The 281,295-nt window shown below is 47.0% G+C and overlaps 12 protein-coding genes across 35 annotated transcripts; 2 read left to right on the top strand and 10 right to left on the bottom strand.

Moving 5' to 3' along the window:
• The first annotated feature begins 20,471 nt into the window (after positions 1-20,471).
• CCDC65 (coiled-coil domain containing 65) lies at positions 20,472-41,379 on the top strand. The gene is made up of 8 exons (XM_049882998.1): positions 20,472-20,859; positions 21,463-21,630; positions 36,573-36,742; positions 38,413-38,551; positions 39,391-39,588; positions 39,797-40,015; positions 40,375-40,527; positions 40,641-41,379. Exons 1-8 carry the CDS (start codon positions 20,734-20,736, stop codon positions 40,956-40,958), a joined length of 1,491 nt encoding a protein of 496 aa, XP_049738955.1. The 5' UTR covers positions 20,472-20,733; the 3' UTR covers positions 40,959-41,379.
• A 20-nt stretch (positions 41,380-41,399) lies between these two features.
• On the bottom strand, positions 41,400-44,615 carry FKBP11 (FKBP prolyl isomerase 11). Its single transcript, XM_049883019.1, has 6 exons — positions 44,385-44,615; positions 44,136-44,201; positions 43,657-43,744; positions 43,319-43,352; positions 42,879-42,949; positions 41,400-41,643 (listed from the first exon to the last, which is right to left on the bottom strand). Exons 1-6 carry the CDS (start codon positions 44,502-44,504, stop codon positions 41,426-41,428), a joined length of 597 nt encoding a protein of 198 aa, XP_049738976.1. The 5' UTR covers positions 44,505-44,615; the 3' UTR covers positions 41,400-41,425.
• A 7,567-nt stretch (positions 44,616-52,182) lies between these two features.
• ARF3 (ADP ribosylation factor 3) lies at positions 52,183-68,625 on the bottom strand. 2 transcript variants are annotated; one of them, XM_049883016.1, is made up of 5 exons: positions 68,435-68,625; positions 56,666-56,905; positions 55,740-55,850; positions 55,377-55,501; positions 52,183-54,840 (listed from the first exon to the last, which is right to left on the bottom strand). In XM_049883016.1, exons 2-5 carry the CDS (start codon positions 56,811-56,813, stop codon positions 54,679-54,681), a joined length of 546 nt encoding a protein of 181 aa, XP_049738973.1. In that variant the 5' UTR covers positions 56,814-56,905; positions 68,435-68,625; the 3' UTR covers positions 52,183-54,678. The 2 variants fall into 2 exon arrangements, with proteins under 2 accessions (XP_049738973.1, XP_049738972.1); XM_049883015.1 differs by lacking the exon at positions 68,435-68,625 and adding an exon at positions 64,496-64,672.
• Positions 68,626-72,901: 4,276 nt separating this feature from the next.
• WNT10B (Wnt family member 10B) lies at positions 72,902-76,966 on the bottom strand. Its single transcript, XM_049883008.1, has 4 exons — positions 76,864-76,966; positions 76,483-76,745; positions 74,443-74,816; positions 72,902-73,360 (listed from the first exon to the last, which is right to left on the bottom strand). Exons 1-4 carry the CDS (start codon positions 76,935-76,937, stop codon positions 72,902-72,904), a joined length of 1,170 nt encoding a protein of 389 aa, XP_049738965.1. The 5' UTR covers positions 76,938-76,966.
• An 8,872-nt stretch (positions 76,967-85,838) lies between these two features.
• Positions 85,839-88,815, top strand: WNT1 (Wnt family member 1). The gene is made up of 4 exons (XM_049883009.1): positions 85,839-85,942; positions 86,676-86,929; positions 87,593-87,858; positions 88,327-88,815. The coding sequence occupies exons 1-4, from the start codon at positions 85,839-85,841 to the stop codon at positions 88,813-88,815; spliced, it is 1,113 nt and encodes a 370-aa protein (XP_049738966.1).
• A 17,011-nt stretch (positions 88,816-105,826) lies between these two features.
• On the bottom strand, positions 105,827-109,530 carry DDN (dendrin). Its single transcript, XM_049882986.1, has 2 exons — positions 109,322-109,530; positions 105,827-108,898 (listed from the first exon to the last, which is right to left on the bottom strand). Exons 1-2 carry the CDS (start codon positions 109,528-109,530, stop codon positions 106,960-106,962), a joined length of 2,148 nt encoding a protein of 715 aa, XP_049738943.1. The 3' UTR covers positions 105,827-106,959.
• A 2,834-nt stretch (positions 109,531-112,364) lies between these two features.
• PRKAG1 (protein kinase AMP-activated non-catalytic subunit gamma 1) lies at positions 112,365-130,461 on the bottom strand. 3 transcript variants are annotated; one of them, XM_049883010.1, is made up of 12 exons: positions 130,376-130,461; positions 123,992-124,040; positions 115,506-115,615; positions 115,227-115,308; positions 115,073-115,131; positions 114,887-114,932; positions 114,679-114,733; positions 114,209-114,335; positions 113,938-114,103; positions 113,744-113,781; positions 113,351-113,497; positions 112,365-113,190 (listed from the first exon to the last, which is right to left on the bottom strand). In XM_049883010.1, the coding sequence occupies exons 1-12, from the start codon at positions 130,382-130,384 to the stop codon at positions 113,083-113,085; spliced, it is 996 nt and encodes a 331-aa protein (XP_049738967.1). In that variant the 5' UTR covers positions 130,385-130,461; the 3' UTR covers positions 112,365-113,082. The 3 variants fall into 3 exon arrangements, with proteins under 3 accessions (XP_049738967.1, XP_049738969.1, XP_049738968.1); XM_049883012.1 differs by having other exon boundaries at positions 120,943-124,040; positions 130,376-130,435; XM_049883011.1 differs by having other exon boundaries at positions 115,506-121,125; positions 130,376-130,413.
• Positions 130,462-132,264: 1,803 nt separating this feature from the next.
• KMT2D (lysine methyltransferase 2D) lies at positions 132,265-170,082 on the bottom strand. Of its 15 annotated transcripts, none has more exons than XM_049882980.1 (57): positions 169,993-170,082; positions 165,604-165,689; positions 165,225-165,351; positions 164,814-165,037; positions 164,595-164,704; positions 164,251-164,413; positions 163,742-163,907; positions 163,527-163,641; positions 163,229-163,386; positions 162,884-163,029; positions 161,366-162,748; positions 160,162-161,273; positions 159,599-159,712; positions 159,139-159,249; positions 158,200-158,304; positions 157,254-157,435; positions 156,911-157,075; positions 156,698-156,807; positions 156,545-156,592; positions 155,679-155,900; positions 155,327-155,446; positions 155,132-155,245; positions 154,785-154,915; positions 154,550-154,697; positions 154,288-154,353; positions 154,043-154,153; positions 153,694-153,840; positions 153,512-153,596; positions 153,047-153,288; positions 152,890-152,963; positions 152,626-152,676; positions 152,262-152,496; positions 150,685-150,743; positions 150,397-150,579; positions 150,172-150,308; positions 148,065-149,944; positions 146,170-146,293; positions 145,916-146,000; positions 145,749-145,815; positions 145,422-145,654; positions 142,346-145,321; positions 142,070-142,210; positions 141,779-141,946; positions 141,477-141,636; positions 140,741-140,816; positions 140,392-140,567; positions 140,172-140,302; positions 139,352-139,484; positions 139,146-139,273; positions 137,818-138,958; positions 136,416-136,552; positions 136,186-136,316; positions 135,638-135,685; positions 134,189-134,474; positions 133,893-133,966; positions 133,677-133,785; positions 132,265-133,546 (listed from the first exon to the last, which is right to left on the bottom strand). In XM_049882980.1, exons 2-57 carry the CDS (start codon positions 165,650-165,652, stop codon positions 133,454-133,456), a joined length of 15,210 nt encoding a protein of 5,069 aa, XP_049738937.1. In that variant the 5' UTR covers positions 165,653-165,689; positions 169,993-170,082; the 3' UTR covers positions 132,265-133,453. The 15 variants fall into 15 exon arrangements, with proteins under 15 accessions (XP_049738937.1, XP_049738934.1, XP_049738936.1 ...); XM_049882977.1 differs by having other exon boundaries at positions 150,685-151,793; XM_049882979.1 differs by having other exon boundaries at positions 142,346-142,483; positions 143,900-145,321; positions 150,685-152,496.
• Positions 170,083-174,218: 4,136 nt separating this feature from the next.
• RHEBL1 (RHEB like 1) lies at positions 174,219-177,622 on the bottom strand. 2 transcript variants are annotated; one of them, XM_049883020.1, is made up of 8 exons: positions 177,387-177,622; positions 176,714-176,785; positions 176,315-176,382; positions 175,969-176,051; positions 175,825-175,881; positions 175,575-175,622; positions 174,868-174,949; positions 174,219-174,707 (listed from the first exon to the last, which is right to left on the bottom strand). In XM_049883020.1, exons 1-8 carry the CDS (start codon positions 177,436-177,438, stop codon positions 174,618-174,620), a joined length of 552 nt encoding a protein of 183 aa, XP_049738977.1. In that variant the 5' UTR covers positions 177,439-177,622; the 3' UTR covers positions 174,219-174,617. The 2 variants fall into 2 exon arrangements, with proteins under 2 accessions (XP_049738977.1, XP_049738978.1); XM_049883021.1 differs by lacking the exon at positions 176,714-176,785.
• Positions 177,623-192,415: 14,793 nt separating this feature from the next.
• Positions 192,416-196,874, bottom strand: DHH (desert hedgehog signaling molecule). Its single transcript, XM_049883007.1, has 3 exons — positions 196,287-196,874; positions 193,390-193,651; positions 192,416-193,098 (listed from the first exon to the last, which is right to left on the bottom strand). The coding sequence occupies exons 1-3, from the start codon at positions 196,587-196,589 to the stop codon at positions 192,473-192,475; spliced, it is 1,191 nt and encodes a 396-aa protein (XP_049738964.1). The 5' UTR covers positions 196,590-196,874; the 3' UTR covers positions 192,416-192,472.
• An 80-nt stretch (positions 196,875-196,954) lies between these two features.
• LMBR1L (limb development membrane protein 1 like) lies at positions 196,955-213,059 on the bottom strand. 4 transcript variants are annotated; one of them, XM_049882997.1, is made up of 18 exons: positions 212,650-213,059; positions 209,451-209,535; positions 208,172-208,205; positions 207,016-207,155; positions 206,720-206,823; positions 204,486-204,612; positions 203,892-203,960; positions 203,690-203,754; positions 202,925-202,997; positions 202,750-202,833; positions 202,580-202,656; positions 201,939-202,016; positions 201,615-201,698; positions 201,510-201,526; positions 201,355-201,445; positions 201,181-201,247; positions 199,599-199,760; positions 196,955-199,409 (listed from the first exon to the last, which is right to left on the bottom strand). In XM_049882997.1, exons 1-18 carry the CDS (start codon positions 212,719-212,721, stop codon positions 199,342-199,344), a joined length of 1,497 nt encoding a protein of 498 aa, XP_049738954.1. In that variant the 5' UTR covers positions 212,722-213,059; the 3' UTR covers positions 196,955-199,341. The 4 variants fall into 4 exon arrangements, with proteins under 4 accessions (XP_049738954.1, XP_049738952.1, XP_049738951.1 ...); XM_049882995.1 differs by lacking the exon at positions 201,510-201,526 and having other exon boundaries at positions 201,685-201,758; XM_049882994.1 differs by lacking the exon at positions 201,510-201,526 and having other exon boundaries at positions 201,685-201,758; positions 202,556-202,656.
• A 14,674-nt stretch (positions 213,060-227,733) lies between these two features.
• On the bottom strand, positions 227,734-277,025 carry LOC126075375 (tubulin alpha-1A chain). 3 transcript variants are annotated; one of them, XM_049883005.1, is made up of 5 exons: positions 276,940-277,025; positions 274,697-274,919; positions 274,417-274,565; positions 273,136-274,062; positions 227,734-227,962 (listed from the first exon to the last, which is right to left on the bottom strand). In XM_049883005.1, the coding sequence occupies exons 1-5, from the start codon at positions 276,940-276,942 to the stop codon at positions 227,909-227,911; spliced, it is 1,356 nt and encodes a 451-aa protein (XP_049738962.1). In that variant the 5' UTR covers positions 276,943-277,025; the 3' UTR covers positions 227,734-227,908. The 3 variants fall into 3 exon arrangements, with proteins under 3 accessions (XP_049738962.1, XP_049738961.1, XP_049738960.1); XM_049883004.1 differs by lacking the exons at positions 273,136-274,062; positions 274,417-274,565; positions 274,697-274,919 and adding exons at positions 229,236-229,384; positions 229,516-229,738 and having other exon boundaries at positions 227,734-228,889; XM_049883003.1 differs by lacking the exons at positions 273,136-274,062; positions 274,417-274,565; positions 274,697-274,919; positions 276,940-277,025 and adding exons at positions 229,236-229,384; positions 229,516-229,738; positions 231,385-231,495 and having other exon boundaries at positions 227,734-228,889.
• Positions 277,026-281,295: the final 4,270 nt, after the last annotated feature.

The raw sequence follows: 281,295 nt of genomic DNA on the forward strand, positions 1-281,295 counted from the left end.
TAACCTTCATGATAGTCCTCTGAGGGTGGAAGACGTGGGACAGAGCACCATTCCCAAGGCTTCAAACCTGGGTTCATGCTGGTTTGGACTCCTGCTGAGAATTTGCATTTCCACCCCAGATATACTGAATTAGGATCTACAGTTTAACAAGATCCCCAGGTGATTCTTATGTATAACTTCCTGGGAACTTGTTAGAAATTCATTACACAGTCCGGCTCAAGAGTCAGCCAGACCGGATTCAAAACCTGACTCCCACACTTGTGGAGGCAGCATGACATAGTGGTTGAGAGTGTAGGCTTGAGCCACACTGCCCAGGTCTGAATTGCCACATCAGTTACTAGGAGTTCTGGTGACACAGTGGCTAAGAGCTTGGCTGCTAACCTAAAGGTTGGCAGTTCAAATCCGCCAGATACTCCTTGGAAACTCTATGGGATAGTTCTATTCTGTCCTATAGGGTCACTGTGAGTCGGAATTGACTCAATGGTAACAGTTTGCTCTTGGTTTTTGGTTTACCAGTTACTAAAAAGGAGCCCTGGTGGCAGCACAATGGTTAAGTGCTCAACTGTTAACCTAAAAGTTGGCAGTTCAAACCCACCAGCCACTCCATGGGAGAAAAGACCTGACAATCTGCTCCCATAAAGATTACAGCCTTGGCCAGCATATCAGGGGCGGGGGTTTGGGGACTGTGGTTTCAAGGGACAGCTAAGTCAATTGGCATAATAAAATCTATTAAGAAAACATTCTGTATTCCACTTTGGAGAGTGGTATCTGGGGTCTTAAATGCTAGCAAGCAGCCATCTAGGATGCATCAATTGGTCTCAACCCACCTGGAGCAAAGGAGAGTGAAGAATGCCAAAGACACAAGGTAATTATGAGCCCAAGAGACAGAAAAGGCCACATAAACCAGGGACTACATTAACCTGAGACCAGAAGAACTAGATGATGCCCAGTTACAACCGATGACTGCCCTGACAGGGAACACAACAGAGAACCCCTGAGGGAGCAGGAGAGCAGTGGGATGAAGACCCCAAATTCTCATAAAAAGACCAGACTTAATGGTCTGTCTGAGCCTAGAAGGACCCCAGTGGCCATGGACCCAGACCTTCTGTTAGCCCAAGACAGGAACCATTCCCAAAGCCAACTCTTCAGACAGGGATTGGACTGCACAATGAGATAGAAAAAGGTGCTGGTGAAGAATAGCTTCTTGGATCAAGTAGACACTTGAGACTACGTTGGCATCTCCTATCTGGAGGGGAGATGAGAGGGCAGGCGGGGTCAGAAGTTGGTGGAGTGGACATGAAAAGAAAGTGGAGGGAAGGAGTGGGCTGTCTAATTAGGGGGAGAGCAATTAGGGATATATAGCAAGGTGTATATAAATTTTTGTATGAGAGATTGACTTGATTTGTAAACTTTCACTTAAAGCACAATAAAAATTAAAAAAAAAGAAAAAAGATTACAGCCTTGGAAAGCCTATGGGGAAGTTCTACTCTGTCCTATAGGGTCACTACGAGTTGGAATCGACTCAATAGCACACAACAACAACAACAACAAGTTGCTAGCTGTGTGGCCTTGCCTAAGTTACTTAACCTTTCACTGAGCTTTCTTATGTCTCAAATGGGAATGGCATTATTGTATTACTTCATGCTGTTTCCAGTATATCACCAGGAAGCCTTCCTGGGGAGTAGAAACCTTATGTAAGCTGGGAGTTTCCATTCAGCCCCCATCTACCCCTGCCTTATGGAGCTACGGAGCTCCTGGCCTCTGGGGTACCGCACCGACCTTGAAAGCCTCTGCTGTGCATTCAGAGGGCTAAGCTTTGAATCCAAGACCCTGCACTTAGTAACCTGTGAACTTTGCCAAGGCACAGCCTATGTGAGCCTCAGTTTCCACTGCATGGACTTTTGATTTCCTGAGTCAGAGTTTCACCCACAGCTGGGAAATTCTTTCTGTTGGCCAGCCTCAGTCTCTTCACTTCCAACACTTCCTCTTCCCTGAGGGAAAGAAAACAGAATTGCCACAGACAGCCCTGAACTCTGTTCCTAAGAATCTTTCTTTCCCTCTTCCGGTTTGCTCCAGGCTGAATAGTCCAGATCCCTTTCTCTTGCCGTAGCAAGTCTAACTGTCCAGCTCTTCCCACATCTCTCCGTTGCCACCTCCCTGATCACCTGCATCTTCTGGCACTGGCAGCACCAAGTCTAGCTCCATGATTCTGGATGGGGATTGAACTGAGCTGAGCAAAAGACTGAGAAACAACCCACCTTCTGTGGTACCCTCAGAGCCAGGGAATAAGGGCTCCATTCATTGAGGTCTTTACCACCTGCAGGGAGTCCCTGGGTGGTACAAATGATTAAGCTCTCGACCAGGAGCTTGGTGGTTGGAACCCACAGTAGACAAGCCTGGCGATCTACTTCTGAAAGGTCACAGTCTTGAAAACTGTATGGAATGCAGTTCTATTCTGACACATGTGGGGTCACCATGAGTTGGAATCAACTTGACAGCAACTGGTTTGTTTTTTGGTTTTACCACCTGCAACATATTGTGCTGTTTGCCTTGCATTATTTCATTTAAACCTCTCTACAACTCAGTTTTATTGATAATGAAACCTAAACATAGTTGGTGGGGTGTGGGGTCCTAGGGTCGTCTGACTCCACAGCGGTGGGACAAGCTTAGAACTTCAGGAATAGAATTGCCTTTTCTGAAAGGAGGAGAACACATCATGGAGAGGGAGTTCCAGGAGGGAAACAACATAAAAAATAACAGAGATAAAAGACCCATAGACACATACTTTGTTCACGTACAGAGCTCATAACTGTGTTATAATTTGGATGCTGAGTGGATGGCGGGTGGATGGGAGATGAGTGAGTTAAGTCTGGGAATTTTCAACAGCAGGTAAGGATGTTTAATGCTTGGGGGGATGGGTGGGGTTGAAGAATGGTCAGGGAAAAGAAGTATCCCCACCCCCATGCCTGTGAAGAACCCAAAGATCAGGAAGGTGCTAGTGTGTGAACTGTGTTTATTTTTTCCGAAGTCTAAAAATACAGTGGAAAGGAAACACACACACACACATAGACTAACCTAACCAGAAATGGGGAAAAGTGGTCATGGTAACAGCTGAGAAATTCGAAACAGGAATTTCAGGAACTGGGATAACTCAGCGACCTGACTTGGAAATTCCACCCCGTGACGAGGCTCTTGAAAGCTTCAGGCTTCCGATCAGAATCTGGAGCACTTTCCAGCAGCCTGGGGCGGGGCAGAAGGGGTGAGGTTGGGGGGTAGGTGGATGCCTCTGCCCAGAGGGCAGACCAGCCACCTCCAGGTGGTGTGGGCCACTCTGCTGCCAGTTTGGTGTGGGGCGGGTGAGATGTGGGGTCCTCCAATGAGTCTTTTCTCATATGATAATAATAACAACAGCCACCCCTTACTGAGTGTCCACCAGATGCCAACATTCTTGCGAAGTGAGTATTATCATCCCTACTTTACAGATGAGGACAGAGGCACAGAGAGGTTAAGAAATTTGCCTAAGGTCTCACAGCTGGTAAACAGCAGAAAGAAAACCTTTTTGAGATCACAGGTCCGTTCTGAGGATCTGATGAAAGTTATATACCCAGTACCCAAGAAAAAACTTATAACAAACTTGTACAGAACACTTTACATTCAATGTCGGCGGTTCAAAGAGTCCCTAAACCCTTCTTATGGCTAATGAATTGGAGTGTAGCCACTGTTTAAAGTCCAGTAAACAAAGCAACAGAATATATGGGAGTTGGGAGGGGGGCTGCAGGCAGTTGCTGTAAACCACACACTCCTTGACACGCCTACTATCCTGGGACCTGGGGTTTGCCCTAGCTGGTTTGGGAGGTCTCCCCAGCCTGCTCTGGGATGAGGTGGGGACAGGGGTGGGAGGTGGGAGGGGACTGGGCTGGGGAAGCTATAATGGACTCTGTGGAGAAACCAGAGTTGTGAAAGGACAATGCTCTTCCCTCACCCCCTCAGGGTATCCTTTTCGGGTTGAGATTTGGAACTGCCTGGCCAGGAAGAGAAGGCCTCCTCCCTTAATTAAATGCCCAGGAGTTGCTATGGAAACCTGAGCTTCCAAATCCTGGCCAGACAATGAGGAGAGGAGCTGTCTCCCGCCCAGACAAGTGAAGCTCCAGGGGCCTCATTGGGGACAGGAATGGGAGCCAGAGGGTGAGAAAAAAGGGGGTGCCAACTGAGGAGCACAGCCTCCCCTCTCCCTGGATCTGTGGGAAGGGGCCTCTCAGAACCAAGGGGTCTGTTTGAGACAGGGGTGGCCCTCCTGGAAAGAGGAGGAGAATGGGGGCAGGGTAGCCAGAGCCAGGCACGGCCCAGAACTGAACACCTCCTTTGTCCGTAGAGGAGAAAGCCAGCCGAGTTGGTAAACAAAGGGAAGAGGCCAGAGGGCAGACAGCTAGCGATAAGGCCTGGCACTGCAAATCCTGAATAATGGAGACTGGGAGAGGGAGGGAAACTCCAGACTCCTACTGGTGGGCAGAAAATACAACACGTTTGTATGCACTGTCATAGTGACACACACAGTCACCTCGGTCCAGGCAGGGCACACACATGACAGATGTAGACTTCTGCAGAAACTACGTGCGCTGAAGCACCTGTCTTTGGGGGTACTCAGACCCCTGCTCCTTTGTCCTTCTAACTCCCCTCTGGAGCCTCCTTTCAGTCTCCAACCTTTGGGGTGTCTGTTTAGGGAAGGCTCAGGCTCCCACATACAGGAGAGCTGCATATTGGATTCAGGACTTCAGCAGCCAAGGAACCTGCTCCCTCACGTGGAGGGGAAAGACCCCGCTTTGAAAACATGACAATACCTACCATTCATGGTGTGCTTACTAAGTGCCAGGCACTGTGTTGAAGGAAGCTCAGTTTCTTATTTCATGGGGCCCCTGAGTGGTGCTAATGGCTAATGTGCTTAGCTGCTAATCAAAAGTTTGGCGGTTCCAGGCACCGCAGAGGTGCTTCATAAGAAAAAGGTGATCTACTTCTGAAAAATCAGCCATTGAAAACCCTGTGGAGCACAGTTCTACTCCGACACACATGGGGTTGCCATGAGTGTGAATCGAGTTGATGGCAACTGGTTGGTTACAACTCTGCAAGGTGGAAATTATTGTCTTTTGCTAAAGAGAGAAATCTGAGGGCAACTTAGGTAAATCAGGCAAGGTCTGACAGGCAGGAAGTGGCAGAGCTGGGATTTGAACCCATGTTTATCTGACTGAAAATTCTATGTGCATTACCACTTTTCCCACCTTTGCTTTAAAAGCTGCTTGGACACTTTGTGGGCAAACTCACTCTGTTCTTATCCCCTCATTCTCCCACTCGGTGTTACCTAAATACTTGAAGAGTTTCCAATTTATAAGCTGGTTATTTAAAGGGTTTATATATAACTTGGTTGTTTGGAACCTAAACATATTTTTCCCAGAGGAAATGTGTTAAATGGGTCCAGAAAGGCCACTTGACCCAGAATGCAGCTGACAATGGTACATCTAGTTCAGGACTAGCCTGGGGCCCCAGCCATCATTAGTAGTATTGTTTCCTGGAGAAACATAGCTCCAGTTGTATGGTGAGAAAGAAATACCTTGGCTTTCTTTTCTCACTTTCTCCCCCCTCATCCCACTGGACCTATATACTTCAGTTGCTAGAGTACATGGGATGATACCCATTACCTACTACTACTAGTCATCGAGTGGATTCTAACTCATGACGACCCCATGTGTTGCAGAATAGAACTGCTCCACTGGGTTTTCTTGGCTATAATCTTCACGGAAGCAGATCGCCAGGACTTTTTTCTGTGGTGCCACTGGATGGGTTCGCACTGCCAACCTTTAGCTTAGCAGTCAAGGGCAAATTACTTGCACCAACCAGGGACCTGTATGGGGGGATAATAATTCACAAACCAGGCACCATTCTGGGTCCTGACCAAAGGATCAGGGGAACAGGGTAGAGAAGGGTTAAGAAACTAAGATTTATATGTATATACATGTTTATGTGTACTGAATAGTTCCAAAAATAAAGCACATAGGGGACACAGTTATGGATACTTACTAGATAAAGCCAAACACCTCACAGGTTGGTTTACTAGGTTTGAGGGCTTAGGGCCATAGTTTTGTGGGGCAACTTGGTCAATTGGCACAATATAGCCCAATAAGACTATGTTCTATATCCTAGTTCAGTGAGTAGCATCTGGGGTCTTAAAAGCTTGCAAGCAGCCATCTGAGATAAAACTATTGTCTCTACTTGTCCGGAGTGAAAGAGAAAGAAGGAAACCAAAGGCTCAAGCAAGGAATGAGTCTACAGAACTAACAGTCTACAAAAACAATGGCCTTACCTACCTTGAGACTAGAAGAAATAGATGGTGCCCAGCTGCCACGACCGACGTTCTAACCAGGGGCTCAATAAATGGTCCTGCATAGAATGTGAGAAAAATGTAGAACAAAACTCAAATTCTTAAATAATAATAATAATAAAAGGCCAGACTTACTGGACTAGTAGAAACTGGATGAACCCCTGAGGTTATTGCCCTGCCATACCCTTTAAACTTGAAACTCAAACTACTCTCAGAGGTTACCCTTCAGCCAAAAGACAGGTTGACCCATAAAACAAATATTACCTGTGAGTACTATGCTCCTTTAAAAAATCATCTAAATGAAACCTAACAGTAAACATTTTCCTTAGAATGAGAAAGTAAGGGGGGGGGGGCAGGGAAGCTAGATTAAGGGAAATATAACCACCAGAATGAAAATCATGAGAATCCTGATATCTTGTGAAATGTAACCAATGTCACTGAACAATATGTGTAGAAATTGTTAAATGAGAGCCTAATTTTCTGTGTAAACTTTCACCAAAAACATAATAAAATATTTTAAAAAAGAAACCAAGTCTTTTGGAGCTGAAGGAATTGTTTAGGTAGCAAAGACAAGGCTTGAAGGTGAAGGGGGTGAGCAGGATGGCTGTCTGAGACAGGTTAAAGGGCTATCTTGATTGCCAAGGGGCTATCTTGATTGTTCCTGAGGGCCAAATGAAGACCAAGAAGAAATGACAAGACATCAGATTTTTCTTCCATAAGGAAGAATTTTCTATTACATAAATCACTTCAAAAGCGGAATGGACCTCTTGGCGACGTAGTGAGCTCTTTGCTACCGGGAGGATTCAAGAAGGTAGATGACTACTTATTGGTGTATGGTAAAGGAAAGAAACATTGGACCCATAGACCTCTGAGATCTTTCTAGCAAAATGTTACCTGTATGTGCCCAGCACTATGTCAGGGATAAGGTTTACTGCAGAGAATAAGAAGCGGCCTTCATCCTCATGGAGCTTACAGTCTAGTAGAAGAGTCAGGCATTAAATAAACACGACTGAATATATAATTTCAAACTATGGTACGGGTTATAAAGGAAAATGATAGGGTGCTTTGAGGGAATCACAGCAGGGATCTAATGCAGAGACTGGGTCTAAGTAGGCTTTTATGAGGAACCTACAGTGATGCTGAGATCTGACGAGTGGGGTCGGCCCAGGAAAAGACAGGGGGGGTGTATGTGTGTGGGAGAGTGCTCAGAGGCAACAGCAAGTAAGAAGGCCCTGGGGCAGGAACAAACTCGGTGTCTTCTGAAAGCCAGTGTGGCTGCAGAATTTGCAGTGAGGGGAGAACAGCGAGAGAGGGCATTGACAAGGGAGGCAAGGGCTATGTCTCATAGGCCACGGTAGGAATTTGGACTTCACCCAGTGCCCTGATCTTATCTCCTAACTCGTTGTCCCCCTCCAGACCTGACCCTGAGTATTGGTCACCAGCAGCTCCCCAAAGGATCAAAGCCTCCCCATTCCCCGTGGCTCCTCCCGCCTCCTTAGGGCCTCAAGAGTAACAAGTCCTTGTTATACCTGATCAGTGCTCTGGGAGGTGGAGTGGTAGAATTCTCATCTGTCCTGTATGGGAGGTCCAGGTTCAATTCTTAGCCTTCCCTCTCAAGTGGTAGCCTAACTTAATGGGCAAGAGCACAGACTGTGGAGCCAGACTTCTTAGGTTCAGATTGTGGCTCTGTCGCTTTCTTGCTCCTTGACCTCGGCAGATTATTTACCTGCCCTGTGCCTCTGTTTCCCCATGTAAAATGAAGAGGATGATGATGACTGTGCCTATCTCCTAGGAATGTTATGAGTTAATATTTGTTAAGTGCTTAAGACAAGGCCTGGCATACCGTAAATACTATTGCTAGAAAAGGACATCATGGTTGGTAAAGCACAAGGGAATCCCTTCATGAGACGGATTGGCACAACAGCCACAACAACGGACTGAAACATACCAAACAACCATGGAGACCACGCAGGACTGGACAACGTTTTGTTCTGTTATACATAAGGTCTCCAGGAGTCACAGCCTACTCAATGGCATCTAACAACAACAAGAACATATGAGTGTTTGTTCAAATAAATCACTGGCAATACAGCGTTGCACCATATCCTGCTTCCCTGTCTCAAAGCCTCTTCCCTGACTTACACTCTCCCGTTAGATCTCTTCTTCCTGTATCTTACCATTTTCTTTCAGCCCTCTCACGCCCCTGTTCCCGGCAAGGCGCATTGTGAAGTAGAGGAAGCTTAGAGATAAATAGAGATAAGAAGCATAAATTAGCCTAAACTCTGCCGGGAGACCAACCCCTGCTCTCCCAGTCCCAGCCTTAGCCCACAGCAGGGAGCCAGGGCCAGCCAGCTGCTCATGATAAGCATTTTCCTGGGTAAAGAACTTTCATCACATCCTCAAAAGGGGTCTGTAATCTCAAAAAGTTTCCGCTCCTGGTTTATTACCTGCGTGAGACCTTAGATTACTTAGCCTCTCTGTGCCTCTGGCCACAACTCTTTGGTACTTAAACAAGTAGGTGCACAGTAGCTGAGCCCTCCTCATCCCCAGAATGAAAGACGTTCCTGGTTGGAGGCTGTAGTCAAACCAAGGTGCGCTCTACCTACCTCGCTCCCTGCCACCTCGCCCCCAGGCTGTTTTCAGATCCTGAGCATATTGGGAATATATTAAAAGCATCACTGATTTGCCTTGCTCCTGGAGCCCCACTTCATGGGCCCTGGTCCTGATCCCCAAGACTGAGTTTAATGCTCCTCCCATGTGCTCCCATATCACCTCTGATATTGCTGATGGAAAACTTACACTTCTGTGTCATAACCACCAGCTTTCTTGTCTGTGCCCTTGAAGACAGCAGCAGTCTCTCTGTCCTCTGTTGCATCCCAGGGCCTACATATGGCACCTACCCCTCTAGCCTCATTTCTCACAGTCCTCCTCCTGTAGCCCTGAGCCAGCAACCCTGGCTGGCTGTCAGTTCTCAGGTTTGCAGTTCTCTCTTCTCAGGCCCTTTACCTGTGCTTTTCTCCCTGTCCAAAGTGTTCCTCCCCAGGTCTTTGGCTGGCCAGCTCTCACTCCTTCTTCAGGTCTCAGCTTACCTATCACCTCCTCCAGGAAGCCCTTCATGAAGCCCCTGGTCTAGGCAGGTGGCCCTCCTCTGGGGTCTTCTAGCCCCTACATCTTCCTACTGTATTTTAAGCTTCTCTTAACTTGTCTGACTCACACTAGTCTGTTAGCTCAGGCAGGGCAGGGATTACTTTTATCTAATTCACTAGTGTGTCCCCAGTGCCCGTACAGGTCTAGCCCATAATAGACCAGAGATCTCAACTCTGGGGTCCATGGATGAGCTTCCAGGGGTTCATGAAACTCCCCAAATCATATAAAAATATTGTAGGTTTGTAGTGCATTCTTTCTGGGAGAAAGTCTGTATTTTTCATCATAATCCCAAAGGACATGTGACATCCACCCCCATCCCCCAAACCTTAAAAACTACTGTGTAGGCATTCAGTAAATGCTTGTTTTTGACTGGATACATCCATTCATGAATATAATAGTTGATATTCAATAAACGGTTATTGAATGAATGAATTAGCCTCCCCCTCAGGGTTAGGGTGCTTTTACTGCTTTCAACAGATCGAGAAAAATCTCAGAAGAGATCTTAAAAGCCAGTAAAAGTTAAAACGTCTCTTGCCTCAGCCCCAGACTCTGCGGCCCTAAATACCTCCTCCCGAGTGGGGCCAGCAGCTTAAAACCAAAGTTTCGTAGGCTCACAGCAGCTGCCAGAACCCCTCTCCTGTCCTGAAATCCACCTACTGCGCCTTTGCAGCTTGTCAGCTGAAAATAATTCTGGCGAAAGCAGGAGGTGGGGTGGCAGCAGAGCGGAGGGATTCCTACAGAAGCTCTTAATGAGGGAGCGTCTGCCCCCTGCTGGCTGCCGGGCTCCCCTTCAGCCGCTCGGCTGTGAGCCAGGTGCTCAAAGAATGAGGTCAGCGCCCGGAAGGGGAGAGAGCGGCAAGTCAGGGGCCAGGGGTGAGGGTGGCCCTCAGTGGGCAGCCTTCTCATCAGCGATTAGGCTTTGTCTTCAAACAAGTCAGGGGCGGTAGCTTCTGCTTTGGAGCCTCCACCACTTTTCTACTCTCTCCCAAATTAGGAATCTAGGGACGGCAGGGGGCGTGGCGGGGGTGGAGGTTTTTCTGGAGCACAAGGGAGGTCCAGTCAGTCAGACTTGGCTTTCTCATCGATCTCTTCTCCCAGAGCCTGGCTACTGCCGACACCTTTGGATCCTGAGCCAATTCTCCGCATCGCCTACACTTGGCGTGCGGTGCACCATCCTCCCCACATCACCATGGAAACAGGAGCCTCTGCATCCATTCCAGGGCTGATTTGTGAAGCTATGAGAAGTATCTGGATTTCAGGGTGGGGGTGCAGAGGGATAGAGGAAGGGCAAAAGGAAACAGGTTGGCAGAAATTATGGAGAGAGGGTGAGAAGTCGAGGTGGAGGAAGGATGGCTTTGTAAAGGTTATTGGAATAGCTAAGCCTGGGACCTCGGGGAGATGGCCAGCTTCTTTGACAGGTCACAAGTGCAGTCTTCTCATGGGCCACTGGTCAGTCCAAACTGACCAACCCCTCCCCACAGGCTGTCATTTAGTAGCTGTGTAACCTTGAGTGAGTTACTTAACCTCTCTAAGCATCACTTTTCTTACCTGTAAAATAAAGATAATAACAACACTTACTTCACAGAGTTATTGTAAGAATCCAGTGAGGTAATGCATATACAACACAATACAGTGCTTAGCACATGGTAAGTGCTCAGAAATGTAGTTATCATTGTAAATGCTTATGTATGTATATTTATTATTTCTGCCTCCTCAGCTAATTTGCAAACCCTTCAATGAGAATATGTATTTTAATGATACTTTCCAATTTTAAAGTGCTTGTACACAGTCTTGTCATTTGTCCCACCTTAATCCTGAAAACCCTGGTGGTGTAGTGGTTAAGTGCTACAGCTGCTGCCCTAAAGGGCCAGCAGTTCAAATCCGCCAGGCGCTCCTTGGAAACTCTATGGGGCAGTTGTACTCTGCCCTATAGGGTTGCTATGAGTCGGAATTGACTCAACAGCAGTGGGTTTGGTTTGGTGGGTTTAATCCTGAAAAAGAGACAAAAAGATGGCTCTCTCCATTTTGCAGGTGAGGATGCAGAGTCAGAGTTTAAGCTTGTTCAAAGCCTCAGTTTTATAGAGCCTGAGGTCATTGCCCCATTCACTCTTGGCCTTTCTGTGTATCGCTGTGCCCATTATGGTGCCACAAGCAGTCTGTGCCTCTTTGTTTGCTGACATTGATCACCCAGGGCAGGATTCCCAAGGAAGTATGGACATTTGGGTTTGACCAGGAAGGAAGCAGGAAGTCCTTAACTGAATCAACCCATGATTTAAAACATTCCCACAAAAAGGGAGGTGACTGCTAATGGTTGCATAGCTCTGTGAGTACACTAAAAACAACTGAATTGTAAATGGATGAATTATATGCTATGTGAATTATATATTTGAATAAAGCTGTCATTTTTTTTTTAAATCCCACAAATAAAACCCCAGATCCAGATACGGCACCAATGAATTCTCCCTAACATTCGAGGAAGAAGCGATGCATTGTGTACACATTCTTCCAAACATAGAAAGTCTATTCTCCCCAATTCCTTTTTTTTTCCCAATTCTTTTTATTAGGCAAGCATAACCTTGATACCAAAACTGACAGAGACCTTAAAAAAAAAAAACAAAAAACTATTGCCATCAAGTTGATTCCTACTCATAGTGACCCAATAGGACAGAGTAGAGCTACCAGATAGGGTATCCAAGGAGCAGCTGGTGGATTCAAACTGCAAACCTTTTGGTTAGCAGCCAAGGGCCACAAGGACCCCGTGACAGAGACCTTAGAAGAAAGAAAAATTACAGTCACGCTCACAGATGCAAAAGTTCTAAGCAAGATATGAGCAAATAATATCTAGCAATACAGAAAAAGGATAATAAGGTGGGCGGGAAGTGACTAACCAGATAGTAGCAAGGGTCAACTTCGGTGAAGGGAAGGACAACACACAACACAGGGGAAGCCAGCACGGCTAGACCAAAGCAAAAGCAAAGAAGTTTCCTAGACACGTCCAAACACTAAGGGACAGAGTAGCAGGGGCTGGGGCCTGGAGACCAAAGTTTCAGGGGACATCTAGGTCAATTGGCATAACATAGGTTATAAAGAAAATGTTCTACATCCTACTTTAGTGAGTAGCATCTGGGGTCTTAAAAGCTTGCAAGCAGCCATCTAAGATACATCTAATGGTCACATCCCACTAGGAGCAAAGAAGAATGAAGAAAACCAAAGATACAAGGAAAATACTAGCCCAAAGGCCTAAAGGACCAAATGAACCAGAGACTCCACCAGCCTGAGACCAGAAGAACTAAATGGTGTCCAGCTACAACCAATGACCGCCCTGACAGGAAACAAAACAGACAGTCCCAGACAGAGCAGGGGAAAAATGTAGAACAGAATTCAAATTCACATAAAAAGAGCAGACTTAATGGTCTGACAGAGACTGCAGGAACCCCTGAAACTATAGCCCCCAGATGCTCTGTTAACCCAGAACTGAAACTATTCCCAAAGCCCACTTTTCATATAAAGATTAGACAGGACTGTAAGACAAGGAATGATACATGTGAGGAACACGCTTCTTGGTTCAGTTGGATATACAAGGCCAAATGGGCGGCTTCTATCCAGAGGCAGATTGAGAAGGCAGGAAGGGACAGGAACTGGTCAATGGGCACAGGGAACCTGGGGTGGAAGGGGTAGTGTGCTGTCACATTGTAGGGATTGAAACCAATGTCACAAAACAATACGTGTATAAGTTTTTGAATAAGAAATTAACTTGAGCTGTGAACTTTCACCTAAAGCACAAATAAATAAATAAAAATAATAAAAAGGATAATATATCATGACTATGGTTGGCAGTTCAAACCCGGAAGCTGCTCTGCGGGAGAAAAGACCTGGCGATATGCTCCCATAAAGACTACAGCCTAGGAAACCCTGTGGGGTAGTTCTACTCTGTCCTATAGGGTCACTATGAATCAGAAACAATTCAATGGCACATGACAACATATTCACCTTGGAATCCCTGGGTGGTGCAAATGATTAACATGCTCACTGCTAATTAAAATGGTTGGAGGTTCAAATCCACCCAGAAGCACCTCAGAAGATAGGCTTGATGATCTTCCAAAAAAAAGTCAGCTGTTGAAAACCCTATGGACTGTGACTGGAGGGACCCCAGAAGACATGGCCCCAAGACACTCTGTTAGCCCAAAACTAAAATCATTCCTGAGCCCAGCTTTTCAGACAAAGATTAGACTGGGCTATAAAACATAAAATGATGCTTGTGAAGAGTGTGCTTCTTAGCTCAAGTAGTTACTTCCTGTCTAGACGCTAGATGGGAAGGCAGAAAGGGACAGAAGCTGGATGAATGGACTTGGGAGATACAGGGTGGAAAGGAGGAGTGTGCTGACACATTGTAGGGAGAGCAACTAGGGTCACATAACAATGTGTATATAAATTTTTGTATGAGAAACTAACTTTAGCTGTAAACTTTCACTTAAGGAACAATAAAAAAAAAGAAAAGAAAAACCCGTGGAGCACAGCTCTACTCTGACATGCATGGAGTCACCATGAGTCAGAATCAATTCAATGGCAACTAGCTTTTAAGTTCGCCTTATTAAAAAAAATAAAAGGTTATTTTAACACTTGAAAACCAATCAAACATGCCAGATACATTAAAATATTTTTTCCACATATATGGACATTTGATTTTTGGCAAAGGGGCAATGCAGAGCAACAGACGCAGAAATGGTAAAATTCAAGATCCATTCATGATTTAAAACAATGTTGTTGTTGTTAGGTGCCATCAAATTGGTTTCGATTCACAGCAACGATTCACAGCAACCGTACGGGAGAGAAGTAGAACTGCCCCACAGGGTTTCCAGGGAGCGGCTGGTGGATTTGAACTGCTGACCTTTTTTTTTTTTTTTAATTCAAATGTAAATGATATCTTTTAAAACTTTCTTTTACTGTTTATTGTTGACATATAGGAATGAAATCAATTTTTGTAACTTGACCTTGCATTCAGCAATATTGCTAAACTCACTATTAACTCATAATTTATTTGTAGATTTTTCTAGATTGTCTATGTTGCAATCATATCTTCTATGAATAATGACAGGTTTATTTTTCTTTTCCAATTCTTAAATCTTTTATTCTTTTTTCTGGCCTTCCTGCATTGGTCAGAATCTCCAAGTTGAACAATATTGCATACAACACCAGGGCTCCATTTAAAACAACAAAACCCTCTAATAAACTAAGGAATAAAAGAAAGCTTTCTTAACTCAATAAAGAGTAACTTCAAAATGCCTATAAGCAAACATCCTATTCAGTGGTAAAATGTTGAAAGCTTTCCCTTTGAGATCAGCAACAAAATGCCCGCTATCATTCTTCTATGCAATATTGTTCAACTTGGAGTTTCTGACCAATGCAGGAAGGCCAGAAAAGAGAATCAAAGATTTAAGAATTGGAAAATAAAAATAAACCTGTCATTATTCATAACCCCAAAACCCATCATTATTCATTGATGATATAAGTGCAACATAGAAAATCTAGAAAAATCTACAAATAAGTTATAAGTGTTAATAGTGAGTTTAGCAATATTGCTGAATACAAGGTCAAGTTACAAAAATCGATTTCATTCCTATATGTCAACAATAAACAGTAAAAGAAAGTTTTAAAAGATATCATTTACATTTGAATTAAAAAAAAGTACTGAACACCTAAGAATAATTCTAACAACTTAAAGCCTCTACATGGAAAACAGTATAACAATGTGAAGAGAAATTAAAGCCAAAAAAACCAAATCTATTGCCGTCGAGTCGATTCTGACTCAGAGAGATAGTGTAGAGTGACCCAAATAGATATACCATGTTTATTAATTGGAAGACTCAAAATTATACTCAAAAGATAACATTTCTCCCCCAAACTTATCTAGAAATTCATGGCAACCCCCCATAAAATCTCGAAGTTTTTTTTTTTAATGGAAACTAATGAGTTGATTCATAAATTTAATTTATAAAGAATAACTAAGGTACTCTTCTCAACTGACCTGGAGCAAAGGAGAATGAAGAACACCAAAGACACAAAGTAACTATGAGCCCAAGAGACAGAAAGGACCACATAAACCAGAAACTACATCAGCCTGTACCCAGCTACAACCGATGACTGCCCTGACAGAGAACACAACAGAGAGCTCCTGAAGGAGCAGGAGAGCAAATTCTTAGACTTAGTGGTCTGACTGAGACTAAGAAGGACCCCGGAGATCATGGTCCCCGGACCTTCTGTTAGCCCAAGACAGGAATGATTCCCAAAGCCAACTCCTCAGACAGGAATTGGACTGGTCTATAGGATAGAAGGAAACCCAGGTGGCGTAGTGGTTAAGAGCTACGGCTGCTAACCAAAAGGTCGGCAGTTCAAATCCACCAGGAGCTCCTTGGAAAATCTATGGGGCAGTTCTACTCTATGAGTCGGTATCGACTCAATGGCAACAGGTTTGGTTTTTGGTTTATGGGATAGAAAATGATACTGGTGAGGAGTGAGCTTCTTGGCTCAAGTAGACACACAAGACTATGTAGGCAGCTCCTGTCTGGAGGGAAGATGAGAGGGCAGAGGGGGTCAGAAGCTGGCTGAATGGACATGGGGAATACAGGGTGGAGAGGAGGAGTGTGCTGTCTCATTAGGGGGAGAGCAACTAGGAGTACATAGCAAGGTGTATATAAAATTGTGTATGAGACTGACTTGATTTGTAAAATTTACTTAAAGCACAGTTTTTAAAAACTGCATTAAATTAATAATAAATAGAATGAATGAAAGTCTGACATCTGAGCTAAAAAAAATAGTAACTAAGGTACTCTTTAAAAAGATGAACAAGATGCAAGTTCTTGCTCTAATGTATATAGACCTAAAATAAATACGTTGTTGTTAGATAATGTTGAGTCAATTCGACTGATAGTGACCCCATGTGGCAGAGTAGAACTCTGGCATTAGGGGGCTGTGATCTTTATGGGAGCAAATCCACAGGTCTTCCTTCCACGGAGCCACTGGGTGGGTTCGAACCACCAACCTTTTGATTAGCAACTGAGCATTTGACTGTTTCTGCAACCAGGACTCCTCTTATAATATGTTGTTGTTTTGTGCCGTTGAGTTGATTTCAACTCATAGTGACCTATAGGACAGAATAGAACTGCCCCATAGGGCTTCCAAGGAGCTGCTGGTGGATTCGAACTGCCGACCTTTCGGTTAGCAGGCTGAGCTCTTAACTATTTTGCCACCAGGGTATATAGATAAATATATAGCATATGTAGACTGATAATAAAGCTGTAGTAATTAAGACAGTGTGGTTTTGGCACAAGGATAAACAAACAGGCCAATGGAATAGAATCAAGAACCTGAACACATGCTCACACACATATATATATATATGGACACTTGATTTATGACAAAGAGGACAATGCAGAGAAGTTAAGAAATATCCCTGAGGCATAAACGAAAATCACAATATGCAAAAATCAACTCCAGGTGAACCCACTCAAACCCAGAGCCATCGAGAATGCAGATACAAATATAAAAGATAAAACAATAAGGCTTCTAGAAAATAGAGTAGGAGGCTATCTTCATGCCTTTAGAATTGGGAAAGACTTCTTAAACAGTATACCAAAAAATGGACAAACACAAAACATTGAAAACTAAAGAAAAAGACTGATACATTTGACTACATTAAATTTTTAAAAGTTCTGTTGATCAAAAACAAGGAAAACACCATTAAGAAAGTGAAAGGTAAAAGAGTGAATATTATGCATGTGAACTAAATCACAACTGAGAAAAGAAAGTGGAAAGACAAGCCATAAACTGGGAAAAGAAATTCTTAGACATCCAGAGTATAAAATGAACTACTAAGAACCAATAAGAGAAACACAGACAATATTAAAATGGACAAGAAACTTGAATAGACACACCACAAAAGAGAATATACAAATGGCAAATAAGCATTGGAAAAGGCGTTTGATTTCATTAATCATCAGGGAAATACACACTCAACAGAAGTACTCAAGTTTAAAAGAATGAAAATGTCAAGTGTTGGGGAGGATATGGAGCAACAAGAACCCTTACACTGATGGTGGGAGTGTAAACTGACACAACCCATCTATTCTGATAAAGCTTAATATCTGCATACCCTATGAACCAGTGCACATGCGCACTCACAGAAATGCATGCTCATGTGCTCAAGGAGCATGTATGAGAATATTCACTGCACCACTGTTCGTAACAGCCCCAAACAGGAAACACCCAAATGTCCACCGGCAGTAGAATGGATAAATATTATGGTATTCATAAATGGAATTATATACAGCAATGAAAATTAACAAATTAGTTTCCCACAAGATGGATGAATTTTCCAAATATAATGTTGAAGTAAAGAAGCAATACACAAATAATACATGCTTATAATTTCATTTAAAGGAGTGGTCAAAGAGCTAGCTGCTAGAGAAATCGTCTGTAGTTTGAACCCACCAGCCAATCTGTGCTGGAGAAAGATGTGAGTCTGCTTCTATAAAGATTTATAGCCTTGGAAACCCTAAGTAGCGGTTCTACTCTGTCCTATAGGGTCACTATGAGTTGAAATCGACTCAACATTTATACACAGTTCAAAAAAAGGGCAATACTAAATGACAGTTTTTAGGGATCCAAGCTTAACAAGAAAGTGACTACCATAACAGGACAGTGGTCACTTTTTGGGGTAGTGGCAGCTGAGAGCGACTGGGAGGAGGCATGAAGGTGAAGTATGTGAGGTGTTGGCAACAGTCCTGGTGATGGTCAGGCAAATGTTTCCTTGATAAATTCTTGAGCTATATGAATTTAGCTAAATTTTTAGTGGACTTTTCTATGTGAACATTATATTCCACATTTTAAAATTACTTTATTGAGGCATATTTTGCATACCATGTAATTGACCTTTTTCAAATGTATAATTTAATGATTTTTTAAACTAAATTTGACAAGTTCTGTAACCATCACTGTAAGTTCTAGAACATTTTCATCACCCCAATGTGATCCCTCATGCACATTTACTGTTACTTCCCACAGCCTCCAGACATCAGTAATCTACTTTCTGTTTTTATAGCTTTGCCTTTCCTGAATACCTTATATAAACTGAACTATATAATATGTGGTCTCTTGTATCTAACTTCTTTCACTGAACATAATGTTTTTGAGGTTCATCCATGTGGCAGCATGTATTTGTATTCTGTTCCTTTTTATTGCTGAATAGTATTCTATGGTATGGATATGCCATATTTTGTCTAACCGTTCACTGTTGATGGACATTTAGGTTGTCATTTCCAATTGAGCTATTGTGAATAATGCTGCTAAGAACACTGGGGTGCAAGTCTGTGTGAAATATGTTTTCCTTTCTCTTGGGTAGATACTTAAGAGTGGAATTGCTGAGTCATATGGTAAATTTATATTTAACATATTAAGAAACTACCAAACTGTTTTCTAAAGTAGCTATGCCATTTTACATTCCCATCACCAATGTATGAAAGCTTCCATTTCTTCACATTTTCTCCATTTGTTGTTTTTTAATTCTTTTTCTTTCTTTCCTTCCTTTCTTCCTTCTCTCCTTTTTCCTTTCTTTCTTCTCTTCCTCCCTTTCTGCTTCCTTCCTTCCTTCCTCCCTCTCTGCCTCCCTCCCTGTCTCTTTCTTTCCTTCTTTCTCTCTATGGCCATTCTATTAAAAACAGTTTTAAAAGGTGCAGTAAGGAGACTTTTGAGGGCTTTTAAAAATATACGTATACATATTATTGTGTTTTTGGTGAAGGTTTACACAGCAGTTTAGGTTTCTATTCAATAATTTCTACACAAATTGTTCAGTGACTTTGGTTACATTCTTTACAATGTGTGAATATTCTCAACATTTCCATTCTGGTTGTTCTGTTTCCATTAATCTAGTTTCCCTACCCCCTTACATTTTCATCTTTGTTTTAAAGTAATTGTTGACTGTTTGGTCTTATATAGATGATTTTTTAAAGGAGCACAGTACAAAATAAAGAATATCACCATATTTTGTAAGCCAATCTGTTATTTAGATAAAAGGTAACCTCAGGGGCTAGTTTTGGTTCAAGGCTTAAAGAGGATCTCTGGACAGTAATCTCAGGGAGTCCTCAAGTCTCAACCAGTCAAATAAGTCTGGACTTTTTAAGAATTTGAGTTCTGTTCCACATTTTGCTCCCGTTCTATCAGGGTCCATCTTTTGTGGCCCTGATCAGAATGGTCAGTAGTGGTAGCCAGGTACCATCTCGTTCTTCTGGTCTCAGGGTAGATGAGGCCATGGTTCATGTAGTCTTTAATTTCCTTCTTTCTCTTTTGCTATAGACAATTAGAGGCTAATTGTTGTATCTCAGATGGCTGCTCCCACACTTTTAAGGCCCCAGACACTACTCACCAAACTAGGATGTAGAACATAAACTTTATGAAGTATATTATGCCAATTAACTGAGACGACCTGTGAAACTATGGTCCTAATCCTTTAAACCCAGGAAACCAATCCTGCAATGTGTTTCGTTTCGTCTAAGAAGTATCCATAACTGTGCTCCCTATGCGCTTTATTACATATATGAATACATGTGCACAGTCACATACATGCATGTACATACTCATACACCTATATACACACACATATACTCACATATACATACCTATACACGTATATGTCTACATACATATATATGGACACATTTATTTTTGCTTGTTGTTTCAAAATTATATGTCATAGCAATTATCAAAAGGACCTTTTTTCTAGTGTACATTTTAGTGACATCGTTAACTTTTGTCAAGCTGTGAACGCTTCACGCTCATTCGGTGTTGCCTTTCCCATCATCAAAAATAACAAGTGCCTGGGCATCCCTGGTAACCACTTTTGAGGGCTTTTAAGAGTAAACGACCCTGTCAAGATCGGAGTCCTCCAGCGGGCAGGGGGCGCTCCAAGCCAGGTTCGCGCCTCTCAGCTTTTCACTGAGCTTGGCAGTTGCTAGGAGACAGAGACGCAGCCCGGGCGTCTGGGGAACCCGCTTTCTTCGCTTGCCCCGGCTGTCTTTTGCCCAAGGACGGAGATTTTAAGGTCTCACTGTCTCTCAAGGGTAGTTCTGGGAGGCCCCTTTCCGGGGACGTTTTTCTCCTACCCTCTCTAACGCGGGCCGAGGTAGTCTGAAGCTTCTTCCCCAGATCCAGTTCCCAGCGCAGCCATGCCTAAGAAAGGGAAAAAAGTGCCCCTATCCGATGAAGAGCAGCTGCTTCTTTTTCAACAGAAGTTGTTGGCTGATGAAGAGATGGCCAAGAAGAAGGAGAGGCTCCTGAGCCAGTTCTTGAAGGTAATGGCCTTCTGCATTACACCCTGCCCAACTCCCCCTTCCTCCCCCCCACCCCCTGCCCCGCGCTGCCCCTGTCTCTTCGACCCTGTATTGACGCAGCCTCATTTTCATCCTGGCTTCCCCTTCTCCGGAAATCTTGAGACGCAGATATAGTCAGCGTTCAGGCAACATGTTGTGGGGGAGAAAATTCTCTGCCAAGCATGGAGATGGGGCGAAGGGGGGGAGGGGGGTAAGTCATAGAGTTGGTCAGTCACAACTGAGCCCCGAAACTGGGACAGGAGGTGCTGTCAGCTGTCTCAGCTGTCTGAAATTCTGATATTCTCCCGGGAGGTGGGTCATTAAAAACAACATCATGCTCTGATGCCACCACCTTGAAGGAAATTCACCCTTGCCTTCCCTAAAATGCCATGAGGCTGTTCCTGTTTTACTTCAGGCCCTTCCAAAACAAGGAGAGGAACCCCCTGAGTATTAGTTGTCAAGAGCTTTGGTCCCTCAGGAAAGACAAGGTGGTCAGGTGTCAGCTGACAAACTAAGTGTGATCTTGTTTGTTGTACTGTGTCAGAGCTTTTGACCTACTGGGGGTGTATTTATTCCTTCACACAGGACAAACTGGCCAAGGAGGAGCACAATAGTGCTCTGAACCTTAATAAGATTAACACACAGTGGAGAACCGTCCTTCGAGAAGTCAAGACCAAAGAGCTTCATAAAGACATTGAGATCCTCAGCCAAACATTTGAACGAGTGGTGGACTGCAAGAACAGTGTCATCAAGGTAGGCACACTTCCCAAGAAAACACTTGAGTATGTTGCTTTGACTTCTCTTAATAGAGTGGGCCTAGTGAATTAGTTAATTAATTAGTCTCAAAGCCCTGACAAGATGGCAGGCTGTGACAAAGCCAGGCTGTGGGTAGTTAAGTTTCACTAATGAAAAATAGAATATTAGGCTGCCATCCCTCTCCCTCCATCAGAGGAGCCATTCTCCTTGGTCATCTACTGTCCCAAACCAGTACTATACAATATTAGAGTTATAAGGCACAGTAGACATCACCCAATGCCTTGAACTTAGTCCTACACCTTCATTTCAATGTGAGAAGGCTCACATGGAGAAGGGCTTACAAGAGACGGGAACCGACTTAACCAAGTCACACAGCTAGTGGGAGTGCAGAGACTAGAGAACAGGTTTCTTGACTCTTACTATAGTGCTTTTTCAATCAAATTCTGTTTGGCCTCTGATTCAACTTCATTGACCCTAATTAAGGTTGAGAAAATTTCCGTGAGTAAGAGCAGTTCTGGATCTCTAAGCAATTCAGTCAGGCATCTTTATGCTCTTGGAAAGATCTTTTTTAAAAACATTTTTATTGTTCATTAGATGGAAGCTTACAGAGCAAATTAGCTACCCATTCGATAGTCTGCACATAAAGTGTTTCATAGTCTTGGCTTCATTCCCCACAATCTGTCAGCACTCTCCCCATTTCTGCTCTGGGCTGCCTGTTTCCTTTTGTCCTAATTTTCTACCACTTCCTGCCTTCTCATCTTTGCTTTTGGGCTAATATTGCCTTTTCGATCTCATGTAATTGATTATCCTAAGGAGCATGTTCCTCTTGGGTGTTACTGTTTATTTTATGAGATGGATTGACACAGCGCTTACACATAACAAGGATTGTGAGGGTGGCGCAGGACCGGGCAGTGTTTCATTCTGTTGTACATAGGGTCACTATGAGTTGGAAGCAACTCAACAGCACCTAACAACAAGAACAACAATGAGCTTGGCTATTGTTTGACTGGAAGGTGGTCTCCAGGAATGGCTTTAGGTCCAGGTCAGAAGGGTGTCTTACGGCCATAGTCTCGGGGGTTCCTCCAGTCTCTGTCAGACCAGTAAGTATGGTCTATTTTGTGAAATTTGATTTTTTGATTCTATATTTTTCTCCCACTCTGTCTGGGACCCTCAGTTGTAATCCCAGTCAGAGCAGTCAGTAGTAGTAGCTGGGTACCATCTAGTTCTTCTGGTCCTGGGATCGTGTAGGCTGTGGTTCATGTGGTCCATTAGTCCTTTGGACTCATTGCTCCCTTGGATCTTTGGCTTTTTTCACTCTCCTTTCTTCCAGACTGGAAGAGACCAATAGTTGTATCTTAAATGGCCATTAGCAAACTTTCAAGACCCCAGATGCTACTCACCAAAGTAGAATGTTGAACATTGTCTTTATGAACTATGTTGTGCCAATTGACGTAGATGTTCCCTGAGTCTACAGTCCTTTTGCTTCAAGCCTAGGATCTTCATCCCATGAAGTGTTTGGTTATGTCTAAGATGTTTCCCTGACTGTGCCACTTGTGTGCTCTATTGTCTATATTAATATATGAGGAGCACTTCAGTCATGTATTTAGAAATAATCCACCACCAAACCTGTATTTGCTGATGGGTATGCTGGTGGGTATGTGTATGTACCACAGTTCGTTAATCCATTCGTCTGTTGATGGGCACTTAGGTTGTTTCCACCCTTTTGCTATTGTGAATAATGCTGCAATAAGCATGGCTATGCATATGTCTATTTATGTCACAACTCTTATTTCTTTAGGGTATATACCTAGGAGTGGGATTGCTGGATCACATGGTATTTCTATTTCTAGCTTTTTGAGGAAGCGCCATATCATTTTCCATAATGGTTGTATCAATTTACATTTCCACCAGCAGTATGTAAGAGTTCTAATCTCCCCACATCCTTGTCAACATTTGTTATTTTCTGTTTTTTTTTTTTTTTTTGATTAGTACCAATAATGTCAGGGTGAGATGGTATTTCATTGTAGTTTTAATTTGCATCTCTCTAATTGCTAATGACCACGAGCATTTCTTCATATGTTAGTAGCTTAAATGTCTTCTTTGGTGAAGTGTCTGTTCATATCACTTGCCCATTTTTTAATTGGACTGTCTTTTTTGTTGTTGTTGAGGTGTTGAAGTTTTCTGTAAATTTCAGAGATTAGACCCTTGTTGGATATGTTATAGCTAAAATTTTTTCCCCAATATGTAGGTTTTCTTTTTACTCTTTTGGAGAAGTCTTTTGTTGAGCATGTTTTATTTTTAGGTCCCATTTATCTAGTTCATGTTCTGCTGTGTGTGCATTTTTAGTTATGTTTGGTGTTCTATTTATGCCATGTATTAGGGCCTCTAGCATTGTCCCTATTTTTTCCTCCATGATCTTTATCGTTTTAGGTTCATATTTAGGTCTTTGATCCATTTCGAGTTAGTTTTTGTGTATGGTGTGAGGTATGGGTCCTATTTAATTTTTCTACAGATAGATATCCAGTTTTTACAGGACCACTTGTTGAAGAGACTGTCCCTTCCCCATTTAATAGAGCTTGGTCCTCTGTTGAAGATCAGCTGTCCATAGGTGGATGGATTTATGCCTGGGTTCTCAATTCTGTTCCATTGGTCTATGTGTCTGTTGTCGTACCAGTACCAGAATGTTTTGACTACCATGGCTGTATAGTAGGTTCAGAGATCAGGCAGTGTGAGGCCTCCTACTGTGTCCTTCTTTTATAATTTTTTACTTATTCAGGGCTTCTTTCCCTTCCCTATAAAGTTAGTGATTAGTTTTTGCATCTCACTAAAGAATGCTATCGGGTCTAGAGAGGTTCTTGAGTTCTTGATTTCATCCCATCTTTTCCTCTAAGGGATTTTGCTGTATGCCCTTCTTTCATCTTATTTTAACCTCTGTTTACTGACTCCTTCTCCTTACTCTCTTCTATCTTAAAAAAAAAAATTCCCATAACAGCAAAATATACATCGTCAATCTGGTATTCCCCCTCTAGAAAACACATTTCTCCTTCACAGCCAAAGTACTGGGGAAAAATTCAGCAGATCCTAGGCAGCTTCAGGTAATAGATATTAAGAGTCCCCAAATTTGCAAAAATCCTTATACCTTAGAAATCCTCACCCCACCAGTTATACTTTATGGCTTTTGAAGTGATTTTTTTTTCAGACTCTTATTTAGAGTTATCAAATACTTAATGAAAAGAGAACAAGTGGAATAATGCACAATGGGCCAGGCTCACCCACAAGCCAATTAGCTTTTTCCTACACGACAGCCTTGCAGCTTATGATTACAGTCCCTCTTGCCTTAGCTAAATTACACATTGCTAATATTAAGCACCTTCAGGGTCATTTCTGAATAACTGAAACTGCACATGTTAAATGTACAAATGTTAGCGATCCTCATTTGCTATCACCATTTCTTCACCTCCCATTTACCCTGATCCCACAACATCTGGTTTCTACCCTTCTCTAGGAAGCTGTTCTGGTAAAGGCTTCCAGACCAGAATTGTGGATACTTTTCACCATTTAGTCTTCATCTAATCTGACCTCTCTATGGCACTGTCCCTCTTGGTCATCCCTACTTCTTGAAACTCTCCTTTGGCTTCCATGATACCATTCTTTTCCTGCTTTTCTCTTGACGCTGGGACATGTACATCCAGTCCTCTTTGTGAGTTCATCTTCCTCTCTCCGTCCAGTGAACTTCAGTGTTCGCCAAGTTTCTGTGCCTAGACATCTCCAAGTGTCTAGGCTTAGACAATCTTACTCATTCTGTCATTAAATACCATTTACATATTAATGGGAACCCTGGTGGTACAGCGGTTAAGAGCTTGGCTGCTAACAAACAGGTTGGGAGTTCAGGTCTACCAGCCGCTCCTTGGAAACCCTATGGGGCATTTCTATTCTGTTTTATAGGGTTGCTATGAGTTGGAATTGACTCCCAAGTCAGTAACACCAGCCTGGATTTTTCTCTTGAGTTCCAAATCCTTATACTCAAGGTTCCTAGATATCTCTTCCTGATTGTTGCATTGTCCTCACAACTGAACTCATGAGGTTCCCCTTCCCAACCAGCTCATTTTCCATCCTTTTTTTTTTACAGTCTAGTCTTCTTTATACTCTTTCTGGGGTGGCTGATGCCATTCATCAAGTCATCCAGCTCGGAAATCTGGGCATCATCCTAGATTTTTCCTCCATCCCTGACCTCTGTTACTAAGTCCTGTATAATCTTCTGCTTAAGTATTTTTCAAAGCCATACTCTATTCTCCTTCCCCACTGCCCTGCTGTAGTTGGGACCTGGGCATTACCTCTCATCTGGACTACTGCAATAGTCTGGTCTTCCAGTCTTTGAGCTCAACTGACTCCAGATGATTCTCTACACAACTACCAGGATTATCTTTCTAAAACCAAAAATCAGATCCTGTTACTCCGAAGTTTAAATTTTCTTAGTGGCTCCCATCATCTACAGGAAAAAAAATCCAGACTCCATAGTAAGAGCATCAAAGCCCTTTTCTATCTGGCCCCTACCTGTACCTTTCACACAGCCAGCCTTGTTTCATACCTGTGCCTTTGCACATGCTACTCCCTCTGTCTTGAAATCCCTTTCCCCCACCTCCCCAGTCGTACTTCTGGAACACTCCTACTCCTCTCTCAAGAGTTGGTACAAATATCTCCTCTGAAGCCTTCCCCAGTGCTCTTTGTCAGATGTAGGCACGCAGTCCTTTATATCCCATTGTCACTTGTAAAACATCAACCTCATAGTAATTTGCATGTTATATTGTAATTTTATATTTCTACTAGAATATAAGCTCCTTTGGGGGCAGTGATCATGACTTTTCATCTGTGAATCCTCAGCATCCAGCATTGTGCTGGTATATAGCAGGGATTGGGTACACATTTGTTGAGTAAATGAATGGTCTTCATTATCAGAACCTATTTTATAGGATCCTTTTTCATACTATACATATCAGACAGAGGCTAGCTCTGTGTACAGGTCAAACAGTGAGTGAACCCAAGGCTAATGCATCATGTGAGAACTCAGCGTATGACTCTTTTGCTTTGTTTAATTTTAATTTGTCTTCCTTTTTTGAATAGGTAATACATTCACATTATTCAAAATTCAAGAGATAAAAAGGTTGTATACAGAGAAATTTTCCCTCCCACCCATGCCTTTCAGCTGCCAGTGCCCCTCTCAATAATTCGTTTCATCAGTAAGCCTTTTTTTTTTAATATAAATGATAGTATACCATCACACACTTTGCCCCTTGCTTTTTTCACTTAACAATTTTTTTTCTATTTTAACCATTTTTTTTAATAGTTTTTATTGTGCTTTAAGTGAAAGTTTACAAATTAAGTCAGTCTCTCACACAAAAACTTATATACACCTTGCTACATACTCCCAATTACTCTCCCCCTAATGAGACAGCCCGTTCTCTCCCTCCACTCTCTCTTTTCGTGTCCTTTTCACCAGCTTCTAACCCCCTCCACCCTCTCATCTCCCCTCCAGGCAGGAGATGCCAACATAGTCTCAAGTGTCCACCTGATCCAAGAAGCTCACTCCTCACCAGCATCCCTCTCCAACCCATTGTCTAGTCCAATCCATGTCTGAAGAGTTGGCTTCGGGAATGGTTCCTTTCCTGGGCCAACAGAAGGTCTGGGGGCCATGACCACCGGGGTCCTTCTAGTCTCAGTCAGACCATTAAGTCTGGTCTTATGAGAATTTGGTGTCTGCATCCCACTGCTCTCCTGCTCCCTCAGGGGTTCTCTGTTGTGTTCCCTGACAGGGCAGTCACTGGTTGTAGCCGGGCACCATCTAGTTCTTCTGGTCTCAGGATGATGTAGTCTCTGGTTCATGTGGCCCTTTCTGTCTCTTGGGCTCATAATTACATTGTGTCCTTGGTGTTCTTCATTCTCCTTTGATCCAGGTGGGTTGAGACTCATTGATGCATCTTAGATGGCCGCTTGCTAGTGTTTAAGACCCCAGACGCCACTTTCCAAAGTGGGATGCAGAATATTTTCTTAATGGATTTTATTATGCCAATTGACTTAGATATCCCCTGAAACCATGGTCCTCAAACCCCTGCCCCTGCTACACTGGCCTTCGAAGCATTCAGTTTATTCGGGAAACTTCTTTGCTTTTGGTTTAGTCCAGTTGTGCTGACCTCCCCTGTATTGTGTGTTGTCTTTCCCTTCACCTAAAGTAGTTCTTATCTGCTATCTAATTAGTAAATACCCTTCTCCCACCTTCCCTCCCTCCCCTCTCTCGTAACCACAGAAGACTGTTTTCTTCTCAGCTTAAACTATTTCTCAAGTTCTTATACTAGTGGTCTTACACAATATTTGTCCTTTGGCAACTGACTAATTTCACTCAGCATAATGCCTTCCAGGTTCCTCCATGTTATGAAATGTTTCAGAGATTCATTGCTGTTCTTTATCGATGCATACTATTCTATTGTGAGAATATACCATAATTTATCCATTCATCTGTTGATGGGCATCTTGGTTGCTTCCATCTTTTTGCTATTGTGAACAGTGTTGCAGTAAACATGGGTGTGCATATATCTGTTCGTGTAAAGACTCTTATTTCTCTAGGATATACTCCGAGGAGTGGGATTGCTGGGTCGTATGGTAGTTCTATTTCAAGCTGTTTAAGGAAGCGCCACATCAATTTCCAAAGTGGTTGTACCATTTTACATTCCCACCAGCAGTGTATAAGTGTTCCAATCTCTCTACAGCCTCTCCAACATTTACTGTTTTGTCCTTTTTGGATAATGCCAGCCTTGTTGGAGTGAGATGAAATCTCATTGTAGTTTTGATTTGCATTTCTCTAATTAATGGCTAATGATCGTATTTCCTCATGTATCTGTTAGCTACCTGAATGTCTTCTTTAGTGAAGTGTCTATTTGTATCTTTTGCCCATTTTTTAATTGGGTTATTTGCCTTTTTGTAGTTGAGTTTTTACAGTATCATATAGATTTTAGAGATCAAGTGCTGATCGGAAGTGTCATAGCTAAAAACTTTTTCCAGTCTGTAGTCTTTTTACTCTTTTAGTGAAGTCTTTGGGTAAGCATAGGTGTTTGATTTTTAGGAGCTCCCAGTTGTCTAGGATTTCTTCTGCATTCTTAATAATGTTTAGTATACTGTTTATGCCATGTATTAGGGCTCCTAACGTCCCTATTTTTCCTTCCATGATCTTTATTGTTTTAGATTTTATATTTAGGTCTTTGATCCATTTTGAGCTCATTTTTGTGCATGGAGTGAGGTATGGATCTTGTTTCATTTTTTTGCAGATGGATATCCAGGTATGCCAGCACTGTTTGTTAAAAAGACTGTCTTTTCCCCATTTAACTGTTTTGGGGCCTTTGTCAAATATCAACTGCTCATATCTGGATGGATTTATGTCTGGATTCTCAATTCTGTTCCATTGGTCTATGTATCTGTTGTTGTACCAGTACCAGGCTGTTTTTACTACTGTGGCTGTATAATAGTTTCTAAAATCAGGTAAAGTAAGGCCTCCCACTTTGTTCTTCTTTTTCAGTAAAGCCTTACTTATCCGGGGCCTCCTTCCCTTCCATATGAAGTTGGTGATTTGTTTCTCCATCTCATTAAAGAATGTCGTTGGGATTTGGATTGGAATTGCATTAAATATATAGATCGCTTTTGGTAGAATAGACATTTTCATAATGTTAAGTCTTCCTATCCATGAGCAAGGTATGTTTCTCCACTTATGTAAGTCCCTTTTGGTTTCTTGCAGAAGTATATTGTAGTTTTCTCTGTATAAGTCTTTTACATCTCTGATAAGACTTATACCTAAGTATTTTATCTTCTTGGGGGCTACTGTAAATGGGATTGATTTGGTGATTTCCTCTTCAATGTTCTTTTTGCTGGTGTAGAGGAATCCAACTGATTTTTGTATGTTTATCCTGTATCCCGATACTCTGCTGAACTTTTCTATTAGTTTCAGTAGTTTTCTTGAGGATTCCTTAGGGTTTTCTGTGTACAAGATCATGTCATCTGCAAACAGAGATAATTTTACTTCTTCCCTGCCAATCTGGATGCCCTTTATTTCTTTATCTAGCCTAATTGCTCTGGCTAGGACCTCCAACACAATGTTGAATAAGACTGGTGATAAGCGGCATCCTTGTCTGGTTCCCAATCTCAATGGAATGCTTTCAGGCTGTCTCCATTTAGGGTGATGTTGGCTGTTGGCTTTGTATAAATGCCCTTTATTATGTTGAGGAATTTTCCTTCTATTCCTATTTTGCTGAGAGTTTTTATCATGAATGGGTGTTGAACTTTGTCAAATGCCTTTTCTGCATCAATTGATAAAATCATGTGATTCTTGTTTTTTGTATTATGTATGTGGTGGATTATATTAATTGTTTTTCTAATGTTGAACCATTCCTGCATGGCTGGTATGAATCCCACTTGGTCACGATGAATTGTGTTTTTGATATCTTGTTGAATTCTATTGGCTAGAATTTTGTTGAGGATTTTTGCATCTACATTCATGAGGGATGTAAGTCTATAATTTTCTTTTTTTGTGATGTCTTTACCTGGTTTTGGTATCAGGGATATGGTGGCTGCATAGAATGAGTTTGGTAGTATTCCGTCCTTTCCTATGCTCTGAAATACCTTTAGTAGCAGTGGTGTTAACTCTTCTCTGAAAGTTTGGTAGAACTCTGCAGTGAAGCCATCTGGGCCAGGTCTTTTTTTGTTGTTGTTGGGAGTTTTCAATCTCTTCTTTTGTTATGGGTCTATTTAGTTGTTCTACCTCTGTTTGTGTTAATTTAGGTAGGTAGTGTGTTTCTAGGAATTCATCCATTTCTTCTAGGTTTTCAAATTTGTTAGGGTACAATTTTTCATAGTAATCTGATATGATTCTTTTAATTTCAGTTGGTTCTGTTGTAATATCGCCCATCTCATTTCTTATTCAGGTTATTTGTTTCCTCTCCTGTTTTTCTTTTGTCAGTTTGGCCAGTGGTTTATCAATTTTGTTGATTTTTTCATAGAACCAGCTTTTGGTCTTGTTAATTCTTTCAATTGTTTTTCTGTTTTCTATTTCATTTAGTTCTGCTCCCATTTTTATTATGTGTTTTCTTCTGGTCCCTTTGCATTTCTTTTGTTGCTCCCTTTCTATTTGTTCAAGTCGTAGGGATAATTCTTTGATTTTTGGCCCTTTCTTCTTTTTGTATGGGTGCATTTATTGATATAAATTGGCCTCTGAGCACTGCTTTTGCTGTATCCCAAAGGTTCTGATAGGAAGTGTTTTCATTCTCATTGGATTCTCTGAATTTCTTTATTCCCTCCTTAATGTCTTCTATAATCCAGTCTTTTTTGAGCAGGGTATTGTTCAGTTTCCAAGTGTTTGATTTCTTTTCCCTGCTTTTCCTGTTATTGATTTCCACTTTTATGGCCTTATTGTCAGAGAAGATGCTTTGTAATATTTCAGTGTTTTGGATTCTGCTAAGGTTTACTTTATGACCTAATGTGTGGTCTATTCTAGAGAATGTTCCATGTGCACTAGAAAAGAAAGTATACTTGGCTGCTGTTGGATGGCATGTTCTGTATGTCTATGAGGTCACGTTGGTTGATTGTGGCATTTAGATCTTCCGTGTCTTTATTGAGCTGCTTTCTGGATGTCCTGTCCTTCACCGAAAGTGGTGTGTTGAAGTCTCCTACTATTCTTGTGGAGCCGTCTATCTCATTCTTCAGTGCTGATAGAGTTTGTTTTATGTATCTTGCAGCCCTGTCATTGGGTGCATAAATATTTAATACGGTTATATCTTCTTGGTGTATTGTCCCTTTAATCTTTATATAGTGTCCTGTCTCATCCTTTATGATGGATTTAACTTTAAAGTCTATTTTGTCAGAAATTAATATTGCCACTCCTGCTCTTTCTTTGATTGTTGTTTGCTTGATATATTTTTTTCCGTCCTTTGAGTTTCAGTTTGTTTGTGTCTCTAAGTCTAAGGTGTATGTCTTATAGGCAGCATATAGACGGATCTTGTTTTTTAATCCATTCTGCCAGGCTCTGTCTCTTTATTGGTGCATTTAGTCCATTACATTCAGCGTAATTATGGATAGGTATGAATTTAGTGCCATCATTTTGGTGTCTTTGTTTGTGTATTGTTGACAGTTTCTTTTTCCTACTTAACTTTATGTGCTGAGTAGATTATATATTGTCCGTTCCTCATATTTGTTGTTGTTGATTTTGCTTCTGCTGAGTCTATTTTTTTCTTGTATTTAGATGAGTAGGATACTTTGTGGTTACCTTATTATTTACCCCTATTTTTCTAAATTTAAATCTAACTTTTATTTCTTTGTATCACTGTATATTTCTCTCCATATGGAAGGTCTATGATTACATTTCTTAGTCCCTCTTATTTTAATGTTGTCTTCTTTTATATAATAACATTGCTGTTACCCTCTTTTGAGCTTTTTTTTTTTTTTAATAATCTTGCTTTGTTTTTTTGGATTTCTGTGTCTGAGTTGACTTCTGGTTGCTCTGCCCAGTGTTCTAGTCTTGGGTTGATACCTGATATTATTGATTTTCTAACCAAAGAACTCCCTTTAGTATTTCTTGTAGTTTTGGTGTGGTTTTTATGAATTCCCTAAACTTGTGTTTATCTGGAAATGTCTTAATTTTACCTTCATATTTAAGAGAAAGTTTTGCTGGATATATGATCCTTGGCAGGCAATTTTTTTCCTTCAGTTTTTTAAATATGTCATCCCATTGCCTTCTTGCCTGCATGGTTTCTGCCAAGTAGTCCGAGCTTATTCTTATTGGCTCTCCTTTGTAGGTGACTTTTCATTTATCCCTCGCCATTCTTATAATTGTCTCTTTATCTTTGGTTTTGGCAAGTTTGATTATAATATGTCTTGGTGACTTTCTTTTAAGATCTACCTTATATGGCGTTCGATGAGCATCTTGGATAGATATCTTCTCATTTTTTCACAATACCAGGAAAGTTTTCTGACAACAAATCTTTGACAATTCTCTCTGTATTTTCTGTTATCCCTCCCTGTTCTGGTACTCCAAACACTCATAGGTTATTTCTCTTGATAGAGTCCCACATGAATCTTAAGGTTTCTTCATTCTTTAGAATTCTTTTATCTGATTTTTCTTCAAATATATTAGTGCCAAGTGATTTATCTTTGAGTTCAGAAATTCTCGCTTCTACTTGCTCAATTCTGCTCCTCTGACTTTCTATCAAGTTGTCTACTTCTGTAGTTTTATTGTTAATCTTTTGAATTTCTGATTGCTGTCTATGGATTCTTCCAGCTTATTAAACTTTTCATTATGTTCCTGAATAATCTTTCTAATTTCTTCAATTGCTTTATCTATGTGTTCTTTGGCTTGTTCTGCATATTGCCTCATTTCCTTCCTGATGTCTTGAAGGGTTCTGTATATTAAACTTTTGTATTCTGGCTCTGGTAATTCCAGGAATGCACCTTCATCTAGAAGATCCCTGGATTCTTTGTTCTGAGAGTTTGTTCAGGTGATCATGGTCTGTTTCTTTATGTGACTTGATATTAACTGTTGTCTCTGAGCCATCTATAAGTTATTGTATTAGTTTATGCTTGCTCACTGTGTCGTAGCTTCTTGCTTTGTTTTGTTTTGATATACCCAAATGAGTTGCTTCAGTGAGCTAGCTTGATTATTTTTGCCTTTGGAGCTCCGACGTCCTGTCCCCAGATGGCTAGAGCTGTTTTCAGGTATATCAGTCTAGTAGTGCATTCACTTTTCTTGTATGAATTCAGCTCAGGTTTCTAGGTAGCTGATCATCAAGTGTGTAGTACAGGCTCTGTCCTACAGTCTTAGCGGGGCAGGGGTGATTGGCATATAGACCGGTATCTGACTGCAGCAGGGGGTCACGCTCTGAACAAGGCAGGGAGCTGAGAACCAACCCCTGAGTGTCTCTGAGGAAAGGACATCCATATTCCCTAGAGCATGCAGGTGGGTGGGTTCTGCAGATGGACCATGGGCACCCAAAGTTTTTGGTTGTAAGGACTGGGAGGTAACAGTTATCCTTGGACCCTTGTTGCGGGTGGCTGGGTGACCTGAGTGGAGCTACCAGTCCTTAGGTCCCTGATGTGGGTAAAGGACCTTAATAGGCAAAGCAGCCTCAAACATCAAACACCCACCTCTCCACTGCACAGCTGAAACAGTTGGAGTCTGCCAACAAGGGCCTATTCTCCTGAAATAGGCCCACACAGGTCCATGCAGAGGGGAAGGTGCTCAAAGTCCACGGACCATTTATGCCTGGGCAGGAGCCGCTTCTGTCCTGAGTTCCCCTGGTTAGTGGAGCTAGCAAATTATCTTTTCTCCCAGTTTCAATTTTTTTCCTTCCCCAAGGTCGGGAGGATGGCTCTAGGTGCTCAACAGTGCCTATCTCGGGCCCAGGGAATTCAGCCACTGAAGCCGGCTTGGGGATGGGGGAGGGCGTGGTAATTTATACACAAGTACTTAGCTTTTGCCGAGAGCGCCATTCTTCTCTGGTTCTGGAGTTGTGAGTAGGCTGTGTGGCTGGCTGCTTCACCCTGAGGAAACTGCAGCCAAACGCTGGTACCAGCCGGCGCCACTACTCCGGGAACGGTGCCTGAGGGCTTACCACAATTCAGGTCCGGTAACCCCTCTCCACTGCTGAACGGTCTTTTCCTCCCCCTGCCCCTCAGATCATTTTCTAAGCTTGCCTTTGAAGCTCAGGGCTACCGGCTTGTCACAAATATACTCGTTTCACTTTTTTCTTCGGGTCTTTGTTGTAAAGAGGAATCGCCAGAAGTATCTGTCTATTCCGCCATTTTGGCTCTTTCTCTTGGGGGTTGTTCCACATTAGCCCATAAAGAGATTCTCATTCTTTTATTTTTACAACTGCTTGGTATTCTGTATTGTGGTTTAACGTGTTACTTTGTCTTCTGTGTTTCCTGTCTTGGTAATTAGAGCTAGAAGCTAGATTAGATTCAGGTCCTATTTATTTGCCAAGACTACTTTGCAGGCATTGTATTCTTCCATCGGGAGAGACAAAATGTCTAGTTATCTTTCTTTTCGTGATGTTAGCAGCTGTTGATGATCCATTAATTCACTGGGGGGGAGCAAAATGCTGATATTCTAATAGGACCATTCCTTTTTCATTCATTAGCTTGAATACTTCTGTTTTAGGCTGGGTTTGCTAGAGAAGCAAAACCAGTAAAGCATATAAACACATACATAGAGAAATTTATATCAAGGAAATGGCTCCTACAGTTATAGGGGCTGGATCGTCCCAAGTTTGGGGGTCAGAATAGAGGCTTCTCTTGAATCACATAGCCAAAGGGACTGGTGAACCCAAGATCAGCAGGTCAGAGAGCAGGGCTCTTGCTCACAGGCTGTGAAGATTGATGATCAATGAATCCCAAGAGCAGCAGGAAAGACTGCAGGTAAGCTGCTAGTTGAAGAGCCAAGAACCGGAGGGCAGACAAACAGGAGCCAGCTGCAGGATCCAGAGGGGGCAGAAAGCCCCCAAGCCTTGCTAGAATGTTCACTTATATTCAGTGCAGGCCACACGCCCAAGGAAACTCCCTTTCAACTGACTGGCTACTCACAGCAGATCCCATCATGGGGGTGATCCCATATCAGATCTCAACATGGAAGTGATCAAAACATTATACACCTGCCAAAACACTGAGAATCATGGTCCAGCCAAGTTGACACACAGTCTTAACCATCACAACATCTATAAAGAGATACTTCCCCTAATTTACCAGTTACCCAGAAGTATAGTTTATATAGTAAAGGTAGGATAAATGCTTGATACTTTCTCTTTATTTACCAGTTTTCAATTAAGAGAACAAAGAAGCACCCTCCAATGGTAACTGATTGAATTTTTTAAAGTGCCCTTATGAACTCATGAATCAAACATACTTGATATGTTTCACTCCATTGCAGTTATTATCCTTATTGATGCTCAAACTACCTCTTTCTTGCTGGTAGAAGTATTCCAGTTATCTATTGCTACATAACAAACCACCTTTAAACTAGTGGCTTAGAAGAATTTACTATTATCTCTCATGGTTCCATAGGTTGACTGAGCTGACTAGGGTGGTTCTTGTTTGGGGTCTTTCATGCAGTTTCAGTCAGATGTCAGCTGGGGCTACAGTCATCTGAAGGCTGTACTTGGTTGGACATCCCAATGGCTGGGAGTTGATTCTGGCTGTCAGCTGGGAGCTCAGCTGGGCTGTTGACTGGAGTTTCACATGTTCCCCCTATGTGCATTGGGCTTCTCAAAGCATGGAGACAGGGTTTGTAGAGGGAGCAACCCCAGAAAGAGCCTTCTAATGGGCAGGAAGAGGCAACTCGGCCAATTAAGGGCTATGCCCAGAACCAGCACAATGTCACTTCTGCCATAATCTATTGGTCAAAGCAGTCACAGGGTCTGCCCAAATTCAACAGGTGGAAGAGGAGGTTCCACCTCTTAATGGGGAAATGGCAAGTTCACATTCCTGAAGATTGTAGGTTGGGAGACACTGTGCCCATCTTTGGAAATACAAATGGCACAGTGAGCTACTTCATGTGTCCTTTTGGCATGACCCTACTGGTCTTTTGTAACTTCTTTGCTATACTGTATGACAAGACGTTCCTAGCTCAACTTGTGGATTTTCTTCCTCAGACCTCAAAGCAGCCATTTCTCCAAGTTTCTTTTAGTGGTAGCTCCGTCATTGTAAATGTTTATTATCCCTAGGGCATTGGCTAGCTCCATTGGGCTCTTGCTTTACATCAAGAGCGGAAGTGCCAGCAATTCTAGAGTCAAAGAACTGCCATTAGGAACTAGGGAGTAAATGTCATGATGCAGTCCAGCTAGCCAGCTGAATATATTTTTCTTTTCACACAGATGCCATTCAGCTAGAATGGTAACTCTCTGTTTCCTGCCCAGTCTTTAGCTAAGGACCTGTCAGAAGCTGAAGAGCAGTATGCTCATGCCCTGCGTAGCCACCTGCACAATGTTGATCAGCTCTTGGCCCTGCAGAGGCGCCGGCTCAACCTCCTGGAGGAAAGCTACAATATGGAGCTGGAGACCCTAACCAAGGAGTTTGAGACAGAAAGGTATGGGGGCCCTAGGAAGAGATGGGGGATTGAGTCCAAGGAAGTGGCCAGACTGTCAAGGAGCTGCCTGTAAGCAGGTGGCCAGCACCCTGGAACATCCCACCTTGATAATGACATGGCCCCCGCAGGGAAGATCATGAGTGCCTTCTAAACTGACATAGGTTTAAACTTATAGCTTTAGTTTCCTTTTTCCCGTGTCAGGCCCATCACTTTAAGGGAACGCTTACAAATCGAGTCAGTCTCTCATACAAAAATTTATATACACCTTGCTATATACTCCTAGTTGCTCTCCCCCTAATGAGAAAGCACACTCCTCTCCACCTCTCTTTTCGTGTCCATTCGGCCAGCTTCTGACCTCCTCTGCCCTCTCATCTCCCCTCCAGACAGGAGCTGCCCACATAGTCTCATGTGTCTACTTGATCCAAGGAGCTCATTCTTCACCAGTATCACTTTCTATCCCAGAGTCCAGTCTAATTCCTGTCTAAGAGTTGGCTTTGGGAATTGTTCCTGTCTTGGGCTAACAGAAGGTCTGGGGACCATGACCTCTGGGGTCCTTCTTCGTTTCAGTCAGACCATTAAGGCTGGTCTTTTTACGAGAATTTGAGGACTACATCCCACTGCTCTTCTGCTCCCTCAGGGGTTCTCTGTTGTGTTCCCTGTCAGGGCAGTCATCGGTTATAGCCGGGCACCATCTGGTTCTTCTGGTCTCAGGCTGATGTAGTCTCTGGTTCATGTGGCCCTTTCTGTCTCTTGGGCTCATAATTACCTTGTATCTCTGGCGTTCTTCACTCTCCTTTGCTCCAGGTGGGTTGAGACCAATTGATGCATCTTAGATGGCCACTTGCTAGTGTTTAAGACCCCAGACGCCACTCTCCAAAGTGGGATGCAGAATGTCTTCTTAATAGATTATGCCAATTGACTTAGATGTCCCCTAAGCCATAGTCCCCAAACCCCCACCCCCGCTACACTGGCCTTTGAAGCATTCAGTTTATTCAGGAAACTGCTTTGCTTTTGGTTTATCCAGTTGTGCTGACCTCTCCTGTATTGTGTTTTTCTTTCCCATCACCTAAAATCGTTCTTATCTACTATCTAATTAGTGAAAATCCCTTTCCCTACCTCCCTCCCCACTCTCGTGGCCATCAAAAAATATTTTCTTCTCTGTTTAAACTATTTTTCAAGTTCTTATAATAGTGGTCTCATACAATATTTGTCTTTTTGCAACTAATTTTACTCAGCATAATGCCTTCCAGATTCCTCCATGTTATGAAATGTTTCACTGCTTCATCATTGTTCTTTACTGATGCATAGAATTCCATTGTGTGAATATACCATAATTTATTTATCCATTCATTTGTTGCTGGGCACGTTGGTTGCTTCCATCTTTTTTGCTATTGTAAACAGTGCCCACCATCCACTTTTAACTTTCAAAATCAGAAACAGGGACAGGAAGGAGACTTCTCACTATAAACCTTTTGAAATTTTAAATTTTTGTATCATTACTTATTAAAAAATCAAAATAAAAATAATCTTATTCATTCTTCCTGGCCCTAAAAAGAATACAGCCCTCCTTCCCTCTGTACCTGGAGTTTTATTACATAATGTTTTGAGTTGTCATTACTAGTCTGTATTCATTATCCCTGAGAATAGGGACAGTGTCTTGTCTCCTATAGGAAGATGATCATAGACCAACATGAGAAAGAGATTCATTACCTACAAGATGTCTTCATGGCCATGGAGCAGAACTATATAGATACTGAGTATGAAAGCAAGCTGGAGTTCCAGAGCATGTGGGATGATCTCAAAAACAAGGTACAGAGGGGCAGCAGATAGGCAAGAGCTGAGAGAAGTGATACAAAAATGCTCAAGGTTACTAGACCTAGAAGAGACCCTTTAGCCCAGGATGGAGGCCAGTGTTTCAGACATCAGCATAGTCAAGAAAATGTCTATAGCCACTGTTAGGTACCCCTATTGCTTTTTGTAATTTCGTGAAAATTAGTTGGGAAATAGGGCCCTTTTGAAATGTCAAGAGAATGCATTTAAAGCTAAAAAGCACCAAGGAGATCATCTGGCTTCACCTGTGATTGGCAGATGAAGAAACTAAGGCCCAAAGAAGTAAAATGACAAGCCACATTCATGCTGCTGGTCTGTGGGAGAGCCAGGAGAATCCAGGGTCTCTTGCCTCTTGGCCCAAAGTGATTTCTACCATCTGGGAGGTTACAAACTTAGTCAGCCTGGATTTGGGTATGGGGTTGTTTTTGTTTTGCTCCACAGCGTTTTATACAACTTTTGAGTAAGCTTCCTACATTTAAAAATTGGGAGATTTCAAATAAAAATCAAAGTATTCAGCCTCCCTTAAAAAATGGAAAGATCTGGCAACACTGGGCCACATTTCCAAATGCCAGCATTCATGTAGAGCTGAGTAGCTGCAGCCCCCTTTAAATAGAGCATTTCCTCTCCAGTTCACCACAGGCCTACCTAGCCCACAACATTTATTTGTGCCATCTGCCCAGTCTTTATAGACATTTTCATTTGCAATGCCTACACTATACTATGCAACGAACAGTTCAAGGAGGTGAGGTTGCATGTGGAAGTGAACGGGTACTGATAAGTTGATTCCAAACACTGGCTATTTTGGCGCCACTTCCTAGAATTTAGAAGAGAAGCACTTTCTAAGACTGCAGCTGGAGAACATCGTGGAAGATTTGTGGAGACGGTTCCAGGAAGCACTCAAGAATTACACTGATGCCACAGAGGATCGAAAGATTGCCTTTGAGGCCCTGAAGGTAAAGGATGAGAAGAGCTCCAAAGAGATTGAAGCCCAGATGAAAAAAATACAGAAACTACAGGTTAGTGCCACCAGCCAGAAATACTCACGGCTTCAACTGCTCCATCATGCTGTGTTCATCTTCCCCCAATTCCCACTGGGCCTTGTCACTGGTTGGGGAAAGATGTTACACTCTGATTTCAGTCCCCAAACAGACCTTTTGCCTGTCTAACTCAAGACCCTCAGCTGGTCAAGCGTTTCCTCTAATCTATTCTGTTCCTCCCAACCAGGATGCCATAGGTGTTTTAAAAGGCAAAATCATGGTGCACAGCCGTGAGAGTGAAGAACAGAACCAGTATATTCGTGATGACAAGGAGTTGATCCTTGTACAGTTACGGAAACTTAAGGCCCAAAGGACTCAGGCCCGGGGAGTATCACAGGAGAACCTGGTCAAGCTCACTCTAGAAAGTAATGCTACCCTCAAGGCCCTGAAAAAGATTGTCAATAAGGTAAAAAAGGAGAGAGGGTGGTGCAAACAAAGCCTCCCAGCCTGGTACCCTGCAAAGTAAAAAGGTTTGGGAAAAGTACAAGAGGGCAGAAAGTAACCCTCCTGCTTCCTACCTCAGTGGACACTTGCAATGTCTTTTTTATTCCATGTTCTTTCCCCTCTCACATTTTAAATTAGATGAATTAATAAACACAAAACACTTGGAATAATGCTTGGCACAGCATGTAGGTTTTTTTTTTTTTTCACTATTGTCTCCTATCTGGATGAGTAGCACCCCTGGGTTCAAGCAGGGGAGCCAACTCTACTATCTCTCCTCCTTGCCCTGTTTCCTAATAAAAGTTTTCTTCCTGCTTCCCATAGGGTGAAAAAATCCTCAAACTTGCTGAAATATGTAGGAAATATGAAACAGAAGAAGAAAAAGTACTACCTTTTTACTCATCAATATTGACCCCTGAGGAGCAGGCGGAGATAGTGGAAAATAACCCAGAAGAGCTTACTGAGGAGCTCGCAAAGGTGAAGTTCCTAGGGCCCAGGGGCCATTGCTCAAGGTTAGGGATGATGGGGCACTGGGTAGCAGTCACTAATGGGCCCTGCTGCACACCTTCTCCCTTTAACTCAACTCCCAGGTGATGATGGACTACACAGGGATGGAGAACTTCTGGAAAAGGTACAATAAAGTGAAACTGGAGCAACTGAGCCTCCAACGCAGACGAACCCAGCTGTTCGAAATCAACGAGAAGCTGAGGGAGATGCTCAAGCAGTACCTGGATGGCATCTCAGTGAGTGATGAAGTGCTGAGCCAGCTCAACCCACTCTTCATTGTCAACCATCGAAGCAACTTACCCCAGCCCTTGTCCATACCTATAGCCCACCCAGGTGGCAAACAACGTCCAACCAGTTACAACATCATTGAAGCCGCCCACGTGATCTCCCATACCCTGTGATCCAAGGAGTAAGCCTCTTCCCAACTAGAGATTTTTTGAGATTCAAGGACTTTGCTATTAAAAGTTTCCAGGGAGTTTATTAGCTCCTTGTATCTTTGCTGTATTGGACAGAGCAGTCCACTTTGAAAACACTAGGAACTGCAGTACCAGGGAGCAGAGAGAATAGTTAGGCTACTACCAGGAGGCTTACTGCTCAATGAAGCATTGCTTCTGAACCAGAGCACCATGGGACCTAGGGCTCCAATGGGAGTATCCAAGACCAGGTCACTGGGGTAAGCTAGGAAAGCAAGAGGGGGCCAGGGAGAGGTGATTCAAGGCTTCCAACCATCCCCCTGCCAGGTAAGAGCCAACCCAGAATGTTTTTTCCCTCAGTCCTTTTCCTCAATCCCACTTACAGAAGTAACCTCAGAAAGTACCAGGTGAAGAATGCAAAGGTTTTTTTTTTTTTTTTTTTTTTTAATTGTTTATTATTTCTTTTTGCTCTTGTTTCGTTTCTCTTCCTTGAGCTTCTTTTTGGAGACTTTGGGTCTGTTGGCCTTTCTGTATAGGTGATACCCAATGAGGCCCAGGAGGGCTGGCACCATGGCCATGCCTACCAGAGGAAAAATGCCCTTCACCAGCTTTTGCCAGTAGTTGGCTCGGATCAGTGCAATAAGCTCCACATCAAACTGCAGCACTGCATCCGCTGGAGAGGCAGAGAAGGGGTGGAGTGGGGTTAGAATCTCTGTGCGTTTTTCCAGGGCTCAGAATCTAAATGACAACAGGGAGGGTGAGCCACGACAAAGCCAACTGGGAAGCTGGCAAGATTTAAACATGTGGTTGAGTTCTTTGGACAAAGGCAGGGGAAGGCTATGTACAGAGTCTAGTGATAGCCATGTTGACCCCAGCTACAAGTGTGGCTTAGGCCCAGTGCTAGGTCTTTGATAACACAGGAAAACTGTCAATCTGAAAAGTACAGGCTGTTCCCCATCAATAAGTGAGAGAACCATCTATACTAACTGTACCCCTACTCCCACCCCCATTTCTAAACAGCCATATGGATAGAATTTTTGCAAAACTGAAATTAATTGGATTTAAACTAGAAATTGTTTTAATGCCACCAGCGAATGAGCACACTCAATGTGATGGCTAGAGAAGGTAGAAGTTTCAACATTAGAGCCAGAAAGAAAGAAGGATGTGGCTTAAGAAATAAGGCGTGGGGCGGGGGGGGGGCAGACGGGGAGTGCAAATAGAAGTAAACAAGCAGCAACCGGAATGGGGAGGGAAGAGAGGTTTGGAAAGAAGAGTTTCTCCCTAGCCTCCTTCCCCTCTTTTTAGTCTGGGCCTCCCTCTAAGCTGGAAATATTAGAACTATGATTCCAATAATCTGGAGTACAACACATTTTAGCTAACTAAACATCTGTTATAACCAGAAGCAAGAGAGATGCATCATGGGAAAGCTGTCCAGCCTTAGGCCTTCAAGAATACCTATGAACGGTGACCTACGAGGGCGTTTAAAAGTTGCCTTTTGTTTTATATTGTTAGGAAATACCTGACTGTGACAATTTTTACTATCTTCTCCCTGGTGGAGGTTGAAAGGAGGGGTGGGGATGGGGTGAGAAGCCATGCCAGCTACACAAATGACACAATGTGAAATCATAGGAAAAAGGCAGGACAGAAGTACAGTTTCTGAGGGATGGCACAGGCAGCAGACTCATGTGGCTCAAGCAGGTGTCTCCCTAAAAAGTCACTGGCCGTCAGGGCCAAGACACCTCTTGGTGATCTGAGAAGGAAAAATGTGGCCCTGTAGGAGGCCCAGGAGCTCCTGCCCCTTTCAGCAAACTTGATTTAGACCTTCTCAAGTTTCAAAGTGTGTAGCTCCTTGGAGCTCTTAGGGGCTGGGTATTTAGATGGCCTGAGAGAAAGGCCTAGTCAGATTACCTGGGATAGATGGTGGAAATCCCCTTTTTCCGTAAGCCAAGTGAGAAGGAATGATTGCCCTTCGCTTCTCTCTGAGGGAAGGAATGTGAGACACAGCAGAGGTGGGACCTGGTGGGCCAGGAGCCTCCATTTATCTGAAGTCCCACCAGCAAAAGTCCCTGGCTACCCTCAGCTCACTCACAATGGAAACGCAAACTCCCCCACCTGAGCACCAAACAAAAGCATCAACTCCCCATATGCCTCAACTCCTCCAACAAAACCCACAGCCAGAGAGGCACAGAGGCCTTGCATGTCCTCAGGGTTCCCACTGACCAGTGCGAAGCCAGAACCCCTTACCCTCCCTTCCCTGTCTGCTCTAGGAGTAATGGTGGCAGTGGAAGCCTCTATCCATAAAAAGGGGATGCCCAGGCCCAACCCCAGATACTCACCCAGATACTCACCCCACACACATGTCTAGAAGGCTCTGCTCCAGCCCTTGAGGAAGAAGACACAACTGAACTACAAGCTACCCACATTCCCCAAATCCCAATAGAGGGCAAAGTCTTCCCCCTTGACCCTCAATTGAGTTTCTCCCCACTTCTCAAATCCCTGACTTCCAGCGGAGTATGGGGCGAGGTGGGTATTAGAAATGAGGTTTGAAACTCAGGGGGTGGCTGGTAGAGCCCTTGGATCACGTTACTCATTCCAGGGGGCATTTCTAGGGCAGATTACAGGTTAAAAAGGCTAAAGCAGGGGCTCAGATTGGGAAGAGGTGGAATGGAAGACGCAGGTCACATACCTGGGATCACCTGCTTTTGGCCAAGTTCTATCACCAAAGGGTCTCGGGTCAGAGAGGTGTCAATAATGCGTCCATCTACCAAGCTGCCCTGGGGGAGAGAGCATCAAGAGCGCACACCTAGTGCCTCTCCCCACTGCAGGCGCGCAACACACACCTGGACCGCTGGGCGGCGGCAACCCCCTTCCAGCTGCAGCCTGGCGTTCCCTTCTGGGCAGAAAGGAACAAGCCTCAAAGGGCTGGCGGTTCTCGGAGATCTCTCCGCCCTTAACTTCTCAGTGCTGGGGAGGAACTGGCGGAAAAGCAGGGAGAGGAAATGGGCAGAGAAGAGGTGCACCCCTCCCCCCGCCACGTGCTCGACGACCCCAGAGGCCCGAGTTTCCTCCGCCGAACCGCTTGCCACGTGTCCAAGCCAAAGCTGACGTGTTTCATCAGGGCCCCGCCCCCTCCCAGGCCCCGCCCCGGCCCCCCAGACCCCTCACCGTGTAGTGGATGTGAAGCGTGTCTCCATAGGCAGCAGGCTCGGCACACGGTTCGGGGGGCTCCACCTACGATCGGGCTACAGGAGTCACCGAGGCTCCTCCAAAGATCCCGCTCTCGCCTCTAGACCCAGCACCCCCAACTCAGTTCCCGCATTTCCTCTCCCCCCGCTCCCAGGTTCGTTTAGACCCGGGTGTACCCCCTACAAGGCCCGGCCCGCGGTGCTGGGGGCGGAGACGCCTCCTCCTCACCAGGGTCTCCACTTGGAGGGTCCGAATAGGACTTTCGGTTTCGGCCCCCGCCTCAGCTCGGCACATCGCCCCATTGAGCAGCAGCAGCTGGAGCAGGAGTAGTGAGGGGCGCAGGGTCATGACTGAACGCGGGGCAGGGCACCGGGGTGGGCACCAGGACAGGTTGCTCGGCTGGCGGTGACTAGGACAGCGTTCCCTCAAGCGCCCAGGCCAGACTGGACGGGGCGGGCCGCAACGCGCTAGCTCCTCCTCCCGCAGCCCTTCCTCCACCTTGTCCCCACCTCCTGGAGGGAGGAGGCTTCAGGGAGCTCTCCCTACCCTCTAGGATCCAGAGGTCGCAGATTCTGACCGTCCGTTAGCCGTTCTGTTCCACAGCGAGGGGCTGGGTCACATAACAGCACCCTTTATGATTACCTACTATGCCAGGCGCTTGTCTCTAGTCCTAAGACCCACCCTGAAAAGTAGGCATAATTGTTTCCATTTTACAGATAAGAAACTGGGTGTTCAGGGAACTTGCCCAAGGTCATTTAGCTAGGTGGTGACAGAGAACTGAGTCCAGCATGTCAGCTCTTGGCTCTTTCCTCTAAGCAATGTGTCTCCTCACACCTACCCTGGTTGTGTCTGGCTTGCCCACTCAACCCTAGTTGTCACAGGTGGCATCCCTCTCCCACCTTCACCCCTTCAGTTTGGTTGCTGGAGGTCCTATATTCAAAACGAGGCAGGGAGCTGTCCTATCCCTTTGTACGTTAGAAAGCTAAAAGAGCGAGGGACCATTTTCCTTTCAGAATGCTGTGAATCCCTGCTTTTTTCTTCCAACATTACCTTTCTTCTTTCGTCGACGAATTTCTCAAAACAAGAGGAATAACCTTTTGTGTAAGGACTTCCGTTTTTAAAAGGGTTTTGAAATTATTTCATGTGATCCTATCAGTCCCCTTCTGCATGATTTAAACTCTCACTACCTACTCAGGCCTTGGCATCTGGATTCTCCTTCCTCAAAAGTCATCAGTGAGATCATAAAACACCAAATTCATGGGTCATTATTTCTTGGTCCTTATCCTCTTCAGCATCTCTCTAGTATTTGATACCATTGAGCCCTGACCGCCCTCCCAAGCTCTAGACACGACTACCTACTGGGTATCTCCACCTGGGTGTTTGGCCTGCACTTCAAATTCAACATGCCAAAACTGTATACAGTCCTTGTCCTCCGTCCATCCCACCTGCCACAACGGAGATTCCCTCCCATTTCTTCTCGTCAGCAGTTTGATTCTTCTCTCATCTCCCATATCTAAACAGTCTTCTTCAGATTCCATCTCCACAGTCTCTCCAGCCTTTCCTTTCCATTCCCATGGCTACCATCTTAATTAAGCCTTCATCCTCTCTTTTCAATTGTTTAAAAAAAAAAAAAAATCCTCAGCAGGAGGGGATTTCTGGGATAATAGAAATCTTGATAGCAATGTGGGTTACATGGGTGTATATACATTTGTCAGCACTTGCCCATGCAAATTATACCTCAATTTTTTTTTTAAAGGAAACATTTTAAAACAAAAATAAAAGCATATTTCCAAGCCTCCCCTAAAGCTGAGTATGGCCATGTGCCTAAGTTCTGGCCAATAAGACATAAACAGAAGTGTTGAAAGTATTGTCTTAAGCTTCTAGGAAGGCTCCTTAAAGGGAACTAGTTCAGCTAGGACATGTATCATTGTGTGCTCTCCCCCATCTCCCTTCCTTCCTCCTTTCTGTCTCCTGCATTGTAGATGAGAGACTTAAACTCCTCATATTAGACCATGAGGCCAACGATGAGGATGGAAGCTATGTCCCAGGATGGTGAAGCAAAAAGACAGAAGCCTAAGTCCCCAGCCCTGGGCTGCCTATCACCAAGCACCTTTTAACTGAGGCAGAAGTAAACATATTGTTTAAAAAATTTTTTTAAAGTACTGGACACCTCATCACCAACCTTTCCCCACTTTACCCCATTCTGTACACTGCTGCTATGTGCATAGCTTCAGTCATGTCACCTAACCCCTAAAAAGTCTGTCATGGCTCCACATTGCACGCTGAGTAAAATCCAGACCCCTTGGCACGGCAATTAAGCACTTCCACCATCTGGCCCTAAACTTAACCCACTGCTGTTGAGTCGATTCCGACTCATAGCGACCCTATTGTTGGCTTTAGTTCCATTAAACCAAAGGCCTCTTAAAGTCAGGAATCTCTCATTTCCATATCCTCATTGCCTAGTATGGTGTCTCACACATAGGAGATGCTAGATAAATGTTTATGGAATTGAACTAAATGCCCTTCCTGCTCAAGGCCTGTGATCTGGCATTACCGTGTGTTTCTATCTCTGGGCCCTGGCTCATGCTCTTCCTTCACCTGTCAAGCTCCTTCGAGGCCAAGCTCAAATGCTACCTCCTCTGTGAAGTTCTGATCCTCTTAGCTTGAAGTGACATCTGTTTGAACTTCGTGGTATACTTTCAGGGTCATTATTATATTCTTCCTTGCATTGAAGTTATTTGTGTATGTCCCACTCCCTCCTCATCTTCCCCCAAAGTCCTCCCCTGCTCACTGACAGCAAGGACAAGGTTATGGTCAGGTCTGTAGCCCCGTAAGTCCTAGCTGCACAGTGTCCTCCATATAAGATTCTAGACAAATGTTTTATTTTGAATACTACAAAAAACTGAGAAACCACTAAAAAGGTAGGTCTAACTACACTAACATGGGAAATCTGTAAGACAAAAACTCTTATGTGAAAAAAGCCAGTAGCAGGAAAACAGATAGCGAGATGAGCCCATTTTTATATAAGTCTTTCCCTAAGTGTAGATACAATACATTTAGAAAAAGAACTAGCTGTGGTGGTTACCTTTAGGGGTGAGAAGATTAGGGGGAACAAGTTTCACATTTTGCTCTGTACATTGATGTATTGTTTGTATCTTTTAAAATACAAATTATTTTGGTTACAAAAATATTTTTTAAATTAAATATTAAACAAATGAGCAAGATACACAAAAATACAAGGGAAATGTGTGGGAGGTGTTGAATGAGTGGTGCTAACAGAGCTAAAGGAGCCAGAGTGGAGGGGGGAAAGTCCTGGTGGTTAGAGAGGTCATGGGCAGCTTTGTAGAGGAGATGAAGCTTGAGTTAGTTCCCAGAGGAAAAGAGGGATTTTTTAAACAAGTCAGAAATTCGGGTAAAGGCAGAGGGTCAGGTGTCTTGGAGACTAGTTTGGCAAAGTAAGGGATTTGTCCAGAAGAGACAGAGGTAGTCGAAGAAGGAAGGGCGGGCTTGTTGTGGAGTCTTAATGTCAGACTAAGGCAGTGGGAACCCAATGGAAGTTTCTGAGCAAAGGGGTGACAATGCATCCTGCACAGATGCATCAGCCGCATGGAATAAAATCATAGAGTTGGAAAGCTACCATCCTGTCCAGGGTTGAGGCTTTGTTTGGGAACCTGAATGGGAAGAAGGAATGGGGGTGGAGTAGGAGGATAGTGGAAATGGAAAGAACTATTTAAGACAACATTATCTACCCACAGAGAACAGTACAAGCCCACCTCAACCCAGGTGGGACCAAGGGGAAAGGAGCTTTCTCCATGGGTCATGTTAGGAGGAACCTGAGGATACAGAAAGGTCTGATAGTTCTGTTAAGGGTAGGGGAGCTGGCCCAACCTGGCTGGAGGTACAACTTAATCTGAGGGCTACTCCTAGAAAAGCCTCCACCCTCAAAAATTTCTCTGTAAGAGAAACCTTACCATAGGTCCCTGCTTCCACGACTCAACAGGGCACCCACCATGCCCAGCTTGGTTAAGGACAACGATGCTTAGTCATTCACTCATTCATTCATCAAGGTTGAGTGTCTATTACATACCCAATAGTGAGCAGTGCACTGCTTTTTAAATGTTTTTAATATGTTTATTATTAACAGGTTGTTAATAAATAAAAAGCCTAAGTCAGCATATGCAAATCTGAGTTCAAACTTTGAGGCCGTATTTTCAAGGGCGTGTATATATACCCTGACTGATTAGGTTTTCTTTTACATGTGGTTATGTACTCATTCATACAAGAATGAAGCAGCTGCCTCTCCCCCCAACTCCCCATTCTCTAGCCATTCTCTAGTATCCCATCAATGCAAGAGCTGGCACAAGCAAAAACAGATTCCCCATCTCCCATCTGTAACCCACAGCCAAGAAATCACCCCTCTTTACTATATTCAGAACTCAGAAAGACTCTAGCAACCAAAACCCTGAGACTCAGAGCCTCAAGCTAAGTCCTCTAACCCTTAAAAGGTCTTGTACTCAATTCTGCCCTAGGGTGGCTCTTATCAGTGTGTGGGATGGAGGGGCAGCAGTTGAGGGGTGCGGGTGGGATGTCTAAGAAAGATCATTCTCAACCCTCCTGCTGCTTAGCCTGGATTGACTAACCAGAACTACACAAAGACATCTCTCAATGTCCCTGGTTTAGAAGAAGGAAGATGCATACATAGAACTGGTCAGCTCAGGGCACAGAGAGCCCTGTGTAAAGCAGAAACCAGTCAGAAAACAAAAACTCAAATATTGTTCCACTAATACAGAGTGAAGGACAGTGGTAAGACTGCACCCTGTCCAAGGCAGAAGACTCGTGAGACCCAGAAAAACAAGGCAGTTCTATAGAGTTCTGGCTCTCACAGGTTTCAGTGTACAGGTAAGTTCAGGGTTAACCCCTTTATAACCAGAGAAGCAAAATCACAAAGCCCTCACACTCTGGAGCCCAATTCTTTTAGGCTCCCCCCTGGGCTATGATAGGGAAAAGCAAGCAGTGTGAAGACAGGCCTAAGTTTTTCCATAACCTCTGTCCCCAGCCAAGTGATCCACTCCACAAGGCTCAGCTCAGAAGCCAGATGTGCTCCTAAACTAAATCAGAAACTGTCTTCTGCAGCTCATGCTAAAATGACAAACACCGGTAGACGCTCACCTTCAAGCCTTGATGGTGACCAGTCTCAACCAAGTTCCTCACTTCTAAACCTCCAACCACTGAGGCCCAAAGTGGTTTTGCTCCCCTTAGCCATACTCAAGTCCTGGTCCTCTTTCCCCTCCCTCAGGTTCCCAGCAACCAAGGCTAGGAAACTCAATTAAATGAGAAACCTGCAAAGGAAAGAAGGCATCTGGATCCTATCACACCCCAGTGACCAGCATGATACCCCATTCCTCCATTTGCTGGGTTAGAGAGTAAGAGAGCTGGACTCTGGCCCTCCTACCTCCTCCCCTTCAGAACTGGAAGCAAGGCTACTCTTCATATCATGACTGCCTGTCCACAGACACCACTCCCTGCACTAAGCAGCAGCAGCAGAGGCAGGGGAACTTTCTCCTAGTTACTTGTACACCAACTCTCATTACCCACATGGTTTACCATGGGTATTCCAAATGATTCCAGAGCATGCCAGGAATGGATCCTAAGGCCCGTCCCACTCTTAGCATAGGTGTGGGCATGTACAAGGTACTAAATCAATACTTGTCGATTTTCTGCTCTGACCAGTCTAGGCATCTGAACACGAAGTGGTGCAGTAAATCCCTGAAGTCTTCAGACCTGATACTTCTAGTCTGAGAATACATCAAGCTCATACCTCACTCATTATCCGTCACTCCCCCCATACTCTGGGATGAAAAAGAGGACAGCTTTGCTCTCCATCTCACTTGGGTCAATCCAATCGCTTCTGCTGGCCTTCTCCAAGCTCATTTTGGAATATCCTAAAGTGGACCTCGGGCCTGGGGCCTCTGCCAAGCCATGGCTGAATTATTCACATTCTGGAAAGGTGGAGTTGTGTTTGTTCTAAGAGCTAGATGCTAAGCATTTACCTCCCAGGCTGAGTACCCCCTCTTGCCTTCATGTCCCCCACAAAAAGGCTGGAAAGTTTATGCTACTGCCACAAGAGGGCTCCCTCTACCAACGCCTTCCTGGCATCCTAAACTAAGTACTCTCCTCAAGTTGTTTAGGGGTCAAAAGACCCCTCCATTAGGCTAAATCCTCTCCATTATCATTATCTTATGAGAAGTTGTCTCTCTTGAAGGTATTTACTTACTACTTTACAAATAAAGCACTTGGAAAAAGTGCTCCTAACTTATCAGCAACTTGTCACCAAGCAGGACTTTGAAGAGCTTAAATTTGAGAAGCTTAGGAGGAGGAAAAGTATCCTGATTTTGAAGTGTCAGTGGGTAATGCTTGAAAGGTATGGGGCTGATAAAGGGATGTCTGGTTGGAGTAGCTTAAGGGCAGAAGCACTGGTCCTTCAGGGAAAATGGCTTATTAATAATAGGGAAAACTGGCAGGGGAGGCAGTAGGGAGGTGACTGAATACAAATTACATACTTTACACCAGTACTTGGGGCTCTCAAACTCATTATTTGCCTAAATTCTGCCCTTTCCCACAACAGCAAGATGGGCAGACCTCTGGCCTCAAAGCTTCAGAAAAGTGGCAAGGGGGGGCCTGCCTGGCTCACTCAGACCTCATCCACCCACCCCACCCCCCCATGCGGCACTATCCCTTTCTTTGCCTGGAGCCAGAGAGCAGTAGCAGGAGAGGAATACAACAGTGGTGGGAGTGGGATGGAGGCTTTATGAAAAAGGTCTTTTCCCTAAGACTCTTATGGAATCTCCCTGGATGAGGCTTGGCATCCTGACTATGGCGAACCACATGCCTGAAGTAGAGTTGCTGCAGGGCCATTAGTCATAAGGAAGATCTAGCTCCTCACACCACCCAGACCTCTACTGTTCATGCTTGTTCACTGCCAAAGTCCAGAACTGGGTGGGTGAGGGGGACTCTGATCTATGGATAAGCTGGTGTTATAGCAGTAACAGAGCAAACCCTGCTCCAACTGGAAGTACCTGCTAAGGAGGGTTGGGGAGATCCGAGAGTGGAGGCAATGTGAGGCACACCAAGCTCAGGGCCATCTAGCCACTGAAGTCCCTAAAGTCTATCAACAAGTGATAAATACAGTAAAACCTGCAAAAGCCAGAACCTGTGTAAGGCAGAAGCCTGTCAGAAAATGAAAACTCAAATATTTTCCACTAATATAGAGCAAAGGACAGTGCTAAGACTTCACCCTGTCCAAGGCAGAAAACTTGTGAGACCCAGAAAAACAAGGCAGTTCTGCAGAGTTCTGGCTCTCACAGGTTTCAGTGTACAGGTAAGTTCAGGGTTAACCCCTTTATAACCAGAGAAGCAAAATCACAAAGCCCTCACACTCTGGAGCCCAATTTTTTTAGGCTCCCCTCTGGGCTTTTCTGGGCTATGATAGGGAAAAGCAAGCAGTGTGAAGACAGGCCTAAGTTTCCATAACCTCTCTCCCCTCAGCCAAGTGTTCCCTTTACCCTTCTGCTGAGAGAAGGAACAGTCTGGAGTGAGGGACTAGAGACAGAACAGCCCTCACCATGAAACCACTGTCCCATGGCTGCTGCATATCAAGGATAAAGGTCTGCTCCAAAGCTCCATAAAACAAGTTTAATTTCCAACCAGGGTCACAGTCATCGTGTATCCCACATTTTGAGCAAGGATAGAGAAGGTGAGTTATTAAACATGTATAATCTACATTCCAGAGGAGAAAAAAAGAGAAAAACTAGTTCAGAACTGTAGTTACCACTGTAACACCACAAACTTTGTGGGGAGGGGGGTCCCCAGGGAGAAGAAAGGCTGGAACAAGGAAAAGAATAAAAGTAAACCCACCAGAAGGGGAGGAGGAGGGAGTGGACAAGAATGGAATGAAACTCCCAATCCCAGAAGAGCTGCTAGGTGAATGGGAATGCAGAAAGGACCACCCCCCCACCCCCCCCACCCCCACTCCCTCCTGGGAATGGCCCTGCAAGGGCCTAGCAGCCAGGGATACTACCAAGATCACTTACTGCCCCCTGCTGGAAAGACCAGTGCCAAGGCCAACCTCCAAGGCTGCTTCCTAACACCCTCAGCCCCAAAGTGGTCCCAGGACCGCCAGAATACAAAGATGGGTGGGGGCCTGAAATGGGTAAAACCTATTTTGGACCGGCATCTAATTAGAGAGGGTGAGAGATGGAATGCAGCAGAAGAGGCACAGACCTCACCGACCACAAAGATAGAGTGGGGAACGAAACAAGAATAGGAAAGAGCAGGAAACAAAAAGTGTAGAAAAGAAATAAGGAGAGACAAACAGGCAGTAGCCGTGAATGAGCTGAGAAGGCAAAGGAGAGAGTTCAAGGAGGGGGAACAACAGGCTGGATGAAGAAAATCAGAGGAAAGAAAGAGGCAAAGAAAAAGTTTGGAAGGGAGCATCTGTGGGGTCTGGAGAGTGAATGCATTTTAAAGTGAAAGAGAACCTCCAGCCCCACCCCTGCCACCACACACCCACACACACACATATGCACACACACACCCACACCCACACACAGGCCTAGAGAGCAAGGTACCTGCACACACCCACCGCATCCTGGTTAAGTAACACACCACTAAATAAATGGCACTGAAGGAGATGCCCCGGAACCTCTCTTTCACAGTTCAATCTGGGGTGGGTGAAGGGATTACTGATCTGCCTGCTTTAGACAAAGGGGGCAGGAAGTCTGGCTCCACGGAGGTGGGGCTTAGGAGAGCCTTTCTGGAAAAGGGCCCTTCAGCCACACTGTGGGGAGACCCTGGGCCCTGACCTTAGGAGAAAGGTTATGGATGGCTGTCTTGGAGCTCAGGGCGCAGCCAGCACACACATGAGCCCACAGAGCAGCTACGGCTTCACAGAAACTGCAGAGGTCAGGACCCAGGCCAGGACCACAGACACAAGAGCCCCCTGTAGACACAGAGATCAGTAGCAGCAGCTTCTGAGTAACTACATAATAAAAGGCGGAGGAGCCTGCAGACCACTGCTGCCCACCAGCACCAACAACTACTTCAGGGTTCTATTTCCTCTACTCCAACCCCCAGAGCCATTTAGGGGAAATGGGCGAGGAGGGCAGGGGAATGGTGTTGGGATGGAGCAGGGAAGGACAGCAGGATGGTCTGAGGGCCTGGGAAAAGCATGGAAAATCTTCATCCTTTAGCACATCTTAGACTACAAGAAGAGCTGGGGAACAAGGAGGTTGATCCTGAGGTCTGCTATGTCATTCCCACTCCCCAGCTCTGCATTAGACCTCCTAGTCAGCCCTGGACAGGCCAGCAGGACTACTAGGGTGATAAAACTTCTAATGGACAGATGAACCACCCAGCCCGCAAGATCGGAAGAGAAGGGTTGGGTGGGCTGGAGGGCAGGAAGGCAAGAGTGGGATTGGTCCATGCCTCGCCTTCGCCTAATAGTAAAAGAGAACGAAGATGGAAAACCTGAGGCCCTCCCTGCAGTGCCCTGGGTCCCAAACACTTACCATGGGCTTGCTACCCCCACCATCCCCTCAAGCTCCTGAGGAACAGATCTAAGGATAGGGGGGGAAGGATCACTTGAACACTTTGGGCTGATAAGAGAGAGTGGGTTCCTCTCTCCTTCCCACTAACAAGGCAGAGCGGAATGGCATCTCCTTGAGAACAGCCACCTAGAGATAAATGTCACCTCCCTACCCTAAGTGGGGTGGGGAAAGGGGTACAAGAAAGAGGGTGATGGAGAACCCTTCATCTGTCCCATCACCTAGGAAAACTGCAGAGAGGAGAAAAACCAAGATTAGGGCAGTCTACCCTGACTAAAACCCTGCCATCTTCTTCCCTTTATCTTACAAACATGGGAGGGGCAGATGATAAGAGTAGAGTGGGCAGTGTCCTAGCTCCAAGCCCTGACTGCACTCCACCCCGTCCACCCTGCTCCCTGGCCCCCACATATATATATCTCTGTACTGTATATACACGCGCACACATGCACGCACACACAGAGAGGCCCGTGCAATTTCCATGTAGAACAGGGAAAGGGTGACGAAGAAAGGGAAGGTAGGGAGTAGAAGAGGGGCTTGTGGGGACAGGGAAGGGACTCAGATGCCAAGAACACAGCAACCAGAGCCAAACGAAGCATACGGAGAGAATACCCCACTCCATCCATCCCCCGAATCCTAGGAGGTGAGAGAGAGGGGGGCCATCCCATGAAGCCAACAATCTTGTTTTTGTTTTAAATCCAGTAAATTGGAATGATTCATCATCAGGACAGCAACTGGGGAACTGGACTGGTCATGTCGATGGATGGGGAGGGGAGGGGGCAGGGGGCAGGAGAGGCAAGGCTCTTGCTGGGCATGCGGACATGATACCCAGGGCCCTGGCCACACTTGCAATGGGAAGGAAGGGGTAGGGAGACAGATGTGTCAGGGAAGGGTGGGGCAATCAGATAGGGCTGTCTGGCTCCTCACTTCTTGTTTTTGAGCTGATTGGCCAGCCAGTCCAGGCCTTCGTATAGCCCGTCCCCGCTGGTGGCACAGGTGGCTTGAATGTACCAGTTGCGGTGACGCAGGGAATGCAGGCCCAGCTTGTCTGTGATCTCAGCAGCGTTCATAGCATTAGGCAGATCCTGGAGTGTGAGAGAGACACACAAAAAGGAGCCTCAGGAGCTTTCAAAGGCTATTAGGGCACCCACCCACCAAAGAGACAGAAACCAGCACCCTCTTCTCCTATCTTCATGTTAGAAAACTCAGACAAATCCTAAAGAGCTGTTTTGGATTTAGTCATGCCAGAACCCCAGATCCAAGGCATTAGAGGTCATTCCACTGGGGAGTTGGAAACCAAAAATGGGGCTGGTAGGAAAATGAAGAGGTGGCTCAGGCTGGGCAAAGCATCAGGCCTGTGATCCTAGGAGCGAGGGCAGTTCCAGTAAAGTAGAAAATAGGGAAGATGAAAGAGGGACCTGAGGTAATCAATCTATGACACAATCCCGGAGGACTGAAATGTTTAAAAAAAGCTGAGGTGGGGCATAAAGATGCCGACTGGTCCTGTTTCCCAGAATTGAGAGCACAGTCACAGGGCTTCCCGTACATTGAGTCCCAAGGCCCCATGATTTCCAAGGCCAGGTTGCCCTCTCCCAAATTCAAGAGTGGGGAGAAGTCGCACCTGTTTGTTTGCGAAGACAAGCAGCACAGCATCCCGGAGCTCATCCTCCGCCAGCATCCTCATCAGCTCCTCCCGGGCCTCATTTACTCGCTCCCGATCATTGCTGTCCACCACAAATATCAACCCTAGGGAGGCAAAGCATGGCTGCACAGAGGTGACACGTGACCCTCCCCCACCATCACCACCACCAAAAGACAAAAGGGTCTTCAAACCACCCAAATATCTCCTCCTTTTCCGCCTCCTTTCCCCTACCCCAGGAGCTGCAGCAGGGCAAGGACTGGCTGCCCATAACCAAGGAAAGAGCAGCAAACGCTCTGCTCATACAGGGTGTGTGCCCACCCCTGGGCAGTTCACATGCCATACCTTGGGTGTTCTGGAAGTAATGTCTCCAGAGGGGCCGAATCTTGTCCTGGCCACCAACATCCCAAACTGTGAAGCTGATGTTCTTGTATTCCACAGTCTCGACGTTGAACCCTTTGGGAAAAGCAGGTAATGGCCACTAGGCTGCAAACACCAGGCCTGCAAACAATGCCCTGAGAGACTTGTTTCTGTTTCCCCCTAGCCTTGGCCATGACCCCAGCAATGGAAAGAAGGCTAAGATTTACTCAGATTTTGTGTTCCTCGACTAGTAGCTTGAAGGCCAAAAAGAAAACCAAAGAGAAATGGAACAGGACAAGGAGATTCACAATTGCCTAGGTAACTTGAGCCTGCCTTCCCCATCCATTCTCTCGGTCTTTAGCTCTCCCTCCTGCAAAAAAATAATTCGACCCTGCTCCTGTACCTTGGCCCCCAGAGTCTGCCTGAGCTAAGAAGCGGGGCCTGAGAGGAAGCAAAAAGAGTGAAGTAAGCTACAGTCCTAGAGCCCCAAATGCAGAGCCAGCTGACCACCTGGAGCCCCCATCACATGGCAAATGTTCTCCTTTCCATAGGCAGGTCTTAACCAGGATCAGGGCCACCAAAGATCTAAACCAAAGCAATTCCAGGCCTCTGGCAGGAACATCAAAGTCCTTCACCTGCTTTCCAAACAACACAGAGAACAAACCAACTCTAGTGCCTGAGGGCAACCGCTGAGTGCCAGGCTGCGGAAGTTCCCGCATCAAGGAGGGCCAGGGAAGGTGGGCAAACAGCAATCCCAGCACCTGCTAGTGAGCTGAATAACCATCCTTCCTGAACCCCACAGATTGCATGGACTTGCCCAGGGAAAAGAGGCCAAGTGGAAGACCTAGGAATAGGCCCCCTGCCCTGCCTCAGCCACTACATGGAAGATTACATCCAAGCTGCGCCCTTACCGATGGTGGGGATGGTGGTGACAATTTCCCCCAGTTTCAGCTTGTACAGGATGGTGGTCTTTCCTGCAGCATCCAGACCCACCATCAGGATGCGCATCTCCTTCTTCCCAATCAGGCTCTTGAGAAGGTTTCCAAAGATATTCCCCATGATCACAGCTGCTGCTTCTGAGGACAGTGGGGCCCAAGTGGGGGCAGTGGCAATCTCGTTTTGGCCTGGTCCCTGGTATGGAGGATTTGACCCTAGGCAAAGGAAATGCAAGCTCGTTACCATGGTTTGCTTGTCAGGATTTCATATAAACAGGGTTTTCCAAAATCATGGCCAGAGTCCACTCATGACAAGCTGAGAGCCTGAGGAGACTCTGAATACAAAGGCCCACTCAGACACATCTAGAGTCTTTGGGAGCACAGATAAAGCAGTGAACACTCAGGATCTCGGCTCTACCATTAATTTAACTGTGTGACTTTGGCAGGTTACTTCACCTTTCCATATCTGCACCTGTAAGTCAAGGGCGTTGGACAAGATGATTTCTAAAGTCCCTTCAGTTCTGACACTCTACGGTATACCCCAAGGCGCTGTGGGAACATCATTAATGCCCCTCCCTCCCCTAACCTTACCCTGAGACTTCTAGAAAGGGTGGGAGAGGAGGAAGAGGAATGAGGAGTGGCTCTCTCTGTGACTCTCGACAAGGTTCAGGCTTGCCAGGTTCCCAAGGTTTATGCTCCCTGCTCTAATCGAGAGAATCTGTTCCCTTCCCATATTTCTGCAATTCCACCTTCTTTCTACACACCAAAATGAATGAGGGAGAAAGACACAGCAGCATTCCTAAGAGACTGATCTTTTCCACTCTGTAAAATGCCGACTCCTGAAGTTTTGCCTATTCACACTGAGACTGCACCCTTCACTCCTCAGCTGGGTAGATTCTCTTTTGCCTCTGCTGTGACCCATCCAAAGCAAGCTGCTCCACATACTCACCTACAGTGCGGTATTCCTACGTCCCCTGGTTCTTCCTTAACCCCTTTTAGTCCATTCTCCACATAGCAGCCAGAGGGACTATAAAACCAAAATCAGGTCATGGTGCTCCTCTGTTCAAAACCCTCTCTTAGTTTCTCCCTTTCAGTGAAATCCAAAGCCCGTGCCACGGTCTACAGGGTCCTGCCCGATCTGTACTTTCCTACTTCTCCTGTCTCCTACCATTCTCTCCTTTGCTTACTCTGCTCCAGATTCCCCAACGCTTTTCTGCCTCTATGCTTTTGTACTTGCTAGTCCCTCTGCCTGGGATGATCCTCTCCCAGATAACCTTCATGGATTACTCGCTCACTTCCTTCAGGTGTCTATATGAATGTTACCTTATCAATGAGTTCCTCCATAATCACCTATATAAAACACACACACACACACACACCACTTGCTACCCCATTTATCCCACTTTACTTCTCTTCATAGCACTTAATACCATCTGACATATTACATATCTGTTTCTTGCTGTACTGTCTTACTCTTCCTACTATGTCAACTCCTTGTCTACTTTGTTCACTTCTGTGTCCCCAGTACCTAGAATACTGCCCAGCACATAACAATTGAATAACTGTCCTAGCTCCCAGAGTCTCTTCTGGCCTCTAGCAGCTCATTCAGGTTGGACACTTATGCCTGGTACATAGTAGGCTCTTAACAAATACCTGCTGAAAGAATGAAGGGGAGCATAAGAACCTTTGTGAAGGCACAAGCTGCCTATCTGCCCAGCCACTGCCCCCAGTGACAGACCATAGATTCCTTCAGTCATTCCTTCTCTTACTGCCTCCCTCTCTATAGCACAGGGCAGCCACAGAAATGCCTCTTTGAAACAATACTGAAATGGGGGTTCAGAATCTCCAGTGCCAGCCAGTCCTCCATGCCTGCGGGGGCATGCGTCAGCGGGCAGCTTATTCAGCAATCACCATATGCCAGCTGCTGGCATTCTCTACAGAGTCTGGGAACCAGAGAGAGGCACACACCCCAAACCCAGCAGGCAAAGGAACAGGTCAAGACAGAGTGCACCCAAACCCAAGAATGTGAAAGGTAGACGGTGAGGGATCCCACTTACAAGCTAAAGCATGGGAGTTTGATAGGAGTTTGATTGTTTTTTTCAAAAACCTCTTCAGGCTTTTATTTTTTTTTCCTTCTTCCTTACTCTTCTCAGTTTGCAGCAAATTCCAGACTAGTGCAAAAAAGCCAGATCAACAGCCCCTGGAGACCAAAGTGCTAGTTTGTCCAAAAAACAGAAACAATGAGCACTTATGGAGTGCTTCATCTTCAAAGGCCTCACCAGACATCCACTAATGAGCCAGGCGTGGTGTCCCCGGTAGGTTCCCCCAGATTAGCCCTGCCCCTGACCCAGAGGGCTCACACCCCAGGAAGAGGGCCTTGCTCAACCTTAGGGCTCAACCTCAGCCAAGTCGCCCACTAGCTATCCTCCCTGCCCTTCCTGCCTCAACCCACCAGGCAGATAGACTTCCAAGGATCCCTGAGCCAAGTGGGAACACCTGCCCAGCTAAAAGATCAAATCCCACCAACCCTGGCAATCTGTGGTAGTTAAGACTTCTGGTTCTGCTATCATCACCTCCAGAAATTTAAACCTCTCTCAAGTCCTCTTAGTCTTTATCCTGCCTCCTGCTCAGGTGGCCTTTGCTTCAGCTCCAGATGACACTTTGCTCTGAAGGTCCGGTAAGGGGCTTTGGCCCAGATTCTGAATTGAATCTATACTACACATTTATCTTGCTGTCCTTCACGGCTGGAACTACTGCTGATTAAATGATTACCAACTGTGAGTATAGGAGTGGCTGGAAAAGATATAAGCAGCTAATATCCCTTGCCCCAGAACGTGAGCACGCTGTCCTTTAGTTTGCTTCTTTGCTAAGCTGTTATGCTGAAGTCTTGGTTCAAAAGCTGGTCCCAGCATTGCACCTATTTCTATTTCCTGGATGTCACATCAAGGCCCCTGCATTATCTGAACCACTCATGTGATACTTACTATCCTGTGTAGATTTTTCTTCTTTTATAAACCCATACATTTACCATCTCCTCAATCAGACTGTGTATCTCCTATGGGCCAGGATGAAGCCTTTTATTTATTTTCAGGCTGCAGTCACCCCCAGTGCCAAACCCACTGTAGGAGTTCAATCAAGCACATCGTCTGATTTAAGCCTCATCTGAGGATGTCCTTATAGCACTTCTTCTGCCCTAGTTAGTACTTGCTATCTCTATGTAATACCAGATGGCTGTTTAGATATCCTGCTGATTCTCAGCCATTTTCCACACATATCTGACACCACGACTGATTTAAGAACACCATGAAAGGATGAGAAGACAAAAATTGATAAGTATTTTCCCCTGCTATTTAACAGGCTGTGGGGCTGATGGTTGCCCTGATGAAATATCCTGAGTAGTTACCATGTATCCCCTAGGGTATCCCAGGGCCTTGAAATTAATGGACATTATGACTCCTCTTTAAGTATAATCAGGAGCTTGACTCAGCATGAGCAATGCAAAGGGGATGTTGGCTTTCTTGTCCTGGTTTTCTGTGTCCCTGCTTATCACCAAATAGCATGTTGTCCTGCCACCGGGACTGTTGCAGCTTTCTTTGTGCCATAAACACAAATCTTTGGCTATACTTTCATCATGATGCATTCCTAGAAAAAGCTCTGGAAGGCAGAAAGGCAAACAAACCCTGGATTGCTTCCTTATGTATTGTATAGCCTATAGTCATTCTCTATCGCTACAGATGGCACTCCTGTGTCGATGAGGCAAAATGCCAGGGCTCTAGGGCTGCTGGAAACCAGGAATCAGCAGTTAAAACTGAAGATGAGTGGTTCAAGATGAAAAATGAAATACAGTAATATCTCTATTAAGAAAGAAGGTATCTCAGCACTATATTTTAGTCAGAAACTTTGCTATAAGAGATAAAAATAACAACAGGAGCTCTAAAAATGTACTCCTAATTAATTACTTTAAATGTACTTCAGTACAATGGTCCCACTTAATAGGCCTCCTAAGCTCCCAAGAGGAAACCCTGGTGGTATAGTGGTTAAGTTCTACGGCTGCTAACCTAAAGGTCGGCAGTTCAAATCCACCAGATGCTCCTTGGAAACTCTATGGAGCAGTTCTACTCTGTCCTATAGGGTCACTATAAGTCGGAATTGACTTGACAACAACAAGTAAGACCCCAAGAAGCAAGCTGTCACTGCACCTGCCTCCTTGGCCATCTTGGCTTACGTGTGTTACAAGAACATGCCTACCTTACTCTCCAGGCAATTCTGAGAGTCACAGCTCAGTCTGCCAAACACACTTGCCTCACCCAATTCCAATGACTGACCCAGGTGTGTGTCCTGAGACACCTCTGAGGGGACTCTTGATCTGGCACCACCTTCTCCACTTCAAGCTACATGCGTTCTGGGAAAGGAAGATCAGTCTCCCAGACCCTCTGCTTCCAGGTGGGGTCCACTAAAAGAAGCTTTGTTCCCAGATAATTTTCAAATTGAAGTCATTTTCAAATCGAGATATCACTAATAGAAATGTTATTTTTGGCACAGCTAAAAAAGCAGACCAATAAACTTTAAGGAATCAAAAGGAGGGGCTACCTGTATTTAGTTCTTCTTTAGTGCAGCTGGCTTACGACCTCTGTAAATTTTCCAAGTTTTTTGTCTCAAGAGCTCTGTAATCAGCACACAGGAACTCCTAGATTAGTATCTCAACAACTTCTATTGGACTCAAAGATTTCCCAAAGCCAGAAATAGCTCCTGATGTCAGCTTTCATTCATTAACCAAACATTTATGGAGAATCCTGAACTATGGATACAGAAAAGAAGACATTTCCCACATTCATGAAACTCAGTCTAGTGGGAAAGAAAGACCAGTAAACACAGAAAGACTAGAAAACAAAACAGTGTGAGGATAAGAATCAGGTAAGTACACAGTATTATGAGGATAGACAGCTGGAGTACTTAACTAAGACTAGGGGAGCGAAGGACTATTCACAGACATGATTCTCAGGTCACATCTGAGCTGACTCCTGAAGGAAGAGTAAGAACTAATCGGACAACAATGAAGAAGGAATGGGGGACAGGGAATTGCATGTGCAAAGAAGGCATAAGAGACTTGAGTTAGAGATAGAACTCTTTATTAGCTAAAATCAGGTGCAAATAGAAGGTAGTTTATTTGGATGCAGCATGGTAAGTAAAAGTGATGAGGGATGATGCTGGAGAGATAAGCAGGAGGGCTAGATTTTAAAGAGCCTTAAAGACCAGGCTGAGTAACATGTTCAGGTATGTACTTTAGAAAGCTCATTCTGGCAGCAGTTTATGGAATGAATAAGACGGGAGAAAGACTAGAGGCAGAGAGAGCACTTGGGTAACAGTAACACAGATGAGAAATTACGAGTTCTTAACTAGGGGTGGCATTAGAGAGGAGAGGGCAGATTGGAAACATTTGGTAGAAGCCACAGGATTTAATGACTGATTAAATGTAGAAGGAAGAAGAGTCAAAGATAACTCCCAGGTTTCTGGCCTGGGTGAGTGGGTGACATTTCCCAGATAAAAAATACAAAAGGAAGAGTTCTGGCGGAGGGGGGGCGGGGGATTTTTTTTTTTTTTTATATTAAACGTTGATTTTGAGGCGTTAAGGTACAAAGCTCAGTAGAAAAGTCTGGGCAGGGTATTTGAGAATCATCTGTGCAGATGGTAACTGAAACTGTAAGAGGAACCAAGATAACCTAGGGTGGCAACAAATATTGGCTGCCTCCCCAACAGCCATTCTCTCCCCCTTCTCTCTTCTAATAGAATTTCTATTTTGTTCAGATGATGGAGGGGGGGGATATGAGATGTGCTGCAAGCAAGATGGCCTCTCTCTAGCCCAGGCAATGAACCGATTAACCTAAAGAATCTGGGCATTCCATTGCTCTTGCCAGGGATTGGGTCAGGAACGGGCATGTACTAATTCTAGTCAATAAGATGTGGTAAAAGTCTGCTGGAAGCATCTGGAAAAGTTTTTCTCAACCTTAAAAAAAGGACATATGGCACTGTTTTCTCTCTAGCCTTTGGATGTTGATATGTAAGGATGATGCTTGGAGCTGCTGGAGTAATCTTGAAACCATGAGGGGACAGACATGAGAACCCTAGGATGTCAGAGCAGAAAAAAGGGGAAAACTTGGGTCCTTAATGACATTGTCAAGCTGGTGGATTAAAAAATCAAACAAAGAAGAAGTGTCTATCCCTAGACTTGTTATGTGATTTAATAAATCCCATTATTGTTTGACCCACATATGTGTTCTCTATCTTTTGCACCTGAAACATCCTAACTGATATAGAGTGTATACAGTGGGATGGGAGAAAAGGTCAAATGTAGAAACCTGGGACACATCAACAGTTAAAGTAGTGGGCAGACAAAGAGCCAGGAATGAAACTACGAAATAAGATGGGTAGAAGGGAAATCAAGAGGGCAAGATATACAGGCACCAGTGAGGAAACAGCATAAAAAAGGAGAGAGGGTGAAAGGCTGTAGATAAAGCCTGAAAGGAACCTACAGAACTACTAGGCAATCAATGAGGACCTTGGTATAAACTAGAACATATCCAAATAAAATTAGACCCCGCTTAACTCAATTACAGTAGTAGTGTTCAGGCTCAGGCCAGAAATGTTATGCCAGTTTCCCTTCTAGTCCTAACCAGAGACAAAAAGGGTTCTCAAGAAGACTCCAAAACAGAAACACCTGAAGGAGGCCACAGCTACCAAGCAAAGGAGGATCCTGAACGTCCCTGTCTGTTGGAGACTCAACCCTCTGGGAAGGGTCTAGCTTTTCCATGAACAACCCTCAGCAACTGAGTCAGGAGAGAGCATTCAGGGTCTATTTCAGAATTCCTGGCCTAGCCAAACGAAACAATGACCAGATAAAAACTCATTTGTTTCTTTAAAATATTCTGTGGCACTGCCCTCTGACCAAAGCTTTCAGCTTGTCCTATTCTGAGAATTTGACCAGTTTACAACTGTTTCTGATATTCTATGGCTGTTTCAATCCCCACATCTATAGCCTTACTTATCCAGAAAACTGTGCTTGCCCAATTGCAAAATCAACTGAAATTCAAACATAGTTAGCCTAAAGCCCTAAACCTTTATTTCCAATTTGGTCCCCCAGAGTAGGTCAAGATGGTAGCTGACAGCAAAGAGATCAAACAGGAAGCCAAGGTCTGGACAAGGCCAACCATTATAGAATAGTTTATGGATATGGGAAGCCCTGGGGGCACAGTGGTCAAGAGCCCGGCTACTAACCAAAAGGTCAGCTGTCTGAATCCACCAGCCATTCCCTGGAAACTCTATGGGGCAGTTGTACTCTGTCCTGTAGGGTCACTGAGTCAGAACTGATTCGACGGCAACGGGTTTTAAAAAAAAAAAGGGATGAACAGAAAACTGCCTACCTTGGGGAATAAGAGTTGTCGGCTCCCTCAGCACCTCAAACACACTTCTACTCTAGGACTTACCATAGTATGTTTAATTCGTCTTTGTCTGTTTCTCTCTCCAGAGCTGATGTTTCCCAAACAATGTGCCTCTAACGTGTTATAGGTCAGGTGGAGATACTGATCCCAGCAGCTACTAGATGGCTGGGCAGGGAATGGAATGGCTAGAGCCCTTGGGCCAGTCATTTCAGGTTTCAAGCAGCTGTGTGTGCATCACTATTACTATTTTCTGCATATGCCAGGACGGGGAAAAAGCTAGGAAGTACTTCACTAAAACTATGAGCCCCTTACCAACAGGGACCATGCTTTATTCTATTTTGTGTCCCCGGGATCCAGCACTATGACTGACCTGTAGCTAGTGATTGACATGCTTCTTGTTGAACAGCATGGCTCTCATTACGGTGGCAAAGCATTTGAGAGGCTGAGAAAGACAGAATTCTATAGATGATCCCCAGTCCTTTTCCTGTATGTGACAAACTGGAGATGTGGTTTCCATGTTCTCAGAGCCCTAGGTTCCTTGGACAGGATTCAGAGGTTGCCTGGGTGGGGAGGAGGAATCATATGAGGGCTCTAATTATTCTCCCAACTCCCCAGTACCACCAGAGCAGCTCCACTTTTATCCATTTTATAAACAAAAGCAAGATTTTATTTAAGGAAAAGTTTCAAAGCCTTAAAAAAAAAGAAAGGACAAAAACCACTGCAACAGAGAACAAATACTCCACTACATTCTAAACTCAGGCTAAAGTTTAAACATTCATGCTTGACACTCCTGTACATAAGTTAATAAAGGAAAGGTTATGCCAGGGTCTCATCAGTAACGGAGTTCTAAAAGGTACCAGGAGAACTGCCACACCCAGCCATCTCACCTTTCTTCAGGAATATGCTGAAAATGGTGGATCCCTGAAATCTTGAAGCATGTCCTTTCTGATGCATATGGTGTGGCAGATCCCTTGCAGAAGTCTATTACAAAGCTCTTATGCGTTTGTCAAATCCCCACCTCAGTCAGTTCTTTCTCATACTACGTACCAAAGCTTCCAAACATTCGTGAGACTCTTTCTAAACGCTCCCCATGTCTTTTTGTTATCAAAAAGCTTTATTAGTACTCTACCTATATTTGCAACAGATGCGGTAGATGGAGAATTACAAAGATATCACAATCTGGACCTTAATACAGTGCATTCTGAAACAGATACTCAGAGGCGGACATTTAACATAGAGCTAACTAAATAGAAAGAGTGGCCCAGGAAATGGAGAATCCTGAAATACTGATCAAGGACTAAAATAATGGAACCCAAGAACCTAAATCCCTGACCTGTGTCAATCAGCGTGTTCTTTTATGGAAAAATCAACCAATATGTCAGAGCCACATTGACTTTTCTAACATGTGCACTATTCTTGAGCCCCCACATCCCCACCCTACATCCATGTTGATGGTTCAGGGCCCCTGCCCGGTTCCAGCTTCACCTCCCACTCAGGCAGCAGGAGCTGCTTCTGTGAGGCTGATGCTGAAAAAAGATTTCCCTGCTCATAAGCCTACAACCAGCACTGAAAGTCCTGGTAACAATCATCCCTCCACACAGGTGCCTCAGGCGTCAAGTTGTTCTTTTGTAGACCTACACTCCTTTAAGATAGCCCTGAGTGTTCACAGTATTATTGCTGTCATGATGATGATTATTATCAGCAGCTAATACTTATTTGGTGCTTACTGCACAATACTAAGCACTGTACATGTATTACCTCATTTCATTCTCATGACAACTCTATGACGTAGGTGCTATCATTACCCTCTTTATAGATGATGAAAATAAAGCCAAGAAAGGGCAAGTAATTTTACCAAAAACATGTAACTCATAATTCGCAGGGGCAGCATTTGACCCCAATTTTGTCTGATTCCAAAGCCCCATACTACTCTGCCTCTAAATTCACCCGCAACTAAAATGGTGAGGAGAACCACACACAGTGATGTGCTTTGAGTCTTGGGCCTCTTGGCAACTGTTTCTAAAGCTATTTGGGAAAGGAGATTCCACAATTTTCCTCAGTTACATGCTCAGCTTTAACAAACTTGGTTTTAAAGAAGTTCCTCCTTCTAACCAACAAATCTCACCCACTGTCCTCTGAGTCTATCTCCTCTCATTCTGACTCCAGTGGAAGAGAGACTAGCGCAGATGAACACACACCACAATATAACCCTTTGTGCACTTAAGACTCCACTTCCACTCTTTCCAGCCTGCTCTCTGCTCTCCTTTGTACTTGCACTTAGTATAACAGTAGAAGCAGCTACCATTCACTGGCACCAATGCAGTGCCAGGCACCATATACATACATTGGCCCCTCCTTGGCTATCTCCAGAATCCCAATTCACAGACAACACTTTGAAGGGCTCAAGTCTAATGGAGATCCCCTTCACACAAAATGGGGAAGCAGGAGATGTGGGACTTCAGATAAATAAGGATTCCATGTTCTAGAAATATTTTCTCTTTAGGTCTTAGCTTCCATTATCCATGACTCTGTTGTGCCTCTCAGGGAGGCAGGGAGACTAAAATTTCTTAATTATAGAGTCCAAGGGTCTCTGTGTCCTTACTGGGTTATCTCTAGGCACTCTCCCCAGCAGCCAAGCCATCTCTTTCCCTTTCCTTTAACTGTAGTCAGAAAATTTGTTGATTTCTACCCATTCAAACCCTGTATTCACTTATGCATTCATCGTGAGTGCATACTGTGTGCACAGGCATTCTGGGAGACAAGAAATGAGATCCAATTTCTGCACTCAAAAAAAGCAAGATGTACATATATAAACATTTTGACTAGGCAAAGTTAATAATTCTATTCAGGGAGACGGGTGGCATCTTAATATTCGATACATGGGGGCCCTTTCCAGCTGAATCCAAGGTCAATGATTCATTTTGAATCTCAAGGGATCTGCTTCTTTCTTAGAATGAGCTTTTACAGACATGTTATTCAGCCTTAGGTCTAATGTGCAATCACCAGTCCACTGTCCCATGCCAGTCACAGCAAGTGGAGACACTTGCCCCAACAACAGGTCTAAGACAGAATGGCAACAAAGACTGTCACCACCTACCTGGCTGGGGGACAAGGAAAGAGGTATGCAGAGACTGGATTCAGTCCTGTTGCAATGGCCCAAGCAATCAGACTCCTACAACAGATCTCCTCCCAATGAAACTTTCATGCCCCAGACCAGGGGTGACCCAATCCAACAGCAGCAGAGACAGGTTTTAAGTTACACTTCTTCCTCACCCGGATGACCTCACTATTTCTTCTCACTTCTGATCACATACCACACTCCTCCTAGCCTGGCCAGACGGAGAAAAGCAAGCCGGCGGTAATACAACTCAGGAAGAAGGGAACTCCCCCCAAAAAAGAGGAGCTACTACTTTGCTAATGAAGTGGCCCGTTTTAACAGGGAAGTCCACCTCCCCCTCCTTTCCTCAAACACTGGTGTAAGCAATGGCTCCATTTTCTGTTCTGGGAATCCTGGTACATCCTAAAGAAAGAAAGCGGATTGGAGGACACAAACTCAGGGCCAGCGACAAGATGCTCCCTCCTCCTGTGAGACCGCCCCCGCTTTGCCTGGGGGAAGAAGGCCCCACCTCTCTTCTCCAAGCTAGATCAGGTCCCCTCCCCCTTTTCCTGCCTCCACTCCTCCTTCTCTCCACCTGCTGCCCTCTTCCCTACCTGCGGTTCCCAAGACCCGAAAGCGCAACCTCCACCAGAACAGAGGCCCCGGGGTGCCCCACTAGCCAGCCCTGCCGGAATCTTTAGACCCCCCCTTACGCACCCCTGCCCCATGATTGGGGGAGGGTGTCACCATAAAAAGGCTTCTCTCGGGTCTCCTATTGCTACGGGGTGGAGGAGAGAGAGGGGGTAGGAGAAAGCGGCATTCCCTAGCCCTTTAACAGAAAAAAGATACAAAACAGCCATCACCGCCCTCGCATCAGCGCTCTCTGGACGGCTCTCCTCCCTCCCAACCCCGACCCCTCACAATTCAACCTCCTTCAGGCAAGGAGAAGCTAACTGAAGCCCAGGTGGCCCCCTTGTGCGAAACGGAGACAAATCCGTTCGCGGCCCCCCCACCCCACCCCCAGCCCAGCTCCGCGTCCTTCAAATGCGGGGGCAGGCGTGGGAGTGGCCCAGCATCTCCCTTCCGAGCTCCCGGGTAGGAAGGACCTCACTGCCCCATGCCAGGCAGTGCCAGGGGTTGGGGCGATATCCCCTCAGCTCCCACCCCGAGCCTCTCCTCTAGGAGGACCCTCTTCCCTCCTCAGCCCCTCACCTGTTCCAGCTCCCAGCTCAGCCGCTGCGGCCGCCACCTCCGCCCCCGCAGGCTCTGCTCGGATCTCGCTCCGCTCCCTCCAGCTCCCCCAGCCGACTTCGGCGCGGTTGTTGCCCTGGCCCGGCTCGTCGGCTCCCTCCCTCCTTCCCTCCACCTAGCACCGGAAGCCGCGACGGCGACAAGAGCTGTGCGGCTCACCCCTACCCCCGGCCCAGGATACTTCCCACCTCCCGGATCACGCGAGAGTTGCGCGGCGGCTAGTGGCAATTCTCGCGAGATCCATCACCATGGCAGCGGTTGCAGCAGAGATAGCCAGGCTCAAGAGCTGGAGCTTGGGCGGGGGCCCGTGTGGGGGCTGGAGGCTGCGGGCGGCGGAGGCTGGACTCAGGGAACGGGGATGAGGCAGTAGGGAATGAGGTGAGAATCCCGAGCTCGGGCCGTCCCTAGAATTTGAGGATGGGGCCGCAGACTGTCTGCACAAGAGACAAGTTGTGCTGAGAGGCCCAAGGCTCTTGGGCAAAGCCAGTAACCGGGTCAGTCCTTGCCGTGGCCACCTACCCCGCCAGACTCATCTTAATTTCTTAACCAGGGCCAGGGGCATCCCCCTGAGAAATCTCACTGCACCAGTGTTACTCACTACCGTTAAAGACAAGGTTACTTTGGGGTCTGAATAAGAAATCCTTTCCCACAGGGAAGAGGAGGGAGAGTGCTGAGTTTAAAGAGCTGAAGAAAACCGGACTCTGGGTTAGTTAGGAAGTTGGAACTTGAAAGACAAGAACTGTTGAGGCCTAATATTCAGACATGTAGTTTGAGGAAGTGAACCTACATGAGTATGAATTTTAGTATCCCAAGGAATGTGAAGGGCTTTGCAGCCAATGCTTCTACCCACCCTCACATCCCTTACACCATTTTACACCTAGATACCAAAGCTGCCTTGGGAAGTCATGGCTGTGATAGAAGGACGCTAGTAATGCTAAGAACAGAAGAAAACTCAAACCCATTGCGTCGAATCAATTCCAACTTATAGCAACCCTACAGGACAGAGTAGAATGCCCACAGGGCTTTCAAGGAGCAGCTGGTGGGTTTTGAACTTGCATCCTTTTGGTTAGCAGCCATAGCTCTTAACCATTGGCTCCTTTAAATCTCCTCTTTCCCTACCTAAGCAGTATATGGGAACACATGGCTCTTTCTTAAGGATGAAGCAGAAGTTGTTACTTTTCTGGACTTTTTTGCCTTGTTTCTTATCTCCTTCCAAGAAGAACTAGGCTAATAGTAGCCACACTGTGTCTGCTCTGTCATCCCTATCAGTCCCTGGTGTATGCACACAGCAGTCTTTTCCTCTTATCCGTCTGTTTTCTCTCTTAACCTGGAGAATAACATGAATATGAAGCCAAAAGAACCCTAGTTTAGGATGGGGAGGGGTGAGAAGAATGACAACCTGTTTATAAGAAGAGAGTTATCTCTTTTCTGTGCTGTTGCTGTTAAGGGCCTTTGCCCTGCTGAGCTCTGTGTTTATAAAGGCAGGAGACTCCTCAGTGTTATTACACACTTGTGGGGTAGGCCCAGTGATACATCCATATCACTGCTTTACTTTTTCCATTTTTTTCCTTAGGATTTAATAGTAGCCCCCACACTCTGACCACCAAAATTATGCTTTACGATCCCTCTTCCCTAGTGTCCACAAAGTGCCTTGTGGAACTCTGACAAGGAGGTGGAACCTACGGAAGTTTCTGCTCAAGACTTCAGATCCTCTTGGGTTTGGGTCCCAGGTATGACAGAAGGAAGGAAATGGTGACAGCCTGATATGGTTAGCAGCAAGTACCATAGTATTTGAGTCAGGAATGAGGGGACTGAGGAATCTCCCAGCCCTTCTGACTTTCACCCCTTTGGAATCTGGAAAGTGTCTGTTGTAGCATCAGTGGAGGTTTCACTGGCAGCAAAGAGGAGCACATATAAGAGCGGTGCCACCCAGCTGGCATTTAGTCAGCCACTTAGTTAAAGCTAAAGGGAGAGGAGCTCATCCAGAGCTGAAGAAGGCCAAGAGGCCTGACTTACAGTTCATCAGTCTTCCTCCTGCTGGCTGCCATTGGAGCTGAAATTGCAGTCACCACTCCGTGGGTTGTACTCTCCAACCCCCATCACTGACCCCAGGCCTGGGCTGAAGCCCAGAGTGTGTGCCATGTGCCGGGAGCGGGGGAGGGGGGGTTGTTGGCCTTGCTGACAAAATCCATTTGGAATTTCTCAAGGTTGTGGTTTGGGGCTTAAGTTTGCCACAGAGTGTGTCTGATGAAAGAAGAAGGAAAGCTAGAAACAGTCAAAGGAATACAAAGGAAGGAAATAGGAAAAAGCTGAAATATACTTGCTGGGACTCCGCTGGAGAGTCTCCTCACACTTCCTGAGTGTGAGAAATTCTCATTCCGGATAGTCTGTATCAATACTCTGTAGTCATACTGTGTGCCTATTCTAGCTGCACTCCCCTCTTCCCTTATACACACATTAAGCTTAGTCAGTGCCTGAACTGAGGATGGGGTATCTTGCTGCCTCCATCAAATTTCCAAACCAAGAATTCCCAATGCTCAAGTGGAAATTCGGGACATAAAGTACTGCCTTAACCCAATGCTCCTCAAAATTTCATGGCTACCGTGGTACGCCTCATCATTTCATCTAATTTCAAGGGTAATTTAAATAGCAGATATATCTATTGCCTAAAGGCGGAAAGAGAACCATTTCTACCTTCCCTGGCTGAGGAGATGACCTGTTAGGGTCCTCATCTGGCAGCCCCTTAAGCATGCAACCATTTGTAGTGTTCTAAGTGCACCATGCATATCCTTTTTCTGCATTGAATCTTGGAAAGATAACAATTTGTTTTCAGAGATACTGAGCTAGGATAAAAAGAGTTAAAAAAAAAAAGATGTTATCTGTAGTTATGATTATCTCTTAAAAGATAAAGAAATTATTTTACTAAGATTAAATGCAGAAGAACCCTTAATAAGGAAGGACAAAACACGTAGGCAAATAATTCAGTGGAAGAGCATGCTGGTTTCCAGAACAAAATAATTCCTGTTTTGAGCATAGGAATCCCTTTTACATGTCGCCTATTAGCCTTGCATCTACCTCCCAAGTTCTCTGGTTTGGAGCCAGAGAGAAAAGCACGTGCTTTTTTGGGTCTAGGTTCAACATTGAGATATATAGTCAGGACTTGAAAAGTCCAGAACAGAGGTGACTTCATGGTCTAGGGCAGAGGTCAACAAACTACAGCCAGAGGGCCAAATCTAGCCCTACAGCCTGTTTTTGTGAATTAGGTTTATTTGGACACAGGCATGCTCATTTACTTATCAATGTTCTGTGACTGCTTTTGGTCTACAATAGCAGAGTTGAGTAGTTGTGACAAAGCCCACAAGCCTAAGATATTAACCTTCTAGCCCTTTACAGAAAAAATGTGCTGATCCTTGTTCTAGGGCAGTGACTAAGGTGAACTCTAGAGTTGAGGCCTATAGAGAGAAAATAGGCCCTAGGTTTGAATGTCTAGCCCCTTCCACCTAGAAATCCCCTCTGCTTTTCCACACTAAAAGTTGCCAGCTAAGTCACTGGAGACTGTTTCAAATTCTTTGTGGGACCAGGCAGGATATGCATAAAGTTATTGAGTGTACAAGGTAGGAGAATTCACCTGGAAAAGAAGTCATGGACTGGGATCCCAAGTGTGGGCAGAAATATATCACCATCTGCCTCCACTGGTCCAGTAACTTAATTTATTTTAGTTACAAACAGGAACCAAGAACAAGTCTCAGTACAATAAATTATCCATTCCCACCCCTCCCGATGAAGAAGGAAAAAGAGGCTCAGAGAGTTTTTAGGTAAAACCCTTCCTTTGGAGGATCCCTCTTTAACATCTGAATGTAGGGAGACAGCTTCACTAAGGCCTGGACTGACAACTCTCTGAGGATTCAGGGGAGAGCACCTCCCATCGTGCTGTCCCTTCACCAAGAAAAGCCTTTTTATTGCTGTCTTCTGTTACCCCACAAGAGGGGGCCCAGGCTGCAGTAGTGGAGTTTTGGAACAGCAAGTAGGAGTGAGTGGTGTCTTTCTGGATACAGGACTTAAGGCTCCACACAATGCCTGGGGTTATCCCTCAAGTGAGAAGAGTGGTTAAACTATAGGTACTCCCCAGCCAAAAGAAATATGAATCAGGGCTAAAGGGGCCCTGGGGTTGGGGGGCAATACAGTGCATTTCATCTTAGTCCATTCAGGTATTTAAGGAGCAGAAGAGGGATGACAGCTCCCCCCAGGCCCTCCAACTGAAGGGGAGAAGGCTGTACATCACAGACTCCACCTGGTACCCACCATCCCCAAAACTGTTTTCAGGGAGATACTTGGAGCTTCCAGGGACCAAGATTGACCCTGGACAGAAATCAGAGCAAAGGGCTGCAAAGGTGCCCCACTCACATGTTCCCACGGGGAGGCTGGCCCTCACTTGCACACGTTGACCCATTCTGTGACCTTGCACTCATCACAAAGCACATAGCAGCACCAGTGGAAGCGGCAGTGGCAACGCTCAACTCGTGTCTGCCGGAGCACATTGTGCCCACGGCCACAGCACAGGCTGCCACAGCCATCCAGTAGGCGGCTGGTCTTGTTGCAGGCCCGGCCCCTTGTCCCTGGGGAGCCCACAGTGGGGTCTCTTTCACAGAAGTCAGGAGACTTCTCAAAGTAGACCAGCTCTCCTGAGAGGCGACGAGGACGCAAGCGGGGTTGGAAGGCTCCTGAGTTTCGGTTGTGGGTATCGATGAAGATGGCCCGGCCCAGCCGCTCCCTCAGCGCTGCCCCTACTACCCGGAACTCTGGGGCGGCCCTCCAGCATGTCTTGAACTGGCAGCTGCCTGATGTGCCATGGCACTTGCATTTCCGCTTCAGGTTTTCAGTTACCACCTAGAGCATCAGAGCAGGCAGAGGTGAATGGGATGCCAGCAGGTGGAACACAGCACAGAGGGACAGGAAAGGGAAGGACACAGAGCACAGAGACAGATAAATGGAGGCAAGCATGACCATGAAGGGCACTTTAAGGTTAGCTAGTAGCCCAACTCCCTCATTTTATAGTTGGAGAACTAGAGCCAGAGCAGTGTGTGACTTGCCCATCTTCAATCACTAAGAGCAGGACTCAATTCCACTTGTCCTGACTTCCAGTCCAGTGGTCTTTCCAGACTGAGCACTGCTAAAATGGGGAGTCTGGCCCAGAGCACGCCTAGATACTGAGGGGACAAACCCAAACCAAACCCACTGCCGTCGAGTCAATTCTGACTCAGTGACCCTGTAGGGTTTCCAAGGCTGTAAGTATCTACCAAACCAGACTGCCACACCTTTCTCCCTTGGAGCCCCTGGTGATTTTGAACAGCCAGCCTTTCAGTTGGCAGTTGATTACTTTAACCGCTGTTCCACCAGGGCTCCTTAAATACTATAGGGAAGGCAACTCTAATTACGGCTACCATTTCATGAGCTCCTGCCAAGAACTAGGCTTTATGGTGGGTATGCTACTTGCTGCTGTTGTTAGCCAACAGCCCCTAACTCATGGGAACCCCAGGCACAATGGGATCAGACCGTTGAGATCCATTGGGTTTTCACTAATTCTTCAGAAGTAGATCACCAGGCCTTTCTTCCTAGTCTGTCTTACTCTGCTGAAACCTATTCCACATCAGAGCAACACATTGACAGACAGCCTCCACTGACCAACAGGTGGTGGCTGCACATGACATGCATTTGCCAGGAATCAAACCTATACGGAAAGTGAGAATTCTGCCAGTGAACCACCGCTGCCCCATCACTACTCACTAGCTCAGTTTTAATGATATTGTAAGGTAACTTATTAGGCTCTTTTTACAGATACAAAACTGAGGTTGGGTGACTTGCTTGAGGCCACCCAAGTGGTGAGTGGCAATCATCTGCCACACTTCATCCTATTACTCTGCTGGGCCTCTCAAACTCTAGCCACCCTCAAAGGCTAGGGACACACATACCTGGCGCCCCACTCTGTTGTTGTGGATCTGCATTCGTGCCTGAATGTCCCGGGGAGCTTCTCTGGAATCCAGGAAATCCCGAGAGAACTTCTCTCCAAAGTCCATGTCATGGTTACAGCCACCCCATTCCCATGTGTCCTGGGGGCCAGGGCTGGAGCCTGAGCCAGGACCAGGGCTGGGCAGAGAGTGAGGGAAGCTCTTGCCCCGGGACAGTGCCTGCAGCTGCAGCAGTTTGGCCCTCAGCCGATCCTGCTCACTGCTGCCCTTCCAGCCGCAGCCACAGCTCACCAGCTTGCCCAGGCTACAGGCCGTGGCTACAGCGTGCATGACACCTGCAGCCAGCATGGAGAAGGAAAAGGCACTCTCACGGAAACCTGGGGAGGAGAAGGATGTAATGGTGGGGGTAAGGCTGACAAGCAGCTGAGGAGGAAGGGAGAATACAGAGCCACCCTCCAATTCCTAACTAAATCCTGCCCTGGCCATTGACCAGCTGAGTAATTTGAGAGAAACCAGAGAGGGAAGGGAACAGAGAGCTCAGCATCTCAATTTTTTCATTTATAAAGAGAAAAAAAGGCGTCAAAATGATCTCTGAGGCCCAGTCTCTGTTAGTCTGTGATTTTCAGGTGAGACTGCAAGAGTTAGCCCAGAAGGGGAGATCCCTGGGGTTGGGAGATGAGTAAAAGGGAGTTCCTGAGTTCTACATTCAAAGGTTTAGGAATTTTCCAGCCCTGCACGGAGCTTGGGTGGGGTGGGAGCAGAAGCCCTTGGGATTATCTCTCTTTTTGGCTTCAGGGTCATTGTAATCAATCTTTTAACCAACCTACCCTCTACCACCCCAACAGCCCCCAGAGCACCGGAGCTGCCCTTCCCAGGTCCTAGTTTTATATTTGTCCAAGGCTGCTCTTTATGTTTATCCTAACCTACTATTACCCTATAAAACACTGAGAGAGGGGAGAGGCTGGGTGATTTTCCCCGAGGCCCTCTTAAAAAGTTGGCTTCTTTGTTATGAATTGGGGGTCACAGAAGCTCAAGATGACAAGGCCTTCCCAGGCTTAGATAAACCTGCTCCACATTTGGGCGTCAAAGCCTTCCTTCACACCACGACTGTGAAGAAAGAGGGAGTCCCTCACTTCCTTCAAGGCACAAGCTCTCTGGAGCCCTGGGAAGATGAGAGGCAGCACCTCCTCAGGGGCCAGGCCTCTCCCACCCCAGGATGCAGGGCTCCTGGCCCAGCCTCCTTGATCCCCCCAACCCCGAACCTCCAGGGGTGAAGCTGTTTGCACACGTTTTGGGAATTCCCCTGCAGATGGCAGCTGCCTATTAACCCCATACTCCCCAAAGCACTGCCCCCACCCTAGGACCCAGGCAGATCCCGGTGGATCTTTACACCTCCAGGGAGTAAGCTGGGCAGGGCCTGGGGAGAGGAAACATGCCTCCCAGACCAGGCCTGCACTGACCCTCCAATCTTCCTCACCTGCTCAGGTGAACGCCACCTGGGGCCCCCACAGCACAGAGGAGGGGGCTGCTCCCCAACTTCAAAGCCATCGGGGTCTTTGTTCCCAGCTTCAGCTCTTGGGAACCCCGGCAATTAGGGGAGCAAGTTTAACTCTTAAACAGCTGGTGGCGTCTCCCCACCCCCGCTAAGGCTCTGGGGACACCAGCCCAGGCTTGTTTCAAAGAGAGGGAGGGGGAAGAAAAACAGGGGAAGGAATGGGTGGGGGGGGGGGACGTTTGAAGCTTCCAGAGCTGGGGGCATCTCTTACGCACAGGTGCAACCCAGGTCGAGCTGGGCGGAGGCAGGAAAGGGGGCCCTGGAGTAGGGGAGCCCGGACCCAGCTGCCTTGCCGGCAGCGCACAGGTGGAAGTCAGGCGTGCAGGGGCCCAGAAGGGTGGCCAGACCCGGCTACACGCGGCTCCGGGGGGAATTCCCGGGAGAGGCCCTCCTGGAGCGGTGAACTCGTCCCTTCCTGCCTCCGCTCGCCTTGGCCGGCCCCCCACCCGAGCTTTGGCGGCGGCGCAGACCCGTCCCGCCCGGCTCACCGCGCTTGAGGATGGCGCTGTGGTGCGGCAGGCGGCCGCCGCCCTCGAGCGCCGAGCAGTTCCAGCGCTGGTCCCGCAGTTGGTGCTGACACTCGTGGACCGCGATGTGCAGCCCCTGCAGCGCTGACGCCGTCACGTCGGGGCTGCGCAGGCACAGGCCCAGCTGCCTCTTGCTCAGGCCCGACAGCGTCAAGCACACGGTGTTGGCCGTCAGCGGCGGTTCGCCTGGCAGCTTCAGGCCCAGAATCTCATTGCTGAGGGCCCTGGAGACGGAGAGGGTTGCTTGGGGTCTGTGGTCCAGGCCTTGCACCCCATCGGGTTCCCCCCGCCCCAGGGCCTGTGGCTTCTCCGGTGGGCTGGGAGACAGGGGGTACTGCTTACCGACTGCACAGCGCAAGGAACAGGAGGCCAGAGAGGCCCGACGGCGGAGGCCGCGGCCGGGGCTCCTCCGGCATGTCGAAGCCCGGCCTGGAGGCCCCGGTGGGCAGATGGATCAGGGCCTGTGGGATAGGGCGACTTGATGCGAGCTCCGGAATCGAGTGGCTCGCCGGGGCAGCGGAAGGATGCCCTATTGCGGGCCTCTAACCCGCTCTCTAACCCCCTGATGCCATTCCACTGATTTGTCTCATCCTTCCCCAAACCAAAAGAACCACAATAAGGATCACCCCTTGATCCTCAGAGTCCCTGGGTTCTGGAGGGCTAAAAGAGGACGAATCGCCCCTGACGCCCCTCCCAGGGAGACACAATGCTCGGCACCCAGGCTTTCAATACCCGCGCCGCCACTTCTCCCTTTCGGAGGGCCCCAAGATCGCTTCCCCACAGGGCTGGGGGCGGGATCCAGAGGGGGTTCCCCACCACCTACAGTGGGCGGGGGCAGGGGTGTCGCCTCCAGGTGCCGTCGAGGGCAGGCGAGCTCCGAGAGCAGGGTCGAGGAATGGGCTCCCCTACCCACTCTCTCCCCTTTCTCTTAGGCAGGAAGGAGAGGTGCGGCAAAGAGGGGGACAGGGACTTGGATGTGGTTCCCGCCTGAAAGGGACAGTGGCACACGCTGAATTCTTTTCCCATTCCTCCCCCTTCCCTAACTGTACGCTCCTCTCCTCGGAGCGCCGCCCGTCTGGTCCCCACGGGTTCCAGCCTCGGTCCCCACCCTTTGCTCTTGCGTTCAAAGCCCTCCAAATCTGGGGGCACTCCTTTATTCGCTCTGGCAATATCTCTGTGCCACTGTGGGCGGATGCATGTCTGTCTGCCCGCGTGCCTGTCTCGTCCCGGGTGCGCGTCCCTGCTCTCCCAGCTTTTCTGGCTCCCGAGTACCTCCAGCAGCTCTGGTGCGCGGTGGCCTCGGCTCGGCTCCGGCTGCTCAAATCGTGGGGAGACTGTGTCGGGTTCTGCCCCCTCTGCAGAGCAGCATTCTTCCAGGGCAGAGCCACTCCTCTTCGCCGCTTCCCCAGCGCCGCGGCGGCCGCGAAGAGGAAGGGAGGGAGGAAGGGAGGGAGCGATCGAGGGAGCTAGCGAGCGGACCAGCAAAGAACTGGGGACTCTGGCTCTGGTCGCACGGAGCTCACGGGCGGCTCTGTCCGGGCTGAAGAGCTGCGGCCCCTCCCCGAGCCCGGGGCATCCCCACTCCACCCCCCCCGCACCCCCGCCCTGACTGGGGAAGGCAACCGCTCCCCCTCCTCCCAGCACATACACACCCTATCCCCCGACGCCCCGTTCGGTCTCGGCCCCTCTGAAGGGAGAGTTGGCCAGAGTTCCCCTCACCTGCTCTGGAGTCGCCAAGGCTGCAAGGAGGGTACTGTGACCCAGACTGTGGCGCTGGGATACGCGGTCCAAGTGGCCAAGTCTTTCGTCATTTTTCTTTGCCTCAGTTTCCCCACTGAGAACAGGTGGCTGGAGGGCGCCTTTGGCAAGATGAGGACCGAACTGAGAACCGACTTCGGGAGTTGGGTAGGCTCAAGTGAAGGCCACAGCTTGAGAGCACGCAGGGCACTCGGAGCCGGCAGGAGAGGCGCGTCTGGTCGGCTGGGCTCCCGCCCACCTCACAGCCCTGCGCCTGCCCCTTGGGAGGGGTCAGCCTTGGCCTGAATTTGGCCCTAGCAGAGGCTCGGGTAGCCCCAAAGGTCTTCAGTCAGCCCCTAGCTTCCCTCCGCTTGCAGGCATCCTTGCCTGCTGATGTCCCCTACCCTTACCCTTACCGTAATCCCCGGTTTGCACTTCGGGTGGCCCGGCTTCCTGCTCCACACTCGCAGATTTGCTTCGCACGTGGTGGGGGAGGCCTCGGGCTCCCAAACTGAGCCCAGCAGAGGGCAGCCAGGAAAGAGTTTGCCCTTGGGGGAACCAACCCTCCCACAAAAATCCCACTGCCATAGAGTCGATTTTGACTCACAGCTATCCTATACGGCAGAGTAGAACTGCCCCATAGAGTTTCCAAGGCTATGATTTTTACCGAAGCAGACTGCCACATTTTTCTCCCGCGGAGTGGCTGGTATGTTCGAATCCCCGACTTTTCGGTCAGCAGCCGGGAGCCTAACCAGCGCACCACCAGGGTTTCTTCTTGGGGGCAAACAGCCCTAAGGAGCTCTGGCGGCAGCGAAGGGGTTAGGCGCCACCGCGCTACTGCCTGACTCACCCTCGGAGCTCTAACCACTTCGGGCTATTTTTGCCAGAGAGGGGCCCCAGGCTTCCCAGCGGCCCCCCACCCCTGCCAGACCGCAGCCCAAGGCACGGCTGGCCCTGCGGACCCGAGGATGGCGCGTTGACTCAGAGACCAGCCCCAGGGGGAAGCAGAGCCACGGGGCTGATGCCCACAGCCACAGTCACCTCTTCCCTGGCAGTGGCCTGGCAGCTCTGCTGGGCTTCCAGTCCGTGTTACTGTAGGTCTTCCCTGGCGCTGCAGGGAGCACTTCTGTTCAGGGCACAGAGGGTCTGAAGGAGGAGACCAGCCGCTTTCCTTGGGACAATTATTGACCACCTGTATGTGCCAGGCCTGAGTAGGCTGGGGAGGGGGAAGTCCCATAGTCCCTGACACTGGACAACATAGACCATCATGGAGGGGTTGCTCTTCCCTGCTTCCCCACCTCTGGTAACCCTAGAGCTCTTGCCCCATCTCCCATTTTAGGGGCCAAGCACCAAGGCCTGTGTGGCTTTTGAGGCCACCAGAGTCGGCAAGCTCTATCTAGGTAGCTTTCATCCTGACACCTGGATTCAGTGACGCCCCTCATCAGTGTCTCCATCCTTCTTTCTGTGCTTCAGCCTGGAACCCCACTCAGTCTCCTGGAGGGGTGGGAATGAGGTTTCCTATGCCCCCTGTCTCCATGGGGACCTTGTGGACATTTGTCTTTCTGCATGTGTCTCTGGGTCTCCCTCAGGTGTCATGTTGCTTTTTGCCTTCTGATTCTACCCTGCTCAGGCTCCGGTATAGAGTCAGGTGCCCAGGAGGGGCCAGGGTCAGAACTACTACCCCTACTCCCAAAGTCTCAGTGACTCCCGAGCTCCCCAAGCAGGGCTATTTCAAATCCAAGGACCCATATCCCTACTCCCCCTCTCCACTGAAGCCCAATTCTGGGACAGGAGGCCACAGGCAGGCAGACTGGGTGGCCTGAGCTGGCCCACAGTGCCCTCAGCCCGACCGGCTGGCCTGAGTGCTGACCCACAGGCGGCTGGAGGGCGGGCGGGGGCGGGGGGAGGGGGCAGGCGGAGCCTGGAGAGGGCTCCGGGTGCACACCCATTGCCTAATACCCCAAGCACGCGGCCAGCTCCAGGAAAGGGGAGGGGTGGGAACCAGGGAGACCTTGGGGCTTTGACTTGAGGAGGGAAGTAGGGGGCTGTCATCAATGAGGGGAGGGAGCCAGAGTGAACTAGTCCACTTTTCACTCCAAGAGGGGAGTCAAAGGCTGCCCTTCCCATCATGGGTATGGAGAGTATAGAGACAGCAATCTGGGAAGAACACTGGGGCCCTGGAGGGCGGGGGTCAAATAAAAGAGTGAGGGCCCCTGGAGATTGGGGTATCAAGCAACTGAGGCGGCGGCTAAAGCCAGGCACAGTCTCGGGAACCTCCTCTGCCTCCTCCCCTCCTGTTTGCCTTGGCCCGGGGTCCCGTGTGACTCATCTACTGCTGAGCCACTGATAGGGGCGGCCAGGCCCGGGGAACCCAAATTATAGGCCCGGGAGGGATGGATGCGCCCGCAGCGGTGAGCTCAGCTGTGCTGCCCACCCTCTGCCTCTCACGCCTTCTGTTGCAGTGCCGGAGGCCACCACCCAGAGGAACCAAAAATCCAAAGCCCGACTCTGCTGGACTCTTGGGATGCCCCTCCCCCCACATTCAGCAGTGGCCCCAACAAATCTGTGGGATTACCCTAGACAGAACTCTGCTTGCTTCCCCACCCTAGGTTAATGGACGAGCTCAAGCAGGGAGTGCCGCCTGCTGGTGCTTTTAAGGAAGACAGCCTCCTTGGTCCACAAGCTCAGTTCTGGTCCTCTGCTTCCTCCTCAGACTCCAATGTCAAGGCAAAACCTCCTTCCCCTTCGACATCCCTCTCCTGTCCGCATTCCAGGAGGTTGGTTTATTACTGATTTTCTCCTTCAAGCCCTTAAAGTTGTTGTGGTGGGAAGTGATAAAGAGAAAAATAAAGCAGGATAAGGGAGGTAGTAGGATTCTATTTTATATAAGGGGGGAGAGAGAAGGAAGTGAGGAAGCAAATGCACGGAGGTATCTGGGGAAGAACATTCCAGAAGACAGAGAAACAGGTGCAAAGACCCTAAGAGAGGAACATGCTTGGCATGTTCAAGGAATTGGTAAGGGTGCCAGTGAGACTGGAAGGGGGTGGCCCACAGGGGGATGGTGGTAGGCAACGAAGTTGGAGGGTAAGGAGCAGAGTCAGATCATACAGGGCTTTGTAAAAGGACCCCTGTTGGCACAGTGGCTAAAGCACTCGACTGCTAACCAGAAGGTTGGTGGTCCAGCTCTGCCAGAGAAAGATGTGGCAGTCTGCTTCGTGAAGATTTACAGCCTTGGAAACCCTACAGGGTCACTATGAGTTGGAATCAGCTCCACAGCAGTGTTTTTTTTTTTTTGCATGGGGCGGGGGGCGGGGCAGGAGGGAGGTTTAAGATTTTGGCTTTTACTATGAGTGAGATGGGGAACCACTGAAGAGTTCTAAGCAGAAGAATGAAAAGATCTGCCTTTTGTTTTAGAAGGGCTGGCTCTGGCTGCTAGGTGAATAAACTAGGGGAGAGGCAAAGGTAGAAGCAGGCAGAGTTGTTGGGAAGCTGTTAGGAAGCTCTTGCAGTAATTTAGGCAAGAAGTCCAGGGTAGTAGTAGCAAAATTCTGTGTGAATTTTGAAGGTAGAAGGGCAAGATTTGCTGAGAGATCAGGTGTGGAGAATAAAAAAAAGAGATGAGTCAAGGACGATTCCAAGATTTTTGTCCTGAGCAACTGAAAAGATGGAGTTACTATTTGCTGAGATGGGGATGACTGCAGAAAGAGGAGGTTAAGACAGGGGAGGGATCAGGGGTTCAGTTTTAGACATGCAAATTTTGAGATGCTTATTCAAGTGTTAGATATGCAAATCCAGAGTTCAGGGCTAGAGATATAAATTAGGGAGTGTGAGACTGGAGAAATTACCAAGTGAATGAGTGTAGACAGAGAAGTTCCAGAGTGAATCTGAGTGAGCCCCAGTGTTTAAAAATTGGGGACATGAGAAGGAACCAGATAAGGAGACTGAGAAGGTGAGCAGCCAATGACATAGGAATGCTGTTAGATGCCAGACACCTGTCTAGTTGGTTCCGACCCTACAGGACAGGATAGAACTGCCCCCATAGGGTTTCCAAAGAGCGGTGGGTGGATTTGAACTGCTGGCCTTTTGGTTAGCAGCCAAGCTCTTAACCATTACACCACCAGAGCTCCCAGGTAAGAATAGGGTTCTAAAAACCAAGAGAGAAAGTATTTCAAGGAGACAGTGTTCAGCTGTGTCTGTTGGTCCAGAAAGGTTGATTAGGATAAGAACTGAGAATTGACTATTGGATAGGACAATACAAGGTCATTGATGATAGTGATAAGGAGATGTAGTGAGTTCAGAGACCTGACTGGGGTAGAAAGCACCTGATTTGGTGCTAATGATTAAAGCAACCTTTTTGAGTTTTGCAGTAAAAGAGAACAGAGAAATGGGGCAATCTTGAAAGACAATGTGGGATCAAACAAAGTTTTACAGTTTTTTAGATGGGAGCTATTACAGCATGTTTGCATACTGGTGGATTTGATCCAGAAGAGAGGTAAACTGATGGTGCAGGAAAGAAAGAGGGTCAATCGATGAGAGATTTGCTCTAAACAGAAATTCGGGCCAGATCATACTATGACCCAGCCCTTCCTCCTCTAGCCTGCTACTGCTGGTGGGTAGAATGGTGGAACAAAGGATACTGTCTCCTCTTCCCATCTGTTTGTCCCCACTGGTCACAGACACAAATTCCCTTCCTTCTAGCTCACCTGTTTGGTTCTATCAGTCCACTAGGTCAAAAGACATGACCCAGGCACAGTGGGGAGGAACTCCTAAGGGACAAAAGACAGGCTGCCCACGGTACATTGTCTATTCACTTAGGACATCTCTGCTGGGTGCCCTCTTCAGAGACTACTGGCTTTTGGACCTGTGGAGGATACTGGGCCAGTACACCGTGTCCCTCAGGGATGAACCTTGGAGGGGCCAAGTACACTAGGCTGGGCAAAGAACATGGGAAGGACATACCCCTCAAAAAATAACATACATATTTTTCTGGGTAAGGCTTCATTTGAGTTAATGAGTATCTTTGTCAAAATATTAAAGCCAGGAAGGTTAATTAAACTTCCTAGGCATTTTACGCCTTAGAATGGTTTTTCTGAATTAGAGAGGAGGCCTAGTCTTTTCTAAGACAGGATTCTTTGGGTCAGGCCTGTATAAATTACCCAATCAGAACCAAAAACCAAAAAACCAAACCCACTGCCATCGAGTGGATTCCGACTCATAGCAACCCTATAGAACAGAGTAGAATTGCCCCCTAGAGTTTCCAAGAAGCACCTAGCAGATTCGAACTGCCAACCTTTTGGTTAGCAGCTGTAGCACTTAACCACTATGCCACCAGGGTTTCCACCCAATCAGAAAAAAAAAAGGCACCTTAAAACAAGGGAGATGAAAAAAAGAGGATCCAAAATGGAAGCAAGAAGAGCCTAAAGATCATTTTTACCTATATGCTGATTTTGAGATGGCCCAGGCTGTTGTTACTGCACACTCTCAAGCAGTTGGTAAGGTGGGAAGAGCATAGGCTTTGAGTCAAAACAGTCTGGGTTTTAATTTGGCTCTACCATTTATTAGCTGCCTTAGACAACTGCCTAATCTGTTTTTTCCTCTGTAAAATGGGGAGAGGAGATATGTAAAGGAAGAGATCCTCTTTCCAGGGCCCATCTGTGTGTGCTAGTGGCACATGATAACCAGGCTGGCAGTGCCCTCTTTGTCCCAAGTAGGGAACAGCAGCCACTTCTTCAATAGGAGGCCAAGGTGACTTGAAGCTGAGCTGGAGTTTCTGGGAGGAAAAAGTGTACAATAAATGAAATTCAGGGATGGATTATCCAATAAGCAAGGTAGGCATGGGCTTAATTGTGCTTACTTACTAATCTGTAGTGCACAATTTCACCTGGTTTTCACCACACATTAGTAAGTGCAATTAAAACAGTGCATACCTTGATTACTGCAAGCCAGTGCATACCATGCTTGCGGGTTCATCTGCCCCTGAATGAGATGGTCGCAGGCACTCTCAGTATCCCAGTGTGGTGAGAGTAAGCAGAGCCAGAGTTTTGGGAGAAGACAGACACTTGATGACAGGCAGAAAAATCCAAAGAGAAGACAAACAGAGGTAGGAGTTCCCTATTCTGCGTTCAGTTCAGCCAGTGGCCCCTCTCTTCCCAGCCCTCTCGCCATACACACACCTGACATCTATTCCACTGCCCTTCCTTTCCAAGTCTAGTTCTCAGGGACTCAGCCACTCCAGGTTTTGCCCCTCTTGTTACCACCTTGTTTGTAAGCTAAGCCCCCTCCCCCAGGGACACACACCGGCGGGTGACACATCATAGGATGATGCAAGGTATGTAGGGCGACAGAGTGACACATACACGCATAATCTCCCCACGCACACACTCATCCACCCACCTCCACACAGTCCCAGACAGCTTTCCAACCCTCATTCAACCTTCTGGGTCTCTCCTGCCTGCAGTGGCCGCCTCCTTCCTGACACACAGATGAGCCGCCCCAGGCGGGGCTGTGTCGAGGTGACTCGATGACTCCTTTTGACCAGAGCTAAATTCCAAGATTCTTTAGAAGGGTCCCTAACTCCTCAGAACACAGAGTTTCTGCACACGCCTGCGTACGCGCTCTGGCTCTGGCGTGTGCCCTCAGAGCATATTCACGCACTTTCTCACATGCACTAACAATCGCATTGTCGTGCTTACACAGACACACACACGCACACACACACAGCCACTTGTCAGCTCCTTCCCGCCCACATGCGCAAACTGCCGCTGCCTCAGGTTTCTCTCTATGGCCGGACTCCCTGTGGTCAGCTCACCCACCAACCCACCCAGGGGATTTCCCTGACCACAACCCGACCTCCTCCCACCCCCCAACCCAGGTCTCCCCCTTTTCCTTCCCAGTCCAGCCTTCAGGGGTTCCTGGGCGGGGAGGCATCTCCCCGGAGTCGCTGCCCAGAGCCACACCTTTCCTTCCGTCACTCAGGATAGAGGAGAAAAGGGACACAGGAGGGCCCCCAGCGTGGCGTCGAGGGGATAGCCCTACCGCTCACAGCGAGGCGGCTGGGCTCCTCGCGGGTTCTCCCCGCAGCAATTCTTGCCGCGCCCTCTGGCGGACACTGGTCCGGGACGGGCTCCGGACTCCAGGAGGAGTGAGGCTGGCGCGCGTGGGAGGGCGTCCCAAGGGGAGGGGTCGGCGGCCAGTGCAGGCCCGGAGGCGGGGGCCACCAGGCAGGGGGCGGGGGTGAGCCCCGATGGCCAGCCCGTCAGCTCTCGGCTGAGACGGGCGGGAGCCACGGCCCCGCTCGCTGCGCATTGTCTGCGCCCCCGACCGGTGCGCCCTGGTGCCACTGCGCGGCCCGGCGGGTCGCTTCAGCCAGTGCCGCAACTATAAGAGGCGGTGTCGCCCGCCGTGGCCGCCTCAGCCCACCAGCCGGGACCGCGAGCCATGCTGCCTGCCGTCCGCCCCCAGGGCTGAGCCAGACTGCGAACTCTCGCCCCTGCCGCCACCGCCGCGTCCTGACCCACCGTTGCCAGCAACAGTCAAAGCCGCCGCAACTGCAGCACAGAGCGGGCAAGGCCGGGCAGGCCATGGGGTGCTGGGCGCTGCTGCCGGGCTGGGTTTCTGCTACGTTGCTGCTGGCGCTAGCCGCCCTGCCCGCAGCTCTGGCCGCCAACAGCAGTGGTCGATGGTGGTAAGTGAGCTGGCGCGGGGTCGCCACTCTCCCGGGGCGTAAAGCCAGGGGGCCAGCTTGACCCAGCTCCCACGCTCTAGAATCCGTCCGTAGACAGGCTCCCTTCAGCGCTCTGACTTTCCGCCGAGACACCGAGGGGTGCTCTGGCACGGAGCTGCCCTGGCGGCTTCAGCTCAGGCTGAAGGTGGGAGCGAATGACCAGCCCATGGTGGTCAGCGGTGGCCCACGGTACCCCAGGCAGGGAGCCCACTCCCATCTAACACCACCCTTTTTCCTCGTGCCCCAACTGCAGCCTCACGGTGGCAGCCACACCACAAGTTTCCCTGCCCGGGAAGTGAGGGGCCAGCCCTGAGCGCATAGAGAAGGGGAGAAGAGGATGGGACCCTTATGAATTTAGCGCCTTAGGTGGGCAAGGACTGCAGGCCAGGGCTTTCTTTCTCAGGCTGTCCCGACGCAGGCTCAGAGAGTCAAGGTGAACACTTAGTTTCTAAACTCCCCACCAGCCCCTGTCCAGTACCCGGACCCAGGGCACCAAGCAGCCGTAGGACTCCTGGGCACACAAAATCTGCGCTCCCAGTTCTTCCAAACTAGTGAGTTCAGGAGCACAGAGTCATTGCCTTATTATTGATTTCCCACCGCTCTCTCTCTAGAAGAGGACAGGATGGGCACGGCCTTTTTGGTTAGGGTGCAGATCTGCCTCCTGTGCCTGAGCTCCAATCATCTGTCCCACCAGGGGCATCGTGAACGTGGCTTCCTCCACGAACCTGCTGACCGATTCCAAGAATCTGCAGCTGGTGCTCGAGCCCAGTCTGCAGCTGCTGAGCCGCAAACAGCGGCGGCTGATCCGCCAGAACCCGGGGATCCTGCACAGCGTGAGCGGGGGGCTGCAAAGCGCCGTGCGCGAGTGCAAGTGGCAGTTCCGGAACCGCCGCTGGAACTGCCCTACTGCTCCGGGGCCCCACCTCTTCGGCAAGATCGTCAACCGAGGTGGGTGCCCAGGAAGATGATGCTTTCGGCGCCAGGGGAAACGCGGGGTCACCCCCAGGGCATGGTTGGGCAAGGGCAGGGAAGATGTCCCCAGCGCCTGCAGGGTCACACAATCAACCCGCTGAGAGCCCCATGCCCAGGGCCAGCTCCAGGCCAGACTCCCTTCCAGATGCTCTCCAGCTGTGCCACTTAGGTACGAAGTTAACTTTTCTGTGCCACTGTCCCAGAGAAAGTAGCTCCCCAGGTCATGGACGCTGGCTGACCTCGTCTTTCCTCCAGCTTTTGCTCAGAGCAAGGCTGGCAGCGCCGAAATGGGCCTAAGCTTAGGGCTGCAGAGGGGTCTTGCGGTGCAGAGCTATTTCACTACCCTTTTTTGTTTTGTTTTGTTTTTCTCCCTGGGGTTGCCCACTTCAGCTCTTAAGCCAAAATGAGCCCTAGGCCCAGTAAGGCGTGTTTACGAGCGTGAAAGTGGGGACGTGCCCACGCATGTGCTTTCTCTATGGGACAGAGAGACCAACTTCCCGACCCTGACAGTCACACGGCTCTCAGGACTCGAAGGGCGGACTCCGGGCACGGGAGCCGAAGTCCCAAGCCCTCCGCTGAGGGTGCTGGCCGCCTGCGCCCAACTGCCCTCTCGCTGATCCCTGTTCCCTTCCCCCACAGGATGCCGGGAAACAGCGTTTATCTTCGCCATCACCTCGGCTGGTGTTACCCATTCAGTGGCACGCTCCTGCTCTGAGGGCTCCATCGAGTCCTGCACGTGCGACTACCGGCGGCGCGGCCCAGGGGGCCCCGATTGGCACTGGGGAGGCTGCAGCGACAACATCGACTTCGGCCGCCTCTTCGGCAGGGAGTTCGTGGACTCTGGGGAGAAGGGGCGGGACCTGCGCTTCCTCATGAACCTTCACAACAACGAGGCCGGCCGCACGGTGAGCGCACTTTAGGGGCTTGGCACCCAAGGTGCAGTGTAGGGGATCTTGGGGTCTCTGCGCAGGGGCTAATTTCGGGCTTGGGAAGTAACAGTCAGAGAAAAGGCAAGGGGCTAAGGTAGGGCCCCAAGAGAAGGTGTCCTGAGGGAGCAGAGCGGGAGGCTTGCAACGAAGCCAGAGAATGGAAGAGATAGTGGCTGCGGGCAAAAGGATGAGTGGGCTGAGGGCAGGTAGACCAGAAGAGGTTAGAAGTCATACAACCCATTGAACGTGTTGTCTACAGCCCTACATTGTACAGTTTCTCAAACTAAGGCCCAGAGACCAAGACCGACTCCCTGGCGCGGAGCAGAGTTGGGCCTAGTCCCCAAATCTCTGAGGTCCCGGCGGCGTCCGGGAGGGGGCGGCATCCTGGGTGGTGGCTCTGGCTCTGATCGTGCCCGGGACACCCTCCCTTCCCGCTCTCCCCAGACCGTGTTCTCCGAGATGCGCCAGGAGTGCAAGTGCCACGGGATGTCTGGCTCGTGCACTGTGCGCACGTGCTGGATGAGGCTGCCCACGCTGCGCGCGGTGGGCGACGTGCTGCGAGACCGCTTCGACGGCGCCTCGCGCGTCCTCTACGGCAACCGCGGCAACAACCGTGCCTCGCGGGCCGAGCTGCTGCGCCTTGAGCCCGAGGATCCAGCGCACAAGCCGCCCTCCCCCCACGACCTCGTCTACTTCGAGAAATCGCCTAACTTCTGCACGTACAGCGGACGCTTGGGCACGGCGGGCACGGCTGGGCGCTCCTGCAACAGCTCGTCGCCCGCACTGGATGGCTGTGAGCTGCTCTGCTGTGGCCGGGGCCACCGCACGCGCACGCAGCGCGTCACCGAACGCTGTAACTGCACCTTCCACTGGTGCTGCCACGTCAGCTGCCGCAACTGCACGCACACGCGCGTACTGCACGAGTGTCTGTGAGGCGCCGCGTGGATTCGCCCCTGGGAGCGTTCTCCTCCAGCCTTCCCCCAAAACAGACTCGCTGGCATCCTGTACGCGTCCATGCCTTTCCTCCAGCCACACTCCCATCAGTGCATACGTATCCCAACTTCCCAACTCTTCCACCTCCTCCTACCTGGGGATTTCTCAAACCACTTGCCTGGGGCAGCATGAACCCTCTAGCCACCCTGAGGGACCTGCCCGACCTACCTCCCTCCCTCTCCGCGGGAGACCCTTTGTTGCACTGCCCCCCTGCATGGTCAGGAGGTGAGAGAAGGGGGTTCGTCCCCTCCCCCATCCAGGGTCAGCTCCTGACGGTGTTTCTCTGCTTCCTCCGTCACGCCAGCGACCTCTCTGCGTCTTTCCTTCTCCTGTTTCCTCCTTTTTCTCCAGGTCCCCACATGCCCCTCCAATTCTCCTGCCAAGGGTGCAGACCCTGAACCCACACCTGGACATCAGGGCCTTTCTCCTCCCCACCTACAGCTGAAACGGGAGGTTCCAGAGTGAAAGGGCAGCTGTGGTGATGTGGAAAATGAGGTTGGGGGGCCCAGCAGAAATGCCCCCATCCTCCCAGCCTCGGTAGTAGAGCCATTGAACAGCTGTGAGCCATGCCTCCCTGAGTCACCTCCTACCCCTTCCTGTCCTGCCTCCTCATCAGCGTGTAAATAATTTGCACTGAAACGTGGTCACAAAGCCGAGAGTTTGGATGTTGTAAATAAAACTATTTATTGTGCTGGGTTCCAGCCTGGTTCACAGAGACTACCCCCGCCCCAACCCAGTCACTCTCCATTCTGCTCTCATTTTACCCTCTAGCCTTCTCTGGTCTCCTCTTTTCTACTCCCCAGTCTCTCAAACATGCCTTTGCCTACCGGAATCAGTATTTCCTTCCACTGTTGCTATTAGTGGACTCTCGCCCCCACCAATGTAGCATCTTCCTCTGCAGAATAAAATCTCTATTTTTATCAATGACTTGGTGGCTTTTACTTAAATCTAGAACACACCATTGTTTGTGGTACCCACTTCCCCCTCCTTTGACCACTTCCAGACTTGGGGTGCTTACTTCTCAAACAAATAGGGTACAATGCTAGAAGACTTGTTTCCTGGCCCTGAAAGAGGACCCTGAGATTCTGACCCTTGGTTGACCCTAACGAGGCCACTGCGGATCCAGGTCTCCTGAGAAAAGAGGCTGGTCAGGAGCCAAGAGACCCTGCAGGGTTCTTCCTGTTCTATTCTTCATGAACTGGCCACATGATCTGGGGGAAGTTCTTACCTGTGTCTCAGTTTCTTCACTTGCTGAATGGAAATTAAACAAATTGAGCCTACCTTTCTCACCTGGAAGAGTTGTTGTGAAAATAGCTACAATTAAGTGTTAGCTGGTTGTTTCTTTGTGGGGTAAAGAGCTGTGAGCACATTCTGAAATGTAGAAAGAGAAATCCAAGTAGAATGATGCCGCTGCCCCCTGTGTCGAGCAATTGGTCTCTGAAGCCTGTCTGTGCCAGCTGTGGTCAGGGTAGAATGATGCTGCTGCCCCCTGTGTTGAGCAATTGGTCTCTGAAGCCTGTCTGTGCCAGCTGTGATCAGGGCATTAGGCAGTAGGGAAGACAAACCTCTTCTCCCACCCCAGGCAGGAAAACACCTTATGAATCCCCCAGCTCCCAACCTTGGGCTCAGGAGGGTCCAAATAACAGGTGATAGGTTCTAGTCCTGTACCTGAAAGTTCAGAGATAATGGTGAAAGAGAAGACAGGGGCAGAAGTGTTAGAATCCAAATACAGTCTAGACTTAAACCAATGTAACCAAAAGGAAACCCAAGTGTGGTCCATAACCAAACTATTAAGTTAGCCATTCCCATCACCAGCCTGAATGAGGATTCCATTAATACCTTAGTTATCTAGTGGTGCTATAACAAATACAACAAGAGATTGACTTTAACAAACAGAAATTTATTTTCTCACAGTTTAGGAGGCTAGAAGTCGGAATTCAGGGTGCCAGCTCAAGGGGAATGCTTTTTTTTGTGAGCTCTAGAGGAAAGCCCTTGCCTCTTTGAGCTTCTGCTTCTGGGCGATCTTCATATGGCTTGGCATCTCTCTTGCCCCAATTTCTGCTTCTTAGTTTGCTTGTTTAATCTCTTTTATGTCTCAAAAAAGATTGGCTCAAAATACATCCTGTAATAATCCTGCTTCATTAACCTATCAAAGACAACCCATGCCCAAATGGGATTACAACCACAGGCAAAGAGGTTAGGAGGATTTACAACACATATTTTGGGGGGATACAATTCAATCTATAACATTGCACCCTTTGGGCCCCCCAAAATTTATGTCCTTGCCACATGCAAGATTCATTCACATCCTCCCAAAAGTCTTACATCAACTCCAAGTCCAAAAGGTCATCTTCTGAATAATCTGAATCAAATATGGGTAATATGTTAGGTATATTCCATTCTGGGGCAAAATTCCTCTTCATCTGTGAACCTGTGAAATGTAGAATACAAGTTATCTGCTTCCAAAATACAATCGTGGAACAGGCAAAAGGTATACATTTCCATTATAAATAGAAGAAATTGGAGGGAAAGAAGGGATAACAGGCACCCAGCAAGTCAGAAACCCAGCAGAACAATTTAAATTAGCTCTCAAGATTCGAAAATAATCTTCTGTTCTTAGGGACCATCTGTGCAATGGCCCCACTCTCCAGACTCTGTGTATTGTACACACCCTCTGGATTCTGGGTGGAGGCCCCTCAGCCCTGGGCTTCAGCTCCACCTTCCAGGCCCACTGGGATGGCAACTCTCCTCTCTTGGCTTTAGGGGGCCCTATTCTCCTAGTCCATTTGAGTGGCGGTCCCACCCCCTTGACCCCAGCAGGCCCCAATTTTTACCCCTTGAGCATAGCAACTCTGCCCCCTTAGCTTTTGGCAGCAGTCTCATCCTCCCCCCCCACCCCACCTCCCCCGCACACCTTAACAGCAGTGTCACACTCTGGAATCAAGTTGGCAAAGATCCCACGCTTTGATCCTAGCCAGAGTTATTAGGCTAGATAAAGAAATAAAGGGCATCGAAATTGGCAAAGAAGAAGTAAAGATGTCTCAGTTTGCAGATGACATGATGTTATACACAGAAAAACCTAAAGATTCCTCAAGAAAACTATTGAAACTAATAGAAGAGTTTAGCAGAGTATCAGGATACAAGATAAACATACATAAATCAGTTGGATTCCACTACACCAACAAAGAGAACTTCATAGAGGAAATCACCAAATCAATATCATTTACAATAGCCCCTAAGAAGAGAAAATACTTAGGAGTAAATCTAATCGGAGATGTGAAAGACCTATACAAAGAAAACTATAAGACACTACTGCAAGAAACCAAAAGACACCTACATAAGTGAAAAACACACCTTGCTCGTGGATAGGAAGATGCAACATTGTAAAAATGTCTATTCTACCCAAAGCAATCTATAGATATAATGCAATCCCAATCCAAACAGCAGTGACATTTTTTAATGAGATGGAGAAACAAATCACCAACTTCATATGGGAGGGAAAAAGCTCCAGATAAGTAAAGCATTGCTGAAAAAGAAGAACAAAGTGGGAACCCTCACACTACCTCATTTTAGAATATATTATGCCACCACTGGTACAACAACAGATACATAGACTAATGGAACAGAATTGAGAATCCAGACATAAATCCATCCATATATGAGCAGCTGATATTTGACAAAGGTCCAAAGTCTGTTAAATGGGGAAAAGACAGTCTCTTTAACAAATGGTGCTGGCATAACTGGATATCCACCTGCAAAAAAATGAAACAAGACCCATACCTCACACCATGCACAAAAACCAACTCATAACGGATCAAAGACCTAAATATAACATCTAAAGTGATAAAGATCATGGAAGAAAAAATAGGGACAATGCTAAGAGCCCTAATACATGGCGTAAACAGTATACAAAACATTACTGACAATGTACAAACACCAGAAGAGAAATTAGACAACTGGGAGCTCCTAAAAGTCAAACACCTATACTCATCCAAAGACTTCACCAAAAGAGTAAAAAGATTACCTACAGATTGGGAAAAAGTTTTTAGCTATGACATTTCCAATCAGTGTCTGATCTCTAAAATCTATATGATACTGCAAAATCTCAACAACAAAAAGACAAATAACCCGATTAAAAAATGGGCAAAGGATATGAACAGCCACTTTACCAAAGAAGACATTCAGGCTGCTAACAGATACATGATGAAATGCTCATGATCATTAGCTATTAGAGAAGTGCAAATCAAAACTACCATGAGATTCCATCTCACCCCAACAAGGCTGGCATTAATCCAAGAAACACAAAATAATAAATGTTGGAGAGGTTGTGGAGAGACTGGAACACCTATACACTGCTGGTGGGAATATAAAATGGTACAACCACTTTGAAAATCGATTTGGCGCTTCCTTCAAAAGCTAGAAATAGAACTACCATACGACCCTAAAGAAATAAGAGCCTTCACACGAACAGATATACACAAACCCATGTTCATTGCAGCCCTATTTACAATAGCAAAAAGATGGAAGCAACCAAGGTGCCCATCAACGGATGAATGGATAAATAAATTATGGTATATTCACACAATCGAATACTACGCAACAATTAAGAACAATGATGAATCTGTGAAACATTTCATAACATGGAGGAATCTGGGAGGCATTATGCTGAGTGAAATTAGTCAATTGCAAAAGGACAAATATTGTATGAGACCACTATTACAAGAACCCTAGATAAAGTTTAAACACAGAAGAAAATACCCTTTGATGGTTACAAAGGTCAGGAGGGAGGGAGAGGGATATTCGCTAACTAGATAAAAAAAAAAAAAATTTTTTTTTTTTTTGGTAGACATAAATTTTTTTAGGTGAAGGAAAGGGCAGCACACAACACAGGGGTAGTCAGTACAACTGGATTAAACCAAAAGCAAAGAAGTTTCCTGAATACAACCAAATGCTTCAAAACCCAGAGTAGTAGGGATGAGGGTCTGGGGACCATGATTTCAGGTCAACTGGCATAGCAAAATGTTTTAAGAAAACGCTCTGCATCCCACTTTGCTGAGAGGTGTCTGAGGTCTTAAACACTAGCAAGTGGCCATCTAAGATGCATAAATGCATAAATTGCTCCCACCTGGAACAAAGGAGAATGAAGAGCACCAAAGACATGTGGTAAAGATGACCCCAAGAGACAGAAAAGGCCACATAAACGAAAGACTTCATCAGCCTGAGACCAGAAGAACTAGATGGTGCCTGGCTACCACTGATCACCCTGCCCTGACAGGGAACACAACAGAGAATCCCTGATGGAGCAGGAGAACAGTGGGATGCAGATCTCAAATTCTCATAAAAAGACCAGGTTTAATGGTCTGACTGAGACCGGAGGGATCCTGACAGTCATGGTCCCCGGATCCTTTGATAGCCCAAGATTGGAACCATTCCCGACGCCAACTCTACAGACAGAGGTTGGCCTGGATTATAAGATAGACAATGATGCTGGTGAGTAGTGAGCTTCGTGGCTCAAGTAGACACTTGAGAATATATAGACAACTCCCGTCTGGTGGTGAGATGAGAAGGAAGAGGGGGACAGAAGCTGGTTGAATGGACATGGGGATACAGGAGGGAGTGGAGAAATGTGCTGTCTCATTAAGAGGAGAGCAGCTAGGAGTACACAGCAAGGTGTGTATAACTTTTTGTTCAAGAGACTGACTTGATTTGTAAACTTTCACCTAAAGCACAATAAATAAATAAATAAAAACATTTAAAATTAAAAAAAAAAAAAAGAAGATCTGACCCTTTGAAACCCAGGATGCTGCGGACCCACCCTTTAAGAGCCAGGACAGCATGGCCCCACCCTTTGAAACCAAAAAGCCTCGATTTCCTTGCTCCTTCCAACAGTTCTGCTGATCTCCTAGCTGCTCTAGGAATGGGCCTTTTCTTTTCTTGGAGGACAATAGATGTAGCTCCTTTGGCCTGTTTCCTGCCTGTAGAATTCCAAGAGGCAGACAGTGTTCTTTCCTTTTGCTCTTTCTTTGTCCCTTTCGGTCTAAGCTGACGGATTTGCTGCTGTGGTAGTTGGTAAGATCCATTAGTTACAGGCTTAACCTCTTTAACAAACGATTGTGTAGCCACATCCTTGGTGAACATTCTAGGGCATGTGACCTTAGTTTGTTCAACAGAATTTTCCAAATCTTTGAGTACTGTTTTCATTTTGCACAGTTCATTTTTAAGTCCATCTCTTCCCTATCACATTTTACTATAAGCAACAAGGAGAAACTGCATGGCCTCTTTAAGATCTTGCTTAGAAATCTCCTCAGCCAGATATCCAGCTTCATCACTTACAAGTTCTACCTTCCACCAAACATTTCAGCATAATTCAGAAGAGCATAGCTCTTTGCCACTGCATAAAAGCATCACCTTCTTCCATTATCTAATCACACAATCGTCATTTTCTTTCAAAGCCTCACCAGAAGCACATTTAACGTCCACATTTCTAGTGACATTCTGTTGCTGATGCTGTATCCATTCTCTAAGAGGATAGAGACTTTCTCTATAGCTCTTTGTACTTCTTTCTGAGCCCTCACCAGAATTGCCTTTGATGTCTATAATTCTACCAACAGTCTCTTCAAGGCAATCTAGGCTTATATTCTTGTTGTTAGGTGGTGTTGAGTCGGTTCTGACTCATAGCAACCCTATCTACAACAGAATGAAACACTGCCTGGTCCTGCACCATTCTCACAATTGCTGCTCTGTTTGAGCCCATCATTACTACTAAGCACCTTAAAACTTTGCCAGCCTCTACCTATTATCCAATTTCAAAACCATTTCCACATTGTAGGTGTTTGTTAGAGCAGCACCCTTACGTCTCAGTACCAAATTCTGTCTTAGTTATCTAGTGCTGCTACAACAGAAATACCACAAGTGGGTGGCTTTAACAAACAGAAATTTATTTTCTCACAGTTTGGAGGCTAGAAGGCTGAATTCAGGGTGCCAGCTCTAGGGCAAGGCTTTCTCTCTCTGTTGGCTGTGGAGGAAGATCCTCATCTCTCTTTGAGCTTCTGCTCCTGGCCAGTCTTCATGTGTCTTGGCATCTCTCTTTCTCCATCTCCGTTTCTTAGTTTGCTTGTTTAATCTCTTTTATATCTCAAAAGAGATTGACTCAAAATACACCCTACACTAATCCTGCCTCATTAACATAACAAAGACAACCCATTCCAAAATGAGATTATAACCACAGGCATAAAAGCTAGGATTTACAACACATATTTTCAGGGAACACAATTCAATCCATAACAATTATGAACAATATCAATACTTCTATGTGCACATTCACCAGAGTTGGCAGGAGTCCTGACCCTGCCCACAGCCCTAAATCTATCTCTAACTCTAATCCTCTCCAGGTCCCTAGGTCTAACCTTAGCCTTAACCCTAACTTCAGGGAAACACTAACCTCTTCTCAAGCTCTCATGTCTGTCCTTAATTGAAACCCCTCCACCGGCAGGGGAGGACTAGAAGGGCAGGGGGAGCTGTGAAGCGTTCCCCAAGGGCAGCAACTGATCCCAGCTGACTTGAGAATTTCCCCCTCCCCAGGACTCTTTTGCTGTTGTCTCTGCCTCCCACCTCTCCCTGGATGTATGAACTCTGACCCCTATTGGCCTTTGGGATATGTGTAGGGGTAGGAGAGGGGAGCCAAGAGCTGCGCAACCCTGCAATGACATCCCTTTCCCTTTCTATCCACCCACCAAGCCACCAAGCTAGCACCAGCTCAGCGCTGGTGGGCAGCCTAGGGGGAGGGATAAAAGCCTTTTTGATCCTGGGTAGAAGCAGCCACCTGAAAGGCCCTAGGTTTCCAGTAAAGAACACCTGCAGAGAATGCCCAGTATATAACCCAAAGAACTATTAGATCTCCCAGCTCCCAAAGCAAGAAATTAATGGACTGCCAGAGGCAGGAGATGGGGCTTGGGTCCCTGCTGGACAATGCCTAGCGTTAGGGAGAAGAAGCAGGGTCAGGAGTGAAAGCTGTCTCCAGTCATTCTCACCTAACACCTAACTCCAAGAATTAGTATCAGCTTTGAGTCCTAGAAGTTGGGGGGATCTGTGCTGAGCTGATACATAGGAGCTGGAAGAAGAGCAAGGGAAAGGAATGAATCCAGGTTTGCCTCTGAGTAGGCTTTCAGCAATTCACTTGCTTTCTCAGCTTCAGTTGCCTTGTCTATTAAACAGAGATAATTATCTCTGGTTATAGCTACTCTTGATGGCACTAGTTTTTTTTTTTTTTTTTTATAGCTACTCTTAACCTTCAGGGAGATGAGGAGTTTCAGATGAGACAATGTATATGAAAGCTTAGGTCACCTGAACACTTCCTGACATCTCTTCTGTGCCTGGCACTATGTCAAATGCTGAGGCTCCAGTGATGTACAAGCAATAGTCCCAGCTTGGAGAAGTTGGCAGTCTGGCCAGAGAATCAAGCATGACAGCAGATATTGTCAGTATAATGGGGGGAGTTTGACGAAGATTCAGTACAGTGTAAAGTCTTTTACACATGCAGGAGGACTCCTACAACTCACATCCTCGGTGTGGAGGCCTTTCTCTTCTAGGGGCTGGGACTTTGAAGGAAGAAGGGGTAGGGTAGGTGCAAAATGATGCTGGGCCCTCCACGGGACGTGTACTAATGAAAAAAGCAAGCAAGAGGCTGTAGGATCTGCAAAGCACTACCTAGGAGCTAGTTGTTTTGTTATTATGATCACCTGTACTGTCCTCACATGGGCTAGAGAGGATAAGCCCTGGGCAGGAAAGCAGCTGTGCCCAGAGAGAGGCCTCGTGAAGGTCTCAAGGCCCAGAGCGAGCTCAGGGTGGACCTCCATTGGACGGTGTCATCAGGAATGTGTCTGTTGCCCCGGCTCTGCCCTATCCACCCAGGCTATCCTCTTGCCCACCTCTGATCCTCAGGTGCCAGGTGTCACAAGCCCAGTGGGATCTAAGGCTGGCAGGGACCCCAGACGCAAGGCTGGCCTCAGCAAGTGAGGGAGGGACTACTCCTGAAATATCCCGGGGGAGGGGGGAGCGGAAAAGCTGAGAGGATGGCAGGCCGTGTACAATCCCTGGGGGGTCAGCAAGCCGGCACCACACACACCCTGCCACACGCACCCTGGAAAAAGCCTGTCAGTGGGGCTGCAAATACCCCAGGGTCTAGCACCCCCCGCCCCCCCTCAGGCTGGCTCAGGCCTCCTCTCCAGGCCAGAGAGAGAAAAATAACAAAATGAGGAGAAAATAAGCTGTTTGGCTGTGGTGTGAGCAGGAATATCCATGCAGAGCTGCCCACCACTCACCCTTACTCACTCTTTCCACACCCAGCCAGGGCGCCCAGCATGAGACAGACCACCCCCCTGCCCCCTCCCCCGTCTGGGCTAAAAGCAGACGCTGGTGAGAGAGCAGCAGGTTATAAATAAGCCCAGGGAACTGCCGCCAACTCGCTCCCTTGTCATCCCTTGGGAGGGTGTGGGGTGGGGTGGCTCCTAGGGAGGAGCCAGGGCTGCCCTATTCCCCTGGGGCTGGAGGAAGTGGGGCTTCCAAGAGGCTACTGCATTTTTTTTACCCTTTTCAAGGGGAAGGAACCACCACTGCTCCATTTTCCCTGTATATTTATTTGCTCATCTGCTCAGCGCTAGGGTCCCCACCTCTCTGGGCCAGGCCTGGAAGCTCATAATGAAACAGCCCAAGGCTGCTCTGTGTCAGGCTGCAGCCCAGCGCCACTTCCCTGCCTCATACCTGTTTACTCTCACCAAAACTGAAGTTCATCCATTCATTCAGCAGGCATTTACCGCAGGCCTGCTGAACGCCAGGCCTTGGGCAGAGGCACATCTGCTCATATGAGCACACACACACACACGTGCACATTCAGACCTCTGCTCTCATGTGCTCACACCAGCTACAGGCCCCCTTAAGCGTTTCCTGTCTTTAACCTGGCAACCCCATCAGGAAGGTGGAGTTTCAGGCTCCTTGTTCTGCCTCTTACTAGGTTATGTATGTATGGAGGGGGCTGAGAATAGGGCACCTAAACATTCCTGCTTCTCCCCTGAATAATGAGGGTGTCCTTCCTCTCCTCCCTACCCAATCATCCTCCCAGTGTAGGTGCCTTTCGCGGAAGAAAGAGCCGCTCTGTGGGCTGCTGGTAGGCACCTGCTCGGGCTGCCAGAGCCTCCTGCTTCCCAGCCACTTGCCAAGTAGTGCCAAGCCAGGCAAGAGGGTGCAGTGCCACCCTGGGAAGCTTCTAGCTCTGCTCCCCAAAGGCTGAACCCCCTCCCTTCTTCCTATTAATCCTCCTCGGAAGTAAAGGGGCCATTCCTGGAGCCCCCTCAGCCCTATTGTGGCCCCTCGCCCTCCTCGGCTGGCGTCTAATTAACTCCTCCTGCCCCTGGTTTTGTGTGCCCCCCTTACCCCACCTTGTCGGCCCCGCCCCTCCGCTCGGCCCGCTCCCCCCCACGGACATTCCAGCCCGGCCTGGGCCAGTGTGCCAGGGCAACCAGGGCCGGACCGAGGCCTAATCCCCCTGCTGCCTGGTCCGACTGGGGGAGCCCCACTCACCTCCCCGCTCTCTGGGGGCTGCCCGGCTCTGCTGTGGCGGAGACACACAATCAGGACAAAGGCGCAGCCCCCAGGGGGCTAACTCAGCCTTCACGCCCAGGTTGTGTGGCATTTGGGGAGTTTAATGAATTGTCCATCACGCCTTTCAGGGCCCGCCCGTCAGCCTGGATTAATCTTCGGAGCCCTGGTGGGGTAGGAGACACTAAGCCTGTATTTATTACTCTCCCATTGTCACTAATTGAGGTAATTATCTGTGACTCTGGCCCGGCCAACAATACAGCATTCACTCCCGGGACCTCGATGGGCCCGGCTCCCACTCTCGGCACCAACCCTCCCTTCCTCTCCTAAACCCGCCAAGGGCTAAGTTGGACCCTGGAGCATGTTGGGAAAGTGGACAATGTCCCAAGGGAACAATGCTTCACCCCCCTAACCAGTGTCTCCCACAGTTACCACTATGAATTTGTGGCCAGGCAGAGATATAGTCTCCCCAAAGTAGGCAAGAAAATTAGGAAGCCTTTGTCAGGGTACAGGTTTGGCTGGCAGAACCCTCAGCTCACAAGGGCATGTTTCTGAGGTCTTTGGTCTTCTGAACTCCTCAAATCTCCACCCCTGGGCTGATGGCACCAGGATCTCACAAGACCCTTCTACGGACATACCCTCGTGTCCCTATAGCCTCCAGGGCCTTAGGGTATGGGGAGACTTTACCCCATCCCAGTTCTACTCTGAGGAGTTCACTCGACCAGGGCTAATAGAGTGACTGTTGATATGATGGGGCAGGTTGAGGGAGAGAACAGGAGAGGGCTTGACAGGGTGCTCAGGGAAGAGCAAGAGGAGCCATTCTGGGAAGAAACATTCCCAGGGGTCACACTAAGGTGGCCATGCAGCAACCTCAGAGAGGAACTTGGATTTGGAGGAGTGAGCAGTGCCGAAGGGTAGATTTCATGTGGAAACAGCTTCCCAGGGCAGGGAAACTGGTCTTGGGGAACAGGCGTGTGTGTGTGTGTGTTTGTGTGTGTGTGTGAGAGAGAGAGAGAGAGATTTGGGCAGCACTGGACTGTGGGCTCCTTGAGGGCACAGACTGTGTCTTTTGGCCACTGTTGTCTTTCCAAGAACTTAACATTGTACCTGGCACATAGTAGGCACTCAATAAATAGTTGTCAAATGAATGGATGGATAGATGAGGTGTTGGGGGTCTGTCTGCTCTTCTCTTCCACAATTGCATTTGGGCTCTTTATTCTTTCAGGATCTGCTGGAAGATGTCTAGACTATCCTGGGACAGTTCTTCAATGGGCACTTCACCAGCTGGAAACGCTAAGGACCCTGGCAAAGCTCAAAGCTACAGTTGGAACAGCGCCACCTTGTGGTAGTTCTTGGGAGAGCTCCCGGAGAAAACCCAGCAAACAAGGCAGGGTCATCCCCGAAAACGGCAAGGGAGGGCGTCACGCTAGGCAGGAGCCATCCCTTTTCCAATATATATGACAATCTTTCTGCAGCACAATTTTGTCAGTTGTTCCTTCCTTCCAGCAGCATTTGCTGAGAGTCTGCTCTGTGCCAGGCTTGTAGAGGATACAGAGCTAAATCAAAGGCACAGCTTTGAGTAAGGAGCCCTGGTGGCACAACGATTAAGCACTAGGCTGCTAAGAGAAAGGTTGGGGTTTGAATTCACCCAACAACTCCGGGGAAGAGGTGACCTGGCAACCTGCTCCCGTAAGGATTACAGCCTAGAAAACCCTGTGAGGCAGTTCTACTCTGTCACATGGAGTCTCGATGAGTCAAAACTGACAGATGGCTCCTAACAACAATCTAAGAGTAGCTTATGGTCTAGCAGGGGATTCCACAAGGTAACAAGACCAACAAAGGTCATTATTAAGCAACAGGAGAAAAAGATGCTATGGGTATTAAGAAGAAAATCAGGACATTTCCAGCTCAAAAACTCTGTCTCTCACCTCTCCCTCAATTCCTTTCACTAAAGTGGAAACATTTTATCCTTGCTTTCCAAAGACACTTCATGATTTGGCTCCCACACACCTTTTCAGAATTCCTTTCTTTCCATATCTCTGCACTCCCCAGAGCCTCTGTGCTCTGTGAAAGCTGTGTACTCCCACCTCTCTACCTTTGTCCATACCCAGGAATGCACCTCTTCTTCATATCTCCCCTCTCTTATTCAAATGTTCCTTTCTCCATGAACACTCTTTTAATTTATGTTGGCAGTGGCCTTGCCTCTGCCTTTTTGAGCCCCCAAAGCACCCTCTTGGTCAGGCTTTCATTAAAACACGTATTCCCTGTCCCATTGGTGGTTATCTGTGTATGTTACTCACCCCCTTCTCCCCACCAAGCTTCCAGTTCTCTGAGGACATAGGCTCTGTGTTTCCTTCATTCTGGCATCTTTTAAAGCACTGGGCTAGGTACATCATATGCCCTCATTAAAGATAAATAGATGGATGAATGGATGGACAGATGGATTGGTGAATGGATAAATGAAAGGATGAATGGATGCTTGGATGGATGAACAATTGGTTAGATAGTGATGGATGAATGGATAGGTATCAGATGGATGGATGGTTGGATGAATGCATGAAAGTGTGGATAGATAGATGAATGGATGGTTGGTTGGATGAATATTATATGGGTGGATAGATGGATGGATGGATGGTTGGATGAAAGTATGGATGGATGTGAAGCATCTCTTCTCTAAAAGGACTCACAAAAGGCTATGTAGTATCAGGGGCTTCAAGGGAGGGAGCTCACCCCATGCCAGGACAGGCAGCAGGGGAAATAGCACCTGCACTGGGCCTCCTTCAGTAACATACACACACACCCTCAACAACTTGTCTCCCAAAGACCTGGGTATATTTCCACTCCCCAGAAGGCACAGTCTGGGAGCTGTTTCTTTCTTCGTGCTCCCCTGGCCCTTTGGGAATACCTCCATTAACATGTATTATGCTGTACTGCCTGCATTGTAATGACTCTCAGTTTTCTCTTCCATGTCCTTTCCCCTACCACGTACATACCCTGGACTGTGAGCTTCCTTAAGGTAGGAAGCATCCCCAAGTCTCTATGTCCCTAGACATATGTACTTAACTGTTGAGCAAATAAACGAAATAAAGTAGATGCTAGCTCTCTTCCCCATAGACACACTTTGCACACATACTTATCTTTAGCTATTTCTCCTGGTCCCGTCCTCCTCACACACATACACACTCACACTCCTGACCCAGAACCTCTCCGAAGTCCCAGAGTCTATGGCCTGTTTCCTGGTTTCCTTTACCCATTTGTGGCTAGTCTAGGGAAATCTCTGGGCTCTCCTGAGTATCTGAAAGATGGAGAGCGCTCTCAGCTCTTCTAAAGCCATAGTAACTTGATCCCATATGGGGCAGAAAGGGGCTTCCTTGGGAAGAACCTAACTGTTGAGAGGGTAGTAGGGTCCTAGGCTAACCTGAAGGCTTCTGCTGCAACCTGACCATGCCCTCCCAGGTCTGCTGTCCCTACTCCTGACCTGTGAGGCTGTCCTAAGGTGGGGGATGGTTGTGGCCTCCATCTCAAGGCTGACTGGCTGGCAGACGAAGCCAGATTTAGAAGTCATTTTCACAGTAGGGAGCCTCCAACCTCCCACCCACAGGGCCCTGCAGGGCCAGTCTGAGATACGGCTCACCAGGACCTGACCCCTAGACCTGCAGTTGCTCCTCCCCTTCTTCTTTCTCTTCCTTTCTCCCCAGGCCTTTTGGCAGCTGGTGCTAATTCCATCCACAGGTACAGATGGAGGAAGGCCTGGTGGAGGGAGGTGAGGAGTATGTCGCACTGACATTTTAACCACCCCTGCGCTCCCAGTACAACATTCACCCATTCCAGGGGCTGTTTGTCCCCACCCCAGAGCTCCCCTGGCCTCTCTACCTGGCCTCTGCTGCCTGTGCCTCCTCCTTCCCTTCCTCCACCCGTCTTCCCTATCCTCCTGCCACACACCCCCAACACTAATGAGATAGCCCTGGAGAAAACTAATAATTATAGCTAACATGTATATCCTTTACAAAAAAAAAAAAAAATTTTTTTTTTATGGGCCAGGCACTGTTCTAAGTGCTTTACGTATTGACTAATCTTCCCAATGACCCTACAAGAAAAGCACTATTAATAACCCCGTTTTATAACTGAAGACATTGAGGCACGGAGAGGTTACGTAATTTGTCCAAGGTCACACAACTAGTACCAGGTGGAGCCAAGATTTGAACTCAGGCTGCCAGACCCCAAGGTCCATGCTCTAAACACTATCCCGGCTCTCTGCTAACGGTAGTGGTATGCGCGAGCTCTTAGAAACTGCCTCTGCGTGTTCATCCTCAAAGGGGCTCAGGCAGCATGGTGGAGATCCCACCCACAGGGCCAACTCCTCCACTGTCACCTCTTCTACCAACCCCCGAGTGAGTCCTGGAGCCCCTAGGTTATAGCAAAATCTAGGCAGATGCTCTCACCTCTGCCCAGGCTTTCCTCAATCTTCTTCCTAGCTTGAAGTCCATCCTCTTCTCCGGCCCAGAGGTCTAAGGCACAAACTCAGCCGAACCAGGCCCACCTGAATCTGGCCTCAGTTGCTACTTCCACTTATCTTCAACAACTCCCCTGAATATACCCTAAACTTCAGTCAAGCCAGACCATTTGGTAATTCCCTAAACATATCCTGTTTCCACAAACCCATGCCTTTGCTTCTGCTGTTTCCTCCGCCTAGAATGCCCTTTCCCCAAATTCTATCTCAGATGCCACCTCCTCCATCAGCCTTCCCTGGTCTCAATAAACCCATACAACCTCCTTCTCGTTTGACCCCTTATAGCACTGAACACTCACTGCTCAAAACTGTTATTATTTGTGTGTTTTCCTCTTCATCCCTTTCTTAGCTCCTAAACTCCCTGAGGCCATTGTCAGACGGGTCTTACCTCCATCCTGGAGCCCAGCCCAGTGCCTAGTTCTCAGTGAAAAAAAAAAAAAAGTACCGAACCAAACCCACTGCCATCAAGTCGGTTCTGCCACTATAGGACAGAGTAGAGCTGCCCCCATAGAGTTTCCAAGGAGTGTGGGGCGGATTTGAACTGCCAGCCTCTTGGTTAGCAGCTGTAGTACTTAACCACTACCCCACCAGCAGTTCTGGTTCCTCGTAGGTGCTCAGTAAATGCTCAGGACTCAGAATTGGGTCTGTAGGTGGAAGGGAGACAGACCTGGGGAACCTTTGATCTCTGTCCGAGGTGACCCCCACTTCCTTTATCTCCTCCAGCAAAAGCTAACTAGAAACCTGGCAGTCTAGGTTCCTGGCAGATTTTGGAATGGACCTTCCTGGTGGCTCGCTCTGACCAACGCTGTCCCCTCTGGTTCAGAACCCAAAAGAAGAACACAGCCCCCTACCCTCCCCACCCCCAAATGAACCAAGGCCAGCCAGCCAGAGGTTTGGGTCGGGTCCGGTGGACTTCTAGGCGGCCCTGCCCCCTTCCCCTCCTGTCCAGAACCTCTCCCGGTTCGGGTGGGGAGTGACGTCGAGATAATTGGAGACTAAAACTGTAAGTGGTTTGGAAACGGGGCTGGGGACCTGAACACCGAGCCTGAGTTGGCGGGACCCGGTGGCGGTGGGGGCAGAGGCGAGTCCGGGGGCCGGCCAGTACCCGGAGACTGAGTCTGGGCGAAGCCCCCGCTCCAGCCGAGCCGGCAGCTAAATTTACCCGGGCTGACTCAGCCCTTGCCCGGAATGGGGGGCGGGGGGAAAGCGCCAGGGCAGTGGGAAGAGCCGGCGAGGGTGGGGGGAGCAAGAAAGGGAGAGTCCGAGCTGGGGAAGACAGAGGTGGATCGGGAGTTTCCACCAAAGAAAGGAGTCTTCCTCCCCCACGGCGCAGGAAGGAGCGAGGAGCACTGGGGGTGGGGCGCTACAGGGAAAGGGTCGGTGTAAGGAAGAAGGTGCCAAGTCTGGAGCAAAGGGAAGCTTAGATTTATTGAGCGCCTACTGTGTGCCAGGCACTGTGCTAGGCGCTTTACATACATTATCTCATTAAATCCTCACAACAACCCTGCGAGGTAGGTGTTTATAAATCCTCATTTGACAGATGAGGAAACTGAGGCTCAAGGAGGTGAAGTGATTTGGCCAAGTTCACATGGCTAGTAAATGGCTGAGACGGAGGAGGCGTCCAGGATCGGCGAGAAAAGGGACTTCAGTGTCTGGGTCCCAAGCCGCTTGGCGTGGATGAGAACAGGAGGGGCTCGGCGCGCTCTCAAAGGCCTGCTCCTGGCCCCGCACGGCTGCAGGCTGCAAGGCGCGGGACAGGCGCGCGGTAACTAGGTAAGCTATCAATGGATTAACTGGCAGTGCCGGGTAGTGGGGGACTCGGAAACTAGCAACCGGGGAAATCCGCGACCTGCGCGCGCCCCGCAGTGGCTATGGCGAGTATCACACCCCACACCTTCAGGCTCCTTGGGACCAACCTCCCTCTTCCTTGCCTCGAGGATTTCTGTCAGAGGCAGAAATTAGGGAAATTCTCAGGGTTCTTTCAGGTGGGCGATACCACCTGGGAAGTCGTGGCAACGTTCCACAGCAGAAATAAGGAACGTTGGGGAGGAGGAAAAAGAGAAGGCCTAGTAGAGGTTCCAAGCTTTATCACTGGCTGCCTTCCTTCCCCAGTTCAGACCACCACAGGCCAGGGACAGTCACAGAACTGGAGTGGGAAGCCCTCACCTAATGCCGGAAGACTAGGATAGGAGCCCTTTGCCTACTCCTCAGCTCTCTTACAAACACTGGACAGTCTCCTCAACGGAGGGTGATATCAGGTGAAATGGAGGCCACCAAGGGATGCTTAGACTCTTCTCAACTCTCTCCCTTGGTTTGTGGAGGGGAATATGAGATAGAAGCCTCCCCAAAGATCCCAAAATGTCAGAGATAAAACCATGAACCTTAAAACTCCCTCATTTTACATACCAGGTGGTCTGGAGGCCTGGAGAGGGAGAGTGACTGGCCTAAGGTCACCTAGCAAGTCAGTGGCAGAGTTGGGATTGAAACCAAAGGCACGGGACACAAAGTGAGCACTCTTTCTGCTTTGCTGGCTGCTTCTAGAGCCTTTCCTCTTCTACCAACAGCCCCTCTGTCACAGGGTCACCCAGTGCTCTCAGGTCTTCCCATCACTTTCTCCCTCCTGCCCAGGGCCCTGCCTTCCTGTGACTGCCACCATCCCCACTCTCATAACTGATCCTGGCTAGGCTTCTCTGCTCAGCTCCACAACAGTGCATCAGCCCTTGCTGAAGATCCATGACCTTCTCACTCATGTGCCCTAGATGTGGCAAGATTAAAGTCTACCGCTCATCCTCACCACTCCTGAAAAATAAATAAATGAATGTGCAGATGGCCCCTGTTCTTTTCATTTGGGCAGCTTCTGCTTCAGGTATGGGAATGGGAAGGGGTAGGGGTACAGGGACAAAAGAAGCAAGAGTGTGGGAAAGAAAAGAATGGGGGGCCCAAGGATGGGTTGAGGGGCACAACTCCAAGATGGGGGTTTCTCATTGTTGCTCCCTATTTCCTTGTGGGGTCCTCTTACTGTCCCCCACACGGAAGAGGGCCTCCTCCGTTCGGCTTATGACACCCAGAATCTCCCGGATACTGCCGTTTAGCTCTACTCTCTTCCCGCCCTCCCGGGGCTCCGCCGTGGGGCCCCCAACCCCGGGCTGGGTCTGCTCACTTCGCCAGAAGGTGCCCGAGGCTTCTGTGTCGCTTCCGTCAGAGGAGCCGCTATGCACGCTGAGTTCCGCAGCTTCGTCCGAGTCCGAGTCCGGGGCGGTGTGGCGGCGGATGCGGGACACGGCTTCCCGCAGGGCCCCAGCGTAGGGCCCCGGGGTCCGCGCCCAACTGCGACCCACGCGCCGCGGGACCGCTGTCACTTCCTTCGAGCCCTCGGCGCTGCCCACGCTTCCCGAAGCCGCTGGGCCTAAGGCCAGGTGCTCTGGGCTACCTGGCTGCCTGGGGACGTCCCGCAGGTTCACTTCGCTGACAGGAAGCCCCAAGATACGGGAGGCCCGCTCCTGCAGCGAGGAATCCTCCGGCTCCCCGCCCTCAGCTTCGCTCCCGCGCCCCGCGCTGGGCTGGTGTGAAAGGCCGCTGCTCGACAGTAGCTTTTGGCAAGGGGAAGGAAAGGCCGCGGGACCCTCGCCCTCCTCCTTGCCGCACTGCAGTCGACTAGGGGCATCTCCCCCCACGCGCGGCACCCCGGAGGGCAAAAGCCGCATGTGCTGGGTTTGGGGAGTCGGAACATACTGGGACCGAATCACCACGCAAGTGGCGTCAATGACAAAGACGCCTTCTCCACAAGTGGGGCGGCGGGAACTGCGGGGCAGGGTGTGGGCGCGGCGGGTCACCTTCCATCCCTTCAGGGTCTCGGTTTCTGCCTCCTCTCTGTGACCCAGGTACTCTTTCCATCCCGTGCCTCCTGGAGCCCAGGGTCTGGGGAGGGTTTGGCTATGTCGGGGCGGCTGCTTTTTGGGGGAGGAAATCCAGCGTTTGAGGAGCCAGCTCTGTTCTACATTTTCTTTCCCTTCCCTGGAGCCCTTGAGGTGGGGCCTGGACCTGGGGGCGGGGCGCGGGGGACTAGGAGTAGCAGTTGCAGGCCCTGTAGGAACTGTCTTGGCGCCCGGGCTCCCTGGAGCTTTGGCTGCTGAATGGCTGTCACTACCGTTGCTCAGGCCAGCAACAGCGAGCCCCAGGCTTCTCTCCGCGGCCCCCTTGCCGAACTCCGATCTAGCTCTAGCCACTCCACAGCCTGGGGAGCCTCCCAAGAGACCCCGCCCCTGTCTGAGACCCCAAGCCCCGAGGACGTCCCGGTAAATACGAGGATCCAGCCTCTTCTTTGCGCGCCCTGTCTCGGTCCTGGCCGGGGTTGGAGCTGGGTCTGGGGAGGCGGGCGCCTGGGTGAGCTCGGGGCCTCGCTTAGTCCCCAGGGTCCTGTGGGGGCCATCGTAAGAAGGTGGAGGCACGTAGGGTGGCGGCCGATCCCAGCGGCGTCGCGGGGCGGTCCCGGCAGCGCCTCGCAGCAGCAGGTGAGCCTCGTAGCTGGGAGGCCCGGGCCGCCGACCTCCCCAGGGCCCTGGCCACGCCGCGCCTAGTATGCTCTGAGGCTGTGCGGATGGACGGGGCGCCCGTCCCAACGGCACAAAGCGCTCTGGCCGGGAGGAAGCTGGGAGCCCTGCAGGGTGGGCCACCCGAGGGGCGTTCCGGGGCTCTGGGCGGGGCCTACCCGGGGGGCTCCTTCGGGCCCCACCAGCCTTGCGCCTTTTTCTTTCGGTCTCCTTGGCCTCCCGCTCCTGCGACGCCGCTTTCCTTTTCTCTTGCTCCCGGGCTCGGGCCTCGGCCGGGTGCCCCCCCCGCCAGTTGGTCGCCTCCTGCAGCACCCTGGAGGCCCAGAGCCGGCGGGGCGGCGGCTCAGGGGATCCCGGACGCGGCCCACACCTGGGACAATGAGCAGGAACCCAGGTGAGCAGTTTGTAGCGGAGGGGAGCCGAGGTCGGGGGAACCGGGAGCACTGGAGGCCACTTGGGGCCGCAGTGTGGAGGGGTGTGTGTGAGTGTGTGCGCGTGTGCACGTGCGTATATGTTAGGGCTGAAGTCGAAGCGGGACTCCTCACCATCTCTCCATGCACTCTTTACCAGCCTCTGCCCCATCTCACCTCCTGCCCTTTCTCACGCCCACTCCTGTTCCCCCAAAACAACACTGAAGGAGTCAGGTCCCAGCCCTCGGGGTGGGGTGGGGGAAGGAGGCGTGGGAAAGGCAAGGCGAGCCCAGCAGCGCTCGCTGGTGCCTTCGGGCAGGGGGGTGCAGACCCCACCCCTCCCCCACCACTCCACTCTCTTCCCTGGTCCCTCCTTCACTCACGTGCGGCTCTGGGTCCAGCGGGCCCAGTGGCTGGTCTGGGAATCCATGGGTTGTCCAGAAGGGGCGCGGCGACTATAATGACAAGAAATAGTCTTCACTTCAATCACCAGCAGCTTGGACTTCTGCACCCAGAGACGGCTACCAGACTCCTCATCCTGGAGCTCCCGGGGGCTATCCCGCCCCTCGGAGAATAACGGGCCATCCAGCATCCTGCCCCACCCCACCCCGGCCCCCCACCCTCCCACCCGCCCCGAGAGCCCCCTCCCAGCCCAGGGAGCCGGCGCCCACTGCAGAGCGGCGGGCCCAGGGACTGGGGACTATATATACCCGGGCACACGTGTGTGCCTGTCTGTGTGTGTGCGCGCGCATGTGACACGGCGCGGACGGCTCCGCGCTGCTACCTCCCCCATGTGCACGGCCGCCCCCTGGGGCCCGGGATTGGACGCCCCTTCCCACTGCTCTTGTCCCCCAAGCCTGATGGGACCCGCACGAGTGTGCGGGGGGACTTCTTTGCCAAGCTGACTGCCCCCCCTCCCCCACACCCATTTCTCCAACCTTCCCGCCGTTTTAACTCTTCATTCTCCTGCTTGTCAGGTTGCCTGACCCCCAGGGTTCAGCAGCCCTTTACTTCCTGCCTGGACATCAGTTTCTCGGACCGAGAGTGGTGGTGGGAATGGAACTCAAGGTCTTTGCCTGCCACTTTGCTGGTTTCCATGGGGTTGGGGTGCAGGAGGGGCTGGCCCACGGCTGGGGGCCTATTTTTAGCGGCAGTGGCCTTCGGGTGCAGAGATGAGTAACCAGCTTCCAGGAGGGAGGGAAGAGGCGGTGGCTTTCAGGCAGCTTTTGTATGACTGGGGGGGGGGGGGAGATCCTTCTCCCAGGCTCAAAGAGGGCGACCCCCACATCCTTAACGTCTCACCCTGGTGCTGAAACACAGAGCTGCTGGCACAGTGGGGCACACGAGTCTGGCTTGGCCACTGAAACTGCGCCACCACTCCCATTCTAGGTATTTGTCCTTGGGCACCCGTGAAGCCTTCTCCCAGCAGCAGGCTCTCTCCCCCAGCCCAGAAGCCAGAATGTTGGGGTCACCCTCTTCTATGCCCACAAAGCTCTGCCCAGCCTTATGGAGGACCCTTTCAGAAGGGATGGAGGAGGAATGGTGTGCTCCCTTGGCACAACCAATCCCTTAGCAACTGCAATGATAAAAGCAACCAGTTTCCCAGTATAGAGCTTCCCCTCACCACCACCACAATGCCTAGCTCACTCAGCCCCCACCTGAAGTGATACTCAAGATGCTCACCTCTTAGGCTCATTCTGTCCTGGGGGGGTTGTTGCTTACATCCATCCACATGATCCCTCCCCCCAAGCCTATATCAGGTGTCCCCTGATTCACCATGGCAATGTTAGTGGCAGCACAGCCCACGCCAACCCTTACATGCAGAGACTTAGCAACCATGCCTGGAAACCATGGCAGCAGCTCCAGTGGAGGGGCGGGAGGGAGGTGGGGGGAAGAATGTGTATGGCAATGGCTCCTGAGGAAGAAGGGACAATTTCTCTATCCTGAGAGGACTAGGTAAGAATAGAAGGCTATGAAGCTCCCAAATTTTATTGTCTTTCCCTCTGCTCCATCCTCAGACTCTGAGACTGGCTGGTTGGTTTTTGGGGGGGAATGGGAAGAGCGAGAGACCCCATTTTGTTCTCCACTAAAGTATCTGCAGTCCTTTGGATACAGACCCTTTTTTTAAGGGGATGGGACCAGAAGGGTTGTTGTGGGGCAAAGACTGACTTAGTGGGAGCTTAGGCCTCCTGCTCCTTAACATGGGCCTTTAGAGAGAACCCAAACACCCCTGTCCCATCCACTTTATCCCCCCTGAATCCATGTACTTACCAGCTGCAGATGACTCTTGCTTTGAAGGTGCTTCCTTCCACCCCAGGTCCCACCAAGAGTCCTAAGGCTTTTTAAAGTCCTTGCCTCCTCCCTAGACAAACCCTCCTTCATGATGGAATGTGACATAGAGACATCTGTCCTTTCCACCATGCACCCACCCACACACACATAAACATACCCCAATTCTAATTACTTGAAAGCCTCCCTCCCCCAAGTTTGGGAATGTGCTGTGAGGCGTGTGAAGAGGTGAACGCAGAGGCAGAGGACTTCTCCATACCCCCCATGCAGCACTGACAGCTGAGCTCTGACAAGTGCCTTGATGCTTTCCCATGTCCCATCAGGAAGCCTGGTTTGGGGAAACCAGCATGGTAGGGCTGGGGTTCATTAGAAGGCTTAGTTAGGCATAGTGCAGGTAGGGCAAGGAGTTACTCTGCAATTGCTTCTGTTCTTGGATGGGAAATTGTATCATACCTGCACAGCAGAGGTTAAATGATACCCAGAATTTGGCTCATACCCAACTAGCATTCCTTATGGTGCTTAGTGCTGCCTACTGTATTGGTCCACAATTTCAGCACAGAGAATGGGTCCGACCATAGTCCTGCTCCTCCCTTCCCTCCGTTCTCCAGCTCATTCTCACCTTGGAAGACAGGCAAGGGATTTGTAGTTTCAAAGATAGTAACGGATCAGCAGAATCCAAACACAGCCTAGCTTCCCTGACTGGGAAAAGTTGATGGCAGTGGCAGGTCTCTCTGCATCAGCATTTCTACTCTGTGGCAACCTAACATTGTCATGGGCTTCTCCTTGGGTCCCAGCTATGGTCCAGGCAAAGGGGAAAGTTAGACAATAAGGAGGGCAGTAGGGAATTGAGCAAGGAACAGCTATTAAAGGAGAATTAGACAGGCAGAAAGTCCAGTGTAGTGGTGAAGAGCATGAACTCTGGAGCCAGACTATTTGAGATCAAATCCTAGCTGTGTGACTTTGGCCAAGTTACTTAACTTTCCTGTGCCTCAGTTTTTTTTTAAATCTATAAAACTGGAATAGCGATAGTATCTACTGTTGATCTGAGGACTAAATAAATATATGTAAGGCAAAGCACTGACAATGGTGCCCGGCACACAGTAAGTTATACATACACACATAAACATAAATGTATATTATTGTTATTAACGATGAGTTGAAGAAGCCATATAAAGGAGGAGGGTTGGAGCAGTAGAATGTATCAGCTGCAAAAATCAAACACCGCAATGCCACGAAGAGGTTCCTGTCATTTTAATTAGGTTTGCCACGAAAAGCAATAACTTAGGCTAACCACTCCATCCTCCACTTAACCCCCATCTGCCTTCATATAAAAACAGCACAGGAACCCAACAGCCCTCCTCCCCATGATCCTCTCCACTTCCATTATGGGAATAAATGTCACTAACTGGACTCAGCCTCCCCCATACAGCATGAAATAGGATGAATAAAAACATCTTTATGAAGACTGTTGCTGTGCTATTATCTTAGGGTGAAGTAAGGGGCAGGAATAGAGGCAAAGGCAGGGTGAGGTCTAGGGATCTCTCAGAGATCAGAATCTGCCTGAGGGTGGGCACAGAACCCATTGCTGACCCACAAAGAGAGCTACATCTAAGAGGACAGGGGCTGAGATGGGCTGGGCTAAAATCTTCTTGCGCACATGTGTGAGGGGAAGGGCAGCTAAAAATCTATTCTCCTTCCTCCTCCAACTCCCTTGGCCCCCAGGTAGTAGGGTAGGGGGCTCCTGTGCAGGGAACAGAGTCACAGTTCTCTCAAGGTTTCATCTGTGATTTCCAGAGCTGCTGGCAGGCAGTGAGAGGGGCATATCCCCTACTGCTGCCTGACACCTTCCCCCAGCTCAGGGCTTCTTCTCTCCACCTGTGAGCACCAGGGCCTGCAGGATGTCAGACAGAGATACAATTCCCTTGACCACATCATTCTCATCCACCACCACAAGTCGGTGAACCTGGCACAGAGCAACAAGGAAGAAGGGGGTGTTCAGTGCCAACCTCAGTTAGGGTGAACCTTTTACACCCTACCCAGCTTCCCAAACCCTACTCTGAGGCCTCAGGTCTCTTGCCATTTGCCCCCCCATCTCCCTCTTTTAGGGTCTCTGCCCTCCCTACCTCTGCTTCCACCAGCCTATTGATGATGGTCTCCAGAGTCTCATGTAGGTAGCACTTGAGGACACCCTCAAAATAGTGTGATCGATGTTGCAAGGCTTTGGTTACAGAGACATCTAGGTTGTTATAGGTCTTTTCTGCAGCCAAATTCTAGGGAGAAAGAGGAAGGAGCTTATGGGGAAGGGAGCCAATCCCCAAACCTCAGCCCACCCAACCTCACCAGAGGGACTTAGGGCAGTTGTCAGTCATGCCCCCAAGTCACACCCAGTTTATCAATTCCTTTTCCAATGGGGTTTGAAAGCTTGGAAGTTTCTCCCTTCTCCCTCAGTACATTCAGTACCCCATCTCATCCCCCTCCCCTTTTCCCTACCTCCCAGCCCCTCCATAATCACTCACGATAACATCAAACTTGGAGTAGATGTCCACCACACGCCCTACGGGGACAGAGGCAGCTCAGTAAGGAGGATCTGGTATCTAAGGCTCCCCCTGCCCATAGAATCACTCTCCTGGCTGAGGTGAGAGGGGAGCAGATTTCCCCTGAGGCACTCTGACTTCCCAGGAGCCCTCCCTCCTTCTGCCCAATCTCGCACCTTTCTCATCCACCACTGGCAGAGCAGAAACTCGGTGCTGTACAAAGATGCCCAGAGCCACATAGACGGGGGTGGTGGTACGGACCATGGCAATGTTGGCATAAGTGCCAATCTGCAGTTCTTCCAGAGACTTACACATGAACTCTGGCTTGGGAAACTCAGCGATCTGAGGAAAGAGCCATCAGCTTGATTCTCCAGGTCCCCAAACCACCCTCAGGCACCTTTCCACCCCAGTATTTATGAAGTAAGAACGGGGCTGAGGAGCACTTACGAACAATTTGAGGAACTTGAGGATACGCTTGTGGGTGAGGATGTACAAGGTGTTGCCTGATTCTGGGTCAATAACTGGCAGCCTGTGGATCTTGTTTCGAATTAATGAAGAGACAGCATCAAACAAGCTGTGCGAAGGTGGGAGATGATGATCAGTTCCACAGTACTGGGGCGAGGGTGGTTAACTGTCTCCTTAGCGTACGTTGATAAACAGGGAAAACTGGTGTTTGGGGTTTGGAGAGACAGTGTTTAGACCAGACCTAAAGATTGTGAGTGTGTGTGTGTGTGTATATATATTTGGGAGGAGTGCCTTTTCTCTCTTTAGCCCCTTTCCCTGGATTTTTGGCTGTCTAAAAGTTTTTTTTTTTTTTAGGACGGCAGTGTTTTTTTTTTGTTTTTTTGTTTTAGGGCTTTAGGTATGCTGATGGCATGGCTCTTCCCCTTCTGGACAGATGGGTAGCTGGAACTCACCTGGCATTAGGAGAAATGCAGACAAGTGGTTTAAAGGAGTCCTGTAGGTATACCTCTGAGGGGAAAAATACAATTTTCACACACACACACGCGCGCGTGCGCGCGCGCGCGCGCGCACCACCATGGTAAACCATGTCCCAGGAACTCTCCAGCCCATCATCCTTCCACAAACCCGTCATCCTTCCACAACCCCCACTCCTCTACATACCTCTCCAAGTTTCTATCTTGTGCTCTTCTAGCTCATAGATCTGCACCTAGAAGCAGATGCAGCAGAATTTGAGGCCTGATCTCCCTGCTTCATTAACTTCTTGTGGCTTGCTTGGAGGAAAGGAAATGAGAATGAGGGGCTTTTGGCAGGGAAAGTGGTTTTGGCCACTGGGTTAGGATTCCTTACCAAGGCTGATTTATAGTATCGGTGCAGGATATTGATGAAATCAGTGATGGTCAGCATGCCTAGAGGCCAAAATAAGAGCCCTCAGCACTGCCCAAAGCTTCTCTCCCTGCCCAGCACAAGATGCCAATATTGTATTCCAGAAACTTTTTCTTACCCACAAAACTTTGCTTCTTACTGTCCCACAAAGGGGCAGCTCGTACACCATTAGTCACCAAGGCAAAGAAAGCTTTCTTCACCTGTAGCCAAAAGCATAATAATCACAAAGGGAAATTCACAGGAGGCAGGACTTTAAAAGAATAGGGGTTGGGTATGTTGGGGAAGATAGGAGACTAACCCCATAGACGGAAAAGACTATTACCCACGGGATGAGATAGGATGAGAGGTATTGTACCAGAGGCTCCAAAGAAGGGGTAAGGGAAAACAGTTCACCCACCTGCAGGGAAGTATCAAATACAACCAATTTGGAGCTTGTGGGAATCAGGTCATAGCAGCGATGAGACTTCATGAAGGAAGTATACACGCTATTGTTGGATTCTGGGGTTTCTGCATAGGGTGGGATAGTTAGTAGCTTCCTTCCATGAAACAACTCCCAATCAAAAGAGGCAGAAAACAAAACAGTGTTGTAATAGACTATGGTTTTTTACTAAGGTCTCCTTTTGTTTAGCTGGGTTATTGTATCTGTTTTGTTCTTCTTGTTCTCACAAAATCAGGATAAATCCCTTAGAAGCCATTTCATCCAACTTCTGCCTCCAAGTAGGATGGTATCTATTGATTTCTTAGGCAAACGATGGCTGACTAAAACAAAGTCTATAATATTTCTCCTTAGCCTGTCCTATCTAAAAGCTTTTTCTCGTCTTAAACCATGATGTGTATTTCATACATTTAGCACATTTTCACTTGTTCTCTATTCTTAATAAAGATGAAAAACTAAGTAAGCTTCTTAAAATTCTTCCAAGATCTGCAGCTGTTAAAGTCATGGTCCAAGCTGGGCTGTTTCTGATCAACGCTAAGTTTGAGCCCAGTGCTCAATCAGCCTGGCCCCAAACACCCTGAAAGTCCATGCTGGGATCACCCTGTGGATCAGAATTCATTCTGCCTACTCTAGACAAATTAGAGGTCCTGGGTGATATTTATCTTTTGCGGTGTGATGGATCACATTTATGTGGCCTTTTTTGCCATGGTCTTATAACTCTCACCAAATGATTGGGTGGGACTATGCAAATGAGGTGCTTGTGGCCCACCAAGGATTGGACAGCTTGCTAATAATGCAAATAAGATGTATGACATCCTTGTGGGTTTAGGACCATGCAAATAAGATATATGGAACCCTAACAAGGGGATTGGTCAGTTTTGCCATCCCACTAGGCTTAAAGGGAGACATGGAGAGAGAGAAGGAGGAGCTGTAACACAGAAGACAGAGATGGTGGTGTAGCAATAGCAAGAGTGACAGTGGCATGAGACTGCAGGAACCAAGAGACTAGCGTGAGCCAGCTGCAGTGGGGCTGCCGACCCACGGAGCTAGGAGCCTCATAACACTTGCCCCAACAGGGCAAAGGCAAGGCCAAGAGGTCAAAGAGAGGCCTGCCTGCAGGCATGGCTGAGAAGAAGCTGTCCTGATCAAAGAACTGTATCATGAGTGTTTCTGATCCTGAGTTGTACCCTGTTACTTCCCTAATGAATCCCATACCTATGAGTATGGTCTGTGAGTTCTTTATGGCCACTACAATGATTTATCGAACCCAGGAGAGAAGTAGAGGTGGGAGGGATGGCTGGTGTCAGAACTGGTAAAAAGGTTGGAGGGTGGAGGTATGTCTGTGTGACTGACCTCCACCCCACAGGGATCAGCTCTGGGCTGTTGGTGCTGATAATGATTCTGTCTCCTTCCCCTCTGAAGTCAGATGCCTCCTCCACACCATTTTTACAGCTGGCATCAGATGGAGGATTCGTTGCAATAGCTCCAGACTCCTGGAAGCATGGGGCTTTGTAAGAGAAACAATGAAGGGATGTGGGAAGTATAACTTTTGATTCTTAGATGGTTACTTTGTTGCTACCTGTAATGACTGAAAGTAAGAACGGTTCTGCTGCAGCTGAGGGGAGAAAAGCCACATCCGGAGCAGCTTGGGGGCAAGGGCCACGCCAGTTAAATGGGGTGATTGTTAGGGTGCTAGGGTCTTCTGGTTCCACTCAACCAGAGGCCCAAGGCCATATGCATATGAATGAGAAGACAGTTAAGGGGTGGAGAAGAGAGGATGAAACTAGAGTGTTTAAAAGGGTTTATGTGTTTATTTGAACATACTCTGGATACTGAATGTTTCTCCTACCCTTTTTAGTGTTGTAAAACGGAGCCCTGGTAGCACAGAGGTTAAAAGCTCAGCTGCTAACCAAAAAGTTCGGTAGTTCAAATCCTAAAACAGACCTAAATATATGATAGAAATGAGTATTACAGATTACAGAGAGCGTGTTAGGTCCACCTTCAGCCAATACTTGATTGGGTATGTGATAACGGGAACTAGGATTTGTCTGAAAGACACACAGGCTGTTTCAATCTAGTAGCCCTGTGTATACAGTATTGGGAGCTTAGGTTAAAAACTTGAGCCCCACCCAAAACCTTCTGAGTCAGGAAATTTACATTTGAAAAGACGTGCAGAACCACTCAGAACTGCTGGGAGAGCAGGAAATCTGCATTTGAAGGAAGGACCTACAGAAAAAAAAAATGGCTATTTCGCTTTTTGAATTCCAAGCAAGTGGTTTGCCTCTGGATGTATCAAGGCAGGGAAAAGTCAGTGTCCATCACAAGAACCCCCTTCTAGGATTGGAAGTTAAAGGAAGCTGGCAAGTAGACAGCCTGGTATGCTCCCTTGAGGTGACCACTGGGGCCATGAGATGAATGGAAGTGAAGGAGGTACAGCAATGAAGAGATGGGCTGAGTTTGTTCTATTGGCACTTGCTGACCCAGCTAATGGGGGCTAGGGAAGAGAGAGAGAGAGAAGGGGCTGGCTGGTCTGAAGTGCAGGGAGGTGTGTAGACTCCTGAGCCTACAGCTAGTAGCCACTGGCCTATGATAGAAACAAGTATTGAGTGTTGGATGGCTAGGGATGAGATGGCCAGAACCTGACCAAAGAAAAAGATGTTTGACAACATGAGCTGGTGTAAAAAAAGAGACTGCTGCAATTTGATGGCTTACTCTGGAATGGACTTTGCTTATGGATGCAGATGCACAAAGTTCCAACTGAACAGAAGATTCTTCAGATCAAGGAACACGCTTGTCTCCTCAGAGTACTGGTTTGCTAGGGATGGGCAATTTAAACATTGATTATCTAAAATGGGGGCGATAAAGGCATGAAGTGGCTGGCTTACACACTTTTGTTGGTGTGCTTACATTCAAAATGAGGGGGACAAGGGAGGATCCCCACAGGATATTTTCCTCTTTTCCTGATGAGTCTGGGGAAGAGAGAGTGGGGAAAGATGCTGATAGAATGATATGATTCAGCTGTGAGTGTTGAGTGCTAACAGGGTTGTGATTGTAAAAACTGTAATTGTAGAAGCTGTCCAATCTCCTTGGTGGGCCACAAGCACCTTATCTGCATAGTCCCACCCAGTCATTTGGTGGAAGTTGCAAGACTATGGCAAGAAAAGCCATCTAATGAGTGGACTAAAGGGGAGGCACTGCTGGGCTGGAGTACAGTGGCCAAACCTAAAGTCCCTTAAAAGTCTTGCTATGCTGATACCTTGAGAGAGGCTCAGAGCAAGGAATAATCTTCTCTAGTTAAATTTTATCAGAGGCCAGAGAGGGTGAAGCTGAGACAACTTCTGGTGAACCTGACCAGATCTGATGGATACCTGCAGCAGACCGGAATGGCTGATATCTGAGTAACCTCACCTTGAGGACTCTTTGTCCTACTGAGGGACTAATTGTTGATGACTGTTTTGGACTAGTAAAATGATTGGGAGAGGGAAGTTATCCTCAAGTATGAAAGAACCATGGCTAGAAAAGCCAGGGGGTGGCCTGTGATGCGATGGATTGTTTTTATATGGCCTTTCTTACCACAGTCTTGCAACTTCCACCAAATGACTGGGTGGGGCTATGCAAATAAGGTGCTTGTGGCCCACCAAGGAGATTGGACAGCTTGCTAATAATGTAAATAAAGTCCATGACACCCTTGTGAGGGTAGAACCATACCAATGAGATAAGAAGAACCCTAACAAGAGGATTGGTCAGTTTTGCCATCCTGCTAGGCTTAAAGGGACACGTGTTTGGGGGTGGAGGAAGCTGTAACATAGAAGACAGAGAGATGGCAGCACAGCAGTAGCAAGAGTGATTGCAGCACAAGACCGCAGGAACCAGGAGACTGGCGCAAGACGGCTGTGGTGGGGCTTGCCAACCCACAGAGCCAGAAGATTTGTAACACTTGCCTGAGCAGGGCAGAGGCAAGGCCAAGAGGCCAGAGAGAGGCCTGCCTGTAGGCATGGCTGAGAAGAAGCTGTCCTGATTGAAGAACTGTATCCCGAGCCATTTCTGATCCTGAGCTGTACCCTGATATTTCCCTAATAAGCCCCATAACTGAGTATGGTCTGTGAGTTTTGTGTGGCCACTACCATGAATTATCGAACCCAGCAGATAAAGTAGAGAGTACTGTGGGAGGGACAGCTGGTGTCAGAGCTGGTAAGAAAGTCGGAAGGTGGAGGTATGTCTGACTTCTGCCTCACAGGAATCAGCTTTGGGCTGTTGATGCTCATAATGACTCTTTTTCCCCTCGTGAAGTTAGAGGAGGTCAGACACCTCTGCCACACCATTTTTACACTTTTCTGTTCCTCTGATTTTAACTGTTTGCTCAAAACTGGAGAACCAGCCTCGCTCCCTAAATAATAACCTGAATGTGTACTTAAAAATACTACATCATCTAATTCTTACAATAAATCTGTAAGGTAAACACTGTCTCCATTTTCCAGGTTTAGAACAGTCAAATACACTGCTGAAGGTCACACTATTAGTAAGAGACAGGACGAAGACTACTAGTAAGAGACAAGACGAAGACTACTAGTAAGTGACAGGACTAAGGCTGCTAGTAAGTGACAGGACTAAGACTGCTAGTAAGTGACAGCACTAAGACTGCTAGTAAGTGACAGCACTAAGGCTGCTAGTAAGTGACAGGACTAAGGCTGCTAGTAAGTGACAGGACCAAGACTCAAACCCAGATCTGCCTGACTCCAAAGCTCATGCTCTTAAATCCTATGTCAGTTGTTATTCCATTTTAATTTTTACCAAAGTTACCACAGTTGAATGAGTCAAACAGTTATTCTATAAATTTTGTTAAGAAAAACAGCAGTTCCTGCCAGCCACCTCTCTATACTACCTCACCCCAGAGATGGCAACATTCACCTCTTTGAGGTGATCATTATGACGCTTATTTCTATGTCCATAAATAACATGCTTGTATTGCTAGTTTTTGATTTTTTTCATTTGTGGGCTTTATCTATTATCTTCCTACCAAGGAAGATGAGAATTTTTACTTCTCTTTCCTATAAGGATCCCTTCACAAACATGTACCTCCCATCCCCCCATTCTTCCAGAAGTTAAATCGTAATGTTGGTTATATCAATATTTAAATCACTTTGACCATCTAAACATTATTCAGAGCTAAGCCAATTAGTAAACTGATTTTTTTTCTTTCTTTCACAACTTTGTTTTCTCTATAGTCAATAACTGTCTTGTCTTTTTGTTTTCTTAATTTTCTATGTGTAGTACATATAACTAATTCAATCCCTAAACGCTTCACCAATTGTCTAAATCTCCTCTCAAGAAGTTCAGATGCATTAGATATTCTATTAATTTAAACTACCCGAAGAAGTCTCTCCCGGAGCCTTCTGACCTGCTCACATCTGGGCTGGTTTCCCTGGTGTGCGCTGCTGTCATCCTGGGCTCTTCTTTCATCCTCATCCAGGGAACTCCTTTCACGTCTCTCCTGTGTTGGTGCTCCTGTTCCTTGTATCCCATGTTTTCACCTTTCTTGATTTACTCCCTTGTTTGGTAGAGCACATCCTCCAGTAGCCTCCTGAGAAAGGGTGCATGGGAGGTAAATTTTTTGAGACCTTGTAGCCTGCAGATATTTTTATTCTACCCTCAGCCTTGATTTATAATTTGGCTGGATATAAAATTCTAGGTTGGAATTTATTTCCTGTAGAATGTTGAAGGCATCACTCCATTGCCTTCTGGCTTCCAGTGTTGTTAAGATTCCAAGGCAATTGTTTGTATGTGAATTGTCTTTTCTCTCTGGAAACTTGCAGGATCTTCTCTTTGTTCCCAGTGTTCTACAATCTCATGATGATTGTGCTCTGGGTGGGTCAGTTTCATCCATTGTGCTGATTATTCAATTGGTCCTTTCAGTATGAAAACTAATTTCCTTCAGTTCCGGGAAATGTTCTTGAATTATTTCCTTCCCTTAGTGTTTTCACTTTTCTTGCTCCGCAACTCTTATTATTCAGATACTTGACCTCCTAGACAGATCCTTTAAGGTTTGTGTTTCTTTTGCTGAATATATTTTCTCTCCTATTTTCCACTTCTCTGATTTTTAACTCTTCCTGGGAGAGTTTCTCAACTTGATTTTCCAAACCTGAGTTTAAATTTTTTGCTATTATACTTTTAATTTCTGAGGGTTCTTTTTTATTTTCCAAAAATTCCTTTTCTCATTGTATCCTACATTTGTTTCATGGTGCAAATATGTTCTCTTATCTGAGTATATATTAATGTTAACTTTTAAACTGTCTTCCTCTTTGCAGTGGCTCTTCCCCCCAGTTGCTTTTTTCTGTTTGTTTCTTGTAGGGGAGAGTGGCAGTTTGTATTACTTCTTTTCATGTTGGAGGCTTTCTTCAGCTGTCTGGTAATCCTTGGTTTAAAGGAGGATTCAAATCATATTTTCAGACTGAAGGCTTTAAAGCTGATTAGATGCTCTAAGCATGTGAGTGAGGCTTGTTGACTGTGAGCCATTTAGGTAGGGAACTTTCAATACTTATGTTTTTAGGACTTTCCCACTGAGCTGGTCAGATTCTGGGGAGGATTATCCAAATTCCTGTTTGGAGGGTGAAGTCTCTTCTGACAGTGTTCTGGAAGCTGAATGGGAGATGAGGGCTCCATGCCCCTATTTTAGTACAGTACCTCAGCCTTCAACTGTGCCTGGGTCCTTCTGTAGACCTCCAGTCTTTGCCAATGTTTGGAGGCGGAGTTGCCAGTTGCATTAAATCCGATAAGGAATCTGAATGCTTCTTAGCTTTCTCTACTGCTATTTTTTAATTCATTTTTTTTCAGCTCTGTTATTTACCAATCTTCTGCTTTTCAGCTTCTAATAGGTTGTTGCTATTGTCTACTCTCTTGTTCCCCCTAGCCTTTAAAAAATTACTTTATGGTGGTTTTAAGTGGCCTTATGTGAAGGAACGAAAGTGTATGTGTATTCAACCCATCATTTTTAATTGGACAAATTTGAGAATTCACAGACTCCCGAAAATATGTCTTTGAACACTCAGTTTAAGACACACTACACTGATATTTAAATACTGTCATTTTAGGTCAGAGGTCCACAAGCATATTTGATTTGGTTTTCTTGGTGCTTTATTTACAAATAATTTAAATCAGCTGCCAATTTTGTAAAAATCCGGAGATTTACATAACAATTCCCAGCTTCTTTTGAAAATTAGAAGATCTGGAAAAACTAGGTGTTGAATTCCTGAATTCCTGGACTTGGATAGCTGCTGCTCCTTTTAGATGGGACATGAGATCTACAGGTTGTCATAGTAAAATGTAGCCCACTTCACTGCTTGGTCTGGGAGGCTACTTGAGTTTTGACCCCTGTCCTGGTGCCAATGCAAATATACTCAGAAACATAGAAGTAGGCACTGATAATCATGTGGCAGTACTCAACCATGAAGAGTCATCCAGGTAATTCAGAATATGACTATATTAATTTTTTGGATAACTAACTAAATTAAAACAGAAAATTTTAAAATTCTGTGAAGAACTCATAGAACCTTAATATGTCCAAGGATTCCCTACAATATACTACCTCTGGAAGTTTATACTCAGGCCATATTTCAATCTTCTGGGAAAGTATGTACCCCTAATGCCACAAATATGTCCTAGGAAGACGTGGCAGTGTTCCTGAGAAAAATCCTTTACCAGAGATGCCTGTAAGTTTTGCTTCTTTCTACATAGTCTAGCATTTGCCCTTTCTATTCTAACCGGGTATTTGGGCAGGCATTAGAACTGCCTTCTCCTGTGCCCTGGGTTTTAGGATTTAGTGGCTCTATTTCGAGATAGGTCCTAAGGACTTTCAAGGTCTTTCTATAATTTGTGGTGTATACTCAGCAGCTTTCGCGAGCTCACTAGAGGATAAAACCATGGTAGTATTATTTCTGGACTACTCAGAAACTACTAGGGACTTCTAAAACATGGTTAGCCAGCACAGGGTTCCCTGTACTTCAGAAATTTCTCTCAATTTTGATAACTGAAGATAACTTTAATCATCCCCCTCTGCCAAGGGGGTATTCCTGAGTGCTCTTGTCTAAACTATTCCTGATTTGTACGGTTTGGCACACTGTCTGGCCCAGCTTTGATTTTCCCAGGGAGTACTCTGGGTTGCGCAAATGGCTAATGCGCTCAGCTGCTAACTGAAACAAAAGGTTGGAGATTCAAGTCTACAGAGATGTCTCAAAAGAAAAGCCTGGAGGTTTACTTCTGAAAGATCAGCTACGGAAAACCCTATGGAACATGGTTGTACTCTGACACACATGCGGTTGATATGAACTGAAGTTGACAGTAATTGATTTTTTTATTCGTTTTTCAGCTCTAAGACTTAGAAGCACTGCTGAAGACAGGTTAGGGTCTGGCTATTGATCTCATACCCAGTCTCCTTTCTTCAGTGAACTTACCTTGAGGATGCTCACTTTCCAGAGCTAGGGAGCTATCTGAGTAAGCAACCTGGAAAGACAAGAGAAACACAGATTCAGCCTAGCCCAGCTCCATGCATTTTAGCCTGGCAACATTAGGAGAAGGGGTGGTATGTTAATGAGTTCTTCTAAAGCACTACAGTACCCTTTACAAATTTGTTTAATTTCCATAACAACCCTAAGATACATATTTTTACAGATTAGGAAATGGAGGTTCAAGAGACATTAGGCAACCTGCCCAAGGTCACATGGCTGGGAAGGGGTGAAGCAAGGATTTGAACACAGATCTGTCTGACTTCAAAGCTCATATTCTTACCTTTTATATACTACATTGCCTTTCTAATGAAACAATAGGTCTTAAAAGCTGAGACTAAAAAAATCTGAGCTTAGGACTAACCCCACAAGATTTTCACAGATCTACCATATTAAAACAGGGAAGCCAGAGAGACAACACTACTTTCCCCCAAAACTCATGAGGCATAGCTATAGATGCTAGACTCATAGACAGACCTTTTCCCTTACCACTGAGATATATCTGGGAGGATCCCAGCAGATGACTGTAAGCCAGACAAAGCTTGAATGAGTGAGAGGTGAGTGAGGAACACAAATGTTCTGAAACCAGAGGCTTGAGTCCTCTCAGCACCCTTGTGAGTCAAAGGCTGCTATAGCCCAGGGGATGCTGGTTTTCCAAGTTACCTTGTACAAGAGCACTCTGAATACACACAAACATTTAGAGCCATCTCTGTGCTCCCTCGGATGAAAACACTTGCAAATTTCATTGCTATCCAGGAACCCAGGAGGGATTGTGACAACTTTCACCCACTGGAATTAATAGTTTTGGCTCCATTTGCTCTGGGTACCGTATTTTTCACAAATAATGCACCCATTCCAAAGAAACGTGATCCAACAGAATGTGGAAATTATAGAACAATATCATTAATATCACATGCAAGTAAAATTTTGCTGAAGGTCATTCAAAAGCAGCTGCAGCAGTACATCAACAGGGAACTGCAAGAAATTCAAGCCAGATTCAAAAGGGGTGGTGGAACAAGGGATATCATTGCTGATGTCAGAAGGATCTTGGCTGAAAGCAGGGAGTATCAGAAAGATGGTTACCTGTGTTTACTGACCATGCAAAGGTATTTGACTGTGCAGATCATAACAAATTATTGATAACACTGAGAGGAATGGGAATTCCAGAGCACTTAATTGTGCTTGTCACGGCTTGAATTGTGTTCCCCGAAAATATGTGTATCAATCTCGCTAGGCCATGATTCCCAGTATTGTATGATTGTCCACCATTACAGTTATCTGATGTGATTTCCCTATGTGTTGTAAATCGTATCTCTATGCTGTTGAGATGGGATTAGCGGCAGTTATATTAATGAGGCAAGACTCAATCTACAAAACTGGATTGTGTCTTAAGGCAATCTCTTTGAGATATAAAAGAGAGATGCTAGCAGAGAGACATGGGGACCTCATACCACCAAGAAACAAGAGCCAGGAGAATAGTGCATCCTTTGGACCGAGGGTCCTGCACTGAGAAGCTCCTTGACCGGGATTGATGACAAGGACCTTCCATAAGAGCTGACAGAGACAGAAAGCCTTCCCCTGGAGCTGGCACCCTGAATTCGGACTTCTAGCCTCCTAGACTGTGACAGAATAAATTTCTCTTTGTTAAAGCCATCCATTTGTGGTATTTCTGTTATAGCAGCACTAGGTAACTAAGACAGTGTTCATGGGAAGCCTGTATATAGACCAAGAGACAGTTGTTCGAACAGAACAAGGGGATACTGCATGGTTTAAAATCAAGAAAGGTGTGCATCAGGGTTGTATCCTTTCATAATACTTATTCAATCTGTATGCTGAGCAAATAATCCAAGAACCTGGACTATATGAAGAAGAACGTAGCATCAGAATTGGAGGAAGACTCATTAACAACCTGTGATATACGGATGACACAACCTTGCTTGCTGAAAGTGAATAGGACTTGAAGCACTTACTGATGAAGATCAAAGACCACAGCCTTCAGCATGGATTACATCTCAACATAAAGAAAACAAAAATCCTCACAACTGGACCAATAAGTGATATTGTGATAAACAGAGAAAAGACTGAAGTTGTCAAGGATTTCATATTATTTGGATTCACAATTAACGCCCACGGAAGCAGCAGACAAGAAATCAAATGGCGTATTGCATTGGGCAAATATGCTGCAAAGGACTTTTTTAAAGTGTTGAAAAGTAAAGATATCACTTTAAGGACTAAGGTGTGCCTAACTTAAGCCGTGATATTTTCAATTGCTTTACAGGCATGCAAAAGCTGGACAATGAATAAGGAAGACAAAAGAAGAATTGATGCCTTTGAATTATGGCGTTGGCAAAGAATATTGAATATGGACTGCCAGAAGAACGGACAAGTCTGTCTTGAAAGAAATACAGCCAGAATGCTCCTTGAAAGCAAGGATAGAGAGACTTCATCTTAATCTACTTTGTACATGTTATCAGGTGGGACCGGTCCCTGGAGAAGGACATTATGCTTGGTAAGGTAGAGGGTCAGCAAAAAAAAGAAATATCCTCAACCAGATGAACTGACACAGTGGCTACAACAATGGGCTCAAACACAGCAACAACTGTAGGATGGCGCATTACCAGGCAGTGTTTCGCTCTGTTGTACGTGGGGTCACTATGAGTTGGAACTGACTCGATGGCACCTAACAACAACAACATGCCCACGTAAATAACGTGCCCACATATATAACACACGGAAATGACGAAATTAAATAAAACAGTTCTGGCATAGCATGCCTATGCATATACCAGTAGCGCAAGTCTCGTGACATTTCAGAAGTGAATCTCGGCCTCATTCACTCTTCCTCCCATATTACAGGTAAATCATATCGTTCTGTTCATTTTCTTTTGTTCTTCTCATTTTCCTTACTCTCCTGCTTATGTATATAAAAGTGGTCCGAAAACTACTTTTGATCATAATTGCGTAATAATGGTATAAGCCATGGTCAAGAAATCATGGCTCGAGTTTGATAGTTCCCCAGTAATCAGAAAATAAACATTTTGAACTGTGCATCTGTTTCTATTAATGTGATAATTATAGTGCATTAGCCTAACAGTTGATCTACTGGTAAATACTTTAGGCTTAAATTTCAAGTAATATAAAGTCAATACTTACCTTAAGTGAAGTTTCCATGTGATCAGAAATAGAAACTGAAGTCAGCAACATGTTAAAAAAAATTGGCACAGCGTGCTTATGCAAATAACATGGGGGGGATGGTTTACGCAGGTGGCAAAAAGGTACAACGTGTGCATTATTTGCATAAAAATATGGTAATTCCAAAAACTAACTCTAAACCACACATTACACCTCCAGAGCTTCTATGTTGTTGTTGTTGTTAGATGCCGACGAGTCATAGAGGCCTTAGCTAGGTTGGATGGCAAACAGGGTCAAGTTGGCAGGATGGCCCTAAATTTCCCTTCCGTAATGGGCAAGGGGAGGGAGCAAAGGGAGGGTGACCTCCCTCTCTTCTCTGCTGGCTGTGTAAGTCTATCAGCTTGGCCTGGAATTTTGGCAAGGCTATTGGAACAACAGCCTCCTCACTTTTAAGTGGGCGGGAGGAGGGCTATTTAGCAGTAAAGATACACACATGGTGTAACAGTCTCACAAAAGCACAGGAACAGCTCCTTCTATAGAAATGAGGGCATCCACCATATGATACATACTGCAAGGGGCTACAGTTATTTTGTTTATATATACATTTTGTTCATTATCTATCCAAACATAAATTCCTGGAATCCTGGAACTGTTTTATACTTCTTCGTATCTCCCATAGCACGAAGCCTAGGGTTTTGCATGTAATTCTCAATTGGTTTGTTTTTTAATTCCCAAATTAATAATGTTTATGATTCACACTGATATGAACAGAGAGACCTAAGACTAAGTTACAGAGACAGAAAAGGGACATAAAGCTAAATAGGGATACAGATAATGACACAAGAGGCACAATTGAATATGTGATTTTGTCTTTCTGTTTCTCCACAGGGATTGTGTAATTACGTCCACTCTTCTTTACTTTTAATAACATAAGGGACCTATGAAAGTTCACTGTACAACATAAATACAAAATACTATTAGAGAGACAGGGGCTAGATTTGACACACAGACTTATAACTTCTTCCAAACTTCAGATCCACATTTCTAATAGTTTGCCTGACATCAATACAGAACAATATCCGTTCCTCCAACCCCACTCTTGCTATGGTCCCCATCTTTGTTTACTGCATGGCTGCCTTCGCACTGTAGCCTTGATTCCTTCATTCTCCTTAACATCTGTAAGTGATGCTGATATGTTAGCAACGCCTCAGGTGCATCTTTCTCTTTTCCACTTTGATAGCCTTGACTTAGGCTTTTACCTCCCACTTTGCAATATTCTTTAAACTGGTCTCCCTGCCCCAAATCTAGCTCCTCTTCAATTAATTTTCCATGCTGTCACCAAGTTCTCTCACCAAAACATCTCAGGTTTGGAAGGGACTTTCATCTCCAACAAGAAGGAACTCACTGGTACTTGCAGAAGTAGCTCAATCCGTTTACAGGAAGGTGTTAAGAACACTCCTAAAGCATATTCACTGCCTTGCTTATAAACTTTTCATGTGTCCCCTTCTTCCAAACAAAGTTCAAACTTAGTATGGAATGCAATACCTTTAACCTGACCTCAGCCTTCAACCTAATCTCAGCCTGCTTTCTCCCACTGTGACTAAAATCCAAACCTTCAACAACATTAAACCACTGGCTCACCCCCAATTATTCTCTACATACCCCAATTTCTGTGCCCTTGCTTACACTGTTCTCTCAACCCAGGTCTCCCTCCCCTATGACTCTGCAGCCCCTTGTTTTCATCTTGATTATAGCATTCATTAGTCTATCTTACAGAACAGCTGTCACTGGCTTGCCCTCCCCTCCACTTCAGATACACTAAGTTTCTCAAAGCTTTCTCTTCTCTTTAAAATAATTTATATCCCCATAACCTAACTCAGTACATAAAGTGTGAGGGCTGAACTAGACAATCTATATAAAAATGCTTTGTAAAGCATAATCATGTACAAGTAAAAAATGTTAATTATTGAATGTGATGGAATCAGACACTTTATTCTTGCTCAAAACTCTTAATCTGTAGGCACTGACTGTTTGCCTGGGGCACCAATGGCAAATCATTCTGGCACTTTGGTCTCAGTTTTCTTCTTTATAACATGAGGGACATAACCTCTCTACAGGCAGAGAAAGGGTGTGGCAAAGGATTACTCTGGGCGTGTAAACTAACCCAAGGAAAGGTGAACCAGTAGCCCTTACACAACAACAGTAAAAAAAAAAAAAAAACCAAACCTATTGCCTTGGAGTCAATTCCGACTCATAGCGACCCTCTAGGACAGAGTAGAACTGCCTCATAGATTTCCCAGGAGCACCTGGTGGATTCAAACTGTGGACTTTTTTGGTTTGCAACAGTAGCAGTTAACCACTACTACCACCAGGGTTTCCACAACTACAAAACCAATATGGGAAAAGTGACTGCCTGACAGAGAATCCTTGGCTAAGACTGGAGAGGGAACTGGATGGGAAGGGTTTCAGAGTTCTAGAAAAAGGCTCCTGAGAGTGAGGGGGATCCCAACATGTAGCAGGCAACCTGTACCATCTCTGGGAGGGTGACAGGGACCTGCCACAACTGGCCAATGCCTACTTGCCAGGAATGAGTTCTGCCAACATGCCTCCTTAGAACTGCAGAGCAGGGCATGACCTAAACTTGTTCAGGGACACAGTGGCCTCCATCACGGAAAGATTCCCTCTTTCAGGGAAACGCCACTTCTCTGTCTTAAGGGAAACATTCGCTGAACACAATGCAGTATAAAAGCCTTTCAGATGTGCCCACTGCCAGAGATGGCAGGGATCACAGTCAGACAACAGGGGGCCAGGTGCTACCTGCAAGCGGGAGTCCCTCCGAACCCCTTCTGCCCCACCCAGGAAAGCGGGGTCATAACCCAAATCTCTAATGGAAACCCCTGAAGGGCCTGAGGTGCTAAGAAAGGAGACCCGAGGTTGCCAGGGCATGCTTGGGTTTCAGGAGGAAGCTAGAGTCCCTGCTCGCTCGGGCTGACAGCAGGGATGACGGAAGGCACCGGCGCGGCCCAGTCCTACGAGATGCGCCCAGTGAAAGAGCCAAGGGGCAGGGTCACGGGCCAGTACAGATGCCCGGCTTCTTGTCGTTTGCTCCGCACCAGCGCCAACCCCTGCCCGGCCCTCCTAGTCCCCTAACGGGGGTCTCAGGCTCCACAGCGCCCCCCACCGCCCTTCCGCGTTCCTCACCGTCTCCATTGCAAGAGGCGTCGGGTTAGCTCTTTGGCTTTAGGAACCTCGCTGGCGGCAGGCCCCGCCCCACGTCCGGCACCGTGATGCCACTTCCGCTGCGTTACGACACCGCCAGCCAAAGGCGGAAGGCGGGGAGCCCGCCCTTCCGGCGACGACCTTGCCTCGGGAACCGCCCTCCCTGGGATCATCGCGAACTTCACAGTTCCGGCTGACGGCGAGGGTGACGGGACAGAGCCGCTTGTATTTAAAATGTTCTTTTTTTATTTGTCGTTTAAAAACAAACTTGGAAGAAGCAAAATCCAAAACTTGCCCTTTGCCTCTCGCAACATAAATTATGTACATTTCAGAATGATCGCTGATACAAAACATGCCAAGGACAGGGGCGCTGGGGGGGGGTGGAGGGAAAGGGCGCTTTAAAAAAAGGAATCATTTCATCCGTTGTTACAAAGGACAAACCTTGCTGTACAGGATACACACAACACAAAATAATGTCTTCACGGGATTCACACTTGTCAGCGATTTATTTTTTTTAAAAAGGGGGGGAGGGTCCTGGAGGTGAGGGTAGAAGACTGTAAAGGGGAAAACTGAAAATTGAATATGTGCAAGTGTAAACCAACCCAAAATACAAACACGGGGGAGGGAGGGAGGAGGGAATTCTGATGCAATTATACAGGCGGGGTACTTTAAAAAAAAAAAAAAAGAATCAACAACCAAAATTCCAACCTTGTAGCTTGGGTCTGAGTTATAGTTTATATAAAAATTAAAAACTGTATAAGGTCTCTTCACTAAATTCTACAGGACTATGGGATACCTAGCATATGCTTACAAAGTCTGCCCCATTCCCTTTTCCCAAACCCGGGGCCCAAGCCCCAATCAGAGCCTGACTCATAGGAGCCAATCTCCCCCTCTCTGTAGCCTAGACCTTACTCTTGGAAAAGGAACATCCAATGGCTGTGGCTTTGGGGGCAGAAGCTCAGTCTCCCCACTGTCTGATTTAATTACAGTGGGTCGTGTGTGTGTGTGTGTGTGTGTGTGTGTGTGTGTATGGGGGGGTGGGTGTTATTAAACATTTGCAGCTTGAAACTGTTGAGGAAGCAGCTTAAGAAAAAAAAAATCTCCCTACCCCCATCAATCCACAACCCCCAAATTCGAAAACAAAACAAAAACAAATCTAAAATCACAACAGCGACCGTGCTCTCCCTCCAGCAGGCCCGCCCATCCACCACCAAGCCCACCCCTACACTCCAGACATTTGATTCTTGAAAATAGTAATTACAAAATGCCCTTTGCCCACAGCCCCTAGGAGAGAACTGCATATAAGCTTCATCTTCATCCCCACAGCTCCCTACCAGAGAGGGATCTGGGGCCTCACCCACCCTCTACCTACCCCTGCCACCAGGAAGAGGTTCAACTGCAGCACAAGCTTGGGCAGAAAGGGGAGGGAGAAGGGAGGCAGGGGACCCATCACCCTCTGGCTCCCCCTGGGGCCAGCTCATTTTTGTGCGTTATAACATAGTCCAACTATTCAACAGGGGGTGGGAATTGCCCAGCCTCTATACCCCCACCTTACAGCAGTCACAGCCAGGGGGTGGGGAGGGGGGTGAGGAAAAGGGCGGTAGGTTGGGTAATGGAGGGGGCCCCCCCACAAGGGGAGCTCCATGTGTCCGCCCCATGCCCCCCTACCATTTATAAACTGGTTTTGTAAAAAGAAAATAGATATATTTATATAGAATATATAAAGCACAAAAATTAGTAGTTTTACATTTGCTCTCCCCGGGGGTGGGGGGAGAGGGGAGGGTTCTCACCTCCAGCCGGCTCCCCCATGCCCCACAAGACTATGTACAATCCCATGTATAAATAGATAAATACCCCCCACCCTCCCCGCGCTGACACTAAGCTCCCCCACCCTCACATCACCACCCCTTCCCACCAGACCAGCAGCAGTTTGGTGACTGAGGGAAAGTGGGAGCTCCGGGCCACACCCTGCCTCACTGGGTATGGGCATGCCACTCAGGGACAGCCCTCACCCCGCCCCCCAGCCACCCCATCCAGGGGCTGGAGGGCAAATGGGCTCATGATGGGGTTGAGCTAACAGGAGGGAGATAACCTGGTCCTAGGTTAGCACACCCCTCCCACCCCCATGTCCAGATGGAGAAGGAAGTCCTAGAGCAACTAGGGGCCAGTCATCCCCAATCTTCATCATCATCAGCCTCAACCACCATCCCATGCCCACAATTAAAAACAAAGATGGATTTTTTGTTGTTGTTTTCTTCTTCCTCTTCCTACCCCCCTTCCACCCACTAAGAGGGCAGTGAGGTGGGGGAGAGGGTAGGGGCAGTGGGGGGCTTGGAGAGGGTCTCACATTTCAAAACAGCAAAAAATCCAACACTTAAATGAGGTAGGTGTGGGTGCGGGGTCTCCTTGCCCGGCTCGCCTGGCTTGCCCTCCTGGGCAGCTGGGCACCTCTTTCCCGTTCATGTTGCATTTGTCAGAGTGGAAAACAAGGAAACACAACCCATAGAGAGACAGAAACACAGAGGAGAAGAGGGAGACAGAGACAGACTGAGAAGGAAGGGGATGGGCGTGAGGGTGGGGGCAGGACCCGGCAGGCAGGGCCAGGTGTGGGACCCGGCCTTTGGGATTGTCAAGCTTAGTCAAGTCTCTTTGCAGCCTTGAGTTGGGCCAGAGAGGTCAGTGGGAGCAGCAGGGCTGTGAGGCCCAATCACACATCCTCCTCCCCGCTCCCTGCTGCCTCCCAGATGCTTCTGGGTAGTTCCCAGCCCATATCCCCCTCAAACCTGAGATGCCCAATGGCTGCTTCTGTCTGGCCCCTCCTGGAGCTGGGGGCAGAGATGCCAGCCTGGGGGCCGGTGGCGGGGAAGAGGGTTGTCCCTGGTGCCCAGGGTGGGCTTGGCCTAGGGCCCTCTGCCCCAGCCTCCTGCTCCAGGGGCTCCGGTCAGCCGGCAGCCCCAGCCCTGGGTCCCGGCTCCGGCTGCTACTGCTCTTCCCCCTCATCCCTTTCAGGGAAGAGGTTGGGCGTGGGAAGTCTCCCCTGCCTGGTAGCCTCAAAGCTGCTTAGTTCATCCATTTCCGACAATTCCAGGCTCCACAGTGGCAGGGGATCTTGTGCTGATCGTCCTCAAAGTCAAACTGATAGTCATACGTCAGCTGGAAAGAGAAGATGGCAGAATGGATGCCACTCCCCCAGAGGAAGGGGGGTGAGCAGAGATTTGATCTGAGGGCAGAGAAGTGAGGGGAGAGGGCTGCCCCATCACTCACTCAGGATGCTTCCTCTCACCTCCTCTCCTTTGGGGATTCGCCGACTGGAAATGATGATGATTTTGTCCTCCTTGTCAAATGTCACAACTTCTGCCACACAGTTAGGGGCACAGGAATGGTTAATGTACCTGGACAGTGGGACAGAGTTGGGACAATTTTGGTTCCTTCTTGGCCCACCCCTAGAGTGCCTAGCCCCAGGGTCCCCTACATCTTTCTTTCCTCATTCCTCTCTCACCTGGCAGGGCCTCCGGTCAATGTAGCATCAATCACATGTTCATTGTTTATCCGGAACATATAGATACCTCGATTCTAGAAAGGTACAGATTGCAGAAGGGGCAGGAGTATCAGAGAGTGGTGGTGGCAGCAGTGGGATCAGTTCAGCAAATTCAAGCACTGGGCTTATCTTGCACGTTCTTCATTTCTCCTGCCTCCTCCCACATCTTTCCTCCTGCTCCCCTGGACTCAACCCTGCCCCTGCTATTTGGCTGAACCTGACCCAAGTACCACACTGGCCCCTCTGCTAACCCATACCTGCTCTTCATAGATTTTCTCCCGCCGGTTGGCCACCTCGTTACGAATGATGGTGCCAATATACTCGATGACCATTGTGTGCTTCTCTAGGTCCTTGGCTGCATAGAGCCCCAGGCCCTGGATACGGGAGCGAGCCAGATATACGTTGTTCTTCCACTCAGTGCGCAGCCGCCGGTACTGAGATGACTTGGAGTGCACAAACTGCTTGCTGTATGGGGTGTTGGTCTCGCCTGTGAAGGTGCTCTGATATGCCTTGGACATGCTGGTGCTGTTCAGGGTATGGGGCCTGGGAGGTGATACAGTCCATGACAAGACAGCTCTTCCTCAGACCAAGCGTGCACCACCCACCTCCGCCCTGGGATGTGTGACACGCCAGTTAGGGGTGTGTGCTGCCAGCAAGCCACTGGAAGTGCTGCCTTGGGCATGGAGTGGAAGCATCTGGGTCTCTGCTTTGGTGAGGCAGCAACTAGCTATAGGGACCCCTCCAGCACCCTGGGAGGCATAGACAGCCCAGATCGGGGTGGGCATAGAGGAGAGGGAAGCACAATTCCCCTACACTGAGCCTGCTCTACCACTTCCCTGCCTCGTACCACCCTCCTGCCAAACCACACACAAGGCCATGCTCCTCTGGGAGTTCCTCCCCAAGCAGCCCAGGCCTGGAATTTAAGGTGATGGTTTGTTCAGTGTCTAAGCCCTGCCTCCTGCACATACTGGAAGCCCTAAGAATAGGGGCCTGATGTGAACTAAAATTGGCTGTGCATTCACAGTCTAAAGTGGTATTCTTTCCTTTCTCCAGACTGCCCCCTTCTCTGACATAACATCGGACTCTGTGCAGACGGCTCAGTGCAGGGGAATAACTGCTGCCTGGCAGGTGCCTTTTCACCACCCTAGGGCACTAGCCAAAGTCTCACCCATCCCAAAGCAGCGGTTTTCAAACGTTTTGGGTTCTTTTCTTTTTTATTTAGTAGAAATCTTTGGAGTTTTTTTTTGACAAAATGTTGATTGGAATGACAACAAACAAACTAGATGAAAATGGAGCTCTTCAGGTTGAATCCAATTTGGGGAAAGGGAGCTGAGGAATGGGAGGGCCAAGTTCTGCCCACTCAGTCTATGTGTTCCAGGGCTTTTTAGAACACATACACTCACAGTTTGAAAACCACTGTTGTAGAGCATCAAGGACTAGGGCTGACTAGGGGCAGAGTCTCTGACGCTCTACGGCAGCTCTCGGTGCAACCAAAGGCCTTCAAGAGAGCCCTGCTACCATGGACCCTGCCTCCCTCTACCCAGGGATCAAGGCCAGGCTACCGTGGAGCACAGAATGTACAGTGAGCCACAGTCAGGAGGCAAGATTCTGGTCCCAGCTGTGTGACCTTGGTCTAGTCACTTAACCTTTCTGGGTCTCAGTTTTCTCAGCTGTAAAATGGGGGTCATACCACCTGCCCTACCTACCTCATAAGGTTGTTGTGAGGATCAAATGAGATAATGGATGTGAAAACGCTTTGAAAAAAAAAGTATAAAGTGCTATACAAATGTAAGGTTTTATTATTTTTCTATCATACTTCTAATTATTTATTTTTTGACACCAACTCAACTCAGCCTGGGGAAGGGAAGGTAACCCTAGCACTCATCGGGCATCTGAGGTTTGGGAGAATCATAGGCCCCCCTAGAAGCGAAAGAGGAGAGGGAAGAAGTGACTGGGTCCCTTATATATTTCATAAAATTTCACCACTGTCTACCCAGAACCTCCCCAACATCCATTCCCAGGGTACCCAAGATAACTCTGCCCTAGACCCCAGGTCTCCCCAGTATACCTGAGTAGGGTAGGTGAGGAGGAAAGGGTTACTTTTGTGGTACCTGTGCACTCTCTAATCAGGAGGCCTAAGAGTGAATCCCCACTCTCACCAAGGAAACTCTGATCTGTACTCCAAACCCTCCTAATGTGGCTGGAGGGGCCTTACCAATGCCCACATCCCTTGACCCCAGCCCCACAAGCTCACCGTTTGTAGTGTGTGAGGATTTTAGGTTCCGATCGGGCACAGCCAGTGGGGTTGATCATGAGTGGCAGCTCCATCAGGGGGTGACGGCCATAGCGGAATAAATAGTTTTGACAGCTCTCCACCCCAGGCAGCTGTGGGCACAAGCCATGCTCCCCTTAGCCTGAGCTCTTTTAGGGCAGGGCTAAAGCTCCCAGTGCCTCCCAGGCCCCCGCCCCTAGCCCCTTCCTTACTGATTCAGCTATGCGAAGCACAGCGTGCACCGTCAGCCCAAAGAGCTCCTCGCCTTTCAGGTACTCAGGGAAGAGCCGCAGCATGTCAGCCTCTTTTCTCATGGCAGCCACCGGCTCGATGATGCGATTCCACACGGCTAAAAGGCAGGGAAAGAGAGCAGGCCTCAGAGGCAACTTCCGCTCACAGACCTCTAGCTCCAAGCCCCAAGCCTTCACACCTCCCTGTCATGAAGGTGGCTTTTTAGGACCCCATCTTGGTCTCCTAGTCCCACTCTTCCTCAATCAACTAGGAGACTTCCAACCCTGGAGGAGCATCAGAGAGCTTTGGGACACAGGAACATGAACCCAGGGCCCAGGAGACCCTGTGCAGACCAGGTTCCTTGTGACAAGCCAGCAGAACAGGCATGCTTTGGAGTTGGGAAGACTTGGGTTCAGGTTCCAGTACTGGCCATGGGACCTTGACCCAAATAATCAACCTCTGAGACTGAGGTTCTTTCTACACACGCTGGGTGTAGTAACAGTACTTACCTCATATGGTTGGATGAATAAAATAATCTACATGAACACTTAGTTTAGTTTAACATATGCTCAATAAATGGTAACTGCTCTTGTTGTTATTTTTGTCATAAATACTGAAGTCAAAAGAATTTTATCCAGTGAAAAGGAACGACAAGAAACTCCTAGTTAGGATCAGGTTGGGGGAATCAGGTAATAGGGTCTCAGAACTGTATCCTTTAGTTCCACCAAAGCAAGAAAAAGAAGCCAGGATATATGAGATTAGACAAGGAAAACATTTCCATTTACAAGAAAATTTAAGAGATCTTAAACCTGTATGAATGGAGCCCGGGTGGTGCAGTGGTTAAGAGCTATGGCTGCTAACCAAAAGGCTGGCAGTTCGAATCCACTGGCTGCTCTTTGGAACCCCTATGGGACAGTTCTACTCTGTCCTATAGGGTGGCTATGAGTCGGAACCGACTCAGTGGCAATGGGTTTGGTTTTTAAGAAAGGCTGAGGCATTCCTGGGTGGCGAGAGCAGTTAAGTGCTCAGCTGCTAACCAAAAGATTGGTGGTTTGAGTCTATCCAGAGGTAAATCAGAAGGCCTGGTGATCTGCTTCCAAAAGATCAGCCATTTGGAAACTCTATGGGGCACAGTTCTACTCTAACACACGTGGTGTCACCATGAGTTAGAACTGATGCCAAGGCAACTGGCTTGGGTTTTTTTTTTTTTTTTTTAAGAGAGACTTAAATACTTTCTCTGGGGATCTTTGAGACCCCTGTCTGCCTGAGGTAGGTGGAGGGGATACCCACACAGAGGTTTTAGGGTGCTTAAAACATCATAAAAGTGACTCTGGAAGAAATTTGCCCAATTCCATACTCCCATTTCAAAGGCCCAATGCTCACCCTGGGGGGAGGCGTCACTGAAGACCAGGTCCTCCAGGCCCTGTTCCGTGACTTTGATTATGAACTCCGGCCGTCCATTGTTCTCACCGATGGAGCAGCGGTAGCAGCAGCGGCGGTTGTTGGTCCGGAGGCTCCAGTAGATGCGCGTGGCCTCGTAGCCCACGGGATAGAGGGCAGTGGCACTATGGAAGTCAGCCATCTGGTGAGGGAGCAGCTGTCCGATGGCATGGAACACAAGGCCCCCCACACGGAACATGTGCAGCCGCTCTCCCCGCTGGATGATGCTGGCGATTTGCTTCACCTCGTCCCGCTCAATGTAGACCCGCCGGAAGACAGCAAAAGAACTCAGCTCCTGCTCGCAGGGCCCCTTGATCTTATGCATTGGGCATAGCATGGTCTTGTCCTTGAAGAACATGCACTTGGCGCGGATGGCACAGGCAAAATGGTAGACGTTGGGGCAACGCATGCGATTGCAGCTGCTGGTGGCACCGGTGCGCTGGCACAGGGAGCACTTAGTTAGCAGTCCCCGGTGCAAAGCAACCTCCACATTCATCAGCGCCCCACCCTGGGTCTCATACACCTCTGTGGACCACAGGGCACAGTTGAGGTGTACCCACAGGTCCAGGTCCAGGTTCAGCAGGCGGGCAGGCCCATCAGTGGCCCCATCACCCTCCTCATGGCAAAAGCAGCAGCGCCGCATGTCTCGAGGCACCTTGTCAGGTCGCAGGGCTGTGCCAAGCTGCTCCATAAACTCTGCCACTTCCCGCTCATCCTCCTGCCGTCCGCTGCTCTTCTGCATAGTCAGTAGCAGTCGCAGCCGCTTCCAGCGCACCCCCTTCCACTTTTTGAGGCGAGGAGGGCGGGAATCCTCCCCTTCTTCAGGCGGCCGGGCTCGGGACTTGGGCCGGGCTGATTCAGGGGACGAGGCCAGAGGCAGAGGTGAAGGGACTGATGGATCAGCTGTGGGTTCGGCTGGGAGTTCAACCAGGCGTTCAGCAGGGGGGCTGGCAGGAGAGGGTGCCAAGGGGGAGGGAGGTGGGGAGGGTTCTTCAGGAGGCGGGGCCGAGAGCTGTCGCACATCCAGATTGGAGACGTTGTAGGTGTAGCTGTGCTGGGTGGGTGGCTCTGGGGCTGAGCTCTCCTATGGGAGGGTGCCTGTGTTGTTAGTGCCAGCGCCTCACCTAGTGAGCCCCTCCCCTAGGTGAAGAGGACACTGGCCTTCTCCATTCCTTCCAGCCCAGATTCTACTTTCCCTAAAGCCCCTGCCTTCTCTGCCCAAGTCAGCACCTTCTTCCTAACATCCACCCCCTTGCCTGCCCTAGACCCACCTGTTTCAGGAGGCTCAAGATGTCTAGCTGGCTCTTGAGGGTATAGCCAGGCAACACTGCATCAAACTGTTTCAGCCAATCAGGGCCAGCTTCTGGGCTCTTGATTCCCAGACCCTTTTCCTTCCCACCTGCAGGAAGGAAGGGATCAAAGCCTCCGACCAGAACTATTACCCTCAAGTCCCAAGGGACCTTCCTGCCACACTCACCAAGGCCCTCAGCTTCCCCCTTCTTGGGCTCAGTGCCTGCCCGGGCAGGGCTCTCTGCGAAGAGCACTTCGTAGGAGTTGGGGATCTTCATGCTCAGCAGCTCTGCCACTGCCACCATCACACCATTCAGGTTCTAGAAGGGCAGGGATGGGGATGGAGGGATGTGTTAGCAGAGTACCTAGCACGAGCATAACCCCCAGCTTGGTGGGGACAAGGACACACAGAACACAACTTCCCAAGTGGTTGGTCATACTGTCCCTGCGCCGCTCCCAGCCCGTCTCATGTACTCCTGTTATAGCAGCATTTCTCAAACTGCTGTGGGCACCAACTAGAGCTCTGCAGAAAGGGATCTATGTCAAATCAGTTTAGGAAATGCTGGTCACTATATCCACGACCTGGGGATTCACAACACACATTAGCAAACTAAAGGACCTGAGAAGCCCTGCAGTAAGAAGCCTGTTTTGTTTTTTTTTAACTGGGTTTTCCATTTTCTCTGACCACAAAACCCTGTTAACATGTCAAAAACAGCAGAAAGAGTTCCATCAAATGTGACAGGGGAAGTGCTGTCTTGTAGCATTTGTCACAGTATACTTACTCTCTAATCATCTGCTGACCTGTTTGTCTTTACCACTGGACTATAAGCTCCTTGAAGGCAGGGACCATGCTTCATTTAACCTAGTACCCATAGCCTCTAGCACAGGCTTTCACATGTAGCAGGTACTCAGTAGGAGTTTTTGGATGAACATACATTTGTTTTTTATCTAGACAAGCTCCAGGGACTGCCCTCTGACCAGGGCTCCCTTAGCCTCAGAGGACACACCTTGGCTGCAGCAGCAGAGACCGTGAGCATGACTGACACCTCACTTCCTTTGCCCTTTTCCCAAGTTGTGGCAGGCAGCTTTCCAGGGACCTCCAGGTCCAAGGCCCCGTAAGGTTTGGTATCTGGGAAGACTAAATAAGAACGAGAGACCTGTGTGAGGTCCAGCCACCTCACTCTCCCAGCCCTGCCTGGCCTGGCCCATGCCCAAAGCAGCACCTACCTGGGATGCTGGCCCGAGGAATGATGGGGATGACTGGGGACAGGGCCCGGTCATCCTGCTCCCACCGGCATGAGCCTAGCTGAGGGAAACGAGGCGCCTCCTCCCCTAGGATGCTCTCGGGGGATGAAGCTGGCACAATGCTGTCAGGAGAATCGCTGTCTTCATCACTCTCCATCCTATGGGCCAAAATTTGTCATTTGTCTCTACAGCTCTCTGGAGTCCCCCTCCCGATTCTAGAGATCAGTAGATGTCATAGCCTCATTTGAAATCTGCCACTAGTCAGAAAAAAACTGAGGCAACCCACCCTCCACCCCATATTCCTCATCCCCATTTCTGGCCCCACCCCCACCTGACATCCTCAGTCTGGTTGTGAGGGGGTGTAGGCAAGGCGGCGAGAAGGTCTAGACTCTTCACCTCTGAAGCACCTGAGGGGTGGAGAAGGAGAGGAAAAGTCTGGGTGAGGGTGGTCAGTGCCAAAGGTGCTTTCTCCCCCACACTTCAGGCCTAACTAGCGTGAGACCTTAGGTTAGCTATCATCATCACTCTCTACCCATCTACCCCCTCCCAGTATGGGACAGACAAGTTGTATTTACTGAGCTTTCTCTATGTGCCAGGCCCTGGGCTTTAGATAACACTTTATTAATCTTTTAACAACTCCATTAAGTATTATAATACCCATTCCATAGTGAGAAAATGAAAGCTCAAGCAAGTCAATCAAGTTTTCTGACTGTAGGAGCACAGCTAAATAAATGTAGGAGCCAGAATTCAAAACCAGATCTGACTTGGCTCTATACCTTCTAAAGCTGGACTGTTCCTTAGACACAAAGCTTCGTTAACACCCTCCCTGCCATCCCCACTCCCTACTCCATTGTTGCCTTTGCTCTAGACTCCAAAGCCTATCCTTGCCCATTACAAATCGGTCCTGAAGAGGCCCTTCCTATCTTAAATATCCTGCCTTGTAAGCTCAAAAGGCAACATGTAACATACTCATTTCTTAAACTGTATGTCAGGGCAGACTAACTAGTTTGGATCTCAGCCAACAAATCCTGCTGAGGCAGGAAGGGTCCGCTCTGCTCTTGACTTACTCCTCAATGCCCCTTCAGTCTCTTGGGCAGAGGCGGCATCCTTGGGGTGCTCCCCCAGCTCTTCAGATGGGGTGACGCCATTCACCATCTTCTGCTGCACCGATGGGGGTGGGGTGGGGGGCAGCGACGAGGGTGGTGTCGGCGGGTTACTCAGGTTATTCTGGGGGTGGGGGTGGGGTGTTGTGTGCAAGATGGCATAGGGAGACTGATAATCTCCTGGCCCCACACATTGGCAATTTCCTCGAGTCTACCACTCCCATCCCACCTCCCTAAGAACCCAAAGGTATTGGGATTTTTCTGACCTTTGTAAGCAGCTGGGAATAGTAGTCAGGGCCAGTGGGCAGTGCCCCACTTCCAAAGGCCCCCCTCAGCTGGCTCTGCCCACTGATTGAGCAGCCACTGCCAAAGGGGGCAAAGAGGCTAAAATTGGTGGTGATGGTAGGCTCCGTTAGGGGCAGCAGGGACAGCTCCTAGGAGGGGTAAGATGACAAGATTGGAAACCTCCAGCATTTTCATCTCTGCTACTGCACAGCTAGGGGCCAGGGTGCCCCCTATCCTGGGATGGGACCAGGGGACTGGCTCCTGGGGGTCACCTGTTTCAGCTGTTTCAGCAAGGCCTCGCTGGCCCTGACCCCGTCCTCCTTCCGCAGCTTCTTTCGGGAGCTCACCAACCTGTCGCTTGCCTTCTGTACCCGCTTGGGCTTCGGGGTCAATGGCTTCCTTGCTGCTGCATCCTAAGCCAGATAACCACAGTGAAGGGTACTACCTGCATCTTCAGACCCTGACCTCTTCTGTTTGACCCAGACCTGCTCTCCTTCCCCCAGGATCCAGATCCCACTCCACTGCTCTTCGCTGGCTATAGCACTTACCTCCTTGTTGCTGGGAGTACCCTGTAGTTTCTGCTCCAGCCCAGCCAGCTTGCTGTCAATGTGCCCGTTGATCTCAGATCGCAGCCCCTCGGGCCCCCGCCCAGTGCTGAGCTGTACATTCTTTGCCCGTAGAAGCTTCTGCAAGAGCAGATGTCCAGCCTCTGAGCGGGGGCCTGCCAGCAGGAGGTGGTTGCTGGTACCTGGTGCCCCTAGTGGCTCCCCATTGGCCTCCCTCTTCACCGCCTGGGCCCCCAAGGCGCATGGCTCTTCCCGAGGCTCCTGCTTGATGCTGAGATGGGGTGGCTCAGGCACCACCTGCCCATTCACCTGCTCCAGATGCCCAGGTACCAGGCTGCTCTGATCTGGCTTCTGGGCTTCTGCGAGGTTGTCTGGGGGGTCCCAAGGTCCCAGCCCCTTGCCGAAGAAGGTGTCCACAAGCTGGGCAGCAGCAGGGGAGACCCTCCCAGAAGGCAGCTCCAAGGGTGGCCCCTGGGGCTTTGGAGTCCCTGGCTGGGTGGGAGTGAGCTGGACCTCAGAGGGGACCTGGGAGCTGGGGGAAGGTAATTGCGGGGAAGGTCTCTTTGGTTCTTGGGGGCTGGATGGTGGAGGTGTGGGATGGACAGGGCCAAGGACTGATCCTGTCGATAAGGCTCCTTGTGGGGCGGAGAGCCGGGGTGGGCCCTGAGATCGAGGCCCTGCCCCTAGCTCCTGGAGGGGGCCTGTTTGGGATCCAGGGAAGTTCCCAAGTTGGGGCTGGCGGCCTAGGAGGCCCTGGAGGGGTGAAGGCTGGGTCCCAGGCTCCTGGAAGGGAGGGGTCTGGCGTACTGCCTGACTCTGCTGCAGCTGCCGCTGCATGAGAAGCGCCTGTAGCTGCTGCTGCTGCTGAGGACTCAAGTGGCGCAGCTGTGGGGTTTTGGCCAAGACGCCTTGGAGCTGTGCTCGAAGCTGACCCACTGTAGGCATGACTCCAGGCCCAGGCAGGCCCTGCCCAGACTGGGGGACAGGTCCTGGTTTGGGAGGCTGTGGCCCTACATTACTTTGCATGGGCCGCTCCAGCCCAAGAGGATGTTGGGGACCCAGAAGGTTCTGGGTCATGGGTCCAGGCTGCTCCCCTAAGGAAACAGAGGATTGTGACAGTAGGTGGGGCATAGATGAGGCCTCAGAAGATGGTCCACTGCCTAGCTGCCCATGGCTTCCCCCACCTGCTGTGTGGAGCAAGTTCACTTGCTGCTGCTGTTGTCCTGGGAGCCTCAGAGATGGCTGCAGCTGCAGGGAGTTGGGCTGAGGTTGGGCCTGGGGTTGGACAAGCAGGAGTTGTGAGTCCCCAGAAACTGAAGGCTTTACCTCCCCTGGTTCAGCAGCCATCGATTCGGGTGTAGTCCCTATTGCTAGTGGGCCTCCCTGATGTGTTGTGGGTCCCTCAGTGACCTCTGGAGGGAGAGCTGTCTCTACAATGCCTTGTTCCTTGCCCGTCAGGAGGAGGGTTGGGCCCAGGGCTCCGGGACTAGAAAAGTGTTGAAGAGGCTTGGCTGGCATGCCAGGGCCAAGTGTCACCTGCTGCTGCTGCTGCTGCTGCTGCTGCTGCTGCTGCTGCTGCTGCTGCTGCTGCTGCTGCTGCTGCTGCTGCTGCTGCTGCTGTTGCTGAGGAGACATTAAAGTTCGACTCGGGTTCAAGAGGCCCATCTGCTGCTGCTGCTGTTGAAATTGCTGCTGCTGCTGCTGCTGCTGCTGCTGTTGAAGCTGCTGCTGCTGCTGTTGAAGCTGCTGCTGCTGTTGCTGCTGTTGAAGCTGCTGCTGCTGCTGTTGAAGCTGCTGCTGCTGTTGCTGCTGTTGAAGCTGCTGCTGCTGTAGTTGCTGCTGCTGCTGTTGTAGCTGCTGCTGCTGTTGCTGTTGCTGCTGTAGCTGCTGTTGTTGTAGTTGCTGTTGCTGCTGCTGTTGTAGCTGCTGTTGCTGTTGAAGCTGCTGCTGCTGCTGTTGTAGCTGCTGTTGTTGAAACTGGTGCTGCTGAAGCTGCTGCTGTTGTAAGGAGCCCATGGGCTGCACATTCAGTTTGGGCTGCCCGCTGTGTGGCATCAGACCCTGCTGAAGATGGGAGAGCCCTGCCATGGATCCCTGCTGCTGTTGCTGCTGCTGTTGGGATGTGACCAGCCGGTGTCCCATAAGGCCCTGACCCTGCTGTGCCAGCTGGGGGGAGCTCAGCACTCGAGGCTGGGTCAGAAGTACCTGCCTGTGAGGGCCCTGGGGGCCCAAAGCTCCAGAGTGCTGCTGCTGCTGCTGCTGGTGTTGCTGCTGCAACACTGCCACCTGGGCAGGGCCCAGCATGCCCTGGGGCCCCTGGGATGGTTGGGGGGACAGCTGTTGGACCAGAAGGCCCTGATGGCTGTTGGGAGGCAGAAGTCCTGGGGGCTTAGGACCCAGGGCCTGGTTTGCCTGCACCCCTGGGCCCTGTTGCTGTTGTTGCTGGATTGCCACCTGTCCTAGAAGGTGTTGCTGCTGCTGCTGCTGCTGCTGTTGCTGCTGCAGTTTCTGAGCAAGCTGCATGCGTTGCTGCTGCAGTTGCAGCTGCCTTTCCTGTAAGAGCCTTGAATCAGGTCCCAGGCCCCGAAGAGCAAGGCTGCCAGGGAAGAAGCCGCCAGAGGGACCAGTCAGGGCCCCAGCTCCCCCAGAATGTTGCTGTTGCTGCTGTTGGGCCAGGGCTGTGTTGAGGAAAGGGCCACCTGGTTGTCCAGGTAGTGCCATGCCCCCAGGGGGTAGGCGAAGACCTCCAGCTTGCCCACCCAGAGGTCCCTGAGGTGGCTGCAGCCCATGGCCTGGGAGGAGCTGACCAGGGAGCTTGGTGAGTAGTCGGGGACTCTGAGAAGGGCTGAGTGCCAGCACAGCTGAGTGCTGTTGCTGCTGTTGTTGCTGCTGCTGTTGTTGCTGTTTATTCCGATATTCTGCCATGAGATTAGTGTGTTCCTTCTGTTGTTTTCGGACCTAGCATGGGAGAGCCAGAAAGGTCAGCCTGGAGCCTGCTCACCCATGCCATCCCTCTTCCCAGGCTTCTAGGCGCTAGGGTGAAGTCTGCTTTCCCCACCTGATCCAGTTGTTTCTGGATCTTGCTCTGCTGCTCCGTGACCAGCTTGAGCTTCTCAGCATCGGCCTCTGGGAACTCACGGCCAGCCTTTTTGGCAGTGCGCTGCTTGGCACACAGAGCCTTCCGGGACTTACGGTGCACACCAATCTGCTCCTCTAACACCTTCAGCTGCATCTGTAGGAGCTGTTGGGTGTGGAACAGCCACTCTTCATATTGCCGCTGGTCGGCCTCATCTGGGAGAAGAAGCCGAGTGTCAGTACCTATGAAATGGTGATCCCAATTCCTCTTCTTCCACATACCCCAAGCCACTTCCTTGGCCATACTCACTGATTACCCCCTGAGCAAAAGTGGGTGGGTTGGGGCGAGGCTGGGAGGGGTCGTTGGCACTCCGCTCCTGCAATGACAGAGAAGGCTAAAGGGTTACTGTTCTATGCCAGACCCTAAGAAGGGTGGCCCCACGGCATACAAGTTCCTACTCCCACCTTACCACTTACCTGGCCACTCCCAGCTGCCACATGGTTCTGCAGGTCATTGCCAGGCCCCCCTGAGAGCCGCTGGGCTAGCAGTGACACTTGCTGCCTGGAGTCCACCAAAACAAAGAGGATAAATGTTGGCAGATGGGGAAAGCAGAAAGGCAGGGAGGAAGTGGGAGGAGGTGGAATAAGTAGGGTCAGGGATGGTGAGCCAGGCAGGCGAGGGGTGTAAAAGGAAAAGAAATGAGCCATGTCCCTCCGCCCCCAAGTCTTACCTGTTCATACCAGGTGCCACCCCAATGCTGCCCTGAGCCATCACTTTCTTGATGCCTTTCAAAGCCACCATCTTGGCCTTTGCAATGGGATCAATAATATCTTCTGCAGCAAATTTGTCTAGGTCTGGAGAGGGAAGAGCCAAGTGAGCTACGTTTTGGGCTCCATGCTCTACTCCAGGAGTCCTGGTGGTGCAGTGGATAGTGTTTGGCTGCTAACCTGGTCGGCAGTTCAGATCCACCAGCTGCTCCTTGGAAACCCCATGAGGCAGTTCTACTCTGTCTTATAGGGTCGCTATGAGACGGCGGTGGGTTTGGTTTGGTTTTAGTTTGCTCTACTCCATGTCTGCTGTTCCTTCCAAGAACAATGGCACAGCATGGTGGTAAGACCACTGGACTACGAGCCAGGCCACCTGGGTGACTCAGCTCTGTTATTCACAGGACATGTGGCTCTGTTTCTACTTGCACAGTGCTAAGAAGAGGTACTCCGTAAATATTTATTGACACAATATATCGATATCATTTCAGCTATGAGCCTCAGTTTACTTCTTTATTTGAGTAAGACCATGAGCCCCTTCTTTATTTGAGTGATACCATGAGCCCTACCCTGCCTGCCTCATGGAGCTGTTGTGAGAGCCAAATGTGATGAGAATATGAGTGCATTTCATGACCTGGAAAGCACTCATCTGAAGTAGTGTTCTTAAAGCAACTAGTGCAACCCAAGAACCCAAGACAGGCCTTGGGCCAAAGCCGTAAATGCCAGAACAGTTTTAGGCACGACATGTATCGCTTGTCGCTCATTCTCATTTCTATCCAGGATGCAGGGTAGAAAAATAGAAAAAAGGAACCACCACCAACTTAAATCTTCCTACAATCCTGTACTTTGTGTATTTCTCCATTGCTCAGAAAACTTACCGAACTGTCCACTTTCTACAGGATTAATCTCACCCCCTCTCCTGGCATTTGAAGCATCTGATACAGTCACCAGAGTGCTAAGGTTCAAACTCTAGCTCTGCTAGGTGCTAGCTGTCTAACCTTGGGTAAGTTGCTTAACCTCCAGGCCTTGGTTTCCTCTTCTTCAAAACAAAGGTAATAGTACCTACTTAATGAGTCCCTGGGTAGTTAACATGGTTGGCTGCTAACTGAAAGGCTGGCAGTTCAAGTCCACCCAGAGGTGCCTCGGAAGAAAGGCCTGGTGATCTACTTCCAAAAAATCATTCATTGAAAACCCTATGGAGCACAGTTCTACTCTGACACACATGGAGTCATCATGAGTCAGGATCTACATGACAGGAACTAGTTGGTAATGAGTTCGCTGCGGCGATTAAATTAGACAACAAATATATAAACCCTTAGCGCGTTACTTGGCAAAAAGTAATTACTCAATAAATGTTATAGTATTATAATTTGAAATCTTCCTCAATCTGATCTCCCTTCTTACCTCTCCAGAATCAGTGTCTACTCATATCCCTCTACATAAAGTCTACTCTAGCCTAACCACTTCACTCACTGTTTTCCAAACACCCCACAGGTCTTCCTGCCACTACAGCCTCACTCAAGTCTTGTCACCTATCTGGACTGCTTCTTCTTACACCACTTCTCTCCAACTTTTAAACTTTCAGCCTCATCACAACTACAAAGCCTTTGCTAATCAGATTTCATTCATGCAATCATTCACGTATCTTCTGAGTGCCTATTATACGTCATGAACGATTCCCTCCCTTTTTAGAAGCTACTGTGCGTCTGCCTGTACCGCTAGCATGGCATTTAGACAAAGTTCTTGGTGGTATTCCATTTCCCTGAACTAGAGATTGTTTCAGATCTCTAGCCCCAGGGCCCATTTGGTGGTAACAACCATCAGCCCTGAGTAACTCAGCCATGCCCCCAACTGAGGATACCTGTATCCGGAAAGAAGCTGTTAGCGAGCTGCTGCTGCATCGCCAGCTGCTGGGGCTTCATGCACATGGAAGGTGGCATAGTACCCATGGGCTTCTGTGTCAGCACTGGCTGTGGGCTCTGCTGAGGTACCAATCCTGCTTGCCCTCCATGCTGTCCACCTAGCATATGCCCTTGGTTGGACACCATGGCCATGGATGGGGCCAGGCGCTGTTGGAGGGCATGAGCTGGTGGCTGGGTGGGCATCAGTGGTTGGGCCAAGCCTGGCTGTCGGGCACCTCCAAGACCCAGGGCAAGCTGCTGCTGGGGCCCAGCCAAACTGGAAGAGCCCTCATGTGGCAAAGGCATGGCCTGGGCAGAGCCTGGTGTAGACAGCAGGGAATGCTGCTGCTGTTGCTGCTGGGCAGGCTGCAGCTGTGCCGAAAGCTGCTGCTTCTTCTGCAGCTCCTTCTTCTCATGCTCCAAAAGATCTTCAATGAGTAGGGGCAACTCACTGGCCACGAGTGAGCTCTCCATCTTGTCTAGTTCATCCCCAGATGCTGCATGTCCACCAGGCAAGGCCAGGGTCCCACTATCTAGCTCAAACTTTTCCAGCAAGGAAGACCCTCCTGAGCCACTCAGTGGGCTGGGGGCCAACAGGTGAGCTGGTGGTCCTCCTGTGGCCCCAAAGGGGCCCTTTTCACCTGTGTGCCCACTGCTGGAAAAGGGTCCTGTGACAATACGCGTGTCCCGGCTGCCAATCACGCTCTGTCCTGGCTTCGGCCCCAGGCCCAAAGAATTGGTGGCAGGTGCTGACTCCACCTTGGGGGTGGTAATGGTGAACTGGCAAGGGGAAGGGTGGGGCCCACCCTCCTCCACCTTGGTTTTCACTTCAGGGAGTACCGGTGCCAGGCGAGGCTCAGAGGCATCAGGATCAGGGGCAGGGGCAGGGGCAGGGGCAGGACGCTCCTCAGGGCCCAAAGGTCCTGGCTCCACCCCCTGCAGCAGGGCCTCTCGCTCAGCTTTCTCATTGGCTGATTCCACCAGCCTCAGATGCTCATTGAAAATGTCCTTCTTGTCCCCAGTGTCCAGTTCAGGGTCAGTATAAGCCAGAAGGTCAAACTCATCTCCATTGAGCAGGTCATCTAGGTGGGGGTCATTAGTCTCCAAGTTTTCCAGAGTGCTCAGCTCATCATCACCCTTGGCCACATCCACACCCAAGCCCAGGTGAGCAAGCTCCTCGTCATCCTCTAGGGCCTTGTGGGCATCAAAGTCATCGTCCAGCTCAGAATCCTCACAGGGCAGCTTCCCAGCTTCCAGAGCCAGAGGAGGGGGGCGGCCAAGTTCGGTGCTCGAAGGGGGTCGGCTGACCAGCTCCAAGCCAGTGGACAGGTTGGGACCCTTGGTGTGGGGTGTTGGATGGAGGCTGTTGTTCAACTCAGTAGCTGGTGGGGCTGAGGGTTTCTGTGGAGGAAGCCCTGATACCGCCAGGCCCCGAAGTCCTTCAGGGGCTAGTCGGTGGGGATCTTCACTTACAGCATAGAAACGGGGTCTCTGAGGGGGCCCCTGAACAGGGAATGGAGGCCCCCCAGGTCCTAGTCCTTTCTGCACATTGTGCCGCAACTCAATGAACTGGGCAGGACCAGGTGGACCAGGCACTGGCTCACCAGGACCAGGTAAACGGGTGGGAATTCCTGTCAAGGGGGAACCTAGGGCTTGGCGGCCAAGTTCAGGCCCAGGAGTTGACGGAAAGCGAGTAGACATTGCAAGTCGCATGGAGGTTGCTGCTGTTGCCTGCTGCTGCTGCTGTTGTTGCTGCCACAGTTGCTGTTGTTGTTGTAAGGGCAGGGGCCCAGGATAGGGTGCTCGTTGATAGAAGGCTTGGGAGCCTCCTACCAGTTGTCTGGAAAATTATACTGTAGTCAGTAAAATGACATCAAGAAAAAGAAGAGCTAGAACATGGGTTTAGGGCAGTGAGGGAGGACGAAGTTAATGCAGTGACGGGAAGGAATAGGAAGAAGAGTAAGTGATACGGGAGGATCAGGGAGATGGGAAAAGCCAGAGGCAGCATACAACAGCGGTAAAATCTGTCTCTTTGATTTACCTCCAGGGAGGCCCCTGGAGCCTTACCGGCTGTTCACATCCATAGAGGAAGGGGTGGCTGGTGGAGGTGGCCGGGAGAGTCGGTCGTCACTGGGAAAAGCCCCTGGCCCCAGGACAGGGCCACCCAGCTTGGTTTGGGGCAGTCCCACAAGGCTGCTCTTGTCCTAGAAGAAATGGAGGTAAGGCTGCCACCTTCAGGAGCCTGGCTCCACCACTTTGCTGGGCCCTGCCACCCCTTGCTACTCCACCTACCTGGGTCCCATTGAAGGGAGTCTGGCCTCGACTCAGCTGCTCAAAGGCAGGGCTGCTGGGCTCCGCACCCCAGCTGCCCGGGGGCCCCACTGCTCCTGCAGCTGCTGCAGCTGTTTCCTTCTCCTGCCGCAGGGTGTTGCGCTGAATCTGCTGCCTAATCAGCAGCTCCCGCAGTCGTTGGCGCTGCAGAGAGAACGGAGAAGAGGAATTAAGCAGTTCCACTCCAATCATGAGGCTGGCCCAGAGACAGTGGAGCTATGGGGGCTCAGTCCCAGGATGTCAACTTACCTGTCGTTGCTTCTCCAGCTCCGTCTGACTGAGGCTGGGCATGCCTGGATCCTGGGTACCTGGGAGTTCAGGTGCTGCTAGGGAGCTGCCCATTCCAGCCCCTGGGTCTTCTCGCTTTTCAACTGGAGAGGTGATCCCTGCCCGCTGTGAGGCTCCATGGGACAGGTAGGGGAGGGATCCATCGGGTGCAGGTGGTGGCAGGACTGATGCAGGGCGTAGTGGGGACAGCCCATAGCCCTCTCCTGTGGACCCACTGCTGGGCCCCAGGGGGCTGCCTGATGTGTGGAAGTTCCCCGTGGCTACTGCGTAGTTTGTGCTTTGGGGCTTGCCCAAGGTGGCGCCGGGCCCAAAATGGCTATTGATCCCATGGGGTGGGGGGGGACCAGGTTGAGGGGCAGGAGGCTTTAAGGAAGGCTCCCCTACCGCCTGAGGGAAAGTGAAACGCATGGGAGAGGAGGTACCCACAAATGCACCGGTCCCAGGGGACCGGGCAAAATTGGAGGGCTGCCCACTTGGGACCTTGGCATGGAGCTCACCTGTCGGCCCTGAGGGCAGGGCTGCTGGGAAGCCCCCAGCTCCCAGCGGAGTGTGGGCTAGAGGCCCAGCCTTGAAGGCAGCTTCAGGAGGCTGGGGTCGGGGTGGCTTATGCAATGGGGCAAATGGGTCACGGGACTGCGGGCGTGAGGGTGGGCGAGAATAAGGGTCAGGGGACTGGAAGCGAGGGGTAACCGGGGATGGGCAGAAAGCCTCAGCAGACAGAGGACGGGGTGTCAGTGGGGACTGGGAGCTGGACTGGGACTGAGGACTGGCAGGAACTCGGGAAAAAGGGTCAGAGGGCAGCGAGCGAGGGGGCAGGGCACAGCAGCTCTCAGGGGGTGGTGGCTGGGGCCGAGGAGTCAGTGGGGGCTGGGCATAGGGGTCAGGGTAAGGGCCAGGGCGAAAGATGTCAGGGTGGCTCGGGGGAGAAGGGGCCAAAGCCTGGGCAGGAGGTGGCTCCTGGGGCCGTAGGCCCAAGCCCGGGCTCTGGGGCTCTACCTGAGATGCCCGAGGGGTCAGAGGGGCCTTGAAGACATCAGGTGCCTTTAATTCTGGGCCACCTAGGTGGGGGCCTGAGGAGGGTGAGTCAACAAAACTCAGGTTTGGGGGCCCATAGCTAGGAGAGGCTGCCCCAAGCTCTTCCTTCTTCACCTCTAGCGCCTTCCGGGACTCCCCAAAAGGCGGGGGTGAGAGCAGGGGCTCAGAAGCCTTGCCTCCCCCTACCCCTGGGCTCTCAGGCACAGCCAGATTGTCCAGTGAGGGGCAGCGGGGTTTGAGGAAGGGGTCAGGTGTGGAAGGCTGGTGTCGGGGAGTGCCAGGTGGGGTCGTGTGAAATTCCCCTGGCTGACCAGTCCCAGAACGAGATGAGGCGCCCATTGTTGGAGGCTGTACGGGGGCCCCAGTTGGGCTAGGATAAGGGGGATAGGCGGGTGGTGCTGTGGGGAAGCGGGGCTCCAGGGCGTAGGCAGGGGCCAGTCCAAAAGGGTCCTGCGAAGGCACTTGGGCAGGCACCTGGGGCGGGAGCTTGACGAAGAGCTCACCAGGTGAGTCGGGGCCGGGCGCCGTGCCTGCCGGCGGCTTCAGGAACCCGTCCGTAGAGGTAGACAAGCCGGCAGGGGTAGTGGGGCTGCCAATGAAAATGGTGGGGGCAGCAGCAGGGGGCGGACTGCCCAGTGCCCCTGGCTGGGGGGGAATGCGGAGATGTAGGGCCGGTCGGTCAGTCTTACGGGCTATGTCGCCCACCTTGGTCTGCTTGTTGATCTGGCTCTCAGCCTGCTACGGAGGAGACCAGGCATAAAGCAGTCAGGCTGCTGTGGGCAGGCCCCAAGTTCCCCACACCCTCAGAAAGGCCATCCACTACACGACTTTGAGGGCTCAGCCCAGACCAGCCCAGCCTTGACTCACCTTTTGCACCTTATTGATGCGGTGAGCCGCCCGGTTATCTTTGGCCTTTTGCTAAAGGATACAAAACATAGCTTCAGGCCTAGAACTCAGCCTCATACCCAGCTCCCATGCCTCACAATGTCACTCACACTCCCTACCCAGAAACGATCCCTCGGGCCCAGCTGCTTCAGAGATAGGGAGTAGAAAGAACTGAGTTGAAGTCTCAAAGACACCTCCCTCCAACCTCAGTTCCCCATGATGAGCCATGCTTTTTTCCTGTCTCACCAGGTAGGGGGCTTTGTCAGCAGCTGGAACCTTTCTCCAGAGCTTCATGATTTGTTTGCATCGGCTAGACCAGTCTGAGGGCAGAAAAAATGAGTTAAAGGAGATGTGGCACCCTACCCACCATGTTGCCATGGGTACTGGGTAATCCCATGGGTACCTGGGTAATCTTGCTTGAGACTGGGAAAGTTAATGTTGGCATAGAGCACAGGTGAAATGGTGGAGAGCTGGCCCAACTCCTCATCCTTCTCCCAGCGCTGAAGACTCCGCTGGTTATAGGAGAGCCCATCGCCCTCTCCCTCGGTGGTGGGGGTGGTGGGGGTAGAGGGCGTGGTGCCCCCTGAGCCTGTCCACGGGCTGTCTGGCTCACCGGGTTCCGGGCTGAAAAAGCCCCCGCGCTCCCTGGGGCGCAGGGGCAGAGAGTCACAGGGGGCAGAGATACCAGGCTCCACCCCAGATACACTGCCCAGAGCCCCAGGCACTACCTTGTCCTAACAGGGAAGGCCCCTTTCAAGGGAGTGGGGAGGAGCAGGGGCCCCCAGGAGTCCAAGGGAGGGAAGGCATGGACCCAGTAAAAGGAAAGAGACAATGGGGCTGCCCATGAAGGTTACACATAGATACCAACCTACTATCCAGGAATGGGGACTGGCAGAGGCCAGGGTAGGAGTCCATTGGGCTGTTGGATGGGAGGCTGCCCAAAGGGAGTCCACCTACAAGAGGCATTGGATCAGAGAGAAGGGAGCAACTGGCCCATCCTAGGGGTAAACTTGGCTACACCTGCCCACCCAGTTTTCAAACCACTCCTACCCGAACCACCTTGGAGAAAGGGCCTCTGCAGTGGCGTACGGCTGCCATCTAGGCCAGGGGTTCCACAACCCAGATGCTGCTCTCGTTCGGAACCCAGAACATCCTTGAAGAGCTGCTGCAGGTCCTTGGATTCCATCTTGGGCAATTCTGTGGGGGAATGATGAGGAATGCTGCTGAGGAAGACTGGGGAGCTGAGGGGACACCACAGGTCTATGAATGGTCATGGCCAGGGAAGGTACCCAGGACTCCCCACCTGAGATGCTGTACAGATGACAGTCCCAGATGTAAGACCTTCTCCTTCCCCCATAGAGGACCCTTACACAAAATGAGGTGTAGGTTACAGTCTCACCTTCTGTGGGAATCCTGTCTAAGTCAGAGCTAAGCATTCCTTCACCCGGGGTGCCTGGCTTCTCGGGGTCACTGGGCACTGGGGATGCCTTTACGCCCCCATCCTCAGGTCCTGCATTTGTCAGGAGAAACCCATCAGCCAAGGCCAATATGGAGGTATCACATCAGCCACCCTGAACTACACAGGGGCATGGAATAGTTTCCAAACCCCAGTCCTGCCAGACACAGTTCCCCAGCAGCCCTCACCTGGTGTATCAGCCTTGCCCTCGAGGCCACGTGATTCTTCATCTGCAACATCTGGACCATCATCTCCTACGAGCAATAGTCCCCACTTTCATCAGAGATGCCCTAAACCTGATGCTCAGCCAGGTCCCCAGCTCGATAGCCCAGGACTCTTGGCCCACCCTTGACTGCTAGAGACCCGTCCATTCCCCACCAAATACCCTTGGCAGCTCCTAAGCACAGAGGGAAGACGGATCCCCTCATACCCCTTCACTCCATGACTGACCTTTCTGCAAGGTGGGGGGATCCTTCCTTTCTGGGCCTCCATCCCCCTTGGGTTTTGGGGTTCCTAGTCCAAAGCTTGGCCGGCCCACCCCAACTGCAAAAAGGGCCTTACGGCTCAGGTCCAGCAGCTCCTTTCCAAAGAAGGCTTCCTGTGAAGGGAGTCAGGGAGAAATAGGTTTATTCATACTCTGCAGGGCCCAGACACCACCACTCACCCCTCAGACACTAAGCCCCACCTGCAAGTAAGCAGGAAACATGTCCTCTAATTTGCTCTTCTTGCGCCCTCGCCGCTGCTGCTTCTTCTTCTCATCCCCATCAGCTAAGCTCTGCTCCACAGAGCTCTCTGCAGGTAGGTCGGCAGGCATCACTGAGGACAGGACGGAAGGTGTCAGCCTCTTTGTGGACCCAGGACATGCTGCTCCCCACTCAGCCTGGTGGCACTTTCTGCCTACCCTCTCCTCTGACATCAGTTGGGCCCGCCAACCTCTTGGCCCTTTCAGTGGCCCACCCCCTGGGTCTCACTGACATTGCCCTGTCGGTCCTTTGATCCCCACCTTCTCCCAGGCCCCACTGGTGCCCTCACCCGTCTCACCCTCGTCGGGCTGCCCATCACCACTCAACACCTCTGTCTGTGCCGCAGGACCCTTTTTCACACGTGTGTGGGATTTCCGCTGTCGCACCATGAAGCCACCAATGCCTACAAGGAGGTAGATGTGAAGATGAGGAGCTGCTGGGGGACTTGGTCCTCACCACCCTGGCTCCCATCCCAGGGCCTCACCAGGTCGATATGGCTTGCGCTTCCGTTTCTTGCTTTCCTCGGTCTCCTCCTTGCCAGGCTCCATGTCAGGGCTGACGGGGCCCTCTAGTTTAATTTCACACTCCATGTGCTCCACACCACCTGCATAGGGAGACAGGAGAAATGGAGGCAGATCAGCTGCTTGGGCCAGTTTAACCTTGTCATCCCTCCACCCAACAGCAGAGAGAGCTGAGTGTCTTGCCAGAGCCATTTGGACACGACCAACAGTAGCTTGAGGGTGAGTGGGAGGGACGACGCTGCCCCCAACCAGATCCCAACTTTTCATAGGCCCAGTCCCACAACTCTGCCACTCCCCAAGGTTCCCCAGCCCAACCTTCACCCTTGATAAGCTCATCAGTGTCCAGGTCCCCATCTTTCTTGTCATCAGGGCCAAGGGCATCTGAGGGCTCGGAACCTTCCAGCCCTGCCTCGCCTGGGAGGCCGAGCCGCCCCCGCCGCTGGCGCCGCTTGTGCAGAGGCGACATGGTCAGGTTACGCAGCACGGCCATGCCAGTTTCTGTCAGCCACACACCCTCGAAGCGAAAGTACTGGGGCTCTGCACAAGGGGGAAGAGCATATGAGCCCTGGATGAAGGTCCAAGAAAACCAGGACTCAGAGTTTCAGCCTGAGTACCCAGCTGGGACAAAGGCAGTGACAGAGAAGCCAAAGTCCAGCTTGGAGTCTGAGGCCACCAATGGGTGCTGGCTGAGGCCTGAGTTCTCCATCGGTGACCCTGGGAGATTCAGAGAGAGACTGCTACTGCAGAAGCCTGACTTTACTTATGATCAGCCCTAAGTTCACCAAGATAGTCTTTATATGTCTGGGGCTTGGAGGGCTCCTAGTTGATGAATACCAACACACAGTGCCCCAGATGCCAGAAGAAGGGTCCACATCAAGATGGAGATATGTCCGCAGACCCCTTCACTGAGAAAAAAGAGCTGTGTTCTTTGGAGATGAGATTCTGACAGTAAAGAGGCAACACTGTTTAGAAGGAAGACTACTGGAAAACTGGAGACCTCTGTTCTAGTCCTAACTTCACCACTAACTTACTGAGTGACCTTGGGCAGACCACTCAATCTCTTTGACTCTTAATTTATTCCTCTTAAAATGAAGAGATGAAGTTAGGGGATTGGAGCACGACTAGATAGATGGTGTCCACGGTCTCCTCTGCCTTTGGCATTATAAATTTTTGTGACTCACCTGGCTCTTTCACTTTGATAGGCACCAACTCTGGAGGTGCAACAGGCGCTGTGGAGAGAAGGCCAAAACCAAGGTAGTTTGAGGCCCTATCCCAAAGCAAGGTACCTCCGCCAGGATTCCTCTTCCACCCCATCCCCAGTACCTCGTACTCACCCGCAGGCTTTATAACATAGGGCTGGCAGGAGACACAGTCAAAGCCCTCATCTGCAGCCTGTTCCACTTCTTCCTCTGTGAAGAGACTCTCGCAGCCAGCATGCATCCACCTGGGACAAGGCAGACAGAAGGAGGTGAGCCCAGGCAACAGTGAGACTGAGAACAGGGAAGAGAGGGCCAACGTGAAGGGTAAGGGGTAAGGGACACCCTCACCGTTCACAGTGGCGGCACTGAATGAGAAGGTCCTCTTCCACATATGGGGCATGACAGATAGGGCAGGTTACCAGGCTAGCACAGGGCCCACAGTGTGTGTAACTATTCTGCCATTCACAGTGGAAGCCAGGGGAAGCGGCCCCACACTGCATACAGGAGACACACCTGTGGGGGCAGAAAGACAGGCCCTTGGCACCAAACTTACCCACCACACCCGAACTCGCCCTTACCGTCAACCATGCAACCAGCCTGACCTCCTAAACCCAGCCTTTGTCATTATTCAACATCCCTACTGACTCTAACATCTCAGGCCTAGGCCTCTGAAGACCCCAAGTCTCCTTACCACTTGCACTTCCAGCCACCTTTGGGCACGGTGAGCAGTGGGGGGTCCAGGCAGTATGTATGGTAGCTAATGTCACAGTCATCACAGAGCAGCAGGCGTGAAGGGTCGGAGGCCTGGCCACACACCTCACACACAATACACTCCACGCACCGCCAGCCCTTCAGCAGCATCACCTTGGTGATCTGGTGTAGAAGATGGTAATTGCTCAGGGTGCCACACAGAGCAGAGGGTAGAACTTCTCAGGGGAGAGCTCCACTTACATGGATGGGGCTGGAGGAAACCCAGTGCACAGGCTAGACCTCCATTTTAAACACATGAAGGTTTACCCAGAGCTCCCTCACCCCCAAAGAGCAGTTCTAAACTTAGGCTTCCAAGGGTCTCTGATGAGGAGAGAATAGGCTCAGCCGGCCACTGCTCGTTACCAGAGTGGAACGGCAATCTTCCAGTAGCCAACCTCCCAAAATTTAAGATCATAGATAGAATTAGGTTTACTTCTCCACAATTTTTTCTGGAATATTTAGAACTTGCTACTGATACAAGTTAGCGAATGGTAGCACTAGACAACTTAAAATTAACAACAACAACAAAAAAAAACGCAAAACAGCTGATCATGCTTGGGTCAAAGACACTGCTTTCTCTTTGTGGACATATGCTTATGATTTTATATTTTATCTACACGCTATACCATACTTTCTTCTAGCAAAATCGGTCATTGTTTATATAATGGACTGAATTATACCAGAATCAGGGTCTACTACAAAGGAACTATAGAGAGCATAACTTCCAAAGTACTTTTCCCCGAGATGAGTTTGATAATCACTGGTGACCGATAACTGACTTCCATAACAGCGGCCGCCTTAAGAAGTAGTATGGCCAAGACTGTGGCCTAGAATGAGAAATAACTGACCCCGTTCCCCAGACCACACCTCTTGGGCCCTGAACTCACCTTGCTGTTAACACAGTAAGGGTGATAGCACTGAGAGCACTGGGAACAGGCAAGGAGATGGCCTTCTGCTCCCCGGCCAAAGCTGCCACATACCACACACATGTCCTGGGGAAACATGCAGAAACCTGAATGTCTAGCTAGGTCTCCTCATTCTACTTACTCCTGGCCAAGTGACTACTACACTAATGTGAGAGCCAACAAGTCAGGAAATCAAAACCCCACCCCACAGCATTAGGAAACCGTACGCCACCACAAGACCCTGCTTCTCCTCCTATTCACCCCCAGAAACTACTTCTTCTTAAGATGCCTTGCTCACCTTATCAAGAAACTTGAATTCACACACCCTGACATAAGTAAAGGTAAGGAAAAATGAAAAGAAAATAAGATGGGGCGGGGGTGGGTAAAGACTGGTCAGAAAAAGGAGTAACATACGTCACAAAATTCTACCAGCTTCAAGATTATTCAGGTGAAAATATATAAGCTTCCAAGACTATAAACTCCAATCATGCAAAGACCATTTGCCTTTTTCACTAGTCTAGCACTCGTAGTTCCTAGCTCAGCGTCAGGTTCAGAAGAGATCAAAAAAACCCAAAACCAAACCAACTGCCGTCGAGTGAATTCGGACTCATAGCGACCCTATAGGACAGAGTAGAACTGCCCCGCAGAGTTTCCAAGGAGTGCCTGGCGGATTCGAACTGTCGACCCTTTGGTTAGCAGCCGTAGCACTTAACCAACCACTACACACTCAAGTGAAATTCTGATGGACAAACAAATGAACAGTGTGACTCTGATTCATTCTGTATTTTCTCTATTAAGTGGGTATCCCCAAAAGTTGGCCCTTGGTTTTTCCCACTGCCCCTACCACCAAAACACACACACCCAATGTTCAGTGCCAGGGCTCACTGCTGAGGACGGGACCACACCAGTCAAGTATAGTACCTGCATTAGGACAAATTTGTCTGTGTTGGAGAAGAGAACCACGGTATTTTGCATGGTGTCGTCATCTTCTTCTTCCTCCTCCTTGCTGGGAGAGCTATCGATATCAGCAACCTTACAGGCAGAGAGTTGTGGAAAGTGAGCCAGATAAGTCTGTCCCAACCAAGCTGCTTTCCCTCTTTGGTGTTGGGGGACGGAGGTGGAACCCCTGGCTAAGATGAAGAACAGGAGCCAGGACTACGAGGCAGAAGAACATCCCAGCTCCCAAACTGGGCCTCAGCCCAATGGTAGAGATTTCAGAGAAGCCTGGGGCCAAGTGGGTAGAAGGAGCACAGAGAGCTGGACAGGCCCTAGGCTAGCAGACGGGTAGACAAGAGTGCAAGGATTGGCAGGATTTACAGGGTGTTTAATTTCAAAGGGGTCATCTGAAGCACGTTTTGGGGGATGGGAGGCCTCTCCTTACTACCAGAGTCTCAATGGAAGAAGTAGTTGATTTTAGCCGGGCCCGTCCTCTTCCACGTCCTCCATGTGCTCCTCCCCGTGGCCGGCGTCTTCCTGGGAAACTACTGCTGCGTCCCTGAGTGAGGAAAGGGTCAATTACAAGAGCAAGTCCGGGTGTAGTGTGTTGGGCCCACACGCTCAGAAAAATAAAAATGAATGGACCAAGTATGACGTCTAATAAAGCCCAGAAGGGCCAGTCAGGGCAGGGAAAAAAGCCAAGCTCCAGATACCAATAGATATGTAGCTCCGGCCCAATTGAACTCCCCTCTCGCCAGAACAGAGTAGCCAACCAGACATAATGAAAAAAAAATACAGCCTTAAGGGCTGGAAATCTGAGTTTTTAGTCCTGATTCTATTACTCACTAACTGCAAACCTGAGCAAGTTATTTCCCCCTCTAGACAAGAGTATTCTCCTTAATAAAGATGCGGCACTGAAGGATCTGAGTCTAGGATTCAAGAAGCCAGGTGGGAAGTTATCATGACACAGTGCTGTACCTCTAGATGACAGAAGGGATAGCCTCTCACCTGCTTAATGCGGGAACGGGCAGGGGAACTGCGCCGCCTCCCCTTGTCCCCATCGGCTTTGCCTCCGCTGACAGTTGTCCCAGCTTCACACAATAGCGAGTCATCAGTCTCTGGCAAGGAGTCAGTACAGAGCCGCAAGGAGCCCTCATCTCGGGCTGGGCTGACGTCTGTAGATACCCCCAGCTCCATGGACAGGGAGCCACCCCCCTCGGGGTCAGGAGAGCCCAGCAGGGGCTCTGAACCAGGAAAACTAGCACTGGCATCCCCCTGGCTCAGGTTCGAGATCTCATTAACGATGTCGGATTTGATGAGAGTGGGTGGGGTGGGGGCCACTGGTGCATGTGGCTCCTCCTGCATCTCACATGGTGAGCCCTGCCCTGCCTGTTTGCATTCTGGACCATAGACCTCCATAGGGGTCACGGGGGCCAGCTCCTCGGGGTCCAGGAGCACAGGGGAACCCTTAAGTTCACAAGCTGTTGAACTACCAGGGGTCTGTCCAGCTTCTGGCTGTGAACCAGGAGTGTCAGTCCCATCAAGAGGGGCTGTGTCTTCCCCAAGGCCAGAGAAGTCATCCAGTGCTGGGGCAGGGCTGGGTGCAGGGCAGGAAAGGTCTCCCACGGGGGAGGGAAGAGGACTGGTAGGGCTGGGCTCTAAGGCTGGGCACTCAGGTTCTGGGACTTTTTCAGTCTCCATCTCATGTTGCTCAGCCTCATCTGAGACCTCCGCAGTCTTCTCCATGGGACTCAGCGGGGAGCGGATGGACAGAGGCAGAGCAGGAGGGGAGCACTGGGAATGAGGGAAGCTCTCGGGAGGCAGGGAAGGCTGAAGGAATGGAGAACACTGAGAGGGTAAGGGCTCCATCAGGATGGGAGAAGCAGGTCCCATTGGGGAGCCTGGAGATGGGGGAAGGATCATAGGGGGTACAGGCTCAGGGTCAGTGCAATTTGCTTCCGGTGGAGGGCTGATCGGTGTCTCTAGGATGGGCGCAGCCAACGGTGACTCAGGGTCACCGTCCCCTTTGGCACCAAAGGGGTACTCTAACTCCCCCAAAGGAGACAGGGCTGGTGGGGCCACAGCTGTGATAATGGGTGAGAGTGGAGGAGGAAGAGGATCTAGAGAGAAAGAGAAAAAGGAGGTTCTTCAATCAGATGTACCGTAAAGAATAAGACTACCCCAAAGTAATGAAGTATTAACATCCCCTTACCTGGTGGCATCAGTTGAGGTGACAAGGATGGCTCCCCAGATGGGGACATGGACAGATCCTCAGGCAGAGGAGATAGAGGTGGTTCCCCAGGCTCAGACAGGGCCGGCTCTCTAAGCAAAGGGGACATGGGTGGCTCCCCATGTGGGGGTAACAAGGGTAACTCCTCAGGCACAGGGCACAAGCCTGGCTCCTCAGGGGGCTCCTCAGGCTGGGGGGACAAGTGTGGCTCTTCAGGTACAGGGGACAGGCACGGCTCCTCAGATACAGGGAAAAGGCGCAGCTCCTCCGGCTGCACGGACAGGCGCGGCTCCTCGGGCCCGGGGGACAGGCGCGGCTCCTCGGGCCGGGGGGACAGGCGCGGCTCCTCGGGCCGGGGGGACAGGCGCGGCTCCTCGGGCCGGGGGGACAGGCGCGGCTCCTCGGGCCGGGGGGACAGGTGTGGCTCCCCAGGCCGGTAACAGAATTGCACCTCCTCAGGCTGAGGGCACAACTGTGACTCCGACTCCTCAGGTCGGGGGCAGAGACACGGCTCCTCAGGCAGTGGCGACAGGGGTGATTCTTCCGGCGGTAGGCATGTGAGCAAGTTCTCTGGTGGTGAGGAAGCAGGTAAGTCTTCAGGTGGCAGGGACGGAGATGAGTCCTCAGGTGGTGGGGACAGGCGCGAAGCCTCAGGTGGAGGAGATGTGGGAGACTCCTCAGGTGGTGGGGACAGGGGAGATTCCTCAGGCGGTGGAGATAGGCGTGACACTTCAGGTGGGGGGGACATAGGTGAGTCTTCAGGTGGTGGGGACATGGGTGAGTCCTCAGGCGGTGGGAACAGGCGTGATGCTTCAGGTGGTGGGGACAGTGGAGACTCCTCAGGTGGAGGGGACAGGGGAGACTCTTCAAATGGTGGGAACAGACGAGACGCCTCAGGTGGCGGAGACATAGGTGACTCTTCAGGTGGAGGAGACATGGGTGACTCCTCTGGTGGTGGAGACAGGCGAGATGCTTCAGGAGGCGGGGAACTGGGCAATTCCTCGGGTGGAGGGGACAGAGGAGACTCCTCAAATGGTGGGGACAGGGGTGATGCTTCAGATGGTGGGGACAGGGGTGTCTCTACTGGCGGGGATGGAGGAGACTCCTCTGGTGGAGAGAAGGGTGACTCCTCAAGTGGAGAAAAGGGTGATGATTCAGGTGGGGGAGACAGGGGAGACTCCTCAGGCGGTGGAGAGAGGGGTGATTCCTCAGGCGGTGGGGACAGGCGCGATGCCTCAGGCGGTGGGGATGTGGGTGACTCCTCGGGCGGTGGGGATAGGGGCGACTCCTCAGGTGGGGGCAGCAGTGGCATCTCCTCATTTATGGGGGCCTCCAACTGGGGCTCAAGTTGGGCCCCTGTTCTCCCTGCAGACATAACACACTGTATTCCTACCTAGCTCACCTCTACTCCATAGAAAGTGTAGGGTCTCGGGCAAGGAAACTGTCCCTTGCCACGGAATAAAAAGGAATTAATTTCAGGGACTCTTAAACCCTACTCACCTAGTGGTTTGGCTTCACATTGCAGGGGCCCCGGTTCCTTGGATTGCATAGAGGTCACGTGCCCACCCTTTGGCTGCCCTTGGCATGCAACATACAGAGCATCGGGCTCAACAGTGGGGGTATCGCCAGGCTCTGGGGGTGAGAATCTGCAGAGGGTACAGGGGAACAGGCACTGTGGCTCTTACCAGCTATCAACTCCTAGAAGAACACTAGGGCAAGGCATGAATGCTGCAGATCGGACACCCACCTCAGGCTCTCCTCTAACAGCCACTTGATTAACCTGGTTCCTGCTAAGTTCAATACTTCCAACCCCCTTCCCAATCTCATCCAGTTCATATCCCTTACCTGCTACAGATAGAGGGACGCTGCTCAGCAACAGGACCGATGGGCTGACCTCCCTGGGCTTTGTGGCAGCGGTGACAGAGTGAGTAGTTCTCAAACCATTCCGAGTTGGGATTCAGCTCTGCTGAGCCTGCCCCACAGGCCCGGCATACCCGGCATGCCTAGGGGAAGGGAGAAGGCAAAAGAGGCATTGGCCAGCCAGTAGAGACTAGAGAATAGCAAAGGACTTGTCACAGCAGAGAACTCTGGGGCTGTTGTAGGAGGCAAAATTAGGGAGAAGGCAGAATCAAGGGATACTCACCTTACACTTCCAAGAGTGAGCTGGCAGTTCCTCCATGGGTGGTTTTAGGCAGAAGGTATGGTATCCTTTGTCACACGTCTCACAGACCAACATCTCAGAGTCATTCCCAGGTTTCCTGCAGGAGCAGAGGGCCCATGACATGGTCCTCCCCACACTTTTTCAACCTTAACCAGTGCTTAGCCCAAGGCTTCCCTTTCCTCCTCTCCCATTCCTACCTGCAGGCTTGGCACACTTTGCATTCGGGGCACTGCCAGCCAGCACGCTTGCGGGCAGTCAGAGCAGTGTCCAGGCAGGCCCCATGATAGTGATGCCCACAGCTGGTACAGAAGAACAGGTCATACAACTCCCCCGGCCCCTCACATACTGCACAACGAGCCTCCTCTGCAGCGGGTAGGGACAGACAGCACAGGTCAGTTATGATTTCATTTTAAGTCTCAGTAGTGCTGTACAAGTAACAGGTATTCCACGGTCATAAATGAATGAATAACAAGTAGTTAGTTACTGAGTGCCTACCTAACATATGCCAGACGGTGTTCTAGGCACTGCAGGTACAGTGGAAAACAAGATAGGCAAAGGCCCCACACTCACAAAATTCACACCTATTTTAGTAGGTCAGACTGACAGTAAATAATTACAGACTTTATTGAGTGCACTGCAGAACTCAAGAAACCAGGGTTCCCTTGGCCCCCCATTTGCCCTATGTCCAAAGGACAGGGTTTCTCACCCAGATGTGCGGCCCCCTCACTGTGCTCTGGGCATAGCAGCTGCAGTGTCTTCATGGATAAGAAGGAACCGCTGGCAGTCGCGCAGGGGAAGTGGTAAAGCCGTGGACATCCGGGCGAGCGGCAAGGGATGGAGGCACCGAGCCTGGTGCAGTGGGAGCAGCGCTGTCAGGGTGGAGACAAAGTCTTAGTGACAGCCAGCAATGCTTCAGGCACCAGCTCTGCCCTAGTCTGTCCACAGCCTGCCTCCATCCTATCCTGACTCTCCAAAGTCCACCAGCTCTGCCTACCCTCCACGAGCCCAGCCTTACCCTTCACCTATGCAATCCCCTTGCTCCAGTCCCACCTGTGAGATTCCTGAGAAGATGGCCTTGTCCACACCACATAGTTCTGGGCCCTCTTGCCCCCAGACGCCTGCCGACCATGCAGCACACCAATGGTGAGCCCAGCAGGGCCCTTTGCACGTGGGAAGAAGTAAACAGAAGGGGTTAACAAAAAGGTGGCTGCTGCCCAGCCCCTGCCCTCTTTCCTGCCCACAGCAGTTACCCCACCTCCCCTCACTTACCTCCAGGTTCTCCTAGATGAGCGGGGGTCAGGCCCTCAGGGAAACCAATCTGTGATAGGTCTTCACTGGGCTGCGCTGGTTCACTGGGCCCTGGGTCCCCCCCAGGGGATACCAGTGGACGCCGGGGCCAGTCAAATGGCAACTCAAAGCACCGTAACTCCCGCTGCCCATGCAGACTGGGCTCCCCGCAGTTACAGAGAGCACAACGCCGCACTGGACTCCCACTGTGGACACGTGAACATCTGCACCAAACCCGGCCCCTGACAACAGGCAACCCTGACAACCCCATAATTTGGCATGCCCATGCTTCTCAAATCACTTGTTTCCCCAAATCCTCCTGCTTGAAAGCCCTGGATTCTCAAATCAAATCCTCCCATGCCCTTATAGGTTCATTTTCCCCAAACTAGTTACCTGCAGTCCTGGGAAGGCTCCTGAAGCCTGGGATCCCCAGAACTGGAGACAGAGACCTCCCCCACATGTGGGTTGGGAAGGTCTGGCTCAGCGGTGCCTGACTCCTCAGAGGCTGCAGGTCCATCAGCTGAATGAACAGAGCAGCACACATCAGCCATTATCCCTTACTTACTATGAATCCACGCCCCAGACCTGTGAGATTGTTCATAACCCTTGGTGGATCACATTGATGGCATTTTGACTTTTGTCCCAAAGAACAAAGTCCTTTAATTATCTGTCTATTAGACAGATTTAGCTCATGTCCTTGTGCCAAGACCAGAAATTAAGGTTCCTGGGAAGAGCAGAAACTGCCAGCAAACCCAAAATTTCCCCCACTCACCTGCTGGTTCTGAATCTTTATCCTCACCAGACGGCTTCTGGCTGTCCATCCCTCTCTCCGACTGGGCAGGGCCCTCTCGGGGAGACCTGTCAGTGCCAAGAGAGATATCTACATGTGTAGTAAGTCTCCCCACTAAGTGCTTTTCCCAGGATCCCAGAAGAAAGGCAGCTAATAGCATCCAGATTCTACAGACATCAGAGCAAAGCCATACGTACAAACTCCTGTACTAATGACAAAGAAAGCCATTCTCCCTAACCCTTATCCCACTGCCCATTTCCTCCCCAGATAAATACACAACCTCATCTTCCACTCTGGATTCTCAGGTGATCCACTCCCCTTTCCCACCTCCAGCCTCCTCCACAAAAGTTCCCCGGGCAATGACAGCATCCAAGAAGAACCACATCCTATCTACATCCAGTACCGCCCTTTGCCACATCTCTGAGTTCCTGGCTTCCAGTGGGCCCTGTTTTCTGGTCTTTTTCCTCAAGTCTCAAGTCAGCTACCATCCTAAGGGCCTATCAATGCCAAGCCAGGGGTAGTCATAACCCAAGGAGCCTGAGTCCAGCCCAAATTCCTCTCCTTGAGACAGAGTCTGGAATCTTATAGTAGGTATAACACACTATCAGAACCAAAGCCCAGCGATGGGCGGATCTGCTGCACCTCCACTGTTTCAGCTAGGACATCCCAAACACAACAGAGGAAACTCCCCAATTTTCAATCATTGCCCACCCAAATCCACCTCAGGCTCACCCCCCACCCCCTTCTAGTCCCTGCCCTGACTGAGTTCAGGGTCTCACTTAGCCTGAAGACCTCAGATCGTTGCCCTTAGCAACGCCAACTGCCCTTCTTCCTCAGATGTCCCCAGTAGTTAACAGAAGTGGGCCTTAAGAGTTACTGAGCATGTGTAGGCAGGCCTATGGCTAAGCATGCTGGGAGTTGTAGTCTCAGGAAGCACATTGCCACTTGGAGGAGTTCTAAACCGGGCAGGACACAGCAGAGCAGAGTTGCTTCCTTCCTTTTCCGTCAAGCAAGGTTTCCACACACACTACGTGTGAGGTGGGGAGCGGGGGGGCGGGGGGGCAGGGAAGGGTAACGGTCCCTTCTTCTAAGATATGACTGCTTGTACCAGAGCCAGATGAAACATACTAAAGTTATCCCTAAGAAGGTGAGACCCACACCTTTGGGCCCAGTTTCCTAGACCTAAGAGAACTAAGATAGTACAAAAAAGAGAAGAGTAGAGAATAACAAGATTATCAGAATTGGAGAGCAGGAAAAGGATCCTATAAAGAAAAATGGAGTAAGGGAGAGGTGCCAACACCTTTAGTGAGAAGGGCAGGGGCTTAAGCAGAGAAAAATAGTATCCAGTGTTCTCAGAGGAGGTGGCGGGATCCCTAAAATAAAACCCTAAATAAAAGCTTGAGAAATTTGTCGCTTTTTCTGTTCCTCTTGTTTAATCACAGGGACCACATCTACCTTAGGACAACTACTCTCCCCAAGCCAGAAGGATAATACCTGAGTCCACCCACCCCTTGGAGTTGAGTGACTGGGGCAAATGAGACAAGGGGAACCCTCAAAAGGTACCCAAGATCAGGAAATCAATTACCTAAAAACGACAGTATCACTCCTCCTGAACTCACACTCCATTTCCAAGGATTGGCAATTCCCTTCCTGAGACATGTCACAGGAAAGGGAATTATTGTCCTTTATTCCCCTTGCACTCGCGGAATCTACTAGATAGGGAAAGTGAAGCATCCATCCCCAGATCATCTCTTTCCCAAACCTGCCACACCCGAAAGCAAAGCAGGGTGGTCATCTGGCCAGCCCACAGGAAAGCTGCTCTAGAACTTCAAGAAGCCATTAAAAACCACCTATGGGAAGTGGGAGTTGGAAGACAGGGCACAAGCCAGGTCTCTCTTCCTATTCAATCATTCAAGGCCTGATCACATCTAAGAGGTTCCAAGGGGCTTCCAAATTTCCTAAATGTTTGCATCTTTCTATATCTTACCACCATTGTCCCCAAAGATTCCCCACCCCCTTTGCTCTCAAAGTCGAGGCCAAAGGAATCACAAACAGAAAGAAATAAAAAGCAACAGTGATAATACAGTAGGTGGGAGGAGGACCGCCTCACACAAGGCCAGAGGGACAAATTCCTCTGCCCTCCTCCGAGTACAGCCCTCTCAAGCTGGTAAGTCTGGCCCTGCTTAAGGAGGTACAGAAACCACCTTTGTCCAGCCTTGGAAGATAGACTACTGACACTCTCTGAAGTCAGAGCCCCACTGGACCTATGGAAGATGAAAGATCAAGAAGCAAGGAGCAAAGTATCCTCCAAGCTGCACCAAAAAGAACCTAGGAATACCCCCAAGAAGCCTAAGCCCTCAGCCCCTATTTTCCCTCCCCTGCAGTCTGGCACCTGCACCTCAATGCTGAGTCCTACAGTTATCAGGCAGACCCCTCAACAGAACAAAACAGAGACCACAGGTTCCCCCTACTCCATCACTCACAGCCAGAAACCACACACACACACACAAATACACCAGGGTACACCAAGGGAAAAGACCTCAGCTAGGCTAGGTAGGGTCTAGCCAGGCTTCCTCTGAGGAACTAGACATCCCAGAGAACTGGTACAGATGCAGAGAGTAAAACTGCTGGTTCCACCTAGTCCTAGGTCTAAGAGGCCCAAAGCAGCAAGGAAGAAGGTAAGGACTTATCTTAACCTACTCTCCTCCCTGCCTCCATCCCAGACCAATAGTTTTCAACTCCTTATCCCAGCTAAGGGGGAAAGGAGGCTTGGAGAGGTGAAATGCTCAAGTAGGCCCTTAAGTGAACAGCTCTTAGGCAGGACTCAGGACTTCCTGGTTCCCAGCCTGAGAATCAAACCACACCTCTCTCCACCCCCATTTTGGGTCAGCCTTCCAGGAAGGATCCAAATGGCAACACTGGCCCTGTAGACCCTCCAGGCTGTTCCTGGGTCATCCTGGGGTCAGTCACAGCTAACAAGAAGTCCCTCCTAAGGAAGCTGTTTGAAGACAGAGAATAAGATAAGCCCTCCATAGAAGGCAGGGGCAGAGAGCACAGGTGACAGCTTACCTCACTCCACCATCCTGTGCCACCTCTTTTCCTTCAGAGTTACCACCCAGAAATCTTTCAAGAGCAAAGCCCCTAATTTCCCCCTTTCCAGGACCAGGCTTACAGAGATTGAGTGTGTGTATGTTGGAAATGGTGCAGTAAGGGAGCAAAACGTACCAGACAAATCCCTGCTGGGTAGTATGACAGGTGTGAGAGGGGCTGTCCCAGCCCAGGGTCCAGAGGCATGAGGCTCATGCTACACCCTTCATACACGCACATACACATGCCTTCACCCCAGCACCTCCTCCCAGCACTGAAAACACTGCCTTCCAGCAGAAACAGCTCTGGTCAGGTCATTTCCCCTCCAAAGAGGTACAGGCTACCCTATTCTGCAGGGCTGGGACAGGATCTAAGGACCAGTTCACACTCCCTGGTCAGAAAAGGCCCGGGGAGGTCTGGGAGGGGCTTGCAGGATTGGCCAGGGGCTCATGGGCAGCCAGCTTTCCACATCAGCCCTGGAGAAAGCGGGAGACAAAAGCCATTTTTTTTGCAGCCCACATTCGAAGGGAACAAATCTCAACAGCCTCCTCTATAATCCCCTGGAGATTATGTCCATCCCGAGAGGAAGGGAAGCAAAGCAGGTTAAGACAGCACTAGACCTTGCTGGGGTCACTTTGCAAAGACGGGTAGCTTCTAGTTGAACAGAAAGGCCAGAACTACCCCCAGCCCCGCCTCATTCTGGCCCCAGTCACCCCCTTCATCACACAAGTCACTTTGCACACTCTTCCCTTTGCCCAATGAAAGAATACCTGGTGAAGGATCTGGGGTTGCTTGAGTTTCCCAAGGACCGCTTTGGGTGCCCCGGCTGGGTAGGAACAGCCTTAAAGTCCAACCTGGCAGTAACTCTGACCTGGCAGTGGTACCCTCCCCCCATCCCAAGTTGTTCTGTTCCCAAGGCCCACAAGAAACCCCGGGAGAGAAACGGCAGCCTGGGATCGGTGGTGGAATCAGGGCCTGGGTCCTAGTTTAGTCGAGCTCCCCTCAACGCAAAAATAAACAGGCAGAGAGGCGATCTGGCTAGGTTCCCAAACTCCCGTGGCTCTCCGAACCCCCAGTCTTTAAAGAGGCACACCCCAAGACACCAGGCCTCAGTTCTGCCCTGGCGACTGGCTCAGGTTCTCTTGACAGACCCTGCCAACGGAACCCTCCTCAGTTCTGGCACCCCCTTCTCCAACCTAAGGGCCAGCTCCGGCCAAGATAGTCCATCTGGCTGCGCCCCCAGTCCAACCCTTTCTGGGCCTTGGCCGGGCGGAGTTCACTCACCTCTTCACAGGGCGATCCAGAAATCCTCATCCGAGAACATGGCCAGAGCCCGGGCCGCTCCCCGACCTCCAACCGCCAGAGCGATCACAGCCGCCCCCCGCACGGGGGGGCCTAAGGGGGCCAAGAACGGTAAATCCAGGTCGGAGTGGCCACCCTCCCTCCCCACCAAAAAGCAAGAAGCCAAATAGGATTCTCTGCCTTAGGTTCCAGCAGTTTAGGTTTCCATGGACAGCCCCAGGGCGGCGAATCCCGAGCGGACACAAAGAGAGCACCGGTGGCTTTGATCTTGGGCGAGCAAGCTCCGCATCCGCGTCGCCGGGTGGCCTCTCAGTCCCAGGGCCCGGCCAGCGCCCCGGCCGCCCGCGTCGGGCTCAGGCTGAACGTCGAGGCTCTCCAGATGGAACGTCGAGGCGCCTCCCCAGCAGCCCGGAAGGAATGCCGCGCCGCCCCGCGCCGGGCCCGGATGGAACGTGAGACCCTTGCAGGAGCGCCGGGCCCCTCTCCCCGCCCGGGCCGGCGCCCCGGGGCCGGGCGAGCTAAGGCGACACGGAGCCGGCGGGGCCGCGGGGCTGAACCTGACACACACCCAGCGCCGGGCTCCTCGATTCCGAGCGCTGACCCTCGGCGGCTTCGAGCCCCCCACCTTCTGCTCCCCCCGGGGAAGGGAGGAGGGTAGGTGGGCGAGGAAGAGGAAGGGGCGGGCGGTGCGAGCCCTCTGCCCGCTCCCAGCCGGTCGCTCCGGGCCCTGCGTTCGCCTCCCTTCCCCTTCTGGCTTCAGGAGCTGCCCCGCCCCCGGCCAGGCCGGCTCTGATCGGCGGCACCTCCTCGACCCCCAGCTGGCTATGATCGCGGGGGGCCTAGAGGTGCATGGCCCAACCCCGGCTCCCGGCGCCTGGGGGTCAGGAAACTGAGCGGAAAGTGGGGAACGAGGCAGCCATTTGCAACCGGAGAGGAAAGTAGTGCAGCGCGGCGCCGCTACGCCTCCCCCCCCTCCGCCTCCTGTTCGGCCGGTAGGGTGGTTCCTGCGAAGGGGCTATTTCTTGGCCCGGGATCTCGGCAGCGGTCGTGGAGATTCGTGAAGACTCCGGCGCGAGATTCGGGGGGGCCTTTTACCTGGGGAACCCCACTCGAGAAGGGGAGAAAGAAGAAGACGCGGCCCTATTTTGTGTTGGAGCGGAGCGGCGGAGGGATACGGCCCTCTCGGACGAAAGGCTGTGACTCTGCAGTTCTACGCACACGCTCCGGAATCCCTCCGCCACGAGTTAACCCCGACTGCGCCGAGCCGGCCGCTGTGCAGACACGTGGGAATGAAGCCCCCTTCCTCTCCGCCCTGGCCCCGGAACTGCCTCCTTTATTGCCCAGGCAGTTAAACTAGGACTCCTGCCACTTTCTAATTCCGTTTCCTTGGGCTCATCGGTCTCTGAAACTCCAACCCCCGTGCCGTGTCCAGGGGCTATCTTTCCCGGGAGGGGGATGGAAGAAGAGCCAGGAGATTGGCCGCTGCTCTGCATCCTGGGAACTGGAGTCCACAAATGGAGAAAGTGAGGCACGGAGCCTGGCGCTGGGAAGGGTGGGTTCTTGCCACGCTCGGGGGCCCGAAGAAAGCCAGAACGAGTCCCTAAGTCGTTACTTCTGGGTCCCAAACCCCTTCATGAGAGGAGGAAGGACTGTCAGTGGCTCCACAAATCACCACATACACCGCCCCATCAACATACGAATGTAGAGTTTCCCTTTTCTGGGAGCCCCCCCCACGCCCACCTAGTCTTTCTCTCCGAATCTTCAGGACCTGTATCCCCATTTTTTAGAAAACAGAGGGGATGTTCCTTGGAGCCTTGCTGCTACTTGGCTGAAGTATTGTTATCCTGGACAAGATCCCCAAAACACACTCCTTGCAGGCACCCCCCCCATAAGGCTGGATGAGAGAAAGGGCCCATGGAGTGGGCAGGAGCAGACAAATCAACTATGTGCTAGATACTTTATATATTCTTAAATTATTCCTCACCCTCATTATAAATTATATGGAATTATCTCCATTTATAGATGAAGAGATTGAGGTTAAAATAGGTAAAATTGCCCAAAGAACCACACTAGTGAGAAGCTGAGCCAGAATTCAAACCAAAGGCCATGAGTTTTCTAGATTGAAAAAATTTTAAGGAGGATATGAAAAAGAGGCAGGCAAATTTGGCCCACGACTAGTGTTGTGGGAAAGGATTTGCAGTGCTGTCCAATGGAACTCTCTGTGATTATGGAAAGGCACTATATCCACTGTCCAGTATGGTAGCCATTAGCGATATGTGGCTATTGAGTGCTTGAAATGTTGATGGTGCAACTGAGGAACTGAATTTTTAACTTTATTTAATTTTAACAAAATTAAATTTAAAAGACCATATGTGACTCATGGCTTTCATACTGGATAGTACAGGAGACCTTAATCCCTACTGTGCAGGGTCATAGGAGGATTTAGGATTAGGCACGTCCTCTGCCAGCGACACACTAGTACTATCTCTTCCTAACCATCCAGGTCTACTTAAAAAAGTCCAGCAGTGAACCCACACCTGTCCCAGGTATAGTGGAATAGTTAACCAAGAACCAGAAGTTGGACATTGGAAGGCCCTTCCCTACTCTCTGCACTCAGAAACAAGGAGAGGCAGCTGCTCACCAAAAAGAGCTCCAATAGTAACAGTGGTTGACTGAGAGACACCATTTCTTAAGGGCTTATTATGCATCAGAAACTATGTTAAGTATTACATACATTACCTCATTTAATTCTCACCTCAACCCTTTGAAGCAGGTTTAACCCCACTTTATAAATGAGAAACAGGCTCAAAGTTTAAGTGACTATCCAAAGTCACACAGCTAAGTTCACTATTCCAACCTAGCTATTAGCCACTATACCTTGCTGCCACCATGCCTTGAAATTGCATATTGATATACTTCTGGAAAACCTCAGATGTCTGCAAGTCTACCCCAGACCTCATAGAAGTGGCAGCAGAAGGGCAGGAGTATCCCAGGTCAGATGTGCAAAAGGACCTAAGTCTAATATAAAGAGAAAGGGTGGTAACAGCCCTAAAGAGACTCCTATGCTACTGAGGTTGCTCTTTGGATATCCTTCCAGCAGCCCTTATTTCTTTTTAGGCACTGGATCATAGAAGCAAAGGCCACTGGCAGAACTTTTGAAAATCAGCATGAAAAACCATCACCCCCAGTTACAATCCTGACCAGCCTGAAGCCAAGCACTGATAAGGTTACAACTAAAAAGCACATCTAGATATTGTCCGTCTATCCCATCTAAGGGCATTGACAGAGTGCCTCGGACTAAGGCTCCTCCAGTAGGCAGGAGAGGTCTATGCCCACCTTGAGAAGCTGCTATTCAGGCAACCTTACAAGTCCCTGGGGGAGGTATTAGGCCAGTTTAGGCCATAAGGCTGGGGGGTTAGAGAGACTGGAAAAGTAGAGGCAGATGGGACCAAACCTTCTGAGTTGAAACATTATCCAGATGGACAATGAACTGAGATGGTAGGTCAATAAGAATAGGCAAAAGCAATAGCCTTTGACAACTAAAAAAGGTAGCACAAGTCCAAAGGTGTGAAAGGTATGAAAAGGTCACCAAGTTATGAAAAGAGCAAAGAACATCCATATTAATGAAAAGTACTAGGACATGGGGAGGGAGGGGAGACTGACATACACCAGGGGCATTATTTCTTACTTCATTCCTCAGCTCAACTCTCTTGGGGAGCCGAAATCTTCACAACACTTTAGTCCCTGCCTCCACACTCTTTAATTCTTAACCTTATTACGAATGAGGGGCTTCCCTACCATTCTGAGTTCCAACAAATGCCTGCTCCAGGATGGAAGCTAGGTCCCAGCATGTGGCAGCTGACCACTAGAGGGCGGTGTTTCTGTAATTAACGGGATCTTGAGAACCAGAAGAAGTACATTGTCTGCCTACAAACATGCATGGCAGTGGCAGCCAAGTGGCAACTGATACCTATGTAGAGAGAAGCCAACAGATCAAAAAGGTGGGAAAGGCAAGTAGTAAGTGTTACGGTAATGGTCCTGCATGAATAAGAAGTAAGGAATAGAAACAAGGTGGGAGGTAAGTGTTAGTCCTGCTTTATCACCAAAAACACCATAGCCATCACTGCTTGGAAAGAAGAAAATAAAGATTAATATTAGTCCTGAGCTTTCCCAGACACAGAGAAGTCAATAACAAAAGATTTCTCAGTTTATTTGTATATACACATTGTCACCCCAGGGAGCCAGCTCCACTTCAGGAAGCCCCAGCTCCCCTTACCTAGCCAACACCCAAAACCTACACAGGAGGAGTCCTGGATAAAGAATGTCAAGGACCCATACCCCAGTACTGCAGGCTGTAACAGAACTCATTAGCAAAAACAGGGGGCTAGAGGCCAGTGCCTATGAGACATCCTTGCCCCTTTGTAAACATTGACACCCAGGCCGTCAGAGCCTGGGAAAAGTGTGCAAACATGAGTGTACCAGACTGTGTGCCCAGAGGGCTAGGGACGCAGCTGGCAACCATACCCGTGAAGTCCTGAGGGTATGCCCCACTGGAGCCTGGCAAATGCCAGCGGCAGAAATAAGGCAGTTACCCCATGCCCAAAGGCTCACATGAGTCGGCAGTGACGCTCTTGCCCATAGGAATTCTCCACACGGGCAATCTCCTGAATGACTTTGGTGAAGATGCCTTGAGTCAGCTGCAAAGGATAGAGATTCAAGGCAAAGGTTAGTTAGTTCATGCCAACACTACCCAGGTCTGAGGTGAACACCCCACTTCCCCACCATCCCCACCACTAAGAAGTGCCATGAGAAAAACAGTACTACTCCCTCTACCTTGCTAATGGCCAGGTCAAGTACCTGATTTTCTCGAGCAGATGACTCCATAAATGTCGCGCCCCAGGACTCTGCCAGCTTCTTCCCTTCAACTGCTTGGACCTCCCTGGAAACAAATTCAGGACATGAAGATGGAAGATGGCAATGTCCCCCCATGTTGTTTGCAACATCTTTAGAATCTAGACCTCCTCTGACCTACCCCACTTTCCCAAGGTTTGGGAGGAGGATTAAGAAAGAAGATATAAACAAAGGAGTGAGGAGTGAATGTGGGACAAAGGCTTGTAGGATATTGGCTGGGTAAGGGGAGCTGGGAACTCCTGAAGTGGAGCTGGCTCCCTGGGGTGATGATGTATATACACAAATAAATTGAGAAATCTTTTGTTGTTGACTTCTCTGTTTTTCTCTGTGTCGGGGGAGAGCTCACGACTAATTCCATTCTTTATTTTCTCCTTTTCCAAGCAGTGATAGTTGTGGTCTTTTTTATGACGAAGCAGGGCTAATACTTTCCACCCACTTCGTTCCTATTCCTTACTCCTCATTCATTCAGTGTTATTTTGGTACCCTATGGGAAATTATGGCTTTTGAGATAGAAGGGTACTTCATCTTAACCCTCAAGTTAGAAACAGAGATGAAATGATTTGCCAAAACTTGTGGCAGCGGCAGGAATAGGGCCTGGGTGATTCCTGGCCCAGCTCACTTTCCTTCATCCTGAGCAGCAGAGATTCACATACCTAGCTGGAGAGAGATCTGCCTTGTTCCCAACTAGCACCACCGGCAGCCTGTAGGGAAACAGCAGTCACTATAAGATCCCCTTCCATTCCTCATGGACCCTAACCTCCCTCACGTCAGTCACATCAGGGCTGAACAACTCCCCATCAGCCCAGGCAGTACTCGTGTCCTCCCTAACTGGACCATTCTCCCCTCTGCTGTCCTCCACCCCCTCTTGTCCACAGGATGTTTCTGTCCCCCAGGGCCACTTACCTGGTTTTCCCATGGCCTTCATGTAGCTTTTGGTACAGACTCTCAATGACTTGGAAGCTTCAAACACAGATATAAAGCTGTAACCTTAAATCTGGGACAGACCCAGGTCCTACAAGTCCCCCACTCACAGCCTTTCTCACTTACCTATGCTGAGAGGTAACAGAATATACAAGCACGTAACCATGGACCCCAATGATGAATGAATAGGGCAGAATGCTGTACTCATCCTGATAAGAAATAGAAACATCAATACCTAGATCTACACCATTCAGGTGGCAAAGGTTGGTGGGACTCCACCCCAGGGACCCTCCCTACTCCAGTTACTTCTGTTCAACAAATATTTATAATGTAGCTCCAATGAGCCCTGCACACTGCTAGCTGCTAAAATGCTTTACTTTTAATACTACTTCTCAAATAAGCCTCAGAGGCTACAAAACTTCACCTCCCAAGGCTGAACTGCCACGTTCGGCTACCCTACCCCAACTAGTACCTGCCCTGCAGTGTCCACCAGGTGTAGGTGAAACTCATCTTTGCCAAGAGTCACTATCTTGCTGTAAGCTGAAAAGAAAAATCGACCATGAGGGGCCTTGTAGGGCTAGCAACATGTGCCCCCATACAATCTTAACCCTGGGGGTAACAATGGATGGACCAGGTCCAGGGAGCTCTCCAGGAAACTGGAAAGACAATGCTAGGGTTCTTATTGTCTACAACTACACCACCCTGGACACAGTATCTTGCAAGATCCAAACTCTAGCTCCACTCACAGAACAGGATTGTGTGAAAAGGATTTAATGTCTAATTAAATAAGACCCTTGGCACCAGAGAAATTCCACATTATGGAGTTGGGTGGAGCCCTAGCCCTGTCACACTAACAGAGAATTCTACTCACTATTCTCCACTGTAGGATCATAGCCTTCCAAGAACTCGCCTTCCACAAATTGATGTGCCAAAGATGTCTTCCCTGTGGGGAGCAGTGGTAATTGTATCCAAATCCCCCATTCACATTCACACCCTCCGACCTTTCAGTCTTTGGCCCTGGACTAACAGGGACCCCCAATTAGCACCCCAGCCTGTGAGTGCTCCAAGAATGCCTTCCCCTTGCCTACTGCCACTCTCTTTTCACCCAGGGTCTCTGTACATCAGCTACACTACAACCAGTGGCGCCGCAGGAAGGCTTTCCCGCAGCCTTCCCTTCCCCCAGGAGATTCGGGATTCCCTAGCGTCTAGTCCGCCCCGATCCTGGGCACCTGCGACCACCAGCCCTACGCAGACCGTGCTCCCTGCACCAAATCCTGACCCTACTCCCACCCCCAACGTAGCCGAGGGAATCACTCTACTGTTCCTGTAGCCAATCCTACATTAACCGTTGCGTGCCCCTGGTCCCTGCAGCGGTCCCCACCCCATCCCACCCAGCCCTTCCTCTTCCACCCTTTCAATCCTTGCTCTACACTAACGTTCGCACGATGTCTCCGTTCCTCCTTGGGTCGGGCTCCCGCGACAGAGCGCCCCCTTTGGCCACAAAGCCGCGGTGCGTCCGTGCTCTCCCCAAGGCGGAGACTCACCTACAGAACGGTATCCGAGGATGACCACCTTCCTGTAGCGGACCAGCGGCATGGCAGGAGCCCGCCCCAAGGGGCTTGGAGAACTGCAGGCTGAGAAAGCCCGAAGAAGAGGAGCTCAGGGTGTAAGCGGGCGTGGCAACCGTGCAAGAAAGTCGCTCACCCAGAAGCTGCCAGGGCCAAGCTATAGGGAAACCAAAACAAGCGCCGCGCCCGGAGCCGGCCACGTGATCACAACACTGCACGACTAAACCGAGGGAGCCCGGCGCCGAGGGAACTACACTGCCGCGCCGCTCCGAGCTCCGCCCCCCAGGTTGTTCCCCATTGGTCTATTAGAAAGAATAAGGGCGGGGTCGCGAGCAGGAGGGAAGGGTGGGTCTCACGTGGAGCGGGAGAGCTGGGAGCTGCGCGTGCGCAGACTGGAGCCGGCTCATTCATAAAGAAACAGAAAGGAACCCGGGGTCCTAGAGATGTTTGCGCAATTGCAACTAGCGGAGTGGCTGTGAAGAACCACGAATGGGAAATGCCCGCTGTGTCTGAGCTGGAGTTTCTGGTCAAATGACTCTAGTCCTCCCTTTTACAAGGCCACTGGGGTCTTTGGATGGGGAAAGAAGGCCAACATTTAAATATATTCCCTTCTCTTCCCCCAGCCTTCAGCCCCAGACCTTTTTGTGACAGTCGTCAGATTTCCCCAGTCTTCCAGAATCTAACCTCTGAATGGCAATTCTTGTTCTTAGAAAAATTGCTAGAATTTGTGGCCAAGTCGTATGAGGTATCGTCGTCATCATCATCTTAATCCTCAATACATTCATTTATTCAACATATTTATTGAGCTCTATTTTATGCTCCAGGCTTTGGGAACAGAGCACTGAACAAGACTGAAGAGGTTACTGTTCTCATGAACATTAAAACCCAGTGGGGGAAGTCAAACATATAAACAAGGAGATATCAGATAGTCTTCAGTGCTATAAAAGAGGTGATAAGAAATGACCACTTTAGATTAGTGATACCTCCTCTCAGAGGAAAAGAGGAAGTCCCATTTAAACTGAGATCTGAATGGCAGTAAGGAGCCAACTAGTAGTAGATTCCAACAGAAGAATTCACCAATGCTACGATCATAAAGTAGAAATAAATTTGGTAAATCCCAGGAATGGGGGCAAAAAGCCAGTGAGCCTAAATCAGGTAAGTCTGAGAGGAAGACAGAGGTCAGGTCAGGTGAAAGAATTTGGGTTAATTCTAAGTACCTAGGAAGTTGTCGGGAAACCCTGGGGGCGTAGTGGTTAAGTGCTACGCGGCTAAGCAAAGGGTAGGCGGTTCGAATCCACTAGGCGCTCCTTGGAAACTCTATGGAGCAGTTCTACTCTGTCCTATAGGGTCGCTATGAGTTGGAATTGACTCAACAGCACTGGGTTTTTTTTGTTGTTGTTGTTACGAAGCTGTTGAGAAGCCCTAGTGGTGCAGTGGTTAAACTCTTGTTTGGCTGCTAACCAAAAGGTTCGTGGTTCGGATTCACCAGCTGCTCTGCAGGAGAAAGATATGGCAGTCTGCTTCCTTAAAGATTACAGCCTTGGAAATCCTATGGGGCAGTTCTACTCTGTCCTGGAGGGTCACTATGAGTCAGAATAGAATCTACTTGATGGCAACAGGAGGAAGCTGTTGAAGATGTTCATGCAGGGGCATGACGTAATCTGATACGTGTTTCTGAAAGGTCTCCCTGGCTATGGAGAATGGATTAGAGGTAGGGAGATCAACTAGGAGACTGTTGTTTGTAGTCTAGATAGTTATGCTGGTGGCTTGGCTATAGTGGTAGTGGAGATGAAATTAAGTGGAGATTCAGGACATGTTTGAAGCTGAAGTCAAGCTGACTTGCTAAAGAATTTGGTATAGGAGATTAGGGAAGGGAAGAGTTCTATTATGTGCCAGGAGCCCTGGTGGTGTCATGGTTAAGTGCTCAGCTGCTAACCAAAAGGTTGGCAGTTCAAATCCACCGGCTGCTCCTTGGAAACCCCATGGGGCAGTTCTACTCTCGACAGCATCTAACAACAACGACTATGTGCCAGCCAATGTGCTTGGTATATTTCATGCATTATCTCATTTAATACTGGCAACAACCCTAAGGTTGATAGTTGGGTCTGTTGGTTCATTCATCACCAATATTTATTGAACAAATACCATGTCCCAGGCACCTTTCTGGGTTCTGGGAACAGAACAATGAGCAACACAGACAAGGTCTTTGCTCTCAAGAAACAAGTATTCTTTCAGGTGAAGACCAACAATCTACAAGCAAACAATACATAAGTTACCAAAAAAAAAAAAAAAAGTAATAACTGCAGTGAAACTGCCAAAAGAACAAACTAATCTGTCTTGGAAGAAGTACAACCAGAATGCTCCTTAGAAGCAAGGATGGAAAGACTGCATCTCATACACTTTGTCACGTTATCAGGAGGGATCAGTCCCTAGAGAAGGACATCATGCTTGGTAAAGTAGAGGGTCAGTGAAAAAGAGGAAGACCCTCAATGAGATGGGTTGACACAGTGTTGGTAACAATGGGTTTAAGCATATCAAAGATTGTGAGGATGGCCCGGGACAAAGCAGTGTTTTGTTCTGTTGTGTGTAGGAGCCAGCTTGACAGCACCTAACAGCAACACAACAACACAATGAAATTTAAAAAACACAACAGGATATTAATGGGCTAGAAAGTAACTTGGGGTATGATACTCCTCTTTTTTATATGAGATCTTAGAAAGTCTGAGAAGATGACATTTGTGCCAGTTGCCGTCAAGTCAATTTTGACTCATGGGGACCCCGTATGTGTCAGTAGTATTGTGCTCCATAAGGTTTTCAATGGCTAAGTTTTCAGAAACAAACTGCTGGGCCTTTCTTCTGAAGTATCTTCGTGGTAGACAATGAGACCATCTACGACATCTGTTGCTGGAAACTTGATGTTGAGCACCCAACCTACATTAACCTGAATTTTCTGATATTCAGCTTATTGTTGTAGTCACTTGAATGTTAAGAATGTATTTGGCTGCGATAACAGAAAACTCAAGTAACAATCGCTTAAACAGGGATTTATTTTTCTCAGGTAGCAAAACTGGAGGTAAGTGCCATGAGTCTGTATAATGTCAGATCTGGCATCTGCAGTTCTCTTGACCTTTTCCTCATGCTTATCACCTCATGGTCTCAAGTTAATTTCACCTCCATCATCACATTTAAGTTTCAAGAGAAGTTCTGGTGATCATAAAAACACTGATATTGAAAATGAATATAAAGAGCTTGAATAAAATTATTCTTGAAATGGAAAAACAGCAAAATCAATCTATTATTTTATAGGATATGTGCTTTTAAGTATGTATATGTAACTAGGGGAGCCTTAGTGACACAGTGGTTAATCACTCATCTGCTAACTGAAAGGTTGGCGGTTCGAATCCATCAGCCACTCTGCAGAAGAAAGATGTGGCAGTCTGCTTCTGTAAAGATTACAGCCTTGGAAACCCTATGGTGAAGTTCTACTCTGTCCTATAGGGTCTCTATGAGTTGGAATCAACTCAACTGCAATGGGTTAGTAGTTATATGTAACTTAGTTTATATGTAATGTTATAAGTATACATTTGACTGTTTAATTCCTAAAAGTTGGCTCAAACTGGTGAAGGACAAGCTTCTTGGATCAAGTCGACAATGAGACTATGTTGGCATCTCCTGTCTGGAGGGGAGATGAGAGGGCAGAGGTGTCCAGAAGCTACCCGAATCTACACGGGGCGGGGGTGGGGGGAGTACTGTGCTATCTCATCAGAGGGAGAGCAATTAGGAGTGTATAGCAAGGTGTATGTAAATTTTTGTATAAGAGACTGATTTGTAAACTTTCACTTAAAGCATAATAAAAAAAAAAAAAGTTGACCAAACAGCTCCTTTTATTTTGGGTCTTCTAATTAGGAAAATGGATAATCATCTCGCTTTGCTATCAACATTTTTTTAGCATATGCAGATATAGAGTTAAGATAAGACGTAGACATGCTATGTTTCTTAGATTTAGATTAGCTAATAAATTGCTTTCAGATGCTCTCTGTCACTTTCCTTCCTGACCTGGAGGCCTTTCACTAAAGACCCAAACTTTAGCGTTATGGTTCTTACTAGCTTGGCATCTTTGGTTTGCTTCTGCAGATCCTCTCTTCAGCCTTCTCAACCCTGTTCTATGCTCTGGGAAGCCGAACTTTATAGATTGGATGAGTGCCCTCTGACCTCCAGTTGTATTTAGCTAATGGGAGGCACTGGCCAGAGACTGTAGGGTAGAGGAGAGACGGTCAGAGTCTTTATTCTCCTATTCGCTTCTTGTTGGGCTACATTTTGGCAGTGGTTACATTCATCTATCAGAGGCCACAACCCTGTTATACAACTACAGTTACAGCTTTCTCTGGGTTCTTGTAACCCCTTCCCCTTGACCCTTCAGACCTATGGTAGTAATGTCTCCCCACTGATGCCAGATGGAGAATGCTCCATCACTCTTGGTACCCCTTTACCTCATTCACCCCTTTATAAACAGTCTTTTCGTTATATTTTCCTCAATACCCCATTTGAGTGTGCCGTCTGTTTCCTACAAGGACTTTGAATGATATACCTCTCACATAATGAAAAATTCTTCAAGTAAAGGTTTAAGGCAAATTATATTAAATCTCACATCACAGTGTAAGAAGCTAGAAGCATAGAGGGAAAAACAGTTAATTCCATCTGGAAGAATCATAGAAGGTTTCAATTGAGCTGGACCTTAAAGCCTGAGAAGGCAAAATGCTAAAGGAAGAGTGAAAACATAGTGTGTTCTGGAAATGCAGGGTGGACAATGTACCTGCAGCACAGGCTATGCGTGAGAGTTAAGGCTGAAAATTAGTCTGGCATCAGATTAGGGAGGGCTTTGAGTGCCAGATTTAAGAACTTGACTTTCATTCAGCAGCCCGGGGTTCTCAAAATATACCACTAGTCATACGCAAGATGACTTAGTAACACATAAACTTTTAAAGAAAATTTTATGTCATGTCATTTTTTTTAATGAGTAGTAGGAAAAAAAATAATAACTAGAATGCCAAAACTGTGACTTCACAAATATTCTTGCTTAGAAGAGGCTAAAGCTGGTAATTAAAAAAGCCAGTAGAATTGGAGAAAAATATTAGGTAAACAATCATATATGTGGTAAGGGACTATGGAAATAGTTATGAAAATAGTGCAAAGTTTGGGAAACACACAATAAGCAATTGAACCTTTGTATTTTCTTTTTTGGGGAGGGAGGGATGGAGGAAGGAAGGGCAGTACCATAAGGAGAACTGTGCTTTTAAGGATCACACTGGTGGCCTTGTGGAGGATGTACCCAGGAGGCCTGGGGTTGGAGGCAGGAAGCCCTATTAGGAAGCCAGTACCCAAGAGGGGAATGATGAGGGCTGGACTAGGTTAATGACAGAGAGGACGATGAGGACACTCCAGACAGAAGTTATGAAGTTGATGACCTAGTTAAATGGGAGAAAGTGGAGGAAGACGCCAATTCTACTTATAGAATTAGAGGACATGTGAAGAAGAATAGGCATTTTTTAGCGGGGCCAGTGAATTTAACGCATTCCGTTTTGATATATGGATTTTGAGGCATCTCCCAGATGTTCGCATGGGTTGATGTGTTGGTTAAGGATGTCTCTACCCACTCCATGAAAAATAACCAGAATACATATGCAGGCATCTTCTCTGCCTGTTTTGTAATTCCAGTTCTCTCCTTGGTCTTCCCCCTACTCTTGATTTCTGCCAGCATGGAGTATGTCAGGAAAAGTTGGAGGAAGTGCTTGGGTCTCTAAAGGAAGATTGCTCAGTCCAGGGGCCACAATCAGCAATTTACAAAATAATGAAATCATAGCCTGTTAGACCCTAGGGGTCGTCTAGTACAGTGGTTCTCAAACTTGACCACACATCAGAGTCACCTGGAGGGCTCGTTAAAGCACAGATTGCTGGGCCCCTCTCCAGAGTTTTTGATTCAGTAAATCTTGGTAAAATCCCAAAATTTGCATGTCTAACAAGTTACCAGATAATGCCGAGGTTGCTGGTGTGGGGACCACACTCTGAGAATCACTGATGTAGTGCAACTTCTTCTCCATACTATAAATTGGGAAACTGCAGCCCAGAAAAGTGAAGCACATCACAGCAGCAAAACATGGTGGGCTTAGCGGTTAACCAGACCTGGTTTCAAATTTTGGTTTATTCACTGTGTGATCATGGGCAGGTTACTTAGTGTCTTAGTTATCTAGTGCTGCTATAAGCAGAAACACCACAAGTGGATGGCCTTAACAAAGAGAAATTTATTTTCTTACAGTCTAGTAGGATAGACGTCCAAATTCATGGTGTCAGCTCCAGGGGAAGGCTTTCTCTCTCTGTCGGCTCTGGAGGAAACTCCTTGTCATCAATCTTCCCCTGGTCTAGGAGCTTCTCCTCACAGGAACCTCGGGTCCAAATGGCACACTCTGCTCCTGGCACTGCTTTCTTGGTGGTATGAGGGCCCCAACTCTCTGCTTGCTTCCATCTCCTTTTATCTCTTCCACACCCAAGGGAAACTCCCTTTACATTAGATCAGGGATGTGATCTTAGCATGGGTGTTACATCCCACCCTAATCCTCTTTAACCACAGGCAGAGATCATGATTTATAACACACAGGAAAATCACAAAATAGAGGACAACCGCACAATACTGGAAATCACGGCCTAACCAAGTCGACACAAATTTTTGGCGGACACAATCCAATCCATGACACTTAACTACTCTGAGCCTCAGTTTCTCACCTATGAAATGGTTAGGACAACATGGTAGTGGACACTTATTATTCTTTCTGGCTGCCTAAATCTGGCTGCCTACAGGAAGACTGAGTTCCAGGGTGGACAGTAGCAGTGGTTTCACAGTGGCTTCCAGCATCCAGTGTCAGTGGCACTGGTCTGCAAATTGCAGTGTCTAATGTTTGGTGGCAGTTGCCACGCTGCCTCCACTGGCTTGGTTCTGTGGTTTGGAGCATTCGTTTCTGGCAGCATAGCCTCTGAATCCGGGTCCCGAACCCTCCCAGCGGTTCTATGATCTACTTAAATCAGTCACTCTGAGGTTCTGTTGCTCGCAATTCAGAACCCTCCTGGATGAAATACTTTGCACAACTGTAGTGAGAATTAAATGAGATAACGTATGTGATATCCCTATCACTCAACTGAGGAAGAGCTGCTGTTCATTAACCCAAAGCCACCATAATAATTATTATTAATATTTGAAAGTGAATTCACAGCTTGGCCAGAGGAAGGCAGATAGATGATCTGGACCCCAGCAATGACACCATTGAGAAAGGTGTTCCTGGGAAGAGCATTCATTCTGGTAGGCTACAGAAATGGATTCATTCAGGATACCTCCAAATGCTCCTGTGCTGGGACAGGATCCCAGTAATTCACAAGAGCCTTATCTGGGTCCCATGATGCCAATGTATTCATTGCTTTCCCTTTCCAATAACCAGGATGCCTGAGTACTCTATCCAGGCACTCCCTTACTTGGATCCTGTATTGAAGTACCAGAATGTTGCCTGATGAGCAGAAAATTAGGATAAAGGGAGGAGGTCTAAAGAACCATCCCTGTCCCATCACAGTGACCACATTCAGTACCTCCTTCCCAAGACAGTTCTGGGCACACAGTAACAATTCTGCTTGACTGAGTCCCCATTCACTATATTCCATTTTGGATTAATAGATTGATGTTGGTTAATTGATTACTCTTTTATTTTAAACAATCTTTTTTTTTAGATGAGTTAATTAGTATCGAGCTCATAAAATTGAGAGAAAACTTTTCATTCTACTTCCTCACTCCCTCCCTTATCCTATTACCAAAACCCCAAAACTGAACCCACTGCCACTGAGTTGATAATGGCTCATAGTGACCCAAAGTAGGACTATCCATGGGGTTTCCAAGGAGCTACTGGTGGATTCGAACTGTTGACCTTTTGGTTAGCACCCTGAGCTAACCACTTTGCCATCAGGGCTCATGGTCAAACACCAAGTCCTATCAATTCCACCTTACAAATATTTCCTGAAATTGTCTTTTGTTTGATCTCTATTGTCAACATTTTTTCTTGGCCAGCATCGTGTCTTACCTCTTTTCTTGCTTTCCTCTTTGAAACCACAAGGCCCATTCTAATTCATTCTTCATTCAGTAGTCAGAGTGATCTTTTTAAAGGCAAATTTGACCAGACCACTCCTCCAAACTAAAACCTAATTAAATTAATTTAAGCCATTAAAATGGCTGCCTATTTCTCAAAAAAATAAAATGAAATAAAAATTTCTAGCATAGTACAAAACCTGCCGGTTCTCGCAGGGACTTAATAAATATTTGCTGGAGGGAGTAAGGGGAGAAGTCAACTTTCTGGACCTGGGAAGAACTGCCTTTTCTCTTTATGTGTTGATTTGCCTTGTTTCAATCTCAGAGCACTCTTTATTGCCAGCCTCTTGGAAACATCTCTTTGTGGCCTCTGGAATCTCTTACCAAGTGATTTCCTCAAGGTTACACAGCTGGTGAATAGTATCAAACAGAATATACAGTCCTATTGTTCTTAACTGTAGAATCACATGTTTAAAAGTGACAACCACAGGTTATAACGCTTGATCCTCTTGTGACACTCGCACGGCTAGTTTCGAGGACTTGGTATAGTGTCTTAACGAGATAAAGGAAATCCACCACCCCACCCCACCAATGAAGCCCCTTCATCTTTAGACAATTCTAACAGTTATTCAAAATCAGAGATTTCAAAGGAATTCTCTGTCTAAGCCAATTTGTTGAAGGATAGAGAGAATGAGGGAAAGGAAGATCCATGGGAGAGAGAGACCCACACCCTCCTTCCTCTGGTGGTCCCAAGATGCTTTGGAAGAGGAATATGGTTGGCTTTGGCCTCGGCTTAGTTCAGGGAGAGATCTGCAACATCTATTCTCAAAGATTCTACGAGATACCATAGACTAGCCAGGAACTAGAACAAGGAAGCGATGTGTGTAGAGGAAATGGGATTAATTCCAGCTCAAATGTTGGGAGAAATCCCAGTTGCTGCAGCTGCTGAGGGCTTAACCAGCTGTTCCCTGGGCAGCTGCAATATTCAACCCAGATCTGGCTCTCAGGGTAGCAGCTCTGTCTCAGTTTGGGGCCATCGACTCCAAGTGAAGCCAAGGCTCTGCTGAAAGGATATTGGAAAAGCAAAAAGGAAGAGCAGAAAGAGTCCCCAGTTTCAAGGACTTCTGTTTGGATGCCATGTGATTTGAAATTGGACAACTGTGTTCTTAGGTTATGTGGTCCCAAGGAGAGAAACGGACAGTTTGAGTTTAGATTTCAGAAAGAAGGGAAACCAGGGCCTGAGATAATCACCTTTGATTCAGCTCCTATCCTATCCTATCTCACTCTAAGTTCCCTACACTGCCCCCTAGCATGTGCTCCCATAGCGTGTTAGAGGGAGGGATTTCCTACTTGTGATTTGAACTATATAGCAGGGGCACTCAGATGTTCAGATAAGGACCAGCCTACTTAAAATAAAGACACACTACCCAAAAAGCCCTGTCCAATCACCAATTCTCTTTTTAAAATATAAGTTTGATTACACCATTTACCTGCTTCAAATTCTACAGTTGCTTCTCATTTCTTTCAGGACAAAATTCAGAATCCTTAAGTTGAATCATAATTCCCTCCAGTTATATTGAACTTGTTAATATTCCTCAGATTCGTCTTGCTTTTGCTCCACAACTGCAGGCCTTTGTAATACTGTTCCCACTCTTGGACAGCACTTACCCATCCTTCACGGATCAGCTTAAATGTCACTTTCCATCTCTTTCACAACACTCTTGTGTTTCACACAATCCTTCTAACCACTTATGCAATGCCTGTCTTGCTGACTTAACTGTAAAAGTCATGGAGAAGGGGCTGTGTGTATGACTTTATTGTCATATTCCCTGTCATGGATTGAATTGTGTCCCCCAAAAATATGTGTCAACTTGGTTAGGCCATGCTTACCAGTATTGTATGGTTGTCCTCTATTTTCTGATTTTCCTATGTGTTATAAATCATAATCTCTGCCTGGGATTAAATAGGATTAGGGTGGGATGTAACACCCTTGGAATCCCTGGTGGCATAGTGGTTAAGAGCTAAGGCTGCTAACCAAAAGCTCAGCAGTTCAAATCCACCAGGCACTCCTTAGAAACCCCGTGGGGCAGTTCTACTCTGTCTTATAGGGTCACTATGAATTGGAATTGACTCGGTGGCAATGGGTTTGGATTTTTTTGGTTTGGTAACACCCTTGCTCAATTCACATCCCTGATCCAATGTAAAGGGAGTTTCCCTGGGGTGTGGCCTGCACTGCCTTTTATCTTACAAGAGATAAAAGGAAAGGGAGGCAAACAGAAAGCGGGGCACTTTATCCCACCAAGAAAGCAGTGCCAGGAGCAGAGCACGTCATTTGGACCCGGGGTTCCTGCAAGAAGAAGCTCCTAGTTCAGGGAGAGACTGATGAGAAGGACCTTCCTCCAGAGCCAGAAAGCCTTCCCATGGAGCTGATATCCCGAATTTGGACCTAGCCTACTAGATTGTGAGAAAATGGATCTCTCTGTTAAAGCCACCCACTTGTGGTATTCTGTTATAACAGCACTAGATAACTAAGACAGTCCCATTGCACAGCACGATACTTGACACATAATGGACACTCAATAAAACATTACTGAATTTAAGATATCACTTCTCATGGGGAATGTTCATTTTTATACACCAACCAAGTCACATACAGAGATAGTAACAGGGAAAAGGTTTGAATGTGCTAGCTGGCAACCAGAATCTCTCCCTCCCTTCTAGGGAAATACCTTGACCAGCCATAGCCTTCTTTTCCACAGACAGCTGCCTCAGTCTCCCAGCCAGAGAGGAAACCTTTCTTCAATATAGCACAGACCACAAAAACACAGTCAGGGATAAACAATCAGGGTTCTGGATCTGAAATGCTCATATTTTCAAGGAGGGTTGATTATTTTCACTAAGTAATGACCCCATCTTAGCACTGGTCTCTTCCTACCTCAAACAATTCTAGAAGCTCAATCTCCCCTCTCTTTCTCAGATTCAAAAGGAGCTAAGAGTCTTCTTATGCTTTCTGTGATGGTATACCTCTTTGCCATGGATTCCTGCCAGAAACTGTACCAGTATATTTATTCCCTTTACTGATGGCTGGTAGCTTTAGTTAGGGAGTTAGTTTGGGTGTTCGGCCATCCCGGCAGGAAGAAGAGCCGATGAAAATGAGAAATAAATGCTGTCAAAAAGCTGGGAGAGCTTTATTACGGACTCAATGAAAGGAATGACCCAGGATCAAAAACAACTTAAGATGTCATATGGTATGGCCCCACTCATCAAGGCAGTCTTACTTCTTGTTACTGCTGCTCCAGTTCCACCACTTACTGGCTGTGGTAGTTTGGGCAAGTGACTTAAATCTCTCTTTCCCTCAATTTCTTCATCAATAACACGATCCTCCAAAGCTTATTATGGGGATCCAATGAAAGAATGCATGAGCATGCATGAAATGCCAGAACAGGGCCTGGCACCTAGTAATCTCTCAATAAACATTAGCTCCATAGAGTTACACTTCCTAGTGTCTCCCAGAGTCTCCTGCTCTTGCTAGGCTACACATCTTCATCCCAGATTCCAAGTCCTTGCTCCTGATATCCCTTCTGCCTGGAATGCCCTGTCCTGTCTCCTCCACTTACACATGCTTCAACATCCTATTCTCCTCAAGTCCTTCTCTGTACTAGTATGGCATTTACTTCTTCTTCAACTCATCTTGATTAAGCAACAGTGTTGCTTTGTCAGTTAACCATTTTATTCTTTGTGTCTCCTTCTCCAGGGAAGAGGCTGTTTCTTTAGCTCTTGTGTGTTTTTCAAGGGCCTAGTACAGAGCTGTGCTGTAGATGTTCAGTAAATCTTGCTTGAAGAAGGGAAGGAAAGGAAAAAAGCTGGATTCTGCATGATGAAAAGTTCACCTGAACCTTAGAGCAGTGGTTCTCAAGTCTCCCAGTATGCTGAGAGGTTTCACCAAGGTTATCACAAAATGTTCTGGGAATTCTCAAAACAAGGTTATTTTTAATTCTACTTTAGTTCTAAAAACATTAAAAATCTGTCTGTTTCACAGAATTTTCTGAAGAAAGGAGTATTACGAAATCAATTATAGATGCAACACAACCCCCCAAAAGTTTGGGAACCATTGATAATGCTTTTAGTGGAGTGGTGAAAAGTAAACAGCAGAAAGCAGCGAAGACAGTGAGAAATGGACACAGTATAGAAAACACTTAGAGTGTCTATTCCATATTGGGCACATATACTGATCTTGCCAACAATCCTGTCAAGTGGTGTCATTATCCCCAGCTCTGTCTGACTTCAGGGAGCCCTGGTGGTACAAATGGTTAAGCTAAAGTTTGGCAGTTTGAACACACCCAGAAGCTCCTCAGGAGAAAGACCTGGCAATCTGCTTCCATAAAGATTATAGCCAAGAAAATCCTTTGGGGTAGTTCTACTCTGTCACTTGGGCTGCTATGAGTCAGAATGAACTCAATGGCACCTAACAACAAGAACAATGTCTGAATTCCAAGCCATGCTCTTTCCCTAATCCTCATTGCTGGTTTTGTGAATGAGAAGAGGTAGCACATGGCCACAAGAGTATATGGCCTGCTCTACGGAGATGGTGCCCTTTGCTGCTAGGGGGCAGGTCATGGTTTTTTTAAGGCACTGGGAGGTGCCTCAAAGGGACAAGGATAATGAGGGATGGAAGTAGGGTGTGAAAAGTGAGCCTCGGGCCTGGGAAGTGCCCTACAGGATGTAATTCCTACTATGATACTAGGAATCATCACTGTTATGGTTAAAGGCCTTATTTTCGGCACATCACTGTTAAGATATATGCATTACCTGGGAAGGGATGTAAAAACAAGGAGCCCATCAACATAGAAAGGGTCATTAGTTTTTCAGATTAGTCATCACCCAGGATGACATGACAGGTGGACATCAGGATCTGATAGAGGGAGACAAGGGCAGATTCAGAAAGAAAGAAAGAAAGGTTTACAGCTTGGGGTATGTTTCTGAGAGCCCGTTGGAGAACAACAGGCACCTGGCGTGAGTTGAGTGAAATGAAATGGTGGGTGGAAGGGCATGAAAGGCAAACGTAGTCCACTTCTTAGTTTTGCCTTTATCAAGAACTACCTGGAACTCTAAAATATGCTTTCACACACTGGTCACCAGGTCATAAGGGTGAGAGAGGTGAAGGGCAACTTGGATGGGAAGGAAATCTGGACACCTGCAGGATACAACTCCAACTCCAACTTCCAGGAGCCACTGAGCTAAAGCAAGTACCACCGATGCAAAATTGCCAAGGTTTGGGAAGGCTTTCTCAGAGAGAGGCAGGTGGGCTCCTCGCGGGCTCCCGACACCCGTGGCTTAGTCCTGGCAGCTTAACAAGCCCCACCCACCATCTCTAGCCTCCTCTGGGAGGAGGGCTTCTTTGCACCGGTTCAATCCACCCATCCTTGTAGCATTCTTTCCTTTGGTCTCCAAGGGAACCAAGAGTAAGCCTAGAATTCTCCTGAAGGCCACCAGAGGGCGGTGTATTAATCAGGGACCCAGCACCCTGGGAGTGCACAGTTGTTATACACAATAGCCGGTGGCTCCTGGCGGTACCACAAACCCCTGACCCCTCCCCAGGCCCTAGACATTCTCCTTCCAAAGCAGTGCAACTTCCTCAGAGACTTCATTCGAAACCCAGGGGCACCAGCCTGCCTAGATTCCAGGTGTCCCATGTGTTGGAACCTGGAGTTTCTAGAAGCACCCAGGCCAGGGAAGCAGAGCCCGCAATAACTGAAGAAGGGCTGGAAAGGGGCATTAGAAGGTGGAGGAAACCAACAGAAACGACAACCGGGGCCGGCCAACAGAAAGGGAACTCGGGTTGCAATACACGTATGTCCCTGCTAGGGTGGCCTATTCCCCTCCCCCCCCCCCCCCCCCCACACACACCAGGGCTGAGCCACTCTCTGTGCACAGCTCTTCAGGACGGAAAGGTTCCAGCCATCTGTTCAGGTTCTTTGTCTTGGCCACGAGTGTTTGAGGACTGTCAGTTATGAATTAGCCAGGGATTTCCACAGGTCACCAGCTGGCCCAGTGACGTCCCAGGGGGAAAAAAAAAATCAGCCCCATCCAGGTCCTATTACAAGGGAAGGATAGGACGAGGCTGATTCATAGTCTCGAGGGAGGGCCTAGGACTGCACGTTAACAATCGGTGGTGGCGGAGGCGGGATGCTTTGCTTATCAATACCCACAGTGGCCTGAGCCCCTGCTGGAGCCCCCAAGAACAGAGAAGGGACAGGTATGGGCCTTCACGCTCCCTGGACAACTCTGGCCCATCCATCTGTTGGTATGCAGCGATGTGGGGGGAATGCTGGTCTTCTCTGGGTGGGAGGAGGGACCAAGAGTCTAAAGAAGAGCATGACTCTTCATTGGTTAGAAGGCCCCTCTAAGGGGAGGAAGAGGGCCCCCCCCACCTGCTGGGGCGGGGGAAGGAGAGGAAGCCGGAATTAAGGTGTCCTGGGGCTGGTCCCCTTTCCCCCCATGTCCGGAATGGAGGTGTTTTCCAATAAGGTCCTGGAAGCCTTCCCTTTATTAGGCCACCTGTAGGAAAATGCAGATGTCAGACTGACTGGCTCTGTCAGACAGTGTTAACGCCGTGCCCCAGTCCCTAACCTGGCCAGATAATTATATTACAATTTATAAATAGAAAATTAAAATAAAACTATGGGGTGAGGCTCAGGCACTGGGGAAGAAGAGGTTAAATAGTCCTGGTAAAGGAGTGCCCACCATCAACCCCAACTACCTAGGAACCGGGGTTACCTCCTTTCAGCTCGTTGCCCCTAAACCAGGCAGTTCCCATATTGCCCCGTCCTTCTCTCTATTCCTCCCTCCCACCCAATCAGTATCATCTACTGCCTACATGCCCAGATCTCAGCCGCATGCCCCGGTCTCAGCGGGCTCCTCGAAGTTTCTATGCCTGGAGCGCTCAGCCTAGCAGTTCCTCCGCCAGGCGATAGAGGAGCCGAGAGTACCAATGCATGCCAGTCGGCTGGACTGCTCCGCCAGGGAGCAGCGCCCCCAGCGCGTGCAGCAGGCGCAAAGGTGCAAAGGCGCGGTGCGCCCACTGGTGACTCTCCAGAACTGCGTAGCACGAGGCCAGGACGTCGTTGACCAACAGTGTCCCGTGCGCGGTGAGCGGAGCGAACACGCCCACAGCTTCCTCCCGCGCTACGCGGGCCACGCGCGCCGGCTGAAGCGCGTCCCCGCCAGGCGCCAGCACCGAGTCTCCCGCGCGCAGCCTGCGAGCGAACACTGGTGCAAAGTCGCCTGGCGCAGGCGCCGGCCCTCGAGCGGCGAACACCAGGTGCCAAGGAGTGAGCAACAGCTTGCGCGGGGGCCGTTCAGTCTCCACAGCCACGAACGAGGCCCGGCGCTGCAAGTCACGGTCCAGAAACAGCAGCACTGGCGTGGGCACCACCCGACCTGCTGCATCGGCCGCCAGTACCCAGTCACCGCGATGCAATTCTCGCAGACCCTTCCGCTCACCGCTCCGCAGGCGCACTGTGGCATTTCCAGGAAAGCAGCCGCCCGCCCGGACAGCCAGTGAGTTATCTGCAGGGAACAAGAAGGAGGGATTGGATTAAGACCACTGGTTCCAGAATGTTGGCACAAATTATCAAAGATGTGCTTCAAGCTTAGCACAGATCTCAAACTTCAGTCCTGGGACAATATTCAATTTTCCACTGATCCGACCCCAAACTGGGCAGAAATGGAAGGGTGGTTTACAATACTAATGCCCACTGCCCACTTGGGCTCCCCTACTGTTACACACGGACTATACAGCCTCAGTTTCCCCGAGGGAGCACCCCTTGGGCGGACCTCACCACCCGCAGCCTACTGTACCGGCTTTGACCGACACGTGGACGTGGTTGCGCGATTCATAGTAGACCCAGTCGAAGCCGGCTTCCACCGCCAGGCGCGCCAACAGCCCATACTTATTGCGGTCGCGGTCGGACGTGGTGATGTCCAAGGCACGGCCTTCGTAGTGAAGTGAGTCCTGAGCGTGGTGGCCGTCCTCGTCCCAGCCCTCCGTCACCCGCAGGCGCACTCCGGGCCACATGTTCATCACAGCAATGGCCAACGCGTTCACCCGCTCCTTACATCGCTGGCGAGGAATAAGATAGTCAGCCTCCCCTTCCCCCAACAGCGGCAGAAGGGAAGTGAACTGGAGGGTCGACTCTTGTTTCCCCGCCCCCACTCCACTTCCTCCCAGCTTTCCAGTGTCCTGGGAAGCGAGAATCTGAATAGACGTAGTCGCCAATGTGCTCTCCCTTTCCAGAGCGTCGCTGGAGAACTAGGAGTAACCTCTGAGTTGAGGCGGGGCGCCCATACTTCTCTTTCCCGACTTTTAATGCCCGCCCCTCACCTCCACCAGCCTGAGAGGTCGGCTCAACCTGGGCCAGAGTTCAGAGGGCGAGGGAACGGAGGAAAGCTTGGTAAGGGAAGGGTTGAACAGCCCGGCTCCTCAAGAGGAGCCCCTGTTTGAGTCTGGCCCCCGCCCCAGGCCCCGGCAGCCCTCCCTCTCCCTGATTCATCTTTTGTTTCGTTGCCTTCCCTGGCACCGGGCATCGCTTCCTTCCTTCCTTCCTCCTCCTCCTTTCTGCCCCTAGCATTAACCCCTTCATGGTCCGGGTGCCCCCCACAGAGGTGCCCTAGCAGAGCGGTGCGCGATCAAGGCTACTGGAAAAGGGTTGGGTGGCGGGGGCCGCGCGAAGTACAATGGCCATTCTCAGGGATGACTTAACCGAGAGAGAATCCCGGGCCGAGGCCGGGGACGCGCCGGGAGAAGCGGACTCAGCAGCTCCAGCCACAAAGGCGCTTTTCAGCCGCCCCGGCGCAGGGAGAGGAAAGGGCAGAAAGCCGCGCCCCCCCCATCACTGCCCTGGCCCGCCAGGTCCCCTCCCCCAGCGCGGCCAGCCCTCCTAGTACCAGCGAGGGCGCTGCCAACCCTGAGCGCCCCTATCTTTCCATCTCGGTTCCAGACGCAGCCCAGAAGGCGCGGAAGCAGCACCTGAGAGTAAAACGAGCTGTCCTTGCGCGGATCTGGGGGGCCCCCTGCAGGGTGGGAGTGGCGAGGAGGAATGGAGGAAGCCGCTGGAAGCCTGCGCCCGGGGGAGTGAGACCATGCTTATCTCGGCTGTTCGAGTCTGGGAGTCGGAGACCTTGGCGAGCTCCACAGCGTGGACACGGTGGGAGGAGGCTCAGAGAGGACAGCTTCCTTTTCTTCTTCCCCCTTCGACCTCTCACCTCAGACTTGGTTTTCTCCTAACTGCCAGAGGGACACTTTCCCCTGCCCTTCTTTCCGAGTCTTCCACACCTCCACAGCGTTGGGGGAAGGGGGGAACAGGAAAAGTGGTAACTCCTTCCAACTTCTTGTCGTTTTGTCCCATAAGGAGGCCCAGAGGCCCTGACCTGCGGGGGCAGCAGCCCAGTGCAGAGCCAACTCAATAGAGGCCTTTTGCAGCCAGGGTGTGGGAGATAAGCTGGACTGAGGGGGTTCCCAGGCCTGTCAGAGTTCCTTTCTGGGCCTGTCCCTTGTTCTGCACCCTCTGCTGCAGGTGGCAGCCAGAAGAAAGGGCAAGGCCAGGATGTTCCTTAACCAAGGAGAGAAGATGGAGTGTCCCCTTCCTAATTTCTGGCAAGGGGGAAGGCTTCAGGGTAGGAGCAAGAAGGGATTCTTTCTTCCCTGGACAGGTTTTCCTGACAAAGTAACCTGGAAAACTATGGCAATTAATCAGAGGAAATCCGTGCCCCTCCCTCTCCCCCCACTCTCCCACCCCAGACACAATTAGGTGGTGTAATGGAAAGTGTATAGGACTTAGAATCAGGAGTCCTGCATTCTAGTTCCAGCCATGCCACTAATTGTGAGACTTTGATTAAATCACTTTTCCTCCTGGGCCCAGCTCTCGGTGGTGAAAATGGAAGGTGGAGGAAGGAATGTGACCTCCAAGTTCCCTTTCAGTTCTGACATTACTGACCAGAGGTGGTTCTTCCGTCCCAAGGTGTTGCCCACCTCACCCTAGGTTGGTTCAGCTGGGGTCTAGAGCAGATGCTCAATACATGGTAGCTGAACTTGCTTCAATTTCAAGAAGCTAAGCTGAACTTGGGGGACATAGGGGCCCTTTGATTCTCAGGTGGGTCCATCTTTTCTTCTCATTGAGGACAGGACAGTTGTTTAGACCTCATAATAGCACTGCCCTGATTCTAGGACACTTCTCTCAGCCACAGACAATTCCTGCCCATCCCCTCCTCAGGTAGATGGCCTGATGACCTGACTGCTCCCTAGCCTCTTTCAGTCTATTCAGTCATGGAGCTTTTCCACCATCAGGTCAGGAGCCAGACCAAGGGTAGAGCTTTCTGTCTGGTGCCCAGCCAGTTCCTGGCCCCCTGGCCCCCAACTCACCCCAGCCCTTCCTGCCTGGCTGGGTGGCTGACCCCCGGTCCACGCCTCAGCCATTTCCCGTCTCGCCTGCCGCCATCCTCCTTTCCCCGCCCTCGCTGTCTCTCCCAGCTTCACTCTCACTAGTCCCTCCTCCCCCTTTCTATCCCAGCCTCTCCATTGGGATCCCTCCTGACTGCTGTGTCCAGCCAGCAGGTAATTTGGGGGGGGGGAGTAAGGTGGGGGTTGGTCTTTGGGACTGAGCTCTATAGATGACTCGTGTTTCACCCTCCCCAGCTGCCATGGGAGAATGGAGAAGTTGGCAGTGTCCTGGCGCAGGTGGGGAGAGACCCTTCCTTACCTCAGTCATCAGGCGATCGGCGCCACTGTTCTCCTCGTCCTTGAAGATGATGTCGGGGTTGTAGTTAGGCACAAGGTCCCGGAAGCGCTCGGACCCCCTTGCCACCCTTCCCTCGGCTGGCCCACTGGCGCCCAGGGTCCGCTCGGGCATGCTAGGCACAAACTGCTTGTAAAGCAACGGCACGAGCTGCTTGCGCACGTAGCGGCGCCGGCCCACCGGGCCCCGGCCGGGCCCGCAGCTCTGGGCCGGCAGCGCCAGAAGTGCCAAGCAGCACAGGGGCACCAGACTGGCCGGCAGCGCCATGGATGCAGCGGACTAGGGCCAAAAGGTAGCGTTCTTGTCCTCACTAGCTCGCCGGTCAGTTGGGCATTTCCCCAGACTCCAGAGCGCGCAGCAGGCAGAACTGCCTTGAGTGCCCTAGAGTTCTTGTGTCTCTGTGCACCTGGCTGCAGCTAGCTCTGCCCACATGCCCCTGGGGGGTCTGGGACCTGCTACTGACGGGCCATCATAGCGGGGAAGGGGGGTCGTGGGTGTGTGCCAGCCCAGCCCGGCTCTGCTGCCCGGCTCCTGAGCTGCCAGGACGCTTGGGCTCCGCCTTAAGTGGCCCCTGGCCCCGCCTCCCGCCCTTCTCCCAGGGCGGTCCCGCCCCCTCCCACCCGGGCTGGGGCTCTAGCCGGTCACTGCTGGTCCATTTCGCTACTGAAGTGTGTTCCATCCTGGAAACCAGAAAGGCACCTGCCTAGGAAATTCTGGTAGCTTTACAGTCCTCCGATGCCTGGTTAAGCATCCTTCTACCTCCCAGCCTATGCTTGGGCCAAACCATCCTTGCTCTCCCAAAGTCTACCCTGGCTGGTTGCCTTCTGCTGTCATCCAAGAAGTATGGGTTCTAGTTTCTGCCCAAGGCCAGACAAACCTTTTAGGCATACAACCAAAGCCTTTTCCCCTCTTCCCCGTGGTCCTCTCCACATTGTCCCCACTTCCATCTCTCCTTGCTTGGCAATTACCAGGACTGAAAGAAATGGGAACCAGGGGACCATTTTCCCTAGTTGCTTTACAGCCCCTCAGCTGGGAACTTCCCCTTGGAGCTCCTAGAATCAGACACGGAGCTTTGTAGCTATATTCTGGTTTAGTACTTCCAACTTTTGTCCCTTCTTGCTCTAGCCAGACACCCACACCCAACAATTGTTTTTCAAATGAATAACTTGCCATCTCACTCCTGACTCCCTTTGGCTCTACTTCCAGCCACTCAGGTCTCATCTCAGAGACTTTGAGCCTACAACACTTCGCCCACCAATCTATTATCACTTAGAAGTCACTTCCTCTAAGAAGCCTTCCCTGATATCCTGACACTGCCTACCTCTATTTCCTTGAGAACCAACTGCCATTATGGTACTATATTAGAATTATGTCACCCTTACTAGACTGGCCACTGGGTACAGGCTTGTTTCTCATGTTATCTTCAAGGCTAGGAGTGCCTGCCCTACAGTAGGGTGCTTGGCAAGTATTTGTGGAATTTACACTTTTTGTATTCCATACTCACCCTCCCTTTACCCAGTTCTATGGCTAGCACTCATAGCAACTTTGTGTACATTAGAAAAAGGTGCTCTTTCCTCAAGACCCCTGAATGCCATTTGAAAGGAAATTGTCACAGTAATTATATTTACAATAACTATGATGGTTAAGATTGTGTCAACTTGGCTGGGCCACGATTCTCAGTGTTTGCATGTGATCGATCACTCCCATGATGGGATCTCCTGTGAGTAGCCAATTGGCTGAAAGGGAGTTTCCTTGGGTGTGTGCCCTGCATCTGAATATAAGCAGACGTACTGGCTTTTTGCTCTTTCTAAATCCTGCAGCTGGCTCCTGTTCATCTGACTTCTGGTTCTCAGGACTTGAGCTAGCAGCTTACCTGCCACACTTGGGATTCATAGATCTTCACAGCCTGTGAGCAAGAGCCCTGCTCTCTGACCTGCCAGTCTTGGGTGTGCCAGCCCTTGTGGCTATGTGAATCAGGAGAAACCTCTATCCTGATCCACAGACTTGGGATGTTCCAGCCTTTATAACCACGTGAGCAGCTTCCTTGATATAAATCTCTCTCTCTCTCTATGTATGTCTTACTGGTTTTGTTTCTCTAGAGAACCCAGCCTAAGACAATGATTATGAGGCAAACAGTGTCCCAGGAAGCTGTGCAATCCAACAGTCAAGTCAGGAAGGGCAGGCAGTCAGGGCTGAGGGTCTGTGCATGGGTGAGTAGGGGGAGGTTATCCTATTCCTATGCCCATCTATCCCCACCATCCGAGGTACAGAAACAGGGCCATATTTCTGTATAGGAGTCAAGGGACCAGTTGGCTTTAATCAAGGTTAAGAGTGGAGGAGCGTTGCACTGCCCAGTTGTATGACCTAACACAGATGCAGGTCCCCAAAGGACACTAAGGATGCAGATGGAGGGAAGGAAAAAGGATAGAGGGCAGGGCCCCTTTTCTCTCAGTTGGTAGGCTTGGACAAATAGACACAGAGACAGGCCCTTTAAAAAACCAAAGAAAACCCTGGGATCAACTTTATTGCTGATGGTTCCAGCCTCTTCCTCCCTATGCTCATGGCTGCTCCGGTGGTCCAAAGGCCCTCCAGGATAGCACAGTGCTTAGCCTCTGCTGGGCCAGAAGCAAGGGAGACAACCTGCCTCCCAAGTCCCCAGCTCAGACCCTCCCCAGCCCCCACCCCTCCCTATTGCACATCAAATCATGTAAACATGGCTACGGGCTTGGCCCTGAACAGCATTGAGGCAGATTGATGTGTAAACTGATTTGGGACCAGAAGCTAGAGGCAGTCACCCAGCCCCACCCCACACCGAGGCCCATAGTTAAGTCTGGAAAAGCAGGGGGGCCTGGTCCCAAACACTGGCTCAGATTTGCAACAGTGCAGATGGCTCAACTCTCCTCTGCCACGCACCCTCTCAGATTCCAGGTCCTGAGGTCCCCCCACCCCCAGGCTCCCCTCCATGCCTGGGCAGCAGATGGCAGTGTCCAGTCTTCTCCCTCCCACCCTCAGCTGGAGGTCACTGGTGCTGGGTCTTCCTAGATGCCCGGGGGAAACCAGAGACAGGCAGCGGCAGTCTGTCCAGCCCTGGAGAGGAGGGGAGCAAGTCAAAAGTAGGGCACAGGTGCTGTCCCTCAGGGATAAGACAACCAAGCCTCAAATGGGTGGATGAGATACATTACATGCCATTTTCCTTACTGGGATGATCTCCCCTGTTCCAGAAGCGCCCCACCTGACAAGCACCCCACAAGCCAGTACCCTTCACCCCCTTCTCACCAAAGGCCCGAATCAGCTCTGCCCGCACAGCTGCAGTGAAGGTCTTCACCAGACAGAGTGTGGTAAGGCCTGCGAAGGCCGCATTGTAGAGGAACACGATGTAGAAATTGCCCAGCCAATTGAAGCGTCCAAAGTCACCCAGCAGATCAAAACGAGTGAGCCCTGAAGTACAAAGGCCAGGATGAGAAGTGGGCTCCCAGACATTCCCTGCTCAGAGCCCAGCTTTCTGCTGCCTCCTGGTGGCCATATCTCAACACTGCAATCGATAGGTCGGCCTCTCTTGGGCATCAATTATCCTACCTCCCAACCCCTGTCTCAAGGGCAGTTCAGGGCTGTTGCGGAAAGTGTCAGCAGCTAGGCTTGCTCGGACTTCCTTTCCAGAGTCTGGCTTCTTCTCTTCCAATAGGGACCCCTGTGGCTCCAGGTGTGCTGAGGAGCTCCCTGGGCCTGCTACTTGTTCCTGGGCCAGGAATCTATAAGCTTGTTACCAAGTTTTTTTTAGTAGACAGAGCAACCATTTGGTTAGCAGCTAAGCACCTAACCATTGGGCAACCAGGGCTCCTTGTGAGGCCCTTTTTGTTGTGTAGCTTTGAGTCGACTTCAACTCATAACAACCCTATAGAACAGAGTAGAACTGCCCCATATGGTTTTCTGGGTTGTAAATCTCCACAGGAACAGGTCTTTACAGGAACCAGGTCTTTTTCCCATGGAGCTGCTGATGGGTTTGAACCACTGATCTTTCGGTTAGCAGCCAAGTGCTTAACCCAAGTGCTTATCCATTATGCCACCTGGGCTCTTTCTGGGGCCCTCACTACCACTTAAAAATATTCCTACCTGCATCCAACCTAAAGGAACTAGCTGGTGGACCCATAAACACAAGCCTAGTTTCCTCCTAAAACCCCATGGCATAAACACAAATGACATAGTGGAAAGAGTATAAGCTTAAGAACTAAAGAGAACTGGATTTGAATACTAAATCATTTACCATATATGGATGATGATTTGGTGGGGGGGGGGGGCTGTTACCTGTGCAACTCTCATACGACCTTGGGGTGAACTCGTTACACTTTTGAACTTCACCAGGTAATTCTAGATCACAGCTCTAAAGAAGGTGGGCGAAGGACCTAGTATATTATTTAATGCTCCAGACTGTGAGAAAAGCACTGGACTGGGGTTCAGGATATAAGGGCTCTAGCCTGACTTTGCTTTGCCTCAAATCAGCTGTGCATCTCTGGGTAAATCAATTAGCTTCTCTGTTTCTCATCTTCAAAATGATAAAGTTTTATTAGATGATCCACCCCAAAGGAAGATCTGAAAAAATGTTGCTTCCTCACTGAAAAAACATGGAAGTAAATGGGGGATTGTAGCAAACAGAAAAAGTAGGAGGTTTGAATCAACACTACTATGAAGCTCAGCAACAGGCACTTACAGAGCCTCAGTTCCTCCTGTCAGAATAATGGGGATAATATCTCCTCATAGGTTTGTTGTAGGAATAAAAGAGACAGCATGTATATAAAGTGCCTGCCCAGTAACAGCAGGCCCTCAGAAAAAACCAATTCTCTTACCTTCTTTCACTACTTACCCAGAGTTCGAGAGAAGACAGGAAGTGCTGAGCTTAGGACCAGGAGACAGACACAGTTCCCAATTATCTGGATGGGAGTAGGAAAAGGGGAAGGTGAGGACAGCAGAGCTGCCAGCACCTAGTACCCACCCATCCCCTCAGGGAGGGAGCTTCCCCCTATTCCCTCACAGCTACCTGTGTCATTGCTGTATCGTGCCATCTGGGCCGCAGACCCTGGAAGAGTGGAGAGCTGTAGAAGCCCACGACCGAAGACACCATCAGATAACTGCCATTGGGTTAGGGAAGAACTGGCCAGCTCCCAAGGATTAACACCTCAACTCAAAAGGAACAGACCCCACTCCCTTAGCTCTCCTTTCAAAATCAATTCTTTTCCTTCTTTCCGAACCCAAGGTTGGTGAAGGCTTGCCCCCTTCCCCACCACTCCTACCTAGCACAGCTCTGCCCAGAGTTCCAAAGGAAACAGATTTGGAGAACAGAGGCAATGGTGGGTTTCCAGAAGGATACAAAATGAGTACAACCTGAATGACGGCACCAAATGAGCCCAGTTTCGAGAAGGAGACCTGGCCCAGGGAGGCATCCTGAGGGATGAAACCATGTCACTGTGGAACGTTCACCACTATCAGTACCACCTAGTCTTTTCTCTAGCCTCAGCTTCTGTCCCTTGCCCCAGCCTTTCTTAAGCCCTTCTCCAAATATATATCCATAAATGCATTAACCCAAGCCCAGGAGAGATGTCGTGGTGGGAGGGCAGCTAGTACCTGCATGCCCCGGGGCATGGCGGTCTCATCGATGAGCAGCTCCAGGATGTGGATGGCCACAGTGAGCACAGACAGGCCCTGTGTGAGGCAAGGTCACTGACTACCAGCTCTGCCCCAGCACATAGCTGTACTGAGGCAAATGTTAAGAACAGGAACTCTGGTTTAATGTTTTCAGTTTCCAAGACCAGCTCTGCTTCCATTTAACCTCATGGTATCTCCTCAGTGTGGTTGCTAGCAACAGAGCAAAAGGTACCCCTCCATGAGAAAGGATTGCAGACAGTCCACGGGAACAATGAGAAAAAGGAACCACTTTTTTCAGAATAACAAGACCTATGTGGGAGTCTAGGACATGGAAAGAGGGGATGGGCTGGATTTTAACCTCATTCTTACCTCGGGGCCAACCACTGTAACTACTCAGTGGTCCTATGTAACCCCAAGAAAGTTACTTTTCTGAGCCTCAGTTTTCTCATCTGCAAAATGAGGACTGATATGCTCAGCACAGGGTAGGACACAAAGAAATACTCAGTGAATGGCAACTACTGTTATTGATGATAACCAGATTTCTGCATCTCCTCCTCCCCACGTAGGTCCAAAGCATTCAAAGGTCTATTGCCTACCCACACCAAGGCTGGTGCACCCACCGTCAGCACCAGCAAGCACAGCATGGCCAGGGGGTAGCCCAGGTTTCGCTGCCAGGCTGAAGCCTTCCGTCGCTTCTCTGTGCAAGAATGGGAGGCTGTTAGCAAGGGTAGCTGGAACAAGGGGCTACCCTCCTTGTTCCAGATATCCCAATCCCTACCAACCCACATACCCAGCAGGACCCTCTGTGTCTGCAGAGCCAGAACCTGTCTGTGTAGCAGCTCCATGTCCAAAGGCAGCCAGCAGGAGGTGGGGTCTGGGGAAAGGGAACATGGCGTTGGCCCCGAGTCATACAGCCCGTGCCCAGGCCAGACCCTCAACCCCAGCTGGGGAGAACTACGACTCACTGCAGATCCTGCGGGTCAAAGCTGCCTCTTCAAAGGCTGAGCAGTATAGCTGCTCCTCTAGGTCTTCCAAAAGCTGGGGACAGGGGCAAGGGTGGGACTAACTGTCAGAGGCTCCCTGATCCTAAGAGCCCCAGGAGAACCCTGCTCAACCCAGGGCTCCATAGTCCTAGTCCTTCCTCTAACCCTTACCCACCACCCTGTGGCCAGCTCTTTATCCAACTCTTCCCAATTGCCTTGTATCTGGTGACCAGCTTCAGATGACGGGGGTAAAGGATACAAGAGCCAACAAAGGCTGTGGCCCTTTGCAACCTGCGTACTACACAACCCTAGGAGGTAGAGTTCACATAATAGGCATCATAGATTTGCATGTTTATTATTCCAATTTTCCAACCAATGGAAATAAAGTATCTTAAGGAAAGAGTGCCCCTTTCTAACTCACACAAAGGTGCAAGATGGTTAAGCAGTGGCTCTGTTCTGGATCCCCCAGAATACCTTCTTGATTGTCACGCTTGGAATTGCTTTAATGGTTTTTCTGTCTAAAGTTTAAAAAGTAACTGTCCCAGGAGAGGCCACACATGGGCTGATATCTGCAGTAGGTTTTTTGCAGGAAGTTTTTAAGGGAACACATGGTTGGCCCCAGTGCCTAGTGGGGTCTGAAAGGAAGACCCAGCTCCCAAGGCACAAAACACCACCTGCTTCATTGTTTGACTTCAGCTTTGCAGGAAGCTCACCCTGCAGGATCAACAGGCGAGCAATACTACATACCCGGGGCTTGACCAGCAGCTTCCCAGTGACTGAGAACATGCGAGCAAGACCTAGTGGAGTACACACTGTGGAGACAGGAGCCAGTCACCCACTAGACCCTTCTCTCCACCACTTTCCTTACCCACCCCTCTGTTCCCTTGCCTTCCACCCTGGTTGGTCTTGCCGAGGACCCTACCCATTGTCCCAGCCCCTGCACACTCACCCAGGAGCAGCAGAACTCCAAGGAAGGAGATGCAGGAGTAGAGGTAGGGGAGGTAGTACTCCCAGAAGTCTGCGGTTGAAGGAAGAAGAGGCAAGTCAGCTTGTCTCTCTCCTCCATTTAATGGGGGCTGATAGGCCTCAGAGTGGAGGCAAAGACAACTCAAAACCTACAGGGATTGGCAAGTATTGCCAATTAGGAAAGATGGCCCAGTGTCAACAAAAAAGGGAATGGTGCGGACTGTAGCAAAGTGGAGATCCTAAGCCCTATCTAAGGGGACAACTGCTATTTAGTTCCAGTCACCAGAGACTTGTGTGGCCAAATCTTCTCCCTTGTCAAGCAAAACCAGAAATCTTACTATTAATGTGAAACTTCCCAATTTAAAAATGATAGCAACTGATTCATATACATTTTTTAATCATTGTATAAGCCCAATGGGACATTTCTGCAGGATGGGTTTGGCCCAAAGTCCATTAGCTTAAAACTTCAGTCTAAGGGAGAGGTTCTCAACCTTCTCCACCTTAGAGGAATACAATCATTCCAGGCAGGAGAAGAGCCACTCATCCTGGAGGGTGGGGAGGAAGCCAGGCCTCTCACCATAGAGTGACTCCTTGCTGGCCTTGTTGTTGTCCACAATGGCTGATGCCACCCACACCATGCCCAGCACCAGCAGGGTGAGGAGCACCAACATCACCACCGTCTCATATACCCGGCCCAGGACACCCTACAGGAGGAGACAATACATGAGAAAGAAAGAAGGGCTGGTCAACCCCTCTGTCCTCCCATCCCCAACTCCAAGTGTTCTTCGTTTGCAATCCCCTTCCCCAGATCCATTATCTTGTCTTCCTTGGGAGGCTGACCCCTGAGGTCTGCATCACTCAAGTTTTTTTTTTTTTTATTGTGCTTTAAGTAAAAGTTTACAAAACAAGTCGGACTCTCATACAAAAACTTGTAAACACCTTGGTATATATTTCTAATTGCTCTCCCCCTAATGTGACAGCACACTCCTTTCCACTCTCTCCTTTCATGTCCATTCGGCCAGCTTCTGACCCCATTTACCCTCTCATATCCCCTTCAGACAAGAGATGCCCACATAGTCTCATGTATCTACTTGATCCAAGAAGCTCATTCTTCCCCAGTATCATTTTCTATCCCATAGTCCAGTCCAATCCCTGTCTGAAGAGTTGGCTTTGGGAATGGTTCCTGTCTTGGGTTAACAGAAGGTCCAGGAATCATGACCTCCGGGGTCCTTCTAGTCTCAGTCAAACCATTAAGTCTGGTCTTTTTATGAGAATTTGGGGTCTGCATCCCACTGCTCTCCTGCTCCCTTGGGGGTTCTCTGTTGTGTTCCCTGTCAGGGCAGTCATCTGTTGTAGCTGGGCATCAAGTTTTTTTTTAAATGTTTTTATTGTGCTTTAAGTGAAAGTTTACAAATCAAGTCAGTCTCTCACACGAAACCTTATATATACCTTGCTATATACTCCTGGTTGCTCTTCCCTTAATGAAACAGCACACTCTTTCTCTCCACCCTGTATTTCCATGTCCATTCAGCCAGCTTCTGTCCCCCTCCGCCTTCACATCTCCCCTCCAGACAGGAGCTGCCCACATAGTCTCCTGTATCTACTTGATCCAAGAAGCTCACTCCTCACCAGTATCATTTTCTGTCTTAGAGTCCAGTCCAATCCCTGTCTGAAGAGTTGGCTTTGGGAACAGTTCCTGTTTTGGGCTAACAGAAGGTCTGGGGACCATGACCTCTGGGGTCCTTCTAGTCTCAGTCAGACCATTAACTCTGGTCTTTTTACAAGAACTTGAGGTCTGCATCCCACTGCTCTCCTACTGCTTCAGGGATTCTCTGTTGTGTTCCCTGTCAAGGCAGTCATCGGTTATAGCGGGGCACCATCTAGTTCTTCTGGTCTCAAGCTGATGTAGTCTTTCTGATTTACGTGGCCCATTCTGACTCTTGGGCTCATGCTTAGCTTGTGTCTTTGGTGTTCTTCATTCTCCTTTGCTCCACGTGAGTTGAGACCAATTGTTGCATGTTAAATGGCTGCTTGCTAGTGTTTAAGACCCCAGACGCCACTCTCCAAAACAGGTGCATCACTCAAGTTTTTTGCCCTCAAGTTCAGTTTGGCCAAGGGAAGCCCTAGCAGGAGTGGAAGGTAGGAACAGAGAGAAGCAAGGGTATTTTTCCTGTATTTCCTCACCCTTTGACAGCATGGTTTTGGTGGTGGTTGCATCCCTTTGAGACCACAGCTCCTCTGCTGGGTGGCCCTGCTTCCCCCGCTTCAACTATCAGTGGGTTCCAGAAACTATTTGCCCCGCTCAGGCCTAGTGGCAGTAATGACTTCCTGCTGTCATTACTGCCTCAAACCCCTTGTTCCCTTAACTCTTGACTAAACCTCAACAAATAGTCTCTTCATTAAAAATCTCCTCAGTTAATCTGCAGACAGGGATTGTACTGGAATATGGGATGGAAAATGTTACTGGTGAAGAATGGGCTTCTTGGATCAAGTAGACACATGAGACTGTGTTGCCATCTCCTGTCTGGAGGGGAGATAAGAGTGCAGAAAGGGTCAGAAGCTGCCCAAATGGACATGAGGAGAGAGAGTGGAGGGAAGGAGTGTGCAGTCTCATTATGGGGAGAACAATTAGGAGTGTACAGCAAGGTGTGTATAAATTTTTGTATGAGAGACTGACTTATTTGTAAACTTTCGCTTAATGCACAATAAAAATTAATTAAAAAAAATCTCTTCAGTAAAAGAAAAATCTCTTCAGTTGAACCATCTGAGTGGAATTTTGTTTCCTGCCTGAACTACATTTCCCCTACTCACCTTTCTGGAGCCAGCAAAGCCCTCAGACTCTGTGAAGAAATATGCGAAGGGCATGAGGAAGATGAGGGACAGGTTGGAGAAGAGAAAAACAAGGTTCCAGAGGCCTAGAGCATAAAAAGTAAGTCCAGGTGGTTAGTAAGCAGGGATAGGTAGGGTCTAACCCTCTGGGGACTAGGTGGTAGGGGAGAAGATGGGGGTCAGAGTAATATATGACTGATTAGGCCAAGGCTGCCTGCGTCTTCCTGACCCTATCTCCTCTCTATCCCTACCCCAAGCTGCTACCAGGAGCCACGCACCATGGATGAGGGAGCCGTTGAGCCACTGGATATAGTAGTTCCGAGGCAGTGAGAGTAGTACCTCATTGCTGAGGATGGAGAAAGGCAGGAGCAGGACAGCACCCAGGGCAACTGCCAGGGTAAAGGTGCACAGTTCAAGCCTGGGCAGAGAAGGGAATAGTGAGTGCCCTTGCTTAGTTCGGACACTCAGTACCCTGTGCCCAAGCAATGCAAGTCATCCCCAAGGGCACCTGTGTCCTGTAGCAGTGACAGACCTAGGAACAAGCCTAGGGAAGGAGCCATCTGGTTGGTGGCTCTACCCACTGCCCCTCCCCACACTTTACCTCCAGTGAAGCCTTGGCACATGGGATGGGTAAAAACCTCTGGCATTCATGGGAACCTGGGCACCTGCCATGTCACTTGCCCAGGTTGTCCCCAGGAATGTGGTCTTCCCACACATGTCTGTAGGGTGTGCCAGGCATGCTGCCAAAGTTGAGGGGCCTGGCTTATCTTCCCTGCTTAAGGATATGGATTTCTGAGCTTGCCTACTGCAGCTGGATAAGTCCAGGGCCACCCCATGTGGCTATGCCTACACGAAGGTACTAAGGCAAGGGATAAGAGGGAGCTGAAACCTAGTTTCTTGGTCAAGGTTTGTGTTCTGGGCTGCATCAGCTGAAAAGAAGGGATACCTTTATCTAGTTGGTCCATGGAGGGAAAAGGAAAGGGTGTTTTGTAACCTGTATGAGCTTCTAACCTCTGCATGTACCAGTCAATAGCAGCCCAGGGTTAAGGGCCTTTCTCTCAGAACCAAGCATGTTCCATCCTTGGGGGTTTCCATCTTCTCCATTCCCTGCTCTGTGTTCTTCAGTCTGCACCCCAACTCCACTCCCTCCCCACTGGCCGCTGAGAGGTAAAGCCAAGCTGGAGCCATTTTCGGTGACTCAGGCCCCAGCTGATGGTTCCTGCCTATGAGGCTCCCAGAAGCTCCTGGCCTAACCAGGGAGACAGGAACAGCAGCTTTTCTGAATGTTCCCAGGGTGGGGTAAAGCTGGAAGAAGAAATGGGGTGGACACAGAAGCTCACTCTTCACTGTGATACCCTTTCTCTCCCCTCCCCTCCAGCTCTAGGGGCCTCCTGAAGGCCAGTGCTCCCCAGATGTTTAGGCTGCAACACTTACGCAATCTTGTTGACTGTAGCATCTTCATCATCCACTACACAAGGGACAGAGGCATAGGGAAGAAGAGACATCAGTGGGCACCTCTGGGAGTCATGCGTGTTGCTGTGTGTACCCCTGCCACCTCCCCGCCCCTGAAAGAAGGGCCTGGGCCCACAGAGGCAGGGCTGGACAGGGGGCTCTGGGGGAGCTTACACTGTAGGTCCCACAACCTATTCTCTGGCCAAGGTAGCAGATTAAAGATCAGTGGTCCCAGCTGGAGAGAGCATGGGCCCAGAAATTTCCCCTTCCCCTTAATCTCTCCCACTGAAGGTTTCTCTTTGGTCTCTGAGGTTGGTTACATCATTGGGGCAGGGAGGAGAAATAAAGGGGGTTGGGAAGAGGGAGGGGAAATTCACAGAGAAAGTCCCCAGGGATGTTACACTGAGGGGTAGCTGCCTTCCTGGGTGGAGGTTCATGAAGCCATCCTAAGGCGAGGAAAGGCTAGACCCAGGACAGGACATCTGGTACTGGGGCCAGGATAGGATGATCTGGACAGGCTTGAGCTAGGACCTGGGGCAGGGCCCCCATCTACACAACGCTGACAAGAAGGAACACTCCAATATGAGCACACTTAGGCTCTCTGTAAAGAGAAATGCCACCATCACTAGGGCCTGGGACCCCAGTGGTCAGGGAGGTCTCTGGTCCTGTGAGCACTAGGAGAAGAGATGACATAGAGCCTGCACCCATGATAGCATTCACCCTGCAGTTGCCTACTTCAAGTTCATAAGGGGTTTCATATTAACCATTTCCTTTGGTCCACATAGGAAACCCTGGTGGCGTAGTGGTTAAGTGCTACAGCTGCTAACCAAAGGGTCGGCAGTTCGAATTCATCATGGGGTCCTTGGGAACTCTAGGGGGCAGTTCTGCTCTGTCCTATAGGGTCGCTATGAGTCAGAATCAACTCGACGGCACTGGGTTTGGTTTTTTTGGGTGGTCCACACAATGACAAGGGGCAGGGTAGACTATGTTATACTCATTTTGTAGAGGATGAAGCTGAGGGTCAGAAGAGTTACCTAACTTGCCCAGTGACTTAATTAGTGACAAACCAACACTTCCACCTAGACTTTCCACTTCATCTTGTCCCTGACTGTGGAAAAACAGGAGGCTGAAGAGGCAAAGGCTCCAGCACAGCCCAGCATAGTCATCTATCCTTTCCCATAGGCCCATTCCCCTGAGGCTGGCCACATGGCAACCAGAATGCTGGCAGAAGGCAGGCAGAAGAGAGGGAGGTCACAAGTACCTGTTGTAAACTCAGCAGGCTTCTTGAAGCGGGTCAGGGCGATGTGGCAGAGGATGTAGAGAGTTGCAAACAGAAGCGCTGAGATCTGTGGCAGAGTGTGAGCTGGGATGAGAAGCACTAATCCCCAGGACAATCCATGGTCCCAAGGGCTTCACTGCTAATTCCATGGGTTCATTTCCACCATGCTTCCAGGGGTTCCATCTTTTTCCCCGGTACTTCTAGTTAGGGCCTCCACAGCCTCCAGAAGGACCACACAAGGGCTGTCCACGCACCTGGGTAAATGGCCTCATGCCCAGCCCTACAAGGGTTTTCCTGGGAGAAAATAGCTTCACCCAGAGTAAAAACCTACAATGATGCACATGCACGCATTCTTGAAACAGGTCATAGAACTAGAGGAAACTTAGTCTGAGCACATTATTGGAAAGAGAAGCAGATTTGAGGGGAGAAAGGAAATGTCTACATTGTCCCGGCTCTCCTCCTTCCTCCCCTGCTGCCACCTTGACCCACGCTGCAGAAAAGGATAAGCAGGAATCCAATCATCATGTCCCTAGACCAAGTCAGAATTTCTACTGTGTGCTTATTCAGTGACCCTGAAAGATCAGATCTCCTTTGGCCCAAACCAGAGGGCTCATTTAATCCTCTGCCCCTAGAGTAGGCTTTAATTGGGACCCAACACCTACAAAGTTTCTAGAGTTGGCATCAGCCCCTTTAAAGGCAGCCAAACACAGGCTCTACCTCATGTGGCTCCCACCTCCAGGGCCCAGCTTCTCAGGGCCTGTCCCATGGCCCAGTGACTGGACCTCCAATAGACAGTAATGGCAGAACTTGTCCAGGTTAATCTGCACATGCATGCATTCCAACCCTACCCCAAGTAAGCTGCTATTGCCCACTGGTCAGCTTGGTGCCACAGTCCGAGCCAGAGTCCCAAGAAGAGATGCTATTGTGTTTGAGGTAAGCCAAGAAGGCAGAATTAGCCTCATGGATTCTCCCAGCACCAGAGGTAATCTAACTGCAGTTGTCTATACAAGTAGGGAATAAGTCAGGAGAGCCGTGGGTCTGGGACAAAATTGTAACTTTTGACAACAGGGAAACAGAGTAGGAAGAAGCCACTTAGACTGTAGCTACGAGATTTTTACAGCCCAGTGCTTTGCCCTGAGCTTGCGTATTAGCCAGGTAGGTGGGAGGGCTCAAAAGGTCAGGGTGGAGTTCAACGTGGTTCCAGCATTTCCAGAGGAGGCAAGGCTGTTCTCTAGAGCAAGAGATGGGAGACAGATGGGGGAGGCAGCAGAGGCCTTCAGGTTGCCCTTGGCCAGCAATGATGTCTTCAGCTAACAGGACTAAAGGACGAGGGAGATACCCAGAAGGCTGCTTCTCTGTCCAAGGTCTCATTCCCCCCTGTTCTCCAGGAATGTGGGCCTCTGGCCCTGTATGTCTCAAAGCCTAGGCATGCTTCCCCAGTACTGCCCAACCACATCACATGGGACTATCTACCAAGGAACACAGAAGGAAGGCTTCCTGAAAACAGGCCTCGACTGGAGAACCACACATGGCCGGACATATTCCCTACTTTCCAGGCCTCACGAACAAGGGCAGATCTAATGTACTGGCTCACCTTTTCCCTCCTCTAATCTGAGGCTGCCCAGGGCAGACTAGGGCCCAGTCTGAGAAAAATGATGACTCCATCAGTGGGTCACCCCACTCACTAACACTTCTATTTTTCCAATCATTTCTCTTTTTCTATTTGGTTTTCTTTTGGGGGGGGCGGGGGGGGACATTACCCTGGCTGGAAACCCTGGTGGTGTAGTGGTTAAGTGCTATGGCTGCTAACCAAAGGGTCGGCAGTTCGAATCCACCAGGTGCTCCTTGGAAACTCTGGGGTAGTTCTACTCTGTCCTACAGGGTCGCTATGAGTCGGAATCGACTTAACTGCACTGGGTTTGGTTTTGGCTTTTTGACACTACCCTGGGGAGCTCTAGGAAGGGAAGAGAGGAGAAAGGAAATGAGAACTCAAAGCAAGCCTGAGGAATATGTGAGTGCCTAAGCTCCACTGTCTCGCCTTGCAAGGATGGGGAGACTGCGTCTTACATACTTTGGACATGTTGTCAGGAGGGATCAGTCCCTGGAGAAGGACATCATGCTTGGTAAAATACAGGGTCAGTGAAAGAGAGGAAGACTCTCAATGAGATGGATTGACAAAGTGGCTCCAACAATGGACTCAAGCATAACAACGACTGTAAGGATGGTGCAGGACCAGGCACTGTTTTGTTCTGTCATGCACAGGGTCACTATGATTTGGAACAGACTCGGCAGCACCTAATAACAATAAGGTCCACTGGGTGCTTGGGGCCCAGAAGTGAGGAGTCCATTGCTGTGTAAGCAGGTTCAGCTGCTGCCCTAGGTTACAGTGAGGGAGCAAAAAACAGGAGCCGGTGCCCTCTAAAGAACTGGGGGTAGGTGGGTGGGTGGGGTGGAACAATTCACGGGCGAAATCCCTGAATGGCTGGGAAGCTGGGAAACCAGCTTCAAAGAGTTTCTAAGGAACACCAATAAGGGGGGAGTGGGAAGGCAGCCCTAGTTGTTCCCCACCTTCACATATTAGAATCCACTTCAGTAAGAGTTCTTTCATACCAAGTGGGAGACCGGCCTGACCAAGTCCCCCCAGCTACTTCCAACCTGCCACCCCTACACCTCCTGAGTCTTTCCTGGAATCCTGCTCAGTGTGACGATTTCTCCCCTTCACCAAACATCAGTTGGGTTTGCCCTCAAGTGGAGTTTGAAGGGGAAATGCTAATAAACCTGCTGCCAACCAAACCCATCCCTGCCAGACTCTTAGATTAAGACACGCGGGCGCACCATACTATCAGATTAATATAACCCGGGCTCAAACGCACGAAGACCCACGCCCAGGAACACCGAGAGGTGGGGAGGGACAGTAGGGGGAGGGGCGTGCAGAGGGGAGGAACGGAAACCGACGGGCTTTGTTTATCGCGCAGGGACCCAGCCGATCTGATCTAGGGCTCCCCAGCCGGGACACTGACCGACCCTTCGGGGTCATAGTCACTCGCCCCCGGTCCAAGCAGATTCTGACCGCGCTCTGAGTCCAGGTGGTCGCACTCTGACCCGAACTTCTTCCTCTCGCCACACACTGTGTTTCTTTCCACCTCCCTCCTACCCCTTCCTTCTCGTGGCCCCCACTCACAATGCACTCGCGGACCCGCTCGTGGAATAGCTGCTCTCGCACGGATAGCACCTCGTAGTCAGCTGCTTCCATACTCCGCTCAGCATGACTGGGGCGTGGGTGTCTCCGGGCCCGGGGAGGACGAGCGGGTATGAAGCCGCCGCCGCCAACTACCCGGACCCAGCCAAGGAGCCTTTCCTCTCTGCTGGCGACTGAAACTCTGGGTAATCTGGGGCTCAGATTCAGTCGTCCAGATGCCCCGCCCTTAAAGAGGCAGGCATCACCGCGCCTCGCTTTAAATGGCTCCGACCCCCGCCTCCCCTACTCCCTCCTCTTTAAGGTCGGGCCTCGGTCAAGTCTCAACGCAAACGCAGGCCACCAAACTCGCTCCTAGGAAGCGCTGGTTTTAGTTCTATCTTTTAAGAGACCGAGTGACGACACAACGGATGGGCGGGTTCCTTCCAGGAAGCGGAACTCATTGGCTCCTAGAGAGCTGTCGCTCATTGCTGGAGGGGTCCTGATAGGCTTGCCCTATGGAAGGAGGCGGGCTCTTTTGGGCCTATGGGTGCCCTTTCTAAAGCTAAGCAACCGTCGCACCTCTGGCGGTTGAGAATTTTAGTAGCAGCCAGGATTTTAGTTTGACCGTGGTGAAATGAACCATTTGGATCAGAACAGCCAGGCAAGATGTGAGAGTACCATGGATATTCTGAAAGGTACCGCTGCCCAGTAACCCAAGGCCCATAGCAGCATTTGCTAAAGTGTTTGTGTTGGGGTGGTGCTGGGGTGCACCTCTGCCAGTTTTTTACTCAGTCACTTTTGTGGAAGGCCTAGTGTGTGCTAGAGCAAATATTAAAGAACACTGGATGAGAATTACAGAAATATCTTTCTGATACTTTGTGAGGAAATGCCCACATTGGCTCATTCTTGCGTGGGCTGAGTCAAACGTTAGCTGACCATTTACTATGTGTGGCACTTTATAGATTTTATCTCATTTTAACACCACAACAGCCCTTCAGAAAAAGGTGTTGTGATTAGCAGTATGAAACCAAAACTCACACCAAACCCAACTCCTTACTGTCGAGCAGATTCCAACTCATAGTGACCCTAAGGACAGAGTAGAACTAACTGCCTCATAGGGTTTCCAAGGCTGTAAATATTTATGGAATCAGATCTTTCTCCTGTGGAATGCTAACCTTTCAGTTAGCAGCCAGGTGCTTAAACCACTGTACTACTAGGGCTCCATCGGTCATACAATTAAGGGATGCAAATTACCTTTTTAAGTCCTTGGTTTGTATACTGTTTGAGAAGTCCCATCTTCATGAAGCTAAAGCCTTCCTCTAAATTGGAGGGAGCAGTATGGGGAACTCAAAAGAAGGGCTGAATTTTGCAAAGTCCCTGCTGAAGAATATGAGTACAATGCTAAAGGCCTAGACAGCCCCACTTACTATCTGACCCATGGTGTGGGGGGAGGGGAGTGCAGAAGTGTTAACTGATTAATTCTATGTCCTTTGTAACTTCTTGGTGCAAGTTATTTTTATTCTGTTCACCTAGTGATTTGCAGTAGAAACAAAGTACGTATATACATGTAAATTTGTCTTTGGTGATAGCAAAATAGAGCAAAGACATGAAGAGCTAGTTTCCGTTTAGCAACCGAGCTGGGGGTGAACAGATTCCAACAGGGAGAGTGGATAGAGACAGTTACAAAGAGAAGATAGGTGGTGCCTGGGTCATTGGGTCATTTTCAAGAAAAGAAAAAAGAGCACAGGAAGGTGTCTTGGGCCTATCTAGTATCTTTTAGGTGCCAGGCATCTTTCTAAGAACAAACAGTGGGTCAGGGCTCTGCCCTGCAGGAATGTGTGGCTTTGTTTGGGAGAGGGCACTCTGGAGCTTAACCCTTAGATCTCTGTCTTAACTGTAGGAGGCAAAGTGCTTTAATGATCTTTTTAAAACAATTAAGATCTTGTCCCTGCTTAAAACCCCTCAGAGGCAATCCATGTATACTTAAAAATCCACGTGCCTTAAAGTAGCCTATGAAGCCCTCAGAAGTGGCAAAATGGTGGCTCTTGGGCTGTATTAGGCAGGCAGTGTTTTGCTTGGCTCACTGATTTTAACAAATGTGAACCAACATTAAAAAATCAAGAAATGACACTTTAAAAATTCTGATTTAAAAAAAAAAAATTCTGACTTCTGTCTCTTAAATAATTGGAAGATTGGCAGAGCTGGGAAACAAGGATCCATGGCTCTGTGGATAAGGTAGAATGTGCTCTAGAGGAAGACTAGTTCCTATCACTCAGGTAAGCACTTATACCCACCATTTATTGCATTTACATAGTCAGCCCAGCTGGGCATTTTAGTTTATGACCTGTGATCCAGCCCCTCACTACTACTCCAATTTGGCACCATACTCATCTTGGCCTTCAGTCAGTTCTTGTTGTTGTTAGGTGCTGTCGAGTCGGTTCCAACTCATAGTGACCCTATATCCGGCAGAATGAAACACTGCCTGGTCCTGTGCCATCCTCATAACCTTCGTTATGCTTGAGCCCATTGTTGCAGCCATTGTGTCAATCTATCTCATTGAGAGTCTTCCTGTCTTTCATTGATTCTGTACTTTAACAAGCATGATGTCCTTCTCCAGGGACTGGTCCCTTCTGATAACATGTCCAAAGTATTGTTGTAGGGGAAAAAAAAATCACAAAGTTTAGTAAAACAAAAAGTTTTATTCAGTATATGTTAAAAAAGACCAAAGTAGGGAACGGACAAGCATGCTGCTAGAGCCATGTCACCCCAGCAGAGAAACAGTACAGAGTTATCAGTATATATTAACGTTACAAATGGGCAAAGCCATTGAAAGCTTCACCTTTTCACAGATTGGCTGGAAAGTGTGATTCTACATTTTGAATTGCCTTTCTTAACAATCACTGGTACAGTTTTCAGTAACAATGGTCAGGAGGGTCTTCCTTGATCCAACAATTTTTCTATTCACTAAATGCTAATAGAAAAAGACGAGAGTGGAAGGTCTTTTGTGTTCTGTTTAATTGGTTTGTGTGAAAGGTTCCCTAAAAGATATTTTCCAAGATTGTCCTAGCTATTATCTTTTTGTCTTGGGGCCCAGTTGATGTGTCCTTATGAGCCCAGCTCCAGCAGGGTCACATTCTCTATGCTCAAGGGCAGGGAATAATGGTTTCAATATTATTTTCGAAATCAGTGAGATGAAGTCTTGCCATCCTTGGCTTCTAAGAAGCATTCTGGCTGTACTTCTTCCAAGACAGATTTCTTCATTTCTTTTGGCAGTCCATAGTATGTTCAATATTCTTCACTAACATCACAATTGGAAGTCATCAATTCTTTGATCTTTATTCATTGTCCAACTTTCCCATGCATAGGAGGTGATTGAAAACACCATGGCTTGAGTCAGCTGTGCCTTGGTCCTTAAAGTGGCATCTGCTTTTTAACACATTAAAGAGGTCTTTTTCAGCAGATTTTCCCAATATAATATGTTGTTTGATTTTTGACTGCTGCTTCCATGGGCGTTGATTATGGACCTAAGTAAAATGAAACCCTTGACAACTTCATTTTCTCCATTTATCATGATGTTGCTTATTGGTCCAGTTGTGAGGATTCATGTTTTCTTTATGTTCAGGTGTAATCCATACCAAAGGCTGTAGTCCTTGACCTTCATCAGTATATGCTTCAAGTCCTCTTCACTTTGAGCAAGCAAGTTGTGTCATCTGCATATCGTGGGTTGTTAATGAGTCTTCCTCCAATCCTGATGCTGCATTTTTCTTCATTTAGGCCAGTTTCTCAGATAATTTTCTCAGCATACAAATTGAATAAGTATGGTGACAGGATACACCCCTGATACACCCCTGACACACACCTTTCCTGACTTTGAATCACTCAGTATTCCCTTGTTCCATCTGAACGACTGCCTCTTGGTCAGTCAGCTCCTAGACCCTACCAAGTTCTTTCCACCTCAAGGCTCCAAATGTGCTGTTTTTCTTCCCAGATCTCTCCGTTCTCCCCTCCTTCCCACTCTCTTTTGGCTGGCTCTTTTCTCTCTCAGGTTTGAACTTAAATGTTATCTGCTCAGGGGCGTCTTGCCCTATTACCTTATCTAAAATAACTGATCTCCTTCATATTATTTATCATAAGTTGCCATAATTGTATTTATTTGTGTTTGTTTGCCTCGCCCTATAGGCATGAAAAAAACCCTTCAGATTTCTTCCAAATCTATGTCTAATGTTCATAATCCTTTATAGTTTACAGAGTGCTGTGATATCATCTGACTCTCAGGACTGGTGACCATAGATTCTGCTTAGAGACTTATCATCATGCAAAATATACATATGTGTACAACTGAACTTTAAAAGGCAAAATACCAATAAATCAGTTCAGAACTGCACAATATAAGACAGGCTCAAGCTCAGAACAAAAAGAATCTAGAGGATTTCCTAGAGAAAGTAGTTTTAAGTCCAACAGCAATCCAAAGTATTATATAAACAAGTCCTTGAGCCTTTGTTTACCAATCCATTGGAAGCACAGTGTATTAATTTCCTGGGCTGCCATAACAAAGCACCACAGGTGAGTGGCTTTAAAATGACAGAAATTTATTGTCTTACATTTCTAGAGGCTAGTATTCTGAATTCAGGCTGTTAGTAGGACCATGTTCTCTCTGAAGGCTCTAGGAGAAGATCCTTTCTTGTTGATTCTGGCAGCCTCAGGCATTCTTTGGCTTGCAGCTGCAGCTTAACTCTGTCATCACACAGTTGCCTTCCCTCTGTCTGTCTCTCTGTCTCTTCTTTTTTATAGGACAACACTCAGATTGGATTAGGACCCAGCCTACTATGACCTCATGTTAACTGATAATGTCTTCAGAGACCCTATTTCCAAACAAGGTTATGTTCACAGGTAGTAGGGGCTAGGGCTTCAACATAAATTTGGGAGGACACAATTCAGTCCTAACACTTTTCTTTCCAAGGCCTGTGCTTAGAATTGGTGAAGTCTTCTGTTTTACTGTGTTTATTCAAAAACACTACAGAAAAAGATAATTTACAACCTCTCTCGAAATTTACCAAATCTCCCTTTATCCAAATCCCAGTATTTCCAAGGCTTACCCAAATTCTGTCTTTTCTCAAGCCCTTTCCTGAAGGAGGAGCCCTGGTGGCACAGTAGTTAAGCACTTGGCTACTAACCAAAAGGTCGGCAGTTTGAACCCACCCAGCCACTCTATGGAAGAAAGACGTGGCAGTCTGGTTCCAAAAAGATTTACAGTCTTGAAAATCCTATGGGGCAGTTCTACTCTGTCCTATAGGGTTACTATGAGTCAAAATTGAGTCAATGGCAATGGGTTTGGGTTTTTGGGTCCTGAAGGGAATTCCATCTTATTAAAACCATATCCACTTGAATATTTTAGTGGGCAGTGAACAATTAATCATATACACATGCTGTCTGGTGACGTTCATTTTCCTGACCTGTTATTCAAACCTTTCTTATTGTTTGACTTCACCTTCATTTATGTCTTTTCTCTTTTCCCCTCCTCTTGGAGCGCTGAAACATGTCTTTGGTTTCTAATTTGACTCCCTCTTTCTGACACCAAAACTTAATCAAGTGAGGTTCTTATAATAAATACTCAAGCAAAGTTTGTGGATTTGATCTGCCTAGGAGATTAGTTAAACATCCTTAGGAAAAGGGCCACCTTGACTGTAAATTTCAATGTCTTCAACAAAGGGAATAGGACTTAACCAAGACTGAGCCTCTACTAAGTGGTAAACACCAACTGATATTTTACGTAGAGTAATTTCTTCAACATCCCAAGGACTCTACCAAACAAGCTTTATTTTTTTATTTTTACAGGTGAGGAATCAGTTCAAAGAGATTAAGTAACTTGTACAAGAGTATACAATAATAAGTGGTGGAGCTGGGATTAGAACCCACCCTGTCTGACTCCAAAGCTTCCCTTTTTCCCATTATTCCACTGTTGTGTCTTAGTGGATTATATTCTCTCACCCCATTGTTCTCCCACATTGTTCAGATACTCAGAGTAACAGAGTTAAAGCGTGAACTTCGATATTCTTGAGATTCCTGGCACCCTCTCATCTGTATCTAAAGGCTCACTGTTTTGCTCCTCCTTGTGGGGCCACCTTTGAGCTCCTGAACGATAAAGACGTATTGCTGAACAGCACCTTGAGAGCAACAGACAGGAGACTCAGGGGGCACCCACTCCCAGAGGTGACTGGGGCAGTGTTCTTGTGGGGAATAGGAAAAGTTGTCCCTTTCTTTAAATGAAGATTTCAGATCATGGGTTATTTTAATTTACTTTTTGTTAACCTACAGGTCCTAATTTTCCCACAGAAAACACAATAAGTACAGAAAAATTCCTGCTGAGTCTAAGACTACCTTCAGAATAGTTTTGTTCCAGGGACTTCCTAGGTGTTCAGGTATTGCTCATCTGGCTGAGTGAAAATAACTACAGGCTATAAATCATCTTCCTTCTCTCTGATGGAAGTAGCACCAGTTCCTAGAAATAGACCAGAGGAATTGCCTTCTTGTCTAGGGTACCAGGGAAGCTGGAAAACCAGTGTTCCTTTTAGGCAAGACCTCCTGGATCTGAGAACTTGTTGTTGTTGTCGGGGGGAAGGAGAAGGGTCTGAGAGATTCTGTTTCTTTGATCCTACCCATCTTTGTTGTTGTTGTTAGGTGCTGTCAAGTCTGTTCCAACTTGTAGTGACAGAACAAAATACTGCCCACTCCTGTACCATCCTCACAATTGTTATATTTGAGCCCATTTTCAAAATCAGTGCGTCAATCCATATCGTTGAGGATCTTCCTTTTTTTTTTTTTTTTTTTTTGCTGACCCTTACTCTATGAAGCATGATGTCCTTCTCCAGAGACTAATCCCTCCTGATAATGTGTCCAAAGTATGAGAGATGAAGTCTTGCCACGCTCGCTTCCAAGGAGCGTTCTGGCTGTACTTCTACCAAGACAGATTTGTTCCTTCTTCTGATAGTCCATGGTATATTCAATATTCTTTGCCAACACCATAATTCAAAGGCATCAATTCTTTTTCAATCTTCTTTATTCATTGTCCAGCTTTTGCATGCATATGAGGCAATTGAAAATACCAGGTGTACCTTGGGTCACCTGTTCGCGTCAGGTGTACCTTAGTCTTAAAAGTGGTATCTTTGCTTTTTAACACTTTAAAGAGGCCTTTTGTAGCAGATTTGCCCAATGCAATGCGTCATTTGATTTCTTGACTGCTGCTTCTGTGGCCGTTGGTTGTGGATCCAAGTAAAACGAAATCCTTGACAACTTCCATCTTTTCTCCATTTATCATAATGTTCCTTATTGGTCCAGTTGTGAGGATTCTTGTTTTCTTTATGTTCAGGTGTAATCCGTACTGAAGGCTGTAGTCCTTGATTCTCATCAGTAAATGCCTCAAGTCATCTCCACTTTCAACAAGCAAGGTTGTATCATCTGCATAACGCAGGTTGTTAGTGAGTCTTGCTCCAATCCTGATGCCCCATTCTTCTTCATATGGTCTACCTTCTCAGATTATTTGCTCAGTATACAGAATGAGTAAGTATGGTAAAAGGATACAACCCTGACACACACCTTTCCTGATTTTAAAGCACGCAGTAACCTCCTTGTTCTGTTCAAATGACTGCCTCTTAGTCTTTGTACAGGTTCCTCATGAGCACAATTAAGTGTTGTGGAATTCCCATTCTTTGGACTGTTATCCATAATTTTCATGATCCACGCTCCATAAAACATCTTAAAACGTAAATACCATAAAAGGTAAACATCTTTCTGGTATTCTCTGCTTTCAGCCAGGATCTATCTGACATCAGCAATGATATTCCTCATTCCACATCCTCTTTGAATCCAGCGTGAATTTCTGGCAGTTCCCTGTCGATGTACTGCTGCAACCATTTTTGAATGGTCTTCAACAAAATTTTTATTTGCATGTAATATTAATAATATTGTTCCATAACTTCCGCACTCTGTTGGATCATCTTTCTTTGGAACGGGCACAAGTATGGGTCTCTTCTAGTCCGTTGGCCAGGTAGCTGTCTTCCAAATTTCTTGGCATAGATGAGTGAGTGCTTCCAGTGTTGCATCCGTTTGTTGAAACACCTCAACTGGTGTTCTGTCAATTCCAGGAGCCTTGTTTTTTGCCAGTATCTTCAGTGCATCTTGGACTTCTTCCTTCAATATCACCAGTTCTTGATCATATGCTTCCTCCTGAAATGGTTGAACATCAACCAATTCTTTTTGGTACAGTGACTCTGCATGTTCCTTCCATCTTCCATTGATGCTTCCTGCATTATTCAGTGTTTTGCCCCTAGAATTCTTCAATATCGTGACTTGAGGCTTGAATTTTTTTCTTCAGTTCTTTCAGCTTGAGAAACACTGAGCGTGTTCTTCACTTTGGGTTTTCTAAGTCCAGATCTTTGCGCATTTCATTATAATACTTGGTCTTCTCAAACTGCCCTTTGAAATCTTCTGTTCAGCTCTTTCACGTCATCATTTCTTCCTTTTACTTTAGCAACTTGACATTCAATAGCAAGTTTCAGAGTTTTTTCTGGCATCCATTTTGGTCTTTCCTGTTTTTTTAATGACGTTTTGCTTTCTTCATGTATAATATACTTGATGTCATCCCAAAACTCATCTGATCTTTGGTCATTAGCATTCAATGCATCAAATCTATTTTTGAAATGGTCTCTAAAATCAGATGAAATATATTCAACTTCAACTTGCATATGAGCAATTGATGGTTTGTTCCACAGTGGCCCCTGGCCTTGTTCTAACTGATGATATTGAGCTTCTCCATTGTCTCATCCTACAGATGTAGTCAGTTTGATTCCAGTGTATTCCATCTGGTAAGGTCCACATGTGTAGTTGCTGTTTGTGTTGTTGAAAAAAGGTATTTGCAATGAATAAGTCGGTCTTACAAAATTCTATCATGCAATCTCCTGTGTTGTTTCTATCACCAAGTTCGCATTTTCCAACTACTAATTCTTCGTTGTTTACAACTTTTGCATTCCAATCACCAGTAATCATCAATACATCTTGATTACATGTTTGATCAACTTCAGACTGCAGAAATTGGCGAAAATTCTCAATTTCTTCATCTTTGGCATTAATGGTTGGTGAGCAAATATGAATAATAATCCTATTAACTGTTCTTCTTTGTAGGCATGTGGATATTATCCTATTACTGACAGTGTTGTACTTCAGAATGAATCTTGAAATGTTCTTTTTTAATGATAAATGCAGTGTCATTCCTCTTCAATTTGTCATTCTCGGCAAAGTAGACCATATGATTGTCTATTTCAAAATGGCTAATACCAGTCCGTTTCAGCTCACTAATGCCTAGGATATTGATCTTTACGTATTCCATTTAATTTTTGGTGACTTCCAATTTTCCTAGATTCATACTTAGTACATACCATGTTTTGATTATTAATGGATGTTTGCAGCTGTTTCTTCTCATTTTGAGTCATGCCACATCAGCAAATGAAGGTCCCAAAAGCTTTACTCCATCCATGTCATTAAGGATGACTCTGCTTGGAGGAGGCAGCTCTTCTTTAGTCATATTTTGAATGCCTTCCAGCCTGAGGGGCTTATCTTCCGGCGCTGTTTCAGACAGTGTTCTGCTGCTATTCATAAGGTTTTCAGTGGTCAATCTTTCTTGGAAGTAGACTTCTGGGCCCTTCTTCCTACTCTGTCTTAGTCTAGAAGCTCAACTGAAATCTGTCCACCATGGGTGACCCTGTTAATATTGGAAATACCGATGGCATAGCTTCCTGCACCACAGCAACATGCAAGCCACCACAGAAGGACAAACTGACAGACGAATAGTGGTACCTATCTTTAACTCCTCCAAAAAATATTTGAGAGAATAATCATAATGAAAGATTGGCTGAGATAGCAGGGGGAATTGTGAAATCTTGGACTCTGGAATGGAGCTGGAACTTAGAAGTCAGAAGATCTACCTGTTCATTCTTCATGAAATGTATGGCATTTGCTGGACTATTGTTGGTCCTTGTTCATCACTAGAAAGTGGACTGCAATGTTCTTCCCCACCCTTTTCTGGGCCCTCTGAAGGTTTGAGGAATGAGGCTGCTGTCATTTCTGGACAGCAGTCCTTCAACCAGTTACTTTTTTCTAAATTCTCTGAGTTGCTTTGCCCAAGGCTTCTTACCACTCCAGCCACCTCTTGGAGGAAGCTCTGTTGTCTGTCCATGTCCTTGTTGAAATGAGGTGCCCAGAGCTGGGTAACAGATTGCATAGTAGAATGTCCATTGAAGAGGATAGTGGAAACACTCATCTGCCCAGCTTTGAGTGCTGTTGTGTTGAAGGAATGCCTAAAGTGACATCTGCCTATTCTGGCAGCTGGGTCACACTTTGGCTGATACTGTGCATTCACTTGGTCTGTGTGAGCCAGCAGGAGTGCCTGCATGCCAGTATCATGAGACACTAGAGCTGGGCCAGAGGGAGACTGAAGGATCTTCTTTATGAATAATCTTTAGATACCTTTCCATCCACCTCCATTTGATGTTGACCACCTTCCTAGTCTCTTCCTGAGGTGCCTTAGAGCTTTGGGCCTGGGCTTAGTCTGAAAGCGGAAAGGGTAGTGGAGGGGTAAGCATTTCTAGTTTTCAAAGTTAAAAGTTTGAATCTCCACCGTTGGCCAAAATTAATTCTTTGAATATTTACTGAGTGCGATGCATGCACTAAGCACCAAGCTATATACTGATGGCACAGTGGTAAGCAAGATACACATAGAGTTTATAACATCTGGTGGGGAAGAAATGTATTAATTAAATAATAAACAAATGTATAATTATAAAATATGATAAATGCTATGAGAGAAAAGTAGAAGGTTCTATGAAAATAATGGGTAATCTGACCTACTCTGACCAAGTCTCTAAGTCCCTGAAGAGGTGACATTTGGGTTTCTGTCACTGAAGGAAGAGTATGAGTTAACTGGGCAAGGGAGGTGGTGACGGTTTTGGCTAGAGAAAGTATTAGGAAGAGGGAACAGTGTGTTTGAAGGCCCCAGGCAGGAATAAGTTGATGAGCTTGATACATCAGAGCCAGACACAGTAACATACAACAAGCTGTCAGATGAGAGATAGGTTGGTCAGTTGGGAGGTGAGTGGGGTAGGACGTTTATTTCAATTTGTGGATCAGAGGGCAGAGAGGAAAATGCTGGCCTTAGCAACACAATGACATCAGTATCTGCATGATGATGCCCACTTCAGCAGCTGGTTATTGACTTTGTATTGATATTGAATTTAGATTGAACTGGCATCATTCTCCCTTACTACAGGGTTGACCCCAGGGCCATGTTTTTATCTGCCTGTCCTACCCTGGGGGAAGTACCTGCAAGGCGGGAGCTGAGGCCAAGAAGCTCCTTGGGTGTGCAGTTTCCTGTGGCTGCTTGATTCACAATGGCCTAGCGCGAGGCCTGGTTGCCTTCGGGAACAGACATAACAACAAGTGGCAAGCATGGGAATGCCTGGCGTGCCAGGTCAGTCACTTCCTCTTTGTTGCACATCTTCTTAGGCTCAGTCCCAAGGTGACAGCTAGGGCAGAGTTCACAAATCTGAGCTCAGCACTCCTGGATGGAGAACTCCTTGTCAGTGGTGCCATCTGCAGGGCATTAAGGAATTTGCCAGGAGTCGGATATGTTCAGGAGGGAAAAAATGGCATCTCCAGGTAAGATGTTCCTCCCTCTTCCTTTTTCCCTTCTCCCTTGCTCAATTCTCTTAGTCTGAGCATGCCCCTAAATTACAACCCTGGCCCTCCATAGGACTGAAAACCCCTGTTCCCTCTGGTCTTGTGGCAGACAGTATCTATGGTAGTATCTATGGTCCTACAATGCAGGGCACAAGTTGTAGCATCATTTCCTTTCTTCCCTGCCAATTAATCCTTTCATCTGTACCATGAGGCACTGGGCTTCTCCCATTTTAACATGATCTCAAGGAGGTTAAGAATGCTGGATTGTGAAGGCATTTAGGCATTCTGTTTTTTGTTTTTTAAAGGTGACTAGATGTAAATTGGAAACCCTGGTGGCGTAGTGGTTAAGAGCTATGGCTACTAACCAAAAGGTTGGCAGTTCGAATCCACCAGGCACTCCCTTGGAAACCCTATGGGGAAGTTCTACTCTGTCTTATGGGATCCCTATGAGTTGGAATCGACTCAATGGCAATGGGCTTGGTTTTTTTTTTAGGTGTAAATTGAAGGTGTTGATGAGTTATCTTTATCTTCATTCTAAATAAACTGTCTATGGGCTTTTTCTTATTTTCTGTTTCTTTTCTGAAGAAATGGCCCACACTTCCTTTGAAGTGGCTCTGATGTCCAGCTTTGCCAAGTTGTCAAGCCCTTGGGTGCCTCACCAAGCTTACACATTTATCTCTAAGCTCATAGATCCTTCCAGCCTTGATTACCCTCCTTGCCACACAGCTCTGAAAAAGGCAGAATGGAAATCTGTGGCACAAAAGGGAAAACAGACTCAGAAGATTAAGGGGGCCTGACTAGTGACAGAACCAAAGACCAGGTGTCTCTCTCTGTCCCCTGGGCCTTTTCACCCTGAGACCTGCCATCTCAGGAGGTGCTGAAAGAGGTGTGGGCCTGGAAAGAGAGTAAGTTTTATAAAGCACTAGGGTTTAATGTTTATGTAGAAGAAAACGATAAAGAATCTGGCTTAAGAGGCAAAGAAGTACTATTTATTTTTAGGTCCTTTGGAACATTCTGTGGGCCGTAAGAATTACCAGGCACTGTGCTTGCTGGAGTCGACAGCAATGAGTTGTGCTTGCTGGTGGGGCAGAGATAAAGATAATAAGACCCTGATGTCCTCCTAAAAGAGTGCTCACTGGCATTTCCTGGCTGCCTTCGCATCTCATTATAGCTAACTTCTACCTGCCCCCACCCCCAAACGCCATTCTTAGTATCTGGTGTCATCAAAGTCTTTGACTTGTAACTGTTGTCATCTTGACGTATAAGCCAGTTGGGAACAGAGGGAAATACTGAATGCGAGCAGCAAGTTGGATCGGTAACCAAATAATTCAGGAGAGGTGCAGACGGGAGGTGTCCTAAAAGGAGGGTAGCTTAAAAGGCAACCAAAAATATTGCAATTCAGGTTTGAACTGTAGAAAATGGAAAACCTTTTCCCTCTAAACTACAGGTTTCCTTTTGATTTTTAAATGAAATATTTCAAGCATACAGAAAAATGAATAACAGTAGCATCCTATTAAATATAAATATTAAACTTTAGTGTTTTGTGTGTAACTCCTGGTGATTCTCACCTCCTGCCATTATGTAGTTTCCTCCCACATTAAATACGACTGATATATGTGACAACCAGGATAGTGTGACTTTCAAAGTTAGGTCATAAAAGACATTGGGCTTCCACCCTGTTCTCTCTTGGATCACTCACTCTGGGGGAAGCTAGCTGCCATGTCATGAGAACAGTCAGCAGCCTTATGGGGAGGGCTATATGGTGAAGAACTAAGGCCATGTGCCAACAAACAGCACAAACTTGTCAAGCATGTGAGCCATCTTGGAAGCATACCCTCCAGCCCCAAACTTTGAGATAACTGCAACCTTATGTGAACCCCCAAGATAGAAACACCCAGGTAAGTTGCTCCCGAATTCTGATCCACAGAAACTAGTTGGTTATTGTTTTAAGTCACACACTTTTGGGGTAATTTGTTATGCAGCAATAGGTAACTTAAAGTAACAACCATGCAACTATGTATCAAGTTTATCATGTTAACTTTTTGCCTTGTTTACTTCAGGTCTTTTCTTAAAACACACATGCACCCCAAAATACAGTTGAAACCATGGCTTCTTCTCAGCCCTGTCCTGTCTTTGTGTCTAAGCAGAACTCCAAAAAAGCACCATGGCATTCTCTGGACTGAATGTGCCCTTTCCTGGGATTAGGCCACCCAAGGCACCTTCCTGGAAAACAAGCTCTTCTCTACATTGGTTTGCTGATGCTTCCCAGGCTCTGGCCTAGTTGCCTTTCCTGCTTGCTTGGCAGAAAAGAACAGAGGGCATGTTTCAGAGTATTTTCAGACATCTTTCAGGATGGTTTTCCTTAGTGAACTCAGCACTAACCAAAAACGTTTAATGTCCACTTGGCCACTAATTCCATTTAGGTCCCTCAGTGCAGCCCTGACATCTGCCTTCCCCTCAGGCTTGCCTGGCTGTTGTGTTGCTGTGCCAGGCCTGCAGTGCCAGGGACGATACATGCTTCAAAAAATGTAAACCACGCTGGGCTGGAAGTTAACTCTTACATCCCCATGTAATGCAGTCCTCTCCCACCAATGGCACAGCTAATTAGTGTGGTTTCCTCCTGGACTTTTATTTGATCACCATAAATTCTGGTCCTGCAATTTTTTCTCTTCCTATGGATAGTTTTTGCCTTATCAGCCTCAAATATTCCTCTGGCCTATTGCCCTATTCAAACCCTGGTGGTGTGGTGGTGAAGTGCTGCAGCTGCTTACCAAAGGGTCGGCAGTTTGAATCCGCCAGGCGCTCCTTGGAAACTCTATGGGGCAGTTCTACTCTGTCCTATAGGGTCACTATGAGTCCGAGTCGACGGCACTGGGTTTGGTATTTTTATTGCTGTTCTGAGAATTTTTGCATCAACTACATTTTGATAGCTTGGTAGGACCCTTTACACAGCAATCATATTTGCAGAATATTTACAGCTACCTAAACCAACGGCATTAACAATTACCCAGTCAAGAGCTACATTATATCTCTATCAGCAGGGCTTTTAGTAAATTTTTCTAGGCCTGCAATGAAAAGGTTGTGATGACATCAAAAGACCTGTTATCTCTCTATATCCCGTAAGTTAGTGAGGAAGTGAGGTCCTTGATAACTGCCACCTGGTTGGAGAGATTCCACTCTCCAGGTGTAGATGAGTAGTGAAACAAAAAACAATCCCCTTCTCGTTGAGTCGATTCTGACTCATAGTGACCTTATAGAGGACAGAGAACTGTCCCATGGGGTTGCCTAGGAGCACCTGGTGGTAGTACACTGCAAGTTGGAGAAATCGAGGCACATTTAGAAAAAGCAGAGCCAAAAACCTTTCTTTTTAATACTTTTACTTTGAGACATGATGGAAAAACCTTACCGGTACACATGGAAAAATAAGACATGATCATAGCTGATAGTGAAGAGAATGTAACAAGAAAGCTTTGTCGCCTAACATAGAAGCTTGAGTTCTGAGTGTGACATGCTGCTGCAGGGCTCAAAGGAATAATTAGTATTCTTCTCCTTCTTCCTCACCCTCTCCTTCAACAGAATCCACACCAACCTCCTCATAGTCCTTCTCAAGGGCAGCCATGTCCTCACGGGCCTCAGAAAACTCTCCTTCCTCCATCCCCTCACCCACGTACCAGTGAACAAAGGCACGCTTGGCGTACATCAGGTCAAACTTGTGGTCCAGGCGAGCCCAGGCCTCAGCAATGGCTGTGGTGTTGCTCAGCATGCACACAGCTCGCTGTACCTTGGCCAGGTCTCCACCAGGCACCACAGTGGGAGGCTGGTAGTTAATGCCAACCTTGAAGCCAGTGGGGCACCAATCCACAAACTGGATGCTGCGCTTGGTCTTGATGGTGGCAATGGCAGCATTGACATCTTTGGGAACCACATCACCACGGTACAACAGGCAGCAAGCCATGTATTTACCATGGCGGGGGTCACATTTCACCATCTGGTTGGCTGGCTCAAAGCAAGCATTGGTAATCTCTGCTACAGAAAGCTGTTCATGGTAGGCTTTCTCAGCAGAGATGACAGGGGCATATGTGGCCAGAGGGAAGTGGATACGGGGATAGGGCACCAGGTTGGTCTGGAATTCTGTCAGATCGACATTCAGGGCACCATCAAATCTGAGGGAAGCAGTGATAGAGGACACAATCTGGCTAATAAGGCGGTTAAGGTTAGTATAGGTTGGGCGCTCAATATCAAGGTTTCTGCGACAGATGTCATAGATGGCCTCATTGTCTACCATGAAGGCACAATCTGAGTGCTCCAGGGTGGTGTGGGTGGTGAGGATGGAGTTGTAGGGCTCAACTACAGCTGTGGAAACCTGGGGGGCTGGGTAAATAGAGAACTCCAGCTTGGACTTCTTGCCATAATCAACTGAGAGGCGTTCCATCAGCAAAGAGGTGAACCCAGAACCGGTTCCCCCACCAAAGCTGTGGAAAACCAAGAAGCCCTGAAGACCTGTGCACTGGTCGGCCTGTAGAAGAAAAAAGAAAACCTAGGTCAATGACAGGTCACATTTTCTTAGAATTTCTATTTCATTTTTTCATTAAATCATGAACCACAGATACATATCACAACGTAAAAATATACAATCATCTGCTTAATGCCTTTTATGTTGATGCAAGCAGGAGAAATTGGCAAAATAGACATTTGCATCCCAAGTTGTCCCAGAACCCATGACTGTGTGGTTTAGAAGTCCAGTTAATTTAGTTAGCGCTCTAAGTCTCACTTTAGTGTGTAAAGATTCCTGTAGTTTGGTCTGTCTTAAAATTGCAAGAAAAAACTCTTCCCCCCTTATTAAATACAATACTGTTATTTACCAGCTTGCGAATTCTGTCCAAGACAAGGTCAATGATCTCCTTGCCGATGGTGTAGTGGCCGCGGGCATAGTTATTGGCAGCATCTTCCTTGCCTGTGATGAGCTGTTCAGGATGGAAGAGCTGGCGGTAGGTGCCAGTGCGAACTTCATCTGCAAAAGAAAAACAGAGAGGCCACCCACCACTAACAATGTGCACAAGCCTATCAGTGCAGCCCCCCAGGACAGAGCTCCTGTGCCAGGCCCCTGGGATGTCACCAGGGCTACTACTAAGTTCAACTCACCAATGACCGTGGGTTCCAGGTCTACAAACACTGCCCTGGGCACATGCTTGCCAGCGCCAGTCTCACTGAAGAAGGTGTTGAAGGAGTCGTCTCCTCCCCCAATGGTCTTGTCACTTGGCATCTGGCCATCGGGCTGGATGCCGTGTTCCAGACAGTAGAGTTCCCAGCAGGCGTTGCCAATCTGGACACCAGCCTGGCCGACGTGGATGGAGATGCACTCACGCTGTGTGTGTGGGGGGAAAGGATCAGGATTAAACTAGTGATGACTGTGAAATGGAACAAAATAGGCATTTCTCCATTTAGAACGACTTATATTTTCAGTAGCACTTTGCTTAATTGAAGCTATAATAAAATGGCTACACAGGAGATCATCTGTCAAGCACCCAGGCCCTGCCTCCCACCTTGGGTGGCCAGATAATCCTGGCAGCTCCCAGCACAAGGAAGTACGTGGCCAGAGCTGAGGAGAGGAAATGGGTGAGGGGCGGGGCTCTGCGGCATAGGATGAATGCGCAGTTCTGGGGTGTGCGTGCCTGTGGCCATGTTCCCCAGTGGCCTGTGGGGCAGAGCAGCTGCAGAGGCACGCAGTGGCCACATTTGTAGAGGTGCAACCGCCATCCATCCTCCTTTCCTCTTAGAGGTTGGGCTCAGCCCAGCATATCTACATCTGTTAGGGTGCAGCAGGGATTATCAACAGCCCAGATCTGGACCTAGATCCGATTTCCGCTCCCTCAAAATCCCTAACCACCAGCACCTGCTCCCACAAGCATTCCTAACACAGCACGGAGGGACAGGAGGCCTCTACAGGCTTTTGGGAGCTAACAGTGCTAATTCAATCACTAACCAGTTGCCTTTGAGTAGATTCAGCTCATGACTGACTACCCCATGTGAGATTAGAACTGTGACCCATAGGATTTTCAATGGCTTACATTATAGAAGTAATCACCAGGATTGGTGATTTTCTGAGGACTTTCTTATGAGGCCCTCTGGGTTGACTTTCCGGTTAGCAGCCAAACATTTTAACCGTTTTCACCACCTAAACCAAAAACCCTGGCCAAGGACTAAAAGCGACCCTACAGGGCAGATCAGAACTGCCCCATAGGGTTGCCACGGCTGTAATCTTACGGAAGCAGACCGCCACATCTTCCGCCTGTACAGCAGCTGGTATGTTCCAACTGCCGACTTTAATTACTGCGCCACCAGGGTTCCTTTGCATCACCTAGGGGCTCATGATTGTCTTAAAACGCTGGCATAACCCAATACTCTGACATGGAGCTCTTCCTCACATTCATCAAATTGCTTCAATTAAAAAAACTCGAATTAACAGGCAGGCATGCCCCCAGCCACGAAACCGCATCCTCCCAGTGCGCATGCGCGCAGGGTGCCGTGGCGGTTTTCCGCAACTCACTGGCGGGAAGGTAACGGTCGCGCCTGCGCTTTTGCCTCCCCGCCCCCGCTTTTCGCGCCGAGGAGGAAGTAAGGGCGGAGAGTCCGCGCTCGTCAGAGGCAGGTGGGAGGGAGGGGGATGGGCACGCGCGGGAAAAGAACGTCTGGTCTGGAGCCGGGCTCCGGACGCCGCGCCCGGGCATTAAGAGCTAAAAGGAGCCAGCCCCGACCATGGAGGACGAAGCCTACATCTCACCATCCTTTCCCACCCTCCCAGAACTGAAACAGAAAACGGGGAGGCCCCTCTCTCCCGGCCTTCCTACTCTCCACCAGCCGGGGTCTCACCTACTCCCACCCTCGCCCTCTCGTCTCGCTTTTCCCCATGTATAGGGACAGCGTGGGCCCCAGCTCTCTGTTGCTAGAGACCCTCTCTGCCTCGTTTCTCCTTTTTCCGAGCGAGGCTGGCGCCGCGTGGGGCCCACTCACCATGCTGGCTACGAGTTCGGAGGCGAAGGCGACGGAAGCAGACACCGGGTCCCGGTTACCGTCCTCGACAAGCTAAGAGTCGAGGTAAGTAACGCACTGAGGCGGGGCCGGCGCTGGAGCGGCTTAAGTAGCGGCGTAGGGGCAGGGGGCGGGCACAGCGGTGCGGCGGCCGGCGGGCCCCTCCTCCAGCCCGGCGCGCCCACTCGGCGCCCGGCCTGGCCGCCGCAGAGGCGGGGCCCTCGCCCGCAGCCCCCCTCCCGTGGCCGGCCGTGCGGGCGGGGCGCGCCGCGCCTGCGGACCTCGGGCTCCATTGCAGCAGTCTGCGGCGTATGGCTGCCGGGGGCAGGGCGAGGGGGCGGAAATGAGACAGCAAGGACAGGAGAAGAGGCTTGCCTCCACTCGGGCGAGTCCTAAGACTGGAAAAATCCATGCAGCTTTTAAAAAATGAAACAGCATAAAATGCTTCTGGTCCGGATAGCTCGGCCCATTACTTTCATATTGCCATAGTTTGTCACTGACTTTTGCCTTTTTCTTTTCTCAGGTCCTTTAAAGGCAGTGCATTCTGTGTTTACCTGAAAATGTGGAGGATGCGAGGCTTAGAAAACATAATAGATTTATTTGGTTTATTGTAAACTGAAGGTAACGGATACTTGAAGCAAATTCTATTTCAGTTATTCGGAGAGTATTACCTAAGGATTGAAGTTGTTACAAGGGCAGGCCCCATTTTCAGGCCTAAGGCACCAGTTTTATGGAATAGCCCTAACCAGTTGCCATGGAGTCGATTCCGTCTCATACCGATCCTATAGGACAGAGTAGAACCGTCCCATAGGGTTTCCAAGGCTGTAAATCTTTATGGAAGCCGACTGCCACATCTTTCTCCCACGAAGGTGCTGGTGGGTTCTCCCAAAGACCTTTCCATTAGCAGCCGATTGCTTAATCAACCACTGCGCTGCCAGGGCTCCTGGAACAGCACTAGGGTCTTTCAAAAACGGAGATTTAAAGACACACTTCAAATTTGGTAGCTGAATTGAGGAAGTAACAGAAACTTGGGTAGGGAGGAAATAAACTGTCTGACACTCAAGAATTGAGGAAATAGGAATTCCTTTTGCTATTTAGAGTTTTGTAATTTTTTTTTTTTTTTAAATAAGACTGCTTCAGTTGGTTACAGCAAGATACATCAACTGGTTGAAATTTAGCACTAGGAGACCCAGTTTGGATTGCTAATAGACCAGTTCACACCCCTTACCCGCGCCGGGAAAAGAATGATTTCGAGACAATAACCTACACTGCTAACCTTTGGAAATGCATAAGGTTGTTAGGGCTAAAGAGTGGTTTTAAAATGGTCCTAGTTCGAACTTGTTACTGTTACTAGATAAATTGTTCAGAGTATCCTCCTCGTATAGTGTATCAGTAACAAAAAGATAAACACAAAAAAACAGTAAAAATTCATAGTTCGTTTATTCAGTTATACCATTTTCAGCTTCGGTAAAGCCTTCACCCTTCGTTTCAGGTAAATAACAAATTCACACTATCGATATATGTATATTTTGTAAGGATATATATGTATATGCCCACCTATATGAACATAGCATGCAAAGGAGGAAGTTCTCATTTACTGCTGGTATTTTCTGTAGTCGTGTTAAAAGGGTTTCAGCTCAAAATCCAAATATGTACATATTTACCAATCTGGATTAGAGAGGTCAGGAATATATTTATATATTGTTCTCACTAATTCTCTCCCCTCCCCTTTATTCTTAAAAGGATATGAAAAAATAATTAGCTTGCCTTGACTAGAAGTGTGACTGTTTAGGGAGCCACCCATCTGAACTCCATTTAGCTGTCTGCTCTGGGTGGAAGCCATTTGATGAAAGCAGGCACCTTCTTCCTCCTGGCTCTCTGCAGGATATTGCAGCTTTCACTGCAGAGATTTGCTCCTGTGCTGTGGGCCTGTCTTTCTCCCCAGATACCTTCCGAAAACCATTAGCTTTGCTAGTCTTGTCATCTGTGTATTCCCCTGTAATGACTGAGGAAGTATTTGAGATGTTTTTAAGTCCCTGATGATGCCTTGGACTTCACAGAGTAACAGAGCCAAATGGAACCTTTAAATATAATCTAGTTATTTTTTGTCTTCCTAATGCCAGAAAACATATTAAATAATACTAAGTTAATTTATTTTTCTATTTTTTTAGTACCTGAAAGGAAAGCCTGGCATTTTTCCTTTTTTAGTCATCGTAAACTTACATAGGCTTATTAGTTCATATTAGGTATACATGTATATACTTTGTCCATATTTAACAACTACATAGTAGTTATTTGTGACCACAGCATAAACATAATATAAACATTTTAATGGTTTATGTAGGCTTTTCTTTTGTTATAATCTTTCAGGGCCTGTAACTGTTTGCTTTGAGCCTTCCATATAGTGGGAAACCCTGTGTTGCAATTTGAGCCACTCCCATTTTGCTACATAATATCATGGCCATTTGTTATTGTTCTAAGCTGTCAGTAACTATTTTTGATAGTTCTATACTGTGGTTAGACACAAAAGTTCACAAAACATTTTGTTCATTTGACCAGCTCTACAGAGAAAGATAATAACAAATAGCAACAACTTACCAAGCATCTGCTATTTACCAACATTTGGCTTTTATTATTATTTCCAGTGTTACCGATGTATAGATGCCATTTTGTGCCTTGCTTTTTTTTTTTTAATAATTTTTATTGAGCTTTAAGTGAACGTTTACAAATCAAGTCAGTCTGTCACATATAAGCTTATATATGCCTTACTTCATACTCCCACTTACTCTCCCCCTAATGAGTCAGCCCTTCCAGTCTCTCCTTTCGTGACAATTTTGCCAGTTTCTAACCCTCTCTACCCTCCTATCTCCCCTCCAGACAAGAGATGCCAACACAGTCTCAAGTGTCCACCTGATACAAGTAGCTCACTCTTCATCAGCATCTCTCTTCAACCCATTGTCCAGTCCCTTCCATGTCTGATGAGTTGTCTTCGGGAATGGTTCCTGTCCTAGGCCAACAGAAGGTTTGGGGACCATGACCACCGGGATTCCTCTAGTCTCAGTCAGACCATTAAGTCTGGTCTTTTTATGAGATTTTGGGGTCTGCATCCCACTGATCTCCTGCTCCCCCAGGGGTTCTCTGTTGTACTCCCTGTCAGGGCAGCCATTGGTTGTGGCTGGGCACCATCTAGTTGTTCTGGTCTCAGGATGATGTAAGTCTCTGGTTCATGTGGCCCTTTCTGTCTCTTGGGCTTATAGTTATTGTGTGTGCTTTTTCCATAAATAGATGATATAGGGGAAAGAATATGGACTTTGATTTTATGTGGGATTGGATTCAATTCTATATTTGTCATTTAATAATGGTGTGACTTTTTTTTTATCACGCTTTAAATGAAAGTTTACAAATCAAGTCAGTCTCTCACACAAAAATTTATGTACACCTTGCTACGTACTCCCAATTGCTCTCCCCCTAATGAGACAGCCCACTCCGTCCCTCCCCTCACTCTTTTCCTGTCCATTTCATCAGCTTCTAATCCCCTCTACCCTCTCATCTCCCCTCCAGGGAGGAGATGCCAACATAGTTTTAAGTGTCCACTTGATCGAAGAAGCTCACTCCTCACCAGCATCCCTTTCCAACACATTGTCCAGTCCAATCCCTGTCTGAAGAGTTGGCTTCGGGAATGGTTCCTGTCCTGGGCCAACAGAAGGTCTGGGGGCCATGACCTCCAGGGTCCTTCTAGTCTCAATCAGACCATTAAGTCTGGTCTTTTTAAGAGAATTTGGGGTCTGCATCCTACTGCTCTCCTGCTCCCTCAGGGGTTCTCTGTTGTGGTCCCTGAATGGTGTGACTTTTGACCCTTAATTATCTTTTTTGAGCATTTTCGAATGGGAATCAGTACTAGCTTGGAATCATCTTTTTCTCATACTGCCAAATTCAATCCCATTAGTAAATTTTGTCAGCTTTATCTTCAATATATGCCCATCACAATTCTTTTACATCGTGCTATTATTTTATTGTTCTTATAAAATCTGAATTACCTTGTTCATACATTTATTTACTTGTTTAAAGTTTTTCTCTTCTAACTAGGATGCAAGCTCCATGTCTGTTTTATGGAAGTCACTCTTGGTTGCCTTTCCAAAAACTACCTTCTCGCATCCTTTCTTACCAAAAGAACCCTAATATTTTTTAAAAAGGACATTTCTGTGCTCAGTCCCAGGGGATGAATCAAGACAATTGTATTTCCTTTGCTGGACATTCACTTTCTCTGTCTCCTTTGAAGCTGGACCCAGTTCTGGGCAATGGAACATAAAGGAAAGTCTGCTGGGGAGTTTCTGGGAATGATTTCCCTCCTTGATAAAAGGAGAGGACTCAACTGAGGAAGGTCCTTTTGTTTTGCTCCTCCCTTTTGCTTTCTGCATTTGAAATTGTCCTGTGAGGATAGGATCCCTAGAGCCAACTTAAGACCTTGAGGGGAATGCAAAGAGAATCATAGGGATGCCAACTAGTGCCCCGGATTGTGGAGTTGCTGATCCAATCTTAAGATCACCTATCTCCAGGTTTATTATTAAGAAAATAATAAATGTCCTTATAATTTAAACCACAGTAAGTAGGCTGTATCCTCAGTGCCTAGAACACTGCCTGGTACAGTGCCTAGTAAGAAAACAGGTAACTTCTCCCCATTCTCCCTCTCTTCTTTAATAGTAGAACCTTAATTTATTGGGAGCAGGGTGCCCAGTTTCTGTTCCCATTAGGGGTGGCCATGTGACTGGATTCTGGTGAGATGTTAGTGGAAGTTGTTTGGTGGTGCTTCTGATAAAGCTTCTTAACCCTTCAGTGACTCCGTGACTTGGATGTACAGTATCCCAGCCACTTTTTATGCCTCTGGAGTTCTTTGCAAAGGCAGTAGCCTGGTTTTAACACATTAGTCTCAAGGTTGGAGCCTTTGAAATATGTGCCTGAAAGTCAAGAACCCTGAGTTGGAGTCTCGTTATTGTGTAGAATGAACATTATATTAGGCAATGTGTCCTGGATGTGTGAATTTTGTAAATTTTTGACAGGTTTGTCTTTATTTCTGTGAGATTAACCTCTTCACTGTGTTTCCCAGTTACTTAGTTCTTGTGAGCTGACTCAGTGGCACCTAACAGCACCAACATGTGCTCATGACAATGAATGAGCTATATGGGGTCACTATGAGTCAGACTCAATTGATGGCAATGGGTTTGGTTTTTTTTTTTTTTTTTTTGGCGTCTTCATTTGGAACCTTATTATCACAGTGGTTGAGAGCTCAGCTGCTAACCAAAAGGTCTGCAGTGTGAATCTATTAGCCGCTCCTTGGAAACCATTTAGGGTCAGTTCTATCTGTCCTTATAGGGTCGCTATGGGTAGGAACCAACTTGACGGCAATGGATAGTCTTTATTCAGCTGAAGTGGCCGTTTTCTCCCTGATGCCATCCCAGGTGTTACTGCCTCCCAGCTCTGCTTTGAGTCTTTACTCTGCAGTCTCAGAGCTGCATTTCTAGCACCTGAACAGTAAGTAATACCTTTGCAATAAGGAATAATGAATTGCAGTGGCACTTCTCAAGAGGCTTGGACTCCTATAAGTTATTCTTACCCCCCATTCCATCTTAGGGCACAGTCATTGCTTCCATGTGTAGCAGGTGGAATGCAGTATTCCAGGGAGGCTGTTTCTGCTTCCTAGCTGTTAGTACTGCTTTTGTTATAATGAAGAATACATAGTAGTGATAATTTTTCTGAGATTCAAATTCCTTTAGTTTTATTTACTTGGGTTGTAAGTACTGCTTTTACAATAAGGAAGAATGTATTGTACCATGTTTTCAAAAGTTTCATGAAAAATAATAAAAATACTAAGAAGAATGAAACTAGAATAAAATGTATGTGTAGTCCTTGCCAGGTGCCTTCATGTTTTACCTCAAGCTTTGCAAATTTTCAAGAAGAAAAATTTTTATCATTGACTCATAGTGGTAGAATTTACTAGGTCCAGTGTCCACTGGGACACATGGGATCCCAGATAATGAGTATCAAAATCCATAAATCATAACAGAATTTCTGAATTGATCCTTTAATCAGCATGCCTTCCACTAGTCAAAACACATGGTATCAACAAAAAATTCAAAGGAGAAAATAATTGGATCATCAATTAAACAGGATTGAATGGCCTGTTATGTGTCTTTGGCCCTTTCCTCTTTTGTTTTTTACCCAGAATGTGGACATGATGCTTAGAGTTCTAGTCATTTATGGTATGACAGTAAAGCAACCTTAAGCCATATACTAAGGATGGAAAAAGATATAGTCTAGGTCCCTGATAACATCTTGAAGCTGCCACAAAAGCCCTGGATTGCCTGCCTCTGAACTTCTCATTATGGGAGAAAAATAAAATAATTTGTTTGAACCATACTGATCTTTTTTCCTTTGGAGGTGGAGGGTATCTTTTATTTGCAGTTGCTTGTAATTCATAACACATATGGTGGTGGGACTTGTGGGATTTCTCTTCTAATTCTGGTTATGTTTTTCTCCAATCAGGTTCAGCTGCTCAGGTGAATGTTTGAAATAAGTGGAGGGTGAGTTTAACCAAGGTTGGTGTTTTGCTAAAACTACTAGGTCACCATTTGTTAAATAGAAACAAGGTAGTCTAGAATCGCTGAGTAGACAACTGAATATCTAAAAGGATTTTTAAAAAACATTTAGTAAAAATGGGCTTGAAAGCAAAACTTAAACACATTAAAAAATATTTTATTGTATTTTTGGTGAAAGTTTACAGAGAAAGTTAGGTTCTCATTTAATGATTCCTACACATGTATTTCAGTGACATTGGTTACATTTTTCACAATATATCTCCATTCTCTTTATTTCCGTTTTGGTTGTTCTGTTTCCATTAGTCTAGCTTTCCTGTTACCCCTAGCTTTCTCATCTTTGCTCTAGGGTAAATGTTAACCATTTGGTTTCACCTAGATGATTATTTTGAGAAGCACAGTACTCATGGATGATTTAAACACATTTTTTGAATAGATAAAAATTCCCGTGGTTCAAAAATTGAAGAGATAAAAAGATATACAGTGAGAACTTTTGCTGTCACACCTGTGCTCATTCGTTCCATCCCCCTTTCCGCTGCTTTCTATAGATAAGCATTTTTATCGGTTGTGAATCCTTTCAGTATTTCTTTATGAAAATGCAAACAAGTATCTATTCTTATTTCATCCCTTTCTTACATACAAAAGGTTGCAAACTGCACACTGTTCTGCACCTTGCTTGTTTTACTCATCAGTATTGTCTAGATATTTTTCCATACCAGCACCTAGAGAGAATCCCCATTCTTTTTTTTTTTTAATCTGAAGAGTATTCTATCATATAGATGTATCATGGTTTATGTATTAAAAGTTCAAAAACAAGGCCTTTATTCGCAAGAACTAGGTTTGTTAAGGCTTTGTGGATTCCAGGGAGCTGGCACAAGAGGACTTAGTACTTAAGTCCTAATTCAGGATCTGAACTGTGAAGAATGCACGACGATGAAAACATTGGTACCTCTTCAAAAAGAAGTGAGATTTCAACCAACAGGCAGGAAGTGGTGACTCTAAGGCAGGGTGATTAAGATTTAGTTTTTTGTGGGTTTCTTTAAGATTCAGCATTCCCATATTCTGTTTCACTGGGTCTTGGCCCTAACAGTTGAGGTAAGGATAGGATAACAGCTTGAGGAGATGCTCCGAGCAGAGAAATCTTGTGCTTCATTTTCCAGAATTTAGTCTAGAGGACTGTAAGACTCTTAAAGAAGCCCAGTGTCTAAGATGGTGCCTGAACAATAGATTAGCCTTGGCTGAGGGAGGTGCCTAGGCAAATGGACCTAAAGGCAGCCTTACAGATTCCTTCTCCACACCCCGCACAAGTGCCTAATGGGATGTGGAAGTTCTGAGAAGGATGGTGAAGTAGAAGAGATCTAGAGTTGGAAGAGACTACGAGCAAAGGCAGAAACCCTAAATGTAGCTCATGAAGTCCAAAGACCAGATGGGGCGAACTACACCTCAGCAGAGGCCAGCTAGGCAGAAGACAGCACAGGGATCAGATTCTCCTTCTCCAGTGCCGGAACAATACCCAAGCCCTTTTAGGAACTTAGGTAATTTCAGGGAGGATAAGAAGAAGAAGAAGAAGAAAAACCCTTTCTGGAGTTCTGTCTCTCAACTTCTTGGCCTTGAGTTTGACCTTCTCATGCTATCCTCTGGGTCACTGTTTTCTCTTTGTTTCTCTATGCTGCGTTGTGGATAAATTTTCCTGAAATCTCTTAGAGTTCAATAATTTTTTTAATTGTATATAATCTGCTATTAAACTCATCTGTTTTTTTTAATATACTTCATTTTTAAGAATAATTTTAGGTTCACAGAAAAATTGAATAGTACGTACAATTCCCATATGCCCCGCACCTCGTTCCCCTTATAATTAACATCTTATGTAAGTATGGTACATTTACCACAATTAATGAACCTGTATTATTTTTAATTAAAGTTCATTGTTTATTCATATTTTCTTAGTTTTCACTTAATTTTTTTTGTTCCGAGATTCCATCCATGATACCACATTGCATTTAGTTTTCATATCTCTTTAAGTTCCTCTTGGCTATGGCAGTTTCTCAGACTTCCCTTGTTTTTGGTGACCTTAGCAGTTTTGAAGAGTACTGATCAAGTATTTTTTAGGATGACCTTTATTGGAATTTGATTTTTCTCATGATTAAACTGGGGTTATGGATTTCTGAGAAGACGACCACGGAGGTAAAGTATGATTCTCATCGTATCATATCATATCATATCGTATCGTATCATTGTACCTACTACAAACATGATTTATCACTGTCGACATTGACCTTGATCTCCTGGCTGAGGTAGTACTTGTCGGCTTTCTCTACTATAAAGCTACTCTTTTATTCCTTCTTCCATATTGTACTTTTTGGAAGGAGGTCATTATACACAACTCACGTTTAAGGGGTGATGATTTATAGAAATCCTCCTTAAGGGCAGACTGCCTACATGAATTATTTGAAATTCTTATGCAAGGGAGATTTGTCTCTTCTCCATTTATTTATTTATTCAATCATTGATATAAGTGTGGACTCATGGGTATAGATTTTTTAAAATATACTTTGGGTTATAATTCAATACTACTTTGTTTTTCACACTGTTCTAGCTTTGGCCATTGGAAGCTCTTTCGGTTGGCTCTTATGTCCCTTTGACATATCCCCATCAATAAAGGGCTTTTTTTTTTTTAGCACTTCCCTATTTCCTGCCATTACAAGTTGCTCATGCTCACATTGTGTATTTCCTACCCTAGTCTTAAAATCAACTGTTTCCCCAAGGAACTCTGGTTCCTTTTATTGGAGAATGGTATTAGAAACCAAGATCTGGATACTAGTTATGCCCATTGCTACTGGGGGGTCATAGGCCCTCTCAGCTGACAGAGAACAGACATATACGTGTGCATACTAGCCCCTGCACATACACATATCTAGAGATATTTCTGTCTGTAACCATCTGTATCTACATTAAGCTAAACATGAGTTCATACAGATGTCTTCAACTCTAATCCATTACCACATGAATTATTCTAGCTTCCGCCCCTTGCTTATCTATAAATTTCTACTCCAACAGCAAGAAACCTGGCTCCCACTAACTGCCACCCTTTTATGTAATTGTAAAATTCTAGTATACATATATAATGCTATAAGAGTTGTTAAACTATACCTCCATGTGAGATAACTTTGTCAACTAGAATACAATGGTTGTATGCAATTCTTTTTGCTTTAGTCTTACAAACTCCACTCGTTTCCAAAGTTACATAGGTTGCCACCTTTTCCTTCCACTGGCTTCGGTGAGGTTGTTTCATACATTTGCAATACAATTAGATTCTCTCCTTAAAGTCTGCATTCCTTCCTGGGATCCCTCAACTTCTTAAATGACTTTTTAAAACTTTGCTTATATTAAGGTTCACACTTCATGCTGTATGTTCTATGGACTTTGATACATGCATAATGTCATATATCCACCATTACAATATCATACAGAATGGTTTCACTGACATAAAAATTCCCTGTGCTTCACCTATTTAACCCTTCTCCTCTTCCCCTGAACTTCTGGAAACCACTGACCTTTTTATTCTCTGAAACTTGCCATTTCTAGAAAGTCGTATTATTGTAATCATATTGTAGTCATAATCAGACTGGCTTCTTGCTCTTAGCATTATGCATTTAAAGTTCATCCATGCCTTTTCATGGCTTGATAGCACATTTCTTTTTTTTTTTTTAAATAATTTTTATTGTGCTTTAAGTGAAAGTTTACAAATCAAGTCAGTCTGTCACATATAAGCTTATATACACCTTACTCCATACTCCCACTTACTCTCCCCCTAATGAGTCAGCCCGCTCCCTCCTTCTAGTCTCTCCTTTCGTGATTGTTTTGCCAGTTTCTAACCCTCTCTACCCTCCTATCTCCCTTCCAGATGGGAGATGCCAACACAGTCTCAAGTGTCCACCTGATACAAGTAGCTCACTCTTCGTCACCATCTCTCTCCAACCCATTGTCCAGTCCCTTCCATGTCTGATGAGTTGTCTTCAGGAATGGTTCTTGTCCTGAGTCAACAGAAGGTTTGGGGACCATGACCACTGGGATTCCTCTAGTCTCAGATTCAGTCAGATCATTAAGTCTGGTCTTTTTATGAGAATTTGGGGTCTGCATCCCACTGATCTCCTGCTCCCTCAGGGGTTCTCTGTGGTGCTCCCTGTCAGGGCAGTCATCAGTTGTGGCCGGGCACCATCTAGTTCTTCTGGTCTCAGGATGATGTAAGTCTCTGGTTCATGTGGCTCTTTCTGTCTCTTGGGCTCATAGTTATTGTGTGACCTTGGTATTCTTCATTCTCCTTTGATCCAGGTGGGTTGAGACCAATTGATGCATCTTAGATGGCTGTTTGTTAGCATTTAAGACCCCAGATGCCACGTTTCAAAGTGGGATGCAGAATGTTTCCATAATAGAATTATTTTGCCAATTGACTTAGAAGTCCCCTTAAACCATAGTCCCCAAACCTCTGCCCTTGCTTCACTGACCTTTGAAGCATTCAGTTTATCCCGGAAACTTCTTTGCTTTTGGTCCAGTCCAGTTGAGCTGACCTTCTGGATAACACATTTCTTTTTATTGTTGAATAATATTCTTTGTATGAATGTACCACAGTTTGTTTATTCATTTACCTATTGAAGAACATGTTGGTTGCTTCCAGTTTTTTATAATTGTGAATAAAACTGCTAGAAAGATTCACATTCAGCTTTTTGTGTGGAATCTATTGAGTTTTATTTCAATGATATATATACATATATATTTTTACTTCTACAATTTCTATTTGATTCTTCTTTTAATCTGCTTGGTCATTTCTTTATAGTGTCCTATTTCTTATACAAAGTGATTGACTGCTAACCAAAAGGTTGGCAGTTCAACACCCATGTTCATTGCAGCTCTGTTTACAATAGCAAAAAGTTGGAAGCAGCCAAGGTTCCCATCAATGGATGAATGGATAAATTATGGTATATTCACACAATGGAATATTATGCATCAATAAAGAACAATGATGAATCTGTCAAACATTTCATAACATGGAGGATTCTGGAAGGCATTATGTTGAGTGAAACTAGTCAGTTGCAAACGGACAAATATTGTATAAGACCACTATTATAAGAACTCGAGAAATAGTTTAAATGGAGAAGAGAATATTCTTTGATGGTTATGGGAGGGGGAGGGAGGGAGAGAGGTTTTTACTAATTAGTAGAAAAGAACTATTTTAGGTGAAGGGAAAGACAACACACAATATGGGAGAGGTCAGCACAACTGGACAAAACCAAAAGCAAAGCAGTTTTCTGAATAAACTGAATGCTTTGAAGGCCAGCGTAGCAGGGACTGGGTTTGGAAACCATGGTTTCAGGGGACATCTAAGTCAATTGGCATAATAAAGTCTATTAAGAAAACATTCTGCATTCCACTTTGGAGAGTGGCGTCTGGGGTCTTAAACACTAGCAAGCGGTCATCTAAGATGCACCAATGGGTCTCAACCCACCTGGAGCAAAGGAGAATGAAGAGCACCAAAGACACAAGGTAATTATGAGCCCAAGAGACAGAAAGGGCCACATAAACCAGAGACTACATCAGCCTAAGACCAGACGAACTAGATGGTGCCTGGCTACAACCGATGACTGTCCTGATAGGGAACACAACAAAGAACCTCTGAGGGAGCAGGAAAGCGGTGGGATGCAGACCCCAAATTCTCTTAAAAAGACCGAACTTAATGGTCTGACTGAGACTAAAAGGACCCCAGAGGTCATGATCCCCAGACCTTCTGTTAGCCCAAGACAGAAACCATTCCCAAAGCCAACTCTTCAGACAGGGATTGGACTGGACTATGGGATAGAAAATGATACTGCTGAGGAGTGAGCTGCTTGGACCAAGTAGACACATGAGACTATGTGGGCATGTCCTGTCCGAAGGGGAGATGAGAGGGTAGAGAGGGTCAGAAGCTGGCCAAATGGACACAAAAAGAAATAGAGGAGGGAAGGAGTGTGCTGGCTTATTAGGGGGAGAGCAATTAGGAGTATACAGCAAGGCATTTGGAAACCCTGGTGGGGTAGTGGTTAAGTGCTAAGGCTGCTAACCAAAAAGGGTGGCAGTTTGAATCTGCCAGGCGCTCCTTGGAAACTCAATGGGGGGCAATTCTACTCTGTCCTATAGGATCACTATGAGTCAGAATCGACTCGACAGTAATGGGTTTGGTTTTTGGTTTTTTAGCAAGGTGTTTATAAATTTTTGTATGAGAGTCCGACTTGATTTGTAAACTTTTGCTTAAAGCACAATAAAAATTAAAAAAAAACGTTGGCAGTTCGAACCACCAGTGGCTCTGTGGGAGAAAGATGTGGCAGTCTGCTTCCATAGAGATTTACAGCCTTGGAAGCCCTATGGGGTCGCTATGAGTCGGAATCAACTTTACAGCAGTGGGTTTGGTTTTTTTTTTGTGTGTGTGTCTTATACGTATTTTCAAGTTTGTCTTTTATTTCTTGAAATGTAGTATGCAGAGTTATTATCTGGGTCTGATAATTTCAATATCCAAAGCCTTTGCTGACCTTTCCTGTTCTATGTTGTTTATACTGATTTGTGTTTAATTACTTTCTTACTATGAGGGCTTATTTTCCTTGGGAAATAGATTTTGGGAGGAAATTCTTTGATGCTTGTTATGAATTAAATTGTGTTTAAACCATAAAAATCTCCCCAAAATATATGTTAAAATCCAAACTCCTGTGTCTGTAAATATGACCCTGTTTGGAAACAGGGGTTTTCCTGTGTTATGTTAATGAGATCATACCAGACTAGGATGGGTCCTAAACCTAATCACTTCTAAATTATAAAAAAAGCAGAATAGATACAGAGCCACACATGGGGGAAGACAGACTACCAAGAATCGCCAAAGAATGCCAAGGATCACTGTCAGTTTCTGGCAGACACCAGAAACTAGGAAAGAGGCTAACAAATGGAAGGAATGGACTTAGCCAAGACCCTAATTTGGACTTTCAGCCTCCAGAACCAGGAGGAAATAAACATCCGTTCTTTACAACCACCCCCTTGTGATATTTCTGTTATGGCAGCACTAGCAAACCAAGACAATCCCTGAGAGGAGGATTTGCTTTTTCTTTTGTCAGATGCCTGGGGACGCTACCAATCTAGAACTTTAACTAAACCCGTGGCTTTATGACTTTGGAACACCCAAATTGTATGAATTAGGATTGCAAATCCATGCAAACACTGGCTTATTTTGGCTGTTTCTTAGGCACTGTTTTTATTGGTTTTGTTTCTTTTTCTTTTCCCTGCTCAGCACTAAGGCAACTTCCTTTGCAGTACCTTGGAAAAGGGGCCGGAGATGCATTGAATTCTGGTTTATGCTAAGGCAACTTCCTTTGCAGTACCTTGGAAGAGGGGCCGGAGGTGGACTGACTTCTGGTTTATGCTAAGACAACTTCCTTTGCAGTACCTTGGAAGAGGGGCCTGGAGGTGGACTGACTTCTGGTTTAGGCTAAGGCAACTTCCTTTGCAGTACCTTGGAAGAGGGGCCTGGAGGTGGACTGACTTCTGGTTTAGGCTAAGGCAACTTCCTTTGCAGTACCTTGGAAGAGGGGCCTGGAGGTGGACTGACTTCTGGTTTAGGCTAAGGCAACTTCCTTTGCAGTACCTTGGAAGAGGGGCCTGGAGGTGGATTGACTTCTGGTTTATGGGAAGGCAACTTCCTTTGCAGTAACTTGGAAGAGGGGCCGGAGGTGGATTGACTTCTGATTTATGCTTACAGTGAAAACATGGCCCTTTGGGAACCCAGATGTATGCGGAGGTGGGTCTTTTTTTTTTTCCACCTTGGGTGGGCTATGGGCTTTATATTCTATCTTGGCACCTATAAAGCTGTAGAGAAAATGACATCAGTATTCTACTTTCTCATGGCTTAGAATTTTATTTTATCTTGTCAACTTTTTGATGCTTTTTATTATTTCATCCAGTATTTTTAATTTTTATTGGAAGGCACATTCTTTTCTCCTAGATACCTCCATGAGTTGCTCCCTCATTACCTTCAAGTTTCTTTTTTAATATTATCACCTCAAAGAGGCTGTCATAATTTCCTAGGACTGCCATAACAGAATGCCACAAAATTGGTGGCTTTAAAGATCTGAAATTTATTTTCTCACAGTTATGGTGGCTAAAAGTCCGAATTCAGGGCATTGACAGGGCTACTATTATACATTGATTGTATCCACCATATTTTGAGGTCCTAGGTCCTGTACCTATGAACACGACCCTGTTTGGAAATAGAATTTCTTTTGTTATGTTAATGAGGCCATACTGGAGTAGGGTAAGTCCTAAACCTAATCACTTCTGCGTGGTATCTTGTAAAAAGAACGGAATAGAAACAGACACACACACAGGAGGAAGACAGATGCCACCTGAAAATCCATCTACAAGAAGCCAAGGATTGCTGGCAGCTACTAGAAGCTGAAAAAGACAAGGATATGCCCCTAGAGCTCAGAGAGAGAAAGAGGGAGATAGGGAGAGCCTAGCCCTGCTGACACCCTAAATTCAGACTCCTAGGCTCCAAAACAATAAATTCCTGTTTGCTCAAATCACCCGCTTGTGGGTTTTTTGTTGTTGTTACACCAGCAATAGGTAACTAAGACAGTTATACTGTCTCTTGGCTCTAGGGGAAGATTCTTTCTTGTCTCTTCAGTTCTGACAGCCCAGGAGTTTCTTGGTATTCCCTGGCTTGTAGACAGATACTCACATGCTGCTTACCCCTACTGTGTGTCTCTATTTCCATGTCTGTCCTCTTTTTTAAAACGCCACTCAGATGGGATGAGGATTAGGAACCACTCGCCTCGGATATGACTTAGTTAATTTAACTAATAACATCTACCAAAAAACAAAAAACCCTTATTTCCCCAAATAAGGTCACATTCACCAGTGCAGGGGTTAGGACTTTGTTATGGATTTAATTGTGCCCCCTCAAAATATGTATCAACATGGCTAGGCCATGATTCCCAGTATTGAGTGGTTTTCCACCATTTTGTGAGCTGATGTGATTATCCTATGTGTTGTAAATCCTAACCTCTGTGATGTAATAGGAGTCCTGATGGTGCAGTGGTTAAGAGCTCAGCTACTAAGCAAAATGTCGGCAGTTCAAATCCACCAGCTGCTCCTTGGAAACCCTATGGGGCAGTTCTACTCCGTCCCGTAGGGTCTCTGTGAGTCAGAATCAATTTGACGGCAACTTTTTTTTTTTTTTTTAAGATAGCAACTGAAGTTCTCAGTCTTAATCCTTAGCACCTCTGCTGTGCGATTAATTAGTTTTGTGTGTGGCCTTTCTAGCCATGGTCTTGTGGCTCCCACCCAAGTGATTGGGTGGGGCTGTGCAAATAAGAAAATTGTGGCCAGCTGAGGGGAATGGTCAGTTTTGCCTTAAAAGGAGCCAATTCCAGAGCAGAGAGGAAAGCCCACCACCATCAAAGAAGGAGAGACCTGCAGGAGATAGCACGATGGGCTTCTCAGCCCATGGAGAGAGAAAACTGAGTGCCTTTAGGCAGAGATAGGATCAGGGAGAAATCTATGCCTGACCCATGAATTTGGGACTTGCCAGTCTCCACAACCATGTGAGCCATTTCCTTTATATGGTTCGTGAGTTCTGTGAGACATTGCAGTGAATTAGGGAACCCAAAGACAGGAGGGAGAGTACTGAGGTGAGAGGAAGTAGTTGATGTTATAGATGATGAAGTGGTACAGCAGCTTGGAAAGGTTAGACATTTGGAACATCTTTAACCTCCACCTCGTAGGAACCAGCTTTGTGCTGATCCTTATAAAAGAAATTATCATTTAACCTCAGATGACTCCACGGGCTCTCCATTCCCCAACTTCTAACAATAAGGAATGATTTTATAGAGAGCCTTCCCCAATGAAAATTTTCTAGATTATTTTTTGCCTTCCAAATTAATTCAAATGTCCTTGGGCTACATTTTCCTGTAGATAAGCATTTTGGTTCCACAGACAATATTATAAAATGATTTCACCTTGTGAAATTTCTTGTTATTTTGTCAAAAACCAGGTTCAAGAGCTACTTCCCCTGTCAAGTAGCACTCATTTCTGCATGATAGAGAAAACAAGGAATTTATTTTAAAACAATCAGTAAAAATATCAATCAGATTATGTAACATAATTGCGCATAGGTACTAGCCTTGGTAACTCAGAATAGCAATTATGTTGGCTCAGTAGTAAAGAAGGCTGAATTTCCTGCTGGTATTTTTGAAGGTAGGATAAAATATAAAAAATAGGTGAGAAGCTTATAATTTTGAAGCATTTATTGAAGTTAAATTACCACTAATAAAACTTTTTTCCTTACACCATTATTATTATTATTGTGGTGAAGATATGCACAGCAAAACATACACCAATTCAGCACCTTATGCATGTATAATTCAGTGACATTGATTATGTTTTCAAGTTGTGCAGCCATTATTGCTATCCTTTTCCAAATTATTCTGTCACCATTAACATAACTCAGTGCCCACTGAGCAAAAACTCTCCTCTTTCTCCCTTCTGCCCCGGTAACCACTAATAATTTTTAATTTCTATGTATTTTCTTTTATATATATATATTTTCTTGGAGCCCTGGTAGCACAGTGGTTAAGTGCTTGGCTGCTAACTGAAAGGTTGTTGGTTTAAACCCACCAGTGGCTCCAGGGGAGAAAGATGTGGCAGTCTACTTCCATAAGGATTACAGCCTTAGAAACCCTATGGGGCAGCTCTAGTCTGTTCTGTAGGGTCACTATGAGTCGGAATTGACTTGATTGCAATGGAATGCAAACAATGTTGAGCACCTTTTCATGCAATCATTGTCCATTTGAATATCCTCTTTGATGAAATGTCTTTTCAAGTCCTTTGCCCGTTTTTTGATGGGTTGTTTGTCTATTGTTCAGTTATAGAAGTATTTTATATATTTTGAATATTAGACCTTATTGGATATATGGCTCCTCAAAATTTTCTCCCATACCGTAGGTTCTCTTTTTGCTTTTTTGATAAAGTCCTTTGATGAATAACAACAGCAAAGAAATAATTTTTATGAGGTTGTATTTATCTATTTTGTCTTTTGCTACTCAGGCTTTTGTTTTTAGTGGCACTGTTTTAAATAAGCACAGGGTAAGGTGGCTAGAATCAGAGCAGTGATTTTTTTTCTTGTTAACAATCCATGAGAATTAATTTAGCTAAATTTTTTTTTTAAGGAAATGACCTTTTTTTTTTTTTTTTTTGCTATTTTAAAAGCCATTTGTATAAATTATCTCTCATAAAATACTGCACCCTTAATGGCAAAATCAAAATATCATAGGTGGATATTGTGAAAAAAATTAGGTAATTTGAAGTCTATTTTTAAAAATTGAATTTCTAACGACACCCAAATATTATAGCTTGATATTAAATAAATAATATTACTGATGTTATTGGCTGGATCATTCAATATCCATTTCCCAATCACCTTCTCTTTTTATTTACTCTATTAAAAAACCAAAAACCCAGGCTAAAAAGCTAAAAGTTATATTTCTCAGCCTTTCTTGGTAGTAATACAGTTTTGGTTAAAGACATGTAAGTGGAAGTCTCCTGTGCAAGCCTCCTCTTCTTGAATAAAAACAGGAAGCCTCAAGAAGAGAAAGCCTTTTCCCTTTAGCCTTCCGTTTCTCCCTGTAGCAGCCATCTCGTGACCAAGAGGTGATAAACATAAAGAAAAAGCCAAGAGAACTGCAGAGATTTCAGCCCTAACATCACTGAGATATGAAACCAGTGTCAGCAGTCCCCTACCTCTAGATTTGTAATGTCAGAAGAATAAACTCCCTTTTGTTTAAACCACTGTAAATTGGGTTTACCAATTCTTGTAGCCAAAGACATTCTTTATATGCTAATGACTACAGCAAAGGGCTAAATATCAAAAAGTTCAATATATGTTACAATATTTACTTGTCCGAAAATGTCTTTAATTTACCTTCCTTTTGGGAGGGCTTTTTTTTTTTTTTTTACTGAATATAGAATTCTAGGTTGGCAGTTATTATCTTGCAATAATTATTTATTTATTGCAAAGATAGTAATGACAGAATTATTTTAATCATTCAATTTGAAATATTTGCTAATTTTAATTGTGATTTCTTCTTTGACTCATGGATTTTTTAGAAGCTTTTTTTTTTTATTTTCCAAATATTTGGTGAAATGCTAGTTTTTTTTTAAAATATGCTTTGTATCTTAATTTCTCTGTGGTTGAAGAATATATGCTGTATGATTTCAGTCTTTTGAAACTGGTTAAGACTTGTTTTATGGTTTAGCCTATGGTTAATTTTTCTAAATGTTCCACATGCACTTGAAAATAATTTGTATTTGGCAGTTATTGTGAGCAGTGTTCCAATTATGTTAATTAGGTCAGGTTTGTTAGCTAAGCTATTAAAATCTTCTAAATCCCCTACGCCTCTTCTAATTCAATTTAGTAAATCCAGACAAGATGTGTTTAAATTATCCCATTAAATTGTATCTGCATGTGATAAAATGATGGGTTACCTCCTCTCTTTTGTCTAGAGTCTAAGGTGATCATCAGTGAGACCAAATGAAAATATTCCTTAGCTTTATTATCCAAAATTAAATCTCAGGTTACTTTTTTGTTTTTTAGTTTGTATGCTGTCCTAATAACAGTTTTATAGTGTATCTTTGTAATAGATGCATTTTTAGGTGGCTGTCAAGCCTACAGCAATTTTGTATTCCCTAGGAATGGCCATGTCACAAAATAACATATTATAATGTATTGCATGATCTGTTTCCTTCTAGCCAAGGCTGACTAACCTATATATAGGCAGACCCCTAACCCAAACTGGGACAATCAGATCCTCACAGCCAAGCATTTGACATTTGTAATAATTAAATATACAAATAGAGTTTTTAGAGCATAATAAGTATAGTAGGCAACCTCTAAGATGGACTCCATTGATCCCCACCTCCTAGTGTCCATGTCTTTCTGTAATAATCTTCTCCCATTGACTGTAGGCTGTACCTAGTGATTTCACTTCTAATAGAATATAACAAAAGTGATGAGATGTTGCTTCATCAAAATCTTGAGCTTCTATTTTATAATATAAACATCAGATGTCATTTGAGATCCAGAACATGAGGCTTGTCAACTATATATCCTAAAATCTGGAATAAAACTCACTATATTATGAAATATATATAATATATTGGATATTATGAAAAGATTGGTTTGAGGACCAGTGGAAGAGGAACATTTCAGTAAAAGGACTTGTAAACACAAATGCACAGAAGTAGGGGATTATAAATAATAGTCAAAACTCTCTGAGATTAGGTTACAAAAAGGCTGAGTGCACGCTCTCTCTCTCTCTCTCATTCTCCTGCTTACTTGCGCTGAGGGAAGCCAGTTGCCATGTTTTGTGCTTTTTCTAAAGAGAGACCCACATGGCAAGGAACTGAAGGAGACCACCAGCCAACAGCCAGCAAGGAACTGAGGCCTTCAGTCCGTTAGCTCTTGAGGAACAGAACTCTGTCAACAAGCATGGGAGTGAGCTTGGAAGCGAATCCTTCCCAGTTCATCCCTGACTGACAGCATAACTGAAACCTTATCAGAGACACAGGCACCCAGTTTAGGCTCATCATATTTCTTCTTCATCTCTGCTTGCTGCCCTAGCATTTCCAATATGCCGTTCCAACTGATCAGCTTCTTGGCTTAGTTCTCACCTTTTTTTTTCTCCTCTTTTCTTCATCTGGAGATTTCTCCGTGAGCTCTGGCATGGAACTCATTTGGTCTGTTCTATAAATTGTCAATAGGCTGGGCCCTTCCTTTAGTGATCCACTGTAGCAAGGATGCCTATTCAATACTGCCAGGAATCCTGGGTTTTGCTTCCTTCCCCAGGTCAGGCCTTGGATATCTTGGCCTTCAACATCCTGGACACCCAAGATAGCACTGAACTGTTGTTTCCCTAAATAATACCTAACATGGGAGTCAGTCAGTCTGCCTAACAGGCTTCTGCCTAGGTCCCTGATGTATTCCCTTTGAACTCTATTTAGTATCTCGCCTGGTTTCTTCAATTTCCTTCTTCAACTCCTCTTTGCCACTTGGACACTTCTAATTTATTACCTGGATTCTCACTTGACACTTTTGAGTCAGTGCTGCCCACATATACTCTCCTGAGCTTGGACACCCCTCCTCTGATACTGGATTGGAACTAGTAGACTCTAGTACTGTCAGTCTCCCTCTGCTCCTGTTCCTCACCCTACATACCATGCCCTATGTCTCATTTTCACAAAATAGCATTTTACTGTGTTTATGGTGAAATTTTACATAGCAAATTAGGTTCCCATTTAACGATTTCTATAGAAATTGTTCAGTGACATTGGTTACATTTTTCACAATGTGTTAACGTTCTCATTATTTTGTTTTGGTTGTTTAGTTTCCAATAATCTAGTTTCCCTGCCCCCGTAACTTCTTATCTTTGCATTAGAGTAATTATTGACTGTTTGGTATCACATGGATGATTTTTTTAAAGGAGCACAGTACTTGTGGGTGATATTCTTTATGAGTTAATCTGTTATTTAGCTGAAAGGTGACCTCGGGATAGTTTCCATTCAAGGTTTAAAGAGTGTCTCAGAATGACATTCTTGGGAGTCCTCCAGTCTTAACTGGTCCAGTAAGTCTGGACTTTTAAGGAATTTGAGTTCTGTTCCACATTTTGCTCCCATTCTATCAGGATCCATCTATTGTGTCTCTGATCAGAACAGTCAGTGGAGGTAGCTGGGCACCATCTACATAGTTCTTCTGGTCTCAGGGTAGATAAGCTCATGGTTCATGTAGACAGTCCTATAGACTAGTTTCTTCTTTGAGTCTTGGGTTCCTTCTTTCTCTTTTGCTTCTGATGAGTAGAGACCAATAGTTATATCTTAAATGGCCACTAGCAAGTTTTTAGGACCCCAGATACTATTCACCAAACTGGGATATAGAACATAAACTTCATGAACCATATTATGCCAATTGACTGAGTCGTTCTGTGAGACTATGGCCTTAAATGTCTCAGTCATTTTTATCCAGATTTTACCCAGGTAGTTTCTAGCTCAGTCTCAGATCACACTCACTCACTACCATGTCTGCCCTCTTTACAATGGTAGTTGAAAACATCCAGTTGGTTCATGTATGCAACTACATTTTGACCATATTTTATGGTATAGAACTTTGGGTCTGCTTTTGTTCATTGCTCTGGGTATAATTTTTTAATGTATGTTTTTACATGTTTGTGATGGTTAAGATTGTGTGTCAGCTTGGCTGAGCCATGATTCTCAGTGTTTTGGCAGACGTATAATGTGATCACCCCTATGATGGAATCTGCTGTGAGTAGCCAATCAGTTGAAAGGGAGATTCCTTGAGCATGTGGCCTGCATCCGGATATAAGTGGACATTCTGGCAGGGTTCAGGGGCTTTTGCTTGTCCTGGGTCCTGCAGCTGGCTCCTATTTGTCTGACCTCTAGTTCTTGGGACTTGAGTTAGCAGCTTACCTGCAGTCTTGCCTGCTGATCTTGGCATTTGTTGAGCCTGTGAGCAAGAGCCCAGCTCTCCAACCTACTGATTTTGGATTCGCCAGCCCCCGTGGCTGTGTGAAAATAGGAGAAACCTCTATCCTGATCCATGGACATTGGATGTTCCAGCCTGTACAACTAAATGAGCTGTTTCCTTGATATAAATCTCTCTCTATGTATATATTTATAGGTTTTACTGGTTTTGCATCTCAAGAGAACCCAGCCTAAATGTTCATGTATACTTTTGTGTTTTTGTGAAAAATTTTGATCTAGCCCTCAAATTCTACCTTAACTTGCTTGAGAACAGAGGAGGGATGGTCCAGTAAGTTTTCTCATTAGTTTCACATTCTTTTCTCGAAGTGTTCACCTTAGGTTGTCAGTCCTACCCCCATTAGATTGTTAAAGCATATGACCTTGCATTTAATTGCCAATAGTTACACTCTACTTACGGAGGGCAAAAGAATAGGTAGTAATCTCAAGTACACTGCTGCTAATATCTATCAAGAGCACACCAGAAAAAGGAATATTTGTGAGGGATTACCTAAAGAATTTTCAGTATTTCCATTCCTCTAAAGCCACTGCTTTAATTGTTATATAAGCATTGTTTCATTTATGTATTGCTTACTCTCTCTCTCTATGTTTATATATGTATCAAACAACCCCAAACCTTATTTACTTAAAACAACAATTACACCTTATTTCTCATGATTCCACGGCTCATGGGCAGTTCTTCTGTTCCATGTGTTGTCATCTGGGTCACTAATGAGCTGCATTCAGCTGGAAGCTTAGCTGAGGCTGGAATGTCTAGGATGCTCACGCTCACATTTTGGGCCTTTGTGCTGGCTGTTGGATGGAGTGCCATGGTTCTTTTCCATGTGACCTATCTCTCTCCCATGATCTCTTATCCTTTGTTAGTCTGGCTTGAGCTTCCTTATGTGGTGACTTTTATAAGAATGAAAACAAAGCTGCCAGGCTTCTTAAGACATAGGCCCAGATCTGGCACAGTTTCATTTCTGCCACATTCTATTAGTCAAAGCAGTCACAAGGCCAGCTTAGATTTTAGGGGGCAAAGGAACAGGCTCTACTTCTAAATAGGATAAGTAGCACAGGAATGAGAGGAATAGTTAGTGGCTATCTTTGGAGACCATCTATGTGAGCATATTTTCACAGAATTTTGCATATAAGGCAGTTCACCAACCCCTGAGAACCATCTATGATGGTTAAGAACCCCTACTTTGAAGTACAAAAAGGAATAATGCATCATGACCAAGTGGGGTTTATCCCAGGAATGTGATGTTAGTATCATATTCAAAAGTCAACGAATCTAATTCATAATATTAATAGAATGAATGAGAAAACCCATGTAATCATCTTGATAAATGCATGCAGAAAAATAATTTGACAAAATTCAAAACCAATTCATAAAAAAAAAAAAAAAAAACCTTTCAACAAACTAAGACTGGAGGGGAACTTCTTCAGTCTAATAAAGAGCATCTATGAAAAACTGACAGCTAGCATCATACTTAATAGTAGAATATTGAATACTGCCTAAGATTGAGAAAAAGGCAAGTATATCTGCTCTCACCATCTCTAGTCCTTAAGAATAAGCCCCTTCTTTAGATACTCTAAATGGCATCTCTGAATTGAGCCAGATTATCAAAGGCCTGCTTGAAAAAAAAAAAAATTTTTTTTTTTCCCTTATCAAAGGCCTGCTTAGCTGGACTGGTATCGTTATATCTTTGATATAGGTTTCTGGTGGAATCACTTTTCTTTTTTTCCTAAAATGTACTTTGATGTGATGCCACATTCTATACTGAAGAAAATCTATGACCTGCCCTATCACTCATATGCTACTAAAAACCAAAAAACCAAACCCATTGCCATCGAGTTGATTCCAACTCATAGCAACGCTGTAGGACAGAGTAGAACTGCCCCATAGGGTTTCCAAGGAGCGCCTGGTGGATTTGAACTGCCGACCTTTTGGTTAGCAGGTGTAGCTTTTAACCATTACGCCACCAGGGTTTCCAAAACGTGTTGCCGTCGAGTCAATTCTGACTCATACACTACTGGTGGGAGTGCAAATTCATATCACAGAATCTACCAAAACCAAAAAAACCAAACACAGTGCTGTCGAGTCGATTCCGACTCATAGTGACCCTATAGGACAGAGTAGGACTGCCCCATAGAGTTTCCGAGGAGTGCCTGGCAGATTTGAACTGCTGGCCCTTTAGGTCAGCAGCTGTAGCACTTAACCACTATGCCACCAGGGTTTCCTGTAGAATCTACAGGTACATTAAAAGAATAATCACCATAACCAAATTGTGTTTGTATTGGAAAATCAATGGTGATTCAGTATTAGGAAATCTTTTGAGATAATTCACTACAATATCATGTCAAAGAAGGATAATCACGTCAATATGCAAAGATTGCTGAGAAGACATTTAATAAGATTTAATTCTGATAAAATTCTTAATAATATAGAAATTCTTATATTGAAATATATACTTTCCTTATATTGATTTAAAAAATTATAAATCATAGGTCTCAAGGCCAAAAGCTGCATTCCAGTTTAAGACAAAGGACAGGATGACCACCATAGCCAGTAATATTATTTTACTTTTTTAATATGAAGGAAATCATACACACAAAAGAATTATAAAAACTTATGTGATGGTTTCAGGATAAAATGTTCTTCTTGCCGTCAGTTTTTTTTTTTTTTTTTTGTCTCTATATTCTTATAACCTTAAAGGTTAAATAGTGAGATAAAAGTGTTTTAACATTAAGTAAATTCTAATCTTAAAAATTTATCCTGATAGATTTATAAAATTTATTATAGATTTATTTCTAACACTATTTTATGTTGAAAGCAGTTTACTATTGTCTTAGGCTGGGTTCTCTAGAGAAACAAAACTAGGAAAGCATATAAATATAGATGGAGATTTACATCAAGGAAAATGGCTCACGCAATTGTAGAGGCTGGAATGCCCCAAGTTTGTGAATCAGGATAGAGGCTTTTCTCCATTCACGTAGCCACAGAGGCTAGCGAGCCCAAGATCAGCAGGTCGGAAAGCAGGGCTCCTGCTCTCAGGCTATGATGATCGATGAATCCCAAGGTCTGCAGATAAGCTGGTACCTCAAGTCCCAAGAGCTGGAGGTCAGATGAATTGGAGGCAGCTGCAGTATCCAGAGTGAGCAAAAAGCCAGAATGTCTGCTTATATTTGGATGCAGGCCACATCTCCGAGGAACCTCCCTTTCAACTGACTGGCTACTCACACCAGATTCAATCACGGGAGTGATCAAGTTGATACACAATCTTAACCATCACAACTATGGAGAAAATACAATACCAAAAAATTTAAAATCCTATTCTTCAAATTTTCCAAACTGTTTAAAAATAGAGTATCTTCAACCTCTTCTGTTTATGTTCCATTTAGTGTCTATATATTGTTTTTTTTTTTTTCAGTTTTCTTTTGCATTCTGTGTTTCATTTTGGATAGTTTCTGTTGTTGTGTCTTCAATTCATTTTTTCTTCTGCAGCGTCTAATCTGTTTAATCCTATCCAGTGTATTGTTCATCTCAGATGTATTTTTCATCTCTAGAATTTTTTATTCTTTTTTTTCCCATATCACTACTTGAAATTACTCTCTTGAACATGTGTAATATAATAACTTTAAAGGTCTTTGTATAATATTAACAAATTATTTATTTGCTTTATTCTAACATACATAATAGTTTCAAAATAATATTAATATTACTAATAATAAGATTACTGAAAACTGTAAGCTTTTTTGCAATTCCTTTTATCTTTAGGATGTATCTCACTACAGATGTATAATCAAATTATTGTGTTTTAAAGTCACTTGACATAATTCTCTCTGTAGTTAAGCCACCAACTTGATACTTGGTTAGATTCATTTGTTTCATTTTGCTTTTGATTTTTAGGGATTTTTTTTCCACCTTGATTTATGTAACTATGTAATACAGTTATATATTTCTATAGTAAAAACTATACAACAAAGTACATTCAAAGATGTCTAGTTACCCATGTTCCTCTCTATAAGTAACCATTTCGATTAGTTTTTGGTTTATGCTTTTATTTATTTATTTTTTTAATAGACTTTATTTTGTAGGGCAGTTTTAGCTTTACAAAAAAACTGTGCAGAAAGTAGAGAGTTCCTGTTTATCCACTTCCACCTGCACATTGTTTCTCCTATTAACATCTTGTATCCCTGGTAACACAATGGTTAGGAGCTTGGCTGCTAACCAAAAGGTCAGCAGTTCGAATCCAGCAGCCACCCCTCTGAAACCCTGTGGGGCAGTTCTACCCTGCCCTATAAGGTTGCTATGAGTCAGAATGGCAATGGGTTTGGTTTTGGGTTTATTCCTGTGATACATTTGTTATAATTGATGAACCAATATTGATACATTATTATTAGCCAAAGTCCATGGTTCATATTAGGGTTCATTCTTTGTTTTGTGTACAGTCCTGTGGAATTTGAAAAATGCTTAATGTCATGCATCAACCATTATAGTATTATGCAGAATGGTTTCACTGCCCTAAAAATACGCTGTGCTTCACCAGTTCATCACCACCACCCCCCACTCCCACAACCATCGATCTTTTCACTGTGTCTATAGTTTTGCCTTTTCCAGAATGTCATATTGTTGGATTCATATAGTATGTAGCTTTTTTGGACTGACTTCTTTCACTTAGCAATATGCATTTAAGGTTCCTCCATGTCTTTTTGTGGCTTGATAGCTCTTTTTTTTTCCTTCTTTTGTTGTGGTAAAAATACACATTACAAAACATACACCATCTAGCTCATGTCTTTTTATCACTTAATAATACTCTGTTTTATGGCTGACTACAGTTTATCCATTCACCTATTGAAGGACATCTAGGTTGCTTCCAATTTTTGGCAATTATGAATAAAGCTGCTTTCATCATTCCTGTACAGGTTTTTATGTGGACGTGCATTTTTTCATCTCACTTGGATGAATACCTAGGAGCATGATTGCTGGATCAAATGGTGAACCTGTGTTTGGCTTTGTAAGAAGCTGCCAGACTATTTTTCAAAATGGTTGTACCTTTTTGCATTCCCACCAGCAGTGAGCGAGAGTTCCTGTTGCTCCACATCCTCGCTAGTATTTGATGTTGCCAGCATTCTGGATTTTAGACATTCTAATAGGTGTGCGGAGTCCCTGGGTAGTGCAGACAATTAACACTCCTGGCTGCTAACTGAAAGGTTGAAGGTTTGAGTCCACCTAGAGGTGCCTCAGAAGAAAGGCCTGGTGATCTACTTTTGAAAAATCAGCCATCGAAAACTCTATGTAACACAGTTCTACTCTGTCATATATGGGGTCATCATGAGTCGAATCAACTCAGTGGCAGCTGGTTTTTAATAGGTGTGTAGTGGTATCTCTTTATTTTTATTAGAAATTCCCTTATGACATATGAGTCTACGCAAGCATCAGTTAAGAAATTAAACAGCATATTACATTGGGAAAATCTGCTACAAAAGACCTCTTTAAAGTTTTAAATAGCAAAGATATCGCTTTGATAACTAAGGTGCATCTGACTCAAACCATGGGCTTTTCAATCACGTCATATGTATGTGAAAGTTAGATAGTGAAAACAGAAGACAGAAGAATTGATGCTTTTGAACTGTGGTGTTTGTGAAGAATACTGAGTACTGTCTATCATGGACTGCCAAAAGAATGCATAAATCAGTCTTAGAAGAAATACAACCAGAATGTTCCTTAGAGGCAAGGATGGCGAAACTTTGACTCCCCTACTTTGAATGTGTCATCAGGAAAGATCGATTGCTAGAAAGGGACATCATGTTTGGTAAAGTAGAGGGCCAATGAAAATGAAGGAAACCTCCAATAAGATGAATTGGCACAATAGCTGCAACAATGGACTCAAACATACCAACGATCATGAAGATGGCCCAGGACCAGGCAACATTTCGTTCTGTTATATACAAGGGCACCATGAGTCAAAGCTGGCTCAATGGCAGCTAATGACAACAACAAATGACACATGATGTTGAGCATTTTTTCCTGTTTATTTGCCATCTGTATATCTTCTTTGGTGAGACTTCTGCCCATGTTGTATGTGGATTGTTTGTTGTCTTATTGTTGAGTTTTCAGAGTTCTTTGCATTTCCTGAATATAAGCCCTTTATCAGATATGTTTTGCAGATATTTTTTCCCAGTCTATGGCTTGTCTTTCCATTCTCTTAACAGTGTCTTTCCCAGAAGAGACATTTTTTATTTTAATGAAGTCTAGTGTACCAATTTTTTCTTTTATGTATCATGTTTTTGATGCTGTACCTAAAAAAATCCTCTCTGGATAAACCCTGAGAGTATGGCCCCTGGACACCCTTTCAGCTCAGTAATGAAGTCACTCCTGAGGTTCACCCTTTAGCCAAAGATTGGACAGGCCCATAAAACAAAACGAGACTAACGGGGCACATCAGCCCAGGGGCAAGGACTAGAAGGCAGGAGGGGACAGGAAAGCTGGTTAATAGAGAACCCAAGGTTGAGAAGGAAGAGTGTTGACAAGTTGTGGGGTTGTTAACCAGTGTCATAAAACAATATGTACTGTTTAATGAGAAACTAGTTTGCTCTGTAAACCTTCATCTAAAGTACAATTAAAAAATAAATATAGTAACGGGAAAAACAAAAGAAATCCTCACCAAACCTAAAGGTCACCTAGCTTTTCTTTTATCTTCCAGAACTTGTATAGTTTTGTGTCTTACATTTAGGTCTATGATCTATTTTGAGTTAATTTTTGTGAAAGATATAAGTTCTGTGTCAAGATTGATTTTCTTTTGTTTGCATATGGATATCCAGTTGTTTCAGCACCTTTGTTGAAAAAACTATCCTTTTTTGCATTGAATTATCTTTGCTCCTTTGTCAAAGATCAGTCAACTGTGTTTGTGTGAATCTATTTCTGCGCTCTCTATTCTGTACCACTGATCTTTTCTCTATTCCTTCACCAACAGCAACTGTCTTAATCACTGTAGTTTTATAATAAATCTCAAAGCTGGGTAGTGTCAGTCCTCCAACTCTGCTCTTCTTTACTACTGTGTTGGCTAGTCTGGGTATTTTGGCTTTCCATATAAACTTTAGAATCAGTTTGTCAATATCCAGAAAATAACATGCTGGGATTTTGATTGGGATTGTGTTGAATCTATGGATCAAGTTGGGAAGAATTGACTTTTTTTTTTAATAATTTTTGTGCTTTAAGTGAAAGTTTACAAATTAAGTCAGTCTCTCACACAAAAACTTATATACACCTTGCTACATACCCCCAGTTACTCTCACCCTAATGATACAGCCTGCTCCCTCCCTCCACTCTCGCTTTTCATATCCATTTGGCCAGCTTCTAATCCCCTCTACCTTCTCATCTCCTCTCCAGGCAGGAGATACCAACATAGTCTCAAGTGTCCACCTGATCCAAGAAGCTCACTCCTCACCAGCATCCCTCTCCAACCCATTGTCCAGTCCAATCCATGGCTGAAGCATTGGCTTCAGGAATGGTTCCTGTCCTGGGCCAACAGAAGGTCTGGGGGCCATGACCACCAGGGTCCTTCTAGTCTCAGTCAGACCATTAAGTCTGGTCTTTTTAAGAGAATTTGGGGTCTGCATCCTACTGCTCTCCTGCTCCCTCAGGGGTTCTCTGTTGTGGTCCCTCTCACGGCAGTCACTGGTAGCCAGGCACCATCTAGTTCTTCTGGTCTCAGGATGATGTAGTCTTTGGTTCATGTGGCCCTTTCTGTCTCTTGGGCTCATAATTACATTGTGTCCTTGGTGTTCTTCATTCTCCTTTGATCCAGGTGGGTTGAGACTCACTGATGCATCTTAGATGGCCGCATTTAAGACCCCGGACACCACTCTTCAAAGTGGGATGCAGAATGTTTTCTTAATAGGTTTTATTATGCCAATTGACTTAGATGTCCCCTGAAACCATAGTCCCCAAACCCCTGGCCCTGCTACGCTGACCTTCAAAGCATTCAGTTTATTCAGGAAACTTCTTTGCTTTTGGTTTAGTCCAGTTGTGCTGACCTCCCCTGTATTGTGTGTTGTCTTTCCCTTCACCTAAAGTAGTTCTTATCTGCTATCTAATTAGTGAATACCCCTCTCCCACCCTCCCTCCCTCTCCCCTTTCATAACCACAAAAGAGTGTTTTCTTCTCAGTTTAAACTGTTTCTCATGTTCTTAAAATAGTGGTCTTATACAATATTTGTCCTTTTGCAACTGACTAATTTCACTCAGCATAATGCCTTCCAGATTCCTCCATGTTATGAAATGTTTCACAGATTCCTCACTGTTTTTTATTGATGCGTAGTATTCTATTGTGTGAATATACCATAATTTATTTATCCATTCATCTCTTGATGGGCACCTTGGTTGCCTCCATCTTTTTGGTATTGTAAACACTGCTGCAATAAACATGGGTGTGCATATATCTGTTCATGTAAAGACTCTTATTTCTCTAGCATATATTCCGAGGAGTGGGATTGCTGGATCATATGGTAGTTCTATTTCTAGCTTTTTAAGGAAGTGCCAAATCGATTTCCGAAGTGGTTGTACCATTTTACATTCCCACCAACAGTGTGTAAGTGTTCCAAACTCTCCACAGCCTCTCCAACATTTATTATTTTGTGTTTTTTGGATTAATGCCAGTCTTGCTGGAGTGAGATGAAATCTCATTGTAGTTTTGATTTGCATTTCTCTAATGGCTAATGATTGTGAGCATTTCCTCATGTATCTGTTAGCTACCTGAATGTCTTCTTTAGTGAAGTGTCTATTCATATCTTTAGCCCATTTTTTAATTGGGTTATTTGTCTTTTTGTAGTTGAGTTTTTGCAGTATCATGTAGATTTTAGAGATCAAGAGGTGATCAGAAATGTCATAGATAAAAACTTTACCCAGTCTGTAGGTAGTCTTTTTACTCTTTTGGTGAAGTCTTTGGATGAGCATAGTTGTTTGATTTTTAGGAGCTCTCAGGTATCTAGGTTTTCTTCTGCATTCTTAATAGTGTTTCATATACTGTTCATGTCATATATGAGGGCTCCTAACATTGTCCCTATTTTTTCTTTGATGATCTTTATTGTTTTAGATTTCGTATTTAGGGCTTTGACCCATTTTGAGTTAGTTTTTGTGCATGGAGTGAGGTATGGGTCTTGTTTCATTTTTTTGCAGATGGATATCCAGTTATGCCAGCACCATTTGTTAAAGAGACTGTCTTTTCCCCAGTTAACTGTTTTGGGCCCTTTGTCAAATATCAACTGCTCATATGTGGATGGATTTATGTCTGGATTCTCAATTCTGTTCCATTGGTCCATGTATCTGTTGTACCAGTACCAGGGTGTTTTGACTACTGTGGCCATATAATAGGTTCTAAAATCAGGTAAAGTAAGTCCTCCCACTGTTCGTCTTTTTCAGTAATGCCTTGCTTATCCGGGGCCCCTTTCCCTTGCATATGAAGTTGGTGATTTGTTTCTCCATCTCGTTAAAGAATGTCATTGGGATTTGGATTGGAATTGCAATAAATGTATAGATGGCTTTTGGTAGAATAGATATTTTTATAATGTTAAGTCTTCCTATCCATGAGCAAGGTATGTTTTTCCACTTATGTAAGTCCCTTTTGGTTTCTTGCAGAAGCGTATTGTACCTTTCTTTGTATAAGCCTTTTATGTCTCTGGTAAGATTTATTCCTAAGTATTTTATCTTCTTGGGGGCTACTGTAAATGGCATTGATTCGGTGATTTCCTCTCTGATGTTCATTTTGTTGGTGTAGGGGAATCCAACTGATTTTTGTATGCTTATCTCGTATCCCGATACTCTGCTGAACTTTTCTATTAGTTTCAGTAGTTTTCTTGAGGATTCCTTAGGGTTTTCTGTGTATAAGATCATGTCATCTGCAAATAGAAATACTTTTACTTCTTCCTTGCCAATCTGGATGCCCTTAATTTCTTTATCTAGCCTAATTGCTCTGGCTGGACCTCCAACACAATGTTGAATAAGAGTGGTGATAAAGGGCATCCTTGTCTCGTTCCCGATCTCAATGGGAATGCTTTCAGGCTCTCTCCACTTGGGGTGATGTTGGCTGTTGGCTTTGTATAAATGCCCTTTATTATGTTGAGGAATTTTCCTTCTATTCCTATTTTGCTGAGAGTTTTTATCATGCATGGGTGTTGAACTTTGTCAAACGTCTTTTCTGCATTAATTGGTAAAATCATGTGATTCTTGTCTTTTGTTTTATGTATGTGGTGGATTATATTAATTGTTTTTCTAATGTTGAACCATCCCCACATACCTGGTATGAATCTCACTTGGTCATGGTGAATTATTTTTTTGATATCTTGTTGAATTCTATTGGCTAAAATTTTGTTGAGGATTTTTGCATCTACGTCCGTGAGGGGTATAGCTCTATAATTTTCTTTTTTTGTGGTGTCTTTACCCAGTTTTGGTATCAGGGATATGGTGGCTTCATAGGATGAGTTTGGTAGTATTCCATCCTTTTCTATGCTCTGAAATCCCTTTAGTAGTAGTGGTGTTAACTCTTCTCTGAAAGTTTGGTAGAACTCTGCAATGAAGCCGTCTGGACCAGGGCTTTTTTTTTGTTGGGAGTTTTTTGATTACCTTTTCAATCTCTTCTTTTGTTATGGGCCCATTTAGTTGTTCTACCTCTGTTTGTATTAATTTAGGTAGGTAATATGTTTCTAGGAATTCATCCCTTTCTTCTAGGTTTTCAAATTCGTTTGAGTATAGTTTTTCATAGTAATCTGATATGATTCTTTTAATTTCAGTTGGGTCTGTTGTAATATTGCCCATCTCATTTCTTATTCGGGTTATTTGCTTCCTCTCCTGTTTTTCTTTTGTCAATTTGGCCAGTGGTTTATCAATTTTGTTGATTTTTTCAAAGAACCAGCTTTTGGTCTCGTTAATTCTTTCAATTGTTTTTCTGTTTTCTATTTCATTTAGTTCTGCTCTAATTTTTATTATTTATTTTCTTCTGGTCCCTTTGGGTTTCTTTTGTTGCTCTCTTTCTACATTTATTCAAGTTGTAGGGATAAATTTTTTTTTTTGTATGTGTGCATTTATTGATATAAATTGGCCTCTGAGCACTGCTTTTGCTTGTGTCCCAAAGGTTCTGATAGGAAGTGTTTTCATTCCCATTGGAGTCTATGAATTTCCTTATTCCATCTTTAATGTCTTCTATAATCCAGTCTTTTTTGAGCAGAGTATTATTCAGTTTCCAAGTGTTTGATTTCTTTTCCCTGCTTTTCCTGTTACTGATTTCCACTTTTATGGCCTTATGGTCAGAGAAGATGCTTTGTAATATTTCAATGTTTTGGATTCTGCTAAGGCTTGCTTTATGACCTAATATGTGGTCTATTCTAGAGAATGTTCCATGTGCACTAGAAAAGAAAGTATAGTTGGTTGCTGTTGGGTGGTATGTTCTGTATACATCTGTGAGGTCAAGTTGGTTGATTGTGACATTTAGATCTTCCGTGTCTTTATTGAGCTGCTTTCTGGATGTCCTGTCCTTCACTGAAAGTGGTGCGTTGAAGTCTCCTACTATTATTGTGGAGCTGATAGAGTTTGTTTTATGCATTTTGCAGCTCTGTCATTGGGTGCATAAATATTTAATATGGTTATATCTTCTTGGTGTATTGTCCCTTTAATCATTATATAGTGTCCTTCTTTATCCTTTCTGATGGATTTAACTTTAAAGCCTATTTTGTCAGAAATTAATATTGCCACTCCTGCTCTTTTTTGATTGTTTTTTGCTTGATATATTTTTTCCATCCTTTGAGTTTTAATTTGTTTGTGTCTCTAAGTCTAAGGTGTGTCTCTTATAGGCAGCATATAGATGGACCTTGTTTTTTAACCCATGGTGCTGCTTTCTGTCTCTTTATTGGTGCATTTAGTCCATTTACATTCAGTGTAATTATGGATAGGTATGAATTTAGTGCTATCATTTTGATGTCTTTTTGTGTGTGTTGTTGACAGTTTCTTTTTCCCACTTAATTTTATGTGCCGAGTAGATTATATATTGTCGTTTCCTCGTATTTGTTGTTGTTGATTTTGTTTCTGCTGAGTCTGTTTTTTTCTTGTACTTTATTTTGATGAATAGGATAGTGTGTCTCCTTTGTGGTTACCTTCTTATTTGCCCCTATTTTTCTAAATTTAAACCTGACCTTTATTTCTTTGTATTGCCATATCTTCCTCTCCATATGGAAGGTCTATAATTACATTTCTTAGTCCCTCTTTATTATTTTAATCTTGTGTCCTTTTATATAATAACATCGCTGTTACCCTGTTTTGGGCTTTTTTCTTATAATCTTGCTTTGTTTTTTTGGATTTCCCTGTCTGGGTTGACTTCTGGTTGTTCTGCCCAGTGTTCCAGTCTTGGGTTGATACCTGATGTTATTGATTTTCTAACCAAAGAGCTCCCTTTAGTATTTCTTGTAGTTTTGGTTTGGTTTTTATGAATTCCCTAAACTTGTGTTTATCTGGAAATATCTTAATTTCACCTTCATATTTAAGACACAGTTTTGCTGGATATATGATTCTTAGCAGGCAATTTTTTTCCTTTAATTTTTTAAATATGTCATCCCGTTGCCTTCTTTCCTGCATGGTTTCTGCCAAGTAGTGTGAGCTTATTCTTATTGGCTCTCCTTTGTAGGTGACTTTTCGTTTATAGCTCGCTGCTCTTATTCTCTCTTTATCTTTGGTTTTGGCAAGTTTGATTGTAATATGTCTTGGTGACTTTCTTTTAAGATCTACCTTATGTGGATGAGCATCTTGGATAGATACCTTCACATCTTTCACGATATCAGGGAAGTTTTCTGACAACAAATCTTTGACAATTCTCTCTGTATTTTCTGTTATCCCTCCCTGTTCTGGTACTCCAATCACTCGTAGGTTATTTCTCTTGATAGAGTCCTACATGATTCTTAAGTTTTCTTCATTTTTTTGTTAAATTCTTTTATCTGATTTCTCTTCAAATATATTAGTGCTGAGTGATTTATCTTCGAGTTCAGAAATTCTGGCTTCTACTTACTCAATTCTGCTCCTCGGACTTTCTATTGAGTTGTCTACTTCTGTAATTTTGTTGTTAATCTTCTGAATTTTTGATTGCTGTCTGTCTATGGATTTTTCCAGCTTATTAAACTTTTCATTATGTTCCTGAATAATCTTTCTAATTTCTTCAATTGCTTTATCTGTGTGTTCCTTGGCTTGTTCTGCATATTGCCTTATTTCCTTCCTGATGTCTTGAAGGGTTCTATATATTAAACTTTTGTATTCTGCATCTGGTAATTCCAGGAATGCACTTTCATCTAGAAGATCCCTGGATTCTTTGTTTTGAGAGTTTGTTCAGGTGATCATGGTCTGTTTCTTTATGTGACTTGATATTGACTGTTGTCTCCGAGCCATCTATAAGTTACTGTATTAGTTTATGCTTGCTTACTGTGTTGTAGCTTTTAGCTTTGTTTTGTTTTGATATACCCAAATGGGTTGCTTGAGTGAGCTAGCTTGATTCTTTTTGCCTTTGGAGCTCTGACATCCTGTCCCCAGATGGCTGGAGCTGTTTTCAGGCATATCAGTCTAGAGTCCATTCAGTTTTTTTGTATGAATTCAGCTCAGGTTTCCAGGTAGCTGATCATGAAGTGTGTAGTACAGGCTCTGTCTTACAGTCTTAGAGGGGCAGGGGTGGTTGGCATATATACCAGTATCTGATTGCAACAGGGGGTCACGCTCTGAACAAGGCAGGGGCCTGATAACTGACCCCCGAGTGTCTCTGAGGAAAGTGCATCCCTATTCCCTACAGCGTGCAGGTGGGTGGGTTCTGCAGATGGACCACGGGCACCCAAAGTTTTTGGTTGTAAGGACTGGGAGATACCAGTTATCCTTGGACCCCTGTCGCGGGTGGCTGGGTGACCTGAGTGGAGCTACCAGACTTTAGGTCCCTGATGTGGGTAGGTGAGGACCTTGTTTAATAGGCAAAGCAATGTCAAACATCAAACACCCACCTCTCCACTACACAGCTGAAACAGTTGGAGTCTGTCAACAAGGGCCTGTTCTCCTGAAACAGGCTCATACAGGTCCACGCAGCGGGGAAAGGTGCTCAAAGTCCACGGACTGTTTATGCCTGGACAGGAGCCGCTCCTGTCCTGAGCTCCCCTGGTTAGTGGAGCTAGCAAATTATCTTTTCCCCTATTTGCAAATCTTTTCCTTCCCCAAGGCCGGGAGGATGGCTCTACATGCTCGACAGTGGCTATCTCAGGCCCAGGGAATTCAGCCACTGAAGCCGGCTTAGGGATGGGGGGACACATTAAAATATAAGCAAGTACTTAGCTTTTGCTGAAAGTGCCATTCTTCTCAGCTTCCGGAGGTGTGAGTAGGCTGTGTGGCTGGCTGCTTCTCCCTGAGGAAACTGCGGCTGAATGCTAGTGCCAGCCCGCCACTGCCGCAGTCCTGAATGGTGCCCGAGGGCTCCCCGCAATTCAGGCCTGATAACTCCTCTCCACTTCTGAATGGTCTCTCCCTCCCCCTGCCCCTCAGTTCATTTTCTAAGCTTCCCTTTGAAGCTCAGGGCTACCAGCTTGTCACAAATATGGTTGTTTCACTTTTTTTTTCAGGTCTTTGTTGTAAAGAGGGCTCGCTGGAAGCATCTGTCTGTTCCACCATCTTGGCTCTGCCTAAGAATTGGCATCTTAATATTAAGTCTTCATATCCATGAATATGGAGCCCTGGTGGTGCAGAGGTTAAGAGCTCAGCTGCTAACCAAAAGGTCAGCGGTTTGAATCCACCAGTTACTCCTTGGAAATTCTGTGGGGCAGTTCTACTCTGTCCTGTAGCATCACTACGAGTCATAATCGACTAGATAGCAACAAGTATAGTATTTTTCATTTTTAATGTTTTTATCCATGAGTATGGATTATCTCTCCATTTATTTAGATGTTTGATTTCTTTCATCACAGTTGTGTAGTTTTCCTCATATAGATCTTGTATGTATTTTGTTGGATTTGTATGCCTAAGTATTTCTTTTTTTGGTGCTGATGTAAATGGTGTTGTGTTTTTAATTTCAAATTACAATTTTCATTGCTGGTACATAGGAAAACAATTGACTTTTGTATATTTTCTTTTTTTTTTAAGTAAACAAAAATATTATTATGAACTCATGGATTTTAACATGTTTCATATGTTTCAATCCATTGCAGTTATTATTGTTTTCAATGATCATACTGTACCATCAATGGGAGCCCGTTCAAGTTGGCTCCTGTACATATATATATAAATTATATTTTAAAAATATTTTTATTGTATTTCAGGTAAAAATTTTTACAGTAAACTAGATTCCTATTCAACAATTCATATACAAATTGTTCTGTGACATTGGTTACAATTCCAGTAATGTGTCAGCATTATTACCATTTCCACCCTACCTGCTGGATTTCCATCTATCCAGTTTCCCTGTCCCTTCTTGTGTCTTATCTTTGCTTTTGGGTAAATGTTGACCGTTTGGTCTCTTATAGTTGATTGTTTAAAGGAGCACATTTCTCATGGGTGTTATTCTTTATTTCATAACCCAGTCTATTATTTGACTGAAAGATGACCTCCAGGAGTGCCTTCAAATTTCAGGTTAAAAGGATATCTTAGGATGATATTCTCAGGGGTTCCTCTAGTCTCTATCAGTCCAGTAAGTCTAGTCTTTTTTATGAATTTGAGTTTTGTTCTATGTTTTTCTTCCTTTCTAACCGAGACCTTCTATTGTGTTCCTGGTCTCCTGTATCTTTTTGATATGACCATAATCATCTTTGCTATCTTCTTTGCTTTCTAAAATAACAGATTATTCTAGGCTCAGCTTGTACATTTCCTGCTCCAAGCTTGGAACCAGACATTTCTCAAAAACTTCTGGTTTCTTTTGCTGGGAAATGGTATTTAGAGTCCACAATCTGGGTACTATGAATACTAATTGCTGTTTGGTAGGTCATTGATCTTAGGCCTTTTCAGTGGACAAAGCTAGAAAAAAAATTTTTTCTTCCATTTTGTAATAGAAAATATCTCACAAATTCATACTGCTATTTCTAATTCAAATTTAGGATCACAGGGCTTTTAACTTCTTTGATTTTATACTTGTATCTCTTTTATTCTACACTTGACTCATTCAACCTATAATCATTGTACACCTCACATGTCTATTATACTGCATTAGGTGTTGGTAATGCACATTTAAAACTTACATTTGATCTAGTTTCCACATTGTGTTTTATCTGAATCAGCCAGGCCTTTTACTTTTTGTGCATCAGATCTGTTTGCGTTGACGTCTAGTTGAAACTGCTAATCAGTGAACTCTGTACCCATTCACATGGCATTCTCCTACACTATGTCCCTTGGAATTCCTTCTTTTTTCTTCTCCTTTTCTGATACTCCTGTTCTTAGGATCTTCCATGCTGGTCTTTCTACCCCTTTACTTTTTACTTCCTTTCTTCTCTTTACTTTACACTTTCCTTTTTTATCGAGATATAATTCACGTACTATAAAATTCATCCTTTTAAAGTGGACAATTTTATGGTTTTTAGTATATTCACAAAGCTGTGCAACCATCACCACTATTTAATTCCAGAATATTTTTACCACCCCGCAAAAGAAACTGTACACCCTTTAGCAGCCATTCCTCACTCACTCCTTTGCCCCTGTTCCTTGACAATTAATCTACTTTCTGTCTCTCTGAATTTGCCTGTTCTGGACAGTTCATATAAAAAGAGTTATACAATATGTGATCTCTTGTGTCTGGCTTCTTTCACTTAGCGTAGTGTTTGCAAGGTTCATCCATATAGTAGCATGTATCAGTACTTCAGTCCTTTGCAATGCTGAATAACGTTCCATTATGTGGATATACCTATTATTTATTCATTTATCAGTCGATGACATTGTTTGGATTGTTTCCGCTTTTAGGTTATTATGAATAATGCTGCGATGACCATTCATGTACAAATTTTTGTGTGGCCATATGTTTTCATTACTCTTGGGTATGTATCTAATAATGGAATTGCTAGGTCATCTGGTAATTTTGTTTAACCTTTTGAAGAGCTGCCAGGCTGTTTTCCAAATAGGCTGCACCATTTTGTATTCCCACCAGTAGTGTACAAGGGTTTCATTTTTCCCGCATTCTCATCAACACTTGCTTTTGTCTGTCTTTTTTATTATAGTTATCCTAGTAGGTGTGAAGGAGCCCTGGTGGTACAGCAGTTAAGCATTTGGCTGCTAACCAAAATGTCAGCAGTTGGATTTTATCAGCCGCTCCTTGGAAACCCTATGGAGCAGTTCTTCTCTGTCCTGTAGGGCCACTATGAATTGGAATTGACTTGATGGCAACAGGTTTGGTTTTTGCCTTTTTTTAGTACGTGTATAATATCTCATTGTAGTTTTGATTTGCGTTTCCCTGATGACTAATGATGTTGAGCTGATTTGTTTTTTTAAGTCCTTTCAACATCATTCCCACAGCTTCTCCAGGCCCCAAACAATATCAGGTCTTTTGGGTTCAATTATTCCTATTTTCTTATGCACCTGAATATTTTCTTTTTCATATTCCTGTTCAGTAATAGACATGTGTATGTAAAAAGATGAGTACCATCTATTTCTTCTTTGCAAAAATTATTTTTTAAAAATTTAGGCCTTATATTTACATCTTTATTCACATTTTTAACTTCTCATCTCAATTTTTGGTATCGTTTTGGGGAGAGGGGTCTTTTACTTTACTATCTTGTTCATTAAGATTTCTATTGAAGAAAGATCCTATCCAGGGTCTTAATTAGCAAAACATCCTCCTCCATCTGCACCCCTGGCCTTAAGCAAGTACTTTTTCACTAACCTTTGGTTCTTTCTATTCCCACTTCTTAGTGTTTATTTCCATGGTCCTTTTTGTCTTAAAGCTTCCTTACACACATCAGATAAAACGCTTTTTTCTCATTTTTCAAATCTTTCTTCAAAAGACCGTAATTCACTAAGAAATACCGTATTTCTGGATTTCCTTGCTTTGTTTTCTTTTTTGCATGTTTACATTTTGGGAATAGTTTGTATTTTATCGATGTTTGGAAGTTATTTCTACATTCTCTTGATCTTAAGAAATTGTTACTATTTAAAACTACCTTTTTTTCTTAGGGGCTTATTTAATCTTTGTTAATCTTTTAAAGCTGTTTTATAATGAATAGTAAATATAAGTTAGCATAGTATAGTTATGAAAGACATTGAAGTTATAGACTTTTAGAGGTATGAATAAAACAAATTTTTTTTAGAGGATGTATTCCACTTAGTTACCACTGTATTGGATTGTCTTTGAAATTAGGTGGTCTTGGCTTATTTCTTATATTTCATTATTTCCATTAACTTCAATTAAACTCAGATTGCAGTATAGTATACCCCTTAGTTTAGTGTCAAAGGAAAAACAGATAAAATGGACAATTAATACCAAAAAATTATTTCATCACCTCTGGGTATTATCCTAGAACAAGATACTGTGATGGTGGGAAGACAATTTGCAAGTCTTAAGAAGATGTAGTCTTTTGGTTGGACTGGCATCTGAGCTCTATTGTTGAAGAAACAAATCTTTCTTTCTGTGCTGGTGCTAATGTCCAAAACTGCACTATTAAGAGTTTTGTTCTTTGAAGTTATTGACCCATATTAAAGTAAGGATATTCTTGGAGGATTAACATTTCAGATATGTAACTAACAGAGTGAATAAATCAGGCTTTTTCCAACGTGACATTCAGCTGAAAACACATTTGGAAAGAAGAGAGTAAAAAAATTGTTCTAGAATAGGGGATACTTGCTTAGAGAGAGCAGACTTCTTTTGGAAACCTGGGCAAAGGAAGGATAATGGCCCTAGGAAGTGAGGGGGCATGAAAAGGAGCATGGAAGATCTGATAATGCATTTGCAGTATTCACTATTCTGTCTGTTAGTGGTACAAGGCTCATCAGCCAACCAGAAAACCTTGGCTATGCATTAACAACTTTCAACTCTAAAAAGTATGAACAGTTTAAATAACTTTATTATAATGGGATCAAAACTTAAGAATAGCATATCATGCTACCTAATGGTAATTTTAGGTATACATTTTTATTTTATAATAAGAGCTATAAAAAAATAGAATATGCTAAAGTAAAAACAAGTCACTTCATAGGTATGTGTATAAACCATAGGCAAGTAATTTTTTCTTCTCATTGTACTGACTACGTGAAATTTCTTAGATACGCAAAATAGAAAACACAAGACTGAACTCATTTAAGACAGGGAATACTTTATTCAAAACCCATCAGAGAAAGGGACAGCTTGGGTCTGTAACAAAGCGTTCATGTTTTAAAGCATAGGTCAGTAATTATATATGAAAGTATACACTGCTACATACAAATTAACTGATCAGACCACGACTTTTCAATGTTTTAAACAGAATAAGCTTCCCTGTAAAAGCAGCACCTTTGTGACGTATTAACTTTAGTATTCTTCTCCTTCTTCTTCACCTTCTCCTTCAACAGAATCCACACCAACCTCCTCATAATCCTTCTCAAGGGCAGCCATGTCCTCACGGGCCTCAGAAAACTCTCCTTCCTCCATCCCCTCACCCACGTACCAGTGAACAAAGGCACGCTTGGCGTACATCAGGTCAAACTTGTGGTCCAGGCGAGCCCAGGCCTCAGCAATGGCTGTGGTGTTGCTCAGCATGCACACAGCTCGCTGTACCTTGGCCAGGTCTCCACCAGGCACCACAGTGGGAGGCTGGTAGTTAATGCCAACCTTGAAGCCAGTGGGGCACCAATCCACAAATTGGATAGTACGCTTGGTCTTGATGGTGGCAATGGCAGCATTGACATCTTTGGGAACCACATCACCACGGTACAACAGGCAGCAAGCCATGTATTTACCATGGCGGGGGTCACATTTCACCATCTGGTTGGCTGGCTCAAAGCAAGCATTGGTAATCTCTGCTACAGAAAGCTGTTCATGGTAGGCTTTCTCAGCAGAGATGACAGGGGCATATGTGGCCAGAGGGAAGTGGATGCGGGGATAGGGCACCAGGTTGGTCTGGAATTCTGTCAGATCGACATTCAGGGCACCATCAAATCTGAGGGAAGCAGTGATAGAGGACACAATTTGACCTATCAACCTATTCAAGTTAGTATAGGTTGGGCGCTCAATATCAAGGTTTCTGCGACAGATGTCATAGATGGCCTCATTGTCTACCATGAAGGCACAATCTGAGTGCTCCAGGGTGGTGTGGGTGGTGAGGATGGAGTTGTAGGGCTCAACTACAGCTGTGGAAACCTGGGGGGCTGGGTAAATAGAGAACTCCAGCTTGGACTTCTTGCCATAATCAACTGAGAGGCGTTCCATCAGCAAAGAGGTGAACCCAGAACCGGTTCCCCCACCGAAACTGTGGAAAACCAAGAAGCCCTGAAGACCTGTGCACTGGTCGGCCTGTTAGAAACGAGAAGAACAGAGAAAAGATAGTTACTGCTCTTTGTGATATAAGCATAGTAAATATATTTTCTTTTTCTATATATCTCCGAGGATTTAAATCTTATTTTGATACTTTTTTTTATGTAGATCTGCCTGGAATTACTCAGTATCACTTAGAAGCATCCTCATTAATATTTATAAAGTGACACCAAATAGTTCATGTCATTAAAAAAAAAAAAAACTAAAGTGGTAGTATCATCTCACTCTTTATTTGCATTTTAATTCTGTATTAGAGGAAAAAAAAAAACAGCATTTATTTCAGATATCTTCCTGATGCTCATTAATTTATTTTATTCTTAAGAATAAACGTACCAGTTTTCTAATCCGATCCAGAACCAAGTCAATGATCTCCTTGCCAATGGTGTAGTGGCCGCGGGCATAGTTATTGGCAGCATCTTCCTTGCCTGTGATGAGCTGCTCAGGATGGAAGAGCTGGCGGTAGGTGCCAGTGCGAACTTCATCTGCAAAAGAAAAACAGAGAGGCCACCCACCACTAACAATGTGCACAAGCCTATCAGTGCAGCCCCCCAGGACAGAGCTCCTGTGCCAGGCCCCTGGGATGTCACCAGGGCTACTACTAAGTTCAACTCACCAATGACCGTGGGTTCCAGGTCTACAAACACTGCCCTGGGCACATGCTTGCCAGCGCCAGTCTCACTGAAGAAGGTGTTGAAGGAGTCGTCTCCTCCCCCAATGGTCTTGTCACTTGGCATCTGGCCATCGGGCTGGATGCCATGTTCCAGACAGTAGAGTTCCCAGCAGGCGTTGCCAATCTGGACACCAGCCTGGCCGACGTGGATGGAGATGCACTCACGCTGTAAGAAGGAAAAGGGAAGAAAAAAACATAATTTGGCCGTATTAAAGCATTTTGAATTTTCAGTAAGTTCCTAAAAACATTTCTATCGATATATTTTTCAAATTTACTTGAAGTCATATCCCTAACATAATAAAAAAATGATTAAAGAATAGCACCTGCAAATGCTGCAGATGGGTGTGGTCTCTTTAGCACGTAGTGGATACCTACTGTTCCCACACCATGCTTGAATAGAAGATGTTTCAGATTTAAAAAATATTCAAAGCACAGATTTTTGTAAAATGAAGTAAATTTAATGATAAATTAACAGGAATTAATTAAATTTGTCTATTAAAAAAGATGAGAGGTTTTTCTAAATAGGGCTTGGTATTTCAACATGGAGGGGCCTGCAGCTGAGGCAAGAAGCCACACCCTTCTGCAGTCTGTCTGCAGAATCTGTCAGTACTATGAGGTTAGAAGCTCAACAAGGTCTGCCTCCTGCACTGCTGCATTGCTGTATTTGCTGTGCCTGGTGCTACTCTGTACTTTCTGCTACATTATTTAACAGAGCAAGCTCTATTTCCAGCAACTGCCTACATGATCTCATTGTGCTGTTTTGCCAGTTTCCCTTCTCTGACCTAGCCTGGGACCATGTGCTTGAATTGAAATGAATTAATGAAGTGGCATTAGAACAAAGACAGCTGATGCAGAGAATAATCCTTCTTTGTCTGCAGCAATGTCATTTAACCGATTTTTTCTCCAGAATCTTCTCCACTGCAAAAAACTGAAAAATTATTAGTATCCTTAAAACAGCACTTCCTATGTTAGAAACAAATATTGCACGAGAAGCTATCAAACAAAGAATAAACGCCCAGTGAGAGGATACTGAAATATTTAATGCAACAAAATAGTGTTTCATTCCGCAATTCACTACCCACCACTCACTAGTCATACTCATCACATTCAGAGTAAATTTTCTTCCCTTCGGTCTTTAAGCCTACAACTTCCATTGTCTGTCTATTCACTAACATATTGGGGAGGGGGTGGTAGGAAAGGGCGTTTCCCTGGGTCATGAGCATAAAGGTAACTTGGTTCACAAAGGGGCTTTCTTGAAGAATTGCGGCCAAAACAGACAACAAACAGACAGACAGACAGACACACACACACACTCACACACACACAAGCGAGTCGGTCAGGGCGGGGCGTCCCCAAACCAGACATTTAAAGAGCTTGTCAAGTGAACTGTGATTTTGCTCCTCAAAGGGAAAAAAAAATCTAAGTTTTAGCAGTGAATAAAAAATCTTTTGACGCCTACAGTTCCTCAGTGATTAAACGCTTTTATTAAGTCTTCTGAAAAGAGTTTTAGTGAGGGCGAACCCCGCCCAGTGGCTCCAAAGCCAGAGAAGCCAGAAACAAACAACTCCTCCCCTGCGCCGCCCTTGCGCTGGCTGCCAAGGGCTCCAACAGAAACTAACAATTTTTTCCCCGTTAATATACGGGTATCTTTTTAAATTACCAACGAACCGGCGAGGGATCTTTTTATATTAACGGAAAGCTCTGCTTTGTCCCTGTCCTTTCTCCCAGCTACACTCTCGCATCCTGTTCCTTTTGGACGATTCCCCCTCTTCCTGTTCTTGGGGAACTACGCGAGAAAGTAAGGAGCCTCTCCAAGTTACACGAATACCATACGCATACGAGCAGGCGGCGCCACGATCGCCTTTCCCGGCCCTAGACATTTCCATTACCGACAGATAGGCCGCGGCGTTCAGCTGCTGGCGGCACTGAAGCTCGGTAACAAAAACTCCCTTTGTTCTTCGCCATGGTTCTGCGCTCTGCGCGCAGTTCTCGCTCGTCTGCACCCCGCACTGCGGTAGCAGGGCTTAAGGATTTGAGGCAGACAAAAGCTTAACCTCTCAAACAAAGCATAAGGCTGCCCGTGCCCAAGGAGATTGCAAAGGAAAAGGGTTTAAGGTTTTCCAAGCAGCCTCTGGGGAACTGACCCCACCCAACGGCCCAAAGAGCCGGAAAAAGCAGATTCTTACCATGGTTGTTGCTTCGCGGTTGCTCGCAGATCGCGGAGAGGAAGAGGAGAGGTTGTTGCTTCTTACAGCGCGACTCTTAGGCGGTCGATGTAAGAGAACCTGCAGCACATGGGCGGATGCAGCTCCCTATATACAACTCGGTCACCATGGGGATGGGCCGGGGCCTTTTCCTGTTGGTCCAGACCCCTCAATCTGCCCAGAGAAGCCACGACAGGAGAGTGGTGATTGGTGCAAGCGACATGGGATGAGGTAATCTCTCCCCCACCCCTTTTTCCCTAGCATCCAGACTGTTTGCATCCTTCAGACAAAGAGACTTAGCAAAAGCAGTCAGTCGAGCATCCATTAAGGGGTGGGGTCGAGGGGATGGGGAGAAAGAGGACTGGATTAGAATGATTTTATGTTGCTTAAACTTTAAACCACAGTTAAAATCCCTATGTGTGGGTTTTCCTTACACTTAATCATAGATTTTGTGTTGAGATGAAATATTTCCTGGGAAATTACCTCCAGCCCCTTCCTCATAGCATACTAAACTCGACTACATTCGATGAGGATTCAACATCCCTAATTGCTTTAAACTTAGGTAGGAGAGGAGATGGGAGTGATGCTTAAAATGGCTTGAGTAAATGTGACTTATTCATTTATTTATTTTTGTTATTTAAAAAAGTTTCAGTAATAAAGCCAATCAAAATGGTTTCTCAGGTGAAAGTAATTTATTTTCAGATCTTCTTTTGTGCTCGCCCCCAAAAAACAGCTAAACAAAAATGGTAATGGAAAGAATAACCATATTAAACAGGGAACCACACAAGGAATTCTAATGCAGCAATAATTAAGATGTAACGAACATACACTAGTTAAATAATCTACTAGAAATAATAATTTACTGGATGTCTATGTAGTTTTTTGTTTTTTTTTTTTTTTTTTGGTATTGTGTATTGTTCCTAGAAGTGAATCATCTTTCCTGACATAGAACTGGGAAATAGAAAGAGAAGGATTGATTTCAAAGGCTAGTACTACTTGTGTGTGCATTTATATTTCTGCATTGTTCTCCTTTCTGGAAAGCAACAATCAAAAAAAATAACTGATACTAAATTAAAAAGCAGGAGATACGTAATGTAACAAGAAGACCATTTTGTAATGTCTGCATCTACAGATATTTGTATGCTGTGAGCTCAGTCACCGCATTTCTTTTTTATGTACTTCTTATGTGACTTCGGTGAATGTCCTCTGTGGCTGCGCTTCTAAGTGTGGGAACTGTAGCTAGCCTCACACCGTTGCTATTCAACCAAAAGACTCTGGTGGTTGCTCAACTGCCCCTTGGGAACAAGAAGGCTTTGCTTCACCCGCAGGAAGTGGATTGCAGTAACATTCTTTTGCTAGTTAGAAAGTCTCCATTATCAGTAAGGATGGGCTATGCAGAATAAGTCTTTGGACTGGATACTACCTGATGTTGCTGGTGAAGTTTCAGAGGTAAAGAGGTTTGTTTTGGCACCAAAGTTGAAAAACTATATTTAGGCAGATAATTTTTTCCTTTTAATTTGCGGTGGCCGATTTTCAGGGTCTGCAGCACCAGCACCATTTACAGTGCTCTGCAGACCCCATTCATACCTGCTGGGCTGGCAGGCAGAGCAGGGCATGGGAGGGAGGGACTTGAGACAGCTGCCGCAGGTTGTGGTGTGACAGTGGCTGCCATGGATTTTTCCAGTCTGCCATCCACAGCTCTGCTTTACTTGTTCAAATTTGGGGCTGTAGTCTTCTCTAGGAAAAAATAAAACCTAATACACAAATCATTTTATCTACTTCTTGCATATTTCATAGGAAAATAGTCCTGAACATCATCTTATCTGCATCCCTTTAGCAAATAAAAGTATTTTTCAGTAAAGAGATAGGATTAAGGATGACTTGAATCTTATATGCTTCTTTCTGAACCCAGAAGCAAATTTAGCCACCAAAAGCAAGAATTTAATGGTAAGGGGACGCATAAGGAATAATAAGTAGCTCATTCAAAATACTTCTTTCAATATTTTAATAATTAAATACATCAGACACTGCTGGACCATGATAAAATGTACAAATCTCCTTTTTGGAATGAGAGATGCAGTCTTGAATTTTATTTTCTTCGCAATATAAAAGATTGATTAAGAAATATGTTATTTCTCTGATAGCTTCAGAGGACTAAATAAAAGAGAAGAGGGTTTACAATGTTGATTCTTTGTAATTTTATCTTAGATCCATTCTGTTCCTATGTAAATGAAGTTTTTCCCTCCCCCCTCCTTGGGCATAAGTAACAATAAGATCTAGGTCAGAAATAGACTATTTGAGCACTGTTAATCTATTAAATATACAAATGGGAGAGCAGGGGAAATAGCTGATCTGTTCTTTTGATTCCTCTTCTGACTTAATAGCATGCAACTAAGGGAAGCAAAAACATTTTTTATAAGTTCATGTGTTTTTACTGACGATTTCTTTAACTCACACTAATGTACATGTATATGTATTCTGATAATGGATTTATTCTTACATGCAGTAAGGTTAGCGTAAAATATTCTTCTTTAAAAATAGGATTTGTGTAATTTTAATTATTTATTTACATGTCTACACCTTTCCTCCGTTAAAATGTGAGTCCTGGTCCCTAGCAAAGTGCCTCATATACAGTAGACATGTTTGTTGAATTAAATAATTAAATAAACAGTTTCTTTATGTATGTATATTCATTTACTATTATCATGGTTAGTAATTTAAAGGTATTTAATACGTCTTTTGGGATCCCTGGGTGGCACAAATGATTAAGTGCTCGACTACTAGCTGAAAGGTTAGTAGTTCAGATCTACCCAGAGGTGCCTTGGAAGACAGGCCCGGCTGTCTGCTTCCAAAAAATCACAGTCTTGAAAACCCTATGGAGCAGTTATATTCTGCACACACGGTGTCTCCATGAGTTGGAACTGACTTGACAACAACTAACAACAAGTAAAGTGTGTTAGCTTTTATAGTCAACAATCATTTACTGAGTATCTACAGTGAGCCTTGGACCATCCTAAGTAATGTGGGCAATTCAGAAGTAGTAACATAGCCTCTTTTCTCTAGGATCTTCAAATCTAGTTGAAGAAGTAAGACATGTACATGAATATAGATTTGAGGAAGGCATGTGTCATGTATGTAAGAGGGGAGAGAAATGCTTGTAGAATTCATTGCATGACCCCATGTATCATAACTTATACTATAGGAAACAAGGAAGTTGTCTATACTTTTTTCCCTACTTTACATCCTCTTCATCCCTAAATCCATTCCGATCTGGATTCTGCTTGCACTACTCTTTGAAACTAAATGTCCTCCATGTTTGTGGTGAAATCCATTGGACACTTTTTAGTTCTTGTTGACCTGTGATAAGCTTTGTCACACGTGACTATTATGTCTTTCTTAAGACACTGTCTTCCCTTGGCCTCAAAAATTCTACACTTTTCTGGTTTCCCTCCTATATCTTTTGTTTCTTCTTTGCTGGTTCCTTCTTCTCTCCCTAACCCTTAATTGTTAGAATTCCTCAAGGTTCAGTCCTAGACCTTTCCTTCATTTCATTCTGTGTGCCTTAGGCAGTATCCTCCTCTCCTAGGAGAAGTGCATCCATTCCCAGGGCTTCAGATTTTTTCTGTATGCTGATGACTTCTTGACATTTCTTCTGAACTCAAGATCATATAATAAACTTTCAATTCTGGATTGATTTCTTTAGATATCTCAAATTGGACAAGTTATCTTTTCCCCAAACATATACCTATTGTAAGGTTATCATGTTCAGTAAGTGGAGTAGTTTGCACTCAGTTTTTCAAATCAGAAACTTGAACATTATTCTTGATATCTCCCTCTTCTTTTATGACTAACATAGATTCAGTCCCTAAGTCCCACCTTAAATATCTCTTAAATCTTACTCTTTTCTCTCCACCTCTCCTGCTTCTGCTCTAGTACATTATCTCTTGCCTGAACAACCTTGGTGCCCTCCTAGAAGATTTCCTCCACATTAACTCCTACCCCACCCTCTAGTCCAGTCTCCCAGTCTCCACACAACAGCTAGAACGATCTTATTAAAATACATAGTTGACCTCACTCCACTGCTTACAGCAGACCAATGACTGCCTGTTAATTTTAAGATGAAGATTCCAAATCCTTAATATGCTGGTTTACAAGGCCCAATACCATCTGGCCCCAGCCAATCTAACCTCTCATTTATTCTAGCCATATTGATTTTTCAGTTTCTCTAACCTGCCAACTGCCATCTCCCTCAGGGCATTTGTACTTGCTGTTTCCATCCATACTTATTCCCAGGCCTCCTTTGCTTAGTTAACTTTTATTTCCAACATTTTATTGTGA

Source organism: Elephas maximus, chromosome 4, assembly GCF_024166365.1.
Source record: "Elephas maximus indicus isolate mEleMax1 chromosome 4, mEleMax1 primary haplotype, whole genome shotgun sequence".
NCBI lineage: Eukaryota > Metazoa > Chordata > Mammalia > Proboscidea > Elephantidae > Elephas > Elephas maximus.

Bases quoted from the DNA above. Each gene is read 5' to 3' on its own strand.
- CCDC65 (XM_049882998.1), top strand. From the start codon at position 20,734: ATGCCTAAGAAAGGGAAAAAAGTGCCCCTATCCGATGAAGAGCAGCTG. The intron at 20,860-21,462 runs GTAATGGCCTTC...TCCTTCACACAG, and splicing joins TCCTGAGCCAGTTCTTGAAG to GACAAACTGGCCAAGGAGGA. The intron at 36,743-38,412 runs GTATGGGGGCCC...TGTCTCCTATAG, and splicing joins AAGGAGTTTGAGACAGAAAG to GAAGATGATCATAGACCAAC.
- FKBP11 (XM_049883019.1), bottom strand. From the start codon at position 44,504: ATGACCCTGCGCCCCTCACTACTCCTGCTCCAGCTGCTGCTGCTCAAT. The intron at 44,202-44,384 runs GTGAGGAGGAGG...GCCCGATCGTAG, and splicing joins CCCTCCAAGTGGAGACCCTG to GTGGAGCCCCCCGAACCGTG. The intron at 43,745-44,135 runs GTGAGGGGTCTG...TCTCTCCCCCAG, and splicing joins CGCTTCACATCCACTACACG to GGCAGCTTGGTAGATGGACG.
- ARF3 (XM_049883015.1), bottom strand. From the start codon at position 64,559: ATGCTTTGCCACCGTAATGAGAGCCATGCTGTTCAACAAGAAGCATGT. The intron at 56,906-64,495 runs GTCAGTCATAGT...TCCTTTGCCTAG, and splicing joins ATGTCAATCACTAGCTACAG to GGTCAAATCCTCCATACCAG. The intron at 55,502-55,739 runs GTATGGCATGTG...TTGCCTCCCTAG, and splicing joins TTACTTCCAGAACACCCAAG to GGTTGATATTTGTGGTGGAC.
- WNT10B (XM_049883008.1), bottom strand. From the start codon at position 76,937: ATGCCGGAGGAGCCCCGGCCGCGGCCTCCGCCGTCGGGCCTCTCTGGC. The intron at 74,817-76,482 runs GTGAGCCGGGCG...TCTCCTCCCCAG, and splicing joins CAGCGCCATCCTCAAGCGCG to GTTTCCGTGAGAGTGCCTTT. The intron at 73,361-74,442 runs GTATGTGTGTCC...CTGATGCTCTAG, and splicing joins ACAACAGAGTGGGGCGCCAG to GTGGTAACTGAAAACCTGAA.
- WNT1 (XM_049883009.1), top strand. From the start codon at position 85,839: ATGGGGTGCTGGGCGCTGCTGCCGGGCTGGGTTTCTGCTACGTTGCTG. The intron at 86,930-87,592 runs GTGGGTGCCCAG...CTTCCCCCACAG, and splicing joins CGGCAAGATCGTCAACCGAG to GATGCCGGGAAACAGCGTTT. The intron at 87,859-88,326 runs GTGAGCGCACTT...CGCTCTCCCCAG, and splicing joins ACAACGAGGCCGGCCGCACG to ACCGTGTTCTCCGAGATGCG.
- DDN (XM_049882986.1), bottom strand. From the start codon at position 109,530: ATGCTGGATGGCCCGTTATTCTCCGAGGGGCGGGATAGCCCCCGGGAG. The intron at 108,899-109,321 runs GTGAGTGAAGGA...TCATTGTCCCAG, and splicing joins CGCTGGACCCAGAGCCGCAC to GTGTGGGCCGCGTCCGGGAT.
- PRKAG1 (XM_049883010.1), bottom strand. The intron at 115,616-123,991 runs GTAAGTTCACTG...CACCCTATGCAG, and splicing joins GGAAAGTGAGCATCCTCAAG to AAACCCCAGAATCCAACAAT. The intron at 115,132-115,226 runs GTAAGAAAAAGT...TTTGGCCTCTAG, and splicing joins TAAGAAGCAAAGTTTTGTGG to GCATGCTGACCATCACTGAT.
- KMT2D (XM_049882965.1), bottom strand. From the start codon at position 165,652: ATGGACAGCCAGAAGCCGTCTGGTGAGGATAAAGATTCAGAACCAGCA. The intron at 157,076-157,253 runs GTAAGGAGACTT...CTGCCCCCACAG, and splicing joins GGTGGCTGGAAGTGCAAGTG to GTGTGTCTCCTGTATGCAGT. The intron at 141,637-141,778 runs GTCAGAAAAATC...CCCCACCCCCAG, and splicing joins ATTCCCAGCTGCTTACAAAG to AATAACCTGAGTAACCCGCC.
- RHEBL1 (XM_049883020.1), bottom strand. From the start codon at position 177,438: ATGCCGCTGGTCCGCTACAGGAAGGTGGTCATCCTCGGATACCGTTCT. The intron at 176,383-176,713 runs GTGAGTAGAATT...TTTTCTTTTCAG, and splicing joins TGATCCTACAGTGGAGAATA to CTTACAGCAAGATAGTGACT. The intron at 174,950-175,574 runs GTATGTGAATCT...ATTTGTTTCCAG, and splicing joins GCAGATCTCTCTCCAGCTAG to GGAGGTCCAAGCAGTTGAAG.
- DHH (XM_049883007.1), bottom strand. From the start codon at position 196,589: ATGGCGCTGCCGGCCAGTCTGGTGCCCCTGTGCTGCTTGGCACTTCTG. The intron at 193,652-196,286 runs GTAAGGAAGGGT...ATTCCTCGCCAG, and splicing joins CCGATCGCCTGATGACTGAG to CGATGTAAGGAGCGGGTGAA. The intron at 193,099-193,389 runs GTACAGTAGGCT...TGTTCCCTGCAG, and splicing joins CCACGTGTCGGTCAAAGCCG to ATAACTCACTGGCTGTCCGG.
- LMBR1L (XM_049882997.1), bottom strand. From the start codon at position 212,721: ATGGAAGCAGCTGACTACGAGGTGCTATCCGTGCGAGAGCAGCTATTC. The intron at 203,755-203,891 runs GTGAGTGTGCAG...CTGTCTCCACAG, and splicing joins TGGAGTTCTGCTGCTCCTGG to TGTGTACTCCACTAGGTCTT. The intron at 199,761-201,180 runs GTAAGTAGTGAA...TTTGTACTTCAG, and splicing joins TGTCTTCTCTCGAACTCTGG to GGCTCACTCGTTTTGATCTG.
- LOC126075375 (XM_049883004.1), bottom strand. The intron at 229,385-229,515 runs GTGAGTTGAACT...TTTCTTTTGCAG, and splicing joins CCTGGAACCCACGGTCATTG to ATGAAGTTCGCACTGGCACC. The intron at 228,890-229,235 runs GTAAATAACAGT...TTTCTTCTACAG, and splicing joins TGGACAGAATTCGCAAGCTG to GCCGACCAGTGCACAGGTCT.